This window comes from Rissa tridactyla, chromosome 1, assembly GCF_028500815.1.
Source record: "Rissa tridactyla isolate bRisTri1 chromosome 1, bRisTri1.patW.cur.20221130, whole genome shotgun sequence".
In the NCBI taxonomy this organism is placed as follows: Eukaryota; Metazoa; Chordata; class Aves; order Charadriiformes; family Laridae; genus Rissa; species Rissa tridactyla.
The window spans coordinates 130,721,663-131,010,020 of NC_071466.1; the positions used below are offsets into that span (position 1 = coordinate 130,721,663).

The 288,358-nt window shown below is 43.7% G+C and overlaps 5 protein-coding genes and 1 long non-coding RNA gene across 19 annotated transcripts in view; 1 reads left to right on the plus strand and 5 right to left on the minus strand.

Moving 5' to 3' along the window:
* Positions 1 to 986: 986 nt before the first annotated feature.
* Positions 987 to 3,793, minus strand: LOC128908259 (cytochrome c oxidase copper chaperone). The gene is made up of 3 exons (XM_054198083.1): positions 3,522 to 3,793; positions 1,614 to 1,724; positions 987 to 1,196 (listed from the first exon to the last, which is right to left on the minus strand). Exons 1-2 carry the CDS (start codon positions 3,638 to 3,640, stop codon positions 1,640 to 1,642), a joined length of 204 nt encoding a protein of 67 aa, XP_054054058.1. The 5' UTR covers positions 3,641 to 3,793; the 3' UTR covers positions 987 to 1,196; positions 1,614 to 1,639.
* Positions 3,794 to 3,947: 154 nt separating this feature from the next.
* On the minus strand, positions 3,948 to 16,863 carry LOC128904125 (uncharacterized). Of its 7 annotated transcripts, XR_008464410.1 has the most exons (6): positions 14,980 to 16,863; positions 14,716 to 14,891; positions 13,890 to 14,091; positions 12,301 to 12,480; positions 11,361 to 11,438; positions 6,917 to 8,648 (listed from the first exon to the last, which is right to left on the minus strand). It is a non-coding gene; the product is annotated as an uncharacterized LOC128904125 (long non-coding RNA). The 7 variants fall into 7 exon arrangements; XR_008464408.1 differs by adding an exon at positions 3,948 to 5,433 and having other exon boundaries at positions 8,359 to 12,480; XR_008464405.1 differs by adding an exon at positions 3,948 to 5,436 and having other exon boundaries at positions 8,359 to 12,480.
* Positions 16,864 to 17,201: 338 nt separating this feature from the next.
* Positions 17,202 to 51,616, plus strand: CFAP91 (cilia and flagella associated protein 91). The gene is made up of 18 exons (XM_054188055.1): positions 17,202 to 17,298; positions 18,094 to 18,170; positions 20,320 to 20,477; positions 23,250 to 23,333; positions 24,630 to 24,686; positions 25,607 to 25,788; positions 26,481 to 26,658; positions 27,000 to 27,157; positions 27,417 to 27,599; positions 27,712 to 27,854; positions 34,564 to 34,680; positions 37,740 to 37,811; positions 39,369 to 39,518; positions 42,587 to 42,808; positions 44,093 to 44,241; positions 47,697 to 47,788; positions 50,993 to 51,310; positions 51,391 to 51,616. Exons 1-17 carry the CDS (start codon positions 17,202 to 17,204, stop codon positions 51,289 to 51,291), a joined length of 2,418 nt encoding a protein of 805 aa, XP_054044030.1. The 3' UTR covers positions 51,292 to 51,310; positions 51,391 to 51,616.
* An 11,342-nt stretch (positions 51,617 to 62,958) lies between these two features.
* On the minus strand, positions 62,959 to 217,779 carry GSK3B (glycogen synthase kinase 3 beta). 4 transcript variants are annotated; one of them, XR_008469331.1, is made up of 13 exons: positions 217,527 to 217,779; positions 160,763 to 160,956; positions 134,641 to 134,724; positions 118,293 to 118,403; positions 115,220 to 115,350; positions 113,295 to 113,401; positions 103,933 to 104,030; positions 92,338 to 92,433; positions 81,197 to 81,235; positions 78,615 to 78,801; positions 72,466 to 72,564; positions 64,935 to 65,657; positions 62,959 to 64,037 (listed from the first exon to the last, which is right to left on the minus strand). XR_008469331.1 is itself a non-coding variant. In XM_054221074.1 (12 exons), the coding sequence occupies exons 1-12, from the start codon at positions 217,612 to 217,614 to the stop codon at positions 65,590 to 65,592; spliced, it is 1,302 nt and encodes a 433-aa protein (XP_054077049.1). In that variant the 5' UTR covers positions 217,615 to 217,779; the 3' UTR covers positions 62,959 to 65,589. The 4 variants fall into 4 exon arrangements, 3 of the variants coding, with proteins under 3 accessions (XP_054077049.1, XP_054077065.1, XP_054077074.1); XM_054221074.1 differs by having other exon boundaries at positions 62,959 to 65,657; XM_054221090.1 differs by lacking the exon at positions 217,527 to 217,779 and adding an exon at positions 181,451 to 181,542 and having other exon boundaries at positions 62,959 to 65,657.
* Positions 217,780 to 239,430: 21,651 nt separating this feature from the next.
* GPR156 (G protein-coupled receptor 156) lies at positions 239,431 to 264,142 on the minus strand. Of its 5 annotated transcripts, none has more exons than XM_054188377.1 (11): positions 263,965 to 264,142; positions 254,875 to 255,021; positions 254,623 to 254,768; positions 252,102 to 252,238; positions 249,568 to 249,703; positions 248,853 to 248,963; positions 247,704 to 247,829; positions 247,144 to 247,239; positions 244,118 to 244,354; positions 242,115 to 242,273; positions 239,431 to 241,498 (listed from the first exon to the last, which is right to left on the minus strand). In XM_054188377.1, exons 3-11 carry the CDS (start codon positions 254,725 to 254,727, stop codon positions 240,296 to 240,298), a joined length of 2,310 nt encoding a protein of 769 aa, XP_054044352.1. In that variant the 5' UTR covers positions 254,728 to 254,768; positions 254,875 to 255,021; positions 263,965 to 264,142; the 3' UTR covers positions 239,431 to 240,295. The 5 variants fall into 5 exon arrangements, with proteins under 5 accessions (XP_054044352.1, XP_054044355.1, XP_054044353.1 ...); XM_054188380.1 differs by having other exon boundaries at positions 254,623 to 254,787; XM_054188378.1 differs by having other exon boundaries at positions 254,623 to 254,791.
* A 15,825-nt stretch (positions 264,143 to 279,967) lies between these two features.
* Positions 279,968 to 288,358, minus strand: part of LRRC58 (leucine rich repeat containing 58) — a 17,027-nt gene continuing 8,636 nt past the window's right edge. Inside the window, exons 2-4 of the mRNA XM_054186358.1 lie at positions 287,226 to 287,354; positions 285,625 to 285,902; positions 279,968 to 284,285 (exon numbers count right to left, since the gene is read on the minus strand). Coding sequence (XP_054042333.1) covers positions 284,077 to 284,285; positions 285,625 to 285,902; positions 287,226 to 287,354 — 616 coding nt within the window. The 3' untranslated portion in view covers positions 279,968 to 284,076. The remainder of the gene's footprint in view (positions 284,286 to 285,624; positions 285,903 to 287,225; positions 287,355 to 288,358) is intronic.

Consider the following 288,358-nt stretch of genomic DNA (forward strand, 5'->3'; position numbering starts at 1 on the left):
TGGGTAGAGACAGCATTAAGTGTCACATGCTAAACATTCACAGCCCATTCATTGCTATCTCAGAACACGCAGGGTCCCAGCAGGCAGAGAAACGGTCATGACAGCACCCACCCCTCCAATCGATGGAGGGATTGAGGGATCGAAACCAAGAGAACAAGCAGGACAAAGCACAGATTTCATATCTTCAATTTCTGAAAAGAAAACTCAGCAAGAGGAGAGGAAGTAATCAGTGATGCCGTCTTAAGCAAAGTCAGCTCACACAAAGAGGAACAACAATGTTAGGGTTGCACAGAGACATAGTGGGAAACCAAAAAAAGTCCCATATGTGTAACAATCAACTGCACTTTTTTTTTCTCTAGATTGTAAGAAGGAATTAAAGGCCACAACCACCCCACCACTGTCATGTCACACAGGTGAGAAAAAAGCCCAAAAAAAGCCCATGCATGCCTAGCACAAGACCAACACAACAAAAACTGGACATAAAAACAAAGAAAAAGGTTTTCTTTCAAGCAAGGGACCGGTACATACACCCGCAGTCCTCTGCTCCCTTTCCCTTGAAAAACTACTGGGTCAAGAATTTGAGTTTGATATGGGGAGTACTTAATTCTTCATTCTAAAGAATGAAGCTTGAATCCTAGGGTAAAGCTGTTAGAATTCTTCAATTCTTCCAACTTTTTTTTGAATAGTGGAAAGCAAATCCAGTTTTGACTCTAAGGAAAGTTCATTTCATAAGGCTGTGGTTGTCTCCATACAAATGTAGTTACACCTACCGTCACAGACGGCACTACAAGCTTCAGCATGACTTTGATGAAAGCAGTAACAAGGAAGCATTACTAGCACGATTTCTCTATTTGCATCAGAGGGAAAACCCACCGAAGGTCCATCTGTTCACACACAACCCCAGAGTAATCACTGTTCCCATTTCAATGAGTAAGCAGGCTTTTCTCTTTTTTACTTAAAAAAGAAACAGAAGTCAGGAACACTGGTCATTTTCAGACTTTTATTAGGAGGAAAAAATATATTTTCTATAGCAGCAGCCAAGAGCTAACAGTGGAAAAGCCACAGACGTGAGGCACAGTCTATGATTAGAGATTCTTGATAAATAGATTCTTTGTTTATATTTGTTCTTTGAAGTAACTTGCAGAAATAATTTATTTTGCAGCTTTCCAGAATACCAATCACACCACAGATATCATCTAGAAGAGAGAGGAAAGACAGCTTCATAAAACATGGATTTCCACTGGGTACTGAGGGACAGTTCAACAATCAACAAAAATACCCCAGCAACAAACCCACAAAAACCAACCACCATGCTGTCCCTACCATTAGAAATCTAAACCGAAGTTCAGAGCTATTAAAAGACAACAGAAGCAGAACCATACACTGCTGTTAAGAGCCACTCACAAAGGCCGTACACTGCCAGAAGGCTTTACCACCCTCACAAGGGCAGCAGTACTTACTCTGTTGTCAATGAGGGTTACTTTGCCTTTCCTCTCATGAGGAAGATCCCTTTGCCATCATGAACAGCACTCTGGGCCTGCCAGTGGCAGCAGCTGAGATGCCAGGGCACCGCAGAGGCAGAGACTGCGCATGTTCCTGAAGGCTGTACTTACCCCATTCACAGTCCTGCGTATCTCACTCATATCTTGAAGCCCAGAGATCTCATACACTCTTTGTGAGCTTCAATTAGGTGCCTGCAATTTTCTTCCCCCTTCTCAATGATGCTGCAAAACAAAAAGATTTCCAAGGTTCAACAACAAAACATTTGCTTGCTGTTACTCAAAGCCACAGAACTGACAAGCTGTTGGGGACAATAAAAAAGTCCCTATTAGGCTCAAAAGATCTTTTTGCCCATCCTGTCCAGGGTAGCGCTGTTTTGGAAAGTATAACACTATCGCAAAAAAGTGCCCGAGCCTGGAGCTGTGCACTTAAAACTCTCATGAAATGCGTAACACAATTTCCTATTAACAGGCCAGCGTCTATTCTGGGCAAGTCTAGACTGGGATTTGTTATACAACGCAAGGCTGTCACATCACTTCGAGCATGCTCATCTCGACAGCAACCAGTTTCAAATCATTTGGTAGAGAAGCAACAAAATTTCCCTAATAAGAGACCAATACAGAATAGGCTGGCGAGTTTTAGTCCAGCTTCGGTAGATATTCAGGGAACCTGAAGAAAAAAAAACACGAAACAGCTCTATTCAGCTGGTTCTCTGTTCAGCTACTATTAAAAAATGATTAAAAAAAACCCCGGTTCTGTTCAGCTGAACTCTGTTCAGCTACTATTAAAAAACTGATTCACCACATGTGGTAATTTTTAATGTTACTCATCCATCCAAGTGTCTAATACATATTCAAATAGTGGTAAGAGCCCACCATCGTTGGTATATCGCATATACCACAAAAGTGGTTCAGACTCGCTCTTTGATTGACTTGCAGAGCACTTCCTGCCCCCAGAAGTGGGGATTCCACCGTTCTGCAGAGCACGGGTCCCAGGTCTGATCAGCCTTCATCTGCTACATTGTGCTATTCTTGCTGTCAAAGGAAGAGACTACCAAAATGTGAATAACTAAAACACCTTACTGTCTTCATCATTTAAGTATTACTACAGTAAGGATGTCCAGGTGTGCTGGCCGCCCAGAGCAACTCTATCTGACCCAGGATTTGCATCCTACCACTCTTTTCTTAGAGGGCCCTGGACTCACCTTCACTCTACCATGTAACCAGACACACCCCACTAACGTTGGCAAAAATACAGCATCCAGTATTGTATCACCTACTGAACAACATCTGTACTACTTGTCAGGTAAAAAAAAAAAAAAGATGGTTTTGTCACCACATTAAAGTCATTTACTATCACAGACAAAGGAATTCTAGTTTGGGGGTGCATTTCATGCTATTTGATAAGTCCTGTGATAATGACTAAGCCCATAATTACAAATGCAGCTATCTACAACATTGTCAAATTTTGCACCTCTGTGAGATATGTCATCCTCTGAGACCTAAAAAACAAAGTATTTTTCTTTATTTAAAGGAGAACAGCATTTATAATCAATTAAGCAATAAAAATGTTACGACTATCTGCTAGTACTTGTTGCTTCAGTCAACAGTAGTGAAGATTTGTAAGCAGCATTAAAAGCTAATCTCTGAAACCTGTTTTAAACTAGGGCTATTAGATATTAATCACTTGATTTTTAATTTATCCTTTTAAGATATTTTCTTCTCCTCCTCCACGCTCTCCCTCCTCCTTCTCCCGCCCCGCTTGGATACTCCAGCACCCTCGATTCGGTGTCGGGAAGGCTCCCAAAACCACCCCAGCACGTTGGCAGTGGCAGAAACTTCTAGAAGACAGCAACGAGGCGGGACAGAGCGGGAAACCCACCGGGCCAGGGCGGAAGCGGGCGGACGGCTGGTTAAAACGCCCCGGCAGTCCGACGACGGGCCCCGCCTGCGAAGGGGAACACCCGCCCCAGGGCCACCACCACCCCCCACAGGCTCCCCCGGGGCGGTTGGGGCCCTCACCAGGCGTCCCGCGCTTTCTTGGTCTCGGGGCAGGCGCAGCAGGCCTTCAGCGGCTTCTTCTCGCCCCCCGCCTCCCCCGCGCCCTTGGCGTCGCAGCTGGCGGCGGCCACCGTCGACATGGCGAGCGGCTTCCCGGCGGCCACAGCCTGCGGGGTAGAACGGGGCGCCCAGCGGCCGTTAACGGGCACCGCTCGCGGCCTTGAAGGCTCGGTGGGTTCCGGGTAGTCGTCCCCGCCGCCCGCCCGCTTCCCGGCCCGTCTGCGCTTGCGCCCGGGGCCCGCGGCATGCTGGGAGATGTAGTCGGGAAGCCCATCTACCCCCCGCCTCTTCCCGCCCCCGCCCCGCGGCCGATGCGCAGGCGCCGCCGGCGACCGCTCCCTCCGTTTACGTCAGCCCGCCATTGTTCCAGCGCGAGGGTGTGCGGTTGTAATGAGCAGCGTCTCCACAAAGGGCTCCCCGCTCTGTAACAGTCAATCAATCAACGTGTCGAAAGAGACGTTGTCCAGGAACGCTCGGTACTTAACGAGCCAGAAAGAAAAGGGAAGGAGGAGTGAATGCCAGCACCGCTGACTCGTACTACCTGAATAAGTAAATGATAGGAGACGATTCTTTCTCGATCCCCTCATTCTCACAAAGAGAGACGAGAAGTAGGACCTAGCTCTTTTCCAAAAGTCCACAGATTTTTATCAAATGGGTAAAGGCTGACCTCTTTCCACCATGGAGGCACCTCCGTGGCACCCTGACAGCGCAACTCCTTGAAACGAAGGCTCCTGAGGAGATTGGCCAGGCCTCTGACACGGTGTCATGTAACACTCACCTAATTAGCCACCTACTTAATTATCCATGAATCTCAGCTCAGTAGCCTGTCCCCAGCTATCCCGTTTGTCTGGGAAGGTTGTTCAGACTCCCCTGCACCCACACAGCCTCCTGATTCAGCACCCAAACATGCTGCAAGATGGAGCAGAGACTGAAATGCCTGTCAAAAGCATGCATCCAAAGCAGTGCCTTGTTTTTAGTTTTTTTAATATATTAAGCATGTTTGCCTTTCTAATTAACTAGCTTTGTCTTTTCTTCCTAAAGCTTTATCTGCTGGCCACTATCCAAAGGCCTAGACAGAGCTGGTGATAGCAACAGAAACTCTGAGGGAAAGCCTGTGGTAAAAAAAAAAACAACTCAAAAGGGGTTTCCCAAGTTGGCAAGTGAACAGTATCCTTCATTTAACAACATCTTTTATTTAAAAAAAAAAAAAAAGTCTCAATGAGACTGATTTGGCCTGTAGAAACTGGGAAAAGACAAAAAAACCCACATTTTATACTCTTGACAAAATTACAGAATACAAAGGGCAGAGGGTGGTTAAAATTTAGTCATCTTGGGAGAAGACTTCAAAGGGGTGTCTGCACAAATGTATGGCCTGTGGAGACTGAACACCTCTGCAAGCAGCACTCATTTTAACTCTAGCAGCTTTCCAACAGATTAAGGAGAAGCACTGCTGCCTACATGGTCATAGTTTGTAACAGAATCACCCTGGAAGAAGGAATCACTTCTTGGTGGGATGAAGGGGCAGGGGTTGGGAGGGAGGAGAAGGAAGGAAATTGCCATTAAAGCACAGTTAACATGCTTTCATACTGATTGCACCAATTTGGAGTGCAGTGCAGAGGGGAGATCACAGGCTTTTCTCTTCTGATGTTACATCATGCGTAAGGATTGATTGTTAACTTGGTGCTTTTTGTTTTCCATTTGTCCTCTGCCTGCTGACAGTGACAAAAGAATTATATTAAAGAGTATGTGTCGGGATGAACAGATTCATCTACCAGTCAAAGAAGAATGGCTGAGGGCAGGCTACTGAGCTCAGACTGCTGGAAAACTGCCAGATCCAGTACCCAGGAAAGGAGATTCGGTGAAAGTCTCAGAGCTTCTGAAAAAGATAATGAAAAAAGACCCTCCGTCAATCTACCATGTCACTTGGCAGCCAGGTGCCACAAATGTGAGAGTACAAGGACTATAGATTGCACTGGATGCTTACAGCGCTGGGTTTAGAGGAGTGATGGGTGAAATAGGGGGAGACTGACCAGTTGCCATGGTCTTCCAAGTTATGTTCCCTGTACAGCCCTTTATCAGAATTAAAGAACATACAGCAGTGTTTGTACATCACAGTAGCACTGCAGTCCATAACGTTGGCTGCTTGTATCTTCAGTTTCAGCCAACGAAAAAAATGGCTGTCCAAAAAAGGAAGTACTTGTCTGTTAGAGAGATTCAAATAGACTTTTCAAGGAACCTCAAAAATATATTTACATTCATTGTTACTGTTAGTTAGGGTAAGCCCCTATCAATGTCAGTTGAAAGTAGCAATCTGGAGTAGTCTGGGGTTTTCCAGATCTCTCACACTCCTGATATACATGATAGAAGGTAAATTTAGCTGTGGAAAATCTGTGTGGTAAAACAGAGCTGAATATATTTTGATATTTTCCACATACCGCCTATTCTGGGAACCACTAAACCTTTACTGTCTTGAAAAAAGAAACCTGTTTAATATTGCTCTAGAGAAATATTTTTGTCTTTGACTCAGTATAAACATGCGACAGCCACTGCTGTAGCGGTCCAGTCAACCATACAGTGTGTTTGATTGTCAAAGAAATTGTCTGTGTTTCTGGTCAGTGCTTAGATACACACTGGAGGGGAGAAACCGGGGCGGGGGGGGAGGGAGGGAAATGACTTCAGACTTCTGAGCAAGATGACTTGTCAGGGCCCTGTTGCCTATTATATTAATTGCCCAAGTACAGGATAGAGTTTCTCTTTTTGATCAGAGTTGCAGCCCAGCAACTACCAAATACTATCAGCTCAGCAGTGTGACCTGAGAGAGAATGAATGCTGGGACAGAAGGACCTTTGCTCTGGCCTAGTGCAATGGAAGAGACTCTAAGGTGATTAACTACATCCCCTCTAAGCTTCAAACTCCATCATTAGGTGAAGGCAAGTGGTTCACTGGGATAAAATCACCCCAAGAAGTGATGCGCCAGTCCCTTCCCAGGCTGAAGAGGCAAATGCCCATGTTTCAGGACCATGGTATGAATTCTGTACACAGGGATGCTGTACCACAGGACTGAACCATCCCCTCCTGAGGGACCACCACAGAAGGCTGTATGGAGAGAGTCTCCTTCCATACTGACAAGCATGCCTTTAAACATGAGTAGAATCAAGATTAATTTTAAGGCATTTCTGTCTCTTTGAAAGCCCTATGAGCTAGTACTGCAACAGATCATCTCTTGCCAGAAATCCATCCAAATCTCCAGAGCATCAAAGGCTGGAGGTGGAAGGTAGTTTGCAACACTGCAGCCATTTCCACATTAGAAACAGAACTGCTGTCTCTGACGTTGCAGGACTTGGTCCACAGCATCCTAGAAATTCTGGGGTCTCATGCTGGGACCAGGACTCTGTGGCCCAACCCTCCAAGTAGCGAACCTCCTTCAACAACAGGCAGAGCAGAAATTCTTGCCCCAATCAAAATTCATAGCAAAACTAATTTAAAGAATTGCCACCACTGCTTGTTTTCACTAAGAAACCAATGTTTTTATAGTACAGGCGAGAAACTGTTTTCAGCAATTAATGACTTCTCCAGTGAAATCTGGATGTTCATACAGAAAATAAAGAAAAAAAAAAAGATACCAGTGCTTGGTTTTGGTATAAGCTTAAAGGTTCTTCGTGTCTTTCTCACATTTTTTTTCTGCACATCTCCTCCCAGTTTGTGCTAAGAGATTATGACTATCGTCACTTCTGTGCTATGCCTCTTCTTTTCACTGCCCGCTGAAAGTATATCCAAACATATTAGTAAAGATTATGAATTTGCCATGCAACACTGCAAAAGCCAGAGCAGCAAATTCAGTAACATGGCAAAAGAAGGAAGTTGGCACTTGTACTGTGCCACAAAGTAGCCTGCCTGTTCCACATGCATTGGAGGCAAGAACAACTGAGCCTTTGGACATATGCAGCTTTCCACGTTGCAGATGTGGAGCAACTGATGTTGGATGTGCATTTCAAGCCCAGTCAGGCTTACTTCAGTGCCTGACTCTTGCCCTTTGTGGAGGGAACACCCATGAAAATCCAAGCATTTTGGAATAGATCCCATTGCGCAGACTGGTGGGATGGGAAGGCCAGGTGTTTGCACTCAAATGGCTGCACGTGCTAACAACACAAAAGAGCACAACTGAACATGACAAACATGTATTGTTGATTCACAGTCTTTGTGCTTGGTAACCCAGAAAATCCTAGCCTGTATTTGGAAAATAACATCACTAATCCTCTAAAAGACACGAATCTGCAAAGGTCTGTCCTTCCACTGCAGTCAGACGCTCTGTTTTCAGTTAAAAATCAGAAAAAAAAAGAGCCCAGGTTTAAAAGTGTTTATGCATGAAGAAGATACACACTAGTCACCCAGGGGAAAGTTTTGCTACCCTCAGATTTATTTTTTTTCCTCCACTGCAGAGTTAACCAAGACAGCTGCCTATATACTTCTTTCCAAACAGGAAACCTCTTCCATTCTCACTTCTCATGACTTGAAAGAGTAAGACTTTCAGCCTTCTGCATAACCCTTTATGAATTGTCAGAACTGATTAGAGCGTGACTCCAAACAATCAGACAGCTGAGCCCCTGTTAATATATAGCACCATATGCATGCCTGGATGACCTCCATTTAGCCACCTCACAAAAATCAAATGCTGCCTAAGGTCTATGCTTATGCATTACAGGAAATCTTGTTCAGAACCCAAGTCCGCTTGCCTATGTGTTTAAGCAAAATGCCTCACTGTAGTTCCATAAAACACTCTGTAATACAAACTTCTAACCTCGATCAGTTCTGCTGCAAACCAGGCGGTGTTCTTGAACAACTCCAATGAATGGTGTTAAGCTGTCCATCAAAGAAGTCCACTTCTTTTCCACTGCACATGTTCCAGTTGTCCATTTTTTCATTTAAGTGCTGTTGCTATTAACAATTTTATTCTGCTTGGTGGCATGCCATTTTGATGTCTGTGTTGGTAGCAAATCTGGCTTGTTTGAATCTATCCAAGTCTGTCTTGAATGTGAAGCTCCACTATAGTTTAACATTCACAACAAACTGCAGGAGCTAACTGGAAGCCTGGAAGGAATCATTAGAATTTACAAATACACAAGTCATTCAATTTTTGAGATGTCACTGACTGCAGCTCCGTAATTCTATGTACTCACATCCCGGCATCTCACTCCTTTTAAATATTGCATCAAAAAATACGCTGTACAGTGCTGCAAGCTGCTTGTAAAGAGCCTGCAACGCTACCTTCCTTCTGAATCCATTTAGAATCCCCACAGCTGTTACTGGTAAAGTTACAAAATAATGTAGAAAATTCAGTCTCTCTCAAGCCATTCTTTTACATCAGTAGTCAAGCTAAACTTTGACTTTCAACATTTAATTCTCTTGCACTTGTTTTCTTCTTTTTTTCTTATCATTGATCCAGGAGAAGAATTTCTGAGTCCAAGGAGCATTATTGGCACTTTCTGAAAGATCTTTAGAATCCTTATTCCCACCAAAAGTCAATTGGACTTGACTATCAAGTGCTTAAGAATCAGATTTTAAGAAGCATTAGGGCACATGCAGGTGGAGGGATTCTCAAGACAGCCTGTTTACATTGACATCTTCCTAAATATATTACGTAGCTTGAGTAAAATTATTTTTGAAAAAGTGACATGGGAACACAAGTCACTTACGTGGCAGAAAATTTCATCTAAACCTTGAGCTCAAGCCCATATCCTGACTATTTTGCCCTGGTTTTCAATATGCTGTACACTATGCTGTGCAGTATTTTCTCCAAGTACTGAGTGTCCTGGGTTGCTACTTACTCCGTGTAACAAACACTAAATTTTACTCAATGCATCCTGTCTGGACTGGCGCATCATTAACTTCAACTACTCTAGTCCCTTATTTAAAACCCACAATGGATTCTTACAGTTCTGATTCTCCTAGGGGTCCATCCAAAGACTTACTCAGGATCAAACAGGGGTCTCCAGAGTTTCGAGATCAACACGCTGAGATCCCATGCTGATTTCCCATTGTGATCTCACAGTTGATCTGTCAAGACACCTGTGATGTGCTCTAGATCCTGTAACTGTGTTCTGTTCCATCTCCACCATTTGAGACTGGGAAGTGAGGTGCGAAGGGCTATGTGGGTGCAGGCAAAGACAGATGGGAAAGACAGGGGAACCTTCAAGACTGGAGAGAGCACAGGCTTTGTTTTCTTACACAAGGGAAGTGATACTTACACATCCTTCACCAATCCTTGAAAGGGCTCTGTTCAGCCCCCACCTGATTCTAGCTTTTTTTCTCCCATGGCCCGAGTGTCCTGTCACAGCTGTCTCACCCTTTTATTTCTAGCAGGCCTGCCCCAGGCCCTTGGATGTGTGCTAGCCCTCAGCTGACCTCCATCCAGTGGATTGCAATTAAAGGATGATAAGTAAATATTTTTTGGAACAGTTTAAAAGACAGAATTAAGATCATGTTGCACTAATTGTTTAAGGGGAAAGAAGAGTGTAGTGTATGGAAGAGTTATACTCGAGTATAATAACAAGATGCAATGAGACTCCATAGCACTTCTGTCCAGCTATTTCATTTCCATGAAGAGAGCAGCTAAAATGGTCATGGAAAATCAAGATTCTCTGTTACTCCCCCTTCAGATCAGGCAAGCACAAACATTCAGTTCCTAGTTGGAAGCCAGACTTGACCAGGCACCTTGGCAAACAACAGGAGAAAGAGCAAGGAGTGCAGAAACGCTGCAGAGGTCAGCAAGGTACTCCATTTCATAGTTTTTGACACGTCAGATAAATACATACTACATGTCTCCCTGTCTGCTGAGCTGTTAAGCTACCCTGCACTACTGTGGGCTTTAGTACAAACCATCCATCAAGCAGGCAGTAAAAATCTAGCTACTGAACTCCTGAGCTTCTGGCTAGAGAGATCTCCTTGGCTCAAGGAGACAACCTTCTCTCTACAGCCCTTGACATTCTTAGGGAGTCACCACCCCTCTTAGTCATGCTGGCCCCCTGCCTCGTCTGGGGGTGAGCACAGCCGGGAAGCATGATGGATTGGCCAGGCCAGGATGGTCACTGCTGGTGATGGCACCCTCCCTGTATCCCTGCAGGCTGAACAGGCACCGCTCATCAAGTGTTAGGGAGATCAGTACTTCAGTAGGGCCTCTCCTCAGGCTTGGCTGAGTAGAATAGGGTAATTCACAATCTATCCCATACAAAATATTAACAGGCTCCACATGGTTTTTGGATTGCCCTTTTAAAGAAACAGATACCACCAGAACCAGAAGTCAGTGGTGGCTGGAACACCTTACACTCCCTGAAATATCTCCCATCCCTCCTCAAGCTCCTTCTAGTTACAGATGCCTCTTGCCTTCCTTCCTTCCCCCTCCCTCCCTCCACTTGGTCTCATTTTTCCCTGGTCAGTGGGTTTTCTCTCTTCCCCTCAGCTCAACAGGCAGCTACCAGCAAATACAGTTGTTAATTTATTTACTTTCTAAATAGGCAAACAGATGATAAGGCTGAAGCCAAACCCTCATGAAAAGCAGATATAGAATCCAATCACAACCCAGTTATAAGCACATTCCTCGTCCAGGTCTACAGAAGCAAAGAAGTAGTTGGATTGCTTTGAAGATACAAGCTCAGCCCAACTTCTAATCCAGAAATACAGGATGAAATCCTGTCTGTTAAGTCAATGTAATATTCCCCTTCCATCAAATTGTTCCTCTGATTTCCAGAGGATAATTATATCCAGAGAATAAAAAAAAAAATTCCATAAAATGGTTCCTCTTACCTTTTGTACTTTGACTAAGATATAGCATCTCCTCTGCTGATTCAACCACAGACTGGGGCAGCAAGGAACAGAGGGAATCTAAGGTGTCATTTTGAGAAGAAACGTCTTAACATACTGGAACTTGCTAACATGTTGGCATTGTCATTTATTCCTCCGAGTATTGCACGGGACAAGTGAGAACACTAGAAATTCACTAGTTCCTAAGGAGGTCAGTCCAAGATCCTTTTCCTACTGAGGTGAGACAACAACATTCTTAACTTCAGCCCAGCAAATCATCCAAATACAATCCCTATTCATTAAGAATCTCATCCAAAGCCCATCCAAGTGAAATTAAGTATATGAATGCCCTTCAGAGGATCCCTGAAGTATTGGTAAACTCGGAGATTTTGTCACAAATTGGACTTCTCTGAACTATGGGCTGAAAATGTCGTTAATTCTGCCTGCCTTTTTTTTTTTTAAAGTGCTAATCAGAACCATTACAGAAGTCTTTCATCAGGCTTTGAAGTGAATCCTTTAACTGTGATCACAAACTACTGCTACGTTTTCTTTGAACTTTGACTTTTTAGACTATCTTCATCTGTAAATTGCTTTTAGTACATGAAATGTGCCAACAGTTGTACTAAGAAAAGAAAAGCAAGGGAGAACAGAACTTCCATTTGTTTTTTCTGTTTCAGTAGTTGTATCTCAAGATGCGTCTCTCGGCAGAACTCTTAGTAAAAGCAGCACAAAGAAGCCACAGACTTCACCTTGGGGAAGCTCCATTTACCACAATCAGTACTCCAAGGCCATTTTTACAAAAGACGTCACAAGTTACAAGTGAGGTATTTCACAGTGGATATAATGCCTTACTATAGCCAAAAGCCGGCAAAGAGACAAGGCCTCAATCCACAAAACATCAGATTTCACAGCATCAGTCTTCTCACATGTTTTTGAGACTCACCTCCGCTTCCTGCTGTAATAGTGATCACATCTTCCTCCTCCTCCTCCTCTTTTCTTCACTCTCCTTCACTATGTCTTCTGATGGCCTGGGAAGAAGGCCCCTTCCCCTGGATTAAAAACCGACAACCACATTGACTGCAGCCTTGTGCTGCTGCTTTCCCGCTCCTTCTGAATCACACATCTGGAAAGAGGTGTTTATTATATACAGTTAGTAACCTATGTGGACATCGGACAGAGAAATTAGGGCTTACCTTCCATGGGTCCAAGGGACAAATTCATTTTATATCATTTCACATTTAACAGAAGTGGTGAACTGGCACCACCCAGGTTAGACTGTGATGGACCATACATGGAGAAATTGTGACCTCCTGTGGTAAGAATGGGAAATGGCACTCTAACGGTTACTAATTTTAAAGCGATGACTTGAACTTTGTCATTTCCTGCCATCAACGCCTCAATGATGCTTTTAATGCTATAACTTTGTTGCCTGTAATTTAGATTTTTTTTTAATAGCCAGAAAAAAACCACCACACAGCATAACATGCACCCAGCACCACAACAGTGCTGTCATTTGACAACGGCTAACAGAGAGCAGAAGAGGACCATCTACATAATTAAGCTTAACACCAGATGGATGACATCTTGCCAGGAGTTTTGCAGATCCTCGTGGATTGCAGGGGAAAAGTCACATTCAAGAAAACCAGTTCCCTCGTAGGCTTTGGAGAACAGAAGGAAAACAGACTAAAGACTCATCATCTGCTTAGTTTAACTTCTTTGTCTTTTCCCGCCAAGTCCTGCTTTTCCACACCCTTCCCCATTTTTTCAGCTCCTCATCTAGGTCTCCCATTTTCTTGTCCAGACCACTTCAGTTCCACTCTACTGGCTGCTCACTCTGTCTCTCCCTCCTCCCCCTGGCACACTGGTTCTCTACCACCCCACCCTCTCCTACTAATTTTTCTTTGCTCAGCTAGCTAAGTTTCTCCACTAAAATCAGACTTTCACATCCAATCCATCTTCTCTTTGTCCAGCTACTATTCTGCTCTCAACTAATGCCTAATCCTACCTTCCTTGACTAAGTTTTCCACTTCTCTTTGTCTGGTTTTACAGTTCAAACACATCAGCAAGTCATCACACCATAACAAGTCCCTCAACGGAGTGGCAGTAATTCATCTTGCTGCAAATGACACTGTCTTATCTTAAGGTTAATGTGAGGTAAAATGTCCATCAGTCTCTCTCACAGGCAGCTAAACTAGCGCATTTTACCACAATTTTGCAATATACTAAGCATTGGCGCAGAGTTAGTCTGCTCAGTGACTTCACAGTAACTCAAAGGTGTGGACAGTTTACTCACACCTCTGAGTACCTGGTGTCCCCTCAGAGCCAAATGAATATAAAAAAAGTCCAAACTCATCAGATAGACAGCACCCCACCTTAGTCTTGTTCTGGAAAAGCTATTACAGGGAAAAAAAAACCAAAACAAAACCAACCCAAAAAAATCATGCTACAGCCTGCAGCTCTGAGGAGAAAGCCCATCAGTCAAGTTCTTTGAAAACTGTACCTAAGAAACAAGAACCTTTTTTGATTGCTTACAGTTTAGTTGCCTTCAGCTCACTTTCACCAGAGCAACAGGATGCATCCTTGATGCAGACAGAGAGACCTGGCAGATAAGCTTTGAGTCCCTTTTCCAAAGTGCTGGTGAGAGAGACAAGGTTGCCAGAGTTTACTGCCTGGGATCAAACATTTTCTCAGATCCTTTCATGTTTTGGGATCTTTTCCTTTGGAAATGGCTGATCTGCATTTAAAAAAAAAAAAAAGAAGAAAAAAAAAAAGAGAGAGACCAATTCAGACCAAACCTCACCCCTTTGCCATTTCAGTGTGTTCCACAGTACACACCAGTGTGCCAGGGGCCCTGGCCCAGTTTCACTCCAGCTGCAGGTCCACAGGAATATGAAAGACTTCAGGCAAAAAACATTCAGGACAGTAATAATCAACACATCTTTCAACACTTGTAAGGCTGTTCACTGTCCATATCTGTAATTAACAGAGATTTCTCATAAATCTTAGTTAAAAATAAGACAGTACTTCACACACACACCCCCTAATCTAATCTAAGCAAGCTCCATGAACCTGAACCTTGAGCTTTTTAGCTTAGCCACATATACCTGTCACCTCCTGTGAGCGAGTGCTAGTCTTCAGGCAGCTACGCAGTGACCTGAAAACTTTTATCTTTTATTTTCTGACAGGCTAGTTTTCAGCCACATCAGACTCCTGAGAAGGCTCGCCACATAGCCTTTCAGCTGCCAACACCAACAGATCAGAAGCAGCGGGGCCAGGCAGCTCATGGTTAACAAAGAAGGTGGCAACATCTTACATTTAGACTAATCTAATGCAGTTAAAGTTAATAGTGGGACTGCACCTTTTTCATCTTCCACAACTCCAGAGTACTCGTCTGTCAGGCTATGTCCTGGACTTTTGTTGTACTCTGGCAGCAACTCATGTAAGTTTTCCATTGTTCCTTCTCTACCTGGTTTCCACCTGGTTCCCTTCCTCATCAGAAAAACAGAAGTCCAGGCCACTGGTATCCAGTCATCTCTGAAAATGTTAAAGTGGAAAAATGCGAGAGTGTGGAGCCAACAAAGAATCATTTTTTGGCCAAAGTACAGTTTACACACTTCGTTACCTCAAGGCAGATGTCCAGCCTGGAAAACTTCAGCATGGAAATTACAAAGTTCTAATGAAATAAGACATAAAAAAGGAAAACTGAACTTGATCATGAGAAGTGTTGGGCAACTCTATCAACAAGTGACCTTTGCTGCCCCCATCAATAATATAATAAGGTATCACTTTGTAAAGCTCTTCAGTAAAAGAAGGGCCGTTACAGCCTGCTGGGTATCTTTAGGGCATAATCAAGACATTGTGGAAAGTAACATTCTACGGATGTCACTCAGCAACAAAGCTGTGACAGCATTTCTTAGTTCAGACCCACACCTGAGTCTTCAATTAACCCATTTTGATCAACTACCCTAAGAAATAAGTTGTTGCTTGTTATGGTTTGAGAAACCCACAACAATTTATTGTCATTTAGACAATTATTCTATCACCCAATGCCCCCTTCCCACCCACGAAGGGGAATCAGGAAAAAAACCAAATACAAACAGATTTAATAGACTAAGACTAGATAATTAACAACAATAATACTAAAGAACCAATACTAATCCCAATACCAATATAAAATATACAAAGATTATACTCAGCCAGTGTTATCAGCAGGAAGCTGTGCATTCCCAGCAGCAGACAGCAAATGTTGGACACTGTGCTATGGCTTTGGGAGGAAGGGAAGGCCTCAGGAGTCTGGCACTGGGGCAAGAAGCTCTTTGGATCACAGCCATCAAGGGAGAGAGAACTTCGCAGCAAACTTTCCAATTTATATTGAATGCATCGCTCATGGTATGAAATAATCCTGTTGGCCAGCTTGGGTCAAGTCCCCAGGTCTTGCTCCTCCTCATTCCCGCACCTGGCAAGCTCAAAAACACCGATACCTTGAAACCTGCATACCATAGCTGCTATAAAGTATATATCACTAATTCAGATGCTAGAGTCTTTTAAAAGTGCAGTTTTCCCAGGCATTAGAAATTCATCCTGTGTCACTCAAACCAGGACATTGCTTCAAACAAGCAATGGGCCTTGAAGAAAGTAAATCAGCATTCAGAGTTGAATTAAATATCTACATGTAAATTGGCAGAGCCAAGGAATTTGGAACCACGGTCCTAATGTTGCTCTCCTGTGAGGAAGCACTGAGGGGCCATAATTTTATGTCAGATGTGGCAAGCTGTGAAGAATTCTCTGATGTGCACAGTTCTATACACAAAATAGCTAACAGAAGGGAGACCTGCTTCAAGACTATGGGCAGAGGAGAGGGCCCATTTGCAATTCCATTGCTTTTTATATCCTATGCCAAAAGTCTCGGCAGCATTGCCTCCAAATCCCCTTAGGCTGACAAAAGCATTGGCCTTTAAGAGCATGAAGAAGCTTCAGACTTTGTTCCTTATAGATGACGGCCTCCTCCTTGCAAAAAAACCAATGTGTCCTCATGACAGTGTAGTAATTATTTCTGTGGGTCTCTCCAGATGCTCTACAAATGCAAGAAAATACCTGCTGTCTCTCTGGGAAGCAGATAGCAAGCCTATTTCCACCGCTTTAGGGCAGCAGAAGTCCCAAGCAGTAACAAGAAGAACCAGGAGTAAGAATACCCAGGCTTGAATCCAGCCCCCAACTGCAATTGCTAAACCAGCTTTCTTCAGTACCAATCGAGGATCCAGGGGAACACAGAACAATTTGAGCAAGAGCTGTTGAAAGGCAAAAACACCTAGGCCCTTCCGGGGGGTGGTCAGTCATTCCCTGTCCTCAAAGCACCGACAAGCCGCCCCCCACGCCCGTTCCCCTGCACAGACCACAACCGGGGCTCTCCGCGGCTCCACACCGGGGAGAGCACGGTCACCAGCGGGGAACGGAGCGCAGCTGACGCCAGGGTGGTGGGGAACGATGGAGAACCCGCGCACATCCCCGTCTTCCAGGCCGCATTAGGACACCGCCGCCTTCCCCCCCACCCCCCAGCCGCCACATCAGCTACCCAGCGGGCAGGCGGCACAAAATGGAGGCGGGCAGTCCTCGCCGCCTCACAGGCCCCGGGGCTCTCTGGGAAGCTGGAGAGTCAACGCCTGACCACGGGGATTTGCAGGAAGCAGCGTCAGGGGAAAACCCGAGGGTCAGTGCTATCCTCAAGGAAAGGCCCGAACAAGCCGCGCCCCCCCCGGCCAGTAACGGCCCGCCGTAGGGGGCGCGGCCTTCCCCGGCCCCGCCCCACCCGCCGGCGGTCGCCATAGGAACACAGGCGGCGGCGCCATGAACCGCACAGTGAGCGGAGCGGTGCGGGCCCCGCTCCTCGGGGACTGCCGCCGCGGCCAAATCGCTCCCGGCCGGACCTTCGACTGCCTCTACGGTACCGGCCCTGGCCGGGAGGGGCAGCATCCTGCCCCCTGCAGCCCCCGGGGATGGGGGACCGGTGCGGCCAGGCCTGACAGCCGTCCGCGGGAGGGAGGCCGGGCCCGGGGCGGGGTGCTGGGGCGTGGGCGTGCAGGTGGTGAAGCGGTTGGGCAGGCCGAGCAGGCCTCCCTACCGGCGGTCCCCGGGCCTCCCCTGCCGGCCGGCTGGCGTGTAAGAGGAGGTGCACGGCCGGAGTTGGCCGAGGGGCTGTCACTGAGCAACCGGCAAGTGGCTTGGCAGGGGAGGCAGGTTTGGAGCTGGGAAGACGGGTGCCGCCCCAGGAGCAGGGCAGAACCACGTAGCGGTAAAGCCTTAGGATTGGCAGGAGTAACGGAGTGATCAGGAGCGAGGAGAGGTTTGGGACTACGAAACATCTGTGAGCTGAGGGAAAGTCAGCACTAGCTCTATATCCCAGAGGGAAGCACCGTGTACACTATGATATTTCCACTGTGCTTTCTTTTTTCCATTGCATATCTTCATTTTCTATATACGTTGGCAGTGCTTCCAAGGAAAGTAGATTTTTCTTCAGTCGTGTGCATCTTCCACGGAACAGTTGTATTCCAGCTCTGAGGCTCATTTGTGTGATGGTGGAGTTTCTTTAATATGGAGACGTGTATTTCAGGTTTTTTTTCTTTCCTAGTTTCTTTTATGCTCACTTATGGACAGACTTTTAAAAAGGGAAGTGAAGCCTGGCAATTCATGCTGATTCCTCAACTATGTAACTAGTTCCATTTGTTCGTTTATCTTTCAGATCCTCTGTACACACTATCAAGTGAGAAGGACCATTCAAAGTCAAATGCCAGTGCTGAACTTGTCGGTGATAAAGTGGTAGGTGTTGGCCAAAGATGGCTCACATGTGCACCTCATATTTCTGTGTGTATGCGTACATATGGGTAGAAACTCTGTTGCAGTTCTAAGCTGCCCTCTTAAAACAGCAAAATACAAAGCAAAGGAAGCAGTTTTATCTAAAACAAGACTTAACACAGATTGAGTAACCATGACTGCTGGCCTGGGGTGACTCTGTAGCAGCAGCCTATAAACGCTCAGTTTCATGTCCTGAGTAATTTACTAAATTGTGTGTCAGTATTTTTAATAGAATGCCTCCAAATGCTGTTAACAATAGCTTGTATATGTTATTATGATCTAATAAAAGAACTGGACAGTTGTTGGGTTGCTATTCAAGCAGAGCTGTTAAAACATGTTATTTCACATGGTGCCTCCTCACTTGCCTGGGGATATACTTACACTACCGCTCAAGGTAGCATACTTAGACAGTTTAAAATTAACTATGTAGCAACAGCTAAGCAGCCTGTAAAGACTGCAAACCCATCCTGATTCGTCATACTAGGTTAGGGCAATTTAACTTCCTAGCTAAGTCCTTAGGTAGTTAGCCCATGCTTAGCTCCCTACTTCATTTCTCCCCTGCTATCAGTATTCACCCTGGCTAGTTTAAAACCAGCTAGGGCATGTTTGTGGGAGTTGCAGTCACACCTTTAGACAGCAGTGATTGATGGCTGGGCAGGCTGCTTATAGGTAGAATGGCAAAGGAAAACAGACTTGGTACAACTGCACAATAAATTGGATTTAAAACAAAGCTATGCTCCTGAAGCTATGCACTTGAGTGAGCCTGCAAGGCAAGAGATTCTGAACTCTGAAACTCCATTGCTGTACAGCAAGGAGAAAATCCCTGGGCAGCTTTCCAACAATGGAATCAAAAAACATTTTTTTTGAAGAATGTTTCTGGATGTCTCTGACCTCATTATCTCAGAATCTTTCTTATAGCTACATGAAAAAACTGTGTGTTTGTCTGTCTCTCTGTAGAGAGACATACACATGGAGCTGAAAACATTGCTTGTCATCATAGAGATCCTCGCAACAACATGGCTGTGTTAACAGTTCAGGCCAGACAGAGCAAGCAGGCATACTGTCACTAATTCTAATGTTATGTCATAGGTGTAATGTTGTGGATGGGTATGGTGACAGACTCTGACTTGCATAAAACTTGTTTTAAGCACATGAATCAGCAAATGCATACAGTGCGATACAAAACAATAAGACTTTGAATTCTTAGCCTATAGCATCACAAAATGGGGCGGACAGCAGTTGTGATAATATTAGTTTATAGGGTTTTCCAAACTCCTGAAAGTTGAATTCCCTTTGAAGAGAAATGAAACAAAAATGCAGTCCCATGCACAGCAAGCAGCTACTCACAGTAGGGAGCCTAGACCTTCATCATGTGACACTCTCCTGTGAGTTAGTGTACTTGAAATGTCACAACTGCCCTATATGCATCTGAGTTAGCACCTGCTGAAATGAAAGGGGCGATTCACAATTCAAATCTGATTTCAGGCTTTACAGAAGCTCAAGCCAATATAGCTACATCACTTATACTTGAGTCACGATTGCAAAGATTTATTGGCAACCATAAATTTTGAGATTTAAGGCACATCTACCCAGAGGAATTAGTGCTTAGAAGGAAGGGTGTGGATTTTTAATATGATCGGTTTTGTGTGCTAACTCCCATAGAGATATTTTTAACACATGCTAAAATTGTTACAGTATAAAATAGTGTAACTTTACTCTGCAAGTGGAATATGTTACTTCATTTCTAGAGCACACAAAATAGGAGGGAGTTACATGGGGTAATGTGCTAGGAGCTCACATTACTGCACATTCACAGTTACTGCACACTAACTTCTTTATGTAACGAACCATTAGACCCTTTGATTTTAAGTATAAGTTTAGACACTGGAAAACAGCCAGAAGACATATCTGTGCATCTGCTGCTAGTCTGGTATGCTCCACATCTTGAGAAGTACCACCTAACCAGCTGACATCATTAGCATGCGTATGCCTTCTTTCCCCATCCCAAATGTGCACTCCTGTAAATCACAGCAAGCTGAAATTCCCATCTCTTTAATGCTGTTTGAAATCGCTAAATCACTGCCTCTGTCCTTTGTGTCTACACAAACATTAGGTAAAGGCACCAATGTTAAGAAGTATGTTTAGTAGCTTGATCGATTTCCCGGGCTACAGTCTGCACTTGGAGGGCAAAGATCCAATGCCTCCATTTATCAACCGAAGATGGAGAGGGAGGGCACATCAGTGCCTGGAGGCTCTTCAGCAGCTTGCTGTGTAAGTGTTCTACGGTTGGATAATTTAAAACAAACATACAAACAAAACCAACAAAAAGCCATGCACACTGAAGTGGAGATGACTGCAATTTGCTCCTACTTATATTTCGTTTGAAATTAAGAGATTGCAGCTGTTGTGGAGTATGGTTGCCCATCTGTTTCTTACAGGGTGGATGTTGCACATTCCTTCATCCCTGTGATATCTGCTTTGCAGCGGTTGCCGGGAAGAAGAAGAGAGTTATTTCAGTCTCTTATAGATCAGATAAGTTATGAAGACTTCAGCGACTCATGTGTGGTACTTCAGCGGGAGCTGTTTCCTTTTAGTCCCATGCAGTTGCAGCTGGTTAGATTGCTTTTGCTGCTCATTCAAGGGTGTATGGGGCCTGAACCAGGGCACCACATATTTAGTGTAGGGGTTTCTTAGTTGAACTTCCTCCTGGCATCACAATTTGGGCTTCTGATTCAGCAAGTATTTAAAGAAACATTTATGTATTTTGCCACACCATGCGTTTTTTTGAGTCCTCTTGTAGCTGTATTCAAGACTGCAGGCATCAGCCTAGGTAGTCGTTGTCAGAGGTTTTTGCTGCATTAACAAGCTAACTTTAGACCATGGGCTTTTCAGATGATGTGTGCTCCGAGGTTGCTAGTAACTAAGTTCTACCACATGCCAGACAGTAATCAAAGACGTTTAAGAGTGATACAGCAGATTTCACACCTGGTTATGTTCAGATTTGAAAGCATACTCTTCTCATTTCCATAGTAAAATAAGAATTTTGGAGCCTTTTTTATTATTATTTTCAGCATTTCAAACTGTCCCCAGGACATAAAAACCTCAGTGTTTTCTTATATTGTGCCTCTTATTCTGTAACAAGAACTTATTTGACACCTGTGCCGCTTTAAAATTGATTTATATTTCAACAACATGCATTTGAAAAATGTCTTGCAATTAACAAAAAATGAGAAATACATCCCCTCTGTTTCAACCTGCACTGATTGACAGTGTTGCTGATACTGAAGATAGAATATTTCCCAGCTGTCTTCTGTAGTTGCATTGCCTCTGCAAGGTTACCAGGAATAAATGCTCATTTATTTCAGCAAAGTCAGCAAATATAAGTCAAGGACATGCAAGAGGCAGGATCTGTGGAATAAAAGGGGCTGTTTCACTGGGTTCCCATTGTGCCTATAACTATACCATAATAGGATGAACAGCTTATGCTAATAAAGTTAGATCATAAGAATAATTGCCCACCTGTGCTGAATGAAACACACATCCATCTGGATGGAGCAACAGTCTGATATGTAAAGAGTCAGCTAGTGGAACTAGCCATCAGCTCAATTAACTCATTTGAATTACAAACACAACTTCACAATAATAGGTTGATTAGTGCTGAGCAAGTATCTCAGGTTACTGCACTGCATCCAAAACATTCCATTCTTTTTTGTTATGTGATATGACTGAAAGCACTGGGAAGAGATGACTTTAAACTTACCTTGGCAGTAAATTGTATGTCACGGGAGGTTAATGAAGCATCTCTCTATAGGCTTTGCTGTAGTGGGTAGCCATACTGTGGCTCCCCGAGTTCCACAGCACAGCTCGCAGGGCTTAGATGAGGTCTTTGAAGACAACTGATCTCAGCATACAGTCCTCTGTTTTGATCCCAGCTGTCGAGCAATGTTATGTATTGTTACTTGTATCTCTGTAAATATACCTCTGTATTTAAAATTAGGTAGCAGCAACCAACTCCAGTACCCACAATCCCATACATCTGAGTTCAGGATTCTTACAAGTTGCCAAAAACGGTCATACAAAAAACATGACCTTCAGGACTTGCTATATATCTAGTTTAAGGAAATGACTTACCTTAATGGCATGATACGAGCTTTTTTTTTTGTTGAGAAGAGTAAGACTGGAATATAAAGTAGTTGTGAAATCAAATAGCAATCCTGATGCATAGCTTTCAAAGGACTCAGTTCTACCCATTCTCTCACTGACTGTCTTAATGAGGTCTACCTCGTGGTCTTCCAAAGCTATAAAATAAAGAAAACCCTCCAAGATATTATGGAGAAAAATTTAAGCAGTCTGCCTACTTTAACTTCAAAATGGGGAGAAAAAATGAAGAAAGGCTGTTCTTGCAAAAGATATGCCAAAACCTACGCTTGTTCCAGCAAGGGTTTTGAAACATTCACATGGTCATCCTAATTTTTCTCCTTTATTGGAGAATTCAAATTAAAATTGTTGATTCTAAAATTTTCCACATTTGCTCAAAAATCTCTTTAGCTACTTTTGAACAGCAGAAAGTGGTTGTCTTACCCTTTGTTCATTCTTCTCCTTTACACATGTTTTCTGTTACAGAAAGTTTTTCATTCTTAAAGAAATGAGCTTGCTCCCCCCATTCCCAGTAAAAGTATGTTACTTTACAAGGTCAAGCATTTACAAGTGGCCCATCGTTTTCATGACAAGCACATAAGAAAGTTTTATTAAAGATAGCAAATGACCATTTGTTGCCCACACATAGTGGGAAATAAACATAAAGTGTCAGACTGTTTTGCTATAGATGTAAGTACGAAAAAAGCAAAATAAAATTGCTTTTATAAGTATGGGGATTTTGTGGAATTTGTGGTGTGCATGTTTGATTGTGCAACCAGAGAAGTAGAGAGAGAGATTAAAAAAAAGAAAAAGAGCATAAAAAAAAAAGAAAAAGAGCATAAGAAAAAAAGATCAGAATTGCTCTGAATGTACTTCTTAAATGATATGCTGTATTTTGGCTTTCAGAGCTCAATCTTCTCTTCAGGTACCTCAAATTGTGTATGAAGATCCTGAAGTTAGTGGACGGAATCGCTACAAATATTTTGCACGGTAAGGAATGAACTGATTTGAAACAGAGGTCAGAAGCTTGCTTTTGTGTGGTTTAAAGAGCACCTAAATAAATGCCAGAGCCTTATTTTCTCTGTCAGTTTTTTTGATCACTGCTATAGAAAACCTAAATAGTAACCAAGTCTTAAATCATAAGGTCTTTTTAAATTCACTTTATGCCAGAATTTTTAGGTAACGAGTTACCAAATAAGCAAATGTACCAGGCATTCTGTACTTAATAACTATTTGTAGAAAACTTTGATCTGTAGATCCTCCTACACAAAGGAAGAAGAAAATCTCAGAAAGCCATTGTGGTTCTTCAGACTCCCAGATAGGTGCCTTCTTAAGAAGGAACCTTTTAACTCCCATTTTCTGCCAGGAGCAGAAAGGGAGCAAAAGGAATCCTTGATTAACTTTTCATCAATGTGGCCTACTGCAGGACTGCTCTGCTCCTTCCAGAATGACACCGCAGCAATGGACTCAAGATCTGAACCAACAGCTAGTGTACAAAGATTCTCCATTTAGTCACATTCACATATACTTTGAATTACATTCACTATTTTAGTCAGTAGCTATTGGTCAATATGTCCACTTTAAATATAAAAAAAAATAATGCCAAGTTTAATAAATTGAAGTTCCTTACGGCTCCTTTAATAACGACAAAAAAAAAGGGCAAAGGTGATGTTATATTTTGTAATTTGAAATTAAGCTTTAAAATCTCTCAAAGGCTAAGGGAAATTGATAGTGAACTGCGATATGCAAACTATAAGAATGCCTAAGAAGGAATTATTAATATGTTGTTGAGCCCATGTCACTTTCAAGATACTTCATAAAATACTGCAAAAGAAGGAAACAATCAAATTAGTAAGTCCAAAACAGCTTACCTTACCAGCTGATTGTAGGAATTCATTTCAGGATTTCAAGAAGTTATTAAAAAAAATAAAATCTCTCTCAAAAGCTTAAAGTGAAAAGAGTAAACTAATTAGTGAAATATACACAAAGTGTTGTGAGCACACTTAAAACTAACTTCTTTTAATTATTGTCTTGTTTTGCAATTCCACTTTCCACTTTGACAGAAGAATAACACTCACTCCTACTGGTGAAACTTTCTCTGTTACTCCTTAGCTATGAAAGAATTATTTAATGTTCAGGCCACAATTCTTAAACATGCAACTACAGAACCTGAGTTGTGGAAAATCAGTGTAACTGCACTGAAATTAGTGGACTGCAGTTTTTCTAAACCGTAATGATCTTTTACACTTATGGTTGTTGTCTTACATTTGCATTCTCTCCTTTCAGACCTCTCATCCCTTATAATAAGCTGCTTCCACTAAATGTTGTTTACGCAATGGCAAAGTAAGTAGTGAGTTCTGGAACATTACTGTTGTAATGGGTCACATCTCACCAGAAAAAGATTGGGAAACTATTTACCTGGTGACCAATATTTTTCATAACAAACCAATGGGAAAAAGCATGTTAAGAGGTAAGAGTTTATTCACCATTGAGAATTCTTGAGGAAGCAGGTGACTCACTGTTTCAGAATTTGCTTGCAGTATAAAAGTAGTGCTTTGTGGGTAAAGGACATGTGCCTCAAGTGTGTTATGGTTATGAGGCTTGAAACAGAAAGCCAAGTGTCTCTGAATCCTTGAAGAGATACCAATGCAAAAAAGATTCTCCAATTCAGCAATATTGTTGGAAAATCTTCTGATATTTTATTACAATGTCTGTGATAGTTGCAATACTGTTCAGTGGTGTAGAGCATCCATGAAGTAGTCTAACGTGGTTTTCAGTGGAGATCAAATTTTGAGGGGACATAAGAATATTCAGTTCCTAGTAGAGTCAATGGAAGTTGCACGTGCTTACATCAGAATTGAATTTTTGTTTTGGAATTGTTGGAAGGACAAACATGTAAGCTCAATTGAAGCAGTACTACTTCATTTTACACTCAACCATTACTTTTTGTGCCCATGAAAAGCAATGCCTTAGAATGGATACATAGGCAAGATTTGTATGTAATAACTACTGAGAACTGAAATGAGATTTCTGGATCATTTACCTAAGGAGGGAGGCTTCAGAGGACTTAGGGTAGCTGGGTAGCCCTCAGTCTGCTTTTACTAAAGATAATGGAGTTAACATCAGTGGGAGAAATGTTAGGATAAAACAAGACACACTTGGATATCCTACCTTTGACTTAGTGTTGCATTTCTGGTTTGTTGGTTCGTTTTTTTTTTTTAATGAATGCGACAAATGTTCTTCCATCTTGCATCTCTTTTTAGGACAGAGCCCTGTGTCCATTCAGCTACAAAAGACAGCAAGGTCTTCGGTCCCAAGTTACAAACTTTGGGCACACAGACAGATTACAGGGATGGTGAAGCCCAGACGGATCCCTATTCCCCTGAATATGTAGTTCCCAGTGGCTCAGTCCCTGAACTTCTGACACTTGCTACACTCACTTGGGGTGAGTTGTGAAATCAAGATAAATGATGATAATTATGTCGCCTCTTTAACAGGAGGTTCTGTTTTTTTCAGTGTCAGGTCTCAAGTTTATTGCCAGCTTTGGCAGCCCTTTGTTGTCTTCCTTAGAGGCACATTATTTTATCTGTTTCTAAAATAGATATGATATTTTCCTACTTAATAGAGCTGTTCTGGGGCGTTTCATAAAGAGTTTTGAGATCATTCAATATGAAAAGGTCATATGTTTTACAGATACAAACTAGAAGCAGTTTTTCCATTTACCTACTGTTCTTCAGCTGTTCTGAGTTAGACATAAGTAAAAAATGAGTACAAATGCTGCTGCCCTGGAGTATACCTGTGATCCTTATCTCCCAGTGTCCCACCTGCAATAATGGTGGACACTGTCCATGCCAAAGAAAGTGCTCATTCTAACAAAGTGTCATCTTGGAAAAGCCTGCAGTAGAGGAATGAAATGCTAGTGTTAATATCAACTAAGCTATAGCAACTGAAGGTGCTACTATTCCTTGTACTGTAAAATTTTACTGGCCTTGGAAGTATTTACTTCTGGCTATTAACAGTCCTGCTTGTGTTTAATGTATGGGGTTGTGCACATCCAGCCCTCTAGTACTTTTTGGTGGTGGTTATTTGCTGGCTTCACCATTCTCCTAAAGAGCTACTGCTTCTTGTCCCTGTAAGGTCGGGGGCTACCAGCAGGACTAGTTGAGGTGGAGATGATTGAACGTGCCCGGGAAAAACGTGCATGGGAAGCAACTCTTCCAGCCATGGACAATGCCTCACACATCGCGGAGAGGAGGAAAATGATGGAAGATATGGAGAGGAAGGAGTGGGCCTTTAGAGAACAGGAAATAGAAAAGTATGAGTCCAATTATGCTTTTTTTTTTTTTTTAATTATTGTCTGGATACAGAATGAACAAGAGGGTTTAGGGGATTGGCTGAAGGGTAAAAGCCTTTTATTTCTGTGAAAATCCCCTGATTTTGGGAAGGGGTATTTTTGTTAAATTTAATATGAGACTGCTACCATGATACTTTTCACCAGTGCTAAACTCACTTTTTAAAATGAAAGATTAAATAAGAGATATGCAATATGAACTATGTGTAAAGTAATCAGTTGGTATGTAGGATTTGATGATCATAGTATCGCACAGAACACTGCAGAGTACAGTAGGTCACACCTGCCCTTTCCTTTCCTTGCAGGTTGCAGGAGGTTCGACTGGAAGTCTTAAAGAAGCTGCTGCGGAGGCGAGAGGAGAATCAGAATGAGCTGGATGCCAAGCGCTTGGATGATCACTGGCAAAATCATCAGAAGGCTAAAGAAGAGAAAATAAAAAAGATTCAGCATGACTGTGCACTGAGTAAGTTTGAAAGACAGGGAGAGAGCAGTATGAGACTTAGTTTTCAGACAAGCCGTTTCTATTTTCAGAAGGCTGCAGTCTTTATTCAAGATGAAACAGGTTGCATCCACAATATAGATATGCATGGCCAGCATTTGTTCTGGTCAAAGAGTCATGGTTTTATATTAACTAGCAAAAGTCCTTGTTGAATTTCCAAAGATATGGCTTTTTTAGAACTATTTGTGTGAAGAACCTTCTCACAGTTGTATTTCCTTTTCAGTGCTCAGGAAACTGATAGCTAAGAGGAAGAATGTGATGGGTAAGCTGGAGAGACGAGATATCATCAAAGAGTATACTGACTTTGCATCACAAACATACGCTCCTTTGTCTAGAATTGGTTATTTCCCAGACAACCATTCTGAACGCTATGTGGTAAAAAACTTCTATCTTAACACCTTTGCAGGTAAGGCATTTTGGAAGACTTAGTTTGCATGAGATATTTACTTAAAATATTAACAAAACTCAAATTTCTCTCCCCACTACTTCATCACTTAGTCACTGTTTGTATTTCTTAGGACTGTGTGAACTAGAAGCATCTCTCCCAGATTCTGTCACCCAGGTCGAGATTAAAGCTCCAAAACCGAAGTATACTACCGCTAAGACTGGATTTATTAAAAGATCAGCAAGGCTAGAGGTGGAGCTGGCACAAGTTCACCAGGTATGGAGCTGCATCCAGCAGCCTGTCAGTTCCTCTTAGATTTGAACTGCTCAGAAATGTGATTGTGAAGACACGTGTGTAAGCTTTCTCCTAATTTCCTGTGCTAAATTCATATTTTCTGAAAGACATCTTCAAGGACAGAATGAATCAAACATTCAGCCTGTTGTAGTCATGACCAGTACTGCTCTGGAACCCAGCCTGTCAGTACTCTCTCACCCTAATACCCATGCTTCTGATTCAACCCTATAAAAAAGAAGCATAGATACTTCTGTCTTCCTACAGATCAGGTATTTGGATCAGAACGTATTATGTCAGTTAGAAATTCTCTCCCGCCACTTATTCATTCTCATTTCTCCCTTGCTTTTATAATGCACAAGTGGCAAGCCTACTGGTTACACTGTCAAACTAATAAATAAATCAAATCTGAATTCATATTCTAAAAATTCTGTGCATTTTAAAAAATGTACATTTTAAGTACATATTGTAAAAACACCTGCAGCAAAGCATTATTAAAATGACCCCACTCATAAAATTGGATCAGAACGGTGGATGCACATCACTGTTGTTCCCTAACAACAGAATCTGATTTGCAAACATGCTAATAGTGTTTTGCATATCTTAATTTATCACAACTGTTCATGCAGATGAGGTGTCCATATATGCAATTAACCACTGAGGAAAGAAGTGCCTCATTTACATCTACAATCACAATATTTGTAAATTGCGTGTACTTTTAAGTACGCTTCTTGTGATGCTGTTGAGGGTTATCTTTTTTAAAATCAGGCGTATTCTTGGCTGGCTGCTGTATCTCTGAAAAATATTGAATTTCATTTGTAAAGCTTGGCAACTTTCACGTATGCTTTATTTAGTGAAGAAATATTTCATAATTGGAAATTATGTATATAGCTTTCTTGTTTTAGTGTAATTTAATCATACTCTCAATGCAGACAGTAACTTTGTGCTAATGAATTTTAAATTGAAATCTTGTTCTGAAAAATCAGTCATATTATCTCAAATTTAAATTCCACTGGATCTTATAAAAGATGAAACATTGCATCTGATTATTATTCAGAAGGAAAATTTTCACAGAAGAACTTGACTGCTACATGAATTGTTCAAGAACTAAGGACATCAATTCACTATGGTTTCAGAGAAGACACAGCAGGGTTTGAGTTTGTGTGCTTTTTGCATAAAATTCAAGTAGTGACTATGTATAATCTGGATCATAACACGGTTCTCATAGGCAGCAGAACATTAGCCCAAGCTTTCAGAGCTGAATTCCAATTATAGCAATTGTATTCCCTTTGTTCAAAATAGTTCTCATGGTTTGAAAGACTACAGTGGAGTGTCTAAACTGTAGTCACAGAGAAGTACGCCCTAATGCTGGTTGCTCACACAATAATGTCTCTATTCATAGAAAAAATGGTGGCCAAACGGGGATGGAATGCAGAACAAAAGCAGACAATTCTACATATTTTCTTTCTTAAACCGATGTAGATCACTTGCTCTACATTGCTTGATACCAACTGAGGGGCTAACATAACTAATACTCATTTACCCACCACAAAAAGGCAATATGTATTTTCTTTTAGGATCACAAAGCATTTCCTTTGCAGGCAAAGACGATAAATCCACTACGCAAAATTTAACTGCTGCTTTTAGATACACAGAAGTAGACACGAGACTAGTTGGTCCAGACAAGCAGAAAGTAATGACACTGTGAAACACGCAGGCTGCCTCAGCCACCATTAGATTTAAACATTCTGTTCAGAGCAACAAGAAATTACTGCCCTAATTAGTGCTTGAGCTCTGTGGTGCTGTTACTGGTCACTTCTCCCATCAGAGGCTTTTGCTTCTTACGTTTGGTGGCTATAGCATGTTCTGGCTTAGCAGAGCCTCTCTGATGGGTCCAGCTCATAAGCTACTGGAGCTGTCAAGAACAGGGCAGTAAAGGGTGCAGAGTGCTTGAGTTACCGGAATTTAGCACTTGAGAGGACAGCTGTCTGACCACTTGGCATAAGCAGTCCCAATTGTGCCAACAACACAGTATGAAAGAGGTTTAAAGCAGGCAGTTAGGGATCATCTTAGAAGGGCACTGTGTTGCTTTGCATTATTTCTATAGCTGAGCAGCTAAACCAATTTTCTCTTCAAAAGCCTCTTTTTGGTGCAGTCCTAGCACACTTAATCTATAAATTTTCTCCCATAATCCTAGAAATAAAGCAGACTGTAGAAAATTCAGAGACTACACAGTGATCTAGCTCTAGAATGAGTTTCTTTCATTTTCCCTGGATAATCTGTGGAAGGAGCTGGCAAATAGAGGAGGAATGCTAGATTTTGGATTCAGAATTATTTAATTTTAATAAAGGAATTTCCCAAGGCTTGCTTCTCTGGCCAAGAAAGTAGCAAGATGGACGGGTCCTCCTCATTGTGTTCCTCTTGGTTTGCCATATGGAGGGTTTTCCTAAGTTTAAAGCTTCTAAGAAGGGGTAAGCAATTATCCAAGGAACTACAAAAAGGACCCGTGTCCTCTTGAGAACAAGAACAGTTTCTTCCAGCTTTGAAATTAAACCAAAAATAAGTGATTTTAGAAGCGGACTTTTTGAGGACCATCCTGAAGCCTTTTGCAGGAGTGTTATGCACACTCAGTATTCTTTGAGTGATTCTCTAAAACGAGAACATGGCAGAAACAGCAGTGACCCAGGTTTTACAGTAAAAAAACAGCAATCTGTATCTTAAGCTATATCTGTAAAAGGACAAGGAAAGCTAGTTCCTAGCCAGTGCAGATGACAGTGCTCTGAGGAATGTGAGCGAGCCATTATATAGACAGCCTTGTGTTAAAATCCAAGGCATTAAGGAGATAGCATACTGATACAGCTAATTACTATAGGAAAGAAATGCAACTAGGTAACTGAATACACCAAGGAACAGAGGAGCTGCTAGAAGAAATCCCAGTGCAGAACAATGTGTGACTTTAGGCTGACCCTGTATCCTCTGGTGACTCAAGAGGGGTGAAGTGTCAGGTAGTTTCAAAGTGCCAGATCAAGATGATGTCAGAAAAAGAATCTTTCACCTCAGCATTAAGTGCAACTCTCATCACGTCTGTTTTCCTTTATGCAGTTGCTGGAAGGAGGTAGAGAATGGGGGGGGGGGGGGCAAGAATGTCTCTGGAGAAGATCTCTGCCAACTTCAGAGCGTAGGAAAACCTGTTCAAGCAGTTTCACCAAGAACAGATCTCCAACACAGTGTTAGTTGGCTCATGCTGAGACAAGCTCTAAGAGCTCTTATGCCAGTCTTGATCAACCAAGGTGCAGCAGCCATGCTGCATTGCAAAGTAGGTAGTCATTCCATCCTTGATGATCTCACCTTCTTCATTCGCAGGTAAAAAGGTAGAAAGAGAAACATGACTGCATACTCTGTGCTGTACACGAAAATAACATATACCTAGTGTCTTGTGAAAAGGAGAGGATCACAGAGAAGATACAGAAGGAATCTAAAGAATGATTTCTTTGAATGGAGAGTTGTTTCTCAAGCCACTATCCTGCCAAGAGTTCTGCTTCTATCAGAATCTAGCAAAGAAGCTAGTGTATGGCCAAAAGCATGGGTGCCATTTGCTGTTCACTGCGTTTGGCAGGAAAATGAAAAGGAGATGAATGGGGTAGTCCTTCACTGTCCAGTCTAACCAGATTATACCGTGACTCTGAACCTACTACCTGAAAAAAGTAAGGTAGTCTATCTCAGAAAAATTAGAGTGTGATATGCAGGCAGTAACATTTGAAGTACATTGTTCAGAAATGTAGCACTTTTTTCTTTTTAAAGAAAGGATTTCACATCGATTCTTGGGCCCTGGTCTCCCGATTTCGAAAAACGGTAACTTGTTAAGTTAGGTAGAACCAGTTAATGCAAAAAACGTATTTTCTTTTCTTTCATTAAACTGTTAAAATAACTTAAACCCTCAGATTAGACAAATCAAATAGTAAGCATTTTCGATTTAGTAAAGATAGCAAAGCAGGCACTAGACTGGGCTGACATGAAAATGTAAAACCACTTCTGGGAACTGCAATATTTCCGAAATCTACATTAATAAGAATTCCCTCTTGTCAGAAGTGCTCATAGATTTTTCTGTCTTTAAAAGTTGTTATTCTGGTTGTATTTTTTTATTCTGGCTAGCAAGAAACATTTTTTGAGGCTAAGGTTTTATTAGAAAAAAATCTTATGAATGCAACTTTGTACTAATAAACATAGGAGCCATTGTTTTCAAAAGAATCACAATTACAGCAGCTTTTTTCTTTCAATTCCCCGCCCCCCGCATCGTGCAGAACACCTTATAAATCATAGCAAGCACTGTTATAATCTTCAAGCCAGAGAGCTCTAAGGTCATCAAATACAAGAAACAGTTCAGAAAATCTCTCAATATTTTTGAGCTATAACCATTTCACGTGGCTTATAAGCAGTTTATAGGCTTTGATTCTTGCATTATTAACACGGTCCATTTCAGAAGTTTTCAATAATAAAGCATTTTATGCCCTCCACATAGAAATCTCTTTCCTTTTCTGGAGCAATTAATTATCCTGGCCTGAAAGATCGGATCCAATATGCAAGAAGAGTTTTGTACAATGACCACTGGAGTTTCAAAACTTCATTAATTTCAGAATTACATTCTGTGCAAGTGCCGTCAGTTTCCTGTTACTGGAGAGAGAAATTCAGCATGGGATTTTTTTCTTAAGTTTTTCTTTGGTTTCCCTCACTAGTGAAATACTGTATTTGAACATTTGAAAAAGAGCAAGTGAGAAAAGAAAAAGGCACATTTTTCCTTGCTGGAATATGTCTGTTCTTTCAGTAATAAAGACTGTAGATTCAGTAGTAGGATTATAATTTGGAAGGTGCTTTAAATGTACATACTCTCTTCCCTTTTCTTTGCGAGTCAAAGTGTGATGTCCTACAGTAGGCAAGCGTTGCTGTACAGTTGAAATGGTTATCTGAATATCTTGTTCTAAGTAGCTTGCGATGGGAAGTTGGCAGGACTTCGGCTCTCTAAATAGTTTGAAAATGTCTTGAAAGAGTTGAGGCTGTGGTGCATTCCCACTCCTAGCCTGCTTTGCCTGACAAGGTTTGGCATCTGCCACCAAACCGCTATGAGAAAGATAAAAGCCACTCTTAATGGGCTTGTGGATTTTCTTGGTAGAAGGAAGTTATCAGGCAAGTTAGTTTCCCTTTCGCCCTTAGTCCATTTGTGCAGTTGCTGTAGGCCAGTGGGCTGCTGGGCTGTTGCAGATGGGCAGAGAAGAGTTTCAAAACATATTTTGCAAGAAAGGGGTCCTGGGTCATTCAGTTCAACCCTGCACAGTAACAGCATATCACACAAAGAAGTTTCACTGAGGAAGGGCCAAAGAACAGTGACAATACGCTCTTCAAGTGACCCCTTTTCATAAAATGTCCTGACCAAATAACATTTCTAACCCACAGTAACAAGCATTATACCTATAGGTAAAGGCAAAGAGTTATAACCATTCTGTAAGGATATGTAAACTGTAATTAAATTGTGATATCCCTACCCATTTTTCATGTTTTGAAAGAATCTTACCTCTCTCTTACAGGAAAACAATTAATGTTTTTGTCATTGCGTAAGGATAGTAACACAAACACCTGCCTCTGCTTGCATATGGGTCGCTGTTTAATTGTTTCAATGAGATTCCTATTTTAAAATTAAAAAAATAAATAAATCTGAAACATGCTTTTACTTTAGAATGTGTTATATTAGAGGTTAAGTTCACACCAATTTTAGATTAATTTTAGGTGACTCATCCTATTTAATTGCTGATGGCTTATTTACAAATGTAGTAAAATTACTCCTACTTGTAAATATAGTAAAATAGCTCCAGCTTCCATCTTACACATGATTTTGAAGTTCCCATCAATGTCTTCTGACCAACCAATAGTCTAATCTACTGACCATATTCAGTTTTTCAGTGCGGTAGGAAATAGAAGCCACAAGCCTGCAAAGTGCAAAATACTTTCAGCTCCCTGTAGTCAGTGTGCTCAGCAACAGTCAGCATCTAGAGGACTGGCCTTATAGTGTTTTTCTGTCTAGCTGTTGGAAACTGAAGTTTTGCTTAGCATAAGTAGCTAGATTGGTGAAGCCTTCCTTAGGTCGCAAGCTGTAACCTAGCAACATAGTGAACTTAGGCTGAACTCCTTTTTAGTCCAAGAAGAATGGCTAGAAGTCTTGTATGATCAAAGGAAAGGGAACTATAATTTTTGGAAATGAAGAAAGGGACCATTCTTCCTGGAGGCAGCAGAAGACGGATGAGAGCCAGGTGCAGATGGGACAAAGATCATGAAACTGTGTAAGGAGGTAAAAGCGCCTGCACCAAAACTCCAGTCACTGAAGAGGACACGTAAGCATTGAACAGTTTGATTGGACAAAAGACATGCACTTTTGCGTGAACAGGTGCACGAACAGCTTATTTGGCTCTTCTTGGAAGCAGCCAGCTCGAGCTGTATTAAACCAACTCTGTGACAGAACCTAATGTCTGAACTCTTCTTCCCAGTCAGAGGCTAAGATTGGATCCAGCCTCACCTGGACTTCTCTCTGGGAAGCAGTTTAGAAAGCAAGGTGGTCCAATCTGAACCTTGCAACTCTGCGGGAGGGCCTTCCCAGACTCTTCTTTAACACTAGCCCAGATCTCATCAAATTGTATGTCTATTCCAGGCACTACTGGAAAAGAAGAATAAAGTCAAGGAGCCAAAGAGGCCCCTCCGTTTTCTTGAAAAAGTAGAAAAGCCTGTTCCTCGGCCACCCACTCCAATCCTGGAAAAACCATCAATTGTAAGTGGGCTGGGTTTAGAACTTTTTTTTCCTGTTGATCCCTGATTGTTTACTACATGGTTGTTAAAGGAATGCCCAGAGAAGAAAAGAAGTGAGCTTTATCTTTTTTGTGTGTATCCATGTTAGAAATAGCCATCACTATTTCTTAAGACTCTCTTAATCTCTCTCTCTATTCTGTAAAGATACTAGCAGCTGAAGAATTGAAAATCTTTTACAGTATCTGTTGGCCAAGTCCTTAACTAACCTTTATTTTATAAAGACATAAATTAGTATACATGTTACTCCCTTTTTCTTGGGGAACAAAAAGGCAGATGATGATGATGATTATTATTACTATTATTATTATTAGTCTTGCAACCTTTTGATCTGACAACACTATCGTAATCCAGCAGAGCAATTAAGTTTAGTCCCATTGAAGTCAGTGAGACTTCGGGTGCTTAGCACTGAGCATGCCCTTCATTAATTTGCTGGAGTGAAGCTCTTGTCATCATGCAGGATGCAGTCTTTGATGAGCATGCTCCAGTTCACAGAAAATGATTCGTCTGGAGAGAGTGAAATAGCAATAATGATGTGTCATGGGGGATGTGATATGCTGTAGGAAAAAACAACTTTTTAGGCAAGCTGCAAATTCTTTTCCTTTCTTAAAGTGACATGCTTAAGAGGTGGTTGCCCCAGTGGATCACTTTGTCTGCTTATTAACACCATTTTCATGATGTAGTAAGAATCAGATGCAATTACCATTTAAACTTGTGAATTTAAGAAAGTCACACAACCATGAAAGTGAGAAAGACTTACTAGATCATCCATGCTGTCTTTCTTTGTGCAGTATGATGTCCTATGTTTTATACAGTCTATTTTAAGATGACTGAAACAAGAATATCTCCTTGGGTAGAGCTTTCCACAGCTTTACTAACTCTTGGGTATTAGATATTGTATTGCAGTGGTAGATTAACGCTATTTAGATTTATCAGTTTAGCAATTTTTAAGTACTTCCAGGTAACATGGAAAGAAATCAGAAAGATTTATGCCCCAGTTGTAGTCATTCTTGAGCGTGTTCACAGACTATAGTTTTTTTAAGAGTTCCAATATAATAGAATACCACCTAAATGAATTCTGTCAACATTTGTTTTATTTTCAAGTATCTTTATATGTGATCGCATAAGAGACTGGAGCTCTCCCGTGAAGCTCCATCTGTAAAATCAGGACACTTCAGCCACTGAAGAGCAGCACTAACATCTCTTGCCTTGCAGAATCCATGTTAGGTTTCTCCTACCAGCTGGCTGGAAGGAGCACTGAAAGCAAAGCTCTTCTCTGTTGCTAATGCTTCTCTTCCTGCCATACAGATACAAGTACCCACTGCTAAGTGCACCAGCCTCTTCCCGCTAGAGTTGAGGATCTCAAAAGGAAAGCATGCCAGAGTGACAGGCAGGTGGCATTGACCACAAGGCATATAAAAGAAAGTGGAGACAATGGAGGCACTACTGCATGCCTCCTCAGCTCCTCTCCCCTAGTCATTTCTTACGAACTTATTGGTCACGACAAGCTCCCAGAGCGCCTCTGAATTCCTTCACTGGTTTATCACTTTTTCCCAGCCCCCTCTAGTTTTCAGCCTGCTCCTAGATCCTTCTATATCCTTAATTCCTTTTTTTTTTTTTTTTCCCTGCAGGGCATGATAAGCTTTCCATCTTGCCTCATTCTTTCCTGCTGGTCTGTAGCAGGCAGATGGAGAAGTTGATGATTACCCTTGCTAAGCCATCATTTGCAGCACTGAAGAACAGAAATACAGGAAAATGTAACCCACAAAAATCTAAGCCAAATCTTAGTTTACATGAAACCAAGAAGTTTGGCTTATCTGTCCAGTATACGTGCCATCTCCATTTCCAAAACTCTGTTCTGAAGGGCACACTGTAGCCAGGTGATAAGCTACAGTTTAGCTCTCTGACTGGACTGGAACTTCATCCATTCTTTCCAGAAAAAAGAACATACCAAATCATAAGGCAGTCCTTTGGCTAGTTCTGCTTTGCTTCTCCTGGGCGGTGGCGTGGAAGGTGGGAAAGCTTCCTTTTGCGTTTGGAAAACTTAATCTTCAACACCTAGGAAAAAACAGATACTGAGATTTAAGCCCACACCACATCTCTCATCCCACACTCTTCTCTGTTTTTCTGGCACTTCTAAAATACCGCATTTCAATGCAGACCTCACAGGCTCTTTATTAAAAAAGCTTCATTGCAATTTTTAGGTTGCTTTTTATCTTTCTCAGGCACCCAATGGGATTTTTCCTTCTGCTACTGTCAACTCCAGACTAGAAGACCTCTCAGCAAGAAAAAATGCTGCCAGTTGTGCTTCCTTCATTTAAAATAAGGCTTTTTAAATTTTTTTTCCTCCTACGGTCATGTCCCCTTTTCCATTATGCTCCATCATTCTTCCAAGTTGGTATCAGTCACACAATGCTAGGCCAGTAAAGTTCTCAAAGAGACAAATCACAATATAATGTAATTAATTTTACTTCCAAACTATCACTTTCTGAGTCTTGAATTTACTGAGTTACTCTGATAAAGGTCACCACTGGAATAAATATCAAAAGAAAAATTGTATGTGTTGCCTTTTAATTTAGTCCCTTTAGTTATGCTTACCAGCTCTCTTGCATCTCCTTCAATAATAATTCTATCCCCTTAGTGTCTTGACCTGTTAAATTAATGTAGCTGATGCTCATTTTGCAAACTTAGATTCAGTCAAGCTACAAATAGTACTTCTAATGCATACAGTAATTTTCTCTATCAACATCTCCTTATCATTAGGTACTCGTCTCTAAAGACCCTCTAAAATCTCAACTAGAATCTAATTATACAGCCGTTCTCCCCCATCTCTTGTAAAACATGGAAGTGTGAATTATTCCGACTCACCTTCCTTTCCCTAGAAATTAGAAGAATGTTCAGAAACAATTGAGAAAAAGCTGGATATGAGTTAGACTTTTCAATAGTTAGACGGATAATCTATAGAAATGTCAGTCTCCAAAGAAATAATTAATTATTTTGTGGATATTTGTTGTGTTTTGGCAGGACGAAGAGGAAACAGAACTGGCAGTGATCTGTCTGCAGAAGTTGATCCGAGGCAGGGCTATTCAGAACATGGTATCCAGTGTCTCTTTGTTTATGTCTCCCTTCAGAATGATGGTGGGAATGATTGAAAGTGTGTTTGCAATCTTTCTTCCACAGCACTAATCTAGGGTAATGAGGCTTCTGGAGCATATCCTCCTGTATGTTATCTGGAGTCCTTCAAGGCTGAAATCTTTGCTCTCCAGCCCAAATTTCTTACAGAAACTTCTAGGTTCCTACACATGTCTGTGAGTGTCTCCCCGTTCCTGACATCCCCTACACCCAGCTGTATATTTAGATGCTTTCTAGCAGGATTACTCAAATGGAAAATTCTAGACTAGCTCTGAACCATGAGTACATTTTGCCTTGATTATGCCAAGATCCCAGGAACAGGAAACCTCCCACATCCCAGCAGGGCAGTTTGTATTTCATACCATCTTTCCAGTTTCCTGTGATGGTGAGCTGAACCTTAGATGAGGAGCAGCTCAAGCATACCACCATGCTTTCCAGCAAGTGCAGGACCCATCATTCTGCTTTCAGTGGAGCGGAAATGGGTCTAGGTAAAAATTAATTGAGTAACCATGCCTCGTGGGCTTTATATTAAGCAGGTCTACCACTTTTGATCAGACCCATCCAGAAGGTTTTGTTTTCATGCCTGCTGAGAATATAATTGATATTCTCTCTTGCACTAACTAATGTTTGTGAAGTGTTCCCATATGGGACCGTGACCTGAGCTTTAGCAAACAATGCAGTACTGTGAAAGTGGCTTGAGGTGGAATACAGTCTTCCCAAGCCTTCTCCAGTTCTGTGGTCATCTGTGAGAAGGACTCTGCCATTGCAAGACTGTTGACTTTGACATCGTGAAATGTCCCATCATTTTAGGAATCTCCTTCCAGCTACTACTAGATCAGAAATATATGACTCAGTTGGAGAATGATGTGAGTAGGGTTTTGAGTGATCCTTTGTGGCTGTTGGACGTCCTGTTGGAAGACAGGGGGAATGAAAATAATAAGACAGTGTCAGGGAAGGGCTGGGCCACATAACCCGATAATAGGGACAGCAGCAGTTTCAGCAATCTCCCCACCAATTTATTGCTTTGAGCTGTTGCCGGACTCGCTAAAAACAAAGGTCAGAGAACAGTAGATGTTGAAACAGGAGACATCTAACCCTGGACTGAGGAAAAGGGGCACTGCTCACACTGGGAAGCTTTGACATTGAGGTTGATATAACAAGATATCCAGAAGGCTATTGCCCTTTTCACTTGACATTGGTGTTGCTGTTCCACATTCCTGTGGTTTGAGTTCTGGGTGAGGCCAAACAGAATGAAGAAAATAAATTATTTTATAATAAAGTAGCAAGGGATCATCTATACTCCACAGCAGAAGGTTTCAACTTTCATCTTCTATGCAGGAGGGTTTAGGTAAGATTTACCTGAAAGCAATAGTGTTTGCCCAAATGTGGCCACAAATTTGTTACTAGGTCTTGGAAAGAGCTGACCCTGCAACATGGAGAAAAAAGGTGTGCTCTGCTGGCAAAACATGTTGATCTATATTCTCCATTTAATATGCTTGGTTGTTTAACTTTATTTTAAAGATGTTTGAAGGGAAGGAGAAGCGGCTGGAACTGATTCGAGAGCTGCACACCACCACTCTCACACTCCAGGAGGATGGACAGCTGCTTTTGAAGGCAGAGGAGCAAATGACACTGGCCCTAGAGCAACAGCACGACTTGCAAATGCACAAGGTTTGACCGTATAGATGGGAAGGCTGATTCACGACACTGTCTTGACCAGGCACTCTGCTCTTGCAGGACCACCAATACTCTCTCATTTAATTTCTTTATGTTTTCTATTGTCCACAGCACAGAAAGCATCCCAAGTAACAAAAATGCTCTCCTAGCACAGGCCAAGCATTGAATGCCTGAGGGGCTAAAATTGCTTTCACTGCTGTGGGGACTCTGGGGAATCTCAGAAACAGACTGAGGCGCCCTTCCCGCAGCTGCTACCCAGGCTGCACTTGCTTTGTTTGCAGACAGAGCACTTATTTATATTTACAGGGCTTTGAACAAACTGCACTGTCAGATGAACCTCAGTTTTCCCACGTTTCAATCCATTTGACTAGTGCTGGGACCTGACATCACAATACGTGCTTGTCACTCACATCTGTCAGATGTTTTACTGAATGTGTGCTACTGCACTGTCATTTTCCTGTTCCTTTTCTGGCTTGGCACTTTCTCAGGCTCCTCCTCAGGCATAAAGCATCACAAAAAAAGCCAAAGCAGACTTACTTTGTAAATCTTGCTGGGCTCGAGACTTCTAGGACCGTAGCAATGGTTTCACGTTGTTGTAGTTGCCACTGTTATGGAGAGCAGAGAAATTTTGGTCTCTATAGTCTGCCAAGGATCTAGTGAGAGCTGGAGATGCAAATTCCCATCCTGTTTCTTCGCAGGGACACAACCTTCCAGAGCAAAGTGAATCAAATAGCACATGCTGGTCTAAAATGGATCATAAAGAAATTTTCTCTGCATTTCAGATATACAGAATCTCCCCCATTCCTGCAGATTTTCGTATATTTTTTACTGCTCTCCTGTTTTTTCAGTGACCAGCTGTGAGGCAATTCTGCAGGTTCGAGATTATGATAACAGCATCTACTGGCCAGCTGGCCTGGTGGAGAGGAAGCCAGACCACTGCTTCCTGCTGGGTGGGCAGCAACAAAATTTCCCCTCAGATCTCAGTAAAAAATGAACTGAGTAACTGTGTTTTACTGTTTATAATTTCCAGATGCTCCCTCATACAAAGGGAGCCCAGGTGTGGAACGCAGGAATATAGAATTTTTCTAATGAGGAGTTAAGAGAAATATAAAAGCCTTAGGCATTAGGAACTTGAAATGCTCCTTCTCTTCTGGAATCCCAGGTGAGAGCGAAGGAGACAGCAGTTCAGACACCATAATGCCATTCAGAGAGAAGGAGAGAGGGCAAATGGTAAAGATGCTGACCTCTGATCCCAGAATTTCCTTTTGGGAGAGCCACTATCCCCCTCTGCTGGTATCTACCTCCTCTACTCTAGCAATTTTTTTTACTATGTCTCTGAATGCACACAGTACAAGGCTCAGGTCTTCAAACATTGTGGACTTTAAACATTCTGGAATGCATGTGCAGGAGTTTTCTATGTGTGTGGCTATTTTAGAAAGTCACTGATGACTCACAGTTCTTTAGGTTTTGGTGGTCACAATTTTTTTTCATGTTTTTGACCTTTCCAGTATAAAATGAGGCATTTTTTCAAGACATGCTTCCTGCAGAAAGAGGACGGAAGCTCGAGATAAAATGGCCAAAGATGGGTGGTTGAAAATTTCCAACCTCGTATATAACGAAAGTCTAAGCCAAGAGCGTTGCTTGCTTGTTTCCCTCCATTTCATACTAGTTTTAGACACAGCACATGGAGCAACAAAGAGGAAGCAACATGTTAATTCGATGTTATCCGTCCCTGGGGGCTGGTGCAGTTACTGCACTGCTGTCCTCCATCTGAAACACCCATGGGCTAACCACTATTACCTCTGGATGTGTGCAACACTGACAATCTCACTTTCTTTGAAACACTGCATGAGCAAATGGCACAGCAGTATAAGAAAACTGATTTATTACTAATTGTCTGGGATATTTCAGCTCCGTTTTGAGTTTTACATTCAGGTCTACTCTGTTATTGCCTATTTATTCCACCACAGTATCCCAGCCAGTTCCAGACATTCCCTCCTGCCAAGGACTGTGGCTTCTTAGTCCCTACTGGAGATAATGAACTTACCTTAGATCTTGTCCCTTTCCAAAGTGCAGTCACACATACCCAACCCATAAAACATAATGTGCTTCAAACAAGGAGTGAATGGCACAGTAACACTGGACACCTGGAATCTAGTCTCGGCTCTGTCACTGACTTCCTCATTTTCTATTACCTGGAATTTTGAGGTCTCGTTTGCACTTCTGCAAACTCAATATAATTACTGTTGATTTGAATTTGTTAGAAGTTAGTAATTTGTACAGTTTTAGGTAAGAACACAATACCTAAAACTGTAGGGACTCATTGTTGCTGTATTATCTCAGCAAGCTGAATCACTTTGATTGCATCATGAATGGCCAGCCAAAGACATACCATTTCACTGAGGTGGCTTTGAACTGTAACAAATATTTTGTATCCATAGGAGAGGACAGAAATGTGTCTGTATTCAGAATTGCACAGTTTCCTAAACCTTTACTCAAGCTTCCTACTCGTGAAGACTGAGGGGTTACTTTCCAAATGCTAGAAAGAAACTTCATTTGCAAATTTTGATGCTATTTTTCTGTTCCGGTGTAGCTAAGCTTAGCACAGGAAGATGGAGAGTATGCAGCTGAAGTAATTTCATCATCACTTTTATACTCCCCTTTCTTGGTCTGGGCAGTGGAGCATTCCCCAGTAACAAGCAGATGGCCTCAGCAATTATTCTAGTTATACTCACAGCCACAAAACCAGTTCATAATAACTGGAATACAGCGTGTCTAGTGCTTTATCTCCTCCCACCCACCCGAGTATAGGGGCTGCTTGTCCTAGTGTGACAGTATCGGGACTATTCCCACCCTGACTAGTTTTGCCATCTTTTAGCCTCTTTATGCCATCAGAGCCTATATACAGGAACATTACATTATGCAGAATACAGGCCAGTGCATGTAAACCAAGAAGAATGAGTGGATCTTGCAGAGCTGTTTCACATGCCTGTGGTAGTCCTGGGACTTTGAAAGACATTCCTGGGGTTTGTAATATAATTCTTTGCATTTTTTTTTTAAAGCTGTCATCAGTGGAAAACCATTTGGCCAAGGAAGAAGGAAGGGTACTGGCGAACATGCTTGATTTCCTGTCCAAAGAGCTAGTGAGGCTGCAAGAAGAACGGAAGATCCATGCTTTTGTCATGCTGGCTGAGAGGCAGAGGCGGATGCGAGAAGCAGAGGAGAGCGGACAGCGTCAGGTGGAAGAGAGACGGCGTCAGGAAGAAGATGAGATTTTCAAACAGGCAAGAGAGGGAGACTGGTGGGACGGTGGATGGTTTGTAGGAATAGCCGCCTTGTGGGAAGGTCTAGATGGAAGGGAGGTGCTTCAACTTTGACTTTGTTGATGGCTAGTTTTGAAATTGAGGGGGAAGGCCTAGTGAAGACAAGGTGATTCCTTCCTAAAAGAGTCATGCCTGTACAACTAAGGATGATCTGAATACCCCTACAGACAGTCCTGCTAGGAATATCATGAATGGATGTAGGTTTCTAAATTTCCACAACAAACACCTGTGGAGAACAGATGTACCTAGATCATCTTTAGGAATAATGTTTTGTCAGCACTTGGTCTGTCCAGCAAAACTATTAGTTGCTCTCCCAGGAAGGGTGCCATTAAGCAAGGTTTTGGAAAGATTTTGCCCCCTAGAAGTGGACTGCAAATAACAAGAGGTACAAAAATTGCTTTGAAGTAATGATAATGGATAACATAACCTTGAAATCCAGAAACAAAAGTCCTGAATTACCATATTCCATAACCATTCTATAGTCCTATACCTATTCCCTAGCTCCTGACTGCATGAAGCATATTTCTCCCAGTTGAAAGGAATGAGTGGGAGCCTAATTGACTAAACCAATAATTTTCAAACTTTGTGGGAGGTTAATACCAAGAGAGTCTGGCATCATGTTTATTTTTATTTTAGCTTCTCCTTTTATCTTTTCTGCATCTCTGAGTGGGAGGCAAGGAGGGTCAAAGTGCCATAAGCTTATGCCCTGCAGACTAGCAAAAGGATAACACCCATTTCTAGAATCTCTGCTCTACAACCATTACAAGGAAACCAATAATTTGATCTTGGTTTTATTCATGTTACTTTGACTGGCTTGATGGAACCTTATCCTTTGGGATTTGCTTGAATGAAAAAAGCTGATTAATTTACTGAAGTCAATACTGATGATTACTATTTGGCAGTTGTTGCTCAGGGGACCATGAGAACTGAGGAAGCAACTGCCATTGCATTCACAGAACTAACCTGCTGTAGCACAATTGGATCTGCGGCTAAGTTTTTGTTCCACTACTGGTTCTTTCCTGCACTTGTTTCTGTTCAATTAGTTCTCAGAAAGAATTATTAGAAAATAATTTTTTACACGTTATTCTTCCCAGAAAGCACCTCTGAAATCAAATTTCAGGCTGGCCTGCCTGAAATTAAGAATCTGGTGAAAATCTGTTGTTAATGCTTCTTTGGAAATCTGCTTCCACCGTGCTCATGGTAGAGCAATAGGCAGGGGAACAGCATCTTGGTGTTTTGTCCCAGGTGGTGAAAATGCACCAGAGCACTATTGACTCCTACTTGGAAGACATCATCCTGAGTAGCATGGAGAACACAGCTGAAGAACAAGCCAGGGAAGAGATTCAGAGAATGGCTGTAGAAATCAATGACATTGCTTACGAAATGGAAAGTCGGTACGTTATTAAATGGCACATTAGAGGCTGTTTACAGCAGTTTAGAACCTACCTGACCATCTGCATCTGTGGTTACGTGTATGATTGAAGACATGGGAAGGGCAGAGCAATACTGTTCATGATCACTTCCTTAGTGTGACTGCTGTATGGGAACCACACTGTTACTACCTGGTACACACATATAAACCCATCAGAGCCTTATTTCTATACAGCATGTGCCAGAGTCCCTTTGCAAATCACTTGTGGGATCTGTGAATTACCCTTTTTAGATTTCTCCATGCCAATGTGATGCTGTGACTGAACTTTAAGTGAATCTGGGAACTGCCTAAAGCAATACCCATTCATACTGGTCTTTTCATTTATTTACACTACTACAGAAAATCCGTTTGAAAGAGATGCTAAAAGATAAAGCTATACAGAAGCCTTTCATTCTGGGGTGGCTGTTCTTTAAAAAATTGCCAATTTCCATGGGGGTCAGTCATATTGATGGCTGCCTGACAAGGCACTTTGAGTAGAGTAAGTTGTTGAGAACACCACAGTCTTGTGTTTGGCTGGGGCATCAGCAGTGAATACTTTTTAGGACCTGCCAAACCTCCAGTTCAGTTTCTATGCTCTTTTTTTGGAATTGAGCCATAAAAATCCCAATGACACAGTGACTCTCCTATGGTACAGCAGCTGTGTATTTTGTAACTAGATGAATACAACCAGAATGTTGAAATCCTTGGGGAGAATGAAGCGTAGATAATGCATGCAGCCCCAGGGCCAATTGGGAACCCACCAAACACTGGCATGGAAAAGAGCATGGGGACCAGCCAAATGCAGAGTCACAAAAGGGAAGAATTTAGCAAACTCAGCAATGGGCCAAAGACTAAACTGACAAAGACACAAATCTTCAGGGGCATCTGCGTGTCTAACTCAGTTTGTCATCAGTGAGAACTGGGCTTCTAAATACCTTCAAGGCTAAGGAGTCTAGGGTGATCTTCTCCCTGGAAATATTACTTTCCAATGCAGTATTGAACACATTGGCAATTGGCAACACAGTGCAAAGGGGAATAGTCATGCTGTCACCTGTTTGTAGGATAAAAAGAGACACAGCTGACAATTGCTGCCTTGACAATACACTCCCTTAAAAACAGTGAGAATATTTACAAGGGAGTCTTGTGTTTGCAGAGGTGATAGCAATAGAATTTAAGATCCTCAGGGCAACTAGGAGGATATATTCCAAGCTTATGACCCTGGACTTTAAGCACGGAGACTTTGATCACTTCAGGGATCTGCTGGCCAAAGTGCCGTGGGACAAAGCTCTAGAGGGAAGGGGGGCCCAGGACAGCTGGTCAGTATTCAAGGATCACCTTCTCCGTGTCCAGGAGCAAGCTATACCGACAAAGAGGGAGGCAGGAAAGAATGCTATGAGACCTGCCTGGATGAACAGGGAGCTCCTGGACGCACTGTCACACAAAAAGAAACTTTATAAGGAGTGGAAGAAAGGACAGCTAGAATGGGGGGCATATAAGGAAGCTGTCCGAACAGCAAGAGACCTGGTGAGAAAAGCTAAAGCTCAGTTAGAATTAAATCTAGCCAAGGAGATCAAGGGAAACAGCAAAAATTTCTATAGGTACCTTAATGGTAAGAAGAAGACTAGGGAGGGTGTGGGCCCCCTCAGAAGGGAAACGGGGGAGCTGGTGACAAGTGATATGGAGAAGGCCGAGATTCTCAACGACTTCTTTTCCTCAGTCTTCACTGGCAAGGGCTCCAGCCACACTCCCAGAGTCACAGAAGACAATGGCAGGGGTTGGACAGAACTGCCCATCGTAAGTGAAGACCAGGTTTGTGACCATCTGATGAACCTGAAAGTGAACAAGTCCATGGGACCTGATGGGGTACACCCACGGGTACTGAAGGAACTGGCAGATGAGGTTGCTAAACCGCTGTCTATTATATTCCAAAAGTCATGGCAGTCTGGTGAAGTCCCCACTGGCTGGAAAGGGGAAACATAATCCCCATTTTCTAAAAGGGAAAGAAGGAGGAACCAGGGAACTACAGGCCAGTCAGTCTCACCTCTGTGCCTGGTAAGATTATAGAGCAGATCCTCCTGGAGGCACTGCTGAGGCAGAAGAATAACGAAGAGGTGATTGGGTACAATCAACACGGCTTCACCAACGGCAAATTGTGCCTGACAAACCTGGTGGCCTTCTATGAGAAGGTCACAACATCAATAGACAAGGGGAGAGCAACTGACATCATTTACCTGGACCTGAGCAAAGCCTTTGACACTGTCCCGCATGACATCCTGGTCTCAAGCTGATAAAATGCGGCTTTGATGGACTGACAATTCAGTGGATAAAGAACTGGCTTGACGGCCACACCCAAAGAGTGGCTGTCAATGGGTCCATGTCCAAGTGGAGGCCAGTGACAAGTGGAGTCCCTCATGGATCAGTACTGGGACCGATCTTGTTTAACATCTTCATCAGCAACATGGACAGTGGCATTGAGTGCACCCTCAGCAAGTTTGCCGACAACACCAAGCTGTGTGGGACGGCTGACACGCTGGAGACAAGGGATGCCATCCAAAGGGACCTTGACAGGCTGGAGAGGTGGGCCCATGCCAGCCTCATGAAGTTGAACAAGACCAAGTGCAAGGTCCTCCATCTGGGTTGGGGCAATCCCAAGCACCGATATACGCTGGGCAGTGATTGGCTTGAGAGCAGCCCTGAAGAAAAGGACTTGGGGGTGCTGGTGGACAAGAGGCTCAACGTGAGCCGTCAGTGTGCACTAGCAGCCCAGAAAGCCACTCGTATCCTGGGCTGCATCAGGAGAAGCATGTCCAGCAGGTCCAGGGAGGTGATTCTCTCCCTCTACTCCACTCTCGTGAGACCCCACCTGGAGTACTACATCCAATTCTGGAGCCCCTACTACAAGAAAGATATGGACGTGCTGGAACGTGTCCAGAGAAGGGCCACGAGGATGATCAGAGGGCTGGAGCACCTCTCCTATCAGGACAGACTGAGAGTTGGACTTGTTCAGTCAGGAGAAAAGAAGGCTCCAAGGAGACCTTATAGTGGCCTACCAGTATCTTAAGGGGGCCTACAAGAAAGCTGGTGAGGGACTTTTTAGGATATCGGGTAATGGTAGGACTAGAAAGAATGGATTAAAACTAGAGATGGGACGATTCAGACCAGACATTAGGAAGAAGTTCTTCACCATGAGGGTGGTGAGACACTAGAACAGGTTGCCCAGAGAGGTGGTGGAAGCCCCATCCCTGGAATCGTTCAAGGCCAGGCTGGATGGGGCTTTGAGCAACCTGATCTAGCCGGAGGTGTCCCTGCCCATGGCAGGGGGGTTGGAACTAGATGATCTTTAAGGTCCCTTCCAACCCAAACAATTCTATGATTCTATGATTCTATGATATGGAAAGAAAATTAAAATACTAATACCACTCTGCATCTGTTATGTAGTCGAACTCGCCTACAGTCAGAAGAGATTGTGGCAGAGCTGGTTTATAGTTTCCTGATTCCAGAAGCTGAGAAAATGGCTATGAGAGAAAAAGGTAAGGAGTCCAGTAACTATTCTCTTCGTGAACTGGTTCAGCCTCCTCACTCTAGCTCACTGAAAGGAAAGATGCAGTGCCAAGAGTTGTCTCAGTTCTCTGAGATTCCTCTTTTGCACTCTGCAGGTAGAAAGTTAAGTGCTCTGACCCTTTTCCACCAATTTCTCATGAGCTTTAGTCTTTTAAAATGGTGGCCTGAATGCAGACCTGGTGTAAATTTGGTGTATCTGCAACAATAAAACTACATGAAAAGAATCAGCCCATTGCACCTTCAAAAACAAACTGGGGAAAGTCTTTAAGTAACATGACTGTGAATTGTCTATTATATGGCAATTTCTAAAAACTGCAGAAGTCTTTAACAGGCAGATTAGTTAAATATATGCCATATGCGGAAGAAAGATTATATGCTTTTCTGTGCTTTCTCCCACCCAATTGGTTGAGAGCTAGAAGCAAAAATAAGGTTTTAGTGTTGGCTGTAGTGGCATCATGTTTTAAGTAGATAATCTTGTAGTTGTAAAGGATGCTTCTCTTTAGCCAAAATGGAATAGTATCTGTCAAAATACAGAGGGGAAGGCCCTGGAAACCTGTGTGTTACATTGAGTATCATGAATAAATGGCTATTCTTAATGGGGATGTTTCCACTGACCAGCACACCCAGAAGACCGTGACTAAACCAGTCACCCACAGAAAGTGGATATAACCTACGAAAAGCAATTTTATCACAATAGAGTCTGAAGTGGTCCTTGCCGCAGCGTAATTCTCTGACTTGAGAACAAAGGCACTTACTTCATTGCTTTTTTTTGTTGCTTTGTGAATGACAACACAAACCCTGCAAACACATTTTGTGGCCTCTGAATTGTGCGAACCTTTTGCTTCCTAATTCATGTATTTGTCACAACAACAGTATCTATTCAGCAGCTGGCAATTCTGCATAATCTATCTCAAATCAGCTCCCCTCTCCTTAGCCCTGCTTCTGCAAGCCTACCAAAGCAGGTGATGTAATTTTAGTCAATGAAGCCTGCAGCTCGGGCACTAACACACACAGGTTAGCCTGTCTCAGAAACGAGAACAGAGAGAGAAGACCTGGAGATGGCTTAGGATTCTGGACATACAGAGGTACTGTGAAGGAAGAAAATATGTACTGGGCTTAAATGCAACAGCAGCTACTGAACAAAGCACTCCCAAGCAACAGAGGGGAAAAAAAATCTTCAAAATCTGTGAATAGCTACAGTGGGCTTGCCTGGAAAGCAGAGATAGACCCAGACAAAAACTGAAGTGTATGCTGGCGGAAGAGCTAGAGCTGTAGGTGATAAAGTACAAGAGCTCCTTCAAACATGATCAGGTGAAATTTGCCACAATATTCTAGCGACAGGAGACATCGGATGTCAGGAAGAGACATGGCTCACGCTCTCTTCTGCTATTGCTGCATGGGGTGGAGGGGACTCCATACAGTTAAGAGTTAGTTAGCTAAATTCTACCAAATGTACGCTCTGATGAACACACCCTGCAGTAAACCTTCTTCAGAGTGCTACCTTCAGGGAAACAGAATCAGTAACTATTCCACGTAAATCCAAAGGAAATAGTATCAGAATGTGGCATTAGATCTCGAGCGCATCAGTGTATTGCACTTCTGTGGCAGCCTTTAAAGCTTTCTTTATAGTGAGCCAGCTTATTCATCGTGTTATAGCACATATGTTTTAGCAATCTGGCACATGCTTGAGCGTACACCTTCCTTGAAACTAGCAGGAGGTGATCTGAGAGCACAGTTGTCTGGCCTGCCGGAGGAGCAAATCCATTTGTAGAACAATGATTTGAGGGCCTGCAAGTTCAGTCTGTCTACGCTTTAGCTTCCCCTTAAACATCTCTATTTTGCCATTACGAAGTCTTTTTGAGAAGAAATTCTTATTTTTTTTCTCCTCTTTTTGCCACATTCCTATATAAAAGCAGGGCTTATCCAATACTGGCTCATCCTGAAACTCCTCTGAACCCTCCCTCATTGGAAGTAGAAATCAATGTGCTGATATGAAAAAAACCCTTGCTTTTAAAAAGACAATCACTCACCAAGTTAAGCCCGCTTTCTTTTAGATGGAATTCACTGTGGGTGGAGGAATGGACTGCAGCAGTACCAGGAGAGTATTCCCAGTATAGTTGCTGCAGTTCATGCATACGCAATTGAAGCCAAAATGCTTTGGATAGAGAAAGCTCTCCTGGGAATGGAGAGCTGCCTGGTGAAGGTCAGCTTTTCAAAAGGTGAGATCCAGTTGCATTCGTTGTCAAACAAAGTGGACCTGGGAGATGGATAAACATAAACAGGATGGGTTAGTGACGTTGGGCAACTGAGTCGGTGACAGTATGCAGAAATGTATGACAGCATGCAAGACACCCGTGGTTCAGATTCACAGTGAAAATACAGCTCAGCCTTACAACATAACCAGACCAAAGCAACACGGAGTCTCGGACTTTTGCAGGGAAGTGACATGATGAAAGCCACAGCTCGTTCCTGCAGCATTCCCCATACCCTCCTTACAAGCACGCAGTGTTTCAATCCCCATGATTGTTTATCAGCATGTTAAGTTGAGAGAGAGAAAAGAGGGAACAAAGAATAGTGAAGAGCAATGAAGAGAATGGTAGGGTAAATGCTTTGGCTTGGGTAATTATTTTGCAAGAGGTGGGCTGGAAATATATACAAATGAGATTGGATGAAAACTGTGAAACACAGTAAAGAACAATCCTGCAGCAGCAAAAAGGAGATGATAAGGTAGGTGACTTAATGTGTCTATACTGTCTCCAAATCTTACTTTGACCTCAGTAAGAGTTTCTCAGTGCAGGCAAAATCCTAAGAGAGGAGAGGACAGATTCTAGCTCAGGTCTTCCAGAGGCCTGCTGCAATTAACAGACACTGAAGTTATTTTAAAGCCTGATAACATATCCTGGGCGGTTATAGCCTAAGCTAGAAAGGAAAACACTTTGCCTGTGCTTTCCACTGTGGGGGTTAGTCTTCAAAGTGAAATGCAAAATTGGTTGCTGCTATTAGGTGGCAGTAGAATGCTTTCAGCCAAAGTTAGAAGGGCGTGATTTTTTTTTTCCCTGAGATAGGCTTTTCCACAGCTGCAGGAAGACTGAAAGCTATCCCTCCCTTCTCTCCTATGGAGAACACTTTCCTGCACGTTTCCCAGTAAAAGCTTTACCTCTTTTTATGTACAGTGAGGCAGTCCCAAAGAAGACACATCTTTGCTGCTCATCAGATCATCCACAGGGGCACAGAGAGGGTAATGGCTGATCTGGCACTACATGGGGAGACATCTGCCAGCAAGATAATGGGAGATCCTCCTGCTGGAGCAGCCAGCGCTGCTTTGAGTGGGACAGCTGCTGGACCAAGCGCAGCTGACAGCACTTGCTCTGCCCCAGTTGCACACGAACTAGCTAAACTGGGTGAAGAAAGCCCAGGAGGGCCAGCAGTGAACCCTTCTGATGGATCAGATGAGGATCCCACAGCCTCCTAAAAGACAGAAGATGATCCAGGTGAGTTTCCCTTCCCCTCTGCGATTTGAGCTTGGAGCATGGTGAAGGAGCGGGAAGCACATTGTATTTACTTTTTTCAGGGCACTCAGAATGGAAAATGCTCTCTCTCCCTTGGGCTGTCCCTCCTCCTGCCTGCCAGCAATGCTGTCCTGGAACCACTCTGTATACATTTTGGTGTGGCAGCCCAGTTCAGCCCCCTCCCCCTCCTCCCCAACTACGCTTGGACCTTATTAGCTAAGCTTCCTCTTCCAATTATTGAGAAGCTTGAGTGAGAAAGCAGTGTTAGCATTCCTTGTTTGTTTTCCTGGCACAGACCAATAAAGATCTGCACCTGGGCTTTTGATGGTATTTCTTTGCATCAATAACATTAAATGAAAAAATGCTCCAGCAGAGAGAAATTTTGAGTCAAGACCATACACAGTCTTTTCTCAAGCATGTCCCACTGATTTCCTTAGTGGAATAAAGCAGAGTGGCTCCCTGCATTAGCACTGCTATTAATAAAGCGTTGATGTTGAACGAAAATGGTCAGATCTTGCATCATCTTTTCACATAATCAGTCCTTGCATAAAGAAAAGGCGCCCTTGACCTCAGCAGAGTGATTCCTGCCAACCAGGCAGTGTCTGGCACTAATAACTAAAGCTAGGTGATAGCAGAATGACATGGCGGGGGCTGATGTAGCTTGTGCAAAGAACCTATTAGGCAACACTTACAGCTTTTCCAGAAATGTTGCACTCTGGGCTGACCTCTTCTTGCTTTTTAGCATCCCAAAGGAGAACAATTCTGGAAAGAATCTTACTTTTCTTAGAACAGTGTTAGTCACTGGCTTTCCAGCTCCATGGGGCTGTGCAGAAAGGATGCTGGCTTTGCCTTGTTTGCAAGCACGGGGGTGCTCCAGCTCAGGATGTCAGAAATCAGCAGGCTGCAGACAGGCGCAGTGCATCTGATCAGAGAGCTGTCAGGGACATGCTCAGCTCTCCAGCTCCCACCTGTCAAAATTCCTGATGTCTGTGGGTTTAACATCTGAAAGGTACATTTACATCGATACCCACCTCAAACGCACCAGCTTTTGGAGAAGCAGGCACAGCCGCAACACCACACCCAAAATGCTTACTCATTGATGGCTACAACTTACGCAACAAATAGCAGTATTAGCTCTCAGTGCTAACGTGATAACGGGCCGATCTCTGTGTTCTTCCATCGTTTCTCCGTAACGGATGGTCCGTTCTTTGGGCTGGGTCTGTAAAGCCTCAGGTGTGGTCCGGCTAACTAATCCTGAACATAGCGCTGCTCCTTCAAAACACAAACCAGCAGCTGGTCAAAAATTCAGGCTCATTAGCTCATTCCTGGAAAAATTTTGCGTCAGGTTTCTGTTTTGTAGATTGGGCTGGGGCGGGGGGGGGGGGGAGGGGGGGGAGAATGGCAGGGAGGGAGAGAGAGAGGGGGAAAAAAGTCTGAATACCCTGATATTCCACTGAGCTGTAAATTAAGAACCAGAGAAAGGGAACTGAGAGCTGCACCAAGAAACCACTGCTGGTCTCCAGGTCACTGAACCAGGGGCACCAGGTGACTGGCGGGGTCAGGCATCCTCTGTAAGTACTGCAAAATCTGTCAGGAGCCAGAGATGGGTGATGAGTTTTGGGTAGGACTCCGGGGGAAGGATCCCGTTAGGGTTTGGGGATTTGGGAAAATTCTCACAGCGTACATAGCTAGTCACTGAACGGGAAGGTAGCAAATGCAAAAACATAGAAAGAAACACTCCGCACAGTGTGGGAGGAAAAGCTGTGCAGGGATCGGCTCTTTTGCCTCAGGCCACCTTGGACAAAATTAGCCTGGTTGAAAGAGGGGGGATAACATGAATCACAAGATCCAATGTAATAAGAGAAACATGGGAAACTCGATGCAGCAGAACAGTAGAACAGGAAGACTGAGCCATTGAGGCATTTTCTGTATTTCTGAGCTGGCGTCTCAAAATAAACATTCTCCGTGCAGCTCGTTGTACAATTTGACGTGGTTTTAAAAAGATCAGAAGTATCCCAACAGGTGTGGGAATGGACGTAGGTTGCAGCGCTCTGGTCTTCTGCAGGGATACGGCCCTCTGCACGACAGCGAGGGGGCAGGGGACTCCAGGTGCTGTGCAAAGGCTGAGCTATAAATGTCTCGGCTTCTGTTTTGATTTAAGGGACGCTGTCAGGGTAAAGCCGTCTTTTCCACATGACATTGCCTAGCATGTAAACTGAAGGCCACGGCAGGATTTCTGCAGGAAATTCTGCTCCAGAAACTGCTTTCAATTGTCATCTGCGGAGGTTGGTTTGGGTTTTTTTTTTTTTCCCAAGCTTTGCAGAATGCGCTTTGAGAAAGAAAACGAGCGCAGCGAGAGGGAAGTGGGATCGTAAATCAAGAGCACAAGAATGCACCATTCCCTCTCCTAGCAGGAGCCAGAACAACCCTGGGGAGGAGCCCCTACCCGAAACAGACACAGCAGATGCCTCCGGGGCTGCACCAATACAGCGGGAACACTGGGGAAATGCTGCTTGTCCTGCTTTTCTTTCAGCAGCTGCCCGCTGGGAGGGAGCCTGGCTGTGCCGCTTCTGCATCCTGGCAGGTGCGGGAGTCTGGCTGAACCGAACGAGCCTCTGGGGTCACTGCGCTGGGAGAATGGTAAAAAAAAAAAATCCATCTCTTTGCAGTAAATGAATGAATGCAAATTGTCCCAGGTCTTCCCTGCCGATACGGCTCTTGCAGCGTGGAAGGAGGAAGTCCTATCGCCATAATTGCGGTTCAGACCAGCAAAAAGGGCAACTGGAAGCCAACGCACCTTTTTCCCTGGACACGTACTATATCTGCATTTTTGTCGTCATAAAAACACAACAAACCCGTGCTCTCCCATCTCTCCTGCCTCCCTTAATTAAAAGCAACGTGACCATGGCTAAAGTTGCTGCTGCAGACCCGGCTGTGGTGCCCTTCAAAGAGTTCCTGCCACTTTCCGAGCGCTGCTGTTCTCTCTGCTCCTGGTCTCCCAAGTGCCCAGGATCCGCCTGCTACTTTGTTGGGCTCCATTCAGCCCTCACGCAACTTCGCCGGGGGGGCGGTGGGGGAAACCCTACAGGTACGGTCCTCACATGCCAAAGGCTTTTAACAAGGTCCAGTTGCGCTGACACTAACTTCGCCTCCTCCCTGCCTGCTTCCACCAAAATCCTGTCCATGCAGCTTGTCCTGCCTTTTTTCTGACTGGTGCGTCGGTATCTTCTCAACATCCATTGTCACCTCAGTGCCCTCCAGAGTCCTCCTGGGCTTGGAAGAGGAGCTGTTGTTCCATACCCGTTCCCTCCACCCCACCAGAGAGGCAGGAATTGTTCTGAACAGCTGCCAAAGCTGCCAGCTCCCCACGACGTAACATGTACACCTGGAGTAGTGAATTCAATTTGCTCGGATCCCCTCAAGACCGAGGCCCCCACCTCTCACCCAGCCACTGCCGGGAGCAGGACTGGCAGGGAAAGCGTCTCAACAGACGACAAGAGAGAAAGTCCCAGCGGGCCGATGGGAAGGGTGTACGCTGACACCCGGGGAGGAGAAGCAGCTCCGGCTTTCTGCTCCGATCCTATCGTTCTTTCCCTCTTGTTCTCCCTTTTCTCCCACACCCTGTGTCAACCCCACGCACCTCTTCCTCCACCTCCCGTGGCTGGAGTCCAGGCCACTTCTCCTGGCCTGTTCCCACGTGCGAAAGCCCAATCCTTCACGTAGCACTCGGAAGGGATGTCCTCGTCCTGTTTCCTTCCTGGGCTGCTCACCTGTATCCATCCCCAACAGACCTGACAGCTGTGACTGCCCTTGCAAACACTCACCATCGCGGCTGGCCGCTAGTCCACGGCTGGTTGGAGCTGTTGCACGGCCTGGCCCATGCCCAGCCCTCTGAGATTTATCACATCTAATTCCCCCACCGGGGAGCTTTCATAGTAACCTGCACTCCCTGCCCATCCTGGAGCTTCTCAGTCAGTGCTGGACGCGGGGATGCTCATCCTCTTCCTCAGGGTAGCGGCTGGAAGCGTGCGGTGCTACCTGCAATGCAAATTGCGGTGAGCTAATTGCAGCTGCGCAGCAAGGACCCGATGCTGTTGCTCCTGGTGACAACGTCAGCGCTGAGCGTGAGCAACGCCAGTGCTCTGAATACAGATGCAGCAAGAAGCCCGAGACATTTAACCAGTGCTTTTACGTAGCCCCTAAACTGAGAGCGCGCGCCAAACCTTCTCCTAAATACCCTTCTCGGCCAGCGTCTTCTCACCCACCACGCTGCATCGCCGGCATCTGGAAAGCAGCCGCTCCCACCAGTGCTATGGAGACTGGAACGCTGCACTGGCTCCTCTCTCCTCGGAGTTGCTGCAGGATTGATCCTCAGAGCGAATCTCCCCTTTGTTTCCTGCTGCACCAGTAAAGGCAGCCCTGCCCTTCAAAGCCTCTTGCAAACGCCATGTCGCTTTCTTCCCTACTGAAGCCTTTCTCCACCTGCCATGTAATTTTTCTGCCTCCAGCCAAATGTGAACCATTTTTTATTGCCGTGCAGGCCCCAGATTTGTTGTCTCCAGCAGAACCAGCTTCCATTGACCAACCCATTCCCAGGCCTGGTGCCATGAAACAAAAATCCTGACAGAAGAATGAGGTGTAACAGATAGTCCAAAGAACCCCCGGCTGGGTAGTCCCCTTCATTTCCCAAGACTGATAACAAATGGCAGTGTCCCAAACAACATCAATGATCTCCTTGAGCAAAAACACCCTCAAATAATCCGGGTTTTCCCAGCCATCACCATCCGCCTCCTGAGCACTCTTGCCTGGCAAAGGATTTGGTTACAGGAATGAGCTGCTGAAGGGAGGAGGAGGACACGCCTGCTCTTATGCTGTAGGAAACATAGAATCATAGAATCGTTTAGGTTGGAAAGGACTTTTAAGATCTTCGAGTCCAGCCATTAACCTAAGACTGCCAAGTTCACCACTAAACCATGTCCCTAAGCAGCACATCTACACATCTTCTAAACACCTCCAGGGATGGTGCCTCAACCACTTTCCTGGGCAGCCTGTTCCAGTGCTTGACAACCCTTTCAGTGAAGAAACTTTCCCTAATATCCAGTCTAAACCTCCCCTGGTGCAACTCGAGGCCATTTCCTCTTGTCCTGTCGCCTGTTACTTGGGAGAAGAGACTGACCCCCACCTTGCTACAGCCTCCTTTCAGGTAGTTGTAGAGAGCAAGAGCGGGGTAGCTGACGGGCTGGTGAGAGGAGGATGAATACCTCTTGCTTCCTCTCAAGCTCACGTGTCATTCCCACCACATCCACGTATCTGCCCCTACCTCTGCCCCCTACCCCTACCTGCCCCTGCCTGGGCTCGGGCAGGCTGCCCTGCTGCGGCTCACCAGTCACAAATGCTCCACTGCAGCCGCTTGCAAGCCTCCACAAGGGAAGAAGCTGTTCATTCATGGAATCACAGAATGGTTTGGGTTGGAAGGGACCTTAAAGATCACCTCGTTCCAACCATGGGCAGGGACCCCTCCCACTAGACCAAGCTGCTCAAAGCCCCATCCAGCCTGGCCTTGAACACCTCCAGGGATGGGGCAGCCACAGCTTCCCTGGGCAACCTCTTACAGTGTCTCACCACCCCCACTTATAGTGTCCTGGAGGGACCCGGCCTTGCCTCTGGAGAGCGCAAGCAGAGCTATGTGACACAGAGAGCAGGGAATCCCCTAAAGAGAAGGCTTTAATTAACTCCAGTGACTGCGAGGGAGGCCCACCTGGCTGCATGCAGACTCTCAGGGGGCAGTAGGATACACCAAGGAGAAAACACCTGTGCCAGGGCACCAGGATTTAGCTGGGTGTGCAACAAGACACAGGACTGCATTCCTGCATCCACCAAAGGCAGGTGTTTGCTGTGAAAGCCCAGCTGTCCCTTACAGCCCTGACACTGTCACCTGCAACGTCTCCTGCCATGAGCACCAGCAAGAGTTTGTTTGGGGGACGGGTCTCTGCTCCAAAGCCTCAGCAATTGCATGACCTTCATGCCAAGATGTGAGCCTGGGTTTCCTGCCGTGCCCTGTCCACTCTTGCTGCCCACACACCTTCCTTTCCCACCAGGGCTCGGCTTTGGCAGCAGCTCGGGTCTGACCCTGCAGCCTTTGGGCACATCTGGTTTAGCAAAGCCACCAAAGATGGAGCAGCCCTGCCCTCGCCAGGAACGGCACCCCCAAGGCTAGCAGGGGGGAGACAGGACGAGGACCCAGCCAAGCCCTTCCTGGAGCCAAGGGAGGTTCAGGACTGGCTAATGAGGTTGTGCACCATCTGCTGGGCTTGCGGTCTCCAAGCAACTGGACTCAGCGCTTCAGACGCAAACCTCGGCGCTCCCCCTCTCCCCTCCACATTCTGCAGCCTGCTTCCCTCCTCCTTGTGGCTCTTGTTCTTCTCCCACAGAAAACGACTTGGACCTTACCACCAGCCGCCCAAAAGCCCTTCCAGACAACAAACGGTGCCAACAGCCTTGACACCGACTTTTAGTTCCAACCCAGATGGCTGGAAGTTTGGTCGATAAAGACAGAGCACCTCAGTGGAGCGGACTTCTGTACCGCATTGTTTTGCATTTGGATTAGCATTTTAAATCATTCAAAGGCATCGGTGACCAACAACTAAGCGGATTCGAACCTGGTTTACAGATAGGTCTTGAAAGGTATTTTCACATGGGGAACAGTGACAGAACGGCTGTGCCCTGGAAGGCTGTGCGGGGACTGGCTGGTGGTGCTAAGGTGTTTCATTATTTCTTTTTAAATGGTGGCTGGGATGAAACTATAAGCGTCTCATTGATAACATTTGCAGGGGTTACAATGGGAGGGAGTGATGGATAAACTGGACAACTGCAGCCAGAAGGGCAAAGGCAATCCTCAGGTAAGGAGAGAGAGGCACCAGCGGCAAGATGCTCCCTAGCGCCTGTATTTGACGCTGGGGAGGAAATCTCTGGCTGGTTTTGGTACCCCCTACTTAAGGAGGGTGTTAAAAACAATTGTAGAGGAGAAACGAATGGGAAGATTAGAAAAACGGGAAGGAGCTGAGATCCCCTTCCAGTCAAGCTTCCCGGTCAAGGGGCTCTGACGTTCAGAAGAGAAACCTGAGGCTGGAGCAGAGGGTTCCCGTGCAAAGACAGCGCAGAAACGGAGCCCGCAGCTCGCGTTGGCAGTGAGAGAAGTGGAGAAGAGAGGAGGCCTCAGGGCGTGTGTGTCTAGAAAAGAAAAGTGCCCGAGGATAATTAACCGCCACCCCAAATTACCGAGGATTGTGATGAACTCCCCATCAGTGGCAAACTTGAAATCAAATGAACTCACCTAGCCAGGTGCTGTAGCTCAGGCAGCGACGCCTTTGCAGATGGAACTGGCCACCCGCGATTGCTGGGCCGGGCTGGTGGAGCAGAGCAGCCCTGGTCTGGGCACTCGAGTTCAACGCAGCCCAAATCCCGGTGACGTTGTGGGACCGACGTTAAGTGCAGGGACAGCAGCCGGTCAGTCACCTGCGTCGCTTCTGGGGGGGGCAGGCTGTAGCCAGCTGCCTGGCCCTGTTGCCCTTGTATCCCAGCTCCTGCCAGAGCGGCAGAGGCTGAACAAAACAGGACCCTTTTCCCCCGGCCATGAGTGGGGCAGCACCCACTTTGGGGGGGCTTCAGCCCCTAGGGAGGGCAAGAACAGCCCCCAAAAAGGCTCAGTCCGGGGGAGCCAGCACGAAGCAGCCGGCAGAGGTGGCGTCGGAGGGAGCCTAATGCATCACTTACCGTGTGGAGCCACCGACAGCATCAACCCTCCTGTCGCCGCTGGCTGCCCCCTCCAGGGAGCAGGGGACACCTTGCTCCATGGGGAGCCCCAGGCTTCACCCACCCGGTCCTTTAACACACTGGCCGGCAGTTTGGTACCGGCAGCCTCTTCTCCAGTCCCGGCTGACTTTGGGCACAGGCGGCCTTTCTACTAAACCAAGGCCTCTCCCCGGTGACTGTCCCCACGCCCCGGCAGCGCGCCCAGGTGCTGGGCATGGCTGGGACCCCGCTTCCCGCCCCGCTCCCACCTCTCCCGGAGCAGCTCCGGAGCGGAAGCCGCAGCCCAGAGCCCAGCAGAGGAGGTTTCAGGGGGATGAACAAACCAAGAGGAGCCTCTTTGCAATATAAATTTGTTTTTATTGAAGCAGCAGTCACATGACCTCGCATCTAGCCTTTAGGATAGCGACAGAATGGATTCGGCCAGGTCAGCCAGCCCAAAAAAGGATTTCATTAATTTTTTTTTTTCTTTTTTCTTTTGCGCTAATAGACATGTCATGTTTAATACATACATTATCCAGTACCGGAAACCAACTCAGAGATAGCTACGTGCTGATTTGCTGGAGGAACGGTCCACTGGACGCGGTCTCGACAAACTTTACAGATCACCACCAAATAACATTACTAATGGGATCAAATGATCAAAAAAAAAAAAAACCAAACCCAAACAACCATGAGTGCAGGATTCAAAGCCAGCAGTTTACACAGGTTCTTAAGTTCGTCTCTATAGGTGGACGGTAACGGAAGATCAGTTGGTTTTAATTTGAAATATTTATGTCCCAGAGTTCCTCTCTCCATCAAATCAAATGGTATCATAGACAAGCTGGCAGCTCTTGAAAAATAGCATGGAATAACACAGCTCATTTAAGAAAACATGCTTATTTCTTGTGTTTTTTTTCTTTTCGTTATCGTTACAAAGATTCACGTCCACCTATTCTTGCGGAGTGGAAAGAGGCGTGAGGGCGAGGGACGAGGGGTGGAGAAGGGAGAGAGGAAGAGGAAGGAAAGGGGCAAGTTTTTGAAATAAAGACCACACACTTGGTATTTTTTAAATTTCATTTCCAGGCTAACCTACTTTTTATTTAATGCAAATTACAGTACCAGTTAACTATTTCCGAACCGAGTCACACAGAACAAAATGTATTTACAAGGGGAATGGGGCGGGGGAAATAATAAAACATTAAGCATACTTTCCACAAAAAAAGTTTATATTTAAAATGAAAAAAAAAAAAAATCAGTCACAGAGGCATTCAAGTAGTAATAATGTTATACAGGTTTTGCTTTTCCTTTAAATCAAGACAGATTTGCACAAGTGTATGCAATAGTTTGTATACAACCCACAGTCCTTAATATATATATATACTTTTAGATTTCTGTTTTTAAGATGGAAGTGGTCACGCTAATTGGTGTGTACAGGCCCAAGTGATCCATCAGCAACACATTAATGAACGCAAATTTTACAGGCAAGCAAATTATATATATATAAATATATTTTATATATATATATATTAAAAATAAATCGAGAAAGACCAACACAAGGAAGCTACTTTTCTCGAGCTAACCCCTTAGGTACTGTTTTCCTTTCCTGTCGTTTTGCCGTTATTGCAGTGTTGCAAAACGAAGCCAACTACGACCAGAACCGGCTGAGAGCCCCGTGGAAATCAGCTGCCACCCCAGGGGTACCCGCTGGCAGTCCCTCTCCCGTGGGCAGAGCCCGGACCGAATACCCTACTGTGCTTTTTTCCTCATCGGCTTTGTTTTTTATTTTTTTTTTCTCCTTTTCCTCTGCGGCGGCTGAGGTTCCTAGTACAGGAGAACGAGTCTGACAGGCTGCTGCACTTCTACTTTTCTGAGTGCTGAAAACCAGGGCCGGGGGGGCGGGGGTGGAAATTTTAAGTCGCGAGTCGCAGGCACCTGCCGTTACTTTAGGTAAAGCTTGGCTTCCAAATAAGGGGACAAAGTGTTGGGGGATCTTCTACCAGCCAATTGTCTTTTGCAGGTCTTCTTTTTTTTTTTAGTTTCCCCTATCAAGATAGATAAATTTACTATTAAAGAACACCAGCGTCTGGATGGGGCGTCCATGGGGGGAGGCGGACTGCAATCGAGTCCGGCTCACAGACCCGCGCCACGGCAGGGCTGACGCAAAGGACACATCAGGACCGGACCGGGTCAAAAACAAGCCCGAAAGAGAGTAAAAGAAGAGAGGGACAGCTCTGAGCAGACTGTCGCCAACAGCTCGGCATCACTGACCTTCGTGTCACCAGAAAGAAAGTGCAGCCTCTGCTTCACTGGAATGAACACGAGATGCTTCGAAATAAAACAGCAACCTTTGGTTTGGTAAAGAGTTAAGTGTTTTCCCATTCAAGACAATCGTATGTGGAATACTAACAAGGTAGTAAAACACAAGCAAACTAGTTTTAGAAACAAGGCCTTCGTGCTGGGCACAAGAAATCAAGAGTCATGTTAAACTTATCTCAAGAAAACAAAAGTGACTTTGGGGAGGGGCGTGGGGGGAAAAAAAACAGGGAGAAGAAAAGGGAACAGAAAGTCCCCCCCAGCAGAAGAAACCGCCGCCATCTCCTACAGCGACGCCCCGGCTCCTACCGCGGCCGAACTGGCTCTGAGCGCAGCATCCCTGCGGGGCCGGGGTGGGTGAGGGGGGTTCCCTCCCCTGGGGGGGTCCTTTCCGCCCCGCCAGACCAGGCCGCTGCCCCCGGCGCGGCCGCAGGGAGGGTGGAAAGGCCGAAGGCGCTGCCGCCCTGATGATTTCTGGGGACAGGATGGCGGTGGTGGCGTGTGGGGGGGAAAAGAGACGAGCAAAGTCTAAATGAGCTGCTAGGGCAAGTGTCCCAACGAAACCGGTCGCTGCTAGCGAGGAGGAAGAGGGCAGGGTGGGCAACTTGGAGACGTCCAAGAACAAAGCCAGGGGCGGCTCCGATGAAATGGATGACGGTGGAGACGGTTTCCTTTCGTTCCGCTACTGATCAGGGTATCACCAAAACCTTACAGCACTCAAAGAGTTAGAAAGCGGGGGGTGGGGGGGAAGCAAAGATGCGGGTTCGGGGTGGGAGACGTCATTAATAAAGGAGGGGGAGGGGGGAAACAAAAAAAAAAAGGGGGGGGGGAAATAAAATTCAAAAAATCATGGAAGCGAAGGCACTCCAAACTATATAGATACACTATACATCGCTAGAGTTATTGTTACAATAATACAGGCCGGTACCTACTGTACAGAGTTAAAACTATATGGCTTTAAAAAGCTCGTCTACATTTTGTCTGATTATTAAACAGAATCACTGCCCTGAACGGTAACTTTTTGCTCATTAATAACAGTTCCTGGGTCCACATATTTACATACAAAACAATAAAACTCAAAATTCAAAAACAACCAAAAATAATAATGTACAAGCTTGAATTTGGTGAGGAGCTTTGTTGTGGTTTTTTTTTTTTTGTTGTTGTTGGTTTTTTTTGTGGTTTTTTTTTTTTTTCTTTTTCTTATTTACAAAAAAGGTTATTCAAAGACCTGGATCTAACTTGTATAAAAGAGCGTGTGATCCTGGCATGATCCTTGGAAAAAAAAAAAAAAAAAAAAAAAGAAAAAAGAAAAAAAGAAGAAAGAAATCAAACCAGAGGGGTGCCCCCGACCCTCCCCCCAGCCTAACACACACACACACACCACACACACACACACACGAGACACACACAGACGCCGGCACAGTCACAAAACCAGAGAGAAAAGCTCTTAACTCCCCCTCCGCCAGTCCTAAGTGAAAAGATAAAACAAAAAAGAAGAAAAGCCACATTTCTGGCACAAGCAGCAATTTTTCTTCATTATTTTTATTACTCCTTTTTTTTTTTTTTTTTTTTTAAAGACTCAGTAATTTACTGCCTCCGAATAACAGCGTCTGCGGCCAACGCTTCAGCAGTCTGGCCTCTACAGCAGATCCATACCCTGCCGCTGCCCTACTTAATTTTGAGTCTCCTGTGACTATTTGGGTCGCTGGGTCAAACCAAGCCCCTCCACTTACCTGGCGGGACACCCACTGGGCGAGCTCTCGCTTTACCGTGCTCTTCAGCCCTTCCTATTAAGTTGCGCGTAAGGATTCGGAAAGCCTTCCGTTTCTAAACGTGGGTGTGCTTTCCTTTGCAGCCAGCCAGAATTTAATGACAGCTAAAAGCTTTAAAGCCGTGGGTTGGGTTTTTTTTTTTTTTTTTTTTGCTTGTTTTAAGTGCGTGCCCGACAGCAAATCGCTGAGGGGTACAACACGAGGGTTTATCGGTTTCACGGTAGGTGGTCACTCACCTCTTGAAACAGCTCCTGCCTCCCCGAAACCCGCCCCGTGTGTCAGGCAGGAGGGAGAGGGCAGGGCTTCTATCACCTCTGGGGCTGCTAACAGACAGTTTCCAAAAAAAATTTAAAAAAAAAATAAAAAAATCCCACGTCAACAACATAAAAGGTACAAGAGTAAACGCGCTGAGCTCGTGAGCAAAACCCCTGCCGCCCCTGCAGCGGCCGAGCTTGCCGAAGCCACTACTGCCGGCTACCCCGGGTCACGTGAGGGTCCCCGCGTTCCCGAAAAGCGACCGCTTGCCTTAAGAGATCCGCAGGTCGAAAAACAGCTCGATAAGCACCAAAGAGCGACTACAGTTTCTCTGAAGGAGGATAAGGCCCCAGCGGACACCAACCGCAAGCCTACGACAAGATCAGGTCTCCAAAAAAAAGTCTCGTTTCTCCGCCGCGGCTGCGTCCGGCCGCTCACCTGACCCTTTCCCGAGGAATATTGCTTTGACTTCAGGAAGAGAGACGTGGATGTGCTCGCACCACGCGCCGTCGCAGGGAGGAAACCCGGACCCTGAACAGATGGACTTGAACAAGCATTCACCTCACGCTTCAGTCAGACTGTTTCGAGATCGTAGACAAAATAAAAAAAAGCAGTATTGTATCTATGTATACATGTATATATTTATATAATATATATACACACACACTCATATATAGCCAGCTTTCCTACAAGTCAGCAGGTACAAATTACTGTCGAGAGCACTCGGATGTGTATTTTATTAATATTCTACCAATGTAAAAACATAATGGCGACGTGGCAACACGCATCAATAAATAGAGATCAAAAAAAAAAGCAAGAGGTTAAAAAAGATGAAATTAAATACAGATTCTAGCTGTGGATTTAAAATCAGAACTATCAGAGAATGTGGCATCCTGCAAGTTAAAACTGCAGTTAAAAAAAAAAAAAATTACAAAAGAAACCAGTAGACTGTTACAGTTCACATTATCAACCCTGGTGTCCTTTTCCTATACGCACCTTGGGAAAGGGAAGCCTGTTCAAATCGAGAGCCTGGGGGTGGGGGCAAAAAAAAAAAAAAAACAAACCAAAAAACCCCAAAAAAGCTTTCACAGTGGCCACTTTCCAAAAAGTCCCTTAACGTCCCCGGCCGGGCCCCCGCCTCTTCCGAGGATTTTGTTCGTCCGCTCTTCTCTGCTGAAGATGGAGCTGACCGCCCGCCCCCGCCGGCCCTTCTGCCCTGCGCCGGGGGGGCAGCAGCTCCGGCCGGGCAAAGGAGCCGCTGCGGTAAAGCTAACGGCTTGCGTTGGTGCATGTGTGTGTATTATATTATATATAACCCACGTGGGTAAGACTTTTCCCGTAACGAAGCTGCAGGTTTCTTCATCGCTAGCACTGATTTTTACAACGAAAGGCTTCCACTAGCGGTTCAAGCCTTAGACACACGGCAAACCCTCCCCCCCCCCAACCCCAACCCCACGGCAACCTATTTTTCCTACCACGTCGCCTGCTCCCCACACCGAGCCGGGGCAGTTCTTCAGACAACCCGGGATATGGATTCGCTGACAAGAAACGCTGAGCTCTGTTGAATGACCCCTGCTAAGCTCCCGACCAAATTCAAGCTGTGCACTACATCAAAAGTCCGAAACTTCACTTAAAAAGAAAATAAAAAAAGAGGTTAAAAAAAAGAACTTCAGCAGAGAATGAGGTTTGGGGGTTATTTTGTTTTGTTTCGGGTTTTTTTTTTTTTTTTCCTTCTTTCTGTTGTGGGAGGGGGCATGAGGCAAGAGTCCTGGTTCTGAAGTACACAACAGCAAACTTCCAACATGAAGAGATTGTCGAGGGGAGAGACATTGGTGTGTTGTATTGCTCCGCTTTCCCTCCTCCCCCCACCTAGTCCCCTGCCCCGGACACCCTGCAGAGTGAGAATACAATGAAACTGGTTTGTATTTATAGATATTTTACAAGGTTAAATAAGAACAACAATAATAATAAAAAATTGAACACTAAAATGAACAGGTTGGTTGGTTTGTTGGTTGTTTTTTTTTTTTTTTTTTCCTCTTTTTAATTTTCTTTCCAAATGTGACCAGTGTTGCTGAGCAAGACTCAAATTACTGGTGATTTTTTCTGTGCAGCTGGCTGCTTGGTACCGGTTCAGGTGGAGTTGGAGGCTGATGCTGTAGCTACACTATTGGTCTGAACTCGTTCTCCTGCGTTAACATCTGCAAATGAGAGGCGAGAGGAAGGGAAGAGAAAAAAAAACAACCAGTATTACCTCCAAAATACAGACAACATTTGGAACAATAGCTACGACATTCCCCACACAGGGAAACCCACAACTCCCACCGAGGTGCCGTTCGGCCGGGAAGCTCTGCTCTCCTGACTTCAGGGAGTGTGGACGGAACGGTTTGGTCTGGGGAGAGGGTGGGGAGATGGGCCTGTCAGCAGGACAAAGGCAGCGATAAGCTGCCCACGTTATATCCCAGTAGCTCTAATCGCAAGAGGAGGCAGACCAGCATGGCCAAAGCTAACGCATCAAGTACCCGTGGCCACCACAAGGTTCCACGTTGGTGCTGAAGTTCCTGTATTGTTTGGCCTGCTTGTAACAAAGGCGTCTGTTAATTGTCTGAATGAGCGCAGACAATGAATGCGAGGAGCCTGCTTCCCTGGCAGAAACAGCTTGTGTGTTCGTGTGTAATTCATGCACTTGTTGCCTCAGAAAACGTCTTTCAAGTCTGCTGCTTTATTCTGTGTTGCTCAACCAAAGTTGGATCTGCCGCCCCCTGAACTGCTGAAGCAGATTAACATCAAGGCCTGAAGCCAGTACCGAGGTTTACACAAGCATATGACATTGTCAGGGGATGGGGTCTCTGCAGGAAATGGCCTCCAACACCTTCTCTTCTCTGGGAGGGACACCACTCACAGCATCGTGGGCACGTGTCAAAGTACATTCCAAGAAAACACAAAGTTTGTAAAGAAATACCAAAAGGAAATACACTGTAACTGTGATCTCGTAGGCCACATGCATCAGGTGTTTTCTCTAAAAAATATTGTTCTTAGTATTAGAGGAGTTGGTAGGGGAAAAAAAGCAGCGACTTCATCTGGAACCATCCTATGAAGAATCTAATTAGGACGGTCATGAAAAGGAAAGTGGATGAATGGTTAAACGCATAAAATACTCAACACAATAAATACAGGATGGGAAAAAGATATTAAGTGACATTTTCTACAAAAGACCGTTGTGCATTTCTCCCACTTAAGTAAGGTTAACTGCAAAGCTATCAATATTGTAACAGGGAAAAAAAACCAGTTATTACCTCAATACAGAAGAGGGCAGACTGGGCAAAGAGTGCATTCGAAAGACATGGGGAAAAGGGTTTATAAAAAGAAAGAACAGATTTGCTGACCTCTGACTGAAGGACAGTATGACTAGCATAAATAATAGACGTGACAAAATACAACTGGGGGGGCAGTGGGGGTGCAGGAACACTTCTCCAGCACAGGAGAGCTCGTGAGGAAACGCAGCCAGGCAATGCTCTACAGTCACCTGTTAACGAAACCCTTCTCCTCCACATGGACCTGACCCCAGTTAGAAGTGCAGCCATGAGCAAAGGCAACGAAATGAATGAGAGCCTAGAGATGGGCAGCACTCGCTGAGCGACAAATTAAGTAACCTACATAGACAGCAGCAACAAAAATAGGAAATCAAACAACAGCAGCATCCAGGAATACAAGAGACAAGTGGGAAGAGAGCATGATGCTTATTTGAAAAGGAAATGCTGCGAGGAGCATGTGGGAAGGAAGGGAAATCCTCCTGTGGGCAGAGGATGCCAGACTACTGCTCGGGGAGTCTCCCATTCCCTTTCCTCTCACCCCAAATTAATCGAAACCCCTTCCTCACAAAGGAAGGGCCACCATGATAAAAAAAAAGCTCATGCAGCAAAAGCACCACGGCAGCATGATGACAGTACCGATGTTATTTGGAAAGCAAGCCTGGCATGCAAGAAACGCCCTCCTACGTGGAAAATTACCCAAATGCCACATGCATGCAGACCAGCAATGGCGACAGAAATCAAAAGTGACTCTCACTGTGCCTGTTTTAGATTAATTTTCAGGTACGGATAACTCCAGCTAATGCAACATCTGCTGTCCCTGATGCAAGCAGTCCAGCTGGAGTCTGTACTGTTGGCAGAGGATTCCTCTGTAGGTGTACAGAAAGTCCTTGTATTTCATTTGCTGAAATGAAATGTGCCTTTTGATCTCCTTTTCCTGAAGACAGCAGAGGCTGAAACTGTTATCATTACATTGCTACTGAGCAGAGATAAAGAAAGAAGAGGGGATGGAGCTATTTCATGTAACATATGTAACATATGCTCCTTTTCTATCATCACTCTAATGGGTGAGTTCCTAAGAAATATATGCGGCACATGTCAGAAAATAAATCAGGTGATGCAGCCCAAGACCTTTTACATGGGGCTTTTCAGAACAATCTACGGAAGTGTACCCAGGCTGGGAGAGAGCGCAGAGCCTGCTTAAGGCTGTACTGGCTTCAAACCTGCAAGAAAATGCAGTATTTTGACATTGCACCTTGTTCTTTGACTTTGCATGGACAAGAAATTTGGGGAACAATAAGGGGCTTGGTTCCAGCATCTCTTTGCTGAAGCGCCAGAAAAGGAGCACAACTGGAGCATGAGGGGATCTGGGCATTCACTTACATCATTACTCCTCCTCACCATGAGAAATCAGTACTTGGGCGTAAGAGAAGAAAATCTTAAGTTTTCAGCAATGTAGTCAAAACATCTGCTTTGCAAAGCAGTGGCCTGTGCCGCTGTGGAAGCCCTGCTGGGAAACTAAGCCAGGAGCTGATGTGCAGCTTTCTGGTTTGGGACAGATGACCACATCACAGACAGCGGCCTGAGGTCAGGGTGGCCTCTTTGTCTTCAACTACCCACCTGACACCTCTGCCTGTGTGGGCAAAGAAACCACATCAGGGCTTAAGTGTCAGCCGCTTCTGAAACTTCTTCCAAAAAGAGGGCAAAAGTATCTCTCAACAATGTAGAGCACCTCCTCCAATTCAGCTTTTCCCTCTGAGGAATGCCTCGGCTTTCTTGGAGGGTACGCGACACCCCTTAGAAACCTCCCGGAAAGGAAAGACAGGGCTACAGTTCAGAGAAAGACAGAGACGCCAACTCAGTCTGAGAAACCCGTTAGCACTAATGACAGCATTAGTTGGTTGGATTTGTAATGCTGAGAGGCTGTGCTGCTCATCTGCAAAGATACAGAAACTAAACTACCACCAGCCTGGAAGTCCTCACAGGAACAGTGGAGGAGACAAGTGGAAGGAGGAGAGAAGTCTGGTTTTCCTATTGTGCCTGCCTACGGATGTAGAAATCCAGGGCTCAGAGCAAAACTGGTGAGCCTGAAACATGCCAGTTTTACTCCTCTAACTGTCACGGACTCGTCCCTGTGCTGAGCTTGCAGAAGCCTGAGCAAATTGCTTGCGCCTCTTCTCCTGGTTAAGAAATTCAAGTTTTCCAGAATTCCTTCAATAGGAATACTGTACATGCACTAAATCTTATTTTATGGAGCACCGTGGGCTTTTTCAAATGCCACACATTGGCAGGTAACACCAGCTCTAATCTGTTTCGTTGCTGAAAGTTCAGGCACACCATCGCATTTGGGATTACACGGGATCAACACAGCAGGATGCCGAAGACGATGACCCCAGCATCCCTGCTGGCACAGCTCCCCTGCAGATGGCAATTATGCTCTTCCCATCTTAATGCTGACTAACAGAGAGGTAACTACTGCTGCTGGCTGATCCAGGAAGAAATACATGTAGTCACACAAGCAGATATGCTTTCAGCTGGGTGTGCATGCTCCTCCTCCTCCAGCTAGATCAAGTCAGCATCCACGTGAATAAAGCTGCACTGGCATTTTTAATCAACGGCCAGCATAATTCACAGAAAGCTCGCACACTGTTTCAAGCAGGGGCCAGTAACTCCCATCTCCCTTTTCCTCCAATTTGCTTTAGACATGCCACTAATGTCACAGAGAATTTCTCATAAATGTTTAGGTGAATTTACTAATGCTGGTGCAGCAAGGCTTCACACTGCCATTGCAAAGCCAGGTTCCCCTGGTACAGTGAGTCCAGCTTGATGCCTCAAGAAAAGAGGAAATTTACAAACACATTTTTTTAACACTCAAAAACTACCTACAATAATTCCCCTGCATTTAAGATCATGATTCCAGGATTACTGTTGCATTGAGCTGTTAAAATCACTGCTGTGAATCTATCAGGAACAAGAATCACTCATTTTGGATAACTTTTAAAAAATGCACATTTGTCTCATTGGTTAGCGCGAGGGCTAGTATTCCTGGCTTGATGAAACCTGCATTGTTAACGTGGTATGTTGAAAAGCCAATCTTTCCAACTCTCAACACCATACCACTGCCAAGCCTCCTGTCAAACACCACTTTGCTAGACTTCGGACAAAAAAAAAAAAAAATCCCATTTTTCTAGTTATTCTCTAACTATGACCCTGCCTTGGTGCATGACAGAAAGCCCTGCTTTACACCTTGTCAAAAAGCTGAGATTCTGACATGGCTGCATACCAACATGACAGCTATGAAAATGGAGTAACTGTCTGCAAGCAGGTAAGAGCAGCCCAGCTGGATTATCCGCAGTGATGAGTTAGTTCACCGCATTTCCATGTATGTGCACCCGTGCCTCAAGCTTACAGAGCAGGCAACTACGCCGGACACAACAGCGGACACTTGAACCTCAGTATCAGTTCTGCTTGCTAGAGGGAGACAGGAGTTACACACTAATAATATGGATTACAGTTACATATATCTTGCTTTGCCCTGTGAATTGCCTTGAGACCCACGTTTTGTAGCATCATCATGAGTCAAAAAAGTAATTTCCGGACTTGTACAGCTTAGTCACATGAGCAAACATTTTGCAGAAAAGCCCCCTGCCTATTGGGTGCCCTGGGTTAGGTGGGAGAGTTGCTCCCATGCAGCTTTAGCAGTTAACGAAGAACTAGAAATTCACTTATCTGGGATGTGCAGGGGGCACAGGGAAAGAAGGGACCTCTTCTACGAAAACCTCTTGCTAACCGTAGCGTCAGCATGCAAAGCACAGCAGATTAACATAACCTCATACAGGACCTAATCCTAAAAATCACAGCTCCGATGACATTCCCCCTGCCTGCTGTGAGAACCCCATTTAAGTAAGAAACTACAAGCCAGCTGTGCTGCAGAAACCCAAAGCTGCGTGTTGCCCAATACTGAACTTAATTTCACAGTTTCTTTTCAAGCTACAAGGATGATTTTTTCGTTTTTGAGCTATGAATACAAGGTCCTATCCCAACTCAGTGCAGTGCTTGCAAACAGGAGGTTTAAAAACGTTGACATCAGTAAGGTGGGTTGGTTTTGTTTTTTCTTTTAGTATACTTCACATTTAGGACTCAGCGTAATGCATTCCCCCTCCTTTCCCCCCCAGCATGAACTCTTGTAAAGTGCTAGGTGAAAACAGATTTCTTAATCCCATTAATTCCTCAAGACTTGTATCTTGGCAAAGAGAACTCCTTAAAAGGCATGAAAGGGCCATTAAGTGAAACTATTTTTCAGAAGGGCTTAAAATAATTTTTTATCTGCTTTTTTTCCCTCACTCATTGTTGAGCAACAGATGCACATAAGAGGGAATCAGAGAACATGACTATTTGCAAAACATACTGCCAAGTGTATGAAACAAACACACTAAATTTGAAAACAGCAATTTTGTTTTCTCCTAAGTTCAGAGCACTTCAATTGTACAGGCTGTAGCTTTTATCTACTGCTACTACATTTTCCAAGAGAAGCCTCATCTTTCAAACCTGGGTACATCTGTCTGTCCTGCAGTATGAAAATGTTTTCTATACAGCACTGGCTGGACCAAGAGCATTTGATATCAGGTAACTGTCAGGCACATCGACCTGCAAACGCTTTCCTGCATGTTTCAAGAATACTTTTTTAATTAGGGCTTCTCCTTATCAGCTATATTACACTGAGCAAGTGCCCTGCACCTCAAAAGGCGGTCACAGCCCTTTGTCAAATGGGACTGACGTGCATGCAGGACATGTATGGAAGCACACCCATTCTGCAGCCTGCCTTTGGTTGCCCAAGCCCCGACACAGCTGGCCGCTGTGCTGACTCAGGGCTGACTCAGAGGAGGAGTGCCATGTACTGAATCACCTCTGCCACGCCTAGGATTTTCTCTGGGAGTCGCCCAACTGATATTACCCAGCTTTTAAGCTTTCACTGGAAACAGAATACAATATGGAGTGGCTACGGGCCAACAGCAAGCTTTTAAAAGGTTTCTGACAGAAGCTTGAGAGAGCGCGAGAGAGGCAAAAAAAGAAATGCACTCAGTGCTGGCCAAAACCCAAAAGCATCTGCCTCGTGCCTGAAGATGACAACAAGCGAACTCAGTACGAAGCAACTGCAACTACTTAGATGAGGCAGTGAGCACACTGTCTGAACTCCCCAACCAGACTTTTAAGTGCTATTGCCTTTGGGGAAAAATCCTCTCCAGCCACGTTCCACGGAGGCCATGCGTACTGAAGGTAGCTGTTTCTTCTCTTCCTAGGCATCACAAACTCATGCTCCCAAGTCAGCTTTAATTTCAGACTTTCTGAGAGCTCAGAAATTAGGTGCAAAGCAATCTCTGCAAAAAAAGGCCTGCTAAAAACCAGAGGAGGCAATGACTTTTTTAATAGAGGAAGTCTGAGCAAGAGGGATCAACAAAGTAAACATTCAAATGTGGAGTCTAAGTGCCCTGGGTGAGGATTTGGATTGGTGACCGCAGCTAGCACCCAGATGACCACCCAAATGACCTGAAACCAGCAAGTTTCAGGTAATGACCAAGCAACCCTTCCTCCCCATTCACCCTGAGGGCCAAGGTGGCACACGGACCCCAGCGGAGGGAAGGTGCCTGGGCAGGGGGAGCGAGGGTGGGGAGGGAGGCAGGCAGGCGCATGTTCTCACCTGAGGCCGCTGTAGCGTTTGTAGGGGTTGAAGCAGCTGCTTGGTTCCGGGCATGAGCAGGGATGAGGATCGAAGCCAGAGATGGGTTACTTGACAGTTCTGGAGGGGAGGTGGAACAAACAGAGTTAGCTCATCGTCCACAAAGAGCCCCACATGCAGGTTCAGCTCCTTGGGTTTACCCCCCGTAACAGCAACCTCGGGTGAAACACATGCCCTTACAGCCAAAGGTCATGTTACATTTTCTTCTTTGCCAACCAGCGAGAGGAAACTACAGCCATATTCGGCTAGGCAGTCTCCAGAGCAAGACTGTCAAAACTACAAGTAGTGGTCCAAAGGAATCACCTCCTAGAGAAAGGCAGCAACTTGGGAGAGTTAGCAAAGAACCAGCCATGCCTGTTCCTTATCAACGGCCTGATAACGATGTATCCTTCTGAGCACTGGAAGGATTCCCTTTGCAAACTCATTTGCAATCAGTCTCAAGGAGAAGGCTGATAGCAGGGATGCTGCTTTGGGCACTGGCTCAGCAAGCAAGCAGCTGCCACAGTTGCTCCAAGAGCTTCAGGGATTCACTTCTTTGGCTCATTCAAGCATCACTTTCTCAAGGACCCAGGAGCCCAAGACCAATCTCTCACAGCAATCTCCTTGAGCGAGGCCAAGAAGAGGTGACATCTCCTTTAAAAGCACAGGGAAAGGCAAAGGGAACTGGTCTCCTGGGCAATTTAAATGGGCAACAAAATGATGCAACCATTCTTTCTGAAGACATTAACCAAGGAAAAAACAGTCATGTCTTTTAGGCTCCAAATCTCACGTAGCTTCGATGTGTATCAGAATGAGAAATAGTCACCTTACAGCCACAACTGTGGGAGGATTAAGGGCAATACATTGCTAACAAATGACAGTCTTCTGGCACCCTATCAAGAAAATCTAGTGCCTCACAGAAGGTGGGACTGAGCCGAGACAAGACAGGTCCTGTTTGTTTCAGAAACAGGAGTGACTGACTGTCTCTCGAGAAAGCAACATCCGGTGAAAAGGATGTGAACAGTCACCTCACAGAAGGAGACTGATGACTTTTGGTGCTCCAGGAGGTCATCTGGAGGAAAAATGAGAATAGAGAGCTTTTTACATAAGACCTCCTGTACAGAAACCAGTCCAAATCACGCCATGGGTTCAGTAAGGTAGTTTTGTACACAGTCGTAAATTATTTGGGCTTATTTTGAAGAGCCTATTGCTTTTCTTTAATGCAAGTTTTAAACTTAGGGCCTAAAGGGATCAGTAATCTACTTGGCATTTTTTTTTTCCTCCATTAAGCTACATTAAGTTTCTTTGCTGCTGGGAGGGAAAGATGCAGAAGACTCTCACCTGCTTACAAGCCTCTTATTACTACACATTTTGAGACTGCCTTTCAGCACTTACGAACACAAGCTCCAGTCTAGAACCAAACAGAAGCTGCCCCATTACCTGCAACACATCCATCCAATCTATCCTGTAACGCTCCATGCGGGTCTAAGCAGACCTAGCTAGTCCTTCTAGAAAGCCTCAATACTCACAGCATTTGTGCAAATACTAATCTTCAAATTAATGTGGGAATAATTCAGAATTCATATATTCATAATATAATTCAGCATTCATAAGTCTCCATTTTAAATGGGAAGATAAACTGAAGAAACATGAATCCTCAAGTGTCAAAGGTGAACACCAGTGATAAACCTATACTTTAATACTAGCTTGGGTATTGGCTACTCTGTGCTGAAAATGTTGCTTCTTCAGTAATTTTTCCAATGCTATTTCTCATATCTGTTTTACTGGGAATCTGACGTTTACCTTGCTCTTTTGAAAGTTTCTATCATCCCCACATTATTTTCTGCTCATCACTGGCAGCAACACAGGGTTATGACCCGAACAAAAGCAGAGCTAAAACCTCAAGGAAACCAAACGACATTTGTCACCTTCTGGTGCTAAGCGGTGCCTCGAGGATGCAGCCATACATCCCTGTAGCCAAAGAACCAGCTGATCCCACAGAATGACACTGTCGTAGCAGCACGACGACCCCATTCTCATTCCTCCCATACATTCATCTAATGCTGTCAGAACACCTCTTTTCACAGCACCAATTATGGCAAGTATACTGGGTTTTGGTTTTTTAGAGGCAAGTGCAACCATTTCTCTGAAGCTACCTTAAAGAACTTGCACAACAAGACTGATCTTGTTCCCATCTTCTCACATTATCTTTCTTGGTATGAAGTTTCTTAAATTCAGCATGCTCTGAATTGTCTTGACGCTTCACTTAGAGGAGCAGGTCAATTCAGGCAAGAAATAACCAAATTGAACTCTTTTGGCTGAAGTTTTACAACAGCTTTGCTTGAGAACTTGTTTGCATTTTTGTTCTACCGTATTTTTGCAGCTATCCTGTCTGTAAGGATGAGACATGTCAATACTGAGGAAAAAGCTTGACCTGTGGTATCTGCAGTCTACAAAGTACTGAGAACCTCTGTTCTCAGTGATTTTCAATACAGTATTCGGACAAGCTGTTGAACTGTAGCCTGCTTATCTAAATTAAACTTGCAATTCAAGGTTGTGTTAATTACAACCAATACTGCTACAAGAAGGTATTGTCATCAAGGCAATCCAGTCAAAGTTTTCAATACCATGATGTGAACAGAGCAGCTATCCCAGTTTATTTATGAGACCCAACTCCCATTCACATCAGCTGGGGAAACACCTTTAGCCTTCTCCTGATCAAACCATGCCATTTGCAGTCAGTTTACATCTCCAGTAAGGAGCAGGAATGAAAGTGCCCAGTTTTATGAGAACACCAGATCATCTTCATTCCCCAAACACAAGAATACACTTGGTGTTGTGAAACAGTGCAGTGCTCTTCTTCAGTATCCTCAGTTTTGACATACCAACACTCACAGAATGCCCTGGAAAAATCAGTCTTATATGACGTTTTCTTTGTCAAAACAACAAACTTTCCATGTAACACAAGTTATTCCAGCAGTTTCTCCTCAACCAAGAAGAGTGCTGGAAGCACCACAAATTTCACTGTTTCCCCTTCTCCTCTCCACATGCCCTGACCAGAAATACTCTATCTAAAAAAACCCAAACAACTAGATGGCATTCAAATGGTCACACAAAAGACTGCTGGTGACATTGAAACAGTTTGGTTAGAAATGAAGGGATTTTACATATATATATATATATAGCCATCTCTAAAAAAAAAAATTTATAAAAAATAATACTATACATAATACATATATATATATATAAAAAAAAAATATCTTTTTTTAAAGGTCACAAGCCAGGCTCATTTAAAAAACAAAACACGAACCCCACCATGCTTTAGCAAAAAAGTAATTTGTCATCGAGAAGCACAATAACCATTCCTAAGTGCAGAGTCACAGAAGAATTTTACATTTTTAATGGCCAACATGGAGTGACAGTAACATTTGTGACCCAGCACAATCACCATCATGTTACAAGAAGTTTAGGAAATGGCAGTCCTTTCACAGATTGTTTGAAAATTCAGGGTCTAGGAGAAAAATTGCTTTCTGTGCTTTCTGTCTTGCAGGTCTAACAACCACTGAACTGTGGCCAGTGGAGACATCTCCTTGGCCAAACTCATTTTTTCAAACCCCAATTAGCATACAACATTTGTTTAAATACTTAGAGAAACTTACAAGCAAGACATTAAGAATGAGCAGATAAAGCTCTCTTTGACAGATCTCATTGCTACAATAATGTAAGCACCTATGAGACCCACAACTACTGCTGGCAGCCAAAGATCATAATCTTTATCTTCCCCATGTTCTTTATCTTCCATATACTCTCACTGCTTTTTTTTCCCTAGACTATCTGAGCAGCATCAGTGACCAGATCAGCAGACTTGGTATGACGCTTAGGGCTTAGGTTCTTTCTGAAATTCAATCCAATGCATTAATAACCAGATTTATGTTGTTATTTCTAAGAGCTTTGCCTTTGAGCCTTCTGCAGCTACCTCCTACTTCATGGGTTTCAGGCAACTGGATATAGCCAAATAAAACACTTCTAAAACTTAATATTGTGTGTTGAAAACAAATGCTGTTCAAAACAAAAGGCAGCCTTTCATTACTTTTTAAATTACCACAGATGACTTAACATGAGTCATCATCTCATTTCCAATGACCTGATCTATTTCCCAGTTGGGATTTCGGCTCTGGACTAGCCAATTTGACGGGATCTTACACAGTCTGGCTAACAAGGGAGGACTGCACAGTGGTCACAGGAGGAGCAAAAACTTGTGTATCTTGAGGTCGTAAGCAGGACTGCTACTACACAAGCCTCACTGCTGCACTTTTATAATTACAAAGGCCTTAAAATCACTGTGCTAAGCAATGTATTTACTTATTTTTTTAAAACTCTGGTTATTTTTTTTTTTTTTTTCAGTTTGGCTGATCACCTGCAACAGAGCTTATTTGTAAATGTGTTAATGACCAGCCTCTGTCCTGCATTCTCTTTTTAGATGGTAAAACTGGCACCTGCCGATGACAGAAACCTGCTTTTTTGAATTTTAAGGGAATTGCTCCACTAGAACCGATTTCTCTCACCAGTCCCGTGAGTCACTGTGTAAGGGGAGAGCACATCAGCTCCTTAAGAAGGCAAAAAAGGAGCTTTAAATTTGCCTGAGCATTAGGGTAGCACAGGGTAGCATACCCAGCAGCTCCCACACTGCCTCGGGGGAAAACCAGGGAAACATTCTCAATACAGACATTCGGTTTTTTTCCCCAAGAATTTAAAAAAAATTCTTACTATAGAGCTTTGCAACCCTTTTAAAATCCTTGTTTTCATGTAGTAGATAGGCACATAATTAAGAAACAATTAATAAGAAATTAAAAAAGAACATGAGTGAAGCTGTATTAAGATACTGGGATCAAAACTATCTTAGCTACTGACCATGGCCTTAGAGTATGAAAAAAAAGACAATTAGTGAATACTGCAACAAGGAAGGACCTGTAACATAACTACTAAATTTATAACGACAGATGAGGGAATCAGCACAGAGGTCAGTGACCTGGAAGCACAAGCTATTTTCTTGAGCGGTTTAAGGTATTCATGCTTCAGAAATGTCTTAGTACACTCAATGTATTTCCCTTCTGCAAGGGAGCCACTCAAAGCAAGTTAAAAGTTTACTTCCAGGCAGCTTAAAATTATTGCTTTGTATAGACACAAAGCTTTTTGCCTACATGTTCAAGGAGAGGGCTCTGTTTCATGTTTTACTAGATGGGCATTGCATGCACTAAAGAGTTTGAAAAATTATATTGTTGCTAACTGAGCCAAAAGGTGTTGTAAATTTCAACAGAAAATGCACACAGATCTATTCTTGCTCAAAGGGTGAGAATTGGCAGCTAATCACTTTAAAAAAAAGTGCTGTAAAATTAATTACTAGCATATTTGTATGCCATACTTCTCACATTCTCTGTCTTGGCAAGCAAAACTGTTCTAGGGGGGATATCAGTTTTACATTTCCGATTTCTGTGGGGGAAAAAAAATAATATATGAATGGTTTTAAAATTTGATACCAGTCTAGCTTCAAATAAAAAAAGTTAGTTGTCCATCATTTTTACAGTTTCTAAAGACTGAGTCAATGTAATACCAGATGAACTGTACAGCACAAAATCTGGACACTACAGCCTCTGTATTTATCTCACATCCAGAACCAAAATGTGCAGCAACACTACAAACCTCCCTGCCAAACTTAACATGCATTACTCCTTGCTACGGCGTTTCAGGTATGAAGGAGCAGGATCATCTCCAAAACGATAACCTCATCTCTCATGGTCCACTGACTGTGATTATTTCACACAAAATCATCAGCTAGGTTGCAGACATTGAACTGCAAACGTTAGCCTTCTTAATGCAATCCAGTAACAACTCTTGGTCCCCCGCACTAAATTTGAATCGAAGGCACCAGGCACCTGAAAATCCTGTAACCCATTTCTCCAAGTCCCTTTCCTTTCTTTTTGAAACGGACAGCTCGTTACACAATCACTCCATAACCTTAGTCCTGGCTCAGAGATTTTTTTTACTTTTGAGGGAGTGAGATCCGCGTTAAAGCCAACACTTATCCCAGCGCTTCTTCCGAAAGAAGGGATCCTTCAACGCTCACAGGCTACCTTGAGTGGTGAAATTGAAGAGTGCAGGTTTCTCTCGCCCATTTGGTAACTTGACATTTGGGTCCCGTAGTTCATCGAAGAAAGAGTGCGCACAGGCCTCCAGGGGAGTCAGGCGGGCAGTGGGGGTGTACTCCAACAGACGGCTACATAGCGCAATTGCTTCTGGTGGAGTGCGGGGCCGGAAGACCTAAAAAAAAGCAAACAAAACAAGCAAGGAGAAACAGGTTGTCTGGGTATGTTTCTTTTCTTTGCTGACCAGAAGCAAGTCAGAGCAATTAAACCTCTCGTTGCCCAACAAGCTGGAACAAACTTGTGGTTTGTGCTAATCAAAGTCCTCCAGTAAGCATGGGAAAATCCAGTTCCTGGGGTTGAGAAAGGGTTAATTGCAACGTCTTGCACTAGAGTGAGGGTGCAATGCCAGCAAGAGACTTCATGAGAGCGCACTCAGAAAAACAACTTCAAGAATGAAGGGGAAACTCATTCAAAAATCATGACAAACACACACAGGTGCTACCAGCCATGCATATGGGGTGAAGGTGGGGAAGAGGGTTCAAATGAGCAGGATTCACTGAATGTAAAAATTGAATAAGGCCCCACTACGGTTCTAGGTTGGGTTCGTTCTTTTTTTTTTTTTTCTTTTTTTTTTTAAATGGCTATTGAATGAAGTCTTACTAACATGGACTTTTGCAGGCAGGCAGGTCAGATTGTTGCTATGGAGGCTGCTGTTCAACTTTGGAGAACAACAAGGAAAGCACGGGTGGGGTGCAGGAAACGTCTAGCTCTGATTTGCAAGTTACTCCTTCCGTGACCTTATTCTGGCAAGTCATTCCCATAAGTTTACAGGGATAATTCCTGCACATTTGGTAAGGACAGCTGAAAATTGCGTCAAGAGAACCAAATAATTTACCCTAACAGATTTTTACCTTGAGTGATTACAAAAAGAAGTTCTTCACTGCAGCTTTGTTTTAAACATCTAACAACGGTTCTACCCACCACTAATCACACCCCCATCCTCTTTTCTCATTACGTCAAAAGGAAAATATGAGCTACTCATGTATGTGACCTGGATGGCCTCCTCAAGCACTTGTCTCTCGCTATGTTGCGGGTGATACACAGGCTGGGGAAAAGGGAGCGGGGTGGGTGCAAGTGTTAAGTTCTGATGCCAGCATTTTTAGTAAAAATTGAGCTAACCCAAAATGCTTTTGCACTAGTGCAGGTGAACCCAAGCCACACAGCACCAAGGAGCAAAAAAAAACCCCAAAAACTCAGTGCATGACATGCTAATTAATCGCAGATGAGGAACTTGCACAGGCATTCCTTAATTCTAAACCAAAGACATATATGCTCTCTTGAATAAGAATCAAACACAAACGCTAAGTTCTCCTGGGACTGAAATTTTATCCCCTTGGTGGCCAGCTGGCTCAGGAGCACCCGGGTTTGGTGCCGTACATGCTGTACTAACTTGAGTGGCAGGGAATCCTGATTCAGGGAGTCAAAGAGACAGGTACCGAAAGAGCAGAATTTATTTCTAATACCAGGTTATTGCAAAACAAACCAAAAAGGTTTTTGCATTTGCTATAATGACAAAAAGAAAAGCTTTAGCTTAACACTGCTGGCAGAGAACCTCTGCTGACCACTGTGCCGTGAACGTACGGTCACATGGAGGGGCAGCAGAAGCTGCTCCGTGCCTGCTGCCTCTGCAGAGCTCAGATTGCTGATTACAGGGCACAGTGGATGCAAGTATCACTCAAGTCACAGCCTGACCAGAACAAAATCTAAGACTGTCTGCAATTAATAAAAAAAAAAAAAAAACAACCCCAAAAAAACCAAACTTTTTTTTTTTAACCTCATGGTAAGTAGCACAAATGAGTATGTCTTGAGGTAAATCCACAGAAGTGAAGTCGCTTGGTATTTAAAATGAGGTAAAACTACTCAGGTCTCCTTCATCTACATTTGCACTGACTTTTTAACAGGCTTCTACCACAGCTTGAAACTGAAGTACTTCACTCTTAGCTGTGTTTTTCCCTCAGGACAGCTCGCGTATCAGCTACTACACAGATTTAAAAAAAAAAAAAAAAAAAAATTTTTTTTTTTCCTTAAGGCAAAGACAACAAGCCCTTATCTTGAGCAAATTAGTAGGCAGACAGTCACAAATCTGTCACCTGTAAAAGGAGAACTCTTACTGTCCAGTCTTAAACTCCCCATTTTCAAGTCAGTGAAACCCTAGTGTATCTATTTCCTAAACCTTGTTGAGAACTGCTCAGCCTGCCTTTGGATCAGAAATTAGTTACTTGGGGTAGGCAGTTCCCAAGTCTGTCCTAACTGCTTCAAACCAGGGAGGGAAAAAATAAAAAAAATCAATTAGAAGGCCTCACATGGCCTCCCCAAGCAACAAGTAGTAACTAACACATGAAGTGAGTTACAGGTCTGTGCCCATCTCATCTCTTATCATCTTCTGTTACAATATTCGCCTGACTGCTGCCTCAAGGATGTGTTTTGAACTCAAATATTCCCCCTCTACCATTTCTCTCCTTTTTTTCAAGGCTAGACCTAGTAATTTGAAAAAATGTTTAAGTACATACCCGTACTCCTGAGGTGAAATGTCCTGTTCCTGACGAGTCCTAAAGATGATAATGCAGTGAAATAATCCAAACAGGGGGAGTCAATCCAAAAGAGAATAGTCCAGCAAGGAAAAATATAGCCAATATTATAAGAAATCCATGGTGTGGGGGACATATAAAATGTTTATACAATTAGAAACTTTAAACATCAGTCTCCATAGCAGCAAGTCCAACTTCACCACAGTGTATGCCAAAAAAATCGATTGTGCAATGGTGAGGCATAGTATAGAAACATTTCTATATTAAATTTATGTTCCAATGCCAGTGCATTTACTAAAAAAATAAAAAAAAAATTGAAATCAAAACTCTAACTCGAACTAAAAGGGTAATTGAAATTCCCATCATAAAGAATTTTTAGTCCTTGGCCCTGGATATAAATGTCCACAGACAACGGGGCCAGATCAGTTTGTCCCCAAAGGTGCATCCCACTTGTAAATCTGTCCCAGAGATACAATGTAAACTTTTGGGTTGTTTTGGTTTGGTTTTTTGTTTGTTTGTTGTTTTTTTTTCCTCCAAAAAACCCAAACCCCTAGCAATTTATAATTTGTGCTGAAGAGAAAGTAAAAATCCGAGATCTGCACTTTGAATTTGGATGCTTTTAATTTGTGTGAACTATGAGTGCCTCAGGCCGCCGCGGATTATTGTCCATTTTGGATTGACTTCCCCCGCCACTGGATTTTGTTTGCTGGCGTTATCTCTTTAGGATTCTTCAGGAACTGGACGTACCACCTCAGGAGTGCGGGTATGGACTGAATTTCTCTCTATTGCGGGTTTATTCCCCCTCATACCCGTCGCACCCATTACTTAAGAAATTTTTTTCCCCCCTCAATTTGTCCCCTCCCGCCTCCCTTTTGAGTAACGCCCTAAGAAATAAAAGTGAAAACCCCTGCGGTCTTTTAGCTCTTCCCATTCAACACAGTTCCACCGGGAAAGCTGCCCAATTCGCCCACCGAGAACTACACGAGCGGCTGCCGCCAGCGGCAATGGGAACGCCAGCACTTCCATGCCACGGGGCGCCAACGCCAAGGCCATGCCGGCCCCGGCGCTCCGTGGTGGGAAGGGGCGGGAGGGAGGACAGACAGACAGCAGGATTCGTGAGCCGTGAAGCCCCTCGCACGTACGGCTCAGCAGGAGATTAAGGTCTCTGTAGTTCTCAGTGAGGGAATTGATCTAGTAAATAATCCGCGGATTCTTTTTAGTCTGCGGACTAAAATTTAGTGCACGGACTAAAATCCGGCCCATCGGAGCAAAGTCTGTCTTGGTCTAATATACATCTGGGTGAAAGCAAAAGAAAAAAAAAAATGAAAAAGAAAGAAAAAAGGAGAAAGGAAAAAAAAAAAGAAGGAAAAAAGCTAAGTGCACAAAGTAAAGTGTTTGGGCGGACTAACATTTAGTATGCAGACTAAATATGGCCGGGCAAAAGGCACAGCAAGTCCACAAACGAAAACAAAAATAAAACACTGACAGGAACTTTTAAAGCAATCAAATACTACCCCACCGGCGCAGCAATTCATTTTTCTAAAATGAAACAAGACCTTGTGTAAGGCTATTTGTCCACAGGAGGGACCGAAGGCTCAAGTTTTCATTTTAAAAAATGAACCTGTTTTGGAGATAAACAAATGCAAAAAAAAAGGCTTTACATACAATATTCTTCAAGGAAAATTTGCACTTGCATAACTCAAAACCTCTTGTTTCTGCAAAGCAAATGAATTTTGGGCTGAGACCCAGGTCGCTGTTTTTTTTTGTTTGTTTGGGTTTTTTATTTTTCGGATGAGTTACAAGTCTCTGAATGATCATGTCAAATGGAAATGCTGACTCATCCAAAACCACAGCTTTTGGTGCTTTTGGTTTTTTTCCCCCTACCCCTCAGGTCCCAATAAATCTATACCTCGCCAAAAAGCTGAGGGACCAGTGCAAGTTCTTTCTTTGTTCAGGCATGTTGGTGATGCTCAAATGCTGACAGACCGTAACAACTAGACAGCAAGGCTAGACACACTCCCCTCTCCTTTTTAAGTTACACTGCTATAAATGTTTTTTTTTTTTTGTTGTTTGTTTGTTTGTTTTTTTTAAATGTTACTCCCCCTTCATTTTTCAGAACTACCACCATCTTCAACGTTTCAAAAATGATTGCTAGGCCTAACTGCCCCTGGTGCACTATGCAGTTCTCGTCCCCAAGTGACTTCAATTTAGATGAAGTCTTTGTGCGCTAGCAGAACGGTCACATTTTATCTTACTAATTTGAAATAGTTCCTACCAGTGTAGTGGAGTTCACACCCCTTCCGATTTATTTTTTTTTTTTGCGCGCATGGAGAGACAAAAGAAAAAGGATGGAAAGCACAGGATTCTGCCATTTCACTTCACTCACATCAGCATTCAGCTCTCATATAAAACCACATGGGGCAAGAGCTAAGTATTGTTTTAACAGAATGGTTGCTCTGACTTTCAGTTCATTGACATTCTTCAAACAGACTTTCCATGCACAACACGGAGCTCCGTCGTCTTGGTCTAATTAAGCCCCAAAGCCAAAGCTTCACAATGTTACATCAAGGTGCTCTTCTAGCCAGTGTGTATTAAAAGACATGACTTCATGCCATCAACCACTGTGCGTTTTGCATGCAGATTGTGAATACTGCTTGCATGCTGCGCTCCCTGAGAGAGCAGAGGCTTATGAAAATGACATCTGTTGCTAACGCATCAAGTTTGTGACACCACGGTTAAAAATTTCCTCACCAGCTTCAGAGACTCATACGTTTTGCCAAGAACCACCCACACCACCAATTCAGGCTGACAGTCTGTGCACATCTCCTTTCAGTTTGTAAGCACATTTTTGATGGCACACGAACTTTAGGTAAGAGAGAAAGCTCCTCCCTTCAACCAAAAGCTTGTACTGTTTACAAGCAAAGTCATCAAATGTAGGACATGACCCTCAAATCAACTTTTAAAAAAATGCAATAGCACAATACAATTACCACGACTTTACAACATAAAGCAGTATTTTGGTCAGGCGAGTTTAATATAATAATAAGCCTTATGATAAACATGACACAGTCATAAACACAAAAGGAGAGGGAAGAGACACATGCAAGACAGCAACGTATGTACTGAGCTCCACCTGACACAAGAAAAACCAAAGCTGTGGCTGAAGCTCTGCCATCAGAATGGGATTTCTGAAACAGCCATTTGGCTATTTTGAAGCACACAGAACTCATGCGATACAAATGAAGGTTAACAAAAGTCCACCAAAGAGGCATTGGTGTTGGGAGTTATTTTAAAATATATATAAGCCCCCCAACTTTCTTCTCTGATTAAATCCCCCTACGTTTTTATTAAAAAGCGGTTCAGAAATAGTAAAACAACTTATTACTCAAGAGTATCTGTCAGATGGCACTTGTTCAGATAGAGTAAAATGAAATAAAGACAGAAGGGTTAAGTGGCTTACAAATGAGCCAACACAGAACTGGGAACAGGACCAGGAACCTGTCTCCAAAGCTACTTCTTGTTGAGACCACACACTTGTTACTGGGTTCCTTCCATTGAGGACCCAGCAGAGACAGAACGAGCTTGCGTTTATTACCCAGTGCATGTGCTCTGCTTCTATCAAGCTCTAAAGGAAAGCAACAAAGCTAAGTAGAACAAAACAGTTCCCCTTCTTCTTAGGGAGAACTCCCAAAAATATACCTCTGGAAGGGCTCTCAGCATTGATGGGACAGCTGCTATGAAGAGCCTGGACAGATGTGTTGCAATAGGACAGCTAAACAGATGATACATTGTAGAAGACACGTTAAACTTAGCATTTGATTTCCGTAGTTTGCACTGATGCAAATCGTGTCTTAATGTTACATTAGTGCTCACTCATTTATTGTTAAGCAGTACCTTCTTTACTGCATACCAATTGGGCAGAGGCAGGCTAATTTAACACACAACAAACCTGGCTTCTTTTCTCCTGCTTTAGATGGAGATAAGAGATTTACACTGTCAAAAACCATTGCTCCTACGAAAGGAGCTGGGAAACATGAACTTGCCAGAAAAACCTGGTTTTATTCTTTTATGTTAGTCTCCAGCAGAGCTGTTTTCACTCTTTGCTTGGAAAGTCATTACACCCCAAGTGAAAAACAGAACTGTACTCTTCAGAAAGAGGTCAGGGCACGGTTTCACAACAGGCACAAATCACTTCCAGTTCACACTGGAAAAGACAGTTCTGCCCTTCTCCGGACCACGCAGGTCTGCCCTGTTCCCTCGTCCCAAAGCTTGCAGTCAGGACTGAATGGTCAGCCAGTTAAGAAAGGGGACCCAAATTCCAAATGCTTGTGTTATTCGAGAAGTTTTTGCTACTATATGAACAATAATGCACAAGAGAGGCATCAGGAATACGCAGGTGGGAGGTGGAGGGCAAACCCTGCTCCATGATGAACTCGTACCAGTTATGAAACTGCGCCCAAAGAAACATTTAATCTCCACCGTACCTTTGTAGCTCTACAAAAGTTCAGACTGCAATCTCAGAAAGAAGAGTTTGCATTTTCAGCTTTAACTCAAATGCAAGTCCACTTACAAGATTTCTGACAAAAGAATTTTTGCTTTCTTTTGTCATCATTTATAATTAGAAGTGACAGAATGAGCTGTCTATTTATCCATTTTACTGTTTGGTTTTCTTCCTCGAATCTACAATATGAGCAGTCACTTTGGAAGCATTACAAGCAAAACAATCTGCTTAAAAAACAGACAAGAACCAGGAGAACAGGAGTAGGACAGGATGAAGACATGAAACTGATTCTGGGGAGTGGAAAAACATGCTCATGAGAGAGACCAGACTCTTTGTGTCCCAGTCCCAGCGTGTGGTGAAGATGGCAGGACTGCCTGCTACAAGCACAGAAAAATTTAACGTTTGAGTTAAAGTGATTAGTATGGTAAAATGCATACAAAGAATACACACACAGAGAGGATACTCAGATTTAAGTATTTGCCAAGTATTCTATAATATTGGCAGAAATTATTTCATAATATAGGCAGAAATATGGACCCTAAAGTCAATATCCAAAGCTACTCTATAATACAACCAACGATGGTTCTGCACAACTTCACCTCAGCCAGAAGTGGCCAATTGCTTTGGAAAAGTGCCAAAAGGGATAAGCTAGAGCCTGAAGTTTCATCTTAGACACTGTTTTCCTCTGCTATAATAATTTGGCTTGAAGACACAGACAGAACAGTGCTCTGAACAGCATAAACACCAACAAAAAAGAACTGCTTACAAAGTTGGAAGGGACCATGCCCTAATCTGCTGCAACTTTATTGTGACAGCAAAGTGCTATAGAGAGAAGTCCTCATGTATTCATCCACAAGAGTGCACTGCAGAAGGGCAGAGATGCTCAAAAGCAACCCACACATGACAGTTCTCCCTCTCTCTCTCTTCCACTGTTAAACAAATGACTCCTGTCTTTTTCCATCTCAGCACTGACTTGGAAATTATGATTCAGACGCCAGCTAGCTATAGATTTGGGGATGGTGAATGAAGCCATTCTTTTGAGTACACTCAAACTTATCTCACCAACCACATATTTTAAAAGTGCTTGCATGTGTGAACAATCTTGCAAGTATCTTCAGAACAGCAGAAACAAAGGCCACTAAACTACAACACACTGAAGAGATGCACTCTCCATTTTAAAGAGCTGCCTGCAGTGAAAACTGCTTCCATATCTATACAACAGAGACAAGGCAGAGGTTATGATTTGACTAAAGAAAAAAGCCTTTGCCAATATAACCTGCTGTGCTGTTCTGCCATCACGAACCATGGGCATGCTTGCAGCTCAGTAGATAAGTGAGCACATTATAATGCCATTACTGACAAACATGTGGAAGTATCCTTGGGTGGGGAAAAAAATTTAAACAAGTCATCTTCCCCCATGCAGAAGAGGCCTAAACTACATAATTTTATTGTATTTACTACAGTCTTACTCAAATAAGATCCTTTACTAGCTGGATTCAAGGGGAAAGGCAGGCTGTCACTGATGGACATTTTTCATATTTCTGGAAATAATCACAGCACAGTCTTTGTTTTTCATAACCCAAAGGATCTGAGATCTGAAGGTAGCACCTGAGTAATGCTAGGATAAAGGCCAGCTGTAATGTGGCCATGGTAAGCAACGCCTATGTAACACAAGCTTATGAAGCATCCATTTAGACCTTTCATCAGCCACCCCACTGCCCCAGCCCCCTCCAAAAGGGCTGAAAGCTTCAGAGAAAGCTAATGACCAAAGCTGAACTTCAACAGCCCTGTGATCAACAATTTTGCACTTGATCTCGGATTTTCTTTTTGTCTTTCCAGTCACATGCTTATGAAGTATAGACGAAGCTTAGTCAGAAGAAGAGAAACAAGTATAAAGATTAGTAGCAGGAAACAGACTGCACTTCCAAGAAGAAGGTTCAAGGAGTTGAGGTAGCTGAAAGGCAGAAGGAAAGTTCTGACCTAATAAAAACAACAGCAGCAAAGCCTCCAGAAAGGGCAGTAACTTTCATTCAGTCACCTGATACAGCTGGGAAAAAAAAGACAAGTTTTCTGACCCAAGATAAACCTGAAGACATGACTGTGTGTCTAAAAGCCTGTCCATTTTTTTCCGACTGTATCAGTTAGTCAAAGGATATTCCTACCCCTGCAAAACCTTGCTTCCTTTATAACTTAATGGTGCTTACTCACAGACCGAGGCAGTAGAATTCACCTCCATGAATACAAACTGTTCTATATTAAGTGAAAAAAAAAAAAAAAAAAAAAAAGAAGGGACATCTGCATGAAAAAAAACATCTACATTACCAAATTAAACACTCCTGTATTCTGAAAAGGACCATCCCCAAAAGAATCAAAATGTCCCAGATTCCCCCTTGAGGGAAGAGGAGACAGAAGGGAAGAAGAGAGAAGTCCTGTTTTGGAAGAAAGGTTTTAAAGATTCCTGGAAAGTTCAGGTTCTCTCTCTCTCTTTTTTTTTTTTCCTATCCAGGGACACACTGAACTACCATCATCATCTGCACCATGCATGTAACTGGTAGAAAAATACAGAACTATACTGGGGAGGGAGGAGGCCTCTGTATGTTTTATACAGAGAGATTCCGGCTCTTAAGTTACAAAAGTACTTCAATCTCAAATTGTCAACAGACTGAAAAACTGGTCTGAAAACACAGTTTGCACTGTAAACTCACATTATTGCTGCAGCACAGAGAAATATTTTTAGAGTGTTAGCTTGAATTCTCTTCTAATCTAAGAAGAATTTGAGATTATCTTTCTTCATACTACATCATATTGAATATCACTACTGTAATTGAATAATACCACTCCATTTCTACTGAAAAATGTAAGATACAGCTATGATGGTAGACTTCAAATTTCCGTAAAACTTGTGCTCAAAATGCCAATTTAAGCCTGAAACTGAATGAATCTGAGAAACAACATTCCTTCATCGACTCATCCTTATTCAGTCTCAAACAATTTCTCTGGTTCTTTAAAAAACCCAGAACCTCTTTCAATTCTACTAAAGCACCAGACACCATTCTTCTTCACCCAGCAGGCAACAGCGAACGTAGCAGATTACACCAACATAGCAATACTGAGCAAGAAAATAACATAACTATGCCTGCCAGAAATACCTAGAGAGCAGACCAGAGCACCAGGTACATCCAACAGAAGTCCGTACCACAGAATTTCAGATGCAACCTATAGGTACTACAGCTTCCAAAGAAAATTCTTAATTGCCACCTACACACACTTTTGCAGACCAAAAAAGTTCCCTGAAAACAAAAGCAAACCATAGACCTTACTTTTGTATAGATTATTGGCCTGGATACAACCAATTCCAGATCGCACAGAAGAGGTTAAACATCTAGACAGCAGCTAAACATGCACCGTCACTGGGCATCTCGACTGCATGAAACTACCTCCAAGTAGGACCTACAAAACCCTCAACTTTGAGAAATACCTGTGCTGTATTAAATACCACAAAGCAACAAGGAAAATGCCCTTGTGCCAAAGAGCTTCTAGTAGAGAGTGACTATATTCTCAGTAATTCTCTCAAACATGCTGAAAACTAGCTGCCTGGAAGTTCTTCCACACAAAAACCCCTTCACTTCTGTCTGTTGAGTCCTTTGGTCATAACCAGTTGTTGTGGTTTGGGCTGGGCTGGCCACTAAACAAATGACAGATGCTCTCTTTACCCCTCTCTCTCTACGTTCCCAGAAGAGCAGGAAGAGAAAACAAGGGAGAGCCTTATGGGTTGAAAAGGTAACTAGAACTACTTTAATGAAATATTAATAATAAAAAGAAAAGATAATAATATCAGAAAAAGAAAATAATGAAATATACACAATATATACAAAACCAGTATTGAGCTCCCAGGATGATGATCACATCTCTGGCAGGCACTGGGAAAGTCCCAGACTGGACTCAGCGACAGACAGGAGCTGAATTCTGGATCTGGAGTCAGGAACACATGGATTGGGATCAAAGGCAGACGAACAGAGTCCTCCTCAGACACTGGCCATTAAAGAAGGAGGCTGACCCCTTCAATCCCTCAGCTTTTATATTGAGCATGAGAGCATGATGCAGATGGGACGGAGTACCCTGTTGGTCTGTTTTGGGCCACCTGTCCTGTCCCCTCCTCCCCGCAAGTGCAACCCCACTGTGCTCTTCTGCTTCTCACCCTCCAACATGGACAAAGTTAGCTGACCTCGGTTGTTACAGCAGTAAGTATAAGCAGGAGCTCCTCTGCATACCATTCCTTGAAATTAACTATAAACATCAGGCTGGAAGCAGACACTGTCTGAAGAATATGCCGTTAATTTCAGAAAGTGCAGTTAGTTAGAAGAGACTTAGCTGAAAAGTACAATTACTGAAAAGAAAATTTGTTCTGTTTTACCTCAAACCAGGACACTAGTCCACAAAAATAACTGCATAACTACTGTAACCTTCATTAATTCTTTTGCTTAGATGACAAAGGTTTGTGCTTTTGAGGCTGAAACTTTTAAAGTTCAAGTCCTGCTGGCAACTACCTGTAGCACTCTAGTTACACACATAGTTATAACAAAAAAAGCCATTTGCACTTTCACCTCTTCAGTCATTGCTTTTCTGCTAATTAGACAACCAGAGTTCAAAAGTACTTTTTCTCCCACGTTTTTCAATTCTAAGCAGCTCCAAGAGGATGCACATGCCCACTGCCATGCCATCAGATGTAACACCAATACAGCTGTGTAAGGAAGCCAAATTCTCTGTATTATCACCACTTAAAACTTTCATGGCCCAACATGCTCAAAATGTTGAAAGGAAAGTATCTTTAGAAGTAATCCATTAAGAGGATGAGCATCATTATGAACACCATGCTGGATAATGCATTCTGTTAATTTAGCATTTGTAGAGTAAGAAAAATACAGATCTCATAAATAAAGGATCGTGTACCCTAATTGTAATAAACGGGTTTAAATGCTATTCTACACCCAGCTGATGTCAGGAAGAGTTGTGTGCAGAATGACTGGACAGTAAGAAGATATGTTGCAAGCACAGCTCTCCAAAACTAATTGTACCCTAATGGAAAATGCAGATTTGATCTTCTGGCAAGATACTCTCAATTCTTTATAACTGACTTGGTTTCACTTGTGATCTTTTAGAATGACCAAAAGAACATTCACATAAATAGAAGGAAGTCTCAGATTTTTTTCTTAGAAGTTTTTTCCATTTGCCAGAAGATCTCTGTTGTGGCCCAAGAGACCATCAAGTGCATACAGGTGACTCTTGAAACTGGTCAGACAGGAGATGAGTTGCGTAGGTAGCTTAGATGCTTAACTCCATGTCCTCCAGTGCATCTCTGCACTCCTACTCCATTGCATACTAATTTAACCCCCTGTAACACAAACACCTTCACTGCAGGAATTCAGATATAACCCTAATATTCAGTATAGAAGGCTTTTGGACTTATTCTTGTGACTTTTACCATGACGCAATTCAAAACTGAAGAGACCAACTCCCAGGGACTTCATTTGCCCCCTGTTAACATAAAGTATTAAAAAGCCTCGCCGGATTTACTGACACCTCACGCTATTCTAAATCACTTAACCAACACACAGAAAGAAACCATGATATAGCAATGCAATCCAGGGATTAGCGGGTAAAAGGAAAATTCAAGTGGTGCGTAACTCATTAGAAAAATCTATCACAAAAATAGTGACTCACAGTACCTGGCCTGACATGTACATATCAGGTACATCGCCTGCTATCAATTAGCTCGAATTAGTTTGTCCAGAGTTTCTACCACTATAGAGTATTTGGTCCAAAGGAGTCTGACGTGGACATGTGTTCAGCTAGGAATGAAACCCTTTCATGCATACACAGTATTTTCTTATCAGAAGGAAAACTGAACCATTACGATATGGTGAGAATATATTGCAGCTGTATCAGACATTTCTGAAGCAGCAAAAAGAAAACGTTAACTACCCAGGCTTCAATTGCTCAAGACGCTATATTTAACTTATTCCACACCCAAGAGGCTAATTAAATGATTGGTAGCCTGTCCCAAGTCAAATATTCATCATTCCTTGACATGTGGAAGACAGCTTAATTGTGTGGCAATATATTTGTTTCAATGCTAGCAGTTTCCTCTTTGATCACAGAGGTTATAATATTGCCTGCATATACTGCAATAGTGTCTCCTTGTGAAAGCTAGATAACAAGAAGTCTAAAGAAGTAACTCCAAGAAAAAACAGCCCCCTCAACAGCACACCTATAGGAATACAAATACATGTATCACTGGAACACTTTCTCATTTGTAGGTGACTTCTGTCCATAACAATTTATAGTACGGCAAGAATTACATATTTTGCAATTTGCTATAAACACACACACCATTGTTATAAAAATCCCCACACCTGTAGGCAATCTCAAAAAACCCCAGACCAATAGATATTATGGTGCAGTGCTTCAATACGTTCTTATCTACATCAAAAATTACCAGGTCCCCAGCTTAGATAAAAGCACCCACTTTAGACTGAAAGCCACCAAGCCACTGAACAAACTGAACTCCTTGAATTTTTACTTTCAGCCCAATGTCTCTATTATTCAGTTCATATAGACTCACCTTAGTCCATGGATGTGCCTTAATCTGAGGGAATTTGAATTCAGTATAGTTTGGATTCATTTCTCTAATTTGCTCCCTTGTAGGCGTCCCCAGAACCTAGAAAGGAGAGAAGGGGAGGGGGGGAAAGGCAAATTGTTTAAATATGCTTCATATTGATATGGTAATGAAGAGTGCAGTATAACTTACCACATATTGAGACAACTGAAGTCAATCTGTGTAACTAGTAAGTTAATATAGTGTTGAGAACAAAACAACACAATTTTTGCAGAACGATTTCAGTCGGACAGGACTTCCCTCTCCTGGGAGCTTCTGATCCAACCTCCCTACTCAAGCAGGGTCAGCTGGAGCAGATTGCTCAAGACCACGTCCAGCTAGGTTTTTAGCATCTCCACAGAAGGATACTTCACAACCTCTCTGGGCAACCTGCTCCAGTCTTTGACCACCCTCACAGTAAAAAAAAGTGTTTTCTTGCATTCAAATGAAGTTTCATGTATTTTACTGTCTGCCACTGCCTCTCGTCCAGTCAGTGGGCACCACTGAGAAGAGCCTGGCTGCTGCTTCTTCATTCCCTCCTAAAAGGTATCTATACATATTGATGAGACTCCCCCTGAACCTTCTCTGCTTTAGGCTAAACAGTTCCAGCTCTTGCAACCCCTCCTCATATGACAGATGCTCCAGTCCCTTAATCATCTTTGTGGCCCTTGTTTCAACTTCAGTAGCCTCTTGCTGGCAATTCAGTTCATGCTCCAAGCCTACCTAATGTCAAAATTCTCTTCTACAGTTTTTTCATAAAATTCAAGCATCTTTCTCAAACATAGTGATATTTCAATGGGGAAGAGAGTTCACTCTAATTAGACTGTTATAAAACAGTACTGATGAACACATTCGGGAATTGTAGCTCACTACATATGGCTGATTAAGGATCAGACCAGTAGCACAGACTGCATTTTACAATTCATGAACAGCAGCTCTCTGACAAGCTTAAAAGATCAGCCAGTTACTGCTGAGGGGAGCCAGACAGGCTTCCCTAACCAGCCCCCCCACCCCAAACCATGTAGGTTTTAGTGGTGGTTCCCCATCCCAATATTTCCACATAGAAGATAAACTTGGTTTCAACCTAACCTGGAAGCATCTAAAATGCATACCGCCCCTGGTTTACTTTTATGAATTTATATTTCTCATTCCCAGAATCTGGACAATGTTATTTATACATGCAAATTAGTAGCTGTATGAGAAATAACACACTATTGCACATCTCTCTGTAGGGGTGGATAGATTTTGAAAGGATTCCGGAAATCTCTTCAGGGAGTAAGCCAGACAATACGGCATTAGTGCTCTCTGTTCAGTAATCACTAAGTGTTAGAGAGCCATTGCCTTCTACCTATATATAAAAACTGCAAAGCAGGTTCAAAGAACCCCGCTGTTTTCTGTTTGCACCCAGTTGCTGGGTATCTTTTTGTTCCACAGAGAGAAGTGGACAGGGCAGAAGGCAGAGAAGTCGCTCCTCTATGCTGAGCTCAGGTTCATCTTCCTATAGGAGCCCTGTAGCCACGCAACTCTCGCCCCGTGACAAATCTCTTGCCATGCAGATTAGCACTATGTTATCACCTCAGCTCATGAGACTGCACTGTCACCATCCGGAAACAAATGATCTAAAACATGACGTTAGCACTCTACCTTACTACTTGACAAAGAAATATCTAGTTACATATTCTGGTATCCATGAACATTTAGAAGAGTGAAAATTACACAAATGGGCTCTAAAGAGTCAGGTAAAGGGGTAGAAGATCAAGTGTCACTGTTCAATGATTTGTGCAGTGGAGCAACTATCATCAGGTATTACGAAAGGAGCTTGGTATCTCTTTATTATTTAAAATATGAGCTGTATGACACAAACTAAAATAGCTACCCACAATGCAATCTTAAATAAACTGCAGCAGAAATAAACCCCACAACTTGTTCAGACAGTTGCTTCTTGGGCAACAAACTGAAGTGACAAGTTGTACAAAATTAATGATCATGTAACTCCTACCTTCCCATTGCTAAACAGGATTCAAATCCCATCTACTCCAAAAGCCAAGGGTTAACATCAGAGCTGAAAGAAGATTTTTCTGTGTGTGTCTGAAAACACTGGTTTTGCTCAGGTGTAGAAAAGAGGGTGTTTGCAGGACTCTAGATTTTGCTCAACTTTCAAAGGCAAAAGAGTTGACAGAAAAACGCGTCCTCTCCCTGCTGGTTTTCTGTCTGGCTCCCCCAGTGCACTGGGCCCCCAGCTGCCAGCCTGCCAGGATGGTGCCGCTCTCAAAGCTTTGATGACTGTGACTCTCAATGCTCTCCAGTTCTAAAAGATGAGGGGATTTCACACCTGCAAATATTATTTTCATCTCAATTCGGGATAAAAGCCATTTTCAAAACCTTGGAAGTCGTCTTTTTTTTTTTTTGATTAGTTAAATTAACTTCCTGAAAAATTATGGGTAACTTGTATTGCTCTCCCACCATCTCTAAAGGCTAAGTTTTCAGGCCTTCCTAGTATAAACAGGACTTTTTAAGAAGCATGTTCACCTTCTTTACCCTCCTCCTCAAAAAATTCCTTTAATAGTCTTCCTAAGAAAAGACAAAGAGTAGATTTTCTTCTAATATATAGCCAAAATTTAGCAAACTGGCTCAGGTGACAAGGTTGCTCAGAACAGCAGCCTACACAGCACACGTATCTTTTATTTAAAGACTGCCTAAAGCATCAGTGAGAATTCAGATTAGACAGGCAAGGGCAATTTCACGGAAGGATCCACAATGTCTATTCATACATTTCACTAAAAACACAGCTGTAACTCCAAATGATGGGAGGGAGCAACTCCTAAGTTCAAGCACAGGCATCTAAGCAAGTTTAAGGTCTCATGAACGCTTAGGAAAAAAGGCACTGAAGAGGGATCATGCTAGCTGAAAGAAGGGATTGCCTGACCTTTCAGTTACATAGCAGCCTTTGACACACAAAACAACTGTACAAAAGGAAAAGTGACTTCTATTAGCCACTCAGTGCATTTACTTTGTTCTCTCTGGATTGTAAAACCAGACTGTGCTTTCAATTTGTACTGAAGGCAGATTAAAGAAAAAAAAAAAAACTCCAAAAAACCTAAAACCCCAAAGAAAAAAAACCCAAAGAGGTAAAGTAGATAGGAAGAACAGAAGTTTTAAAGACTGTGTCAAATTCAAATCACAATCCAGAAGAAAAGTGTGGGATGAATAAAGTGATAAACTATAAAATCGTACCAGTACTTGACATAACTGCAGAGGTCCTGCAGTGGATATCTCCCCACCCGCCAACACACCAACACTGTTTGTTACATGATTTTGAAGTTGTACCTCACTGATTCACACCGAGTTTTCAGTACATTAGGAACACATTCAGGTAACCTTGGTGAGTAACAGCAATCATTTAAGCTATTGCAAAAATTGGGCAAACTACTACTTTTTTTAAAACTCATGTATGTGACTACTCTTTCTGTTTGAAATGCAGAGAAGCATAAATTACTTTGCACGTTTTTGGCAGAATTACTCCATGAAACAGCTGCTCTTGCTATACCAACTCTGAAAATACTATGGAGCAGATGTTCCCTGGAGAGAGGTTTCACAGAACGGTTGAGGTAGGAAGGGACCTCTGCACGTCGTCTGGTCCAACCCCTCTCCACAAGCAGCACCAGCGAGAGCTGGTTGCCCAAGACCATGTCCAGACAACTTCTGAGTATCTCCAAGAACAGAGACTCTGCAACCTCTCTGGGCACCATTTTGCAGTGTTCGACCACCCTCACAGTAAAAACCATTTACTTGTGTTCAGATTGAATTTCACGTGTTTGAATTTGTGCCTATCGCCTCTTGTCCTGTTACTGGATGCCAAAGAAAAGTGCCTCACTCCCTCTTCTTTGCATGTTCTTTTCAGACATTTTTGTCTGAATGTTCTATTTTTGTACACTGATAAGATCCCCCCAGTCTTGCAAGATCAGAGAGCTTTTAAGAAATACAGGGTGCAATGCTGAATTATTCACTTCCATGCAGATTAGCACACACTATTCTACTTCTTGAGGACAGTCTTATGAAAGGTGATACTGTCAGGGAAAAAGTTTGGTTTTGTTTTTTAAAGCGCCCAATTTAAAAAAAAGAATGAACCAACAAGAGAGAGAACCAAACCAGAATAAGTATTAGAATAATAAAAATGTAGTTGTCTGATGGAATCAGCTGTATCTGGAATGAAGACTAAACTTTTGAATGAATGAACGGTGTCTATGTGAGACTACAAGGGATCCTCCTGCAAGTGAAGAAACCAGGTCAACTAGTCTTGCTCTTCATTCCCAATTGTCATCATCATCATAAATAAAAATAAAGAAACATTAACCACTAAGATTAACTAAAGAATACACTTGCTGAGAAAGCAGACACTGCTCCGATTCTCTTAGAACAAAAATTGAACACAGTGGGTTTCACAAGTATTTTCTGGAAAGCCTTTCATTGACATTAATCTGTAATAGATTAAGCTCCCCAAGTAATTTTAATTGCAGGAATAAGGTTTGTGAAGGTAGAGTAATGGTATGTATCTCAAGCAATTAAAGAAAAGCTACAGGATCCCAATAACGTCATCCTTATCAAACCAGAAGGGGAGATTTATGAACCTGAAATAAGCCCTGAATTTGATTACAAATAACAAAGATCTTCATTGTATGTTCTCATAATCGAATTTTCATAGGAGAAGATGGATGATATTCAGCTCCAAAAGAAACTCAGTTACACCCCAGTACCGAAGCCAGCTGCTGTCCACACCTGGCTTCACTGTGCAAAACTGCACCAAGCTATTTATGACCAAATCCCCACTATTGCAACACCAGAGGAAGAGGAAACTGCAAGGGTCTCAAAACAACTGCAGTGGAATAAAGGCCCTTTCCGACAACCATCATTACTGCTAAACCTTTGCCAAAATGTAAAAATCAGTTAAAAGCATAGGGACAGTGAGGGTTCAGAAACTCCAGCTGGTAACGACTGAACTAGAGAGGGGACAAGGTGGCTATTTAAGTCAGGAACCTCTAGAAAGCCATGGTTACAGCAGTATAGTGATTTTCTCTGGGAAAACTGTGCAAGCTTATAAGGAAACGTGCTCCAGAAAGCCTGGCATATATGGCTTACTAGATGGCATAATTTAATACTTCTGCAAACATGTCTGCACCTCATCAGAAAGTTGAGAGGCGTGCCAAATAGTTATTTTTTAAAAAAATCACGGTGCAGGCATCTCAAGCAGTAAACATGGGTCAGCTTTGAAGTAATACTTCCAACAGGTCTGTCGTAGAAAATGAAATAAAATTACCCACTTTATATACGCTTTCTTTCAAAAACACTCTCATCAAACAAAATGAAAGCCAACTAAATATAGATATTTCTTCTATTCACAAACATAAGAGCAGCCATATATCAGGAATAGGAAGAAACCCATTGTCACCACTGACATGAATATAATTGCTCATCAACTTTTTTTTTTTTTTTTTTTTTTTTTTTTTTTTACACTGCCTGCCTGCAAGCACTGGGAAGTGACGAATTACATGAGGCACAGGAACAGCCAAGTCGTGATGTGGGGGGACATCAGGGGAAAAAAATGCCAGCAGACTTCCCTTAGGGGCGAGGGGAGAGAACCCATGTGAAAGACCTTGTCAGATGCAGGCAGGTCCTCAGCACAGGACCACATCCAATAAAATGAAACACTTATTTTCATACACTACTGCTTATTCTCCCGGAAGAGACGGCTCCTCTCTCCCCATTAACTACTGTGACTGAATTTATTTTATTTCAAAAACTGAGCCCAAAATAGTACCTTGACATTTGAGCATGAGCCATATATTATAATTGCAGTCTATACTTAGCATTCGGCTCAGTAAAACTGTCAGAGACCAAAAAGTTACACATGGATAGGATTCCTGATACTATTGAGCTTGTCTTTTAATATGCTTTTTTCCCCCTTGCCACCCTCAGCCCAGAGAACTATGGAAAGAAGATTTTATTACTTCTCAATTACCATGAAACGTGGGTTTTCGTGCAAGGAATAACCGCACAGTCCGGTAGCAACCAAAAACCCCAAACAAACAACCTCCTCCCCCACCACCCTTTTCCTGCAGTTTTCCCAAGTTAGTTGATGCATCTCATACTCCAGATTGCAGCATATGGAAAAAATATTTCTGGTAGACAATGCATGGCAGATTGGCAGACACTGTCCTCCCCATGTCCCAGGGCTGCTCAGACAATTATTGCTGCTTCATTCTTCTGACAGAGATGCTTATTCTTTTTTTCTTCCCCATTTTTAAGGGAAGTAGGGGGAAGGTACTAAACAAAACCTTTCAGAAGATAATTGTTATCTTAGAAACAAAACCACTATGCTTCCGAGATTCCTGTTTTGCAAGGGGAATAAAGAGTAACCACTGTCTGCAGGAGCTGTGGTTGAGCATGTTTTAGTTTGGTGGGATATCCCAGCCAGTTTTCCCTTGATGGTTTCAGGGCGCTGAAGATCTGGGGGGGCCAGGGAATGGCCCCAACCTCCCAAGACTTCACAGGGGGCATGGCAGTCCTGCAGGCACTACAAGCTGTATGCACAAGGTTGGAGATTTATGGAGGAGTCTGCCCTGACTGCATCTCAAAAAAAAAAAAACAACCCTCTTGGGGTCTAAGAGCTCCTTCTTTCAAGCTGTATTCAGCAGTACCCGGCTTCCATTGTGGATTTTAAACAGGGAACTGCAACCCTCCTGGGCTGCTGGGTTTCACCCTTCCATCGGGGACGGGACTGTTCTAAGGCATAGCGTTTACTCATACATAATTTCTTTATGCGACCACTGATGAAACCCACACTGCCACTGTGCCTCCTTCAGAAACTGAGCACATTTCTGAAGGAGATGTCACTCGAAAGCCAGTAGGGGCATGAATTTTAATGAATATATAGGGTTACCCACTTGAGATATTCCCAGCGATGGGATAACCTAACATTTGGAACAGCCAGCAGGAGCTAAAAATAAGGAGGAAGAGTCACCATTCAAGATCAAATTTTGGAAAAAGCACAGCACATGATTTCTCTCCTGTAATAGTGTAAGTATGCAAGAAGAATGTACTTGGGTTAAATTATTTCTTCAGATGGAGCTCCAACACAGTATTTCCCCATATCGAATATCATTTTGTCAGGGATAAGTGGTCAGAGATCTTTCTCTCCCAGCCAGATTGAGAACATATGGAAAGACCGTCTTTAAAGAAATAGGAACAAGAGAAAAAGCAGCTAAAAAGAAGGGGTCTGCCTTTTGATTCACATGAATGTGATGCCATGGGTTCTAGAGGGGCACAGTTTTTTTGGAGCAGTTGGCAAATATGCAATAGGCCTGGAGAAACTCCAGGTGCAACTGGATGGTCATCTTGCAAGACTGCTTGAAATGAAACCACGTGAAGACTGCTGAAAGTGAATTAAAATCTGACAAAGTCCAAAAATGCTTCTGACACAGCAAGGGACTGCGGATGTTGGGCATGCAGTCTGCAGGAAGGACAAGCTGTGCTGGCTGACATATCACAAAAATTTTATCTTGATGAACACAGCTACAGAGGGGATGTCATAAAGAATTGCATGAGAAGGGGGGACTAGTTTAATGTGATGGCATTTTGAAGTCATTCTCCAGCCTAATGCAAAAAATGCATACCCAGGTGTAGCATCCAATTGCTGTGTTGTGAAATGAACTCAATCAAGTGAATTCAATCAAAGCTGAGTAAGCAACTGAAGAGACAACTGAAAAATTTATCTCGGCTCAAAAAAATGCTACAGGGGTGACTGTGACTCAGGCATCTCAAATTGACAGGAACCAGCAGAAAAGTTTCCTAGCTGACCTCTCTTGCAGTGGAACCAAGTAAATTTAAGGGATAAAAGTCAGGTACGTTTCCAAATGTGTGGATAAATATTTTTTTTACTGTAGCCCTTTTTGGGATTTTAAAATATTCCATTTTCTCTCCCCTGAAGTTTCAGAGATACAGTTCCAAGGAAGCGATCTCAAAAACATGACTCCAAGGCAGTCAAACAGCAGCTCACAGGTCCTAACCTGCAACCTTCTGTGAAGTTCAATGCTGTTCTACAACTGGCAGATCCCACAGCTCTGCTTCTCCTACGGCCAGCTAGCATTAAAATAAGTCCATGTTGTAATGAGAGCTTTAATAGTAGTATTCTGTGGCAGCAAATGGAAGAGGTGGACACCATCTGTGAAAATATTTTTAAAAATGAATCATATTCTGAGTGAAATCTTATGCAATCTAACATTTTACATGTTGTGCACAAGACAACATTTTTGGTGATTTGGTGATTTTTGTGCTGCAGAACTGCATACGTCTTCAACTGTATTGAGGGTGCAGAACCCAATAAACACAGGTTGCAGTTTTTATGCTAACCTTTCAAACCTAAGCAGAATTTAAGCATCATACTGAGAGTGGAGAAGAACAGAATGTTTCATGACTTCTTTACAGATTTGAGAAACAAATCTGCTCAATTTGGTTACTGGTCACTCTTAAGGGATACACAGTAGATGGGACAGATCCCTGTCAACAGCTGGCTGAACAGAAAACTAAGGATCTCACTTTCTACTTTTTCTTCATTCTCAAAAAGGTTGAGATTTGAGGTAAACATGCTGTTCTCCCTCTACTCCCACTATAAGAAATACTTGACGGTGGGATGGCATTACAAGGGAAGTGCCTCATTGCCCAGTTCATGCATTTTCCTGGACAATTTCTCATGGCCTACTGATTTTGAATGCAGTATTCTCAATCATAACTTCGTATTCTCACCTTACGCTTCTGCCAGGGCTGTTCTGAATAGTTCATACAAAACTTCACAACACAAGATTTCGTAGACAAGGACACTGAAAAACAGTCCGCTTCTGCAGTTTGCACTCATTCTCTCTTCCAGTGTTGCCTTGAGAACATATGCTGCCTCAGTAACAAATATACAGGGAGAAAAATATTCATGGCACTCTCCCATTCAGGCTCACATTTTCCATCATAATTCCTTAACGATTCAGTGAACATCCTTTTTTGTGACTACTACTGTTACAGCATTTGTTCTCTCAGACCTTCCTAAAACATACTCAGTATTTTTTAACTTTTTAACTGAAGAGACCAGGCTTACTGTAAAATGGAGTTATCCCTACATTTGTTTCACTTAATTTCTATGCATAGGGGGCTACATATCTCACAGAAGATGAGAAAACCTCAACACAACACAGGCACGGATGATCATTCGGTGTCCCCCTTTCTACATTTAAAGAAAGGATGCAGAAATTTGTTTCTGCGGAAGTGAAAATCAACATCTCAAGCTATAATTTACTGAAGTTCAAGCCTTTATACTGAATACTCCTTCGGTTGTCGTGAGAAATCACATTAGTTGCCAGTACTATGTATTCAGCTATGAATTAGTGAATAAAAGTTATCACGCCACTCATGGTAGTGTCATTTAAAGAAAACCACAGATGGTACACAGGCTATCAGCAGTTTTATTAAAGTACTCCTCTGCTTCAATACAACTTAACTCAAGTGTAAACAAACCAGAATCATCACAATCAGAGCACATACGTGCTATAAAATTTTTAGTTCACAGATGTTTACATCCAGTAATGCAGAACTGAAAACATCCAACTGATGATAACAGCTCTTAGCAAACTTTGAACCAAACCACAAACTCTGCTTGGCAAGCATGTCAATAATGAGAGGACGTCTATTTCCCGATTTGTGAAAATAAAAGGAATGGCAAGGCAGAGCACTATTGTTTTGCTGATAAGGCCTCTCTACTCTCAGATTTCTGACTGCACCACGGAAGGACTTACAGGACTGTCACTGTGATATAAACAGTTGTATTTACAAAAACCCCTCATTAGTTTCTCAGGATTGCAGACATTAATCAAGAAATAAAACAGGACTTCTGTAAAACGTCCGAAGGCAAATGCCACAGGTTATTGCACAAACTCCTGAGGAACTCCAGCCATCGGAAAGGTTCACAGGGTCTACTTCACATCTCACAAAAGCAGTGTAGCAGAAAGCGCACCGCTCCAAGACACTTCTCAAAAGGAAAAAAAATGTCACTTGTGCCATTCATCATCTTTACTTCTGAGAGCAACTCTAGTTTTCCAATAGTATTTCATATGGAACCTGCCCCAACTTGGATATGCTGAACTTGAAATACACTGGGCAGAAAGGCAATAATAAGAAATCAAGAAAGTCGTAGAAAAGTAGGGGCAAGACATGGAGCCTCCAGAGGAAAGCTGTTGACTGGAAGATTTCCAGCAGGACAGACAGAAACTTACTGTAATAGAAGCTAGGATTACATGGTCAAAGGCTGGAGTAGATATGGCAAGAGCCTAGAAAGGTCACAGAACACCCCACTGAGACTGTACAGGAGGCTACAGAAACACTGAGCCTCACCAGCCCATGCCCTCCATGCAGGAGAACGACCACTTGGCGCTGGTTGGTGTCATACACTCTGTTAGGACAGGGAAGAAGACATCAGCAGCTCTTTTAGTGAATAACACAGATGCAAGTAGGAAGCCCTACTATTCTACCCACACGTTTTGGTTTTGAGAGGGTTTTCACAGCATGCCACACAAATATACACACATCAGGGTAGCAGTTAAGTGACAAAACCAAGGAGGAAATTCTCTTAATACAGTCCCCTTGTGGCAATGAAATCAGTAAAGCAGAACAGCATGTGCACACATCTTATCCTCTGTAATACTCCCATCTTATTAAGTGCATAGTATAGATTCAGAGGAAAAATATTCTGCTCTCTCTCTTTCTAGAAATCTTGCTTCCTTCATTGCAGAAGTTGAAGGAGGCGGGGGAGACTAGGGTGCTGGGAAGTCAGACATCAATCTTCTAAGCTATGAATTATTCTTCCATGCCTCTAATTTGAGAATCACAGAATATTCACAGCTTACCAAATGAAGTCAATCAAAATGTGTTTGGACATAAGTGATATATAAATGTTATGTATTCTGAAACATTAGGTCTTTTTCACTTGAAAAACAAGATTCTTAAGGCAGAAGGTATCTTTGTCCTACATTTCCTGATTCTCCATCTGCAAAAAGGAATGCCTTTTCTCACCTTTCACCTCAAAGAGCTAGAAGGAAGAAGAGAAGAAGCTACATATGTGAAGAATATGTCACAAGGAAATTTAATAATACTATTTTCAAAGCCAAGTACTAATTGCATGCAACAAAGGAAAAAGAGCCAGATTCTTAAAGAATGAAAAATCACACATTAATGAATACCGGCTCAGTATGTAAGCACTATATCCAATCACACTGAAAGTGCAATCCTTTAAGAGGGGAAAAACCGATATAATTAAAAGATGATATATCATATGCACAACTGCAAGAGGGGCAAATAAAGATCACCGAGTTGTCAAAAAAGCATAAGAAGTGTTTTCAAACATGGTTTACATGCAACACCCTACACAACAGTGACAGAATATATATGTTGACAAGGCTATAATAACGCATGTTTTCATGCTGATTCCCAAGGAATAATGCAGTCAAAAGAACACTTAAAATTCCATACCTTGATTATTTCCACCAACTGATCCACACCACTGTCACCTGGAAAGATTGGTTGTCCTAGTAACAGTTCAGCCAATACACAGCCTGCTGACCACACATCTAAAAAGAGGAAAGAAGTGGAAGACAGGGAGAGGTATCAGTAAAAGGTACATATTAGGCCATTTATATAAAACCCCAGCAGTTTTAAGCTACTTATTTTCTTAGTCATGTTTAATACTCTGTGTAACACAGCTAAAAATAAAAAGCATTCCTCTCCAAAATGCTAATCTAGAAAACACAGATAACTGGCATAAAGCAACGTCAAGCAGACAGTCTTAGAAGTCAAACCCTAAGACAAAGAGAACTGGAACATAATGTTGAACACCATAATGTACTGACATTAAAACTTGTACTTGTGAGGAAAAGACCTGAGAACATTTGCCATCTGAAAATTAAGGATTTCCCAACACCTTGTGATGTTTTTAAGTCACATTGATCATGAAGTATGCATAGGTATTAACTACCATACTGGTTGATGTTTTTAATGTTTCTGCATATTGAATAGACTCCGTTTTTCATCCATATATACATACATACATGCACACACTAGACAGATGAACTAGTACTGCAAGTATTACTTGTATCCTGCAGTACATGATGATTAAGGGATCTGCTAGACAGCTTCTCTAACTCAGTCACATCAAGACCTAATATATATCCCAATTCCGTTTGCAAACTTGGCTGGACAACAGAACTGCAAGTCATAGATCAGGTCAACAATATCCATAGAAGAAGCGATCAACTAATTTTCATACGTATGCCAAAAGCCACGAGTAGTCACTAGCAGTTACTCCTCTACATGAAGAAAATCTTCATAATCTATTATAGGTATATCTTCTTACACATAAAGAAGACAATTCAATACTACAACAGCAATTTAAGAATGTATCTAAGTGTACTACAGCATATAGCATTTTATTTTTGAAACACAGTTACTTTGAATGAAAAATCTAATGAAGCAAATGCTGCATACCAGATGTTTGTCACAATTTGCTGTAACTGCATACCAAATACTGAAATTTAAGCTGCTCAACACACTAAAAGTATCGCACCTAGATGCAGAGAACTGTTTCTCCAAAATACAAGATTGACTATAAGATTTCCTAGAAAGTCATCACTTTTTCAATGTATATGTGAAACCTTACACTAGAATCTAACCTGAAACAAGCAATCGACAACAGAAGATTTGTAAAGTGTACAATACTGTAATGCTCCCAAAGGGAAAAGAACCAAACCAGTCCCCCTCCACCCATCTTTCTTTGAACTCTTGCCTACTTTTACTAGCTAACCTTCCTCATGAAATAACAGGAGGACGACCACAACTCAAAACCCAGAGAATTTGCCTCCTCAGGCCTGTTCCAACCTGAGACAACCCACACTATGATAGAGATCCTTATTCCCTTAGGGTATTTAACTATGACATTGGGAATTTAACTATGACATACATACAACACTGTCGGTTGTGACTAAAGGTCTGTGTAAGGAAAACATCTCTGACAATTTTCTAAACAGTCTACTATCACTTTGTCACAATCTCTAGAGATGGATGCAAAAAATAATTTAAAAAACCCTTTCAAGAAATTCAAGACTGGTAACAAAATAATCTGCCAGTTAGAACAGACTTTTCCTTACCCCGTTTCTACATGAAAGAGATTGGGGCTATGCAAAAATACTTCCCCCTCTTTTCAAGAAAGATACGGTTCAACTGTAACATACAGTAGACAACAAGCACTGCTCAATACTGCAGCTTTCAAAAATCACTCACCTCCAAGTCAAACGGATGCATTTTTACATAATGCCTTAGTACAAACATCACATCAGGGTTTATCCTAAAAAAGTAATTACTTACAATACAAACAGCAACCAAACTGAACTTTGAGTCTTGAATTCCAACAAGCAGACAAACCAGATTACGCTATTTGATCTTTTAGTCATATGTAATAGAAGTTGGCACGGCCACCAAGGTGCTAAGACCTCTTTTGGACAACAAATGAAGATGGCATCACGTAAAGAACATCTAATTGCATCCAACTGCTAAGCAACATCTCTCTGATAGCTCCTGCTGTTGGACCAACACATACAACAAGAGATGATGCAAACAATCACTTTTTATGTCATCCCACGCACGTTTGGTTTATAGGAAATGACACAACAGTTTAACAGATAGCATAGATTTCTTCAGAAATGTTGAAGAAACAGATTAAATGTACTAAGCAGTGAGAGTACTGTAACTTAAAAGGCACCTTACAGGGTTTTGAAAGAGCTGAGTTCTTTAGACTGAGTATATAGAACAAGTGGTACCCCAAAGCTATAATCATTATTTACAACCTCAATCCCTCTTTTGCACTGAAAAAGAAACAATATACGGGAAAGAAAAGTATCTGACAGAATATATGCAAACCCAAAGCTGACATCAGAATAAGTCAGCATTTACAACTCACTTCCTTTAAAAATGTTGAAACTACGCTAGCGTGACTTTTTTCAAATCAGACTGTGGCTTTTTAAAACTGTTTTAAATAACCTTCTGGTCTGGCTGCTCCATGAAGTTGGCTTTGTACTGTTTTATCCCTTCCCAGTCTCTCTAAATGCCTTCACACTCCACCAGCCAATTTCAGCCAAGTCTGAAAGGCAGAAGTCTCAAATACATTGCAGAAGTTTTGTAAAAACAGCAGGGAGAGCGTGCATCAGTGTTGCTGCTGAGGAGAGGAGGGCTCAGTCCCCGTGGGACACGCTGGGCTTGCCCTCACCCTGACAAACTGCAGCTGCCAACAAGTTGAAGGATGAGCAGGTCATTTTTCAAACAAAAAGGCCAAGCAGAAACAGCAGAGGGTACACAAGAAAGCTGAGAGCATCACAGGGGGAGAGAGGAGAAAAAGAAAGGATGCAGGTGATGAGGAAACAGATGAGGAAGTCTGAGGAATACTTGTTGTATTTGTGATGGGTTTAATCCATCAAACATACAACAAAATCATTGGAAATGTATGTAGTGGTTCCATGCATAGTGAAATCTTCCAAATCGGGTGATTTAATGCCTTGTTAGAAGTCTACTTAAATTTTCCTTGATTTTACTTGCTAACACTTTAAACATACACTGAAATAAGCTACAGGCATTCCAAAATTCCCAACTGTTTTCCAGGAGTGTAATTTCACCAACTTCCAAAATAGGACTTGGGCAGTGTTCCCTGGGCAAGGAAGTGAACAAACCCTTGAAGCATCCTCAACGAAAGCCAGAGAAAGGAAGCTAACTTCAGCAGCTCCAAGCAGGGGCAGCAACAAAACACAATTTACATAGGTGTTTATACAACTCTGGTGAACAATGCACAAAAAGGAAGAAACTGGACATTTCAGCTCTGCTGAAACTTGATGGAATTTATGCCGTGGACTTTTAACAGGACTAAAATTTCACTCCAGTATAGTGGGTTTTTTTTTTCCCTTTGACTCTGGCATTTTAAAATTTATCTTCCAAATTTGGATGGTAACATTTTTCTCCAGCCTGAAGTAAACAATGTACCACATTCTATATTCAAAGACATGTTACTTAAGAGAAGTGAGAAGGTAGTTAATATTAGGTTTTGATAGCTTCTTCCCAGCCCCTTTTCTTCCTTAGCACAGTCACAACTAACTATTATAGGTTAATAATCTTTCAGAGGAAGCTTACAGTGTAACTACTCGTTCCCATGGGAGGAGAAGCATTTTCTGAACTATTTCTTTTTGATATGGACTATTTAATTAAGGCAAAATATGACTATCATTCACATGCTTTAAACTAGTTAATAAAGAAGGTAAGAGTGAACCTTAACAGAAAACAAGAATCAAGTCAACAAATGGTCCTTATGGCAAACTAGCTAGGACAACGTGAAATTTTAGGACAGAATACTGAAAGCTACTAATTTTACGTAGAAGAAAGTAGGCAATGCTACTTTCTTCATACCTTTGGTGAAATGTAGTCTAAACAATATGGACAGTAAATGCAACTGCCAGCCAAAAGCAACCTTCGAATAAGCTTATTTCAGATAGCTTTCGCACATGATAATAGTAGCTAATGCCGTATCTGTCATAAACTGAAGAACATCTAAGGTAAATACCATTAGCACATAACTACCTGAACTAATTTAAGCACACAAAAATTCATAGAGCCTCTTATACTCCAAAACTTTTCTTAAATTTAAGTTTCTATTACTTTATTGATCTTCACAGTTGTTGGGTGGACATTAACTTGTCTACAAATATCATCTATATAATTCCGTTGCTTTTCAATGCCATTCCAGCATTAGAGAAGGTAAGAAAAGGGAAATTTTTCTTTACTTCAGAAAGAGGCATCCGGCAGGACAACCTGCAAAGCACACTCCTTAGGTTTAATTCTGCAAGTGGGCAATGGCCATTTTCAGTTGTCTGTGACAGAATACCATGTCCACGAATCTCACCTTTTGCGATCTCAAACTCTGCCTTTCCAAGATGAGAAGCTCTTCTTCACAGCATGAGCACCATTCATTGTATTACCAGCTCCTCTAAATACTTATTTAGAGGATATAAAGAAAGGAAAAAGAAAAAAAAAAGAAAGGAAAAGAAAAGATAAGCCTGCTCTCATCCATTTAGTACAAATTAAGACCTTTCCTTTATCTGACACTTTAGGGGACACATTTACATTTCTACGTTTCCCCCCCATCTATTCATCTCTGCCCCAGTATCCACTGATCTTGATGGACTCACTTCATCTTGGAGGTGACTCAAAGTTGCTGCCCTAGAAACTGTGGAAACAAACTAGCAGGGAAGAAACCAGGAGTCAGAAAAGCAGCCCTAGGAAGTCGTAAAATCAGCAGCTTCTTGTTGCCAAACGCCAGAACACAAAGTGCTTTTCATTGATGCTGTTTGGAACGCTTTTTGGGATGTCAGAACAAGAGCAAAATTCTGGATTACGAGCATGTGTGCTATGTTGGTGCAAGTTTTGCACATCAAGCCACCACAGATCCAGAGATTATGAAGACAGAATAAGGCCAAAACATGAAAATGCTTGGAAAGCCAAGCTTGTTCCAGTACTTGGAACAAAAGCTAAACACAGGTATCTCTATTTTTCTGCAATGAAGAGCTGAAACTACAATGACAGGTGATAGAATAGTCCAGTAAATTAATGCCTGTGCTTATTTTCAGCATTGGAAGTTGCCATCCGAGATACAGAAGCAAATACTTTTCACTGTTTGTCAACAGGTTTGGGACACACCTTGTGATGGTTCTTCCCCAGGAAACTGAGACAGCTCAAGTGTGCATGCCCCCAGAGGAGCTTCTGCTCCAGGCTGCTGAGGTGAAATAGTCACTCCCTCAGTCTTAGTGCTTGCTAGAAAAGTGAACAACTAACTTCGTGTGATACTTATTTTTGGATATAGCAAGACAAGCCAGGGATACAGCCACACAGATCAATCTTTCCCTGCCAGAGGCTATAAATTCTCCCTCTGGAACACTGTCAATTCCTGCTAGCAGTGACAGAAAAAAATGCACTGAGACCAGCAGACCCTTGTTATCCAGAAGCGCCACCACGTTCTTTTGAGTCCTCCATTGCCCCATCACTTAAGCTACTGAAAAACTGAATGTTGTGGGGGTAAAGCTTAACTGCACAACTTCTTTTTATGTAAGACAATCACATTCATTGTAACAGGTATGTCTGCATTCACCCTGGCTCCAGCCCCTATGTCTGTCCCTGGACATTGTAGGGGAATGTGGGCAGCCATCCTGTGGTTCTTCAGCAGGCAGCAGCACTCAGATGACCAGTGCAGCCAGCAGCATGCCAGCAACACACTCTGGGATGGCGTAACACACACAGACCTGCAAGGCAGAAGCTTTGGCCAAAATGCTGTCAAGGGATAGCTGAAGAGCTTGGTTTGCAAAAAAACCCACCAAGCCTCCTACAAATCAGCTTCAGGAACAAAACTACGTGCCATCCCCAGCAAGCCTCAGGGACATGCACACGCTTGCAGAATCCTAGTCAAAGGTGCACAAAAGCCCAAACTGTACAAGCTACGAAGACAACCAAGTGACACAAATGCTTGTGTCTGATCACTGAAAAAATCCCTTGAAGTTGTAATGCAGGCAGATGACAGAGCTATAATGGGCCCGATTTGTAGCTATTTGGCAACAGGGATTATTTAAAAACTTGAATCGGCCATTTCCCAGGTCATTATTTTAGTAATAGTCCCAGGTCTGCTGGATGACACACACAGGCATTAACCGCAGTAAATATGTTTTGATGCTACTTTTACTATCATATATATTTATATACAGCACTAATGCAGTACTTTACAAAAGTGCAACAAACACTACTCCTGCCTGTGAGTCATTTTTAAAGGGACATTTTGGGTTACAATTTAAGTCATGCACTTTGATGAAATAATCAAGATCTTAGAAGTTGAAATCCAGTTTACAGTTCTGTTGTGACATCCAGGATGGAAAGACACAACCTGGAATCAACTTTAGCTTCTGCTACACGGAAGTAAAGTCGCAAGGACAAATTCATGTGTTAAAAGACAACTTAGACGAAGCCAGAAAGCCTAATGCAAGTCCTGGTTACAGTGCCAAACAAGATGACTAACTATTGAAATGGTCATGATGCAGGCTGGCTGTACTGTCAGTCTTGGGCCACCACAGTGTCACTGCTTAGGTTTAAAAAGCACTTCTTGCTCAGAAATATTTCCAATAATTACTGGATCACACCACGCTACAATCATAAGCCCTGCAGTAACATTAGCAAACAACAAAAACCTTAGGAAAACAGCTGGATGCCTTGCAGATAACGTGCAAAAGGTTCTACTTTGAACACTTTTTGGCTTCTTATTCTTCGCTGATTTTATTTTTCACGTAGTTTTAAGATAGTGTATTTAAACAGAAGAATGAAGATCCCTACCTTACATTTCTGTTTTTGTTACCACACACGAGTGGATTCTTACATAAAAGAAAAAGACTCTATAGTAGGAAAAGGCTGCTGTGCTAACAATTCAGAAGAAAACAAGAACTAGAAAACACAAGCACGTCCACATTAAAAACAAAAGGTTTAAAATGCAGTGTTACAATACTGAAGCATTTCACAGTTCCCTATGCCGTGAGCTCTGGATAAAGTACTGATAATTAAATGTTCCTTCCTCTACCTCTCTCAAGAAACCTATCTGTGCTTGTTGGTTGGTGTACAAATAATGCTGATTGAGTTTGGATGAGCAATCCTATGAGAAATAGTGAGGATTCTCACTAAGTGCTGTTGCTAGAACTAAGCAAGAACTATCTAGCAAGGACTAAGGAATAGCATGGTATTTGCCATCACTGGAAACAGCAGCATCACAAAACTAAACCCCTAGAATTTCTAACATACTGCAGAACACTGGGAAACGGCAATGTTTGTAAAAGCATTTTATTACTTCTCAGCTCCCAAATGCAAAGATTCTGCTGAGATGGAAGTGGGGGGAAGAAAGGATAGGAAGGAGTATTTGCTGAAATTCATTTTTAAGCTATTCTGTGCAAGTTTCAGAGAAGGGGCTTGGGGGGCCAGGATTTTTTTTGAGGGGGCACAAGAAAGTCTGAACCACATAGCAAACAGAAAATAGACTCCTCACTTTAGGATGATATTTTTATTAGAACTGTTTTAGAGACCAGCAGATAAGAAAACAAAAATGGAAAGCGCAACTTTAAAGAGGTTCTGCAAAAAAAGTACAAGACGAAAGCCATTACACAGTTGGAGCAAGAGACATTTCACAGGCTTATCTATAAAGCAGTCTCTTCTGGTGACACCTAAAATATTTGTTTTATGCAGTTATCCTCTGAAACAAGTTGTCTCAGTGCACTCTGATAACACAGCTCAGCCAATCTATTCGTTCTCAGCTGGCAAAATGATGTCAGCCAGGATCAGCCGCCTTCCTCTCACTCACGAGCTCCCGCCACTTAGCTTTCACCTGGGCTCTGCTGCTTATCGGACTACACAGTAATGCTGATTCAACTCATTAATGTAGCAGAAAGTTAACCTAACCAAAAGCCTCTTGTCAGTTGAAGCTGAATCGGCATATTAAACAGTAAACCATGAGAGCTAGGGTATCCAGGGGCAAGAAAGAGCAGCGCTGGGGCTGCCAATTCTGGCAGCCGCCAATCATTAAGTAAGTTCTGCCCCTTTATCTTTCTTGTGCCATTACTTTCCTCAGACTTCTTATGGTCCTGCCTCTTTTTCCTACCAGGGAGATACGCAAGTGTTGCTATAATACATACTGAAAAGCAACTAATGGGAAAAAAAAAATTAGTGAGAGCAAGTAAGTCTTCAGGAACGCTTCTGTTTTCAAAAAACTGACGAGTTAAAACCAGTCAGCCAGCCATTGGGTTTAACAATAGTTAAAACATACTAACTTTAAACATACTTTAACTGGTTATATTCTGCCAAGACTTGATCATGATCTCCAAATCCTTTTGGACATATTAAACCTTGCCAAAGCAACTCAAGTCCATAAGCAAGCTAAAAGCTTAGCACACTATTGGGGAATCAGAGAGCTAAATCCCGTCTTTCTAGCACTAGCACTCAGAAGGAGTCCAGGGAATATCCTGACTAAAAAACTGAATAAGTTACCCCACAACCAGCCGACACATAGCTGTTCATTTTTGTTTTTCATTTCGCTGTTCATTTTTAGGACTCCACTGTAAGAAAACCCGGCTGTTCTCCATCCTCTGCCAAAACCTCCAGCTTCCCTAACATTTCCATGACACAGCTACGTGCCAGGTATTAGAACAAGTCTTCTTCTTGCTCAAAATTAATGACTAAAGGACAGCAAAAGTTAACAGAATAACTTGAATCAGAAAGACTGCTGTACACAATATATTAAAACTGTAAAGAGAGTTTAAAGCCAATTATTAGGCCACATTTTCCCTCCCACAAAAATGGGAGTAAATAAATTACGGAATTATTTGTGTCTAAGTAACAGCATATCGGAAGCAGTAGTTGATATTTCTACAGTCACTCTTTACACTTACTTTAAGTCATCTAAATGCTCTTCTGGCTTGAGATCTCATACCTACTATTAAAGTAAATGGCAAAACTACCTGGATTTTTTGCTTGAAAGCAGATTTCCCCCCATACCTTAAAAAAGCCCCTCTCCTAATGGAATTGACACTGAAATCTCAAAAGGCATAGAAATCACAGCACCCGTCTATAAAATGTGTATATTTCATTAAGAAGTTGTACCTGACCATTTACAACAAAATTCTACCTCTGGGGATTATATCCAAGATCTCTGGAAACCTTTACACTTAACTACAGAATAAAAACTCATGCAGTTGGTATAGATTTCAACAAATACACATACATACCTATACTGGAGGTATAATCGGTGGCTCCAAAGATCAACTCTGGTGCCCTGTAGTACCGAGAGCAGATGTATGAGACATTAGGTTCTCCACGAACCAGCTGTTTTGCACTGAAAAGGAAACAAAATAATAATCTCTCAGTAATGAACAGTTTTACAATACTGCAGTACAGACCAACATTAAGTTTTGGGACTCTTCACCCATCCCCCAATTCCTAAATGCTAAAGTACCATGTTCTTCTAAGCTGATGCAAGCCACAGACTCAATGATTTACTGCGAAATCAGTCCAATCTATCAATCCGCAACCTTACGCTGGACATAGCAAAGGAAATTCTGACTACAATCTAGGTGATATATGGAGTCAGATTTTTGTCTGGCCGTTGTCTTTTGCCAGGTACAAAAGGTTTGTTTACAAAGAAAAACAAGACAGAATACAGTTCAGTCAAACGTAGTTACCTTTTAAGGTTCAAAAGGTCTGGATGCTCACCAGAACTGAGAGTATTTTTTTTTAATTATTTTTTTTTTAATTTTACATCAGAATATTCTGGTTCTTTGCTGTTTAAGGGACTGTAGTATGAGGAGACAAAGGGAAAAAAAAACCTTTGCCATTGTAGTCACATGTTAATGGTGCATGATTAACATGAAGACTTCATTTATACTGCAAAAGATCAGCCACAAAGGATCTAACCTACAGTATTGCCCCAACCACTACCTTTGGAAGAATCTAAGATAATAAAGGAACACGAAAGCACATTACTTTTAGAACATGAGTCTATGAACATATTATACTTCTCCCAATTAACACCAAGTGTTAGACGGAAAGGAGCTAGAAGACAAAACTGCCCTTTCAGAAATACAACATACAAATAAGCAGCACCAAACCCAGCTGAGTGACAAGCCAGCCAAACTCAACATTCCAGACATTCTTCTCAGCCTTCAGGGAAGAAGGACTCCCACCACCCATTTAGCCTGTTTTTAAAAGTCTCAGGTTTTCTGTTTTTTTATATAGGAACTACCATTAACAAATTCCCCACTGTTAACACATAGGAAGTACCACCTTTTTATGCACTGTTACTTTCGAGTTTCAGTGGGATTCTTATTTTGCTCCAACACACTGGTGAGGTAGAGCTGAGGAGGAGATTCCCGAGCCACCAGGCATGACGATGCACTGCTTGAATAACCACCATCTGACATTCCCACACATTATGGGCAAGCAGAATTTAGCAACAGCAGCTTCCGTGACCTCTTGCACATAAGCCCTAACTATTTTGGTCTGCAAAGTTATAGCACAACCTAAAGACTCAGCCTTCCCAGAGCGAAATCTGTCTCCTGTCTCAGTGTTGATGCACAGAATTTCTGTATCAGTTCTAAGATGGAGACTGGACTCTAAAGGCGATTCACTTGAATGGATACTGGAAATAAATGTGCCACTGGAAACTAGGCTACATGTTGTATGTCCACTATCTAACGGCTTCAATCAGAAGTGTTGCTTTTGTTCTTCAGCCTCTACCATACTTGAAATATTAAGTGAATTGGTATACATACAAGTAGACTAATAAAGTGTAACAGTAGCCTTTTTAGGTTATTATGCCACTGCACCTGTCTTCTCTTGCCGGAACATATTTCATCCCAATATTTGGTTGTAATTTTCCATGGTGTAGTATTTTCCCTATATGATGGCATATTTATTTTTTAATACCTGCATAAATAACAGGCTTGAATTTTAATTCCCTCCTTCTTGATATCCTTTTCCAGCTCTTCCCTCACCAAAGTAATTTTACGAGGAAATCAGAGTATCGATAATTTTTCTTTCAAAACTACAAGTGAAGACATTCTGAGGAACTCAGAGGGTTTCTTTGCAAAACTGCACCCAGGTTCACTTTAAAAGAAGCTGTCTTCACCAGGCTTCAGGCCACAGATGCGCTTACCTTCCGAAGTCGCAGAGTTTTAGGACAGCTGTATCAGGGTCCAGCAAGAGGTTCTGTGGTTTTATATCCCGGTGGCAGATCCCAAAGGAATGGATATAGGCTAAACTCCGGAACAGCTGATACATGTACAACTGGAACACAGTAACATTGCATAAGGCATGCTTTCACAGTCAAAACAGAGTAAACAATTAATTTAGCACAAACACGTACTAGAAGAAAAACAAAAATCACACAAAAAAAGACCCTACTGAACGCGTATTAGTGCTATGAATATGGGCAAGGTATTTGCATACCTTCCCCAACCACGCCTTGCCACATACCCCACAGGCAGCTCAGATTTGTTCATTTGTCCTTCCAAAAATGAGCACAATTTCAAAAAAATAACTGTGCCGGTTTCCCAACGTTTATAAATAACAGTAGTCACAAGAAACATACACAAAATAAAGGTGTTTCAGTTTGCTTTATAAATCAGACTCTTCACAGAAATGAAGTATTCCAGGTTATGTAAGGGGGAAAAAAAACAGCCTACAAAGAAAACCCTTTAGTTGATGAAGTTATTAACAACACATTAAATGTTGCCAAAGACTATGGTAGCGTCTCAGTCTGTCACTTGAGTGAATCTCCTAGTTGCTCTTGGTGAGGGAACAGATTCATTTCAGTTTCAAATCTCTGGGCAAAAAGAGGGGGCAGATAAAAGCGACTGTTCAGAGTCATTTTATGCAAGGCAGAGCAAACAAGTATGCTGAGGGAGGGATTGCTCTGCTCCAGCCCAAGGCTAACCAACCCCTTACAGCAAGAAGGAATACAGCAAGAGGAGGTGTTATGTAACCAAGAGCTTCTCAGGGCAAGGGGATGATGTCCACCTGCTGGAGCCACACACTATGGAGAATAAAAAGCTGGTGGATGCAATTAGGGCTGTAGGGCATATACAGTTATAAAGGCATGGGAAGCCCTATTTCAAGGTTGACAACAGGCAGCCAGGTTATTTGTTATCTTTGTTGTGTCTCCCCCCAGGTTCCATTCAGGAAAAAAAAAAAAATTATAATCAAGCTGAAGGCAGGACATTGTACTGGAGTTGCAACTCCACGCTTTCCTTTTCTAAGCTCATTCTCCACAATTCACCTTTAATGGTCTGTAAAACTGTGTGCAACTGCTAGATATTGCTATCGGGTTGTGTTTGCCTCACTTTCACCACTATCTTTGTGTTTCACTCTTTCTCTCTCCCTTGTTTTTTGTTGTTCATTTGGTGGGGAAGGTAGGAGCGGGAAGACAGTCGCCTGAATTTTGGCTCTAGGTCTTTAGTTTTCGGATTTGTTTCTCAAAACCACAACTCTGCACAAAGAAAAGCAAACAAACATGTTTTCTGAATTGCCTGCTGTAGACATGTGAAGTATGCATTGTGCAAGCGTATTGCAAAATAATCCAAAAGATTGCGCTAACTTGTGAAGTCAAGTCAACACATGTAGGATTTAGAAAGTATGCCTTTCATCTCCACACAGCAAACCCAAAGTTTACAAGAATTTCTTGCAGCATGTTAGAAGTTAAAAATTAAGAAAGAGATTACTAGAAAAGCTTCCCTGCAGTTCTTCAACAGCTTCTTTGTTACCCAGGGAAGAGCAGTTCTCTGCCTGCCTAGGTACGTATCAATCAGAAGTAAACAAACAGGTATGATCTGACCTTTGTGTAGCCAAGATGTGTGGAAAATTGCAAAAGCCTTAATGTCATCAAGGTAACGTGATCTATTTAAATACAGGATTATAAGAAAGGCTTGCCTTACCAGAAAAATAAAAACAGCCTTTCAGGCTACCTAGAACGGGAAGTCCCCAGTATCCAGCAAGATGAAAGTGTTGAATTTTCTCTCATAGGAGAAGTAAGGACAATTTTTCTCAAGTCCCCATAATGAAAAGCAATTAGGGCAAGAATACTCACGAAAGCTATATAAACAATTTATCAAAAGCTAGGCTAACAAATTTTGGGTAGCATATAATCTGAAGACACGCTGTTCCACCAACAGAACAAGCAGAGTGACATTTCAGTAGAAATTCTTTCTGGATGCTAGATGATAAGATTCTGTGCTTTCTTAAGAACAGGTACCAGTGCTGGCTATCGGGGAGACATGCCATTTACAACTTATGCATATACAGTTATGGCACAACACTGTTATTGGAGTAATTACTATTTGTAACTTTCATCTTTGTAACTTTCATCTTCTTTCAATCAAATTGAAGTTCTTTCTTAAGTAATGTTAAAGGATTACACTTCTAAAGAGGACTCTGGAGAAATCAATACGAATCGGGAATATTTGTTGCCAATTTCCATTTAATGCTGCCTGGATGCCACGTTAAAAAGTTAATGTCACGTGAAAACGTGATCATTCACTAGCGTGCGGATTGTGGTCACCACAATATAAGAAGTGGAACGATGAGATCCAGATGGGTTCTATGTTTGTCCAAAAAAATGAAATTTTATTCATTTTAATCACTTCGTAAAAGACTACAAAAGATGCAGACAACTTATGTGAGGTTTTGAGGCTACAAACTTCGTATCCTGTGTAGCTCTTCAAGACAAGAGCCACTGAGATCCGTGTGCAGGGAAGGGGACAAAAATATGCCTTTCATGTTCACAACAGAAGCACATGAACTCTTACTCATGTGCCAGGAAAGGGGGAAGATAACAGATAAGAGGACACTCTTCTTCCTGACATCCTCTTTCAGTTCCTGACCTTTGTACTATTGTGTCTTCATCATCTCAGGAAACTGAAGCTGATAATCTGGCTGGTGTCAGTCTCTATCTAAGCTGCTTGAAATCAAAATACTCCTCCCACACTTGGTCTCCCCCACCCATTCCAAGATTTTTTGTAAAGTGAGAAATCAGGAGTGCTTGCTTTAAGACTCTTGCCTCTATTCTTCCTTCGCAGTAACAAATAATCATGCTAATCTTTTTTTTTTTTCTTGCCTCAAGATGTATGCACTCCTAAAAATTTCGGAAAACTAATTACGTCAGAAGAGAGGTATCCACAGAGCCTGTTCCTATAATATCCCTCTTCATCTAACCACATCTATCAGTTACGTACCTTGACATAAATCATAGGGAGTGTCTGTTTGGCCCGACTATAATGTCTGGCAACTCTGTATACTGTTTCAGGAACATAGTCCAGCACCAAGTTGAGGTACACCTCATCTTTCTGAAAGAGAATAGAGAAGAAAAAACAACCTAAAAAATCAGCAATAGATTTGAAGCATGAAGTACAATTAAAATATTCAGAGAAGCCAACAGGATGAGAAAGCTGTGGATGTTTTAAATACACGTCTTTAGTGGGCGTGTGAGCTGCCACCAAACTGTTTTTCCTTTAGGCTTTGCACTTGTGCACTAATACGCAAGTCAAACTTACATTTAAGGTCACACTAATTAATATAGTCTCCAACATAAGTAATTTTCTGATTATAAATACGGACAAGGATATAATTGTTCTGCTCATTCAATATTTTCATTAGGAGGTATTTCAAGGTGACATCATTATTTAAAGCAGTCTATTAACCCCTTAATCCCTTCCCTGCCAAAACACAAGTGCAAATTTAAAAGTCCCAAACTCACATCCCACAGTGACACACACACACAAAAAAAGTTTAAAAATGTCTCATCTTTTAGAAAGGTTACTTTCATCTTATTGAATTTCTATTAAGGAATTAATAATACACATTAACCATTCATATACAGTAAGCCAGTGTTAACATTTGTAAATATTTTGTTTACATGCATTTTGATGTCCCAGTTATCTCCAACTTAAACATATGAACTTACTCAAGGCAAAACAGAGCAAGACAAAAACCAAAGACAAGTATGGCTTTTAATATCTAGGATCAGGTTAGAGGTCCATGTGAGCATAACACAGAGAAACAACAAACGCAGCTTTCTAATAAGGTACTTGTTACAGAATACATTAGCTAAGGAAAGAAGGAACAAAAAGGAATTAAATGACAAAGTACTATAATCACATAGTGCCTAACTGTGGAACTGAGAATTTTCAGCAGCAAAACAGGTCTTAAAAAGACTTCTGATATTTTAATGCAGTCTTCTGTGCAAATCCTATCAAGACTGTGAATATGTTTAATGCTGGGGCTGAGGGGGTGGGTATAATTAACTATATCACCCTGAAAAAATATTTTTGAAAGCTAGGCACATTCATTAGAAGTAACCTCTCCTGTGCTTGCTGCATCAACAACTAGATCTTTCTAAAGAGAAAGATAATACACAGAGACTTTATGCGGATGGAAACATTACAGAATTCCTAGGTCTTCAACTGGAGTCCCTTGACAGGAGGCCATTGGCTATGTATCTTAATACCTGAAAACAAACCTCATTTAGCTATAGCAATTTAATAGTATTACTGTGACTTAACATATCATTTCAAGTACGGAGTGTGGTCTGTTGCCCTCACAGTGCTCTGTTCTCCTTACTTGTCCTCAGCAGACAGCAGCAGTCTCCAATGAGTGAAGAAATGGTACGTGGTAACACACACCTTGAATACACGATACGCAAAGAACTGCTCATCTTGTGTGTTGTTAGACTCAAAATTCAAGATCTCTGCTCACCATTGTTTGACAATAAACGCTTGTATTTTCAGGACATTTTAATAGCTCCTGCTGATACTTCCTAACAGGCTGAGTCACTTTGCAAGGCCCTGCCTACACCACTCTTCCCCACAAAAAGATGCTCTTTGTTAAATATCATTGCTTAAATGACAATGGTAATAGCACCAGCACTAAGCAAATGCCAATGGCCCACTAACTTGTATCTGCTCGTATGGTAATTCTGCAACATAGACAAGGCACAGCAGCTTCTGAAACCATGCCTATGCTGTTGTCTCTCCCATTGTCATCCAAGGAACTGGGTAACAACATGAAGGAATCTGGGACCAGGCTGGAGAACAAACTTTTTGAAATGGGTGAGGAGGGACAACTACCAGCAGTGCAGAGGAAATATCAGGCAGCTCTGGAACTCCAAGGATGTGCAAATGTATGCAAGAAAGTATTTTAGCACTTTTCCTCATCAACAAGAGAAGTTCTTCCTTCCCTGACTCTCACTTCATACCAATAAAAAAACCTCACCACCACCTTTTCTTGGGTCACCGCTTCCAAGGTATTAATAATAAAATACAGAAAATAAATGTCCTGAAAAATCAAAGTTAAGTTATGCCTGGTAAGGCAACCCGCACTCCAAGAGAAAAAACAGTCTTGTGAATATGAATTCTGTTTGATCCAGTGTAGATACAACCTGATGAATATGTTTAATGCTTGCCTCCTCTCGGAGAGTCTTGGCAAGTCTTATTGGAAACAAGTCACTGCACAAAGTACTCCATTACTGAGGCTGATTCATTCAGGGGATTCATGTTCCACATATCAGAAAGATTTACATGAGAGATTAGAGAGACAGAAAAAATGAGCAGAAATGGAATTACAATGATTTTACAATCCTCTCATCGTACAAGTAGAAGGACACATGTAAACCAGTAATACATATGATCATTAAACCCCATCCACGTTACTTCACAACAGTGAGTTTTGAGAATTACAGAAACTCTATTTAGTTCACACCACCTTTGTTTTATCTCCTCCGTTTTTATTTTTATTTCATGTTCTGTTGGAAACGGGACTAATTCAATGGCATGGCATGACACAAGCGCAGAAAGATCAAGGCATCTGAATCATAGAGAGGGAGGTTTTGCACCCCAATCCTTATGAGTTTTTATGCTACCCAGTACTTGAACAAACTACTTGGGTTTCCCACGGTGTTCCTCCCATGTAACTGTGTATTGCACATTATCACCTAGAAGACACAAAGGCACATGAACACCTTTTCCCCAACCAACAAACAAGTTTTGTTGTACCATTTGATGTAGCCAGAACTTTAATATGCAACTACAAAGGCAAGACTTACGGTGTTGGTTATATAAATAGCAGGATACTCCACTGTTACCACAAGCAACTGACACTTCACAAGTGCCCTAAATGACTACTTTAATGAATTAAAGATGAATCAAGTGTTCTGACCTACCTCCTCCTGATGTAACCTGGTACAAATCTGATAAATGCTCAGAATACAGTTTTTAAGAGCCCTCACCCTTCTGTGTGAGCATGAACTGGATGAAAATAACATCCAAGTTACCTGGATTCCCCTGAACAAGATTCAGTATGAGCTAGAAAGCAGTCATGGCCTGACAAGCTCTGAGGATGATGTAACCTGGTTTGCCTTCCTCATGCATTCCTCCTAAACACATATTTTTCCAGTGACCCAGATGTATTGCAATAGGAAACAGGGTTAGCTCAAAGAGCTTGACAAATGAGGGCAACTGCTTGAGGATCAAGGCTTATCTTTCCTTTACAGGAAGCCTTTTTCAAAGCTCACCACGTATTCTACATGTGACTTGTTTCCACACTGCTGTTTCAAAAATCGCTGGGGTGGGAACCAACCAAGGTAACCTAACTGTCAGGAGCACCTCTGAAACGCCTCTACAGAGAACAGAAAGGCCCAGAGGAGACTGCATCATATTAACAACAGAAAACAAACACAAGATGTAATTTAATAACTCACTCCCTTACAGACATTGGGATTGAACAGATTATTAGCTTTCCTTAGCAGGTCAAACATCTATATGCATCCATGTTCTCCTGTGCTTACTGCTAAGGTTATGACCATGTACTCTTTAAAATGAAAAAGGTGGGGAGAGCCGGGAGACAGATCCTGAAATACAGCATCAATGCATTTCATAAGGATTTTGATTTTAGCAATGCAGCAGATGTAACTGCAGTTGCCTCCAATGTTAGAAGCTGCTTTTTTGTCACTTGTCAGATAAATGCTCAGTTGACAAATGCTGCTCTGATATGAGCCAGAGCAAAATAACCACAGCCTTACCATTGAACTGCTCTGCACCTTTCAAGAACTGACAATTCGTACACCACTTCACCTTGGAAACACTTCATGTAAGTAGATACTAATACAGACTATGCCATAGCAAGAGGCATGAGAAAGGCTAGGACACAAGAGCAAAAACATTCTAGCAACTTAATATTTTTCTTTGATCAGAAATTGGAGATAAAACAGGCTGCAAGCACAACTACAGTAGCATGCGAGCATTACACATTACGTGGCTGAAGCCAAGTGAAATTGAAGACATTACCCTCCTGACATAGGAAAGGCTGCCTGGAGGTCTCAAACTCCACTTTAAAACTCTTCTCTCCTTCAATCCACACAACTAACCTGTTTTAAGCACCATCCAGTTGAGCTTAACAGCTATTGAATTCAAAGATTCACTCTTCTGGATTGTTCCTTGCAGGGAAAGTACAAATATTCCTTCTCTATGATCCTCCCTTGGCTCAACAACCCCCAAATTAACCCTGAGTGGTTTCTACCAGATTTCACCCATTTTTTTTCATGTATCTCACACACTATGTTTACAAAGTGCATGTATAAAACTGCAATCAACATTAGTCAGTCACAGTCCAACTATTTCCCCTATTCACCAACATGATGACAGAAGCCAGGGAGTTCATACATGCCAAACACTTGACTGAGGGCAAAAGGAGAGGGAATCACAGGGCACGCTCTGAAGAATAGGTAAGCATCTAGTAAGGTGTTAGAAGTTCTCCTGAACAGTCAAGTCCTACCTGGAATCTACGGAAAATGTCTTTGAGCATCAAGTAATAGGATAAAAAGGTTAAGAAATTATACTGGGTGTTCTTAACTAAATTTACTGGTCAGCATTTGGAAAGTGATGAACATGCTCACTTCACAGTTTTCATCTCCTGACAGATCGGTAACAGTGTGGTGGTGGATCTGGTGTGGTTTGCAGGTGGTTTTTTGCCCCACCCTTTTTTTTTTTTTTAATCCCAGATCATTTCATTAAGCTAGTTTACATATGGATGGACTCCATGTGATCAGCTGTATGAGCATAACTAAGAAGAGATGAACAATACAGGAGTTTCTTAAACTAACTTCTTATTTGGAGAAATAAATATGAAATCGCACTCTGAAGAATCTCGCTTTACCTGCCTATTCAAGCTAAAAGCACACAGCCAAGCGATAAACCTGAAATTAAGGAAAATGCCTCCAGAATGCACTTCTCCTTATTGAGATTATCCCATGGTATCATTATGGGGGCTATATGAGATAAATACGCCAGTCAGCGTACTCAAGCGGATCATGTTTTCTTTACCGTATGAGAACACCCCACCAGTGACGTTTCAGAGGCAGGTGCTACGCACAGAGCTGTTACTGACAGGATGGCAACTACACAAGGGTTCTGTCAAAAAGTGCTGAAGGATTTAACTTGGAAAGCAAGAAAATGGATTTCAGCATTTCACGTGGATTATGCCTTCTTTCAGAGTGCATTATTTAAACATCAGAGTGTTAGCATGAGGTAAAATATGCCCTTCACTCTGGTTCAGTCATCTAGATTTAGACAACATACAAGGTTCAAAGTCATACAGCTTTTGCCCTAGATTCACAAAAAGGTTATTTTTTCTTGAAGCTACAACCATCATGCACTTCACATACCCTTACCAAGTACCATGAGAGACCCACCTTCCTTCTCTTATCTCAAAGACTGACATAGTACATTAAAGATACAGAGACTTTGGAATTGCTTTCAAAGACAAAGTGAGAATTTACAGCCTTCCTAACTACTGAGTAGTCACGATACACTGGAAAAATTTGAAAATGCAAAAAATGTTGTAGCTGACCTTATTTGTATGAAAGAATGGTGACATCCAGTGGCCACATGTGCCTGTTTTTACTTGCAGTTTACAACCACATCTATTTAAAAATAAAGCTATGGCTGCCACCAAAGTAAAAGAACCGTAAGCCTTAATGTATAGCCGCAGTTTCAAACAGATAACTCCAGGGGGATAACAGCAGTTGGAAGACACCAATATTTTCTATTAGTACTGTAAATGTTGGGCAAAGCATGTCCTTTCCTATTCCCTCAGTGTTCATGACTGGGGTTGAAAATCGAGATCTGTCCCAAGACTTCTGTTCATGTACCTGCTTGTCAAAACGTGAAGTGTTCTGTAATGCTCATTACTCTTCAACATAACACAGTCTGATGTAGGTAGGAACTGACAACTGGGTCAGCTGTGATGGTAGCATAAGGGCAGAAGTCAAGCCTCCCAAGATAACTCAGATTTAAGAACTCTCCTGGGTCTTGTTCTAAGACAGTTAGTTTGCATTGTCTACCTTTGATCATTAAAAGAGTCTAAGATTCTTAGGTGATGCACTTCATTTAAAAAACAACAAAAAAAACCACAACAAAAAAACCCAACCAAAGATGACATTTTCTGTCATCCCTCTAAAGAGAGACTATAATAAAGAAAAAGGTCGCTCATGAAGAGAATTTGGGAATCCCTGAAAATTCTTGTTTGTTTCATGCCCTGAAGAGTCATAGAATCATTGAATAGTTTGGGTTGGAAGGGACTTTTAAAGGTCATCTAGTCCAACCTCCCCTGCAATGAGCAGGGACATCTTCAACAAGATCAGGTTGCTCAGAGAGCCATCCAACCTGACCTTGAATGTTTCCAGGGATGGGGCATCTACCACCTCTCTGGGCATCCTGGTCCAGTGTTTCACCACTCTCATTGTTAAAAGTTTCTTCCATATACATAGTCTAAATCTACCCACTTCCAGTTTGAAGCCATTACCTGTTGTCCTACCACAACAGGCCCTGCTAAAAAGTTTGTCCCCATCTTTTTTATAAGCCCCCTTTAAGTACTGAAAGGCTGCAATAAGGTCTCCCCAGAGCCTTCTCTTCTCCAGGCTGAACAACCCCAACTCTCTCAGGAGAGACAGTCCTCATAGGAGTGGTGCTCCAGCTCTCTGATCATTTTGGTGGCCCTCCTCTGGACCTACTCCCCTGGTCCATGTCTTTTCTGTGCTGAGGGCTCCAGAGCTGGACGCAGCACTCCAAGTGGGATCTCACTAGTCTGTATTAATACCGAGGGTTGCCCCAACCCAGGTGCAGGACCCTGCACTTGGCCTTCTTAAACCTCATGAGGTTCACACAGGCCCACTTCTAGAGCTTGTCCAGGTTGCTTGGATGGCATCCCATCCCTCAGGCATGTCAGCTGCACCACACAGCTTAGTATTGTCTGCAAACTCGCTGAGGGTGCACTTGATTCCACTGTTTATGTCATTGATGATGATACTAAACAGTATTGCTCCCGATACAGATCCCTGAGGGACACCACTTGTCATCCATCTGAGCCATTGACCACTACCCTCTGGATGCGACCATCCAAACAATTCCTCCTCCACCGAATAGTCCACCCAGCAAATCCATATCTCTCCAATTCAGAGAGAAGGATGTTGTGGGGGACTGTGTCATAGGCCTTACAGAAGTCCAGATAGATGACATCTGTAGCTCTTCCCTTGTCCATTGATGTAGTCATTCCATCATAGAAGGCCACTAGGTGGATCAAGCAGGACTTGCTCTTGGTGAAGCCATGCTGACTGTCTCAAATCACCTCCCTGTCCTCCATGTGCCTTAGCAGCTCTTTTATGAGGCTCTATACCATGATCTTCCCAGGTGCAGAGGCAAGGCTGACAAGTCGGTAGTTCCCAGGGTCCTCCTTTACTATCCTTTTTAAAAATGGGTGGAATGTTTCCCTCTTTCCAGTCGCTGGGTACTTCACCTGATTGCCATGACTTCTCAAATGTAATGGAGAGTGGCTTGGCAACTACATCAGCCAATTCCCTCAGGACTCTGGGATGCATCTCGTCAGGTCCCATAGACTTCTGTATGTTCAGGTTCTCCAGGTAGTTACGAGCCTGATCTTCTCTTACAGTGGGAGGGACTTTTCTCCCCCAGTCCCTGCCTTGCTGTCTATCCACTCGGGAGGTGTGGGAAGAGAGATTGCCAGTAACAACCAAGGCAAAAAAGTTGTTGAGTACCTCAGCCTTCTCCTCATCTGTTGTTATCAGTTTGCCAGTCTTGCTCATCGTGGGGGTACACATTCCTTGACCTTCCTTTTCTGGCTGACATAACTGTAGAAGCCCTTATTATTATTCTTTGCATCCCTTGACAAGTTCAGTTCCAGATGTGCCTTGGCCTTCCTGACCCCATCCCTACACAACCAGGCAGCGTCCCTGTACTATTTCCAGGATACCTGTCCCTGCTTCCACTGCCTGTGCATCTCTTTCTTGCCCTTTAGTTTGACCAGCAGGTCTCAACTCAGCCATACCAGCCTTTTGACTTCCTTTTCTGGGGATCGAGAGCTCTTGCACTCTGTGGAAGGCATCCTTAAAGATCTGCCAGCTCTGTTCTGCTCTGAGGACAGTTTCTCAGGGCGTCCTACTAACTCCTTGAAGAGACAGAATTTTGCTTTCCTAAAATTCAGGCTCCTGACTTTACTCTTGCACTGACCTATATCCCTCAGGACCACGAGTTCCACCAGTGCTTGAACACTGCAGCTCAGGCTGACTCCAATCTTGATGTCACTGATTAACTCACTTGTCTTGGTGACCATCAGGTGCAGTATTGCACCTCCTCTCCAGGACCTGTCTTAAGAAGTTATCCTCAATGCATTCCAGGAGTCTCCTGGATTGCCTACAGCTCACTGTGCTACTTTTCACACTCTATCCATTTCTTAATGTAGAGGACAATGCCCCTGCCCCTCCTTCCTTGCCTGTCCCTTCTAAACAGCCTGTAGCCATTGACAGCTGCACTCCAGTCACGGGATTCATCCCACCACGTTTCAGTAATAGCAACTAGGTCGTAGATTCCTAGCATCACGGTTGCTTCCAACTCCTGTTTGTTGCCCATGCTGCGTGCATTGGTGTAGAGGCACGTCAGCAGAGCTGTAGGCCACATCACCTTCTTAGAGAAATACCCCGTCATTCTTTTGAGGTATGTCACTAGTGTTTCCCTCTTGGCTCCTATCATCTCAGAAGCCCCTGTCTCATCTCCATAACACTTCAAGTGCACTGTAGCGTAGCCAGCACATCTCAGAGCAACAGGATGCAGGACCTCGCTAGCATCCTGTCCCTCAAAGTTGCCTGTTGTTCCACAGCTTGTCACAGGCAAGGCTAATGATACTGTCCCCCTCTCCCCATAAGCTTAGTTTAAAGCTCTGTCAATGAGCCCCACTAGCTTGTGAGCAAAGACCCTCTTCCTCCACTCAGAAAGGTGAACCCCATCTGATGCCATCAAGCCTGGTACCATGTAGGCCATCCCAAGTCCTTAAGCTTTTAGGTGCACTTCCAAGAAGAAATATTTCTATGAAGTTGGAAACAGCCACCCAACATCTGTAAGGTGGGACTGATTTGTGATCTGTGGATATTTGAACCAGAGCTCCCAAGGAGGGACTCTGCCACAAACTGGCAATAACTCTTTGGAAGATGAAAATTAAGAGATAATGTTGGGATTACTGGGCTGTCCTGCATACTCTACCATGACAACGAAAAGCACAGTCTTTGGAGAGCCACTATTTTCTTGCCTGTACACTACCTTCCAGACTGAGTGGAAGTTTCTGAATTGGGATATATCCATGACAGCAAACCAGGCAACATAATAAACAATAATGGCTGTATATTATGGAAACTATATGCATGTCTCAGGACAAACAATATAAGCTGCTTTTCTAACAGCCATCAAACATGGGAAGATGAGAGCAGTGATTAGAACTGGTAGACGAATGACTTGAGAACAGAAGAGTGACTAACTGGATGTACTGGACGGTTCACTGGTCTAGAGAGAAATCATGGAGCTTCCCATTTCCACTGCACCATCTACCACATTGAGGATCTAGCCACTGCTGCCTACTCTGTTCTTGCAAAGCCCTACCGCAGGCAGACAAAACTGCTATTTCTATTAACACAACCTACTCAAAACCAGAGACTGCTCATAACTACAACTAAGGAAATTCCCAGCATGTTGTGAGCCCTAACAGCAGTAACTGATAATCATTATCTGATGACTGGTGCCCTTTTTGAAATGAGCTTGGCAGGCCTCAGGCAGAGACTAGAGATAGCAGCATCACAAAACTCCTCATAATTGGCATTAATTGCTCCTTTGTTGACAGCACAGCAGATCTGCCAATGATTAAATGGATCATAGTGACTAAATTCATCTCTAGTGATGGCCCTTCAGCACATTACTAGACTGGTGCACAACATTCACACAGGCTCTGTCAATTTGAAACTGGGCTCAAGGCTCTGTTAATTCAATGTATTGTGCAAGAACTTTTTTTGTTTTTTAACAAGTTCATTAGAGAAACCAAATCGTTCAACTACAAGTACTCCATTTTAACAGGGAACAGAACTGACGGTCCTTCTGTGAGGACACCTCTGAACAGTCCCGCAAGACAGAATGGTGATGCTCATGCCTCTTCGAAGGTGAAGGATATATCTATTCCTAACAGGGATATGAACCTGGAGAATCCCAACCGTTCAGCAAGGCCCAAACTTGCAAATCAGTCAGTTGCTCCCTTCTTCCAGATTTCTTTGTTGCAGTTTAATACACTGCTGCCAAAGCGCACGCGAGATACACGCTGAGCTGCATCTATAAGCTGCTGTGCATGATCTTATGCATGTTTATTTTAAACCTCAGCCTAAGTCTATGGGAGTAAATTTCCATCCTGAGTCCTCATGGACTTTTGGCTGCATGCCTTTACAGCTAAGGTTAAATAAGACTAGAAATCAATTAGAGCGTGCAGAAGGGCCAGCTCAGCCTCCAAAAAAGACTCAGCATATTGCCTATTTGTGATCTCTCTCTGTGCTTCCATTTATGCTTTCTTTGACTACTCTAAATACCAAGCCACTTGAAAGAGGGGAAAAAAAGAGGAGGAAAAAAAAGTTTACATAACCAGACATGCAATTAACCCAACAAAAACTGTTATTTACTTTAATTTTATAAGATTCTGGGCAGGAACAAACCTCTCCATCCAGTGACTTCTCTTCCTCTTTTGGGCACGGATATGGATCGATCAGACTATTAAGCACTCAAAAAAACACACACACATACACACAAGAAAACCCTGAAAGTTATGAAATACCACAAAGATAGATCTAAATCAGAAACGGGGGGAAGTGGGGGAAGATTAGGAACTCAATTCAAGTTTTACACAGCAGAATAATTTTACTCAGCAACCACTAATTTAAGAAGTTAGGTCACACTAAAACATTGGGGAATACTCTCAGCAAAGGAGCCAGAGTGATTATTTAGTACAACCATGTCCACCCTCCATTGGAACACAGCTCAAGAGGTTCTTAACAGAATTAGGCTAAAAAGGACAGGGAGCAAGACCATCTGCCCCTGCTTCAGTAAATCAATGTTTACACTTATATATCATGCTAAATGCAAGACAGCCCCTAAAATTAAGGAAAAGTAGCAAAAATCGAACCAGAAATGTATGCTTTCCTAATATAGTCTGATCTCCCAGTGGCAAGCTGACAGGCAAACCATGCATCTTGTTCAAGACCTTATCCGAAGACAGAATACCAAAATTACTGCACAGAGTAGAGTTGGCTAGCCCTATAAGCCTGCCCATTTTCTCCAAAGATTACCTAGGAAACCACAAATCACAGAAATACAGCATGGAAGAGACTTATGACTACTTCCACCAAGAGAATCTTCCATACAAAACTCAGCCGTTATTTGGTTGTTCTTTCTTCCCCTCTGGTTCCTTCCACCAGTTGTCATTACAGGTTTTGGACTACTGAAAAGCACATTACAGCTATGCAAGTCAGTTCCCTGCTACCAGATATCTCATACAGCCTCAGAAAAAAAAAAAAAGAAAAAAAAAAAAGAAGTCAGAATCTACACTGGCAAATTCATTAAGGAAGAGTCTTTTGAAAGAACTGGGTTATCCAACAGGTCTGACAAACATCTGTAAACTTACAAAGAGAAAGACGTGAGAAACAAATAGTTTATAGAAGGAACTTGAATGCCAACCCTATCAATTCTCATATTAATATATATTATGTGCTCTCTTTGAGTTCTCTTAAACTAGAAATCATTAGTCAAACATGATTAATATGTAGTCAGTACTCAAAACAACTTTTATACATATAAAGGTATAAATACACATATGCACATGTATATTTATGTACATGTATGTGCATATAAATATATATACACACCCTATATAGTGTATACCTATGTAAAGGCAACACAAATCCCAAAATGCTCAGACAAGAGGAAGTCACCCAGTCACAGAAAACAAGAGAGAAGAAATCAGTCAAAGTCATGTTTGATACAGAATTTCCACACTGCTAATGCTGGATTGCTTTTGGCAAAAGCAGGAAGGTAGTTTAAGCAAATGGAAGATATAAAAAGGAGAGTTCATCACAAGGAAAAAGTTGGGAGCTCAAACACTTCAACCAGTTCCATGGATAGCCCCTAAAAAAAGTGAACAGAGAGCTCCAAATCTCTACATACTAGCTAAGGAATAGTCTTACTAGCAAGTGTTATTTAGAATTGTTTTTCAATTTGATGCTATTGTCTGTTGTTTCTAGTTTTCTAATCAAGAATTAAACCCTGTGTTTTGCTAGAATAAAGTAAATTTTAATATTGCCTAGCACCTAAAAATTCCTAGCGATTAAAATGAACTAAAGTGACTATTAGGCACATGGCTTTCAAAGTGTACCAGTCTGACTGTATTTGGAGAAATCCTTTGAGGTACCTCTATATCAGGATAGATTTAAGCTTCTCAGATATTGGCCAAAAAAAAAAAAAAACCACCTAAAAAACCCAAGAAAGAAGTGTCTCTGGGCTTAGAGACCCTGGTGTCAAGCACCAGGGAAGAAGGGAAAAGTCCAAGGAACACTTCAGCTGGAACAAGAGGTGGAGCAATCACGGCAGCATGAAAACATTTATGCAAGAAGATGCTTGATATATAGGTATCAAAATTAAGTTCTTCAGTGAACTGCTTCATTAAAGAGATCAGCGGTATAATAGTTACCTCTGAAATTTTCCCATCGCTGCTAGACTTAATTAACAGTTCACTGCCATTAATCCGGGTTTATGCTAAATTCTTCATGAAGACCGACAACAACTGCAAGCCCCACTCATCGCTACTCTACTGCGTTTTTTGCTATACGTTCTTTGTATTTTTGCATTACTCTTCCCATTGGACTTGGCTTCCAGAGTCACTTTATATAATGCTCTGGGTACCTAGCATCTAAATCTGCAACTGCTCCCTACATGTCCTTCCTGGTTACCAAATCAGTTTTCTCCCTTTTCATAGAATCATAGAAAGGTTTGGGTTGGAAGGGACCTTAAAGATCATCTAGTTCCAGCCCCCCTGCCATGGGCAGGGACACCTCCCACTAGACCAGGTTGCTCAAAGCCCATCCAGCCTGGCCTTGAACACTTCCAGGGATGGGGCATCCACAGCTTCTCTGGGCAGCCTGTTCCAGTGCCTCACCACCCTCACAGTAAAGAATTTCTTCCAAGTATCTAATTTAAGTCTCCCCTCTTTCAGTTTAAAACTGTTACCCCTCGTGCTATTGCTACACTCACTCATAAAGAGTCCTTCCCCATCTCTCCTGTAGGTCTCTTTTAGGTACTGGAAGGCTGCTATAAGGTCTTCCTAGTGCTTTCTCTTCTCCAAGCTGAACAACCCCAACTCAGCCTGTCTTCATAGGAGAGGTGCTCCAGCCCTCTGATCATCTCTGTGGCCTTCCTCTGGACCTGTTCCAATAGGTCCATGTCCTTCTTGTGCTGAGGACTCCAAAGCTGGACAAAGTACTCCAGGTAGGGTCTCAACAAAGTGGAGTAGAGGGGCAGAATCTCTTCCCTCGACCTGCTGGCCATGCTTCTTTCAATGCCGCCCAGGATGTGGTTTGGCTTTCTGGGCCGTGAGTACGCATTGCCAGCTCATGTTGAGCTTCTCATCCACCAACACCCCCAAGTCCTTCTCCTCAGGGCTGCTCCCAAGCCACTCTCCGCCCAACCTGTATTTGTGCTTGGGATTACTGTGACCCAGGTGCAGGACCTTGCACTTGGCCTGGCTGAACTTCATGAGGTTCGCGTGGGCCCGCTTCTCAAGCTTGTCCAGTCCCTCCTGATGATATGCCTTCCCTCCAGCGTGTCAAGTGTACAACAGCTTGGTGTCATCGGTGAATTTGCTGAGGGTGCACTCAGTCCCACTGTCCATGTTTTTCCTGCACTCTCCAAAGAGCCAAATTGATTATGAGGGTATCATGAGGGAAAAGATGTTATTGTTTCTTCTTCTTTTTTTGCCAGTTTGGGAAGTGTTATTCTTCCTTCCCAGGTGAGCTTCAGAACAACAGCTTGCTGCTCTCTAGAGCTTTTCTAAAATAGCAGCCAACAAATTCACACACGGTTATCTTCACATGCTGCCACCCTACATGGAAATACTTGCAAGCCAATTACTTGTCATTTTGTACTGAACCGCAAAGAGAGTTTGCAATATGACCTGCAATATTACATTGCTGATGTTCTGCTGGGTGCATCTTTACCTTAGGGACTGGTTCACATTTGTCCCGTTTTGTGACAGAGGAGCAGTGGAAATCTCAAAAGCACAGAGCAGACGCATGGAGAGAGAAGAGCAGAAGGGAACTTAAAAGAAAACTTCTCACTGAAGCATTAAGATTCACTGGTCATGGATACAGACCACTTTGTTAAAAACAAAACTAGCATTGCCAAGAATCAGCCATGTGGAGTTGAAATAGCAAAGTGGAAAATTCAGTCTCAAGCTCTACATCAAGTTAAAGATTTCCAAAAAAGTTTACTCAAGTTACTGTTACACAAAGGCTGCTGGAACAGTGTTCTGAAAAGTTTTAACACTTCCACTGTTCACAGATTTCTGAAAGCTATTACATAAGGCAGTTGTCTTCTGTTTGTGTCATGAAATTGTACTTCACTCTAGCGAAGTTACAAGCTGGTTAAAAAAGCAAGCAATAAAAATACAAAACCAAGCCCTTCACAGCATTTTCCTTCCTGTACTCAATGCTGCTCAAGGAATTTCTAGTAATATGCTAAATGAGCACAATATAGTTAAAAAAACAACACTGCATGACCAACAGAACAGCAACAGCCATGTAACACTGGAAATGCTTGCTATTACCAGGCAAGGGGAATAAAAGAAAAATAATAAAAAAAAATTAAACCACATTTCTCCTTGATTCCTGCAAAGTAATTTTGCAAGCTTTCCACAGGCACAGGCAAAGCACGTATCCCCCCCAAGCACCTCTCAGAGATGTAACAACAGAGCTCCTCCAATTATCCCTCTGTGCACTACACAAGACCACAGTGACCTACCACCACCAACTCATCCTGGAAATGTCAACTCCTTCCCTAGCTCCAAAGACCATGAAGTGAGTGGGTTGCCTCTCCCATTCTGTTGACGCACTTCATGTTAATAGCCTTCCTGTAGCTATCAGCTCTCATATACAGTCCTTTACAGCATTGTGGACATAAACGTACTAGCAGCTGAAGACAACTAATGACACGGTCTGCTTCAAAAAATGAAAAATTGCAACATTTATAATAATTATTATATAATTTATATGAATATTTATAACTATACATAGAAAGATCAGAGGACGTTCTGAAGGTCATCTATCCTGTTTCCCCACCTCACAGCTTGTACTAACTCCCACATGGGCCAGAAAGAAATTATTATTTCTTTTTTCTCCTTCATGGATGAGCCTGCTTTAAGCATGAGATTGCACTAGATGTCATCTTGAGGTCCATTTCATTCTGAATTCTCCTATTATTCCTAAAATGCTGATACCTACATAGACAAGTAAGCTGTTACAACTTCACATTAAAACAAAACCTTGTAATCTGTTTTTAAAAAACCCACAGACCTTTTATATCTATACCGAAAAAACCCATAAATGGTAGTGTCTACTTCTTGAGATTTATTAAATCCAGCTACTTGATCCTTCTTCTGAAGCATAAGCATTCTAACGAATGCTACAATCATGTGATCATACATTATCCTTTCCTCTGCGCTTTGAAACTCAGCCTGTATGCGGAATGAACGCACACGTTAGGGGAACAGAAGCACACAGAGACCAAGCCTGGGAAAAGTCACATCAGTGCTTTAAATCTAGAGTGCTTAGCGCTGAATCCTAGAAAACTTATCTGCACATATGGAAAGGAAGTGCTAGAATGTGCAAATGAAGCCCGGCTGTGCTCCACTAAATTAAAAAGAGGCAGTACAAATACAAATCTGTTAAGCTATTGTTGTGCTATACTATTAACACTACTCTTCATGGACCACACACTTCCATACTAAAAAAGATCTGCTCCAACATGATCTGTTGGGCACTATTATAGCATTTTCTCAATGTTATCACATCTACTATCTTCACACTCCTGTCTCTTGAAATTCAAACAGTTCAGTTATATCCCAGATGCAACCCTCACCAAGAGGCATTGCCTTGTTTTTCATTCTTACCTTCTCTCCACTCGAGTAGAAGAAATAACGCAATCGGACAATGTTACAATGATCCAGCTTTCTCATAATCTGGAGCTCTCGGTTCTGAAACAAGAGAAAAGCAAACAGTTAGAAAACCTCTTTTCTCACGAAGTTGCAGTACTGTAATGAACACCTTAATATACAGATACAGGAGCTGACAAAATTAAGGAACGAAAGAACAACTGAAGTTGCAAAGAGACAGCAGCTTTCACACGTTTATTAGTCTTTCTTTCAATTACTTTATCACTGAGAATATTGACCTCTGAGTCCCTCTAAAATAAAGGTCCACTAATCCACCATAAAATCCAAGAATTACCAAAGTTTCAGTGGTAAAAGGCTGTAAGACACTAAGTTTCCATTTTTATTTTCTGATCTTACAAAAATACAATATATCAGCCAGAATGGGTGGAAGTTTAACCTGCTTGAATACTGTAAAAATAATGTAAACAACGTAAAAGCAAACATAACATTTCCACCTATCTGCCTGCCTTCCTCCACAATGCAAAAGAGGTTTGTGATGGATGATCATTTCCCATACCATTCCCTTTGCAATACCAACAAAAAGCACCTGAAATTGAGTAGGCAATTCAGTTCCCACTTTTGTTCAACAAAGATTTAACTAGGCTTAGGCAGACAGAACATGAGTGTTATTTTCCCATTTTATATCAACCTGAAAAAGCTGTTAAAATAAAATTGTTCATTACATGCAGGATAAACTGGGGACTTTACTGCAATATCTGTTGTAACTGAGCCTTAAACAAATGAGGGATCTTATAGCCCAACAGATAAAAATGAGTGAAAGTCTGAATTGCAGATATGAATAAAAATACGTAAAGTTAGCACAGCTATGTTTGTTATACTTCACAGCTGTTGCTACAACACTCCTTTCTTCTACAGACACATCACTGTTCTTCCTTCCTCAATTACTTTACAATCTGCAGTTTCAAAAACACTACGTATTCCAATTTTCACTTAGCTCACGGGGTTGCTAATCACACATCCTAACTAGCTAGGACCAATACATTAGACTAATACACTGGTCCTACTAGCACCATAAACTCTGGCCCAACTTCAGAAACATATGGGATGAAAATTCTTTAGCCACCGCACATTTTCATACTTAAATGCACTAAGCTAACACCTACTTTGTGCGGTGCTACTGTCAAAATAAGGATTTCATATTCTATGTATCAGAGGGTCATGTACGGTGCCTATCACTATGATTAAAGCTTAAGGAACTCCACAAGAGACAAAAAAAAGAGGTGTTAGATAGGATGCAGTATCATTAATCCTATCATCCCTGCCACCCACTGACTGAAAAAATACTTCAGTATTAGCCAGTTCTTTACAAACACGAGTGACATCTCACACAATTATCAGTTGGCAATTGTCCAGCTAGTAGTCAAGGAGGAAGCAAGTCCTTCCCTGAGTCTGCCTGGCTTCTGAACCGATTAAAACGCAAGTCCGTTAGGTGCACACCAACACAGGCCTATTCTATCCTGAAGGGTGAAGAGAGAACGCAAGAGAAAGCAGGAAAGCCTCAAAGGTCTCTCCATGGGCCTCCTGAAATCCCATGGAGTGAATTTGTGAAAGAGGAATACAGGCTTCATCACACAACCTTGTCAACACACTTCATCTCAGAGAAAAGCATTCTCCTGGTAGGAACAGCAGCTCAAACCTTCTCCGCTTATTCATTCTTTATTAAAAGCTACCAAAAGAAATCAGTTTTAAGAGTCACGGCTGGGGTTCATGCGACGCATAGCACAGTTCAGACTTCAGACCAACAGAAAGACCATCCTCTCATTATGTCTGAACCGCATGCCACTTACTGGCTCAGTGGCATCTCCCTTGACCTTACAACCTGGGGCAGATTTCAACTAGCAAGCCAAAGTAGGGATGGGTCTAGATCCCACCAGTCACCGAGACACCAATTAAAACAAGATACTAATTTCTCGAGTTGGCTTTTACAGTTCTGAACAGGACTGAACCTAACACCGCAAGTTCTAGCACCTCAACCAAATTCCACCAGCAATTCATAGCACAACATAAGACAAGAAATTTCTTCCTCCCTTTCTCCCACTGGCTGTGAGATGGGAATAATATCTTTTATCTCATGGAATTACTGGAAGAAACATGAATGCATTAAGCATGAATGTGTAATTATTATTTTGGCAATATCTCTACTAGCTTCTTAAAATACCCATATATACTCTAAGTCAGGTTAGTGCTTCATATTCTTTAGATAGCATGTATATGCTCATTGGATACACTGGGAAAAAAAAATCAGCAGAAGTTATTCTAATGCTAGGCTGAAGTTATATTTATACTCTGGTATCTCATCCTAGCACAAGCACAGTCTGTGCCCACTCTGATGCCTTCCACTCCGATCCATCTCCTTCAGCTCTCATCCTGACCATCTGCTGCAGCTGCACAAACAGTGCTTCAAGAGGTGCTAATATCAGGGATAACTCATAAACCAGTTACACAGTAACCTATATCTCACATCCTGTGACTAGACAGAAGAAAACACATTTAAGCTGTCATCTTAGTCAAATAGTCACCTCAGCCATCTTAAAACCAAGCTGACTTTAATCACCACTCCCTGGTGGAGTTCAAACTGGAAATACTTGAACAGTTGCAAAGCCCGAATTGGATGTGGCGGGGGAACAGCTACTGATGTTTGTGTAACAGACTGATGCTTTACAGAATTTATATATTTAATTTACAGAATTAATATTTTCTCAGACGAATACTTCAAGTAGTGTCACTTTACCATGTATTTCCCTGTATACTTCTTAAATAAATAACAGCCTTTTCACATTATGACATGGGCTATTAATTACCAGTGCACAAATACACTGGGGGGGGAAAAATATCAGTTTATAAGCAGGGAACCTTTAGTGAACGGTGACAGATGTCCTACACCGAGTACAAGAGAGAAAAGCGCATGTCTAAATATAACGCAAACTAAAACCATTTCAGAACATGCTGATGAGAAAGGCTGACAGTGCACGATCAAAATACAGGGTGGATGAAAACATAAAGCTCACGCTTATCCTTAACTCATCATTTTGTCTTCCAAGAGACATGGCTGTGAAGTCAGAGACTCAAAGGGGAAGTTATTCTTCTTTCCCATTCTCCCACCCATTCACATGAAGAGGAAGGTTCAGCTTTCTTACTGAATGAGAATACCAGACCTGGTAAGTGCTGAAGAAAGCAAAACCCTTCAGTGCCAGCCTTGCCACAAGGGAAGACCCAGCAGACTTCTGTTCACACAGAAACACAGAGCTCCTGCAGCACACGTTCTTCTGAGAAGCCACAAACCGACAGGACTATGAACAGATTACTCAGCAAATTTATGTTGCAGTTTCATTTCTTTATCGAAAACAGATTTCTTTATCCAGAAGGCATGAGGCTGCTGACACACAACTCCAGAAGACTGCTTTACAATCAGTGCATTTGAGCCCTTCACTAACTACTGAAGCAAACCCAACATGCCAAAACCCTGTTCATCACTTCTGAAGACAACTTTCCTAGCCCAGACTGCCTGTATCTGCTCATTATATTGAAGAAATCCGGTTGCTCATCCATCAAGGTTAAAGATTTGGTTAAAGATTGCCAAGACAACATCAGATTGATATAACTTCAAAACATAGCCAATAAAGCTCGTGCATGAAGATTCGTGCCTTCTCTCCAAAGTTAAAATGCCAATTCCTTGTAACTGTGCTAATGCTGCAGTTGATATAAAACCAAGATAATTCCCGCTTCACTACTGTAATCTGCTATTGCGGACTAGGATAACCATCATCCCCCACCCTTCCACACACATACACTCCCTTCCCTCCCTTATCCAGAGGTTTCTAGAGCTATGTATGTCAGTTTGCATTCATCACCCCTAACCTGGATCTTTACCTTTTTCTTTATTTTTCCTCTCCCCTCCTTCCCACCCTCCCCTACTTTTTACAACAGGGGATAAAATGACTGGATCATCAGAGAGAATGCCTTACGGACTTGCAACTTCCTGAACTGGACCAGAGCAAATGAAGGTGGAAGGTCTTGTACAGCTCATGTCAACACAACATTATCAATATATACCCAATGAAGCGTAGCAGTATCACCTGGATTCTGTTAGAAGGTAATTCCTCTGAGCTTTCTTAGCTAAAGCATATGCTAGGTTTTGCTTTTCTTCCCCCCTCCAAAATGCCTGTTGAAAGTCTCAGCAAGGTTCTTTGAGGATTATGTTCAAAGCAGATGAAATGGGAGGAATCAGAAATTTGTATTTTTGCCTTGTCTCACACCAAGGACACGACCTGGTTCTCCGGAATGGGTAAGACTGTGTACGTCTTCTCCTTTTAAGAGAGGATATCTTTTTGATGGAAAGGCAGGGCTAAGCTACCAATCTATTTTAACAAGTTTTAGTGTCCAGCCCAGCCCAAACTATGACACAACCTCTGCAGTAGTCTTCTTGCTTAAAGCAAGTAAGGTCAGCAACTAAAGTTAATTCTCATTTTTTCCATTTTTTGAGCTAATTTTTATTCTTCTTGGGATAATACCTTCAAATTCTGAAGCTCGGTATCTCACATTCTTCTTTCAGGTTGGAAAAACAGAAAATGGAGGGTAATTGTAAAATGAACTCTGGCATTATAGGATGGATGGAAGCAGCACGGGTAGATCCAAATTTCTCAGTATACACAAGCCTCCTCCTCTTGCAAAAGTAATTTTTACAGTTTCCTCCTTTCTCCTGCTTCCATCACAATTTTAATCTATTCCACCATATTTCTTATTCTTCAGTAAAGTTTTTCCCACAGTGAAGAGCCAGAGCAGGAGCCAAGGGCAGAGTTAGGAAAGAAACTAGTTTCCAGCAGGAGGCATGAAGGCATTGATGAAGCAGCAGGGCTTGCCTTTTTTTCCCCTGCTTCCTTCCACTTGAGCAGCCTGAATGACTAGTCACCTCCAGTCACCTTCACTGCTGCACTGCTGAGCCTGCCCAGGGAACAGGCTCAGGCTGAGACCCTGAGAGATTTAAAGCATTTTCACACAGCAGGAAGAAGACTCTTTATTCTGACCATCTCCCACCACAAGAAAAATGCTGGACATTTTGGCATGGCAGCAGGCACATGCTGACCAAGGTCTTTCAATGTGATCCTAGCCAGCTACGCTTGATGCCTTGCAGAGGAGCTGCTTGCACAACATTTCAGCCATATCTCCTAGGCTCAGCTTTGTAAAACGCACTGAGACAAAACACTCCAGACCACAGAGGAAGCCATCGTACTCACCATGAACTGCCTGGTGGTACACAAAAATCAGCCGACAGGTTACCAAGGGGTAGTGGGATCACCAAGATCAGTGTATTTTCACTAGTATCATTACCTAAACTCCAATCCTACTATGTATCGTTTATCCTAAGCTTAGTGGGATATACTGCAAAATAAAAGCTGTACCACACCTTCTCTAAAAATTCCCAAAGCTGCCTGACCTATTCCTCCAGAGGTGTATTTCAAACACCATCAATTGCAAGCCTACTTTTAACACTGTCTTGCTGTCAGCAACAGAAATTATTCCATGGCTCACAGAACTAACTGCCTTTCACAGATACATGATAATTCAGGCATTTTACAGAATAAAGGCTAACTGCTACATTCTTCTGTATCTGCCGCAAGCTACCACTGAAATAGATCAGCACTTGGAGGAAAAAGTAGTACAAAAGGGGCTTAACTACAGAGGCCTGGGCTAGGAATCTGCCCATGCCAGTCATCAATAGCTAGCCACACATGAAAAGTCCATTTTGTAGGCAAGCAATTTCAAGCAGAGATAAATGTCAACAGGGATCAGAGTATTCCTCATTTACATTTGAGGCGTGGATTAAGACAAAGCCCCAGTCTCCCTCACCTGCCAGTCACGGCATATTTCCAACATCAGCAGATCCAAGTTGGGAAGGTCTCCATTTTTAGCACACCTATTAAGTCTCAAACTCATACAAATCATGACCTTTAATCCATAAATACAGGATACCAACAAAGGAATACTGTTTATTAAATATCTGTATCAATGACATACCAAGAGCTGTAATGCCACAACAACCCCCATCCAGTTAGTGCTGGTCCATCAACAACTGTTAAATACTTGCAACCCAGCAGGCCTAACGCACAGGTCAGAAAGTCCAGGTATCGTGTCCTGCTCCAACCTCTACCAATGTGTAACACATGTACGTGCATAGAAGCAGCTTTGAGGGTTAACATTTGTAAAAGCATTTTGACTTCTATCATCCAAAAAGTCCTAGAGACATAGATACAATACTAATTAATATCTTGTTAACATTCAGGGCTTCCCTAAGAAAAAACACAAACCCAAAAAAAACCACCACAAAAAACTGTGATGGCCCTCAGCAGTTTACAGTACATATATAAAATTGCTGCTTTATACTCGCATCCACCACCCCTTCCTTGCACCTCTTCCTGCCTGCCATTCATAGGAATCCCAACCATCATACAAGGGAAAAACCCAAATGCTAAGTGCCTATATAACATGAAAATAATGAGTTATGTGCACTGTGCCACGCCAGTGGGATTAAGTCGAAGAAACCAACGGGGTGGGGGTGGGGGTCCAAGACGCAGAATGCTTGCACGTGAATTTGTGTGCAACCCGGTGAATTGCAGTTGCATCATGCTCTGTTTTACTACATAACTAAAAGCAATGCAAAGGCTCCAAACCCAGCTTCATTTTGCTACCAAATTCCACAATGCTGCCAAACTTTCCACTATTTGTCCTCTTGTAAAAATCTGATAATTAAGATCCTGAAGCAACAAACAACGGAGACACACACAGCAGGGTTGCACCGCAAAATGTTTCTGAAACACTGGCCTGCGAAAGAGTCAGAGGTGCAAAACGCGTGCGTCAGCTGTATTCTAGCCAAAATTTATTACTGAGCACAGCGACCTTCAGCCCTGGCACGGGTACAGATCAGGGCAAAAAGCCTCGTCTCTGAAGGTGGCAGCAGGCAGGACCTGCCTGAAGAGGCCAGTGGGCAGAGCATGCTGGGCGGGAGCTGGGGCCAGGCCAGGACAAGCCGGAGGCGCAGGGTTCAGGCAAGTGTAGGTGGCCCAGCAGCACACTCCCAACCTGAAAACCCATGATTTATTACAGCTTGACTGAAACTAAAGAGCAGACAGGGCAGCATGAGCAAAAAGGATGCTTGAAACTAAAGCTCTAGAATAACGAGTGAAGCAAAAAGTCACACAGCCACCGCAGATGTGGGCTAGACTTCATTAACCCCATAAGAACTAGGTAGATTTGAACCCAGTAATGAGCGAGGTGACAGTAAGGCATACTGGATGAAAATTGGAAATACCAACACGCACCTTGTTTCCACCCTGTTAATTCTTTCTATTGTATTACTGCCCCCAATAAACCCAGGCATTCCCCTTCTTGCAAGGAGACTACACGCCTTGAACTTCCTATCTCTTCCCCTACACAGTCAGCAATGGCAAGCGCCATATTATGTCATCTCCAGCCTGCTCTTGCCAATGCAGGACACGCTCCCTAAGGCAGAACACTTGAGCTTCGTACAGCTATTACACATAGTTTCCTGTAACTGGAGACAGAAATGGCTTATTTGTCTTCTTAAGAGAACATACAACAAGCCTCAACCCCCTGGGAGAACAGAAGAAAAATTCTGACTCCTCTTTCATTTCCTCCCTGTATCTCAGCAGTTAATTGAAGGGTGGAAGCCAAATTCTTCGTTAGCTCATTGCTGCTGTAGTTTGAGAGCCTCTCAGAGACTTAATACCATCTCTAAATTCCTGCCAGCTCAGGAAGCTCAAGAATAAACTTGGAACGCAAATTGATTTCCAGCATCATGTCACTTCTAGACCACAACCTGAAATTCACTTAATTATTTTCAAGTGGTTGTTTCAAATATTGTGACCCGATGAACCGCTCAGTTTTACATTTTAGTTCTACAGCATCTACTGTGCTCTGCCAATGGCAAGTCTAGATGCAGTAAGAATTACAGTGTATGCAAGATAGAAATTATAAAAACAGAACTAAGTCTGAAACTTAGAGAGACGGTTCAAGTCCATTGTAACACTGAAATAAAGTGCAGGAAGGAGAATAATTGAAAGGAAAAGTATTTTCTAAAAGGCAGCCCTATGCTTTGAGAGATAATAGCCATTCTTTTTCAGAGGTAGCACAGAGAATCTCTGTTGAAAAACTCTTACAGTAAAAACCATTTTCTTTCATAGAAACAGCAGACAGATTTTCCCTCATGTTTTGATTTTTAACTCTTCAACTAGGAAGAAGAAAGTAAGTATAAGTATGCCTATAACATCAGTCCTCAGGGAGTCTGCAACATCCATAGAAACTTACACCTGCAATCACAACCGGAACAGGTTGCAATTAATCTATTAATCAAATAAGTTCCAATCTCCCACAGGCATAAGACATTTGCTGGGTTGCTAATCACTATGTTATTAAACATTAATGAAATGCTTTATTACTCTTGGCCTTCTCTTCTTACGTATGATGCAGCAGATGTTTCATGCAGGCAAATTTCAAAGCACTTGCAAAACAAAAATAATTTCTCCTCACCCTCCAAAAAAATGTATTTATTTAGGGAACAGGTAAGTGCTGCCTCCAATGTTTATTTTGTCTCAGGACTATTGCTATATGACATGAAGATGTCTGATGCCAGAAGTCATTAGGGGCTTTAATTTCAATTCGAATGAAAACTACTGACTCCCTAAGACCTTAGGGGAAGCATCCAAATTAGAAGACACAAGAAAGGGAAATGACAGGTGAAGACTGAGCAGGGCGCAAAGGGGGAGTGGAACTGGCAAGTGGAATTAGGTGCCTGTAGATGATTATTTGCCAAGCAGAATTAAATCTTTCAGAAGTATGAGTCTTAATGAGCTCTCAAGATGACTCAGCTTTTAAAAGGTTAAGCATTACCCACTGGATTCAGAGGGAGACTAGGCAGGTCCTCCTCTGGGAGTGCAGGAATGGGAGAGGAAATCAGCTCAACTCCAGTAGTGAAGTTACAATACAGACTTACACTCCTTACCTTATTCAGATACAGAATAAGTCCATCTCCCCACATTCCTATTGGGTTCCCCACCCCCGGTTTGGTAAATTTATCATGAGCAAATACCAGCATTTATTAGTTACTGCTATAATTTAAGACCACCTCATGTAAGTACCAGGTCTGAGATAAGCCTAAAATAATAAATACCCTACCAAACTTCAGATGATAGCCACACACGTAGAAGAACATTTCAGCACTCGTTCTTCATATATAAAAACAGTTCAAGCTCCCTCAAATACGTATCTTCATAGATATAGGCAGCGGCACATTCTTCTAATAGCTGCAAAACAATTTCACCAGTTGACCTTTGCTAGATACAAGAAATCTATCATATGCTTGAAAGGGCAAGCCAACTATGTCAAAGTACAAATCCACTATAAACCACTAGAAGAGTCAGCGTTCGAGTTTGATAAAACAGGTTATTAGACTTCTTGCTCAAGGTTTTTTTTTCCTTAGTCAGCACTAGTGCTTTTCAAACACTGTCCCATTTTTCAAGAAATCATTTCCTTAAGCTAAAGGGTGTCACAGCATTGAAATGAAAAGATTAGGAAATCTCCACATTCACTTCTACCCTAAATTGCCCCAAAAGAAAGAGTACAGAGAAGACGACTAAGTTTTAGTAACTATTTGCACAGCGAAGTGCAGTTTTTATGACAAATTTCAAAAGCAGAGACACAGCACTACGGTTAGATTCAGCATTTAGTCACACTAAAAACTAACAGGGATCCCCAAAAGAAAAGAGCAGAGAGAAATTATTTCATATGTCAGGTGAGCACCATGAATTTAAAGTGGCATGCGTTAAGCACATTTCAAAAGGCTGCACTCCCACCTCACAGGCTTTCAAGCTCAAGAGCTTCCCAAGGGCCAGGTCCAACTGCACTAACACAGGGCAGGGACAACATAACCCCTGTGAAGCTCAGCCCTTCTTCAACCAATATCTGCAAAGATCTACGAATGTTATCGACTCAGTTGCCCCTGTTTCTGACTGGGATAAGACAGCTCTGAATTTAAGCCTACCCCAGGGTAAGCGTCACAACCAATGTCTTAGAAGTATGTTGCAATGAGAGTCAGCCTCCAGGCCCTGATTCACAAACAGCAGCAGCTTAAACTCCCAGGGCAGAGGTAGCCCTCCACACCTGGCTGCCCACCCCACCCTTCTCCTCCCAGGTGTTGCTGTCCCTGCAGTTAGGACACCTGGGTGGCTCATCAGACACCGCCTCATTCTCCAGCTTGCCACCCAAAGCACACAGCTCACCAGGAACCGAGTTCAACACGTGCACTAGGTTGCACACTGCGTTGGTTCAAAAGCACTTATAATGTTGTATTGTGGAGAAGTGGACTTGTACCTACCACTAGTATACAGAATAATCCACATTAACAGGTTCATCCAGGGAGCCGTTACATCTGTTTTACTCTGCCCAGCTCAGTATTCTGAAGTATTGAGTGATCAAGCATACATGAAAGATCAACAGGACCACTGACATGCACACGTGTGAAAAAGCCAAAACTGACCCCTTCTGTCCTATATCCACTACATAAACGGATGAGAAAAAAAATTCCTAATGTCTGCACTTTAGAAATCACATCAGGAGATAGAACATGAGATAACCAAGACAGACAGGGCACCTGTCCTGGCCCAAGGTATCTTGCAAACACCACCAGTAGTGAAAGGGTATTGGCTTGTCCAGGCAAGCCAAGAGTCCCCTGAATGCTAGCCTATTTCTCACCAGTTGCCCTGCTTGTCCTCCCCGAGTATGAAATTTTATTTTGCACCAAGTTCAAACTATGCACAATTAGGTAGAAAATGTGCAGCTTTGACTAGATGGAAGAAGTTGTTCAGTATTTCTGACCTGTGTTCAAAAAGCTAGATATATTCAGAGGTACAAGGTACAAGAAAATTGGTGACACCCAGCTGCCAAACAAGCTAAGCTCATTGTTACCCCCAGCTTAAATTTCTGAAGGACCCTGACTGAGCCCATGAAAAAATTATCTAGTTTCTCTTGAACACTTGGTAGCTTCCAATTAAATCAAAAGCCTTTAAGGACTGTTATACCACCTTCAAGTTCACAATGCTCCACAAGGGAGGAACAGTGATTCACTCCACAGGGAAGCCCTTGCTGTCGTAGCAATGTTAAGGTATACCTTTGTCAAAATTTATTCACAAAGATGAGGACTCGAAAGACTAAACACAAAGTTTTTAAACCATCAACCTATTGCTACGTAAAGCAATCAAGATATTCACAAATAACAGTTTCCAGACACAAATACAACAGTCTATCTCTATGCTAAAGCTTTTTCCCCTCAAGACTTTAATTCTCTGCTTGGTATGTTCTATTTCCTGCCCTGATATTGAAAGGTATGAAAACCATCAAATTCTGTATCTTCCCATCATTTGCTTGGCTGTTGAGAAACATATAATAACCAAGGCATTAACGTTTAGAATAGTAACAGCAAAATTTAGTTTATGCCCCCTTGAAACAAACAAGACCTACCTCTCACCTTTATCAAATATAGCAACCTTCACTGGACTAGAAGTTAGGGCTTACCTTGTTCTGCAGCACCTCTTAAAATCAGGGATTAGGCGTTATTTAATACTTCCATGAGAAGTATTAAAGGCACTGAATTCAATTTCAGTCGGCACCTCCCGTGAGTTACCTGTCTATGGCAAGTCTTTACTGGATAAAGAAAACACTGTGCAGCTTTCCTAAGCAGTACAGCACCAAAAAGGATGCTCACAAGTGTCAACATTTTCTCAAAGACCAGCAAAAGCAGCCTAAAACACCTATCCAGGTAAAGAGAGGGAACCTGTACAAGACTGTCTCTTGTTATATTCTCCTCCTCAGCTCAGGAGCATCACAGCTTTATTCCACAGCCAGAGACAATCGAGCAGGGCTGCTGCACAGGAAAGCAAACCCAGTGGGTCAAAGCACGTGTGAATAAAGACAGGTGCTAGACAGCTTCTGAGAACCTGAAATTTTTCTTGTGTTGAGAAAAAAATGAAAAAAACTTAAGTTAAATACAGGTGCTCTACTGTCCATTTCCATAAAGAATGATTGCTACTGCCAGTTTTATGAGCTTGAAAAACTAAACTTGCTCCATAATGTTTTATGTGTGTTCCTCCTGAACATTTTAAAACACAATTCTTCACATGGAAAACAATTGCAGAACTGACTCCCCTAAAATGACTACAAGCCAATGGAAACGTAACTGGTCTCAATATGCCTTTAAGGTTTTGTTTTATTATATTTCACAGACTATTTATAACTGTGTTTTTTAGAAGTGGGGAAGCAAGCCATGAAACTTGTTATCCCTATAATTTAATCCAGTTTTTAAGCAAGTTCACAGCACCTTATGTCATAGGAACTGCAGTTGCTAAAAGCTGGTGCTCCAGAATGAGCAGGCTATAAAAGTCTCTGGTTATCAGAAGTGAAGAGACCAAGGACTGAACGCAAGCAGCTTCATCTCTCTAACTAGCCAGAGTTAAGTCTCTGCAGATCAAGATCAACAGTCACAGGAGCAAGGTTTGCAATATTGCTCTTTATAGCCAGAGCACACACAGCTTTTAGCAGGAAAGTTCTCAGGACAGCCCCCACTGACAGGAGCACTGAGCAGCGACATAGTCAGTGAAAATGCAAAGAAATAGTACCAGCTGCCTCGTATTTTTACAGAATTGTGCCTTCTGAGTTGAATTCATTTCCTCACACCACCCCTGACCAGTGAACAATGCTCTTTCGCATTTTGTTGAAATCAAGCTCTATGCAAAGGGTGCTGAGACCCTTTTGCATTCAAAATCCCAACAGCATGAAATAATGAAGAGTTACTTCCCACTGAGGACGTGGTACTGCCTGCTTAGGTAGGCAAGACAGTATCACTCCCTACATATTCTAGTGTTTACTGCACACAAGGTTACATTGACAGAGCCACCATATCCTGAGGTATATTTACATTCAGGAACATTTAGTTCAAATAAATTTTAAAGGTGAACCAGTTAAAACTTCCAACAGTGTTCAGCTGGACAGCTGAATTCAGAAGGGTCTCAGCCGAATTTAATTCCCTTTGAAAGCCCATTATCTACTTAAGAAGTCACCTACAGATTTACTACCCAACAAGCAGACCCATGCAGACAAGCCAGTAGGACAGGATGCCAGAGGTCTGTGCTCCACCAGGAAGGGACTTTCTATTACCACCTGCACACAGCACTGTGCATTTGCGCTAGGTACAGGCTGCTCCCACTAGCAAGGCGGACTCTTTCCAAAAGATACTCATCAGGTGAGCTCCAAACAAGAATCCTTGCACTGTTTATCCTTCCTGCTAATTGATGGCCTTTGTGCTACCACAGAAATTGCTCAATGACTACACTGACTCTGTTAGGCCTCCAACACTCCAGGCAATCCTCAACATGCCCTAGTTTTCCTATGTCTCATACTACTTTCTTGTCCTACTAGATCTGTTAGCCTTACGTGAAAGTAGATAACCTTTATGTCTGTTATGCACAGTTACAGAAGCAGAGTCATTGCCTATCAGGAAATCTATTATATTATCTGCAAACCATATCCTTTTTCGCCCTTTCCCAAGTTATATAGACTTTTCAGAAAAAAAATAGAAGTATGCATTGTACCAAGTTCTTGACTGTTTACTCTAGCTCTTCAAATGATGACACCAATCACCTACTGTGGCTTCCAACACAGTGCAGAAAGAGCATTTCTATTTCATATGCTCTCATGCTGCTGTTGTTGCAGGTATTTAAATGACAAGTGAATAGCTAGTTAATAACCTCAGTGTAATCAAGGAAGCCTCAGGTCTCACAGACAGGCAATTCTAGTAAAGTTTACTGTGATGTTGCACTAACAGAAGAATCTAGCCTAGAATGAATACAGCACTACTTTGAAAAAAAACTACAGAGCTTCTAATGTCATTGCCTCAACTAAAAATTATCAGCTCTTACCACCTAATTTTATAACTCAGAATTGCTCACTATTTATAAAGTACGTCCACAAAGAAAAACAGTATTTATCCTTATTTTTAGTTTTTCTTCAGAAATCCGTGCTCACCTCAGATCTCCTGCTCTACATCGTGTTGCTCCCTGCCAGACTTCATCTGCAATGTGCTCACACAGTTGCTCAATGTCAGAAAGCGAAGTGGGCGCATCCGTTTAAGACAATGAATTTAATCATACCATGCCCCTAGCCCGTGCACTACATCTTGAAGCAGCAAACTCCAGAGCGCTCACTTCCACAGTTGCACACTTACTACTAAATCCCATGTTAGTCAGCAACACCTCTTTTTAAACTTCCCTGTATTATTTACCAGTAAATACAAACTTTTCCACTAAGGTGTCCTATTGGGTTTGCACAGGTAACGTGAACATCCACCAGGATATTTTTTTTTTTTTTTTTTTTAAAAAAAAAAGGTGGGGGAGGGCGCAGGGGGAGAGGAATCCTCCTTTGTACACCAGCAGTGAGAGAAATGCAACTGGTGAACAGCCTGGCTGGGAGCTCAGGAAGAGGTCTGCATGCCCTGCCACAACATCCAGGTAAGTTGCACTGTCCCATTTCAGGGACTAAGTAGCCTGCAATAGATTATTTCAGTTATAATCAATCAACATGCCTGCACTGTTGCATGCACTGGCATGCATCCGGTATAAATGAGATGCCTGCTTACACTTGGTACAACCTTTATGACTCATATGTCTGGTGACGTTAAATTAAGACGAATGCACAAGGGCCTGCAAACACAGCCTGATAAGCAGATCCTCAGACATATCTTCAAATGAAGAAATAGAAGCAGATGAACCTTTAAGAGGCATCGAGTCAGATACTCCATCTTCATCTTCATTTGATATAATTTAGGGGGGAGCAAGGAGGGAAATATACTCTAGCTCTCTATGACAGACTGCCTTTTGAATTGAAAAAAAAATAAATAATTAAAGTTAGATCCAGCTGTTTTTACATACACATTGTTATACTTCAATGATACAGACTGGATGTTTGTATTTTGACTAGTTAGCTCAGGACTAAGCAGTCTAATCACAAAGGATGTTCAAAGGAACATCACAAAGAAGTGAAATGAGCACCTTTGTTGGGCCTGCAACGATTAGACTAGGCTTCAAATTTTAGAAGAACTACAGAATATAGATGATGTATAGTCTGGGTATTTGCATCATGACACATATAGAAGCTTCCACTACTCATCCCAGTTCACTACACCAGGCACTACATAAACAAAAACCCACCCTGAAGAAAGCAGACTGCATTCTATTTAGTTAAAAGTTCATAACACATATTTAAAAATATGATAAACACCACACCTCGCATCTCAACCTAAAGAAGCAAAACTGGATTTTGAGTGGGTCCCTTCCCTACTCCTTTCCAGAACCCACTACAAACACACGAGGACTTTTTTTTTTTTTTGACATCACTCTTCATATTTTAAAACAAGTATCTACACAATACCAAAGCATCAAACACCACAATTACAATTTTCCTTAGCTGAGTAAGTTTCTCATTATCTTTCCATAAATATTTCTTATTTTGTGTTATTACATGATACAACTCTTACAAATCTCCTCAAAGAAAATCAGGTTCAGTTTTACTTCCTGCAGCAGATCACACAAGAGACAAGGTCATCCAACAAAATCTCACTGTCTCCATCATCCTTTGTCTCGGGTACCATATGCTAAATTTCACTGTATAATGCAGACAGAAAGTGTGAGGGAACGACCTAAGGGGGACAAAGACAAAACAAGCTTTTCTCAAAAAAGTACAATTTAAAATAGCAGAAAAGTAATTCCTTGTATTGTGTAGGCTAAAAATAATTCTGTTTGTCACTCACATCTCACCTTCTCAGTCATCCCAGGGACCAGGAAGTATCCAAATCACAGGAAAAACCAGCAGCGTTGCTAATTCTAGAATATGCCTGACAGTCTGAAGTGCCTCTGTCTCTGTACTACAGACACTGGACAAAACATTTAAAGTAGCTTCCTTTCATTATTTTCACATGTCTTGGTACCGCTTTTCAGAGCGGCAGTGGGCAGTGCATATTGCCTTTCGCAACAAAGGAAACAATCATCAATTATATGGCTCTCAAAGCTTTGAAAACTCCCCAGAAGGAGCATGCCAGTTGGTTCTAAAATGTCAGGTCTACTCCAGAAAACAGTGACAATCAAAAATTATTCCTATTTCCCCACTTCCTTAAACCTTCCTCACACTATTTGCTGAATTCAAGTTACTCCTCTTCAAGGAGGAACTAGGAATAAAAAAGCAGCTGATTTACAAGGGTTTAAACAAAGTCGAAAGGGCTGAACTACAAGACAGTGCCAGAGGGCCAGCACAGCTGTCCTGGCGACACATGAACAAAAAGATCTGCCCCCACTCTCTGCTTCATGAAGCCTCTGCTGAGCAGCAGGTGGATCTTTTCTGTCCTTCCAGTGTCTCGCCTTTCGTCAGTTATCCCTTCTTTCCCCTCAAATGTTTAGTTACCACAGCAGAATATTTGAATAAATAAAAAATACTGAGTTCAAAAAGGACACACCGTTTGCCATCACCTGATTTAGTGGCCAAATATTTTAAAGATAAAAATCTGTGTTCACTGACAAAAACTGAAGTCAAATTATTTGATAACATATTCCAATCATGCTGTACGAAGTAAGCGAGAGCCACAGGTACATAATGTTGCTAGATGTAAAAAGTGTTTATGCTAAATCTTCTGTAGCCAGGCAATCTCATGCTGTGGGACTTCCAAAAGAGAATACACAATGGTATAAGAAAAAGCCTTAAAGTTACTGCATACACTAAATATCCAAGTAGTCTCAAAAGCACCATTTTTATGTCAACAAGCATCGGCTAATCTTCTATTTCTACCCTACACAATACTATTCTCCCAAACTGGGAGACAGGTGTAGAAGGTTCCCACTGGGACATCATTTCCACCCAACATCCGCTTTAATACCCAAGCTCTATACAGCAGCAGTGTTACCTAGCTCTCAAGAGCATTAGATGTGCCTCCTCTATGCCTGTTCACCTTCGCTAAAACTGCAAGATTAAAAAAATAGATCTAGTTTAGAATTTATGTACAACCTCATGCAGCAGTGTATCACTAAATCCCTGAGCTTCAGAAGGACTTCAGGAATTTTACTGGACTTTTACCTTTTTAAGTGACCAAGTTCAGGCTGCATTCACAAAACAAAGAGCAGCCCTCGATTCTCCACTTCCAACCAGCTGCAGCCTTAGAAACGCTACTCCGTTGCCATGCTAAGAGAGTACCACTAGCAGCCCTTAAATACTTTGTTTATAAATGAGAATGAGCCAAAATCTGCTCTACCAGTCTGTAATTCACCAATCTCAGAGATGCATATCCAATGTGACAATATATTCTCAGGCAAGCAAAGAGAGTCTTCATGGTAGAGCTCCTGAAAGGCTACCACAGATCTTTCCATAAAATACCACGTCCACACTTTTAACAACTACTGTTGAACACCAACATGGTGTACCCCAAAAATGAGGAATCTCATTTACACAGACCTATGAATTTGTGTCATAAACACGGCTCCCTCTAAGCAGATTCTGATTTACAATGCGAATGATAGAGGTTATTCTACTCCATGCAGAAATACACCAGTCCTTCTCAAGCACTTAGGCAGTAAAGTTGAAAAGTCAAAGAAAAGGAAAGTGTCTTTTAAAATTGGAACTTAATTTGACCAGGATCAGGAATTCTGCAGCATCTTCAACTACACTAGCACAGCTGTAGTATATTGTCGGTATGTGGCAGAGTTACAGCTATTTATGTGCTTTAAACTACATATTTCCATACCTTAATGGGTTTGGAATTTTTTTAAACTGTAATCTTCATTCTGAATGTCATTATTTCAGAATAGCATCCCTACAGTGTTATTCTTTAACCTCTGCTCTCAAAGCAGTCTCCAGCTTAATTTAGGAATATATATATGGAATATATGTTTCATGTAATGTATATAAATATATGTATTTCATGAACATCAGACGTAAGAACTCACTTCCTTTAGTAGACAGGAGACACAACAGGAAATAAGCCAAAGCATTATTATGGCAGCTATATGAATTATCTGGACCAGTGGGGCTAAAGACTTTTTATAAATTTAATGCATCTTAAGGTTCTTTTTGTTGGTCAGTAGATTCACATAGAACAGATAGGTTTAATTTTAGTCTCAAGTTATACATTATCAGTGGATGAGAAGAGAGAAAGTTGACCGCAAACAGCTATCTTGTTTTAAAGTCCCATCTTTGGTCCTAGTCTAGAGAGTACCACAGAAACACTCGTGGAAATAGAAAAGCTCAAAATCCAAAATAAACACACCACTTGAACTGCAGCACATATCTACAGAAATGCGTCATGCTAGCATCCACAGGGTAGGGGAAAAGCAGCCCTCAAGGGCTCTTTTTACTCCCCCCTTTTCAAAGAACACATTCTTACGGCAGGTATTTCCCTACCAACACGTGGGCTTCCACACGGCAACATGTGGAAACACATTTCTACAAGCACACGCAGGCATGTCTGCAGATGAAGAGCATTCCTTCCTCTTGCCCAGGCCAATTGCAGCTGGATGACGCTGCATTCCCTGGGCAGCAATTTTCAGTCTAACTCCCCAGCTGAAAGAGAAAACTGAAATAAATGCCCTTAACACAAACTTCAGTTCATCTCCACGTGCCAAACCGAAGACCTATTTTGCATTAACACCTATTATGCATCCAATTCATTTATCAGATTAGAAAACATCCATAGAAACAGTCATAACACAATGACAATTTTATTATATAGACTTTAACATAAGAATATAGACATTATATAGAGCTAATAATACAAGGTGAAGACGATGCTTGTTAGCCCTCTTAGATCTCTTCTAGGCCACAAAAGTACTTCCAGGGAGGTTTCAGCTGATACAACGAACAACGCACTGCTTACTTGAAAGACTTCCAAAAGCAAGGGTAGAAACAGATTTTTGGTTCGCTAGCAAAACTCAGTGCTTGGGAAAATTAGAAAATGGAATGAAATACGAGGTTGTGAGTAAGAATTCAGATATCTACCCAGCCTCTTTGGTGTGCCATGAAGAGACAGGTACTGCAACTGCAAGTACAGACAAATGACAGAATTGGCTCCAGTAAGCAAGCTTTCAGGAGACAGACAGATCAAGTACTGCTGTAAGAAATGCGATTATCTTGGTAAGCATCTCTGATAATATGGCTAAGCTAAGGTGGACCAGAGCTACAAATCTGGCCTCTGTACAAGAGTTAAAGCACAGACTTGAAGAAACACTCTGGAACCAAACACAGCCCTCCAGCTCTTTAGGAGATGTAAAAATACCCTGAACAAAAGCCCAGGCATCTGCCATTCTGCAGTCTTTAAAAGGGATTGCATCCCCTCAGATGGGGATAGTTTTGAAAAGGCTTTGAGTCAGGCTCAATTATCTTCCTTCTGCTAGTTTTACAGAAGTTTGTAATATTTGCTAATGTCACTGGAAAACATTTTCAGTCTTCCTTCCCCACTTGTGATACAAAAAGAAGCCATCATATTAGTCAGAAGACAAATCTCTTGTTCTGGGTGCTTCTTCTAGCTACTTAATAATAAAATTAAGGCATCCTTTTAAGAGTGCCACCTCCATAATAGTCTTATGAACAGTGATTCACTATTCCTCAGATCTTCAAAGTAGCTAAGATGTTCAAGTCCTCAAAGACTTAAAAGAAAGGTGCTTAAATGTTATTATTTCTCATCGCCATGTCTTTCCTTTGTAACTTTTTATCCCATGGGTGCTTCCAACTCAACTGAGATAGGGTAAATAAGAGAGACATTCTTCTTAGAGAAGGCCTTACAGATTAATATTTGAATATTCAACGATCCTTAGATGAAGATATGAGAGCGCTCAGCTAGCTCACACACAGAGATGAAATTAACAAAGAAACTGCTGTCCTTAGTTCAATGGAAACAAGAGGTCACAGAGAAAGATTATCATGAATACACCAGAACAGGTCCAACCTCTACATTGTACTCACGACTTAAAACGCTGACTGAAGATGAAGACTATGTTCATTCTAAACCACTGTGATAACTTCCAGTTCCTTCTCTAGACAGGGGTAAAGTATTTTACTTGGACACCGCATGCTTGAAAGGGTCTAGAACTCAGGCACATACAGACAAATGAAGTCTGAGTTCTACGTGGTTATCTCAATTTGCAGCAGTAACAATGGCTTCTCTTCAATTATACATTTAACATGCTCATGGCAAGCGTACAATACAGAGGAACGGGAGCCAGGAAGATGGATTTGCTAAAACATTAAAAGGCAAGATGCTTCTTGCAGCCTGTCTGAACCCGGTGAAGGGAGACCAAACATGCACTGAAGAGACAGCAACACCTTTTCCCTTAAAGCTTTCCAACTGGGATCCCCAATATGTATCAAAGAGGCTGGGTGTCAAAATCCTCTTTGTTTGTCAGTCTATAGAGATGACTATCTATACCCAAGCTTACAGACTACAAAAAAAGACTTGTTTTAACTCTTATTTCTATTAGGTTACTAGGTACCTCCCTCCTCAAAACAGATTAGCTACACTAACAGTGACCTTAGTAGACTGAAGCCCCCTGAAAATGCAACCTTTTTTCAAAGCAATGCTACTATCTGCTGTATCTTAAATGGCCAAGGATAACCAAGAGCCAAGAAATAAGCCAGGGAGGATAGGACAAGAGTGGAAATAAACACGATTTGAAGTCGGATGCTCACAGTGGTCTGTTAACCACCGAGATTCTGAGAGCAAAAGATATATATCTCATTAGTCAACAGGTTCATGCTTTTTGTACATGCATGTTTACAGAATGACACCTTCAACCACAAGCAGAGACTCACAACCTATTAAAAAAACTGGGTCAGCTTTAGATTGTTGAATGCTTTAAACAGAAAAGGTAACAGAACTTAAGAACCTAAATACCTAGTCATTTTTCAACGGGAATTCTTCCTTGTGGTTTTATATTTTTCATGTGAGCTGCTAAGATCAAAGTTGCTGTAATTAAGTTAACACAAACAGCGGATATGGGCTACTTTGAAAAAGGATCTTTTCATACTTAGCAGCTTGATATATTTGAGGCAGGAACTGAAGGAAAGCTGCTACTCTTTCAGAAACATTTCAAACAGCTCAGAAAAGTATGCACACCCAGAGAAAGAGAGAAACCAGAACTTCAATATAGACTTCTTTTTCCATCCTGCTGCTTTATTGGGTTTTAAGGCTCAGGCTAACACTGAGATTTTACATACTGAAAAAAAATCATGCAAATGCTCACGACGTTATGTTCCCCCCATAGCCAAAAATGGGAAAGAGCACTGCCTATTAATCAGTAGCCTCAGCTTTATCAACGTAGGGCTTCACGTTTATGGACCATCAGGGCCCTAAGTTTGGCATTGTCTCACACTCCAGAAAATCAATCTATTTAAATAATTCAGGCAACTAAGCCATGGGCACACACAGTTGGATTGCTAAACCCAGGCAGTCGCTGAATGATTTGACAGTCTGGATGGCATGAATGGTTCCCGTTACAGAATTTGGCTTTCTCTTGCTGCACACTTCAGGTCTATGTGAGCCATTAACAAGAAATGTTATGCCCAATCTAGGTTGTCTGAAAATGTGCAGGATTATGAAGAACTCTCTTCATCATTTAGATGGCGACAGCCTAGTGCTAAAGCAGAACCATTAAGCACTGCAATTCAGATATGAAGAATTTAAGTATTTATTCTCAGACAGCTGAGAAATATTTCTAGCAATTCACGCATTCATTCCAATAGGATTTCTTAAGAATAGGCATGGAATGACAGAAATAACAAAAACCAGACTAAGACTTTCCTATTTGTGCTAACATACCTGCTTGCTTATTATTGCTTTTTGCAGAATTAGACAGCAACATGACTGACTCCTAATCTGAAGAATATTCCAATGAACATGCCAAAAAAAGCAGTGCAAAAAAAATTTATGTTACCAGTATTTTCTTTTCAAGCATCACAATTAACAGAACCACAACTGTGTCAGTTAAGGGCCTGCACAGACTATACAATAGTTAGTAATTTAACTACACCTGTCTTTATTGATGCTTTGCATGAAGTCCTATTATTACACACCTGTGGCAGAAACACAGTATACATCTGTGAAAACCGGAACTTAAGTCTTTATGAAATTTTGCCATTTGGATGGATATTGGCTCCAAAAGCTTGTGAACAGCTGTCTTACACCACCACTTTTTGAAGAGAAAACATCTCTCAGCCTTGTTAAACTTTTAACTGAAAAAAACCCAAAGAAAATCTGACCCTCCATACTGATTAGAGACAAATTCAACAGTCCCACAGATTAACAATAAACAGCATGTAGTTTGTGAACTACTCACCTAAATATCACGTAATTTTCCAAAATTACTTAATTCCTCACGCTTAATATGGGGATCTAGCTTAATGAAGGCAGAAGAAGTGCAAGCCAAAATGAAGCATAAATCTCTACTTTATTTTATTTGTTCCCCTCAGCCATTTGTCTCTATCCCTAGTGCACCAATACTACTGCTCTAGGTTACACCGAACTCTAGCCATACTCATTTTAAAATCCAGAGCACTTTCAGAGACCCTGTTTAAAACACAGCCATGCAGGAACTGCACCACTAAGCTAAAGAACCATTACAGTGCAACAAGGGCACTGAAAGAAGTAGGAGCACTACAAGCTATCTTTACCACCACAGAAACTGCAATATTCCACTCTTTAGCAAAGATTTTACAATCACTTGGTTCTGGCATAGACCAATCCTGCTTCCACTTCAGTGGAGGCTGCCGAGAAACTTGTCATAGTAATGGAAAATGGAAAAAGAAAAAAGACAACTGCCCTCTGGTAATTCCAGTTTTCAAGCTAGCTTTAAACCCAGATAAAAATATCTGAACTTCCTGACAGAGATCTAAAAATTGGCAACTGTCGTGCATTTTCCAGGTCTTCACAACAAACTCCCTCCACATTCACAAAATGCAGAAGGAACTCAGAAGTTGCACTCTGTTAGGACTTCCTAAAGTTTCTGAATCATGCCCTTTAAGTTTCAAGACTTCCTGCTGGCTTTCCTAAGAGCATTTTTTTAAGAGCTAAATCACAACAAAGGAATTATCCTGCATGTACCAAGATAAATCCATCAGGATGTAAAGACAAGCAGGCCTTGTTGATCATCTGTGCTTCAGGAAGCAACTTCCATGCACTGCTTTCCTCTTGTTGCTTCTCCACCACTGGGACCTGCGCAGACAGGTATTCCTAAAGTGCTCCCTTCTCTTCCCTCAGAAGTTGGTAAAGTTGATTTAAAGCAAACAAGTTACTGCCATCTTTGGCTGCCTACAATAGGGTTTTCCTCATCGTTGCCGAAGCAGAGATGTACATTAATGAGAGGGAAGAAGTGGCAGATTTCTTAAGGAACTCCACTCACCAGGGCTTAGATCTGGACTCAGGCAGTCACGTGGGGGTGGCAGCAACCCAGCTGGGCTGCACACTATAGCTCAGCTCTCTGAATAGAAGAGCTGGCCTGTTCCTACGCTGTAATCAAACTATACGACCAACAGACACTCGAAGTCCCCTGTTTACCTGATAAAGTATCTAGTCCAGTATTTACAACCTAGATCAGACATTCCCAAAGAGCAGCATACTCTGAAGTAATTGTATGCTATTCTTGATATAAGATACATGTCTCTAGCTTCCAAATCCGTCCAGGCAGAGGCTTTGATCCAGCCTGCAGGAATTTACACCTCCTGCCAACAGAACATACACTTCCAGATCAGAATGTGAAAAGAAAGGGAGGACTAAACTGATGAATGACGGGAAAAACCAGGGAGCTGAGACCAAAGGTAGATGATGTTGTGCATTTGGGATACAGGTTTGGGATAAGAACATGAAAAAATGCATAACTTGGGTACCACTGCAGATGTGACCCATGCAAATTATGAAGTTAAAGAAAGTATTTTTAAATTAATGCTATCAATCTGTAAATCTACACATGCACTTACCATTATTTCCACCTAGTTTAGGGGCATTAAAGTCTCCAGGAACTGGATGTTCTCAGCTTATGTCATCATATGTAGGCAATTAGTTCAGAGTCCAAACGGGAAACACCCTACTTAGCTTTTTAGTTCAGCTTTTTTTCCTTAAACAAAAAGGCTAATATTCAAAAGATGTCATGTTTTTTTAAATCACTTAAAGGAACACTCCAAAATATAAAGATACATACTCAGATAATAAAATGCCACTGAATCAACTACTTAAACAAGAACAATCAGAGGCCTACATTTTATTATAGATGCTCAATATAGATTTATAAAAAAAACCTGAAGGCATCACAAACTATTAGTATCTAACGGGAAGGAACTAAAATGCTTGGCCAAGTTTCATTTTGACACCCTACACAACCTCAAAGCCATGAGACTAAGAAATAAAAGTCCAAAGCACTAGCTGATATCCACCAAGCACGCATGGTAAAGGAAACATCCTGGCCTTCCCCCTATGCAATGGGAAGAGAACAAAAAGCTCTTTTAACCATGACTAGGTTAAGAGCTTCTGTTATTCCTCTACCTTCTCCATTCTTCTAAAATAATCTACTCTTACATCATATTGCATACTTCCCCAGTACTAATTGCCTTCAACACATAATACAATCCAGAAATAACTCAGATGTAACAACAATGTAAGAACCTTACACGCCTCTCTCAATTAGAAGTTAAACAATGCTGCATGATTACACTAATTTAAACATCTTTCCTTTTCCATTCTTAATCTAGTGCATCTGTGATACGCTGATGCCTGTGGTGATGACAGCATCAATTTCAAGACTCAAGGAAAAGGCATATGCCAGCTCCTTCAAAACATTTCAAAAGAATGATTTTGCTACCAAAACAGGACACAAATTATAAACATAACCAGTGAAGCCAGATGTGCATCAAGTCTTACTGAAAAAATGAAAAAACTGAGATAAGATGTCATTCGATAGCCTTTAGAAGTATTTCTAAAACTAACAGTAAGTTACAAATTGTTAAAAAGTAGTTTCAAATTGCTAATTTTCCTTAAATAGGCTTCACTTTCCTATTTTTAAGCTCAAAGTTTTTGTACCTAGACCATGCCACTTTCTCTATTTATTGTCTGTATGCTTCTATAGTCATGAAAGCTGTGGCATTCAGATGCTAAAACCCACACCACTGATTTCAGACGCTAAAACCAGTACCTTTACTATCATTCACTCCTTGCACAAGTTTAGCTGCAGGCCACTTTACTGTAAGGGAAAACAGTCAAGCACGCCAAGTACCAAGCAGAGACACAGCAGTGATGAGGTTGCTGATGGTCCTTAAGTTTTATTTGGTTTAAATATCACCAGATAAAAATACAACTTTTTGGAAGGCTACTGGTTTAGAATAAAGAAATATCAGTCTATTAAAACCACAAGAATAGATCACATTTATAAATCAGATAACAAAGGGAAGTAAATCGCCTTCAGTCCAAGCTGCCCGGGCTCAGTATTTGTTATCTTCTTACTTCGCCTGGGGACTTTCCCGTTTACTCAAATACAGCCTTCCACTTTGTAGGTGCAACAACCAAGAACAAAGGCCAAAGGCTTCTGTTCCTTCCAGCAGCTTAATTATTCATGACTGGAAAAGAGTCTATGCCAGAAAAAAGTAAGCATAAGACAAGCTTTTCCCTTGTTTCCACAAGCTTATTGTCTGAAAAATCTAGTCTGCAATGTGGAAGCAACACCACAACGTCAAATCAGGATTTTTAGCTTCCTGTTTTGCACTAATCCAAATAATCATAACAACAGTGACTCACTTATTTTCAAGTTAAACTATATCCCTTCATCTTAAACCATCTGTTTAATCTTTAGTCCTGGAAATTTTTCATGTGCATTTTTATGCGCCAATGAAAATAAATTTAAAAAAAATCAAAAACATTGCCATCAAAGACATGGAAAATGAGATAACACTCATTAAAATAATCTGAATTTATCCATAGGCTCACCTTGAATCTTTTATCCTGCAGGACTTTCTTGATGGCGACAAGCTCTCCTGAATCACAGAGTTTGGCTTGATACACAACACCAAAAGATCCATTTCCAATCACCTTGGTGTCTGTGTAGCTAACTTCTTGTGGTCGATCTGGACCTTGTCCAGGAGTTGCCACTACTGTAGTCACTTTGCTGCCATCCTTGTCTCCTAGGAAGCAAGAGATACACAAGTAATCAAAATACAGGTGTAAACAAAATGACCAACAAGACAGAAACACGAGAGGGTAAGGCAAAGATTTAAACTGGCATGTGTATTTCACTATTACAAAGAAAAATAAAAAGACACTGACAAAATGCAAAGAAAACACTAAGCCTATTTTTTACTGAAATATATTAACTGGTTACAGTTTTTCATCTAGATCATTGCTAGCAAAAAATATTCCCTCTTCAGAAGCAAACAGCTCAGCAATAAAATATGATGCATGATGAAGACAAGTACTTATTTCTACATCTGATTAACATAAGCGGTATTAAACATAGTGTTATTTGTATTACCAAAATGAGGCATTTCCCTACATTTTCCTGTAACTGAATAAACCAAACTGCCAGTACAGGCTGCAGAGCAGCACTCCGTCCTTTACAGGGCATACATTTGGCCACAAAACCCAGAAGCACTGACAGAGTTTGTTACAAACCCACCTACACGTAAAGCTCCAGCTTGCATGCATTAGGAAGCAAAACCTTTGTGAAAGCTGGCTGCGTGCACCTGAAGTGAAACCTAGGCTGCATCGTACGGCACAGTCCTGCTCCTCTCTCATTCCATGCCTGGACTTCCTTGCAAAGAAGGGAGGCACTCATTGGGTCAGGGGGAGGAAGAGAGAGAAGAATGACGGTGGCACACACTTAGCTCACATCTCAACGTGAACCAGAATGCAGACAGGAACATGCACTCAGGATGCAAGATCGCAGTGGATGCTGCGCAGGTGAATGAGCTTTGATGCAGACGCAGCAGCTGTGGGTTTCAGCAGTCCACAGCCACCGCACATGCACTTTCTCCGCCACTTTCCCATCAAAGGACAACACCGCTATTACCTAGTCTTATCACCAGTGGTGCATCCCCTTGTTCAAAGTCTGACTTTGTTTGTAATAGGAGCAAAGTTTTAGGCATTTTGCAAGCACACGCTGTGCATTTATTGCCCTTCAGTTAGGATGGCTTGGGTTACAGAATCAAATAGGACTGTAAGAAAAAACAGAATCTGCTGTTCCACAGCAGTTACTCTGCAACTGTACAGAATCTGCATTCAAGAGATGCTCGTCGCATCTGCTTATTAAGAAACCTTCCTTCCACAGCTTCCCCAGGGAGTCTCTTCCGGTCCTTCACTACTCATGTGTTTAGAAAGATTTTTCTAACTGGTAGCTCAGATCACCTTTAGTGCAGTTTAGGCAAATCGCTTCTTGTTCTGCTCCCAGAAGGCATGAAAAATGGTGCAGCTCTCCTCTGTCCTCTTTCCCCTCACTGCCCTTCAAATATCTGATGGGCTGTTGCATAAAAAGTTACCACGATGGAGAAGCTATTTCTCTTTAGGGGACCTCTCTAAAATCTAAAAACCTCCCAGGAATAGTATCCAAAACTAGACCCTGCGTAGGAAGCTTACCCCAGCTCTGCCCAGCGTGCTGGTGACTTCTCATGTCCGACTTGCGACACACTTGTTTGTAGAGCCCAGCACAATGTTTGCAGCTTGTGCAATGCTGCAACCTGGTTGACTCATGATCAGTTTGTGTACCAAACTCTCCTCTGCAGAGCTGCTGCCCGTCCAATCCTCATCCACTTTCCACTTACACACCTGATTACTCTTATCAAAGCCTAATATTCTGCATTTGGCCTGACTGAACCACATCCAAGGTTACTTAACGCTCTTTTGCCAGCTTGTCATATCCTTCAAGCACAGTCACCACCAGAAAGAGACACATTTCATGATGCTACGTGAAGTTTATCTAACGAATTGGTGAAAAACAGTGGATCCTGTGAGACTGGTTAAAGACTCTTCAAAATCCCATTAAATATCTTATCCTAATTTTATCTTGAACCTCTTCTTATGCTCAAACAAAATAACCAGACCACTCTGTATGCATTTTAAGGGATTTCCAGTAGTCCATTGTTTTCCTAGGTTTCTCATGAGAAAATTAATTTGAAAACTTCAGAGTCAAGATACACACATCTACTCTACTTCTGTACTTCTAAGATCCAGAAGAAAAGTAGGCCGGCTTGGGATGATTTACCCTGAAAGATCCACATTAACTGTCACTCATTTCTTATGCTATCTTTTAGGTTCTTAAATTTTTTTTCCTTTTATGCATCCAACTGCTCCGTGAAACAAATGAACAAATTAAAAATACAGCACGTTAGTGCTAAGGGTGCCAATTACTTAGCAAACAATACACAGCAGGTATAGCCCTTCCCCAAAATATTCACCAGAAGATGAGATGCAGATTTACACATTTGAAGAAAAAAACCAAACAGAGAAACAACCAAAAAAAAGTAAAAACAGAAAGAAAAATTAATGTCTGCTCAGAGGGACAGAAAGGAGCACAAATGGAAGCAGACTAAAGCTGCATGGAAAATTCACCCTCCTCTATGATAACTGTAAGAAATAAGTGGAAGGAAGCCAGGAAAAGAACCAACCCCTTTTTTTGGTAAACAAGTTGAAAGTGCAATTCTGACAGCAGCCCAGCATTTTATTTGCCTGGCTATTTTGTGATTAGCATTCTAACTCAGCACATATAAATAGGTGACATCTACCTTACTGCAACAATTGTCATCATTTAGAAGGTAATCGTCTACTTCCCCACTTTTGGGGGTTTTTTTGGTTTTGGGTTTTTTTGGCCTTGCTCTCAAGACCACAGTTTCAAGATCACCATTAATGAGGTTTGTTTCCTGCTTTCCCAAAAATCAAGACTACTGAAGTCTTAGATGTTAAAAAAAAAAAAAAAAAAGTCCCTAGCAATACTGGTTGAGATTTGAAGTACTTGGTATCAACGGATCTGCTCTAAGGACACTCTTCAGAGCTACAGTTCACTTAGGGGTCTCCTTCACTGCAAGAGCAAACCCTGAATTTCAGGCCACATGAGGTGGTTCTTCCAATGTGGCACTGCAGTGACCCGGGCACTTCTCCAGAGCTCAAATGAGAAACCGGTCAGCTTTACACATTTTCCTTTTAAGTCTATGAAAAAGAGAGCTCCTAACTAAACTTGGTAAGCCCCAACACTTTGATTAGCTACAGCAAGAATTACTATGTTTCTTTACCAGAATGTTACAGAGCATTAAGCCTCCTAGATGTTTCTCCCAGTTTCCTTCTTTTAATAACCAACAGCTTTTGCAAACCCATCCACAAAAGACACCATAAGGACGCCAACCTTTCAAAACATAAGCCTGTTAAGAGTTTCAGTTATATTCTATTACAGAATAGTTGAACCTGAGGGATTGCAGGGGTAAAATTCACCTTGCACCTTTGATCCTGAAGCGTAAAAACAACTCACTGCTTTTCAAAATATACAAATAATATGTAACACAGCAGCATCCAAGAGCCCCAAGCCTGTTTTGCCACTCATTCCACTACACAGATGTATGTACTGTTCAGAAGACCCTATAGAGTTCAGAATGTTATCCGTTTTTATTGTCTGGACAGCCAGAGTTGACTTGCCAGCCAAACAGCACATAAAAGAGTTAACTAAACAGCTCTGGGAAATACCGGGTTTAGCCTCAGCATGACAAAAGATAGCAGAGAGCAAACACCCTTTTCCAGCCATCTGCACTACCTCCAAATTGAGACTCCTAACAGCAAACACCAAGAAGCACTATATCAGAGCAAGTCCTAACGAGAAGCCTAGACAGTTCTCATCCCCTTCACCTCTTATTTTGTTCCGGACTGTCCAACTTAGCGGCCCCAGTGGCTAAGCAGGCACTGTCAAACACAATACTCTTGACACCTTCAATTGTACGTCTACAATAGAACCAAAACACTAAATTGAAAAACTATGGAAGGAAGGAGGGACCAAACACCAAAATACTAAACAGCTCTTGCAGCACAGCTCACATCAGAAGAGTCACCAGCATTTGTCCAAAAGAAGCTGCTTTCTGGTGCCGATGGCAGTATGACCTAGCTTTACTGTAACAAGAAAGCAGATCCATCTGACTGTTTTTAACATCCAGGACAGGAGCAGAAGTAAAAATAAATAGCTATCATTCTGCAGTACACTTGTATTTGCACTTAGTACCTTTCATGCAAACCCTTAAAGCATTTCCCCATGCTGTTTTGATGTTTAACGTCTATGATGTGGTATTTGGGGTGTTTTTTGATGAAGAGGTTATTCCAGAAGTCTGATGTGCAACTGAAACCAAAATCCAGACAGTATAATTCCCAAATGCTCTGATCTTTCTAGCTCACTTTCCACCTTTAGCACATGATGACCACATGGGACAAATCACAAGCATTAAAGTCAATGGTTTGAAAGCAGAGAATACTCATCACTTTGTGGGAAGAAAAGAATATACTCCACTTAGAAGGCTACAGTTTATTAGAGCATCAGTGCAAGCTTTAACTCTTGCTCAAACTCTAATGTTTTCCAGCATCTTGATATAACTTAGAATGGCTCATGTCATCATTTTACCTAATGCCAGTGGCCACTTACCCTTTTCAAGCTGAGTGCTAATTCAATTTTGTACACTCAAAAAAAAAAAAGCAGCTGAATATAATCAAGTCTTTTGTTTATATAAATCAAAAATTAAAAGAAAATTAGTATAGAACAGTATTATTTTAATGAAATGGCTTAGGAACAAAAGGCATGCATCCAAAAAAAAAAATAATATGGTGAGACAAGGGATTCTGCTGCTGGACAACCATTTCGTCACATAAATATCCCACCAGCTGCAGACTCCTAACACTAGCTCAAAGCTGACCATCCTACAAGCGTACTGCAGTTATACTTTTTACCAGTGCCTAAACATAGCTGTCAGGCAATAAAATCCACTTCAGCCCTCAGAGACCATGGAAGACGTCCTTCACTATCGATCAGAACGCCCCCCCATGCTTTCTACTGAATGGGCCTAGAGAAAGTCCAGAAGTATGTCTGCACTACATCCCTTCAGCTGTTTAGCTTCTGACTGAGCAGTACAAACACACGTTAATGCACATATAGACAGAGATCTATGATTCTTTTTTCTTTCCACTACATATACACCCTCTTCCTCTCTTTTTATGTTTTGAAGTTGAAGGGAAGAAACAATGAATTAGTAGGATGTTTACAGCTGCTTTCTTCCTACTTTAAATGCAACGTCAATCCTTTGCACTGTCTACAAACTCCTCCTTTTCACTTTACCTATCTCCTCTTGCTTCCTTCCTCCAATTGCTACACTCCTCCTCACTGGCATGAGCACAGGTCCTCCCATTAGATGTTACTTAGGTTGTTTTTAAGTCCTAAAAGAAAACCTCACAGACCTACAACACACTCTCTACAACGTCTGAGGTCATGCAGCACTCTTGCCTCCACTTAATTCAAATATCTTCACTGATCTGCTTTATTTCTTAGTGTCATCTCCCTATTAAGATACAGCTCAATATTAAGTCAATATTGACTACTTCTCCTCTTCCCAAGTCTAAGGCTTCTCCACTGTCTTTCATCTTATTTTGCTTAATGTTCAATACAGTCAACAAGTCACTTCCGCGGAAACTCTACACTGCTGGATCTAGCCCCTGCCAACTTGAATAGGTTACAACCAGCAGCTGACACAGCTACCTATAGAGAAATGAGTGACCAGAAGGGGATGGAAGTCTATCAGAACTGCACTGGCTTTTTTCAGTCATTGATAATTGAGAAGGTCAAGATTTCTGAATACTTGATGAAACAAATGTCTTAATAGAAAGCACAAGAAGAGTTATCTGCTAGGATCTGATGCCGACCATCAGACTAGGCTATGAAATAAACCACCTGGCTTCTTAGATATCCGTTCATGACATGTGAAGGAAGAAGGAGGTCATCAGCTGCTCTGAGAGTCTTCAGTGTGAGCAACACATGCTTGAGGCAATACACTGTCAGCAGTAAAAATCACAGTCCTAGATGATGTTTTTCTAATTATTTTCCCTACAACATTTTTAAAAGGTCAGTTTCACAAAAAGCTAATAATTATAAGCCAGTACAGGGGAGAAAGTATCAAAATGGTATCTATGAACTGGTTTACTAGACAGCTTCCTTTCTTCATCAGTGAACTGCATGAATGTTACCTAGTGGGAGACGGTAGAAGATAGAAATGAACATTCAAGGATCAGACCAGAAAGACTCAGGGAATCGAAGAAAGGAGTCTAACAAATTACAATGCGTTTTTGGTTTTTAAATTTACCCCTAACAAAGGAGTCCTTGAAATTTCAAAAATAGTTCAGGTCAAGCATTGAACAAAAACCTGTAATTGTGCCAGTCATCACCCAGAGAAGGCAGAAGCATTCACTAAATATATATATACACGCACACACTTGATTTAGCACAGGAAATGTCATCTGACTTCTTGACTGTAACTGAATATTGCAATAAAAGAGCAGCCATCAGACATTACTTAAGATCAGAAGAATCTCACGACTTGTATCCAAGGATTTTGGAAAAGCTAGCTAAAAAGTCTGAGAAGTGACGTTGATTTTTGAAAGGAATCAGAACACTTGGAGAAATTCAAAGGTGGATGGGATGATCCATATTAGCCTGTAAATTTGACAATCATTTCAGATTAAGTAGCATACCAGCTACTTTGATAATGAATAAAGAATTGTAAGGTGGTTTATAGAAACTGGATTGTTGGACTCCACTTTGTTAATGGGATTACAGGTTCATTGGGAAAAGGTGGGGTGGGTGGGGAAAGCATTGATGCAAAAGCACTGTGACTTCTGCAGGGTTTCTGACTTGCTATCACATCCTGAATTAATGAAGAAACACATATACAGAAAGAAACATGACTATTAATCAAATTATAATATATTAGCCCATAAGTTTCAACACAACTACGATATAACAAAATACAGTAGGAGGCCCCAGCAGCATTAATTTTTGGCCTCACAATTAATGCTTTTATCAAGAACCTGAAAGAAAAGCCATGATGTTCTCAGACACAAGATTTAGAGAGTTACATACAGGGTAAAAATCAATGAAAAAGCAGATGGCCTCCCTTTGTAATCCAAGCACAAACTAAGCAGAGGGATCCAAGGTGATAGGCTATACAGTCAAACCAAGTAAACCCACCTCAAAGAGTGCAGTCGTCAACTCTGACTTGCAAGGCATCCTGGCATGGACAGGAGTGCCTAAGCACTACATTGCTACTGAGACCTAAAGCAGTCCTTAGATATATAAGCAGAGGAACATCAGCCAGGAAGGAAAAAAAAAATTTCTCTTTCCTATTTGGCATCCATGCAACAGCTACTTGGAATAGTGTGCTCACTCTTGATAGCTAAAATTCAGGAGTGATGATTTAAAACACTAGAGAATCAAAAAGAAACCACAGACATTATAAGGTCAGAAAAATACATTACTTTGAGTGAGACTTTAAGAGCTCAAAAAATTTAAGTCAAAGAGAGAAAGCTGGAGAATTATATCTAAAAGCTACCCATTTAAAGAACAGACGTTTCAGAGAGGGCTCTAATCTGCAGATGGAGAAAATACTGCAATGACTAGAAACAGAAATTGCAAAAGTTTGGGACAGAACTGTGGGTGGACAAAATTAATAAGGAAATGTTTTGGTTTTTTTTCCTTAAAAAGTCTGCAAGTTAAGGTGATATTTGCAACATAGATTTTTATTTTAGATTGGAATCTTTTCTAAAGCATACAATACAGCTGGAACCCTAACTGCTAGGCTTGAAATAAGAAAGCCTGCAAAGGATTAACATAATGACTCTCTGGGTCTTAGGAAGTCAATATCTACATAAACCATTTTTTTCTACTCAATACTAATGCCATGGTGTCATAGCTCAACACCAAATATGCTGCTTTCTGCAACAGACAAAATCTATGTTCAATTTAAACAAAAACATAGTGAAGTGATAAATGATGAAAAGGTGAAGCAGTCATTCTTTGGCTTTAATGTTACTGATCAAATAATAGTCACCATTAATTATGTGTCATTTCACTTCTGTTTGGTTCAATACAGCGACAAATAATCAGGACAAATTTCAGCAACAACTGCCAAGCCAAAGACCACTAGAGTAAAACACTTTTGCAACAGTCCACCCTGAAATCAAAGTTGCCTTCACCTCTAGCTGGACACAAAGGAAAGAAGAAAAAAGAGAAAAAAAATCATTCCACTTGCACCAAACAATAGTAATGTTTTTTTAGATGTCAATCAATTTCAAAACCTTCCAGGAAACAAAACCTGTAACCCCTAAAAACTGTTGGTACATCTACATTTTGCTTAACAGCTTCTAAAATGGCAAATACAAATTCAAAGTACTAAGTGCTAAACCTATGCAGGAGACAACTGGAAAATGAAGTAAAAGGTAAACACTAGACAGAAGTCCATCACTGATATTGTAAAACTACTATAACATCACTACCAAATAAGCAGTAACAGCTCAGAAAGGCAACACAGCTTTATTAGAATAATGAAATAGTCTGTAACTCAAGTAACCTCTGTCTTCGTGCCTTTTGGAGGTCAGTATGTCACAAGGAAAGAGAAACTAAATATATTTTCAGGAAAGTGTGAGAGGTGTCTCCTATGTACCTCCTATGTCTATATTTGATATAATAAACATATAAAATTACATCAAGATGCAGGGACATTTTTTTTCCCCATTATTTATCTGTTGGAAAATAACCCTAAAATTTAAGTAAAGAAACAGCATCTGGATTTACTGCATCTCAGTTCAGTCATTCCAAATGCTACTGGAGCTTTCAATCTCCCTTAGAGGTAATCACAGATTTTTGGATGGGGCATTCAATACACTCTCTTTGAAAGCTTAATACTAAAGACTATGAACAAGCCTTTAACTAACAGGTCCTGGAACATTCACATGATAGGCTTGTTAAAATGTCCACTACACCGTCACATGAAGCTCTAACGCATTGACTTTCTACAGGTTTGTAGATCTTAATTAAGGAAGTCAAAGCAAGCACAGCACAATATTGACCATGCAGTTGTGCTACTTTACTCCAGCATAAGCTTGCCTCTGAACAATTTTAAAAACAAAACAAAAATACAAGAAAGGATGGGAAGAGACCTGTTGATCTTGCCCAGATGCCTATCACGTTGGCCATCAGATGACCTCCTCTGGGTCCAGCTGTGGCAGATAGGATTCCAACAGCTATCTGCTTAAATTGGCCACTGCCAAATCCCAGCAGGTTACCATCCCACTGACTTATAAACCAATCAGCTGAATCCAAAAGGGATGTTTACTTGCAGCATCTGAAGAGAAGATTCATTTTACTAAACCCTTCCTTCCTACACCTGCATAAGGTGGTGCCCACACCTTTGAGAGGCACATTTAAGAATTGCATTAATCATCTCTCGCAGCAACATGTAGCTTGCTTTGAGTACTCTTTCTGTCACGGCAAACATAGACCGACACGATAAATTTCTAAGCAGGAGAGCTTTCTCAAGCTGCAGTTAACACCGAGGTGGGGGGAACACCCTGCCCTATTATCTTAGGGAGCAGCACTAAAGACATTTTCTTCTGTGACTAAACAAAATATCCACCAGAATGCTTACACTTAAATTTCTGCTTTGGAAAAAATACAGAAACATACAATTAAGGTAATCTAAACACTGGCTGCCAGTGGGGTTTCATAAGCAGTCTCATGCTCCTTAACAAGTTATTTTTAGTAGGCACTCTTTCTGGTCTCCTCTCTCCCCACCCACACGCAGATGAACCCACCCCACCAAAGTTATTTAGCTATATAAATCAACTTTAAATATAGATAAGGTGATTCCACAAATTAGGAAGCGAGTACCAAAGTGATCATAACAGCATTTGTTTTTATAATTTCAGGTCAGGTCATTCCTGCCCCAAAGAGCTTACAGATTAAACGCAGCACAAGAGACAAGGACAGAGATAGGGAGTGAGTAGAAACAGTATGACAACATCGTTTTAACATGAGACTGCGACCTCAACAGTATCCCCCTTTGCTACATAGCTCTGAGTTAATTGCTAGCTAAGAAATTCAGCCCATACAGTACTAAGATTTCTTATTTGAAGCTTCCTTTAGTTGTTCCTCCCTCTTACATCATCAGGAACATGATTTAGCAAACATTTGCCAAAGACAACTATAGCAGTTCAGCTGACACGTAATAACTTATAAAACCCCTGTAACTGAGCCCTGACAGGGCACTGGAGAACCCCAAGTTACAAACAGATTGTATTTACCCACTTGTTCGTGCCATTCAACAGTTGACCCTCAATGAGTCTGTCAGCATCTTCTAGTGAGGCTGCTACAGTGAATCCACCATTGGGCACCTACTGACACGCCCACTTCAAGAGCACTGTCAGAGATTCCAAAACTTCCAACCCCACCAAGACTGAAAAATGATAAACAGCGCATTTGGGGAACTCCTAGAAGGCCTACAATCTTCCCACCAAAATACCTGGTATGACCTGTAAACCTTTTGCTAAAGTAGTTTCTTGTAAATTGCTTAAGTAGAGGCTGTCTACTTGCTGGAGGCTTCCCTGACTCAGTTTTAACTGCATTTGGTATAGTTTTTGCATCCTTTTAAATGTACATATGTCACCTAGCCAAGTACATCTCTGATCCCTGAAAACAGAGATCATCACTGTTTTTTTTCCTTTTCATTATCTCTCTGCATCCACTAAAAGGTCTCTAATGCACAAGACCGCACCATTAAGCAAAACCCACAGAACAGCCACCTGCAAGTAATTGCAAGCCACCAAGACACACTTGCACGAATTAAGAGCATCTTAATACATCTTACAGGGAGTCTCCATTCTTCTACTGGGGTTTAAATAAGGAATCTTTCAATTGTGCTTGCTACAGCAGTGCTTAAGTATGAAGCGTGAATAGGACCCCACTGTGCTAGGCACAGCACCGGGAATAAGAGACAGCTCCTGCCCCAGGGCGCCGGCAGCCCAGCCTAAGGAGCAGACAGACAGACCGACCTAGGCTGAGACAGTACAGCCCGCAGAGGAAATGGTATAATGGCCAGTTGTTTCAGGCAAGCGCCAGAGTTATTTGAGAAGGAAGGAAGAAAAGATCTGAAGGGAAAAAGGCTAAAAAAAAAAAAAAAAAGAAAAGAAAAATAGTGAAGGTTATGAACAGCAAAGAGACAGGAACAAAAAAACCCACAATACCCCAAACTCAAAAAAGCCCAAGAACAACATCAGAACTACGCTAAAAGGAGAAAAAGCGGACAACAGCAGAAGCAAGAGCAGAGATTCAAGGAGAGAAGAGAATGTGGAGCAGGACTATTATCAGATTAACACTGGACAGAGACAGCCCCCAAACGAGTTCTCCAAGCGCACAAAGTTCTTGCTGTCACCACTACCACAGACAGCCCGGGGCGGCCACAGCCTCCAGGCAGTTCCCTGCGGCCTCTGCAACCCCTGCCAGAGCGTGGAGCCGTGGAGGAAGAAGTAAGGCAAGAAGCGTGTAGTTCCGTATCTGCTGAAGTCTCCTTGGCTGGGTCCCTTCTATTACACTGCTGCAGTTATGTGCCACAGCATCCCATCTTTGTCACAGTGCTACACCCTCAAACCTTAAATGTTTTGTTTAATAAAAGAGCAATTTCTGTATTTATCAATACCACAGGTGGCCTTGAAAACCCAGATGTAATGAACCTGCAGAGTATTCCTGAGAGGGCAGAGGACCAAGCTCTCTCCCCAGCCAGAGCCCTGGGTTCCGCTACACTTTTCTACTCTCCATGATGTCAGAGGATCCTACTTTGTGATGTTTTTTTACTCTCTAACTTCACTGAATGCAGGACAGGAATGCAGTATGTGCTTGTCATGCTATTCCCTGGAAGACCAGGAAACAGCATCACAGACCCAGAGACCAGCCTACAGAGTGAATTAGACTGAGAGTGAAATCATGGCAAGAAACAGATTGTCTGCAATCTGATACAGCAGCCAAAATCCAAAGAGAAAGACAAATGAAGCTAGTTATGAAAAGGCATTCAGTTGATGCCTACCTTTTAACGCTGGGGGAGGAGTAAGAAAATTGCCAGCTGTTCAGAACCAACATCCACCTCAGGTGGCAAAAAAAAAAAAAAAAGTCAAAAAGTAAAGTGAGTAGTAGCTAATCTGAATCCCTGTGTTGAACTGTGACCTGTGGTTGAACGCTATTATAAGAGTGAAAGGGGCATTACAGCCATTACTGCAGAATAAATAAATAAAAATTAAAAAAAAAAAAAATCAAGTTGCACTGCACTGCCCTATTCATACTGCAGAATGCAGACCAGCTCTAGGAGACTGCACAACCTCTGCGTCTGTCCCACGATACTGCTTTAGATTACACCACAGAAAAGCACAGAAATGGAACAAGTCAGTTTAGGTTAAAGATGGCTTTGAATTCAAGGAGAGCATTATCTCAATTAACATTAAGAAACTATAGGCATGCCATCAATGCAATGCAGATATTCTCCATGGCAGGAACAGCTATCTTGGTAAAGGAGCTCTTATTACAGATGAGGCAGCATTTTAGAAGCTAGATGCGTAAGCTTTTCATCATTGGCAAGTCTTGATTATTTTTTTTTAAAGTAATAAAAATAGTAGGACAAGAAGAGCAAGAGAACTAAGTGTTGGACATCTCTAAAACTATTTAAGGTAACCAGAGAAATTACAGCTCATTTTCACTTTATACATAATCTGACCAAAGTGGGTGCTACTGCCCAAAAGGATGGTCTTATTTCTACCCTTCATGCTCCTGCCACAGCAAACTTGGCAATTTTGTAGCCTGAGGATGAGTCAGTTTAACTCAGTGATCTGACAAAATAATCTATCTCCAAAATAAAACAAGCCTCAAATCAGCAAGTTGAACCAACGCATCTTGAAGACAGGCAGCTCTTAGATCTGACACGGTGAAGAATGGAGAACGAGACCGTTCCTTACTGCCTATACTCCCAGATAAGCCACGCAGATAAGTGTAGCATAAAATCACACCCTTTGACTCAACGCCACAACGGAGATGCAGCCTGTGAAGGAGGCTGCCTTCAGAAGGGCAGTGCTGGTCCTCCCATCCCTCCTTGTGCCCTGACGCTGCTTTGCCCTGGTACCAGGTATCGAACAACTACTATCAGTGAGTGAGCTGGATCAGAACTGCTTCTGGAAGGACAAAACTGCTGTGATTCACACCACAGCAATGCGAGCGCTTGGGCTGGCAGAGGAAGGGGAGAGGAGCAGGCAATAAGGCCAGAGCCATCCGCTTGATGACAGCCTGTGTCAAGGGCAGGCTGAGGCAGTCACCAAACTGTAGGCTTGCATCCACTGCTTTCTCAAAGCACAACACAGGGTCAGACTGTCAAAGAGGTGAATAATACTTCAACAATGGTTTAAAAAAAAAAAAAGTGTTATATTACATAAGTACAGGCATTTATATTGCACAGTAACTATCCTGCCTTAAAATGTGAACTTTAGCTAACAAAAAGTATTATTTTCTCCTAAGGCTTCTTAAGCCTATTAGTAAGTTTGTTTAGTTTTCCCCTCTTAGAAACAATACACCTACCTCAGTAGGATTTCCCCCCCCCAGTGAAAGGACAATAATGTAATTCAAACTACAGAAGATGTTTCAAAGTATTTTATAACAATATAGAGATTTCACTAAAACAAAATCCTACACAATGGGAATCAGTTTTCTCCACCAAAAAAAACATGAACAAAAGGAATATTTCTCCTCGTAAGAATGAGCCCAGACATCTGGGGATTCAATTCTCTTCTGCCAGCACACGAGCAGACTGAGGCTTTTGGGGACAATCTCTACACATATAGCTGAAATTCTCAAAACTGTTCCTGTAATTGTTCTTTAAGGAAGACTGCTGAAGCTTGAAATCCTAAAATAGAGACAGGTATACAGAAACAGGGAGAGGAGAGAGCACTGTTTTAACAAAACTTCCTGTCAATTATGCAGGCAAGAAGAAAAAGTAACTAGCAAAAACAGACCTTTCCCTAGTTCAGCCAGTTTCCATGCCAGACAAAAAGAGTATCACTTTTGAAGATATGACGAAGCAGAAAATAAGTGCTACTAAGTGGAAGATAAGCCTAAAAACTCATGAGAGCAAGTTTTGAGAAGTTATACATATATATCACATATGTCTGCAAAAGTTGCACACCTATCCAGAAGTGGAGGTTTTTCAAGACCTGCTGTCCCAAACCCATATAGGTTTGAAAGCGCCTGAGGCTTTCTTGCCAGCAGTACAGCAAATTTTCTTAATTAGAAGCTTGATTGTCTTTGAGGGAAGAGAAAATAGATTTCTGAGGTCTCAACACTGCTAGCTCTTTCTTCTCTTCTTACATATACCATCCTAGGAATCTGAGCAAGATAAACCAGGCATTATGAAGCCAAGACTGTGGGTACATACAAAAGATTTCCATTTCTAGGAGATAATGGAGCCTGTTACTCCTTTACTGCTGCTATGACTGGAGAATAATGGCCATGCTCTATCTTGGTCCAGGTAAGAAGACTACTTTCAATGCAATAATACAGATACCCATCTCAGGGGAGAGAAACGACAGAGGAGCAGCCTAATGTTCTTCTGCAGAGGGGTTTATTTACCTAGCTCAGAAGACAGTAACTAAAATAAACAAATAAAGCACTTTGAAGAATACAAGTCCTTTATTAGAAAGGTTCAGATAGAGTAAAGATATTAAAATATTATATCTATCAAGATACAAGAAGCACATAAAAGACAAAGCACAGGTTCATCTATCCGATTTTCCCATCTATTATAGTGTTTAAGGAAGAGCATAGAACAGGACAAGCTTGCAGGGACAGGTATCCCAGCACACTCTCCCAGCCCCCAGCTACAGGTGGCTTGGGAACTTCCCAAGCCAGAGGCAGTATCTCTGGATTTCTCTTTCTGACTTTGCAAACTCAACCCAAGATCTGAAGATACTACATGCAATAAGCCAACCAAGCATTTCTGAACAGGCAGAAGATGTGACATCTTCAAAGCATATCACTGTCAGGACTATCTGGTATGAAGCTGAAATTTCATCTATACACTTATAGTAGCAAGTAGTGACAATTCTGTTCAAACTCCAGGACAGCCAAGACATGAGCATACTAGGCGGCATCCAGGCACCGGATTAACATCGGGTTAATCTTCACCTTGTTCAGAAAGTCATCTCTCCTCTTGGCATTGGCCAGAAACAATATAACGTAGAATTGACTGACATCTTTAAACAGACAAAATAAAGTAAGATCAGAAACACTTAGCGTGAGTTTGGGAACAGGAGAATACCACATTGTAAGATAAAGATCAACTAGTGTTGACTCAAAAGAGCCGAGAAGTAATTCTCACTAAAGACAGACTGGAAAGGAGCACACAGAATATGCTTAAATGCTTGCATTTTGGCTGAGACAGAAAGCAAAGTCCTGAATAGAATTTATTTTCCACAGTAGCAGCCACTCACCCACAGACCTACAGTGAAATTATATTAAGACATTACAGCCTGGCACTGTAGCAGTGATAATGAATGCATAAACCGAACTTATCACAGAAGGATTTCGGCAAAGGCAAGACAAGACTCATCATCTTAAAAAGCTATACAAAGAACAATGAAAAAGCAGAAAAATTTGCTCATGTTTCAGTTTAGATCAAGTTATTACAAAATATACTTTTTTCTTCCTTTAGTAAAAACATTCTTCTGAATAAACCTGTTTTTCTAACAATCAAATCAGTAACTGTCCTTTATCTGCCACAAAATGAACCCAGGATTTTGTTTTCCTTTATACTTAGCATGTAAGGAAACATCTAATATTTCACTTTAGATCCTTGATAAATCAAGCAGCACTACAGTTCAGTGTGCAATTAAGAAGAAACAGCTCTTTTACCAGTATTTTCCTTGGAACAGTGAAGTGCATTTGAGTTAGTACACAATTTTGGAATTATTGATAATTTTTTCAAAAGACTTATTTCCTCAGTAACATGACCTGACAATATGATCTACTTTTTAATTCAATTATTGCCCCTTTCAGTTTGTCACATCCAAAGAGTCTGACAGCTGATACAGCAGATACACACTACCGAAAGTAATACATGCTGCTGGTATTGCAAGTGAAAGAACAAAGGAAAAACCTTTAGATACTTCTGTATGTATTGAGGGGTTAGAAAAGGTTAATGAATGGGTTCATCAAAATTAGACAGTTGAGAAATATACAAACTCAAACTCATCCCCTTTCCAACACCAAACATTATGGCAATACTGAAATTACTGAAAGACCAGTGCTTTAGTTTAATGATCACCATGCATCCCAATGAGGGATCCACCTTTACCATTACTTCATTTGCCAAGGCAGCAGAATTACTCCCCAGAAAGTTAGAATCAGATGAAGAAATGGACAGGAGGCATCATGCTTGTACGGGATGAATGCAGATTGGTTTCCTCCATAATTCCAAGCACTTCAGAAGGTCTCCATCACCAAAGAATTCAGACACAAAATTATGCCTGAAGAGTGGAAAGCCACAGCGTTTTATTACAGCATTAGAAACAGTATCCTGAGGAGAAAACGTTCTTTGTCATTACAGGGACCTATGACCTTTAAGACTTGGAAGCAGAGAGTTGCTTATGCAACAAGAGCACTGTCAAATTAACTACACCGTAATTTCTCAAAACCACGAAGTTCTTTATTTCCTTGATATATTTAAGAAGAAAGATGGCTAAGATAAGAATGTGCTCCCTAAATATAGGCTTTGCAAACTGACTGCGAAGAAAACATCAAGCATCTACCTCTTCACACTGATCTAAGAAATATCACTAGGTAAAACCTCTGTTACCAGAATTAACCGGTTCAGCATTAGCAGGTTTTCACACAATTAAAAAAAGGCATCCTGAAAATACCGCTTTGGTGGTTTTAAGCATAAGAAATAAATTAGCTACATACGTTAGATTTAATAGTTTAGGTTTAGTAGTTTGCATACTTTAGGTTTAATAGTTGTAAGTTACTCCTTTCTATTTCACAATCCATCCTCCCACTATGTCTCCCACAGAAGCCACACAGGACAGACCAATGCAACACCATCTGCAAAATATACTCAGATTAAGAGAAAAACCTGTAGCCACGTTGAACACAAAATATTAACTCAGACAATCCATCTTTCAAAAAACAAAAACCAAAACACCCTAACCACCTAAAAAAACACCCTAAGCCTGTCTGATTATGAGAAACAAAATATTTAACAGGATTTTTCCCTTATGACAAGAATTGTTTAACATACAGATGCTTGTACGCTTCCAACAGCCAAGTTGAGTTCCAGGGTTTTACAGTCATCATTCCCATCTTCAACGTGATGGCTCTGTTTCAGCACTAGAACACCCCTTACAAGTATGTAGGCACACGCCGATTCGATGTATTTCAGTTTTACGTGCACATGTTCTCTTACTTTCCATTATTTCACTTTTACCATGAACAGGGACAATCTAAATGTAACATAAAGGACATTTCAAACAGAAAACCAATTTGCTACCTTATTTTTTATCAATTTGCTTATCTTATTTTTTATCAGGATTCAATTATGACTTACTATAATCAACACAAGTATTTCTAGATCAAAGCAGTGCTGCAGGAGTGCAATATTCTGTTACTATACCCTATGGCCAGAAGTCAGCATTTGCTGCATATTACATATTTGCACTTAAAGCTGTACCACAAAGGCAGTAGTGAGCTTCATGCAATTAATATCACAATCATTACAGTAGCCACAATTGCAAAATATTTTTGTATTAAAACTACAGCTAGGACTCCTAACTTACTGGTTTTACATACAGTTGAATGTGTAGTTGCACACTGCTTTTCTCTGGTAGCTAAATCAGATTAAAAAGTCTCCCACACACCGTTGCATCTTATTCCTCTCCCTACTACCATAATTCATCACGCACTAAATCACACTGATGAAACTGTTTGTGTGGCTATGCTATAAACATCAATGAAGTAATCTGGGAAGGAAACCAAGCTATGTTTTTTAATAAAAAACATACACTTGAAAGTCTGGATCATCTCACTGATTGAGTTCACAGCACAGTTGTAGAAGGAACTAGCGCTGGGGACTGAACAGGTCAGGAAAATGAAACCAGCCTTGCCACTAGGAAAACTAATGCAAATCTGTACTCAAAAAAAAAAGAGCAAAGCAAGGGGTAAGAGGTTTGTCAGTCTTAACACAAGGAACTGCACTATCAGAACACTTACCTTTAACCCAAGTGCTGAAAGCAGATCAGTGTTTGGTTTTTTTTAAAAAAAAAAAAACACAAACAAAACAACAACCAAACATTTATGCAGTATTAACAAAACCATAAGCCATATACACATTTACATGAAGCCACGTGCCTAATTTGGGTCTAATATACCATATAACATAGTACACTAAAAGTCTGCAGGGCTGCTCTAGTTTATAATAGAGTTTTCACTTCACATTACCGAAACCTGTGCTTTTGGGCACACTGGGTCAGGAGAGGAAACTTCTCGTTACTTGTAGGTTTCTTTCAAGTTTTTCCATAATTGGCCTCATGGGCTCTCAAAAAAATAAAGACTCCAGTGGGAATCTTAAGAGCTACAGACTGCTAAATGTGATCTCCATCCACAGCAAGACTGCAGATATAAGGGCATAGCAAACAACCTGCTGGGATTAGTTGAACATGGCTCTGGCAAAGAGAAACCCTGCAAGCAAACAGGTAAAAGGGATCCAAGGAAAACACATACTTGGACTTTCAAAAAGCCCAGGCTGCTTCTTTAACAGCCTATGGCAAGAAGTCAAGTTGCTTGGTTATAGAGGAAAGGCCCATTTATGGGCAGAAAGCTGGCTAAAGACTAGGAAGCAAGGGTAAGACTTAATAGTCAACTTCCCACTATGGAGAAGAGTTAATAGTGGAGCTGACCTGGCAGCACTGCTAGGACTCATTCTATTCAACATCTTCAGTGACCTGGATAGAAGTGCACAGTAAAATTCTCCAAGTCTGCAAATAAAGCTAAGCTTTTTTAGGTCAGCCAGCTGCAATGGCACTGACTAGGAACTCTGGAAGGACCTCAGTAAACTGAATAAGCCAAGTGTGGTAGATAAGCTTCAATGCAGACAGATCTAACACAATGCATATGAGAAAAAAAAATAAATGTAAGTTGTGCTTGCATGCTGAATTTATAGCTGGAGTTTACCATTCAAAAAAGTGATCCCGGAGTCATCATTGACAGTCCTCTGAAATTACTGGCCCAGTGTGCAACATTCACTGAAAATGTCATCTAGATATTGGACATCAACAGGAAGGAACCAAGAACAAGGCAGAAAGTAATTCTGCTGCTATGTAAAGACTTAATGCACTGCAATCTTAAGAACCCAGATGTGGAGACAAGAACGGCATACAAGCACGGCAGAGCAGAGTTCAAAAAGGTATAGAAAAGGACAATTAAAGAATTAAGGAGAAAGAGCAGCTGCCTTGGAAGAAAAGACTGAAGAGGCTGGGGCTCTTCAGTTTGGATGCAAGATGATGAGGGGCAGGAGGGTTTAACGTATTCAAAGCTTACAAAAACCTCATGGCAATAGATAAGATAAACGTTGCTGGCAAGGAACTTTGGGAATCTGTTACCTCAGGATGGTGAGCAGATACAAAAGGGAACAGACAAGGATGTAGCCTGTAATGCTGCCAGTCTGATCACTGAATGCTAGAACAGTAGGGGGACAGTGAGTCACAGAGTGGCCATGCTCTCACGTTCTCCCTAAATAGCAGTATCACTGCCACTGTTGAAGACCACATACTTGGCTACACAAACGACTGACCTGATCTAGTATCGTATTTCTTGCCTTCTAAATCAAAACTGGAGAAGAAAATGTTAACATGGAATATTTCAAACTGACTTAATACCAGGAAAACTTCGTAAAATACAATTTAATGATCTAATTTCCAGTATACTCTTACAAGATGACCCATTTTGGAGAAGAAAAGTACAAATGGTTTAGTTAGATGTGGCGAAGAGCTTGGCTTTCGGGATGGAGGAGAATGAACAGAAAGAAGACAAGCTTAGCTATCTCAATTACACATTACTCCAGGCACTGAGAGTCAAGAAAAGCTTGCTTCCAAAACAGCTACACATCATGTGCCACAGGCTCCATCTCTGAAAGCTTCAATGTCAGCAAGGGCAGCCCAGGTTAGAAGTGGGCTGCCTGCCCCCAGCTGCATGACCAACCATAGTTACAGTTCCTTGATGTCATCTCAAGGGAATTTCACCTTGTGTAAAACACACCTTTAAAAGGCAATATCTATTTTTCCATGAAGGCCCATCCTCTCCAGGCAAATCTTAAACTAGGAGGGACAGAAAAACAGGCTTAAAACGACTGAGTCACTGCCCAGTATCTCAGCCACAGAAGTTTCTTCAAAAGACACAAGGTCACATTAAGCATTTGTACATCTTAATATTGCTTTGGTCTCTTGTTCCTTACAAGATGGTCTGGAAACAGCTTTTGATACTATGTGAGATTATGATGGACAACTTGTAAAATAGGCCTACAGCACACAACCTCTTCTTACCTTGAGACAGGAGCTGCATAGAATAAAACTCTTTTATCCAGTGCTCAGTCTGCATCACAGTTGAGGCAAAACAGTTCAGGAGCGCTGGACTGAGCTGAGACCTGGCAACACAGACAGACCTTGAACTGGGATCTCCTCCAACCAGCCACATTGGATACGACAACAGCGGTGCATGTGGGAACAAGGGAACCAATGCAATTCTTGCCTTGAATCAGCACCCCGAGCCCCGCTGCAATTTCGGCTCAGCAACACCTTCCAGGGCCCTGGGAGACTATGGAGAGACCAAACGGCCACCAGCAGAACCTCCTGCAGCACCATGGCCTCTCTCGCTCCATTTGCAAGCTGTGAGGAACCAGCATCCATAGCAACAATAGAGGAACTGTAAGAATGATGATTTGGGGGTTTTCCATGTCTTCAAATCCCAGTGAAGAAAATGACCCATTTAAGTGTTAACAAAGAGAAGAACGCAGCCTGAAGGACTATAACCACAAAGAACCACCTGAAGCATACTTATGCAGGATGGTACTTGATCAATCATGTATACAGCAGTGTGAACACCCTAAGCACTATAAAAAGAGCACTGAAAAGACCAATGGCTTCATCCCCATTTAAACATTTCAATTGTCATTTTAAGCAGTTAAGAACACATCCACACAGCTTGCAACAAGCAGGTATAAAAGCAACAAGTTTTGTTTTACTAACAAATTCAAGTGAATTCAAGAAGAGCATTTTTTTTTTAAATTATTAGTCAGTTTCTGCCCATGTATTTAAACTAAGGTATCTTAAAAGTCAACAATATTGCAGTACACATAGCTAAGACAAATATACTTTTAAATGTGTTTTCTCAGCTTGCACTTGGGTTCGAAACAAACCCAAAAAACACCAAACCAAAAATAAGAAAAAGTCAAGTTGACCCTATAAAAGAAAAATTGTAAATGACAGTCCGCTAAAAGTAAGATATATTAAGTGCTATCACTTTCGTTTGTTATGTCCCAACTCCCTGCTGCAGAATTTAGATTTAAAACTTTTTGGAACAGTATTTCAAATCCAAGCATAAGAAGAACTTCAGCCGTATTAAGAGACTCACGGAGCAGGACACAAACTTCCCAAGTCCTTCACAAGGATGTGGATGGAATGGCCATGTTGCAGAAGACAACAATGAAAAGAATACACTGTTCAAAGTCCAATTTGTAGTCATTAAATGCATACAATTTCAATCTGTATCACTGGTCACAATAAAAGCACCATGAAAAAATTATGCATTTTTGTTTGCTTTACAACTTATGCAGTTCTTCAGATTCACAGGCTGTTAAAACCTCAATGTGTTGGTGGATGAGTGGAGGACAATGTTAGGACCGTGGTTTTTGCAGTATATCCTAGCCATTTTAAGTATATAACTCAGTATTACATTAGCACAGAATTTTCCATATACTAAAGGCTGACTTGTTAATGCTTTTCTACACCTGCTGCACATTTTTGTTCTTAAAATATAAGCAGCTTCCCAAAAATGTTTACAATATCTCAACACTAAAGTTGCTGAACCCTTTCCCAGAGGCCACTTACATCTTCTGCTTGCATGACTTCAGCTCTTGTTTTGTCCTGTTTTACTTATGCCTGAACATATACTCTTTAACAGTTTAACAGCATAACTCTTCTGATTACCTCCAACACTTAAATCAAGTACTTTTTCTAATGAATTGAGATGGACTATCAAAAATATTAAACTCCAAATAAAACAATATTTTGTTCTACAACACGGGGAACCAACAAATAAGTCTTCCAGTTATTTGCCAGCAAACAGAAAACAGTAAGATAACCTATTTCTGCAGTATTTCTACCTTCACATATTGAACCTGAGGAACTGAGAAGGAAGGGTTTCCATGGTCATTTTAGTTGTGTGGCAGTCTATCTACAGAGTCCTTATTTTAGTAAAGCTTACAGTATTGTTTGGGGCACTTTTGGAACTGGCGATCTGGGGGCTTTTCCAAACAGAAAACAAACCAATAAAACCAGAAAGGAAACAACTAAGAATTCATTTCATATAATACAAATAATACAATTATTTATCATTATATTGGACTGAGACAACAGAACAGCAGAGAGGTTCAGGAAGTAACGCGAACACTGAGTTTATGTCAATTAACTAACAGCTAAAAAAAAGATAATAAAATTCCTCAAAGTTAAAAAGGCTACAAGCTATATCTTTATTACTTCTACCTTGAATAGGTAATATTCTTTTTATGGAGCCTAGAGTCACTTGATCATACAATAAACTCATCTCTCCTTAAAAGCAACCCACATTTCTCATGTTATGGTTAAGCAGGAACCCTGGGGAATATGAAGAGGCATAACCCTAAGGACAAAAAACTTCTTTCTCCCATCTCAAGCTAGGGGAGTGTCGTAATTCTGGGCAGCGCTGTTTGCGAACAGTTGACAATTACAAAATTAGGTACAACAGGCAGTTTTTGTTTGTTTTAATGCAAAACATAGCCAACTAGAGCTCAGCACATTTTGGTTTACTCAGAGGGCATGCACAAGTTCAAATTCTTCTAAAAAGTTCACTTCACAAATGTGGTGGAGTTACGGAACTTAAACTAAAATTAATTTTTCAAGCGTACTTGTACAGTGTTCCAGACCAGTTACTTCCATCTGTAAGAACCTTATTTTACCTAGTTTGGTTATATCTCTTCCCTAATTTGTACTCCCATATCCTTTCACTGTTAACTCCTGTTGCCCCTTCAGATTTATTTTGCTCCTTTCAGCTTCTTCCTTGTCCGTGACTCCGAACTGTGGTAACAACCACTAGTTTGCCCCTTCAATTCCCTCAAATGGGAGGAATATTTCTCATCATACCCAATTATCTGTTTGAACCTGTCTCAAGAGGTGAGCGACAAAGTCACTGGCATTACCTCAGCCACCCTTGTAGCTATACAGCCTCCCTGTGATTAAAAGCAAAACTGAGTTTGTGTGCAAATCATCACTATCCAGATACATGCACAACCACATGCTGGACTACGTAGTGTTTATCCAGCAGCTGGGAAAGGGCCAATTACAACTCATGCTCCCATACTTCTGCACACAGGTGTGCAACCAACAATGATCCTTTTCCTCGAAGAGTTACTGAACGTCTAGCCTGCTTTACTGAAAATTCATCAAGCAATCATAAATAGCCTGTGGCATGGGGACACCAATTACTCATTTTAGGCTTTAAATTCTCCCCGAATTTAAATTCATCTCACCTAAGGCCGGGGTGTGGAAAAATCAGTCCCCAAACTAGAGAGCACTACAGAGGAAAAATGAAAGGGTGGCTGAAGAGGCTCAATCCCAGGTAGCTGAGCAACCCCTGCTAATGAGAACTGTCTCACTTACACCCCACCCTGATAACAGCTCAGCCTTGAACACACACAAACACATGTGCAAGCCCCCTCACCTGGTCTGGCACTCCTGAAAGACAAGAGCCAGAGATAACAAACCATACCTGCAGTAGCCAGTCTGATGCAAGGATCAGAGAGGGGGCCAGCAGCTAGCTAGCCAGAAACTGCTTACATAAAACTAACTATTAGCCTGCCATTACATTCAAATCCAGCTCACATAAAAGAGCTGGACTCAATTTTAGCCTCTGGCTACATTTTAAAAGGTACTCCCAAACTCCAAAAGCAAACAACCTGGCAGCCAACAACTCATTCATACTGGTGAGACTGGTGTCCTCTCATAACGGTGGTATCTCCAGGTACATCACCCACTGCATCACTTTAGTATTTGCATGTGTTTACTGCTCAAGAGAACACCTTTTTTTGCAACTTACTCTTCCTTCAAAGATTAAGCAACTGCTTGTAAAGTTTCTAGAACCCAAAGGACACTTAAAAGCTCCTAATCCAAAGTTTATGGAAGCAATTATAGCAGCTTTCAAATGTTGTTTTGATTGCCTTCAGCATATATGCTTTTTGAAAGGATAGACTAGTAAGCATTGAGTAAAACTATTTCTCTACATAAGAGGCAGACTGAGCGCAACTCAAAACATTTGTTATTCTTGTATAGCAAAACACATTACCTTCTCCCCAAAGCGACACTAAATTCTAGAACTATTTACCTAAAGTACCTCTGTAACTCATACACACTTTTCACTTTGTCCTGTAATTCACATGACTGTTTAATATGTCTTTATAATACAGATGAGGTTTTAGAAAGACAGGCTCAAACACCACATGTCATATCACAACTGCAGGTATCCTTTCCACTCATCACAGCATTCAACATTACGTAAAAATATCCAAATGTGTATTTTTACACACTTAAGTGTATCAGGAGAATGTTTGTCAAAAAGCCTTTTAAACTTCTTGGCTGGAAGCAGAAACTAGCAGAAACAGTGTGAGGGGAGTGCTCAGACCTGTGCCCAAGCAGTGCAGAACCCTCAGTCAAATTAACTGATTTCATGCTGGAAGTTTTATGTGAGCAGCATCAAGAGACTGCTACGAAAGAGTATTACCTTGCATTGAGAAACTCTCCAGCTACTCACATGGAACAAACACTACTACTTACAGAAAAACACTTAACTTTCACGCTTGTCTCTAAACTAAGACAACTTCACACTTTTAATTGGATTCCCACATCTCCAAATGCCAATTTGGAACGGAGAAGCTATTTACTTCCATGACAGCAAACAGCAGAACTGATAGTGCATAATTTTTTGAACTGCTTGTTTAATTTCATAAATTGGCTTTTTTCAACCGATTTTTCAAAGCCGAGTGTAGTTACAAGAAGTGCTAAGAACACTACTAGCACAGGCTGAAGAATATGAGCTTTATGAAAGGCAGGTTTCTTAATTCCTCCCTTTAAGTACGAGTTTCAGCTGATGAAGTGAACACCTCATGTGCATACAATTACTCTAAATGCTAACTTACAACTGATCTCCACTAGGTTAGGTGTCCATCTTGCAAAGGAAAAGCTGGAAATCCAAAATGCCTATGAACAACAAACCCACTTCCTCTACTAAAAAAAAAAAAAAAAAAAAGAGTCATCAGCACCAGGAGCTATTTGCACTGTTATAAAAAGAATTAATATTGCTGCACTAAAAGTCTATAAAATTTTTAAATGCTGTTAATTTCACCTTTAAACTAGTCACAGTATACATAAAATACTAATCGCATATTTGTCTTATGTAATATATACAGACAGCAGTATCTGACTAGACATCATGTCTGTATTTAAGATAATCCCTAAATACAAAACCTGAGCAGAAGTTTCTACACTCAATAAGTCAACTGGAATACCAGAATAGCTCTTTTTCCAAGAAAACTCTAGGTACAAGTAACAAGCTGCCAAGTACAGCTCCCCACATAGCAGGGCTTGTCTGAAGCTTGTTTACCTATTCCATTATCTTAAAAAGCAATGGTGAGGCCAACAAAGATCTTTAAGTACTGACAGTATTTCTTTAACAGGTACACCCATCTCCCATTCTCCTCCTTTCCTTATATTTGACACAATCTGCAATCCAAGCACAGGCTTCGTAAGTACCTGAGACAAGCACCCCACCCTTTACACGTTTCTGTTTGTGAAGGAGGTAGGAAAGGCAAGAGCATATAAAAAAAAAAAGAAAAAAGTGTTGTTAACTGAATGAAGCTGAAACCTTGCTGTTTTCAAGTCATAACTATACACTTTCACAAAAAAAACAGCCTCTGCTGTCTCAGTTTTTTTTCCCAGTTAACTATCAGTAGGAACCCAACAGTGAAAAACTGTTTCAGTAGTGTTTCCAGCCACTGTCAGGATAAACCTTAGTTCTAAGCACAGGAAGTTTCAACCTACTCTCTCCACTTTATAAGGCCAGCCGTCTGCACACAGACCTGCATCTGAAAATCTGACTGCAGGTTTCCACCTAAGGAAGGAAACTCCTACTTAAGGAAGGATGTCTGCCAGCTGTCCAGGACAAACACGCAAGCGCCTTTAGTCTTTAACTATGTTGTTACGGGTGTGGTTAGACAAGGTGACCTAATACTTAATACTTTACTGTCATCAAAAGGGACACACCTTTCTGCCCCCCCTTGCCCCCAGCCATACAGTCCATCCCATCCCTTGTCATCATAACTACAAAAATAAGCCAATTCAACTCACTACCCAGGCAGAAAACTGTTTACTCTCAAGTTGAGTTAATTTTCTGATGACTACGCAAGTTCAGCCAGCTCACTGTGTGGTCATGTAAGCTCCATCAAGACCACATATATGAAGTGGTAGGAATACGACCAGTAGTAGACCCCATTTTGATAGCAACAACAACATTTTGTTGAAATAACAGCTAAATGCACTCCCAAGAAATTAAATTCAAAAGAAGCATCAAATTAGATTAGAACCTAGGACTTCCATGGAAAAATCAAGGCCTTGCCAAATACATGTGTATGGATGTGCACACTACACAAGGATATATCTATATACAAAAAAGGATATATCTATATACAAAAATATAACATTTACTTCAAAGGGCTCCAAAACATATAAGGGCAATTCTTGACCTCACATACAAGTTACTGCTACTATTATTTTTAATCATCAAACAGAAAAATAGGGAAAATGATTCAATATCTGTTACAGAATTTCATTGATTTAGAAGACTTACTTTTAGGGGCAAATTCAAATAAGCTCCGACCCCAGTACTTCTGTTAGAAAAGGGATTTCTAGGCCTAAAATACACCGGAGGTGTGAACTCTATGAGTAGAAAAACATTAAGGCAAGACAGTCTTCTAATTCCAATGCCCTCTTGAGGGCACCCACTTACTTGGTCACTTTTCAAAAAAAATAAAGGCTGAGAAGAATAACCTGCTGGCTCTCTCCTGTCTTGTGAGCAAGGTGCTGACAGAGAGAAATAGCTAATTATTTTGTTGTTGTAACTTATTTCATTATAATTCACTGATTCCTGTGGGCTCTGGCTCATCAGAACTGACTTCATCAGAAGTTTCACATCAGGTGTTTTGTTACAGATACTAAGACCAAAATTCATTACATCAAGTGATGAAAAACTGTCTTGATGTTAGGTGTGAGTATGACTCATCCTCAAGTCAGTATAGACACCATTTCTCATAATCTTTACTTGCAGTGGTAAACAAGTAGCAATAAAAACAGAAATTACAGCCATCGTATCACAAAATGGACTGCTCTGGAAGAACGGCATCCCACACACTTTACAAATAGAAACAAGAAAGTAAACTTCATTAGTATCAACATGACATGATGTGCAAGACCACAAGTCAACGATGGAAAGCAGAGAAGCCACAGAAGCACATGCTACCTGAAGAGTGAATAAAGGAAAGAGTGTTATCCACCCTGAGAGGGAAAGAAGAATGTGTTTTGTGGAAGGCAGGCAGAGAACAATGAAAGAAAAAAAAGAGAGAGATTAAGTTTGCCAAAAAGGAAAATGGAAGGGTGGTTACAAAAGGAAAAGAAGAAAAGTAAAGTGCCACATCCTTTACTAAAGTTTTAAAGTACATAAATGAAATTACTTCCACTCAACTGGTAAGAAAGGGTCATCTAGACAAGGAAGTGAGTATCATATGTGAAAATAGGAAGGCAAAAAGTTCTATAATCTCATTTTTGGGGGACAGCTTTATTCATGGTTTTTGCACACTCCAGTTCACAGCAATCACAATCCCAAAAAGCACCCTCCTGCCTCAAAAAAATAAAATAAAATCACCATGTATGGCAAGACTGAAAACATGGAACAGATGAAAGGGACTGAGCAATCAGGCTTTCAATTCAGATGCTTTCTATTGGCAAATCTGAGTAGGTAGGACCTTCAGCTTGAAAGGAAATCAACCAAACTTCTCAGAAGTACACTCAAAAGATTTCTTCTCTTTCATAAACAGATTAAAACTAACAAACGTGTGAGAGAGTAGGGGAGGAGACCACAGACACAGAAAATGAAGTAATTGTACTCAGCAGGGAACCAGGAGCAAGAGGAGGAAGAGGATGTTTAGTCAGCACCTCCCAGAAGTACTGAGATGAAGCTGCCCTACCTCTTCCTACCTAAATTACTTCAAACTGTATAAAACAATGCATCTCGGGTTACAGTGCCTCAGTGCCTAATTAAAAAGACCAAAACAAAAAAACTTTGTTACCACATTCATATTATTTATTAACTATTTGCCAGCTACATGATGACCTTTAGAAAAAGTAGATGTGTATATATTTTAAGCAACCCTTGGTGGCACTCCCTTGGCTGTGCAGAGGAGTCCTATACAGCTATGCATGTTGCAACCAATACCTCTGTGCTCAAAGGGAAGAACCTGAGCACGGCCCCAGAAAGCAGTATAGCCTGGGAGGTATTAGCAGTGCTACAGTGTCCTGTTGCTGTCTAGCTACAAGAGACCCTTTCCCTGCCCCCACACTTGCTACCACCGAAACTACATCCTTATGTGTAAAACACTTCTAATCTGCTGCTACACTTCCTTCCCAAAGCCTTAGAAAGGAATAATCTCAGGTGGACTGTGCCTCTTTCCCTCAGAACATGGACATGCAAACAAGCCACAGCGTATAAAATACATGATTGAATTTACCATGGAATAATTAGTACACTACAGCTTTCCATCTGCACAGTCACCCTGAGGTAGTTTCATTGTAGTTTATTTTCCTCATATAGGCTCTGAATGAACACACATGCAACTACCAGAAAGTAGAGTTTCACTCACTTGACCTGCAATGATTGTTCAAGTGTCCATACTCTTGTGTCCCTACTGCTGTAATACACAAGAGCTTTACAATCTGTAACAGCTTTCAGAATATCTGGTAAAATAGGAAGAGGCCACAAACCACAATTCTGAGCCGGGGCACTGCACAAAGCAGTATCTGCCTACACCAGCAGCAGCATAAAAACACTACCATGGACACAGTAACAAGGTTATATAGGCATTTTTACATTGGTATAGCTACTTCCATGCGGAATAAGAACTGCATGTGATAATAGAAAATTTCACTATACTGTCACAATGCCACTACTCCAAAGCTTTTAACAGAATAAGCACTGCTTCTTAAAAACGCAGAGCTGGCATAATGGCAGCCAATCATACACAGCTTGCTCAAGGTCTCAGGACAGCAGCAGCAGGCAGCAGCGACTCAACCTGGACCTCCCAGCTCCCACGCTTCCTTCACCTGTAAGACACTGCTGATGCTCTTCACCCTGTGCTCTGTATTCTGTTCCCTGCCAGTACTGACACAGCTAAAGCCTGCAAGAGCTCTGCAACTAAGCCCTTGTTTAGCGTTCATTTCACACAAGGCATCATAATACAGGAGTACTGTGACAAGCCAACCCTTGTCTTTCTGCTATTAATGAAAGAGTGTCCTGTGACTGAAGTAGAGCAAGACTAAAACTGGAATAGACATGGAGACTGAACTGAAAGTCTCACATAGTGGACAAGTCTCTCTGGCCAACAGTTTCTTTAGCAGGTAATGCTCCATGGTAGTTTGTTAGGCAGCACTTGCAAGGCACTCAGTGTAACGACAGGGATTAAAATATGAGTTGCAAATTGATATGCTGGGTGAAAAAATTAAACTTTTGCCTAGAGGGACAAATTATAAGCAAAGTTCATCTGTATTTCCCTCTGGTTTGTATTCTCTCTATCTTAGCTACCACTGCTTTTAAACTGGTTCCTCGAGCTAATTAGACGTATGTGGTCACTGTTTTGCCCATCTGTTTTTCTTCTTCAGCACCAAAAGACGTGGACCTCATTGGCCATTATCAGCCTAGTCTGATAGTCTGAAAGAGCAGAAGTCTCAGAGATACTCTGGACCCCCTGTCAAACCTGCAAACCAGGTAACACTCCCCCACCTCTTTTACACTGGTTGGCAGCAGGAAGCCAACTGATCAGCATACACATACCAGGCACCAGCAAAGACATGCTCTGCTCCACACAAGTCAAAATCCATGCCTTCTCTGCCTGTTAGGGGAGGAAACCAAGGTCACCGAGTTACAGCATATAAATGAACAAAATTGGACAAATCCATAAGAAAGGAGGCATCATTAGTTCCACTGCTCAGAAGTCTGTGCCATACGTGTCCGCAAACTCCTCAACCTTTGCTTTAAAGCATTCCAGGGCTCTGCTTCCACCTACATTTGACCTCATTTCTTTACCCACCCTGTCTCACCCAACCTGCTTTAAAATCTTGACAACACACCCTTAGGAAACTTGCAATAACAAGAGCTACATGTTTTGGAGTAAGGTCACTCTGTGTTTACACCTATGCATTTGTACGTGAAGTAGCTACTCTATTTGTACTATGGATATTCCGACTGCAAACTGAATTATAACCACAACCTACATGTGCTTTTGTTACACCAGTGGGCATCTCTGCCACCAGCTATTACCTACACAGAATCTATGCACAAAAGGCCATAATAAAAGCTGTGATAAGATAAAAATATTACAAAACCTTCTAAAGCTGTAAATAAGGCCCAAACGTCTTCTTAACAGGCAGAATATTGGTTCTGGAGGCCAAAGGTGCAGGGTAAACATAATTCTGACGTGAGAAATTATTTCCAAACCATAGCCTGTAACACAGTACAATGGTCTTTGCTATTTAAAAAAAATTTTGGCAACAACTTGGTAACAACCTAAAGCAGAGCTATCTATATTGACATGATAAGATACATAATAAATCTACCTCAATTCCACCCCCTGTGGAGAATTCAAAACACAGCTGCCAAGGGCTGACTACTTTCATTTTCCCAATGACACTGCCATCTAACAGGCTTCAACAGCGAAGCCACTAACCCACCAATGCTCATGCTTTTCTGGGAGAAGTACTTCAGAGACAGGCAGGGACCAACCTACGCACAGCTTGGGAAATTAACATTCACACACAATCTAGCTGAAAACCACTAGATGGGAAATAGCTCTAAATGCCAGAAGGAAATCTTTAGCAACAAATCTCAAAAAAAAAAACCCAAACTAAAACCAGTTTCTCCTAATCAAGAGGACAGCAAGCAGAACAAGCAATTTCCTAACCTTTACATTTAGAACAGACTGCTGCTTTAAGCACACAAAAAGCAAGCCAACATGTTAAAGTGTTCAAGATCTACAGAACTGACAATTTGGTTTTCTATTTCTGGCTGCTTACCCTGCTGCTCCTGCCTGTAAACATTTTGTAGGAGGATGTGAAATTCAACAGAGAGGACTCTGAACTATGAATGACTCCACAGTGGCGCATTCTTAGAAGTGCGTGGTGGTGCCTATGAGCTCAGGCATGCTAACGTCACCGGTCAGGGTCAACTCAAGGCAGCTACAGCTCTACTTGGTTACAGATGAATGTCAGTTCGTTAATGTGAAAGTGCCCTTTCCCCACCTCTAGTGGTAATTTGAAGAGAGAAAGAAGGAAAAAATTTTAAAAAAAAAGAGGAAAAAATATGTAAATTTTTTAGGGAAATTAGGTTAATAGGACACCCAGTAATACCTTCAATTCTTTGCTCGTCTTTAACTTCTAGTAGCAACACACACACACTGAACACTGACTTCTTATCTCATTAGGCCTAACCATTTCATTTACCATACTCATTTTGTCCAACTTGATGACTTGAAAATCTCCGTATACATTGCATAATTTACTCTGAATGCTTTCATTCTGGATCCCTCACTTGTGAGGAATACTGAATAGGTATGACAGCCTGTCCCATTTGCTCCCTGGTCTATACTAACACCATAACCAGCTACCTGAGCTTGTAAAATATAATATAAAAATCATCCTAAGGGCTTATCTACACAGGACTGAGGAAAGAGTAAATTAGATAAGATTAAAGTGAGACATTATTACACACAGGTATTCTTACTTCAAATTAGGTATGCACAACCTTCAATATACTTTGACCTGATCAACCAAGGTCAATGCAAATGCTTTATCTCCACAAGGAAAAGGCTGACTTTATAATCACAGTTAAAAGAACTTATCTGAGCAGTTGAGTAGAACATTGTCAAAACGTATCAGAACAACTACTCATTTCATAAACAAATTGTTAAAGAACTTCTAAGACTTTGATTGGAAGAAGTAATGAGTTCATTTGGTCATTCAGCTGTAACTATACAGGGCACACCATAACTTTAAGTGTCTGAAAAAAAGGGCAGATGTAGGTTTCTCCACCACCATGGTTTTCCATCACCTAAAGACAATGTACAGGGCTGCCTGTCACAGAACACAAACTGTAATAACAGGGGACTTTGAACCTCAACATCCCAAAAGGTGGTAAAATTGCATCTTCTGTTTTATAGAAGCACATATGAACAGATGGAGGAAAAAGAAATAGTATAAAGCAGAAAAGGAACCAACATCTGCTTTTAAATAAAGATGCAGTTTTACCCAACGTATTGCAGTTTACAGTCAAATAAGCTATCTTTAATTAAAGTAGGAAAAAAAAAAAAAAGACCATCACCTGATCTTTTAATTCTAAACATGATCACTGTAACAACTTCAGTATGCCTTGGGATTGGAATAAGACGTATACATCCCTCACCTTTGTTACACCATTTATATAAAACCAATATAAAAACAAGCTTGCCATGAAAAGACAAAGTGCAGTACAAACACAGCATCTCAGAAAACCTTGCTGTCTTTTACTCATCAGAAATGTACATGCTCAGGCAGGGAAGCTGAAAACTCCCATGTTTCCCATCTATAAAACGAAACCAAGCTAGAACACGTAAGAAGCTATCACAACACTACAAGGTGATTGTACCACAAACTCAGGCAAAACACTGGATAGTGGTTCCCCCCACCACCACAAGGCAACTTATGATTAACCCTGCAGATGTTTATTGGAGCTGGAACCTCCCCAGTGTACAGCGCTCTGCCAACCACAGATTGACCCATCTAGCAATGCGAATTCAGGAACAACTAGTTTAGAATAAACATCTCCAAGTCCAACCACTTTTCCCATTCTTGTAGCAGGGCTTGACCGAAATGAAGTAACATTGTCACTGCTGAAGTAAAGCACGTTTATATGAAAAAAAAATACAGGAGACCAAAGCCTCTTCAAAAGAGAATACTTTCCACTGCTTATAAGGTGTTTTGCTATCTACAGCACTTCCAACTTCTATAAACTCTACTTTCAGCCTCAAAACATGTACTACAACAGTGAAGTAACACTAACTTCTGCCAAAAGAGAGCGTATTCCCACCAGCTCCATGGCAGCGAGCAACACATTTGACTCAACTGTCATCCGAAGGCTTGCAGCTACTGTACAGCAACACTAGAGATGAAAACTAAGTTTTGCATTAAAGACTCACAAAAAAAAGAGTTATGTATTTTACTTTCTTTTGACCTCAGTCTTCCACATAGAGAGAATTAAATAAATCGCGAGACAGCGAGTCAACAAGGCAGAAACTTGAATGGAAGTCAAAATTTTATCAACCATTCAATTTGGTATGTAGGTTGCCATACAGAGGCTCAAAGAAAATTGTGCAATGATCTGACAACTCCAAAGGCAGTATCTTTAGAGCTGTTACCACAATGAAAGAAACAACTCTTAAAAAAAAAAAAATCAATCCATACTTTCACAACTCTTTCCATAGTAGAAAACTAGGTGCGTCATTATTTCAATATTCCAAACGTAACAGAAATTCACCACGTTTACTGCTGGTATAAAGCTTCCTAAGGACAAGCTAAATATACTGAAGATATTTTTAAAGTTTAGAGAAGCAACGTTTGTTATTCCACACATTTAAGTATATAGCCAATTTTTTACCGTTAAAGCAAGGATTCAGCCACTCTGCTATGTAAACAAACTAGTGCTGTCTCAACAAATTAACAGTGGCTTTCCCTAAGCACACTGCATGTTCTGAGAATTTGTAAGTGGATATATTATACATAGGAAAGCAAGAGAGTCCTCTGAGAGCCCTCAAAAAGCCTAACACCCAACATCAGCCAGAGATCCCAACTATCTTGGCTGTTTAAAACATATTACGAAGTTCAAATACACTTGTGTTCTTTGCTAGTTATACTGGAAGACCTGAAACCTTTCACACGCTCAAGAGCAGTAATTACGGCCATCATTTTAGACATCAACATTTCAAACAAAAAAATCTCTTTATAGAAGACTGTAGATAATTTACTGACTTTCAAAATGACTGTTTTTCCAAGTAAATTAAAGTCGACCACGAAGAATGCCAAGGACCAGCACATAGTATCTGATGGCAATCTAACTGTACGTCCTTTGGGAATAAAGGAAAATGGGACATTCTGAAAGCAGGCATTTTTATTTAAGCACAGTATCAGCCTCACATTCAGAACAATGGATGGCAGACACATTATATTTCAAGGAATTCTATGTATTTCCCTGCAAAACAGTAAATTCTGAGCCCTGGATCACAGACAAAAATAACAACTGTAACATGGGCGTGCGCTGGGGGAAGTATGGAGGCAAAACAGAAGAGTTTGAACATGCACACACACACATTGAAATAAGAAAGCCAAGATGTGGAGGGAGAGGGACACGCAGTCCATGTGCTCTATACTGTTTCCAACAGAGAGAAAGCATTAAGCTCTTGTTGCAAATAATTAAAAAAATAAAATGTTTATCTAATATTTTATATTTCAAAATATCACCCAATAATATTAGAGTTTATATTTCATTAACTACAATTTTTTTACATAAAAATCTGATTGAGAGCCTGGTTTGTCAGCAAATAAAAATATCATATTTCAATTTTATATTATTTATTTCATATGTAATACAATAATATAGTCATTATTAAAGTATATTATTTAATATGGTAGTATAAATATTATAAAAACCAAATAGTTCCACCCAAATAAATATTTCCGTTCCTAGAGTGTAGAGGAACATTTAATTTGAATTCACATACTCAAGACAGATACAGGTAAAACAACCTCAGTTCCTCTTTCTGGACTCACCAGCAGGAAATGTGCTAGCGGTTAGAGAAAACAAAGGAGAGCCATGGTTGGCCACACACAAAACTCACATGCAACATTTCACACCTTTCTTGTGACTGTGGTTATTTTATGGCCTCACTACAAGGTAGAACATCACCCTTAGATATATGCAGCAACTTACATGCCTCAGCACCTCAGATTCCACCTGCAGATTTGGTGAAGTAACTCATACTCAAGTTCAAAACCAGATGGTTCTACATCATAAAAGGCTAAGTATTTTGGTTTCACAAAAAAAACCCCACACATAAAAAACGAAAAAAAAAAACCACCACAATAAACGAAAAAGTCTTTAAGCCAGGGTTTAGAAGTACAAGCCTGTTTACTTCCAGCTATAAACTGTATGTATGTGACAGCACTGGAAAGAGGCTGACACCTCATAGCCAGAAGACATGACTTGCCAGGCTTTCAAGAAGTTGCTGAGGGTTGTGCCAAGACTTGAGCACACTTCTTCTAAACCCTGAAGTGTTCAAGCTACCAAATACTGAGGAAGCGACTCCAAATGACCAAGCGGTTAGTTTGTAAATACAATTAATTTCAGTGCCTGCTGCATTAAAGCTTCACAATAACCAAGAGCAGCAGAAATGCCCTCAAAGAGCATATTAAAATGGTACTTCATTTTTAAGCATCACAATTTCATTTTATCTGCTACAAACAAAGTGCACGCACACTCTGGACTACTTGATAGCAACAAGAAAGCATGTTATTTTCATGGAACAGACACACATCTTCAGCTAGAGTTCAGCGTGCTGAAGGCAGGTCTTCCCAATGCTGTTTATCTGGTAGGGTGCTGTAGGATGAGGGACATGCCTCTGTTTCAGCAGCAACAAGTAACCCTGTCACTGGTTAAGGCATAAAGCTCAACTGTCCAAGGACAATGCACTCCATGTTACTGAAGGAACATAACAGCAACAACAAAAAAAAAAAATATCCCTGTAATGATTCCTTTAAAGACATACTTAACCATTTAAGAGTTGTCAGTTGGAGGAAAAAAAAGCAAACAGAAGAGTTTAGCCAAAACGTGCAATGCAGAAGAGCCATGGTGGGTGTCAACAGAGGGAAGAAGAGATACTTTTAAAAAAACTGGCACACCTCAACAGTACATTAAAAATAAATAAACCATGATAAGCAGATACTCCCATGAACTTTTATCCAAGTCCAACAGGACCTGAAATAAATAAAAGTTCAGAAAGTCATGATCCAAATAAAAGCTCATCAGGGCTACCTATGCTTGGAAATATAGCACAAACTGTACTAATATTTAACTACTTGATTAGATTTAACTCTGTTAAAATGAAGTGGGGTTTGGGCATACACTATGCCGAAACTCCTCACTTTCAGAAGCATTAGAAAACAAATTTTCACAGTCAAAACACAGTCAACACTAACAGTCTTAACCTGTCCAAGATTTTTGGCTAATATCTTGAAATAAAAAGCTCTCGAGAAAAGGTTGAGAACAGTAAGTGGAAATAGATGTGGCATTCTGACCAAAACCAGTTTTGTTTTCAATTTTTTTTTCCCCTCATAAAATCCTTTGAGAAAAGAGGTCAAAAAGATCAGAGGATGAACTCTTCTATTCACATTTAAAATACAATGGTTTCACTAAAAGCAAGAGGCGGCACTCAATTTATCATTAAAAAAAAAAACACAGAAGAGAAAATTGGATGGAGAGGTAAAATTGTACTTAAACAGAACTTGAGTGAGTTTATCTAGCTGCCTTCATTATAAGGCTTATAATTTTATCAAGGATCTTCTGCACGAAACCTGACGCACTTTCTCCCTATCAAAAAACCCCCAAAACCAAGCACCAAACAAAACCAAATACGACTTTTAAGTAGTTCTCCCACATTCTTCTCCAATATATTCACTTTATACATAAATACTATAAAACCCTGAATTTAAACACCCCAGCTGTCATGTTGATGTCTTAAAGAAGATTGTTCTAACAGTATAACCCCATTCCTCTCAAGAACTCCACAGAAATTTACCTGTACCTTAAGTTTCAGAAGGTAAGGCATGTCTACAGTTTTCTCCAATCAACTTGGTTTCCACTACATCTTAACATCTAATACTAGCTAGAAGATCTCTCTACAACCAACTCCCCTCTAAATGTCGAATAATGCAACTTCAAACCAGGCTGCACAAATAGTGACAGCTAAAGGCAATTTAAACTTCAAGTGAAACATAACTCATTGTGTAACGCTCATTCAGTCCCTGAGCTTGGATTACAATCAGAACATTTGTAGTTATGGACTTTAAAATGAGAATGGGATTCCCCTAAATAGTCTGTGAACATTCCTAATATGCTAGAAGCAACAACAAAAAAATATTAATGCCACTTAACGAATAGTAGAAAACTTGGGACAAATTCAATACAGGGCAGAGTTTCTTTTACTACTTTTCTCCTCACAGAAAACATTCAGGAATAAAGTCGATGTCACCATCTAGACAAAATTCTTTTTTGCACCAGTCTCAAATCTTAACAGGAGACAAGATGGAAAACAAGTCTGCTGGTATAGAAGTTCCTAAACCCAATGCAAGTCAAGACAACTCAACATCTGATAAAGTTACACGGCTGTTCTAGTTACTACTAGCCACAAAGAAACGTTCCATATGCATTCATGAACAGCTAAATTAGTATGTTTCTATTTATTCATTTTAGCTTTATTCCAGCCACTTTAGTGGTCTGGATGAAGGCACATAACTATTCTTTAACAAGAGCAACCAAGGCATTCTCTTCAAGCCACAACAAAGGACGTCTCCATATATGCCAGAACACCCCTCTCAGCATGGCTGAAGTTAGTTTTTTGAGGGTTTTGTTGGCAGTGTTTTAAAATCATGAAAGCCTCTCAGCTTTAACTTCTCACATGAGAAAGCAGAATATATAATAAGCAGAAAAATGGAAAGGATATCTTAGGTTCCCAAGCCTAACTTCTTCCTACTGAAGGAAACTATATTGTGTACAATCCTGAGTGTGTACTCAACCAAGGTAAGTCCTTAAGGTGCTTACCTTTTCCTGAGGAAAGCTATTCTAAAAATATCTTTTCCTTTGGGTGGGGAGGAGAGAAAATAGAAACATTTAAGATTTAAGACAGAAAATACATCCTTTTATAACTTCAGTGTCCTTGCTTTTACACAAGCATTGTACTTAATTAAACTAATGTTTGCTCACTCTGCCCTCCAAGTATTTACCAGAGGAAAAAAAAAATACAATCAACATCTTCCCTGACTATTTTGCTGAAGCTAAGACAAATATCATCAGTTTCACTTCCAGGTTTACCTTTCCCATGATAATCCTGGCTTATGCTTCAGCCTGAATTCCCCTTTCGTGGAGACCAAGTGATCAGAGGAGCGTGCAGTACTCCACACATAGCCTCAGCAGCAGCAACCACAACTCTGCTCCCTTCCCTGTCTTCACTACCCAGAATCACTTACTACATTTACACCTATATTGTTCAGATGTCCCAGTCATACCGACATCCCTGTGCAAAACCTTGTCTCTGCACGTTTCCAAACGATAGGCTTTCAACATATGACCCCTCCACATTACAGCATGCTATTTCTAAGACACTTTATTCATGGCCACTGAAATATTCCTGTACATTATTCTACTCTTGTATTAGTCAAAGTAAGAATTTGTCCCACATTAAAGAGTTTTTAAGAATAGAAAAGGCAAGATGCACTTAAATGAGAAGAGTATAAATTTTACTGCTGTTACTCAGATTTTCTCGAATGACTTTAGACTTCACATTCACTTCTTACTGGCAGGAGTCTGAAGGTTGGTACAATCAAGTATTTCTCCTTCAGTCACAGTCCAGGCAAATGTTCTTCTCCCCTATAACCAAGCAGTGCTTTTGGGTATACTGCATGACTTAATTAGCATGCTTAATTAAAAACTTCCCAGCTGGAACCACTGATCTGCACATCAATTTCAGTCCAAATCTGGAAACTTAGTCCATTTGCATATACTCCTACCACCACCTCCTAAAGAGATCCAAAAGCCAGGATCAAAAAAGTTCTGAAACATTTTAAAAAAAAAAAAAACAAACAAAAAAAACAACTTAAGACATTAGTAGGATCTGAAATTTCAAATTATCCTTGCTTTCTTTTTTAATCGAAAGGTGCATCGCTGCGTTCTTTAAACCAGACCCATTTACAAGTCTGCCATTCCAATTACTCTTTTCTCTCAAAAAAGATTTTTATATTTGTAGAACATATTTGCATAAAACTGAAACCCACAAAAAACCCTGTGAGTCTAACATCAGCTAAACTCTGGCATTACAAACAATAAACACAACATTTCACAGAGACAACTGCATCCAAGAGCTGTGGTTCCATGCGGTTTCAAGCACCAATACTGACTACAACAAAGGTAAAGGAGCAAGAAAGTGAGATGTGACCATTTATATGTGAAGTTATTAATATTTTGACAAGTCTGGATGAAAAGCAACGAGTATTTCTCTCCAAATTTTCTTCTCCATGAGAAAGTTACTTCAATAAGAACTGCATTAACTTACAATTTCAGTTAGCGTACCCACTGTTTCATACTTATCCAATACATCCTGAAATCATAAACAAGCTCAGGGAAGAGAGGGGATTTTTTTTTTTTTGTTATTATTTATTTTAAAGCCATATCCATTTTCAGAAAACTCAATTCATCTGAATGATTCCAATAAGCAAAAAAGACCACTCAGCTAGGCTCTACTTTACTTCTTTCCTAGCAGCCGTTTCTGATGCCAGATTATTCTGTGACTTCTTGTCATCGTCATAGCACTGAAGTTGAAGAATGTCAACAGAAGCGCCGCAGTCTCTCACAGCTATCAACATGGAAGAGGAACAAGTTTTCCACAATACTTAAGTTGTAAACTCTTCCATCATTCAGAGGACAGCTGCAGACAAAAAAAGAACTGTACGCCTCGGCAGTCTAAGCCATCTAAGAGATGGACTATTTTGTGCACGTCAAAGTCAGAGCAACACTAAGTACAGCCTTAAGCAAAGCACTGCCTAGAAATGAAGTACGACAGTCTCCAGCAAGAGCTTCTCTTACAGCTAACGGTCTAATCCTTTCATCAGCCAAAGACTTAAAAGGGAACAAATAAAAGGCATTCTGGACTATTACTGTACCTTAGAAGGACTTTGGCACAAGGCTTCAGTGTTACCATTTCTTCTCTCTCATTTCAGCAGATTAGAAGGAAAAAGAAATTAATTTGATATCTATCTATTACTGCATATTCAAAAAACACTTGGAATATGGAATGAAGGCATCAACAGAATTTTACAAAACCAAAATACAATTTTAAAAGTTATATTGACAGTAATTAAGGATTCCAGCCTTCCACAGTAACCTCGCATATACACCAAATAAGACTGTAGCTTTGAGAGGCACAGAAAAAGCAGCATTTGTTTAGTTCTAGTAAAATTTTCCACACCAAATGGGAAACCACGTACCAGTACAGATGATCATTTTTGCTCTTAAGTATTTTTACAGTTTTGCCTGTGAGAAGCGTAGACTCAACAGTTTCACACATCCCTCTTACTTGTATGTCAAAAAGCTAGGTATAAGTCAATTAAAATCCCTAAAAAAATTGAAGAATAAAGAAGTGACAAAAGGCAATGCTTTGATTTTCAAAGTCCACATCAAAACTTTGACCTTTGAACCACAGCACTAATAAAATAAAAAGAATGTATCTGTCTACATTCCATAGATGTACAAGACCAAGAATTTACTTACTTTCTTGGCTCATATTCTATGCAACATCTGGTTTCTAAACATAGTCTTCAGACACTTGCCCATTTATTAAATAAAAACTAAAGTGACCACTGTGAATAGACAGCTATGTATTAAGGAATTAATATTCTTCATGCACTGGCATTATACACCAAAATAATTTACTTATACTGTAAGTTCTTTTGGGCAGATGCCCCCTGTCGTAAGCTTGGTACTTACACAGCTACCGCAATATGGTCCTGGTCTACGTTTGAAGCTCTGAGCACTTCTTCACTTGCGCCAAATTCTTTTGTGTTGAAGTAAGAACCACAGGATCAAAAATTGAAGGAAAGCATTGTTTTTCTCAGGACTCACATGAAGCAAGCTCTAGAGATCCCCCAAAGAAAGTCTGTCGTTCTCAACTGCAGTACAAGACTACCAAACTAGAGCAAGCTTTCATCTGAACAGCACTTACGTCAAAAAAACAAAATTCAGAGCTGATGTAAACCTCTAACAAAAAATACAGACTCCCCAACCATACTAAGCTTTTCTAAATATAGTATATTTACCTAAACTCCAAGGCTAAGGAAGTTCTTTCAGACTAGATGTAAGGAAGAAATTTTTTATGTTGAGGGTGGTGAAACACTGGAACAGATTGCCCAAAGAAGCGGTAAATGCACCTGGATACATTCAAGGTCAGATTGGACAGGGCTCTGAGCAACCTGATCTAGTTGGAGATGTTCCTGCTTATTGCAGGGGGGAGTTGGACTAGATGACCTTTAAAGGTCCCTTCCAACCCAAACTATTCAATGATCCTGTCAAAATTAGAGCTATGTGCCAAGGCTAGGACAAGCCATTGCATACGCACCCAGACTGAAGCTAACCGCTCTAAGATGATCTATCTAGCCTTTAAGTATTAAAGCTGTGGCCAATTTCACAGATCCTCATCTTCACATCCAGTAACTGCCAGCAAGCTGCCAGTAGCACAAGGCTACTTCATCCCAAGCAGAGAAGGAACAGGATCAGCGTGCTCTAACTGAAATTCATCCTAAGACAATGCAGAAATAACCAGAATGGCAGAAAATAATAGCATAAGGGACCCCATGCTGTCTTAATTAAAACCTCTCTGAGCTTCTATATATGAACTACCTGGTAAACGTCTTCATTTCTACAACGACCACTGCTGGGAATCTGACAGCCTTCCTAACTTATTCCAGTGCCCTCGTTGTTCTTACAAGTTGACTCAACTAACTTAAAGCATGTTTGCTGCAATTTAAATTCACAAATTATCAAATCTCCAGCGGAGAAGACAACGGCTTAGTTTTTTCTTTCCAGCTATCTTTAGCATATTGAGAGAACATTATCAAAAGAAATCTCCCTTCAGTCCCTAAAATAAATCATCCAAAGTGCTTTCAGCTTTCCCTTAGAGCACATTTTCTAGATCTCTAACCATTCCACTTTGCCTGCAGCTACTCTGCTCCCAGCACAATACCAAAACTAGGTGCTGCCCTTTAACTTAGATTTATTAGCATGTCAAGAAGTGAGAAGGCTAACGTCATGTATTTTACATTACATTCCTGTTAATACAGGAATTACATTCAGTATTCATTCATTCAGTAAAAAATTTGCTAGTTCTGCAACATCAGTTGATTCATGGCCACTGTGCAAACAGCTAACTCCAGATTCTTCTCTGCATTTCTCCAGCCTTCCCAGTTATCCCCCACCCTGTTGTATGCACAGACAAGTCTTACTAAAGACTAACAGACTACACCTGCCACTTCTAAGTTTCAGCCTACTTAGGTACCACTGCTTTGTCAAGATCATTTCGAACACATGTTCTTTAGTCCTTGGAACACCTCTGAAAGGAATGCAATCTAGAAAAGTTTACTCAGATCACATGCAAAAAACTTACTACTACCTTTAAGAACACTCTGCAGAACTCCCTTTACCTATCCTTCTGGTTTGACCATAAGTACTCACTAACTTCAAAGGAACATTTATTTTAGAATGGCTGCAGACCTTCTTAGACAAACAAAAGCCTGAGTTTCTGCCAGGATATATAAAATAGTTAACAGTGTGAAGGTGAGGACAGACAATATAAAGACATTTCATCTGTAATAATAGACGTACTGGGTCAGATCAAGGCACTGCCTCATGCATTTTCCTGTCTTCAAGAGCAGCTGTAAGCAAATACCCAAAGAATAAAACCACAGCAATTAACAGGAGGTATGCATACAGATATACACTTTAAATTATACATACACATATGCCATATATTTTAAGCACATTCAGTAGCTTTACCTAATGATAAATTACATTGTTCTCCAGCACTGCATCTTCTTGCCTGTGTCCAATATCATTTTATGGGAACAAAGAGCTCTCAGCTGCATAAACCCCAAAAAAATGAAAATGATGCTGTGACTGAGTTATTGAAGGAAAAAATTAACAGCGTTCCATAAAAGTACTCATTTGAAGTTTTTAGTGGATTATGTGTTTTCAGACAAGCACTTTCATGCCACACAGTTGACTCCATTTACCAGCACGTTCCATGGCTGATCTCCTTTTAAGATGTTTCAGTTATGTGGTCTACATATCCTTTTCTTCAAAGAACCGCCACCAGGTGGGTCAGTTTGTAAGAATCTGAAGAGTACAGTATTTTTTTAAAAAGGGCAGTTTTGAATAACTTCTAGAGGATTTCAGCTATTTCTCTTTTACTAGCACAAGGAATATTTTTTTTCTTAATACCATGCCAAGATGAAGCAGAAGTGATTCATAACTGCACCAGCCTACCTTCCTGTATTCTACAGAAGAAAATACACTCTTCAACTTTCAGTAGCAGCACCGACTCTCACGTCAGATCATCCAACTTCCAATATGTCACTATAGTTCAGCTCCATTTTTCACACCATTTGAAGAGTTACACATTATATAGTCTATTTCAGGACATTGAGAGAGGTACATTTTACAAAGAACATTTCACATAAAATTTACAAATCTGGTGGAATACTAGTATTACTGCATTAGCTCTTTGCATTTTCATTTAAAAATGGGGGAAGGATACTATGACGTAGTTGTATATTTAATGTTTAATGACTTACCTCCCACGCAAACACAAAAACTAGTAATAAATATGGCAGAGCTGATTCTACATACAGAATAATTCCATACAGTAAGGCTGAAGAAAGTGGTAAGAAACAACAGTGGACAAGTAATCAATACCTCAGTCAATGCATGCTTTTCGAGTGGGTTTCACATCAATATAGACAGAATGAGAAATCAAAGTAAAACAGCACAAGAGATGCCCAGAGCAATTCAAGGGATTTCAACAAACAAATCTCCAGGAGTTCAGTAACACCTGCGGTCTTCAGATGAAAGCTCATTATTCCTCTTCATCTGCAGACAAATTCCCCACCCCTTGGTTAACTATTTTTCTTGAAAAAATCAGGGACATTATCTGAATTTTTAGAAATACTTGCCTTTGTTCTCTACTATACTTAGAAATAACAGGTCTTTCAAATATACTGCAGTCATAAAAAACTGCATCTATAGTCTCAAAGCAAAAATGTAATACCCTGTAATACAGTAGTCTTCTAGACAGTCTAGTCCTTGGTGTTGACACTTTGTTCTCCTTGCTGCATAAACACCCTGCATCAGTTCTACAATTTAATGGACTACCAATATTCCCAGAAAAATATTTGGCATACTAGAACACTAGACAGAGATGCCACTCCTACTACCCCTTTGTTTTTCCCCTGCCAGAATTGCTTACTCCATTCACACAGACTCAAGGCATACCTGCAAAGTACTAGGTGAGGGCTGCTCACCCCTGCAGATGAATCCATGCAGCAGCAAAGCCCAGTGCACCATGACTTTTGGACTTTGCTGGAGGCACAGCAATACACAGGAATGCTGGGAGAGGTGAAAAGTGCCACAGTACAGAAGACACTAGGCTGCACAGTAAGCGTGAACAGCCAAAATAACCAAGTTAAAACCTACACATTACCAGTCTACCCAGATACTCGAAAAAGATTACTATGAGCAGCTTTGAAAGTAAATATAAACTTTTGTACTTACACATTATTAAGGTGCAAAATCAACCTACCCAAAATTCAAAACAGAAGAGGCCACAGGTTCGCAGCATTTCTGTGACAGTATATACTAAATTAGCAGAAACCTAACTTGAAATATCAACAGCATAGTCAGATCTCCATGCTTTTTCCATATATTAGTCATAGCCACGCTAGAGTAAGAATGGTTTAATGTAATACTTGAACTACCTAGTCAAAAGAAGTGACAGAGAGACTATAATTTCCTGAAAAAAAGGGACAGATGTACACCTACTACAGGTATAGGGTTATAACTGGTTTGGGGAGTTGTGGTGGTGGTGGCGTTTGGTTTTTTTGCAATAACATCCTGAAAAAATCCATGAGTATTGAATCCCAGCATTCAGTACAGATTGTTATAGGTTCACTAAGTAGTGCTGCAAACACTTGCAAAACTTTTAAGTGTGTCTCAAGTCTCCCCCTATGCCAACAACTTTTAACCTCATTAAAATAAGACTATTTACATTCAAAGTCACACAGCAACTATGTCCTTACCTGAAAAGTAACCTCTTATGAGTTTTAAAAATACTTAATTTTATAGCCACATACACACAAAAATCTTGACAATTCATCAAAGTCAGAAATTCTATTTCCCACCTTACCAGTATGCTCTTGGCTTGCTGTCAACCTAAATGCAAAATCGGCAACCAGGAGAGAAGTCTCCCATAGTCACAACATTCAAAAGGAAAAAGGCATTTGGAGTGATAGAATCTGCGATTAGGTTGCAATGCAGCTTCTTTCAGAGCTCCCTCAGCAGCATCAAAATTAAATGTTAATGCTAGTGGGACAGGACATTACCAAGTCACAGAACGTATCATGTGAAGTCAAATGAGAAACAGGTTTGCTATTTCTGACAAAACAATTATTGTTCAAGTATTAAAACATTACTCCCAAGTTCGGTCTGTAGAAATGTAATTAAGTCAACCCAGATCTGGCAGAAGATTTTAAAGCAGTCTGTAAAGGCTTTAAAGCAGCAGCTCTAAAGCAAAGCCTCCACACATGGTCTAGGTTTAAATTCCAGATCTCTGAAACCTAGATCATCTCCTCCCCTCTGTATCATATTTCTGACAATGCACATGTGTGTTTCTCTCCACACTCAAAAATACATGTAAAAAAGTAGTAGAGTAAAAGGAGCTGCTAGAGAACAGTTTATCACGATTTGTTCTCATATGGAGTCTACCGATTTTGACCTGGTCTGCCAGGAACCCCTTCCCGATTCCAGCTGCTCTTAAAAAAAAAAAAAGAGCCCAACCCAAAACAAATGAAAACCAAAAAACCAAAGCCAACCACAAACCAAAGGACATAATTAAAAAAAAAACCCCACACAAAACAATACCCCCACAACATCCAAATAAACTAATAGGTATATGTAGCTACTACATGTTCTAAAGTAACTCTAGAAGAAATTTACATTTTGTAATTACGCCACCAGGTAAGAATGAAAATTAGGCTTTCACCAGGTATTTTGAAATGTGGTCAGCGTCCTTGTCTCAATATGACTATTTCTGAAGTATTATAATGAGTTATGGATATAGCATAAACATCTCTGCACCACTCCCTTTTAGAGTTGACCCACTATAATCAAAATTTACAGTCAATCATGAACTACTCAAACATTAGCAGTGAAAAAATAATCTAGTGTATTATTAAAAAAAAAAAAAAAGAAAACCACAGGCCACGGCATAAAGCCAAAGCATTGACACGACACAGAACTTGTTGTTTGTTGCATCATAAACATCTATACCTGTCTGCAAAATCCCACAGGCATTTCAAATGTGCCACCTGGGAAAACAGCTGCCATTCTTTTGTTGTCACAGGTCCCAGTCATGTCCTTGTCAGCTTCCACGGACACTGAAAGCTAGTAACTCCATCCGAAGAGAAGCTTCGGTCTATTGAAGTTGAGTCTACCATGAAACAGAAGAGACTTGCAGGTTTGGTCGTATTCATTACCCTATGAAGATCTTCTGTTAAGCCAACTAGATTTCTAAAACACACTCCAACTGAATGATATTCAGAGAATTTGCTGGTGAGCTTTATTACTCAGGCACGTAAAGAATCCAAAAAATACACTCCACTCAACAGCCATCCCCATGTCATTTGCATAATAAAAATCTATACATAACCCCAAACGAACTCATGCCTACTGCACTGATCAAGGAACAGCAACCTCAAAGTTGAGCTCAATCTAAAAAGTCCAGTACCTTCCCTTCCAGGAGTTGCAATCAAAGATCTCCCTGCCCTTCCACTGACAGATATCATCTGAAGTTCGGGCTCAAAATTTCTGGAATAGTAAAGTTCTCCCGCTGTGCGCAAACCTCATGCTTTTGTCTCTAGTACCTTCACTAGTTGATCCACTAGAAACCAAAAACAGACAAACGGAAAAAAAAAAACACCTAGCTTTCCATGGGCATTTAAAACATTTCCCCAAGACTCAAATCAACTCTGCAGTGCGCTGTAGTTACTAAAACACATAATCCAAAATTAACAATTTTTGTAAACCTATTTCAAAGTCTCTAAAACTGAAATTTGATTAGTAAGGTTTCTCTATTCTCTGAGGAACGCAAAAAAAACCATTAACTTGCATCTACTACACTGCATTACACTATACAAACTTGTGTCTCCCAAGCCAGTAGATACAATCATGAGTAAGACTGGAAGATTAGAAGTTAAATGGTCAACAGATATGATCTTCTCAAGGACAACGTTACTTTCCGCTTCTGTAGGTTTCAGTTGAGCAATTGTGTATATACACCTATATATAAAAAGCATTCCAGAACCCTTACATCTACTCACCTGCAAAACGTATGCTTTGCCAGAAAGCTTCTATTCTCTCAGCAAGGCACGAAACATTATTTCTGATGCTGATACTCAACCTCCCACAAACGTGGGGAAATTCACTTATGGCTATAGACTTCATTCACGGGGATACAGATCTGTGCCAAATGATTCATGTTTACTTGGCCAACAACCAAATATTCATTTATTTAGGCTGATGAATTTGTGTCCCCTTCCTCCCTCAAGGAAACGCACTCATACAGGTCAATTCATTGTGTTAGTTTTTTTTTTAATTTAATATACACTTAAGACAAATGAAGCACATGAGAGATGGGATACAAATAATAATATAGGTTCTATGTAACTGTTTGCAAGAGGGTGTGAATCAAGAAAACCAAACAGATTGGTGCTATCAACTGTGACTAAATAGTCTTTCCTCTTTCTACACTGCAAGAAAAATCAAATTCTTCTTTGCAGCAACAGTCACATTTTAGTTTATCTTTCTGCAAAACGTATTCTTGGCCTGTCTGAAAATTAAACAATTGCCTGCATTCCTGACAAAAGATACTTCTTTGAACTACAGGGCTTGTAGCTGACAAGAATTATATTCCTACTAAAAAAGTCAAAACAGACAACATTCTACAGTTATGGCTGTAAGAAGTCTGCCTGGGTTGGAAAAATTCAGCTGCTGCTTCCCTTCTGGTTACAACTTCAGAGCCAACACCCAACTTCTCTCCTTCTAAGTGCTCTGATCCAAAAGCCAGCGGCAACTTTTGCTGCTCCACTCAAACACTTACCTTTATGCATGCACAACAGCACAGTATTCCCAAGTCCCATACACCCTCTACAGCATTTACTTATCCAGTGGTATCAATCAGGAACATCTTCACTTTCTCTTCGGATCAGCAGGTCTTATTATGATCACCTACTGTCAGGCACTTGGCCTTCTAACAGATTTCTTCAAATCCAGCTGCCTGAAGAGACACATCAAGCAATGTAACTACACCGCTACACATTTCTGTCACACTTTATGTTTAAGAGACACTTTCCAGACTCAAAATCAACAGAAGCTACCTAAACAAAGGAAAAATACTAGCAGCTATCTCCAAATAATTCAACTCAACCTTATTATAATAGCAGCAGAACATTCGTTCACTCCTTTCAACATGACTACATTGATCATTGTAACCTACAAAGCAAGAGACACTCAGCCATATTCAGATCTATTATGAAATTATGAAACTGTATTTTTATTAGCTGTGAGCTCTTAGTTACAAGCAAGCTAAAGATAGTTTTCTGTGGCAGGCACCAAGGCCCTCTGCAACCCCACAGTGCTATTCCTTCAGCTAAATTGACTCCACATTACTGACACGGAAACCTAGCAAATAATGAAGAAATTAATTACTTGGAAGATACTTGGAAACTCACTTTCACCCGGTTAATATCAACTCATCAAGTGCATGTGCAGGAAGCACTGGTACTGATACCAAAAACTGCATCAGCTCTTGAGATTAAAACAGAAAATACTGGGTCGTCTGCTGCTATGGAGAAGTGGCAATGCTCTAGGCAAGGACTGTTGCCATCCCTTCAGAAGAAGCTGTTGCTGTATGACTTTTATTTAAAAAACCCTCAGTGCTTGACACTGACAAGATACTTTATCACTTTCCTTTATTCCATTATAAGACAGACTAGGGTGAGAACACAAATTGCCTTAAATGCTTAGATCTACTTCCAGTCTGCAAGAGGTGAAAGCACAGAATGAACTGCTTTGCTTTATTTCCTTTTCCAAACAACGGACAAGTCATCTGTGGCAAGGGCACCTAATGAAAAAGATTCTTTGATAGCACGGACCATACAAGAAAAAAAAAAAATAATCTCTGTCCACTTCTTTTAGAAACACAGCAGTATGAGTTCTGGGCATCCACATTTTTGACAATTCTCTGAGGGCGCTACAGAAATGCTTTCAGTAAGGTCTCTGACACAGATTTCTCTTGAAATCATCTCATCTCTCCCACTGCACAGACAGAATATCACACAGCAGCACTGTTAGATCATATTCATCGAGTCGAACATGTACTGTCTCAGGGACTACACCCAGACAACTGACTCTCTCTCTACGGCATGGTAAGCCAGTACCAATAGGGGCAGGAGGGATTCTGAAGATTTGATGAAAGCAGTTCTACCTGTATTGGTTATCCAAACCTAGTTTGCAAAAGCTTCTGGCAGAGCTTCATTTTAGGCTTCTGTTTAACGAGATACAGCAGCACTGACAAGGAACACCTTCCCTGAGAGTGATTATGATGCTGCAGCTACTTTTCACAGAGGTGTATCTTGCTACCATGTCTCACACCTTATCACCTTGAGACCAGATTGCTGCAGTGCACTCAATATATGGCTACACTTTAAATCAATTCAAAAGCATTAAGTGGCATAGACCATCATGCCTGCAAACTTGCGTCTTCCCCAATGGCAGTATGCAGCACTCTGGCAACAATCTCCATCAAATGAGAAGTGCCAAGGAGCTTCCTATTTTGCACCTAGAGAGGAGGGCTGACCCACACAACACTCTATGGGTTTGAGCCTTAATGTCTGAGGGAGCATCTTCTCCTGCCAGATTATAAAAGCTGTTATTACTATGTATTTTCAACATACATAAAGGAGCACCTACTCGCACAGCTTACTGAAGGATGCATTGACAAGATAGAAGTTTGGATTTCATATGGACCGAGGTCAAAGAAAAATGAGGAGGGCAGTTTCGGGAGGCATTTAAACTTTCAATACGCTCCTTTTTATAGCTGTTTGATTTTAAAAGTTTTGCTCATCTTTCAAGGCTGCACTGGGCTCATGCTCATTAAATTCAGAAATCAGCCAAGTTAACTACACCAGCCATAGAGCTTCTGCAGGAGACAGCCACTTTAGCACTTCCCACACGAGCTATGGTGACTAAAAGTCCTCAGAGTAAAGTTAATTTTTTTTTTTTTTTTTTTTTTTTTTTTTTTTTTTACAGAAACAAAAGGGAGAGAACTCCAGAAAAATGTTCAAGTTTTAAGTCTACGGAAATTTCTGGAAACCCAAAGGTAACAGACTTTCCAATTTAAAACAGGACCCATTGAGTCATTCAAAACAAAAAGACTCCAACAGCTTGAACCAAGAGGCTGCAAGTGTTCTCCAACCAGCTTGCATATTATTAGTTAACGTGTTCGAATAACTAAGAGGTTTAGTATTGTTTGAGAAAACTCCAGAGATGGTCACAGCACAAAGCTTTAATTGCAGGCTTTTTGCAAACACAGATACCCTGTAGGCTTTGAGTCTTCTTCACATCATCCATCCATCCAGTTCAAGAAAGAGCACGGGGTGAGGGAAGAGCAATAGCCCACAAAACTGTTAACATTATGAAGACCTGCAGTGAGCAAACTGGACACCACTGTTGGAAAATCCTTAATGTTCTACCTAAAATAGCGCTTAAGGATATAATACACCAAAATTAAAGAACTCTTGGGGCAGTAGAGGGAAATCCTTCAGCCTCTGGGGTAGTCTTCAGCAATATATGCCAAAGAACTCATTCTTTTCTTATCCCCCATCAAAAAGATCAGAGTACATAAGCCATCACTGCTTTGGGATACCTACAAGGCCCTTGAAGCAATGAAGCAATACCAACTTCCAGAGCCAGGATCCACACAGGGAAGGAGCATACTGCATAAGCCATACGGGTTTACACAGCTGTGTAAACAGGTGAACAAGATGGTTAAAATATTCGTAAGAGATACAAAAGGTGAAGCAAGTGATAATACAATAGGCGATCACCTCCAGGAAGCAGTGTAGCAAAGAGGAAATGTGCGGAACAGTGATGGATAAGAAGAAAAGGTTCACAATAAACCCCAATATGTCTTAAAAGAAAATAAAATAAAAAATAAAAAAACACAACCCACAAAACGAAAACAAACAAGACGTGGCAGACAGTAGAAGAATCAGTCAAATTATCATTTGACAGGTTCCACTGACAGGCCTCACTTTTTTATTATTTTTCTGCTCAAGTACCCCTAATGACATGAATAAAGAGAAAATAGTTTGTCAGTGTTCGAATTAAGTACAGCAGACAGCTGTTTTATTCCTTTTCAGACTGCAAGGCATGACTTTGGGGCACTACAGCATGAGACAGTTTCCACTGTAGCACACATGGTCATTAGCTGACCCTGTCAGTGCAATTTTTTTTTCAAGTTTAGGCACGAAGAAAGCTGTTCACCCGGCAGCAGTCAGAAAGCTGGACGGGGCCAGGATCAGCGACGGCCAGACACATAACGCTCAGCAGGCTTCTGGAAGGGAGTGATCTTACTCTCTCCAGCAAGGAGAGCAGGATGGGCGGCTTCCAGTTTCAGAAACCAATTAGGCAGAAACTGCTATCAAAGCAATAGAGAGGGCCCTACCCTAACTGGGTTGAGAAACAGAAGGTGGCATTATCTCAATCATTTTGCCAGTTTCAACAGCCCCACTCATTCCTTCTCGCTGAAGTTGCCCAGGGTGCTCTTTTCCAAGGCTCTTCCTACACACCTACCTGGACATCACACAGTATTAAACTAAATGTAGATGCCACATGCTACCTAAAATGCTGTAACTTTTATCTCCTGGCTCATGGAGTGGCTACTAACAGAGCAACAAAACTCCAGACTTTATCCTTCATGAACCACTTCTTAAAGAGGTGTTACACTAACAAAAGATGCACCACGCTCAAATGCCAGCAGTAATACCATGTGTGAACAGTACACAGCAACAGAGGTTTACCACGCTATTGTGCTTTTGGGAGATTATACAGTACAAACAACAGTAAGTCTAAGAAGAAACAAAAAACTTCAACAAAAACCAAGTTTGGCACCACTGTAACATTCTTCTAGAGAGTCCAAAATGAATTATTACAAGATTGTCCTTTAGATTTTGCAACCAAGAGTATGTGTACAACATCAGAATTAGCTAAAGCAAATAAAATTGCCTTCCTCACCCTCCAAGTTCACAAATTCTGCATAAACAATTACAGACCCACGACACTCACACATGGAACAAAAAACTCTTCATGGCAAGCATTAGCCATGACATTATTTACTGCAGACCAACAAGATAATTGGCTACAGTTACAATAAGCACTGCTGTCTACAAGGACTTGGTGTTACTTCAAACACTTATTTTCCAGAAGCTCAGGGAAAAAAAAAAAATTCAAACAAAAAAATCAATTCCATAGTCATTAGATGAAAATTCTCAAACTGCAAACTTCGAGACTTCTATTTTTATACAGATATTTTTGGTCATGTGTTGCATGACTACCCTTTATATTTCAGGATTATTTTTGTCCCATTTGGGAAACAATGTCCATCTGGAAGCAATGCAAGAACAACTAGGTGAAAAACAAAGAAAGCTTCAAGCTCATACCTCTTCTCTTATGCTGTAACCAGCAGGTTGATAGTATCAGCAAGTGGAAAACTGGAAGCTCAGCTCCCTCCTGTTGAGGAACAGACTCAAATCAAGGAGCACACGCACTTTTTTTGTCCAGGGAAAGCCTACAAACCCAGCAATATGGACCTGCACAACCTACTTGAGAATTACTTCAACGTAGAAATCCACATAGTGGGGCGGAAAGAACGGTGGAGTAATTTCAAAACCACCAAAATAAAAATAGAGAAACAAAAAATAGATGTCAGGAGGTACTCCCGATGTTGATATGGCTTGAAAGAGATACAAGAAAGCCACAGGGTTCCTACTCTTGCAGAGATGTTAAAACCCTTGTAACGTCTATGACCAAGCAATGAGAGCAGCATGCACAAGAAGTCATCTTTCCCAACAGCCAGAGAAGCAGCTGTTGGTAATCTCCCATTCTTTCATTCAAGGCTCAGGCTTTATTACCAACTTCTGAGAACAAAGTCACAGAAATTAAGTCTAATAAATTACGCAGGGAAGAAATGAAAAATTCTTGCTCACTCTTTCTCCCCCATATACCTAGGGGAGAAGAGCAACCACCATACAGTTCTAGTACTGCTCCTCCCAGGTAACACAAGAATCGGTGAGCCCTTCTCCACTACTTTATCAATCCTTTCCTCATTGCTTGGATCCATCCTTCCTAGATAACTGCTGCAGTGCTCAGTCAGGAGCAGTAACAGTTGCAGAGACATCAGAGCAAGAGTGACTTCATCATTTAATTTCACTGCTACTCTGGGCTTACAAATAAAAGCAAAAAGGCCAACATCAAACAAGTCAGGTTTTGCTCCCTGATGACTTAGAAAGATACCTGCACCAAGACAGAGCTACTAAAGATGTCTAAGCAACTCAGAAGATACCAATCCATTAATTCTCACCTACCTCACAAGGACTCCTTTGTCCCAGCTTTCACTCAAAAGGCCTCAGAATGTAACTAAGTATCAGTCTGTAAATATATAGCAAAATAAAAGAGCCAAGCAAACTCACCACACAAGTGGTTTTTTAAATTTTTTTTTCCAAGCACTCAACACCAGTAATCCATAACTTGCTACATCATGCCATAAAATGCTACCAAAACTCATGACAGCTAGAAAATATAACGGTTTTGGACACCCAGGAATTTTTTTCTTACAAAGAAAAAAAAAAAGTTAGCTTCCTGGACTGTCTTACATGGATTAACTGAAAATATAAGCTGCATTTCCCACAGAGTCCTTGTATGTGGTTCTCTTGCTTTGTTCTGACATTTTTTTCCAGAGAGCAGAAGGACCAGAAGCACATGACTAGAGCGACTGTGGGGGTTATCACAAGTGCGTGTGTTTTATGCTACGGCCTTTGTTTCTCCCTCAGTGTTATACACTTGGGATTGAATCATATTTGCAAACTTGTTAGCCTGCATCAGTTAGCACCCTCTTCACAGGCAAGCATCTGTCTAGCCTTTGACCTCAAATAAACAGGAAAGGAGCATCAATGACCTTTCAAGAATCAAGCTGGAGAGCTTGAATAAGACAAATTTAGTTGCTGAGCATGACAGGTCTAGGTCTAGCTTGGTTCAGATGGCCACCTACAGAAATACTGATCAACAAGACCTGCTTTCTATTCCACACGCGCATAAAATAAATCAATAAATTAAAATGGAGTCACCCACAGTTTTTCTCCACACAAATCAAAAATCCTTAATAAATGCTAGTGCTGGACTTGATCAAACATATGCTCTTATGCTGCTAATATGGGTTAACTGCACCCATGTTTTTTGAAGCGCTGCAGGCACGCTGATCATGCGGATACAAGGTAGACTACAGACCCTGAGCCCAATGCTCTCTTCAAGGCTTCAACCGCAGTGGAAGACATTTCAGTGCAGAAAAATGTCAGAATTCCTGATCTGTCAAAAAGCTCACAATCTTACAGCGCTATGAAATGAAATGCATAAAATGATATGATATATATGCACGCATGCACACACAGAGCCATGTCAGGTGTGGCCGTATGCAAGTATCAAATACATCAATTGCATCGCTAATGCATATCAAGCATTCCAGGTCCCATAAAGATACCACCCTGCGGTTCCGTAAGAAAAAGGAACATATCTCTGAAAACTATGCTATTAATATGAACCTGGAAGAACCATTTAGTCGTTAATATGAACATATTCCAAACGAGTTAAAAAATTCCCCATTATAAACGTATAGCTAATCTTTAGCGAGTAAGAACAGGGCCTTTTTCCACTTGCACCATGCGTTTGTTCAGATTTAATACATATTTTTAATTCACATAAACCGGCTAATCCCACAAACTAGAATATGAAGGATGGACACATATTAAACACGATTTCCAACATGCCTGTGCAGAATAAAGCACAGGCCTCATTCTTAAAAATACTCCTCTGATCAGAAAACTGGAAAAGGCATTGCCGAGCTTGAAATAACTACCCCATAGGCTCACATGTCAAAATAACCATTTTCTTATCCCCTCTATTGAGCATTTTACCAGAGCCTGAAGGATATTAGAAACACCTTTTGTAAGCCCCCCCTCCCCCTCCTCTTTTTTTTTTTTTAAATGGGCTGGACTAAAAAGGTGCTCACACCCGATCTACGGGTGCATGGGAAAAAAAAAAAATAAAGAAAATCTTCCAAGCCCTCTCCTTCAGAGCCAGCAGTGCTTAAAAAACACATAATGAACGTGAATGTCACGGCCGTACCTACGTGCCCGCAATTGGTTTCCTCCTTTCGAGGCGGGGGGGAAACAAGAAGGAAATACAGGCTTTGGGAGCTCCCAATCCGCTTCACAAAGGAGGCGGGGGGGGGGGAAAGGCTTTTTAATTAGCCAGAAGGCCGCGATCAGAGGCTGAGGAAGAGGACAAACCAACGGGCTTTTTTTTTTTTTTTTTTTTGTCCAACAGGCCCCAAACGAAGCAGCGGCGTGCGCCTATTCAAGGTTAATGGAGGGGGAGGGAGGGAAGGGGACAGAGAAAGGGAGCTGCCTCCGCCGGGGCCGGGCTCCCGCCCGCCGCCTCAGCGCAGGGAAAAGGGGGTGGGGGGAGTTGGGGCGGGGGGGGGGAAGCCCCGTCAGGGCCAGACAGACAGACGGACAGCCCCGCGCAGGGCGGCAGGATACTCACGGCTAACTTTCATGCTGCCGAAGGCCGAGGGCTGCTGCACCGGCTTGCAGCTCTCCGCGAAGGAGGTGGTCCTGGGCCGCCCGGACATGGTCTCCCGCTCTGGCCCCGATCACCACCTCTCCTCTCTTCTCCTCTCTCTTTTCTCTTCCTGGCCTTAACCCCCCCCCCCGCTCCGCCTCGGAGGGCCCGCCTGCCGCTCCCTCAGCTGGAGGAGACGGGCGGGACGCGCCACATGAAACGCCGGGCTCCCCCCCTCTGCCCCCCACCCCCCGGGGAAGCCCCCTCCCCTCTCGGTCTCTGTCGCGCTCTTCGCCCGGCTGCTGCTGCCGCTTCTTTTCTTTCCTCCTCCTCACGCCGCCCGTTCCTCACAAAACCATCCTTCCCGGCAGCGCCGGTGGTGGGTCCCAGAGCCGCCTCCGCCCCGTCCGCAGCCCCCCCGCCCCGGCGCCGCTCCCGCTCCTGCCCCCGGCCGCGATGGCGGGGGGTGTGCTAGGCCGCGCTGCCCCCTCCCTGGGCGCCAGTCACATGGGGCGGAGGCTGACGGCCCGGCTCCTCTGATCCTGTCGGCCGGTTTCTCTTTTTTTTTTTTCCTTGTTCTTTTTTTTTTCTCTTCTTTTTCTTCCTCCTCTTCCTTCCCCCGCCCCTCTCCTCTTCTTCCCCCTCGCCTCTGAGGGAGGCGGCAGGGAACGGGACTATTTTTCCTCCCCCGGCGGAGGGATCTCGGAGCTCCCGGATCCGCCGACAGGAGGTGTTGCGGCCGCTCGCAAGGGGATCCGGCAGGGGCGGTGGGATCCGCGGCGGGCGGAGTAGGGGTGAGACGGCCCGGGCGGCCTCGCTCGCTGGGTTTCTCTCTCTTTCGTTGTGAGCTTCTCAGTGCAGCGCAGAGGCGGCGGCTCCGGCGCGGCTCCTCATTGCGCCCGCAGGGGCAGCTGGCGGCGGCTCAGGCTGGCGAGGCTGCACTGCGGGCGGCGGCCGGCGGCGGCGGCGCAGGCCATGACGGCGGCGGCGGCGGATCCTCCTCAACCGGCTTCAGAGCGCGGGCGGCGGCGGTTGTTGCTGTTGCTTCCCCGGGCGCCCAAGGCACATGGGACTCGCCCGCCCGGCTGAAGCCTCCCGCCGCTCCCTCCCGGCGCCGGCTGCCTCCCGCCGGGCCCCCCTCCCCGTTTCTGCTCGATCGGTCCCTTTGTCCCCGCTGCTGCCTCTCCGCTGCGTGCCGGGCTCCTGCCGCTGCGCTCTGTGCGTGCGCCCAAGCCGCGCAGCCGCCTATGCCCGTCGCCGCCCTACGCTGCGGAACGGCCCTAAGCACCTTCTGTGAATAGCCAGCCGAAGAACCCGGCGCACTCGCCAGCCCCCCCCCCCTCAACTCGAGCCCCCTACGGAAACACCCGAGCCGCCTCGGGACCAATCCCGGGGTCGGCACGGAAACGCCCGTAAAGGGTCGTAGCCAATCACGGGCACAGCCGAGTCTCCCCGAAGCGCAACGGACACCCAATCGGAAAGCGCCGCCACCGCCCTAGCAGCGCGGTCGGGGAGCCAATGGGAAGGCGGCCCTCTCTTCCGGATATTGCCGGGCGACCCCGAAGAGAGCCGAAGTCGGGGAGCCAATCGGAGGCCGAGCTGCACCTCGTCACACCGCCCGGGGACGGCCTCAAGCCGCAGCCCGAGGCGGAGAACGGGGACGGGCCGCCATTGGCTTTCCCCCGGTCAGAGCGCTCCGATTGGCTGGTGGCGATGAGGCGGCCCGAAGACGCAACCCGGCTCTCCGCCGCCGACCAATCCCGAAGCCCGGGGCCGTTGGGGCACGGCCGCTCACCTTTATGACCTCACCGGAGGGGAGGGGGAAGCGCGCATGCTCAGTGCGGCGCGAAGGGCGGTGGCTGCCGCCCTGTGCCCTCGGGCCCGCCCTTCGCGCCTGAGGGGAGGTGGCTCCGAGGCCTGTCGCAGCGTGGGGTAAAGCAGCCCCGAAATAACGGGGTTTGTGCCTAAAACCGCTGGGTTCCGAGGGCAGGGCCTCACTCCCGCGTGGAGCCGTGAAGGGCAACGGGTGTCGAACCTGCCACGGCAGCTGCGTGTGGTGGTGTCGCCCTGTAAGGCCTGTGGTGCGGTTGGTGGGGAAGGGGGCGGTGGGCGGTGTGGTGAGGTGGTTTGTTTAAAAAAAAAAAAAAAAATACGGTAAGGATATGGTGGAAGTCGCCGAGGTGGTAGTAGCTGGCATGGTGGTCAAGCCTATTCTGCAGAAACTGAGCCGAGCGATGGCGGCAGAAAAAAAAATCAAGACCCTTAGAAAGTTCTCCCCATGCATCTGTTATCAGCAAGACCTGATAGGAAACACAGTTTCTATCAGAGCCACTACAAGGGCCCTCGTATCCATGTCTGGGCGCCACCGCGAGTGGATTGGGCTTGGCCTGAGTCCCAGGCGCTGTTCTGGAAGAGCTCGTACTTCTTCCGGGCTCTGAAGCATCCCCCGGGGGGCATCAGTTCTCAGCCCTGGCAAAGCAGGCGCTGGAGTGCTCCCTGCTGTGACCTCAGTAAAATTGCGCGGCAGACCTCAGCAAAAACTGAGCACTGCTTGCCTATGCCATTTAAAAAAAAAAAAAGTGTTCCTGCCAGAATAGTTTATACCACAAACAAAATAACTTGGATGAACAGGAAGACTTTTTGCCAGTGTTAGAATCTAACTAAGAGCTGCTGTTTTCTTTTCAAGGCACCAAAATACTGCCAGATTTACTTTTTTTTTTTCCTTTTTTTTTTTTTTTTTCCCAGGCCTGTTCTGACCAACATTGCTGTGTGAGCAAACAAAGACCTGGCCAAAGGCAGCTAATATTTATCCTTTACAAGAGCTGTTTTCCAAAGCAGAAAACAAACCCAGTCTCTCACAATGGTCCTGTTCAGCAGTTTGCTGGGCCCGGGGTGCTCAGTTTGCTGGAAACCTTGTTTCCTGCCTGACAAACAATGAATGGTTTTACCTACTACAAAGGACCTGGAATTGTTTAAGGTTTGATTCTTCATGAGCTACCTGTGCAGCTCTGTGCAGCTGGAAAGCCGACAGTTGAGAGTGGACTAAAAGAGGCAGTCTGAAATCACAGTATTGGAGTGGTACCACAGCCACCCAAAACCACCCTATCATACTCATTGTTCCGCCCCTCCCCATCTGAGACACCACTGTATGAAACGTTGTTGAGACACAGTCTCAAAAAGCCGCCAACCATGAATATGACATTTTCGCTCCACTTTTGGTAGAGCTGTTGACCCCAGCCATGACTATTTGTCAAATATTAGGGCTACAGATTGGAATAGTTCTCTAAAGAATGATCTTATATAAAAAGACAAAGCAAACACGCAACTCAGCAGTGTCCAGCTCTTCTCTACCTGAAATGCCCCACCAGACATTCCAGTCATGAGCTTGAAATCATTCTCTTTTTTGGCCTTGGGCTCCAAAATGCCAACGCAAATTGCATTTTCTTATTTTCTGATGAAGTTCTTTCAAAAGACTACATGAACAGGAGAACCGACTTAAAAGAGACAGACGAGCTTTGTTACTTGAAAAAGTTGGTGGTCTGAAAACTAGCAGGTGAGGGAGGGTGAGCTCTTTGCTTTAGCATTTGTTGTTACTTGTAATAGTTGTAAATAAAAAACAGACCAATGCATAATTTATACTGACTGTGTCCTTTTCAAAAACGTCCCTTAAAGCTTTATAATGAGTCTACAACCTGATAATAAAAACGGGAAATTGACTTAATTCACGTACAGAGAACAAGGAAAACACCTTCATGCTTGTCCTCCTGTATATGGTATAGCCCTTCCTTAAAATCACCCAGTTTCCTCTTCAGTACCAAAACAATCCATATCAAACCCAAAACTCTCAGTTACTGCTAATCTCGCTTTTCTGAATACCAAGCCGCTCCATCCACTTGGGGAATGCACATTACAAAAATCCCAGCTGCTCTATTTCCTATTAGGCAATCCTGCCCACATTTCCAAGTAATAATTAACCAACCAGCTCTCCAAAGCCTGTCCATTTAACTCGTAGTGTCTTCTCACCTACCAGGAAACCACACAAGTGTGCTTAAAGGAGGATTATTATGTTTTTGAAGAGCCGGGAAACTATAAAGCATCTCCAATTTCTGTTAATCTTTTCATAGATTCTTTCCTTAGCTAAGACTACTACCAGAAAACCCTGAACACATGGTAAGGGTGTCTGCTAAGCTTTCATTCCTCAATTTCAAAAATGGCCTGACAATTAAAGTCATTTGGGAGAGTCATGAGCGAGCTAGTTGCTTTTTTAGACTGAAAGATTCTCTTTTGACAACAGTGCAAAGTTCATATTTATTTTTGGCCCCTTGGCTGATGAAATGTCCTCCCTTTAGAATCTACAAATATAAATAGAATTGACGTTTTAATGATCAGTTTTCACAAGCCAATATAATCCAGTGTCTCAGGCATTAATATTTTTCCAAGCGTGGATGCAAGGGGCAGTTTTACAGCTGCTGCGTTTTTGTAACATCCAAGTTCCCAGGGAGGCTGCCTGAAAATACGAAGCATCCGATAGAAATTACTGAAGTGTTATCTCTCTGAAATGCCATAAGGTGGCAGTGAATTGGAAAATTGGTGCTATTTCTGGGTAGAACAAAGCTTTAAGGAGCTCAGTAGAGGAGGAGGGGAGGCCTTTTTTGTTTTGTTTAGGGGGTTTCATTTTTCTGTTTACGTTTCATATATCACTGTAAACTTCAAATCCAATCGTCTTAATCAGACGCTGAATAGGTCTGCTCCAACATGCACCAGCAGACACGTTCCTGCATGGGGAACTCCTGCTTTTTCTTTCTCCAATGCTTCCTTTTTGGGTGATCAGCAGGAAGATTTTCTGTCTGCTTACCTTGCAGCTCTTACTGGGTCATTCCCCCAGAAGCCACAGTGAGAGGGCTCCCTCCGCTAGCCTGATAAGGATGCAATCATCCAAGGCTGTTTTGAACTTTGTTACGCTAGCGAATCAAAACAATGTTAATTGATCTACCAATCTCGCATCTAATTCCTTAATATTGCCAAGGGAATTATCCGCAGAACAATTTAGTGAGATATTGCAATGGCTTGTCTCTTGTTTGATTGGTGTGGGCAAACTCAATGGTTATGGTTGAACTTTAACTTTTCTCTTTTTTTCCAGTGGAAAATCAGAGGTTGTAACAGTAACAAATTTACTGACTGCCCAGGCGTTAAGGATTAGACAATAAATCCTGAAAAGCAGTTTTGATTTTTGTCCCAGAACAAAATCTGAAGGAATCTATGTTTAGAACGTACCAGTTGAATATTTTTTTTTCTGAGCAGGACAGAAGTTTTTAATCCTGAGAACCCGGCATTTTGCAATGATTTCCTGTCACAAAATATGTCATCACCGACAGTTGCTTCAGAGAACAGCTGATGTTTTGCTGATCTGGGTGTGCGTGGGTGCACCGAGGCCTCGCAAGACTCCAGGTGAGTTTGCCAAACCCGATAGAGCCAAGTAGTCCGAACAGTTTAATGTAACAGGACCTATGGAGAACTTCCGTTTCCCAATTTTACAGCACAGTCAAACAAGCAGAGACACCACATACAGGTTCATGGCAACATTGCAACACATGGAAAACATCAGTGACTCACTAAGCTGGCAAATATATCCTTCTGTGGGAGCCATCCCTGCTGATGTTCTGCACAGGTTTCAGGTTGGTCTTATCCACTGGCTCTTGAAAGAGGCATCAGGTTTCCCACTGTGCCAGGAGGACATCTTGTTCAGTTGGACAGTTTCCCTTGCTCCAGCGTTTGTCTGACCTCACCTTCTTCATAAATAACCCTGGAAAACTAAAGTCCGGAGCCAGAGAAGCTCTGTCAGTCTAATGAGCCTTTGACAAGTCTTCCAGACATTTGTTTTCTGGAAAGCAAAAATTATGCCCGTTTCCTCAGGAGTTTGAAAGGGTTCAAAGCTAGATAATTTTTTGTCTCTTCTGTGTGTATCACCTCCCTGACATTAGATTCAGTCAAGCAGCCCAAGAATGACATCCATTTGCTTTCTACTTGTATTTTCCCGTGCTGTCAGCGGGTCAGTCTGTTTCTGTAAAGGGTATACCAAGGAGCAGATGGGTCATTCTCACAGCAAGAAATTAAAACAACCCTGTTCCCCAGAGTTTACTGGGGCTCTCTCTATACTGCAGTATTGGTAGAAGGGCACACGAATGTCCCATGCTATTTCCCTTCCTCTCCAATCTGGTTGTTCCAAACTGGTTGTTGAGGATATTTTCAAAATAAAGAAAGTTAAAGCCAGCCTGATCCCTGAGGCCTTCAGCACGTTCAAGAAAATTTTCTAGAGCTAGGAAGCCTTAACTTGAGACACGGCATTAGAACTACTCTTCAACTGGGTCTTGGTAGATATATGGGAGAAGACCTGAGCTGGGTTTTCAAGCCATCATGGCGACCTAGAAGTTGTACTGGGAGCCAAGCCCATTGGCCAGCAAAGGAGATTTTTCTTCGCTTCCTCCTTCAGACATCTGTGGGATGTTGCACCAGGGTAATGAGGTTTACGGTGCCTTCTCACAAATGCAGGAAGAGGATTCGCTAGTTCCTATTGAACTTTTCAGAAAGTTTTCATAAAGAAAGCATTGCACACTGTGCAAGGTGCCAAGAGAAGGAGAAAAGACCATTGGGAACAGATGCCTGCAGCACCAAAGAAGCAAAGAAAGCAGTGATGTGCCTGGTGGGGCCTGCCTGGGATGCTGTCCTCGCCACAAGGGCTCAGAATCACAGAATGGTAGGGTTGGAAGGCACCTCTGGAGATCATCTGGTCTAACTCCCCTGCCAGAGCAGGGTCACCTAGAGCAGGTTGCACAGGAACATGTGCAGGCGGGTTTTGAATGTCTCCAGAGACAGAGGCTCCCCCACCTCTCTGGGCAGCCTGTTCCAGTGCTCTGCCACCCTCAAAGTAAAGAAGTTCCTCCTCATGTTTAGGTGGAACTTCCTATGCTCAAGTTTGTGCCCATTACCTCTTGTCCTGTCCCCGGGCACCACTGAAAAGAGCCTGGCCCCATCCTCCTGACACCCACCCTTTAAGTATTTATAAGCATTTATAAGCGTTTATAAGATACCCCCTCAGGGTCTGCTACCTGCGGACCAAAATTACCATCCTTAGCTGCAATGAAATGCTCATCCAGGTCTTGCTGTCGCAGCTGCTTTCACCCTGGCTGAAAATAACTGCACAGGTACAGGTCTCCCCAGGACAGCCAGCTCCCCTGGGGGAGGAAGGGGATGGTAGCGCTTGGTGGGTTAGAGCCATTCCTGATATCCGCAAGGCAAACCGTGGGAAGTATAATACACTCACGTCTGCGGGGAGTAAGGATTGCTCTGCAATATACAGCGACGTATAGCAAAATGGACGAATAGAGCTATGAAACCTTGGTCACTCTGTGTGCATCAGCCACTGCAGTGAACTTGCGCTGTTGTTCTATGTGTTACCTATGATCTGGGGGTCTTGAGTTTGCAGCTGGGAATTAAAGGTGGCGATTCTCCTCAGAACCTGGGCGAAAACGTGCAGTTAATGATGAAGTGGCTGAAAACGTAACAGTGTTTTCGTTTTGCTGCTTGAGTTTTTGCCAAGCACTCTAATTGATTTAATGATCCCTGTCCCTGGCTGCTCACTAATCACCATCGCACACTACTTCCTCCAACTTTGGCTTGCAAATGGTTACTAATTGTTGCTGCATCTTGCATTGTACATCTGGTGTTGACAGCTGTCCTTGCCCTGAGATGGAGGCAGCTGTTTTTAAAAGGAGAGTTCTCTCCCAGATCTCTACAACATCTGGGAAAATGTGGCATTGAATCTGAGTTATCAAATATAAAAATTTAGCAAATATGTGGACAGGCTAGAGGGTCTGCAAACACAAAGCTTAAAAGTAGGCGCAGGAATCAGAACAGAAAAGACTGTGTCTTTACAACATGAGATCGTGTCTTTAAAACCCAAGTCATGGGTGTTTCCCGTTAGAAATGCCTATTTCCCCTAATTCCCTGTTGACTGCTTGACATGGCAAAATCTTTTACACTCTGCACAACAGAGCACACCTCCTAATTTGATCAGACTAACAGCCCGTGTTGCTTTTGCTTCAGCCTGTTAGACTAATTCAAAAGCCTTTCTACAAGGCAGGATTCAGGATCTGACAGCAAGATCTAACTGTCTGGAGACGAGAAACCAGTAGCTTTCATAAAGCACCAAAAAGCTCTAGAAATCAATGGAAACAATTGCATTCCTTAAAAAAAAAAATAATAAAAAAATCTCATTTCCTCCTGAACATTTTGTGACCGTGATTGTTACAAGCAACCTGCTGGGTTTTGGTTTTGTTTTTTTTTTTTTTCCCCCCCCCCGCTTGTTTATTTTATGTATTTAACGGCACTGAGCATACAGGCCATTGTTTTGCTAATGGTCAGCAGCACTTATCTCCCCATCTCGCCCAGCCTATCGCTCACATGCTGTTCTGCGAGACTTGGATGAGCCCTCGCCGCGGAGCCTGCGAGGGGCTGGGAGCCAGCAGCAAGGGCGAGCGAAGCCGAACTCGCAGGCAACAATGAGTAGGCATGTAAGGACACGGAAAGGAAATGGGTGAGCTGAAACAAGGTTAGCGTGATCGGAGCAGCCGTCACTCCAAAATGACCCCTAAGAAATGAGCCTACAAGCAGGGGAAAAAAAAAAAAAAAAAGAGTCTGGTAGGATTAACGCCGCCTTTTTATAAAGGAGTCATTTCAGGACATCTGACTTAAGGGAAGTGCTACATTTATTTATTTTTAATTGGACTGGATTTAAGCCATATCAAGCTGATGATGCCATTCTGAGTTCAGAAGGATATTCTTTTTGCCTCCCTGCATGGGAGCAAGGGGACAATGCAATTAACGGGAAAGGTGGCACTTTCAAAAGCAGTAGAAGGAAGTATTTTTAAATTAAGTTATTGTATACATCGGGTACTTAAAGTAGGAGTTTTTTTCTAGTCACTGGAAGGTGAGAGACTTCTCCAGGAGATGATCCTAGTTCTCAAGTGGAGTTGCTCTTAAACTTCACCTAGAGCAGCCTCTCTTTTCTCCATGCCTATGGAAGGACCACAGAAAGACCTGCCTAGTAAGCGGGCTCTGGGGTAATAAGCCTCCCACTACGTGACAGGAAGACAGTTATATTTCTAACTGGACTCTGAAAGTCACTGGTGCAGGGCATCACTGATGGGTGAGTAGCTGGATAATACTGACACCTGAAGTAGGTAGTACTAAAACTCCTTTTTCTGGTAAGGGGTATGAAACGTGCTGTATTAATTCAAATCACTCTCTAAATGTGGAAGTTTTATAAGTGTGGAAGGTTTATAAAACACTCTGAAACATCTTGCCCTGGCCACAGTCAGGAACAAGATATTGGACTAGAAACCAGAGGCTAAGTGGCTTGATAATCAAGGATCATCTCCTCGAAGCTCAAGAGTGGTTCATCCTGACAAGAAGAAAATCAAGCAAAGGTGGCAGGGGCTGTGGCAGGGACGAAAAAGGAGCTCCTGACTAAACTCTAACATAAAAACGAAATGTACAAAAGGTGGAAGCAGGGGTAGGTGACCCAGGAGGAAGCCTTACTGGTGAGAGTGTCCTTCATCAATGCAAGGCCCCTGAGCGCGGGGCCCAAAAGTGCTGAGGGAGCTGGCTAATGTCATTGCAAGGCCACCCTTTGAAAGATCATGGTGATCAGGATAGGTTCCTGAGGCCTGGAAGAAAGCAAAGGTCACTCCTATCTTCAAGGAAAAGGATCTGGAAAACTACATTCTGCTCAGCCTCACCGCAATCCCTGAAAAGGCAACGGAGCAAGAAATCGTGTAAACTATTTCCAGATACATGAAGAACAAGGAGGTGGCCGAGTGTAGTCAACGTGGATTTACAGAGGGGAAATCAGGCTTAACAAACCTGACAGCCTTCCACAGCGAGATGAACTGGCTTGGTGAATGAGAGGAGAGCAGTAGAAGTTGTTTGCCTTGACTTTAGTAAGGCTTTTGACACAGTCTCCCATAGCATCCCCATAGACAAGCTGAGAAAGTATGGGTTAGATAAGTGGACAGTGAGGTGGATCAAAAAATGGCTGAATGGCCGGACCCAGAGCCTTGTGATCAGTGGCACAAAGTCCAGCTAGAGGCCAGTCACTACTGCTGTATCCTGTTACTAGGTCTTATACTGTTTAACATCTTCATTAATGATCTGGATGATGGGGCAGAGTACACCTTTGGCAAATTTACAGATTATACAAAGCTGTGAGGAACCAGATGGTGTGTTGCTGTCCAGAGCAACCTGGACAGGCTAGGGAGAGAGGAATCTCACGAAGTTCAACAAAGCAAAATCCAAAGTCCTGCACCTGGGGAGGAATAACCCCATGCACCAGTACATGCTGGGGGCAGAGAAGAACCTGAAGGGTTCTGGTGGACATCAAGCTGGCCATGAGCCAGCAGCGTGCCCTCGCAGCAAAGACAGCCAACAACATCCTGGGCTGCATCAGGAAAAGCATTGACAGCAGGTCAAGAGAAGTGATCTTACCCCTCTACTCAGCAGTGGTGAGGCCACACCTGGAGTCCTGTGCCCTGTTCTGGGCTCCCCAGTACAAGAAAGACTTAGACTTACCAGAGTGACTCCAGCAAAGGGCCACAAAGATAATTAAGGGACTGGAGCATCCCTCATGTGAGGGAAGACACAGAGAACTGGGACTATTTAGCCTAGAGAAGAAAAGGTTCAGGAGAAATTTTGTCAGTGTGTATAAATACCAGATGGGAGGGAACGAAGAAGAGGGAGATGGGTGCCCACTGACAGGACAAGAAGTAGTAGGCACTATTTAAAACATGTGAAACTCCACCTGAACACAAGAAAACACTCTTTTTCTGTGGGGGTGGTCAAAGACTGGAGCAGGTTGGCCAGAGAGGTTATGGAATCTCCATCTCTGGAAACATACAAAATCTGACTGAACATGGTCCTGAGTTAACAAGCTCTAGCTGACCCTCCTTGAGCAAGGGGGGGTGGACGAGGTGATCTCCAAAGGTCCCTTCCATCCTTCAAAATCTGTGATCCACTACAGCAGTTCCTGGTGTCTTGTATGCTGTCGGTTCTTATGCATTTCGCTGATTTTTCCCTGAGGTAATTATAGACAATACTGGTCTAATTAATTGCACTGAATGCATATACCTCTGAGGATGAGGTGGTTATGGAGAAACCTGAACTTAATAAAATAGTCAGAGGAACTGGCAACAAACAAAAGACAGGAACTGGGAATCGTCATTCATGACTGTGAGGTTCTGTGCATGTGCTTCCAGCAGAATAAGCAAGGTGTGGGGAGATGGAGGCTGACAGGGCGCACAGGGCAGGGTCAGATGAGAAGTGGGAGATGAGTGGCTTACGACAGCCAGTGCTGAGCACGGTGCATAAGAATTTCAGTTTTATTTCCCAGTCTGTGGCAACCAATCTAACTTGGGCTGGGCTGTTTGTGTGGTGGTGGTGGTAAAATTAAAGCCCTAACACCGTGTCAAAACAGGGCACCAAGCAGGGACAATTAAATCAGAGGCAGTATTTTCAAGCTGAGCATCCAGAAAATGGAGAAAACACAATTAATGACCGCCTGGGAGAAGTCTGATTTAAATGACCACCCAGGAACTCTGAAGCAGAGGCAGTTCTCCAGGGCAGCAGTCCCCAAGCTGAACTATGAGCCTGTCCTTTCTCCAGCTGTGTTCCCAGTCTCCTCCACAGTACGGCTGTGGTATATTTTATGCACTGAGGCAGGATCCCATTAAGAACAAGTATGTGATCATGTCATTAACGTCTGTCTTGCAAGAGAAGATTAGAGTAACATTTGTCTAGAATGGTCTAGGAATAATTGGGTCTGCCTTGGGGGAAAAAAGATAGACTGGAGTCCCCAGATGGCTCCTTGAGGTCCCTTCCAGGCATGTTTTCCACAAAGTCATACATGCCAAAATTAAGCCAAATTAAGTTTGCACAACTCATTTTAATTCCAGCCTTCCCTAAATTCTGAATGCTTCATTTCAGAGCCTTTTTGGCATGGATTACAGTGTGCTGCCTTTTAAGATCCTGGTCGGTTTGTTTTAAAGCCAACTCAACCTAGCAAGGATGCCATAATATGCATATCCACGAGGTTCATTAACAACCTTGTAACAGAACCACCAACAGAGACCTCCTCCAGGGACTGGCAGAGACAACCCAGGTGACTGTGCCCTCTCAAACTAATGAAGGTAAGGTTGGCAGTAGGAAGAGATCTCTGTGCTGGTGGCCAGCATCGGAGGCTTGCCTTTCAAATCCACATGCTGCCAGCAGATGAGATGAGAGTCTCAGGACACCTGGGTTCCCTCACAAACTCTGGAAGGCAACATGTGCCACCAGCAGCTTTTTGCTTGCTTCCATCCACGTTCTCTCCAGTCCTATTTTTTCCAGACCCTTGAAAACAAACAGCTCCTTCGCTACGTCCTCTGCTCCTTGCCCCACCATTGTCAAGTCAGGTTCTCTCCTCTCCCCTCCCTTGTCCTCTAACCATGACGCCACCTCAAGTCACACCCATACCCTACCTCTGTCCCCCTAACACTCCTAGTTACATGGCTTGTCCTGCCATCACACATTTTTTCACCTGTGCTCTTTCCCCTACTCCCTTGCCTTATTTTTGCCCAACAGCTTCTCTCACACCCTGAAACCTTGGTGGTTTAACCCTTCTTTATCCTCATTCCTATTCTTTGTTGATTCAGAAAATGAAGCGCCCTCCTCTGCCCTGCTCACACCATCTTTCCCTCTTCTACTACCACCTCCCCAGCTATTTCAGCCTCAGTCACAACAGGTTCTTCAACTAGATTTACCTCTTTCTTCCCACAACTGGCTTTCAGGACCACTTCTTCTGTCATGCTGCTTCATTGCCAGCAGGGTGGTCATCACCTTTCTGAGAGAGACCCCACTTTGCTCTCAGCTCAGTGCACCATCCCACAATGGTAACTGCAATGACTCGCAGGTGGGATGGGCTTGGCCACCACCTGTGGACAGCCCAGGTGCAGGGTGCTCTAGCAGCGGCAAGGAGATGGAACGTACTCAGTCACGGTGGAGTTTCTGGAGGTGATTTGCCGACAGCTTTTTGGCTGCTATATGCTAGGAAGCCTCCACAGATCTGTGTGGCCTGTGATTTTTCGAAGTCATAAAGTCTGGTCCAGTTTGGATGGGTTTTGTCAAGACTGATACAAACTAGAGTTCCAAACTGTATGATGTGACGGAGATAAAATGTCTCAGACAAAAAACCAACAGGCATGCTTGAAATGGGAAAAAAAAATGCGTTTTTGTTAGCCTTGTTCTTGGAAATGACCCGCTGAATCACTTTCATTTTAACTTTCCAGAATGCTCAGCCTGAAAATTTTTGTATAATGCTTAAGCTTTAAGAAAATGATACGCAAGTGACTCCAAGATATGTTTATGGGAAATGCTGTGTGTCCTTAATATGCAGGGGATATTATGCATCCCTATGCATAGGAATGTTAACTGTTAGATAATACAATTATAAAATATTTCACTTTCTTTCACTTTTGTTTTTCTCCTTTCCATTCTCACCGGTTATCAAAATCTGCTAATTGCTGCATACTTTGGGCCGCTAACATTTTACTCTTCATTGGAGATCTTTTTGCTGCAGGACAAACTCCTCGTTATTTTGAACATCCCCTGAATTAATTGATTCCATCGGTTACTGCAGAGTCATTAAACAGTGGTATTAAACTGGGGACTTAAATCATAGGCAGTGTTAAAGGAGCAATCTGCTTGAGCAGCTGAATTAGTCTGAGCAACATCCTTTCCAGCACAGTGTCATGGACTTCTCTTACACTGACCACTTTGTTTTGCAAAGACAATATTTCGGTTTATTAGACGAATTGATGTTATCCCAGGCTTGGGCGTGCTTGCCAAGTTGCTGGAAAATGCCACAAGGTTTACGTTACAGGTGGAAGTCGCTGTACTCTTTTCCATGGACACAGCGATCAGTAGGACAGCTATTGCTGCCTAAATGGCATGAGCAAATCAATGTCTCATATCTGTGTTGGTCAGCCCAGCATTTCCTTTATACTCTACAGGTAGGTTGCAAACTTGCAAAACCCAATGAGACAGTGGAAATTTCCCTGTAATGAAAGCATGTCTCTCAACACTTCCAGACATGTTGCGGCAGAACAAAGCTATGACCTGCTCTTTCATCTGCCACCCTAAGGGTAGGAAGATTTTTAAAAGTCGGTGTCTCATTTATGACTGTGCATTAGAACAGCCTAAACTGGTCACAAAAGGAAATTATTTTATAATAATCCTGTAAAAGGAGGGACCAAATCTTCATTGCTCAGCTGTTAGCTGCACAGAGCTTGGCACCAATCTTGCAACTCGATGAATAATGTTTGAAACTATATTGTTCCTAGATTTCCAGCTGTACCGGAAGGTAGGTGGTCACCGCAAAACCTACTTCACCTCCTGCTGCTGCTGCAAGATTGATGCTGTCTGGATCAGGGGGAGGAAAGCCCAATTCTGCAAAATACATAGCCCCCTGCTGTATCCAGCACAGAGACGTCGTCTCTCCTTGTAGGACTGTGGCCCCCCTGCTGCCCCAGGTCTGATTGTGTAGCAGGGCACTTATTTTTCCCAGGGAAAAGCTGCAAGAGGTTTTGCTTTATTTAAGCACTTTACCAGACGTACCCCACGTGCTCGTGGGGTTGTTTCTAACGCTGCCGTTATCTAGAAAAATCTCCACTTAGTGGTAGGAATCTCATACTTGCTTCAGCAGATGCTTGGATTACTGATGGGGAGCAGGGTTCTTGGCTCTTTCTAATCTATGATTGTCAAATTCCAATTATTCCGGATGGTGGGGTGATCCTGAGAAACTGGGATGTTTCCCCTTCGTGTAAGGGCACAAATATACGCATAAACGCACAAATATTATTTGATTCACTAAAACCAGCTGCTGTGAACAAACTACCTACATACAGCAACTGCTGATTACTCAACAGCAAAAACATTGGTCCCCACTGTTGATACCCCAGTTTGTTGCCTGAACTCCTTCCCCACCTTCCCTGGCCTCTCACTCACTTTTTCCAGAGAGTGTTTGGGATTCTCACTGAAGTCCAAGACTTGCTGGCTGAGGAAGTTAAAACCAGGGCCCAGCTGGGAGCATCAGCTCTCGTTTTCTTGTTCTTTGATGGGTCAATCTGTCTCTCAGGCCTTCCTGGTGAAGTACCCATATAGTGAAGGAACCTTGATGGATCTCAGGGAGATGGCCTTGTGTTCACTTGAATGACAGCTGACAGTGAGAGAGAAAAGAGACGGTGGTTTTTCTCCTTGAGATGAGCACAAGAGCCAGTAGAAGAGACAAGGATTTTGACTCCCAAGTCTTCTCCTTGAGTACATTAGACCCCATGTCATCCTCAGGTACTTGTTGTTGTTATGTTTATTTGCTCTAAAGGCTAAATTCAGACGCCCTCAAGCAGCTGTTGCTGAAGGCTGTGGGGGCTGAGAGCTTTTTTCCATTCAGACGGTGGAATTTAGCCCAAAGCTGTCGTACTGAGGCACAGCAGGTACTCAGTAATGCCGGTCTTCCAGGAACAGGAGAGCCTGCCTCCCCCATTGACTGCAGCAGGCTGATACCGGGTATCAGGAGAACTAGGAAAAAGACCTGGCCATCAGAGAGCTGTGAAAAATGGATTGTAGAAGCGGAAGAGCACTAAATATGTCTTTGTCACTGGTATAAAAAAGTCTGTAATAGCAAGAAAATGAGCTGATATTTGCAAAAGGGTAATCCGCCATCAAATGAAAGATTCACCTGTCAGAGGAAAGGAAGTCTTTCTCCAGCACCTGTATTTGGGGGACTGTTAAAATAAAACACCAACATCCAAAACCCAGCTGCTTTCGAACAAGGGCTTGAATTTGCTGTAATCACGTACAGGGTGTCCCACTGTTCGTGGATCTGCCTAGCACTGCTGTAAATTCAAGGTGCGATTGCATCAGCTAATATTATTCCTGCAGTTCTCTTTGGTTTGAAATATTGCCCGACTCATTTGGGTTAGATATGAGATGTAATTGCCTGGAAACCAGCACACAACTCCAGAAGGGTGCCCTGCTAGTTACATTCACCTTGTCCAAAAAAATGTCCAAGCCATCCCTGTGTTGGATCATGTCATCGGGACACTGCGCAGCGTGTGCCTTCATTTTCCCGTCCTCTGGGCCCGTTGAGAGGTACCAGGGGCTTCCTAAAGAACTCGGGTCCTTATGGATTTTCTAAGCCATGGGAAGCTGCAAGAAGCAAAAAGCTTTTCAGGGTTTCTGCACAGATGCACCTCCCAGCACTTGCAGGAGGAGCCTTGGGAGGAAGCATGGATGGACAGGCCTTACTCTGTGAGTATATTAAAATACTGCTGGTAACCCTAGCACCGGTTGGTGCTGGGAACCCCACGTCCATTGCAGACTTGCAGAGAAAATGTCAAGTGTCCTGCTGACCCACAGGAAATTTGCCTGCTTCTGGCCCCCCTTTCCGATGCCCTAACTACCAATGAGTATTCTTCTCGTGCGCTTTTCAAAAGGTGAGCGTGATCCTGTTCTAGCAACTTGCCAAACTCTTTACAGGCTCCTCTGCAGCTGGAGGCAGGGAGCAGCATATACAGCCATCCTCACGTTGCTGCAATGGGAAGAGTATGACCTGGTAGCCGTGAAACCGGGGCTCTCCCTCAACGCCTCCCTGCAGACTGAAGGAGGGGCAGGTACGAGCTGCTAGAGGCAACTAAAAATAGACAGTCTTTTCTCTGAGTAAACCAGGGATCCTGGGAAGAAACAGACACGTTCTTTATCGGCACATAAGAGAGTAGGTTAGAGAACGAGAAGGAAGAACAGCTACTAACTAGAAGACAGCATTGGCATGAGAACAAGTAGATAAAAATAGGCTATGAAAAAATGTGGGCTGCAAATCAGAAACAAGTTTCCTTCTGTTGGAGTGAGGTTCTGGAATAACCTGCCAAGAAAATTCCCGATGACTCTTAAGATGGACTGTGATAAATTAACAAGAGGGACTTTATGACTCAGTGCTTGTCATAGCTGGGGAACATGATGATGACTAGGAGATCCCTTCTAGCCCCGCATTCCTGTTGGTATGATAACAGAGGAATCTGTGTAGGGCACAGTAAATGCTAGTAAATGCTGAATCACCGAGTGCTTTATATAGCTGCCTGGCAGGACAAAGTCCCTTGCACCCATGCTGTCTGCAAGAACCTCCAGGACAAAAAAAAAAAAAAAAAAAAAAATCCTTACGTAAATGATTGTACTCTGGCAGCACAAAGCATAAAGCTACGGATGCCTGGGTTAGAAGAAAACCAGCTCAGCTACAGGCTTCTCTACACGGGGGAAAGGTGGTGGCGTGGGCACAAAAGTAAGAGACCTCACCGTAAACACTGAGAGAGGTACATGCTCTGAGGTGAACACGCTCCAGCAGCTTCAATACACAATTTTAATGTGGGAAAAAACCTCAGTGCTTGGGACCGCGTGGAGGTACCCCATGCACTCACTCAGCCAGGTGCGTGCAGGGATCGTTTCCACAGGGCATGACCATATAATGTAGTGGAAAGTTCCTGCAATTAACATCAACTGCTAAAACACCCACAATTCTCCCGCCACCCCAAGAGGCCAAGTAGAAGTCGCCTGTGAAAAACTGGATGAGAGACAGGGATGGTTTCTGGGCTCAGGAGAGTAACATTGCGTAGGAGGAGAGAGCTTCTCCACAGCCCTCATGGCTGTTGGACTTGAGGTAGACTTTTCTGGAGTTTCTTCTGGACCTGTGGAGGTCATGTACAGATGTGGGTGCTCCCTAACCTCCTCAAAACTTGCAGCCCAGGCTACTTGGAGACCTAGGGCCCCCCTCCCCGCTGCTCCCCACTTTGTCGCAGGAATGTTCCTGCACAAATGTGGCACCACTGTACAGCCACCATCTTCATGGGTCTCAGAGTTTGGCCACTCTGGGCCAAGGATACCCATGAGTTCTCCATCTTGCAGTACTTTTGAATACCCGTTATTTCTAACAACTGCCCCTGGTACCAAAGCTCAGAGCGAGAGGTTCCCTGCAGAGCCCAGCTGCTAACACCAACACAAGGCAGTGGGAAACTTCCATGCCAACGGTCAGCACTCTTCTCCCAGAGAGCCTGGCTTAATCCCCCTCTGCTGTGGCTAACAAAGCTCTTTTTTTTTTTTTTCCCTTTTATTTTTTTTTAAACCAGGCAGCTGAATCACAATCGAGATCAATTTTGTTATTTCCTAAACAGTCGCAAGCTGACAGGGCGAGAGAGGCAGACTAAGCGATGGCTGGCGGCTGCGGCAACAGAGCCTCAAGGCTGCCTGCCTTCCTGGCTCTTGCCAAGGGCCAGCAAGCAGGCATAGAGACATCTCCCACCAGAGTTGTATGAGACATCTCCTACAGGACCCTTCCTAAGCAGCCATCAGCAAGGAAAGGGCACAGAGGTGTCGGTGCATCACTGGGCTCAGGGGGAGCGGGCGGAAGGGGCAGAGGTTTTAAACAGAAGAACAGATCTGTAAATGGACCCATGGGCAGGGAAAGACTCCGCTCTGTGGAGCATCTCCTGTGCGTAGCAGGGCTCAAGGATGCTGGCTGAGGTGGACTTGTCGTCTCTTTGTATGGTTTGCAGACAGCCACAGGAGTCACAGAGCATGCAGAGGTGCACCGCTACCAGGGGAAGCATGGCTTGGAAACACAGCTCAGGAAGGTAAAAACATTCAGAGGACCTCGTAGGAATTAACTGCTGTGGCTGCCCCACGTGTCATAGGAAGAGGCAACCTCTCTGCTGGCAGATACAGCTTGGATGGGGACAGGGTGGTGGGATAAGGTGTATGGGATGGATTGCCAAGGGCTGCTCTGTAGCTTCTGGGTAGCAGCAGTTTCTCATATGCTCTGAAGTTCTTTGAGGACATTTGTAGGGATGGCAAATTTGGCACCTAGCACTCACGTGGGAGCAGGCGGGGGAACCTCCTTCCAGTCACTTACCTTTCATTTCAATTTCTGTAAGATGAAAGTTTCTGCCTTGAACTGCAAAGAGGCACAGCCTTTCCTAAGGGGAACAGATTTAGACAGCAGATATATTGGAGAAGGAATTGCTCACATGGGATATTGATACCATGGCTCTCTTTAGGCAATATCCATCATCAGTAGCAAGAAAAATATTTATAAAGCAGGGCACTCCCAGTCCTGCTGCCACAAGCCACCTTCTCAGCTCTCCTGGTCTACCTTTCCGCCTTCACAGAACGTGCACCACAGCCTCTACACCTGCTCAGAAGCCTTGGGTTCAGGGCAAAGCCCTAATTAAGATGCTTTCAATGGCTAATGGGGAGAGACAAGGCCTCTTCATCCAAGGACTGAACGCAGAGCTGCGAGGGAACCAAATGTCAAATTTAGTGCCTAAGACATGTGCCGAAGTTAATCAGCACGAAGGCTCCTCTGTGTGCCTGTGCAATGCCTGTGCAAAGATCCCATAACAGTAATGGCAATGAAAGGCAGCCCACCATCACGCTCTGTCCTATCTATTCAGGCAGCCCAAAACGTCACATGGTGCTTTGACTCTTCTCTACCTGAATCAAATATGTATTCCTTGCTAGATACAGGGGGAGGCCAGATTTGGAAGTCATCAAAAGCACCAGTGAGTTTTTATGTGTGCACGTGCACGTATGAACTGCATCAGCCTTCTCTCTGTGTGTAGAAAGTAGAATCATAAAATCATTTAGGTTGAGTCCAACCAAAAACCTAGCACTGACACTAAGTGCCATGTCTACACGTCTTTTAATACCTCCAGGGATGGTGACTCAACCACTTCCCTGGGCAGCCTGTTCCAATGCTTGATAACCCTTTCAGTGAAGATATTCTTCCTATCATCTAGTCCAAACCTCCCCTGGTGCAACTTGAGGCCATTTCCTCTTGTCCTATCACCTGTTATTTGAGAGAAGAGACCGACCCCCACCTCTCTACAGCCTCCTTTCAGGTAGTTGTAGAGAGCGATAAGGTCTCCCCTCAGCCTCCTCTTCTCCAGGCTAAACAACCCCAGCTCCCTCAGCCACTCCTCAAAAGATTTGATCTCTAGACCCTTCATCAGCTTTGTTGCTCTTCTTTGGACATCTTCCAGCACCTCAATGTCTTTCTTGTGGTGTGGGGCCCAAAACTGAACACAGTATTCGAGGTGCGGCCTCACCAGTGCCAAGTATAGGGGGACAATCACTTCCCTAGTACCGCTGGCCACACTATTTCTGATCCAAGCCAGGGTGCTACTGGCCTTCTTAATGGGTGCATCCACATGACATGCAGTTTTTAGTTGGTGGCTATTGGTCACCAGACAGAAAAGCAACTGCCCCAAATTCCAGTGAATTTGCAAACAAACCGTAGGTTCAAAGTCCTCTGGCAGATTTTTCTGCATTTGCTCGTGGATTTTAAGTTAATTTTTATATCAGCTGCTTCCAGGTGGCTTCATGGTTGATCAGAATTGACCATTCTGCAATATTTCCTGGCTCCAGAGCAAAGTGCTACTCTAGACATGCTTAGAGGTGGGAGAAACCAGCCCCGATTTGGAAAAGTGGCTTTGCCCCATATTTAATAGGGTCCGTAGAGCGTCCCGGCCACCTCCCTGTCCCACCCGTTGTCCCAGCGTGGGGATGCCGTGGGATGCGCTGCCTGGGGGCACTCGAGGTTTGCTCCTGCACCCGATGTGGCAGCAGCAGCCCCTGCTGCGAGCGCTGCAAAACTGCAGCCAGCTTTTCCCCAGCCCCGCGGCTGGCGAGGCGGCGGGCAAGGAGCCACCCGAGCCCCACCGGCACCACCCTGCACCGGGGAAAGGGCGACCGGAGGCCCCCGCCCGGGGCTGAGCAGCCCGGGGGTCTCCTCGCCGCCATCCCGGCTTTGCCGACTGCCGAATAAAAGGTGGTTATAAGTTATAAATAAAAACACCGGCCGCTGCCCGCTCACAGAGTGCTCCTGCTCCCCCGGGGTACCGCGTTCTCTGGCTCTACGCGAGGCACGGGTTGGATTCAGATGATAAAAACTGCTTTTTGGGGGTGTCCGAGATAGTGCTGTGGATGGGGAACCCTGCGGCGTGCTTTTCTAACAGCCCCCCGCCCTGCTCCTACCCACCTCTGGCTTTGTTCAGCCCTCCGCGCCAGCAAGGGCTGCGCTGGCAGCCTTCCCCTCAGCTGGGACCGCAGGAGATTCTCCACACTCGCACCCTGCCTGGGCTTCTCTGTCTCTAGCCCCGCACTGGGGATTTGCCCCGCAGAGGTAGGGGACCCCCCATCAATGCATTTCATGCAGGCCAGAGCCGTAAGTGCTCAGACAGCTGTGAATGGAAAACCGAAGGAAACTGGTTTCTGTTAGCAAAAGGTGACCAAAAAAAAAAAAAAAAAAAAATTTGGGGATTACCCTCTGGGGTGTTTCCATTTCAGAAGTGGCGAGGGGCTATGGGAATATTGTTGCCATAAGATTATTGGGTTTGGTGATTCGGCCCAGAAATTCAGCAGGCTTGGAAAACCGCAGAAGCGATGGTTAAAAAAAGGTGACACCAGTGAAGAGACACAGCAATGAGGGATTTCACCATCATAAAGGGTGATGGAGATGGCAGTGCTAAAGTGCATCTGCATTGTTCAATTTGGGATTCCGCTGTCACTTGCCCTTTTAACAAAGCCTTTCTCCATGTTTTTTTTTTTTATGCACTGGGAGTCAGGTCTCAGCATCCTGAACTTCTCCTGTGGAGGCAATGATACACTGAAATGCCTTCACAAATAACCCTCCAAAACCAGGCACACTGGATTTACGGTTCTTGATATTTCTAAGATAAAAATTAAACAGACCGTATTAATTTAAACAAGCCTCATTCCAGACTACATCATCCATACAAAGACATACATAAGGGCACAAGCCCCAGAAAAAAAAAACAAGGCAAAAAAGGAAAAGAAAAACCTTTTCAGATCCTCCGATTGCTAGCGTGTCTTTCCCTTCAGCTCTGACCTGAGTCTCACCTACAACCGGGCAACTGAACTACACGAAACACAAAGACAAGACATCTCCAGGGACGTCACCTTTGGACTCCCATTTTCTCACTCAGATGCTACCAAAAAAACCCAAATTCCAGAAAGTCTCCCCCACACGCAGCACCCCAGGCGTGGGGCAGCCTGCAACTTCTTCTGGCATCTGTCTGCCTCCCATCTCCAGCTGGGTGTGATGCTGGTGGGAGGCTCAGCATCGGCAGCCCCAGGGGGAGGAGTCCTCTGTCTGTCTGTCTGTCTGTCTGTCCGCTGTGTGCAAGAAGCCACGCGTGTTTCTGAGACATGGTGCTGCTCCCCACCGGTGCCAATCACCCAGCTCTCACAGAGAAAGCCCTCTGAGATGATGAAGGTTGGGCTCTCGCAGGCCACCCAGCCCCAGTCTTCCAGCTGCCAGCACCGGGACAGACAGACATGCTGGGTGTCTGTGGGGGTGCAGGCAGCTGCCCAGAGTAGCCGGGACAAAACCACCGCCACCTCCCCAAGTGCTGCCAACCCCCTCTCAGCCGAACACAGTGTGCAGTCACCACTGACCAGGCTGGGGCTGACACTGCGACCCACAGCGGGGCAAGGTTTATTCCCAGCCCCGAGCTGCCAGAACAAGACACATCCCTCGGAGGGACGCGTGGCATTTTGAGGACGGGGGGCACAGGCCTTTGGGGCAGGGGTGCTTGAAGTCACACAAAGGTGGGCTTCAGATCTTCTTTGAAGTTCACCACAGGTTGGAGCCCGCTGTGGTGCTCTGTCCAGTGGCCCATGCCCCTGCTGGGCTCTGTGTCCGTGTCCGTGTCTGTGCTACTGCTGCCCAGGGAGCCATGTGGGCTCTGGAAGCAGACCTCACAGCAGGGCCGGTGGCAGCCGTGGAACATTTCCTCGGAGCTGCTGCTGCTGGAGTCAGAGTCCGGGTAGTAGTACAGCGAGCGCAGGGAGGGCTCAGTGGGTCCCCTCAGGCCACCCCGTGGCCGGTGCTCCCCCGGGAGGCACGGGGAAGCACCCTTGGACTCCGGCCGTCCTGGCCATCCCTCGGGCTGGGGGCAGACCTCGCCAGGGACAGCGGGAGGGGACGGTGCTGGTGGGTGAAGGAGCCCTCCACCAGCTGTCTCCCCTTCTCTCCCCAGGGAGATAAGTGCCAACTCCCCATGGCCCCAGGCGCCTGCCTCCTTCACCCCACGGCTGGCACGAGGGGACATATGCCCAGGGACGCAGGTGGAGGTGGCAGGCAGAGGGATCCTCCGCCGCCGTCTGGCCAGGTAGGGGCTGAGGGGCGTGTGGAAGCCTGGGTACCCCTCCTGGGCTCCCCACGTTCCTCCCTGCTCACTGTGGGGTCCCTGGCTGGCACGTGGGGGTCCCCTGGATAAGGCCGGGCTGTAGGTTTTGCCATCCAGGCTCAGCTCTTGCAAGATTTCCCGCAGCTTCTCGCTGCTCACGTAGCTGACTTTGGGGGACGACTCCCAGGCCAGGCCAGCTGAGATGTCATGGTCCGGCAGCAGCTCTGGAGGCTGGCCCTGCCCCGACGGCATCCCATGCTCCTGGGTATCTTTTGTGCCACATTCCAGGCTGTCCCCCATGTCAAAAAGCAGGTTCTGAGAGCAAACAGGCTTTCCTGGCCACACGTGCTCCGGGGTCTCATGTTTCCAGAGTTCCTGAGCATCACCGCAAAGAGGGGATGTACCCGGCAAGCGGGGAGTCTGCCACCCATCCTGCTCCGGATCCGGGGGGCAGCAGTCCCCCGGCACATCCCCGCGCCGCCCCGTGCGCCGGGTGCCCGGAGCAGCTGCCGGCGCCTGGGGGTCACAGTCGCCCTCTGCAGACATCAGCCTCATCAGCTTCTCCTTGGCGCTGCTCACTTGCTCCTGCAGGCTTGCGATCACGGCATTTTTCTGCGTCAAAACAAAATACGCTTTGTCAAGCGCGGGGCGGGCGGAGGGTACGAAAACGCCGCTGATTTGGAAGCAGGCGCTGCCAGAAAATGCCTCTCTGCGTGGAGGGGTGCTCTGAGGCAGCACAGCAGCAGGCCGGCGAGAGCCAGACTGGCACCATGTGTGATCTCCTCCCCCATGGAGTCCCCAGAGCCCCCCAAATGTGGGTACGGGAAGGGGGGCACTGGGACAGGCGGCTCTCTGAGCCGGGGTGCTCCTGCCCATGCAGTGTAGGTGAGGGAGCAGGAGGCTGGGGGGGTTTCCTGAGATGGAGCATCTCCCCACTAAATTAACCATGTTTGACTGGGATGTGGAAACCAGGCTCTCCTGCTCTTCCCCCTCCATGTTTTTTTTTTAAACCCTCTGGATCACGCCTGATTTTCAGCACTTTGGGGTGCAGAGTGATGTGACAAAACAAAGCGGCTCTTCCCTGTCCAGAGGGAAGAGGCTGGAAGGTGAGCACCAGTGTGGACCAGGGTGTAAGGAAGGGCTTCTCACCCTGCAAAGCCTTCAGCCCACAAAAGGGAAGGGGAGAAGCCAGCGCGGCCAAGGGGGGGCGGGCGTCAGAGCCCCGTACCTCGGTGAGCAGCCGCTTCATGGAGTTTTTCTCCCCTATCAGCTGGTAGAGCTGCTCCTCGCTGTACACCGAGCGGCAGCTCCGGCTCGGGCTGGTGAAATATTTTGCCATGTGGCTCACGGTTTGGCTTTCTTCTTCAAAGGCTTTCCACTGCCTGAGCTGGGGAAGCAGAGGAGGGCGTTATCGGCGCGGTACGCACAGCCCCTGCCGAGGCGGTGGGACGCCGGCGCAGCTCGAGCGCGAAGGAAGACAAAGGGACAGAGAAGGGGAGACAAAGGCAGGGTGTGACGGAGGAGCAGAGACGGGCGGCGAGAGATGGCTGGGCGAGGGGCTGCAGCAGCGTCGCTTGGAGCCTCCCACCCATCTGAGCCCTACCCTGTCCCCGGCTCCAGCTTTTAACACAGAGAGGGTGGGTGCCTGCCGGCACTGCAACCTCTAAGCGCGCTGTAAAAGCCCCTTCTCCCCCGGCTCCTCGACTCTGTGACAGACAAAAGACAGTGTCACGCACGCCTCTCTATCCCCAAATCGCCAGCGACAAGCTGAAAAAACAGCAGCACTCAGTACCCGTTTTCTCATCTCGTTTCTGCACGGAAGCCTCGCGCAGCCCAGCTCCAGCTGCTCATCGATCTCGGATGAGCAATAGAAGAGCAAGCCCATTAGGAAAAACAAGTTGATGAATTAAAAGATCCAAGTTAAATAAAATGTTCAAGGCCCCCAAGCTACAGCAGGAAAAAATGGTACAGGCAGAACGCAAGTACAGCTCATCGGCTCCTCCACCTTCGCTCCGAGAGACCTCGCGCTTGGCAGAGCATCGCCAGCAGGCTTGGTGCTTGTCACAGGAGGTTTGGAACCTGCTCCCATGGGCTCGTCATCTAGCGAGGTGGGACTCTGCAGTTATACTGCATCAACTGAGGTAGGAAGGGACCTCTGGAGATCATCTAGTCCAACTGCCCTGCTCAAGCAGCAGGCTGCGCAGGACCATGTCCAGCTGGATCCTGAATATCTCCAAGCATGGAGACACCATAACCTCTCTGGGCAACCTGCTCCAGGGCTTTAGAACTTTTCACAGAACTCCCCCCGTGATGGGGGGATCACCTTCCTTTTTCTGATGTTTAAACAGAATTTCCTGTGTTTCAGTCTGTGCTCATTGTCCCCTGTCCTGTCAGTGGACACCACTGAGAAGAGCCTGGTTCCCCCCTCCCTGCTGCACCCCCATAGATATTTATGCATGTTAGTGAGATCCCCTGAGCCCTCTCTTGCACAGATCTGCTCTTTCTTCAGCTTCACCTCTTCCTCCCTTTCTCACCTCATTTCCTTGAGCCCAAACATCCCTCCAAACATAACACTGAGTAAACAACTGTTTCCTCTCCCTGTAACAATGGGAGCATTTTTCCCACTAATGTGGCCAGACACACCAGGCTGCTCCTCGAGGACACAGGAAGCAGAAGAGCCTTGACTTACCACAAAAGGCTTCCTCAAAATATCTCTGTGTCCTCCCCCTCGCCTGCAGCAAAGCCCAGCTTCCTCCTCCAGGAGCACAGAGGAGGACAGCCTCCCCTGGGGACTGCCAACCCTGGCGAGGTCATCTGGATTGCCAGAGCCCACCTCCATCCCTGCCGTGGGCAGAAACCCTTGGTGGGAGTGGGTATGTGGGGTATGAGGAGAGGACAACTGCATAAATGACCGATCCCATCACTCATGTGGAGGAGGAGGAGAGCAGCAGCCACCTCGCCTCCACGCGTGCCCCCTGCGTGGTTGCCATCCACAGCATGGTCTTGCAGGAGGGCTACTGAGCAGCAGCTCTGCAACGTGCCTACACTCCTTGGAGACTCAGGGGACCTGCTTGCGGAAGCAGAGCCTTTGGGATTGGAGGACGAGCTGTGCAGGTGAGCCCAAATTTTTGGCAAAAGAAGCAAGAAAGTAAGTGCTTTGGTCCCCACAGCTGCTATCATTAAACTCCAAAAATGTTCCAACCAGGTGGTGGGACGGAGGTGGCGGCATACCTGTGGGACAAATATGAAGCAGTTGATCGTGGTTGTACACACGAAGATGCCTCCAGAGGTAAAACCAAACAGCAAGTTGTGCCAAGTGCGGAAGAAACGGTGAACTAAGCAGACAGTGCCAGCAGCCAGGAAAACAAGGTTGACCCCCACGATGAGCGTCAAGGACTGGTTGACTGGCGGGGAGCTGACGTTGTCGGTCAGACCGGCCAAGTAGGTCCCATACAGCAGGAGGATACTCTGGAAGCAGAAAAAAGAGGTTTCCAGAGTGTGGAAAATTACAGCCTGATGGCATCAACCCCCACCTCGTACCGAGCCCGGTGAGCTCAGATACAGTCAGCGCAATCCTAATTAATGCTCTTTGATCTATAATGCAGACCTTCAGCACATGGTGGTGACACCGCAGCAAACGCCCAGCAGGCTGCTGCAGGTCAGAAGTGGGGCTGGGGAGGGAAGGCAGGAGCGAAGGCGGCGGTGGGCCCTGGGGGTCCCGAGGAGCTGAGGGTCAGGTCAGCAGGTGATGCCACGGAACAGGGAAAGGCTGGGAGAGGCAAGACGTGAAAACCTCCCGTTGGGCAGCCTGGAGCAGGAGCAGCAAGGATGAACAGACAAGAGACGGAGGTCCCTGCAGGGATGCAGCAGTGGGATGCCATCAAGGAGCAAGGACATACCTCTGAAGGAGCAGGAAGGAGATTCAGAAGGAAAAAGCAAGGCAGAAGAAGTGGAGGTTTAGACTGGAGGGAAGAGGATATACTTGGTGCCTCTTTAAATAGAAATCCAGGAAACTACCAGGTGCAATTCTTCTCCCTTCCCTTCACCATTTCCTGCCTGACTCTAGCAGCAGTGAAAGGGGCTGGAGAAGTGCTCTGTACACAGAGGCCGTCCCTCCTCCAGAGCAGGTCAGTTGTTTCAGAGCAGGCTTCCTCACCGTGCTGCCCCTTAAGTGTCCCAACGTGTGCATCTTTCCAGTGTGCTCAGGATTAAACCTACCCAGCAGGCTGAAGCCCTCCTTCCCCAGGGCACACTGGCAGGAAACACCAAGTATTTTTTGCCCGCCCCTATAGTGCAGGCATGGTCTGCCTTCTTCAGGATCTCTTGGAAATACCATCTAACAAAATCCCTGCTCCTGCGAGGACCCAGAATACAGGGAATACAACTCCTACATTATTCCTCTGCTACTCAGTAAGCGCAACTGTTGGCAACTAAGAGACATTAAATTCTCTTTTCGGCATCAAGAAGTGCTTTGTGACCTGTGGTGCAGATGTTCTGTAGACCCTTCTGAACCCCTCCGTGCTATGGCTGCTTGATGACCGTGATGGCCGCTGCCAGGGTTAAGGTCCGGAGGGACCCTCTTACAGGCAAGAGAGGTTCACGTCCATGGTCTTTGGTGAGACTCCCAACTTCAGAGCACCACGAATTCTCAAGGAGGGGTTGTAACAGTGAGACCTGCCTCGCCGGGAACTAGGCTGATGCCCGACCCTGCTTTGTAGGATCTGCACTGGATCATAACCACGTTCACCACAGGGCACCTCCAAATACACGACGCAAAGGCAAGCCAACTCCTAATCCCTGAGCAAGAAAAAAAAAAAACAGCACCAGAGTCCCATTTGAAATTCATATAGTCTACCTGGGACACAGACAACAGCACTACTGTCTAGTAAACTAGGACTTTCAGTAAGCACAGGACTAAGTTTTTTGTTTGTTTGTTTGTTTGTTTTAATCTTGAGCAGAGGACTTTGTTCCTAATTCCAGGCATGTCCTTGGCAAGTCATTTCTGTTCATTGCTCTGTGCCAGTAAAACCAGGATAATACACTGAGCAGCTTCACAAGGGGCTGAGCACATTAATGCCGTGGAAGATAAGGAGCGCTACATACACGCAGAGATAGAGCCTACTCTCACATTAGTGTACACCCAGATTAACTCCAGAGAAACCACTAAAGAACGAACTTCATGACCCTCAGTAGGTAGACAGGATCAGGGTCAGGTTCAACGCAACATTAATGAAGAGTACCTGGGACCGGTAACGGGGATGTTTTATTGCAAAAAGCAGTTTGTAGAAGCTGTAGGCAAAAGCATTACCTGTCTAAACCTTAACACAAACTGTGGACAAAATCAGAGGTGGAGACACAGCACTGAAAGCCCAGGGAACTGGGCAATCCCTAGCACCAAAGCACTTTGAAGGACAGGCTAGACTAATGTCTTTAGAATGAAGTGTAGGAGGGAGGAGGACTTGGCTGTGTTGTGAGGTCTCTCTCTGCTCTTTTTCCTATGATTTTGGGTAGACGGTCAATGGGTATAATATTACAGTGAGTCAGAAAGGAACTGCCTGTACTGCACGCAGAGATGGAGCCATTCCCAAAGAAAGGCTGTGATCTCACAAGCTTCATCAACAGCAGCTTTCTGAAATGCGTCCAGCCTCTGCCAACCCAGAGACACATGAGACCACAGATAATTACAGCGATAATTATACCCACATAGTTACATCAGTATAACTAACTCTTCTGGAATAAGAACGGCCACGTGCAAAGCTACACCAGTGAAAGTGTACCTCAGTGGTATAATTAAGCTGATAGACATCCTGTAAAGGTAGGCACCAAGCACTTGTCACCAGCACCTCCTTGATTTGGAGTCAGAGGACTCGGGGGCTGAGCCACGTCGTGCATCTCAGGCTTTACGGAGAAAGTGTGCTTTAGGAAACAGTGAGACACGAGTTGTAAGAAGGCAGATAGATGAGGCGTGGGAGGTTGCAGGGAGAGAACTACAGTCAGTGTGCGCACGGTGCACGTAGAAGAGACGGTGAGGCAGGCGAAGAGCGGCTAACAAGGCTTTTACAAGGGAATGCAAGAAAACATCAACATGGGAAGGACTGGAGAAGGGAGGGCTTTCAAGATGAGCAGGAGTAACCAAAATCTGCAACAGGCATGTAGCTTGGGAAGGCAGCAAAACTACAAATGCTGCTAAACAGTTTAGGCTGAGAGGCTGGGAAGAGGCGAGAGACAGTGCAAGAATCGATAAAGAGGTTACGTACCTTAAACCCTAAAATGAGCACGAGCCAAAGCTCAGAATAAAGAGATGCGCAGGACTGCACCCGGCTCACCGAGCAGGTCATGCCTTTCTCCGTCGCCTAGGAGGCAAGGGGAAGGCAGAAGTGAAGGCTGCTGCCCCGGCCCGGGAGCAGGCATGGACCGATGGGCACACAGCTGTAGGCATTTGAGCAGGTCTCCTCTGTAAACTCCTAAAAGGAAAGGCCAACGCCGGTGCTGCCACAGGCAGAGGGTTAAAGCAAGGACGATTTTGGCACTCTGCTGTCGGTTAAACCTTTCTCTAAAGCATCTGCAGATGCCATGCACCTCTCCTGGGTCACCCAGGTGACCTGCACAGAACTAGAAATTTTGCAGCAGACTGTCATCTCTGTAGTAGACCAGACATAAACCCAACCCAGAGCACTCAGAAGGCTTTCTGCCTTGTTTTTCTTCTTTTTTTTTTTTTAAACAGCACCTCCAAACACCTGACACATCCACCAACTTTGTCCACAGAGATCAGACAGGACACAGTGCAACCCTCCACCACCCCTCCTCATCCCTTTACCCGCAGTGAGATGCTGAGGCTTCGGAAACACTGGACTGGATCAGAGAATACCCACGTCAAGAGCAACACAGCATCCGCCAGCACCAGCGCTGCCACCATCGCCAGCAACTGGAGGTCTTTGATAATCTGCAAACACACAAGAAGTGTTACCATGGGGGGCAAATGGACACCAATAACCTCCATCCCCTTGGGTCTCTTTCTGGTTGTTTCTTCCAAGTGACATTTCCATCCTAATACTTCTCCCAGAGCGGAGTCCAGTGGCTCACCTACGACCGAGTTGGCCACAGGATCTCTGTCTCCAGCTCCCACACTCTTGGAGACCTAATCAGGCTTGGGGCCAGGTATAAACCCTCCCCGATGGTGTGGCTAGCTAAGACAGAAAACAGCTCTTCCAGAACAAGAGTATCACCCCTCATGCCCGTATCACAAGCAGAGACAAAAAGTGGGGGGAGGGGGGGGGGAGTGAAGCTGGCGGGACTATCATTTTGCAAATTTAACAGTTCCTCAGGAATGGGAGTCCTTGCTGGTACCCGGTTCCTCTACAAATCCTCTCATCTCTCACCTTTCCTCTGAGACCTACTTTTTTCACCGTTGGAAAGGGGCTGCTGAAAGCTGGAAGAGCAGCATTACATGCAGAAATGTCTATAGGTGGCTCCCATTTTCCTCTCAGCTGCTGTATCCCCTTCCTTCAGTGCTGCAGAGGAGTTCCCTCCCTCCCTTCAAGATGCATCTGAAGGTGGCCATACATCAGACAACTTTGAGGATACCTGGTTTGTTTTCATCCTGCAAAACCAATCAGCCCAGACCTGGACATACACACTGGCATGCAGTGTAACGAAGGTGTGTGGCCAGTATAAAATGAGAACAAGACCTTGCTTGGTGATGGGGCTGGGACTCCACTGGGGAACAGGCGTCCTGGCAGGGCACCCGCTTGCCTCGTAGAGTGGAAAATCTCCTGCCTCATTGCGCAGGAATAAATGAGGATCCCATGCCCGGCTAGGTGTGAAACCAGACCTGTGACGGTGTCACCCATCCCTGTCATGTGCCAGTTTTATCTGCCATCCCGCACTGGTTTGGGACTTGCTGGTGTTCACCCACCTTGGGGAGTTTGTCGTCGTCCCCTCTCTCCCCCCGGTACTGTGTACTCACCACTCGCTTGTCCGGCACCCGCTGGGTGAACACCTTGTAGAGCCGCCAGCTTTTCCCCAGGACGGGACCGAAGACCAGGGAGGTCCCCACGCACAGCAGGCAGAGCCGTACCTGCCGGGGGGGGGAAACAGCAGGGGGCTGAAGGGACGGCCGGGGGGCTCACAGGGACATCCCCTGCCTGCCCACCCACGGATGTGATAAAGATGTGTCTTCAGAAGATCTGAAGGGTCATATCAGACACCAGAAAGCTGACTGCGGGGCAAAATAAATTAAAAGTCGTGTGTTCCTCTGCAGGCATGCCTGCTGCCTGCCTTCTCCTCCTCACCCTGAGCGGCTCGCATGGGAGGAGCGGGCACGGAGAGCCAGGCAGCTTGCAAGCAGCAGGGGCACGGAGGGGCTCGGCACCAATAAATCACTCGCTGGCACCTCCGTTAATTATCCTCAGCCCGGCAGCTGAGCAGGACGGCAGGGTGTGCTGTCTCCCGCGTCCCACTCCCCCACCCGGGTCTGTGCCCAGTCCCCAGTCTGGCAGGGCGGCTGCCCTGGGCCAGGACACGGAGGGTTCATCACACAGGTCGGCGCGTTGATGATCATTTGCTTTGCAGCCAAAAAACTCCCCTTCAGCCTCGCGGCACCTGTGCATGCTTATACATGCCCGTGTCTGCGTGCGTAGGCACCTGTCCCAGCAAACACCACCCCACCCCACCCCGCTCACCTGAATAAGTTTTTCTACCGAGTCTCCGGACGGCAGGCTCTGCTCCTGAATCCCAAAGAGGTAAGCACTAGTGTAAGTCAAGCCACTGCCCAGCAGGGTCACAATGTTCAGATTGGGGCTGGACATCTTCACGATCCTCCAGGAAACAAAGCAGGGAAGGCGGCGACAGTTACTGAGAGTCACGACCTGGCAGCACAGGGGCAAGGTGCCCTTACAGGGATGACGGTGGCCATAAGGGATGCTGAGACACTGCCTTGTGTCCTCCCCAGCCCCTGCTGTTCACAGCTCCTCCAAAAGCTCAGCCATTGCTCCATGGTGCATACTGCATCCCCTCCCCTGTATTGCTGGAGTGCTTCACTATCCTTAAAGTATTCATTTTGCCCTACCCTGACGCCCCTGTGGGACAGCAAGATCCCTTCTTCCCAAAACGGCCGGGTACCAGGCTGGCCGCACAGCACCCCTACCCCCTGCATGTGCCTGCGGCGCAGAAAAGCGTCCCTGAGGCAGCGTCAGGCGGCGTCTTTATGGACAAAACTGTGGCAAGCTGTGGGCTTTAGGGGCAAAGCAGACAAGGGTCACTGTAGCTGGGTCTCTCTGCTACCAGTGCCCATGCCAGGCACGCAAAGCTGCTGCGGTTGCGGCCAGCACGTGCTGTGGCCACACGTCCCCTCATCAGCACAGAGCCAGGGGAAGCGATGCCCCACGGTCATGCAGGTGGAACACAGCTCAGCACCCAGCTCAGACCCCTGGGTTCAAGGCCAACATCTTCCTCTTGTCCTCTGTTGTGAAGGGGCAGAGTGGAAAAACTCATTAATGCAGCACGCGGTGGCCGTCCCCAGCAGTAAGCTTTGGGTTACAGCAGCTACAAATGCCTCCAGGAAAAAGCTCTTCCTACTCCTCCTTCCTTTGAGGAGACACTTCCACCCTCAGCACAGTCTGGACATCAGGAAGCTGCCAGCAGTGCTCAGGTTACGGCTCCCCCTCTGTAATTTCACCCCATCGCTCATAACCCTGCAACTGTATTCAGGGAGGGGAGAATCGACCCACCGATCTCTCCCGCCCTGTCACCCTTCTCCAGCAAGCCCATCAAGCGAAAGCTGTAGCTCCTGCCACCCCCCCCCCACACCGTGTAGCTCCGTCCCTTCAACCTGCTGCTAAGTCATTGTATTTCTCTACCCCTGAGCTCCGTCCTGGCTTGCTGCCCCGCAGGCGCAGAGCCTGGGATTCAACCTGGCTCTCTCCTTCCCTGCCTTCCTTGCCATGCCTCAGCCCCTGGGGAAAGATATCCATCAGCTCACCCTCCCAGCTGCAGGAGGAGAAAGGTCTCCTTTGCCCTCCCAGCTTCAGTCGGCAGACCAGTATTTATTTGCTGCAGTGCAAATAAATAACGCACATTCATTACAGCTTGCTCTGAGAATATCTTACCTAAATAACTTGATAATCAACTAAGGTGGCCACCGAACTCAACACCACTCTGCTTCAGTAAATCAAGCGCTTGAGAGCGGGATGCAGGGCATGCAGCTCCTGCACCACCGCAGGCACGGGGCTGAAGATGAACCTTTACGAGCAGGACGCTCCCGACTGCACAGTGCTTATAAGAAGCGTTATGTGTTCCTTAACACAACCAGAGCGCTGAAACAGCCGCAGCCTGGGCTGCACACAGATGCACCTCCCTGTACAAAACAACGGCATCTGGAGGAGCACAAAGGCTTTGCCAGGTGAAGCTTGGGAGAGGGATTTATCTCTGGGGGAGGGGGAAGCAGTTGAGAGACCAAGGGACCAACGAAGCTGAGGGGAAGGTGGCAAGGAGGCAGGTGAGACATCCAGAACTGCTGAGGAAGGATAAGCACTGGCTGAGGCAGTTTGAGCTACGAGGAATCGCTGAGTCTTCTGCTTGATTTATGGGGCATTCAGGGGAGCAGGACTTTTTACATCCTTCGTGCAGCCTGAACAGCACCAAGGAAAGCCTGTGCTCCACCACCAGCTTCTCTCACCAATGGAGATCATGCTCCCCACCAGTACGGACAACCACCAAGATCAAAACTGGTTAGCAATATCTTCAAACCGTGAGTAGCCCAAAAACAGGAAGGATGTGTGTGCACTGTGGGGAACACGATGGCTTTGCTCATGGGGCTACGCTGCTCAAAGTGATGCTCTCAAGACTGTGGAGCGGAGAACGAGACCCGCTCTCTTTCTGCTCACTCCTGTTAATGGTTTTATTGAATAGCACCTTTGGGATGAGGCCATGCACTGCTGCCTCTGCTACGCCGGAGGGCATCCATGCTCTGTCTTGTTCACAGCTCCCTGACTTGTGGAAGAAGGGAACAGTCCAAGAAGGACTGTGATCAACACTGGGCATGATGGAGAAAGCTGCAATATCCCTGGCGTTGCCCTTGCTTGCCCCGTGCTGTTCCTTCAGGCTTTACCCTCCTGGTCCTTAGCTGGCCGTCAGCTCAGGGTCTGGCCCTGAAGGAGCCTGACCCCTCTGCCCCAGGGCAGGGGAACTCTCACAGGCAGAAGGGGGAAGCCCTTACCTGTTTTTCCTGAAGCGAATTGTGAAGACAAGAAAGAAGAGCGCTAGCAGGACTCCTCCAGTCAGGAATGACCACACAACTCCCAGGAGAGCAGCAGAGAAGGACGGGGAGCTCTTCCCACTGCGGTCAGAAGATGTCTGGGGGAGGCAAAAGGGATAAGAAGGAAGAGGATGTCGCTGGCATGGTCACTCCCACGCGTGCTCCCGCTCAGCCAGAAGGGACTCCAAACCACATCTCCCAACCTTTCTCAGACACCCTGGCGCTAGACCAAGACCCGCTGCCAGGGCTAAGGGAGATGTATGTAGACAGGACACATACGCTGCCACTTGCTGAGCGCACAGGAAGAGAGGGCAATAGAGGAGCCCTCTTCTTACAGCCAACTAGACAAATACATAATGAAGCCATACGAGTGACTCTCAAACCTCAGGCAGCCCTGGTCGTGGGAGAGAGGAATATGGGCAACGGTTCCCCACTGTCTTTCTCTGGAAAGAAACCTCTGGAGAAGGACCTCGTGGTACCCCGGTTTGCAACACACGCTTTTGGAAAGTTAGGTAGGGCATCCTTGGCTAGCCATCCCCACCCTTACCCCTACATGCAGCAGATAACCAACCTGCCAGCTGAGGTGACGGGGAGCCAGCAGCAGAGCTGCCAGTTGGCGCAGAAAACACAGAAAAGGGAGTGGGACAGCGTTTTTCAGACGCGTTAGGTAGCGACACACGGAGCCGGGCTCCACCCGTCTCCCAGCTGGCTGGAAACTAGCTTGGTTCTGGGTAGACATCAGCTGAGAACTGGCTTTTGAGGGACACTCCCAAAGCAAGTATGATAGAAGCACCTCTCTCCTTGCATACAGGAGGCCTTATGGTTTTAAATCTCCATTTGAAAAAATTCTCTGCTATCTCCCTATCAACATAGGATGGACAAAATGATCCTACATGAAACAAGAAACCTATTTCCACTGCACATCTAAAATACTCCAGCATTTTTAACTGGGTGTGCACGTGTGGGTTCATTCGCACATACCATGTGCGCATGTTACTGATAAATCTTTTTTTTTTTTTTTAAAAGTCCTTTTTCAGGTATTCCAGTTCACCTGCAAGCAATTTCTACAGCAGAAGACTATTTTCCCAACCGCTGCCACTGCCCCAAACTCCCAATTCTTCCTTCAAGATCTGAGCTGTTTCTGCTTCCAGCGTTGGTAGAAAAAAAATCTGCAGGCGGAAGACAGGCAGCTGAGAGCCGATGCTGCTGCTGCCACATTATGCTGGGATGCAGCTGCATGCACAGCTCAGCCCTGCTTTGCTGCAGCGCGGAGGGGAATCCCTGGGGAGATATGCATCTCCCTCCAGCAAACTGCTCCCCACCTCCTCTTCCCTGTCTCCATCGTCCGGCGGGTCTTTTAGCTCTCCGGGAAATGAAGACCACACCAGACAGTGGAGATGGTCAACCAGGTCAGTCACCCAACCCCTCACACCAGGCCTCACTGTGCAAAACCCCCATAATTCAGCACAAATCGGGGCCATCTTCCCACCTGCCTGGAGCTCAGAGGTGCTGATGGGGCTGGTACGAGGCTGTAACATCGTGCTATTTCTGCAGCCTGCCTGGTCAAGCCTGAGGGTAACACCTGGCTTTTGCCAGTAAGGTGAGCAGGGTGGACTTGGCATCCTGGTGCTCCCACACTTCCCTCACACCTGCATCCATCAGCAGTATCTTTCCACCGCTGGCTGCTGCCAGCAGCGTTACTGCACCCTCTTCCCACCAACAACCCAGGGACCAGAAACACCCCTGTGGTCTCCAGCTCTCCTTTCCCAACAACCACCCCCCCCTCCCCGGACCGCTGTTTCCCTGGATGTTGATCCTGCTTGAAGTTGATGAAGCGCTTCGTTTACCGCTGAGCGGAGTGAATCCTGGCCCTAGCAGGGGGAATATTAATTGTAAGGCAGCTGCCAGAGCCAGAGGAGCCAAGCAGCTTGCAGTCTTCTAATTAAAGGCCTGTGGTCGTGCAGGATGTGATGGAGAGCTGAGCGGGCCAAGCCTCACTTGTCCACCCAGCAGCCTCACGCAGAGCCAGCTGCAGCCAAGTGCATCCCGGTGTCATTTCTACTGGCTTAGTGGTGGTGGGGGAGGTCCCATTTATTATGGATGGTGACTTTTAATTAAATCCTCCTGTATTCATATTCGAAAAGCACTTTGAAGTTCCAGGGGATGGGAGAGGTCAAGGGCAGAGGAGGCCATCCCAGGCCACTCCTAAGAGGCTGTCATGCTGGCCAGCACACAGGAGGGCTGCTTGACACGACTTGGCTGTCGTGGCTGCTTCCTCACCTTCTGCCTAACTGCTGGGTGTCATCTGGGCAGGGCTTGTCTTGGAGGCCATCCCAGGAGGTGACAGCGTGCAACCTCTGGCCGGACCGGGATTGCTTGCCGGCTGTGCCCCTCTGCCCCCCTTCTCCATCCCTCCACCCAAATTCACTCCTGCGGAGCAAACCTCATGCCCCGGCACGCTCCCCCCCGCCTCCGTACGTACCACCGAGACAGTGCAGAGCTCCTGCAGCGCCCGCCGATGCTGCTCCTGGCTGCCAAAACTGGAGCTGCCATCACAGAGCTCAGAGCAGTTGAATCCCGGCTCCATAGCACATCCTCAGCCGTCATCCAGCGGTGCCTTCGCCCCTCCTGGAAGGATAAGGGTCGGCTTCCTCCAGTGAGAAGAAGAAGCCGGATCTCCCCCTCTGTCAGCAGGCCGTAGGGAAGGGGTCTGGCAGCCCCAGGCTGAGCTTACCCAAAGCGATGCGGTGCACATCCAGAGCCAGGATGGGGAGCGCCCAACCCCCGGCGTCCCCCGGGGTGTCTTCTGCGGCGAGGGGAGTCAGCACAGCGTGCAGGTCCCCACTGAGCACGGTGGCATCCCGAGCCCTGCTACGCCACCCTGCAAACCAACAAACGCCGGCGTCAGGGCTGCCCCTGGCTCCTACACCCCAGTTGTGGAGACGAAACCGGGTGCCGTGCCGGTACGAGCCGGAGCATGGCACCCCAGCACCGTGAGCTCACCGCAGCTTTCCTCCACCAATGCGTTTTCCCACACTGGTGCAATTTAAAAAGGATATTTAAAAGCCCAACACCTCTGTGCCACCCGTCCCTCCTGGCGCTCTGGCTACCAGGTATTGTCCCCGCCTGCGCCCGCTCCTCTCGCACCACCTTTGCCTCTGTTCCCTCTTTCGTTTCTCTTTTCGGTGGGGACTTCAATAGGCCTCATTACCATTTTAGACATGAGGTCATACTTATCCTCAAGCATCCTTACCCAATTACCATTGTCACTGGTTTTAATTAGCTTCCAGCGCACGACCATAAGCAAGTCTCCCGTAGTTAGCAGCTGGGGAGGAAGCGCAATAGCTCACTCCCTATTTGCTCCTAACAACAGGTGGGAGGAAAAAATTATCCATATCGTGGCTCCTCGGGGCTGCTTCCCGGCTGAGCATCCCCTGCGCTCACACCCTGCGCTCCACCCTTCCCTGCCGCTACTCCCGACACTTTGATTGCCTCTCCTTGCAAGTCCTTTCTTTGGAAAAACTCCCGTCATTATGTGAGCAAAGAAAGAGTAAATTAAAACGAAGCGCGGTCACCAGGACCTGTTCTGAAGCTTGCTGTTCTTCACGGGGGATAATCAGGATTCAAATGCCAGAAAAGCTACGGGCGTTGTTCCTCAGCTCATGTAAACTGATTTTCAGCTTGAGAAGTTGCGTATGAGTCCCAGCCCGAAAATGTCAGCGGACCACTCATCCAAAATTAGCTAAAGCCACCTCTGAAGCAACAACTTCAACTCTCCCACTGGCAGAAACCCCAATGTACCGTGGGTCTTCTGTGCCAGGACTGCCCCCAGCACAACATCAGCTCGCCGCGTCCTCTAAACACAGTATCACGCGTTGCCCAGGCTTACAATTTTACAGGCATGATAAGAGGTTTTGCTTTTTTTATTTCCAAGCATGCTGGTGCAAGCCAGCTCCATCAAGCCTCCCTCTCCCTCTAGCTTGTAGCAAACCGTGGTGGCGTTTCCCCCACAGCAGGACCACTCTCTGGAGGCTTACATGCCCTTCATCACTCAGGCTAAGCAATCGGACAAGGGGTATGGCTGCAGAAGATATCCAGCTGCTGCAGCGAACCCAAGGTATTGCAACAACGGTAGAAGGGTGGTGGAGAGGAGGAGACGAGCTCCAGGTGAATAGTTCAGGCGTAAAGACTGGTAGATGAGACAGTGCATGGGGGGGCTGCATGCGTGCCTGGGGGTGGGGGTAGGAGAGAGGCACTGAATCTCTGATGCTGAGAAGACCTGTAGGCGAGTGCTGCCCAGCCTCCCAAAGGGCTCGACTCCTCCCCATGCCCCCAAGTGTGTTTAAGGACATGGGGTCTCCCCGTAACCCCTGTAACTCCCTGGTAACTCCCTGTAACCTCCTGCCATGTCCGAGGGGGAGCCCACCTGCCATGTGAACCGCCACCAAGGCTGGCATGAGGCCAGCAGGCACGGCCCTCCCGTGGCTCACAAATGCAGATGTTTCCACAGGGAGAAGCAGTTCAGCCCCCATCCCCCCAGGAAGCCACCCTTTGGCGGAGGACAAGAGCCCCTTGGGGTCTCCCCAGCCCCCCATCCCACTATTCCATAAACGGCTCCTGTGCAATGTTTATAACAAGCCAGGGCCAATTAGCGCTCATTAGTATGCAACAAAGCAAGCACTAGTGTGGTTGTCGCAAAGGGCAACAGGCATTTCCAGCCCAGCTCCTGCCTCTCGTGAGAACTGGCAGGAACACTGCTCCATGGCCTGGGGAGCATCTGAGGGGAACCGGTGCTGCCGGGGGGTCACTGCCCTTCAGGGTGGGGTTGGGCGATGGTTGAGGGGACAGACAGCAACACGGGTAAGAAAACACATCCTTAAAACGTGAGGGTCTCTTCAGGGCAGAGACTTGCGGGATTTTTTGGGGTTTGCTTTCTGTTTTGTCCTAAGACCAAAATGCCCAACAATTCTGGTGGATCACTTCCAGAGCAGAATCACAGAATGGTTTGGGTTGGAAGGGACTTGCAAAGATCATCTGGCCTAACCCTCTGCCGTGGACAGGAACATCTTTCACTAGATCGGGTTGCTCAAAGCCCCATTCAATCTGGCCTTGAATGTTCCCAGGGACAGGGCATCCACAGCTTCTCTGGGCAACCTGGTCCAGTGTCTCACCACCCTCACAGTAAAAAATTTCTTCCTTATGTCCAACCCAAATCTACCCTCTTTCAGTTTAGAACTGTCACCTCTTGTCTCTGTCCTTATAAACGCCCTTTAGGTACTGGAAGGCTGGAGCCTTCTCCTCTCTAGGCTGAATAACCCCAGCTCTCTCAGCCTGTCCTCACAGGAGAGGTGCTCCAGCCCTCTGATCATTTTTGTGGCTGTCCTCTAGACTCGCTCCAACAGATCCACGTCCTTCTTATGTTGGGGGCTCCAGAGCTGGATGCAGCACTCCAGGTGGGGTCTCACCAGAGCACAGTAGAGGGGCAGAATCATCTCCCTCAACCTGCTGGCCACGCTGCTTTGATGCAACCCAGGATGCAGTTGGCTTTCTGGGCTGCGAGCGCGGCTCACGTCCAATTTTTTGTCTGCCAGTATCCCCAAGACCTTCTGCACAGGGCTGCTCTCAATCCCTTCATCACCCAAGAGAAGTTAGTTCTCATTTTCTGTGTCTGTCACTCCAGAAACATTAGGCTCCTGTTTGGGTAATTTCAGAAGAAAGTTCAGCTCCCAGAAAAAGGAAGGGAAAGGCTGAGGGCGTTAACACCTGCTTGTGCTCCTGTTAGCCTGAGCATCACAGAGGGAAAAGGGAAGCCAGAGAGTGATGCCCACAGTAAGCAGAATTTACTGTCATTTGATTTTCAAACAACAGACATGAGCAAACACCACAAGAGCAGTTTCCAACAGCCTGCACACCCCTGTGGAAGCAGTCGCAGCATCAGGTGAAGTAAAGCCCTTGCTCAGCCCGCTGGCTCTGCTTGCCTTGTTCTCCTCCTCTTGCTGCCCTCGGTCTCTGTGGTATTACATCTACCGGCTGGTATTTGGCTAGTATTTGGCCATGACTGAGCATTGGCGTGCACGTGGACATGATCCAACAAGCCTGAAGTTGATAGGAAACAAGTGACTGGACCACATGAGAAATAACAGCACCATCATCTTCTAACGTAAAAAGGAAGCACTGACTGTTAAAACCAGTACTAGGATAAAAGCAATTTGCAGTCACCTCAATGGTTGATCTTCAGGGCTGGAAAACCTGTTTCTTTAGATCCTTCAAGACCCAAGATTACTTTTCTACCAATGCTGAGCAACTGTAGAGTAATGCATAAATATCCCTCAAAAAAGATGCAGTTGATGATGTCTAAACGCACATCTTGACTCTCTCAAGAGTTTCTTCTTCCCTTCAAAACCTTTCTTTTGAAACAGCCGAGGAAAAAACCAAAAACTTAAAGAAACTGAAAAATTGATGCAGCATGTACGGGCCCAGAGCAGGCAGAATGAACGTTTCACCCTAACCAGTTCCTTTGATCTAGCATTGAAAGACAGACTTCTTCCAAAGAACAAGGCAATGTCACAGCTCAGTGAATCAAACGGTGGAAAACTGAAGACGTCAAATTGCAGAAAACAGAACAACTGCATTGAGAAATGTGCTGGTTTCCATAAGCCCTGCAATCCTGTCCGGTCACATCAGCCCCGACAGTGAAATGGTGCCTGGACACCTCTGCAAGGGAAGAGCAGAGCACATCTGGAGAAGCACATCTGTTGGGAAGAACCTCTTGGGAAGATGGCTGTGTGGCCAGCTGCGACCCGCGGCTTTGCTGCATGCCGGAGAGACAAAGAACAACCAGGGGTGAAGGAGCGATGTGCAGAGATCAGAGCCACTCCTGCCACCTCGGGAGGGAAGCAGGAGGACTTCAGCTCACCCGTGGCGGGTCTGTGCTGCTGTTACCACTGCTGATGGGAGACGGAGGTCGCTGGTGAGGACCAGCCCCGGCTAGACAGGACGCCCAGCCGCACGCTTAAAACAGCAAGTTGTCCAGATAACTGTTCCAGCGAGATGAACGACATGAGATGGGGTTTTGCAATTCAGAAAATGCTGGTACTTCCGAGACAGGCTCCTGCTTTTCCCTTCTGCTCTTCTTGTCCAACAAGATCCCTTCTTGTTTGACCTGAGAAACCTGCAATATTGCCAACCCCAAGGCGATCAAAAAAAAAAAATCACAAGCTAGACTTACTGCAACACCCCCCCAACGGAGCTAGTTAAAAATCATGAGTTAAAACGCACAGCATATCTGAAGCTTATTTTTAATTTGTATTTAAAACTTCAGCATCTAAGTTTTCACACTTTCCCCTGCAAACACAAAAGGAACAGGAAAGAAAACCAAGAAAATCTGCTTATCACGTAGTCTTAAAACCTGGGTTACAAAGCCTCAATGCCCAGTTACACCAGGGAGCTGGAAAACCATCACCCTACTTCCCAGGGACCACGCTGTTCTCTTGCTCCATCATGCTCTTGCCCCTGGTATTTCCAGAGGCACCTTCAGGCCTCTCAGATATCTTCATCCCTGGCAGACAGATGGCTAGCTCACTGCACAGCCACACGATGGGTCACGTCACAGAGCCCAAACTGGGCCATCTTCCCACCCAAGCAGTGTCCTTGGCTATGCTCCCGCTCTGTGACCCAGGCCCAGGGTATGAGTGACAACCACCGGGAGCTGCAGGACCTTGCTACCAGCAAAGGCAGGAGATGCAGGACAACCTGCTCCTGTCTCCCAACACACAGGGAGCTCACCGTGTGACTCTGAAACCTGAAATTCCACATTGACTGAAGACAGCTGCAATTTTGAAGCCCCCTATGCGTTTCTGATAGCACCTCCCACGATCATGAAGGCAATCGCTTCTGAACGCTGACCTTACCCATCACCCCAGCGCTGCGTGTCTGTCCACTGTACGGACAGACAGGGACGGCAGGGAGGATGTCACCAGGCTGGCACGTTCAGCTCTGTGTCTAGGCTTTTTAACTGTCTAAATGCAGGTTAAATACCGCCCAGCTCCTTTCATTTCTGTGGTTTTATGTTTTGAATTTAAAGAAACCTCCGTGCAAAAAAAGTCATGACTTTTTTGAACCACCACGTGGTCCTGCAAGGGGCCTACTCACCAATCTCCCACCAGGGAGCTGCTAAGGCTTTTAACTCTCTAATTGCTATACAATGACAGACATGCGAGAAATGGAGACAGACTAGATTGGAAGTGCTCAAAGGAAGGAAAACTGGAAGGAAATACCGAGAGCCCGGGGGAGCTCACCGCAGATGAGACCAACATGACCAGAGCTGATGGGCGGTGAGCCAAATGTCTGGAGCTGCCGCCGAGCAACTCTGTGACATCCAAAGACCTGAGCCCTCCCACGTGCCCAGCTGTAGGAGTGGCCGAGCAGCACATGGATGAAATGAATATAAAAGTCCAGGTTTCTGCCTCTCCGAAGCAGCTGAGGGCCCAGGCATTAGGATCCCACCACCCATCATGCTGAGTTCATCTCCGCTTGCGCCCGGCGGATGGGCATGGCTCCCTGCACACAGTGCCCGGTCACAGTGGGAAACAGCCAGAAACCCCATGGAAAGCTCCTTCCCACTGGATTTAAGTGGCACCGCTGGTACCTCCAGGTGGAAGCCCATCTTTCTGCGCTGAACAAGAGCGGTGGTGGGATCTCCGCTGCAAGACAGCAGCATCACCACAAGGGGCTAAGGCGGGCGCAGCTCCCCCACCAGAAACGGGGCAGGGGACAGGCCCCAAGCACAGCTCCAAGAAGATGCGGTGCTGCTCCTCAGCCCTTTCCCATGCCCAACCCTCTGCCCCCCAGGTGCAGGATGCAGTGCGTAACACCCCAGCAGCCGCGCTGCACGAACAATGAGGCCAAACACAGGTTTTTTCACCACTTTGGGCAAAATCTTGGGGTTTCATTATTCCATAACAATCATTTCATTTCTTAGTGGGAGACCACACCTGTAGGTACAGTTCTGCCTCCAATGGGCAACCTCCCCATTTGTCCCCATGCCCTGGGCCAGGGGGGTCACAAGCACCGGCCACATGGCAGTTGACCCAAAAGTGGGACGGCAGGGGCTGCCCCCTCCAACACCATTTCCATGCTGAACCACACCTTCATGGGAAACAGCCCCAGACTGCATGGCCACTATGCCCCGTGCCCACAGAAACACAGCTCCTGCCCGCCAGGCTGCCTGGCACACCCGAGGAGAAGAAACATCAGAGGTGTGCAAAAATCCCCAAGCCTCTGCCTCGCATTTTGCCGTCCCTTCATCCTGGGTAGCCACTGTAGGGCAAGCAGCGAGCCCCATTCTGCAGGGCTGGTCAATCCTGGATCTCTGCCAGGGGTCACTCCCGCATCCCTGTCCCAGGGAGGCTGGCACCTTGTCACAGGACAAGGATGCTGCAGGACACCCTGTTGGCTGAGTGATGCTCACGCTTGCCCACCGGGATGCTGATTCGAGGCACTGTGACAGCGTCCCGGCAGAGCAGCAACAGGTCCGAGTGCTCAGAAACCGGGCTCCCGGCCCATCCACGTTGCCTCCATTGCCTATATGGTCCTCTCCCGCTTCCCTCTGGCTGTTGACATGATCTCCTTTGAAAACCTGTCTTTTCCCAGGCCATTCCCATCAAATACCGCTGCTTCCCACTTTGTGCATGTCCCAGTACGCTGCTCCAAGGCACGTCTCAGCCCCAAGCACCGCTGGCTGCTCCAGCATCCCTCCTACTGTCAGCTCCCTCTGCCTTTGGGGTGTTTGTACCAGCAGCTGCAACGAGCTGAACAGCTTTATGAGGAGGTGTAGCCTGCATTTTTTTCTCCCTTAACTGTACCATCTTTAGAGAGCCACCATGAATGAGAGGTTAAAATGCCTGATGATTTAGTATTTTGATTTACAAGAGAGATCTACCTTGTGGTTGAGGTGTGTATGACTTAATTAAAAAGCAGAGCTTCACCCCCACTGAAGCTGGTCGCTGCTGAGCTATCGGATGCGGAGGAGGAAGAGGCCACAGAGGGGATATTTTCATAAAGGTACATTTCAGATCAAGCCTATGCCCTCAAGAGCTCTCCCTTTCCAAAGCTGGCAGAAAGCTAGAGCTGCTCCTGCATGCAATCAGACACCGTCCCCTCACAGCCTTCGCAGCACCAGCACATTGGTGTTTTCACAAGCAGGTCTCGAACGGCCAGGCTGTAAAGCCAGACTGCCGCAAGCATGGAGACAGCTGCTAACCCTAATGAGGTTGGCATCTTATTTTTTTTTCTTCTAAATCAGACAGGATTTTGGAAATCCAGTGGCACATTTTGTCCGCAGAAGAGGAGGCAGAACAGAGCATCGCAGCTCTTTCACATTGCCTTGCTGACCAAGCAGCAGGGAGTATTTCCCCCCCCGCCAGGAGTCAGATTTAATTCAAGGCTCTGAAAGCTGGAGGTGTCCACGGCTCATCTATCTCACCTCCCGGATACCACAGGCTGCCAAACTGCACCCAGTGGTCCCCCGCTCAGGCTGCTTGTCCCTTTGCTGCGCAAAGCAAGCGTCCCACCAAGGGACAGGGCCGCATCAAGGTTTCCACGAGGTCTGCCAGCCGGGGATCCCTGCAAACAGCGGCGAGGCTCGCTCAGGGGTTGAGAGATGCAGTTCCAGAATTGGAGTTCCACCCCAATCCAGGTGGAAAGTGCGACTTGTAAACTATGCAAGCAGAGGGGTCTGCAACAAGAGAGGGGTACGCAATGCCCCGGGCACCAGGCGGCTAAGGCGTTGTGGCAGATACATCAAGGACGCGTAAGAAATGCCAGCTGCAACTCAACACTGACAGCTCCTGGTTACCAGGGATCCGGTTTCCTTGGCCTCCTTCCCTGCCCCTCTCAGGCTGCAGAGCACCTGTGGGGCAGCGGAAAATCCAGGTCTGGGTGAGGGCTCCATGAGCCACCCTCCCGGAGATGTGCCCCAGCCCCGGGGTGCTGTGCGATGCTCAACTCTGACAGCTGAGGAGGAGCAAATGCTCCGGGTCCCAGACTGCTTCCCGGGGGGCTCTCACCCCCAGTATGCTGGGGCAGGACTGTGGATCCAGCACTGTAGGGGCACGCGGGTCCCTCTCTCCTTCTCCCTCAAGCGGGTAGGTTGCCACCTTTCTTCCCCCACCCCCCAAATTAAATTCTGCAAAGCAGGCAGTTTGCTCAGGTAGCACCAGTTTCTTTGGAAGAAACCAACCAGCGCTGCAACTTCGCATCCTGCCAGACGGCCCTTTTCTACCCCAAAGTGCCGGCAGACTCGCACTCCCCCGGCCGGCTCCCGCTCCCCCACGGCGCTACTTGGACTCTTTGGGACGGTATTTTCTAGAGAGCTACAAAACACCGGCACAAGCCCGCCACTGTTTCGAGCTCAGGGGTGTACTCCGGGCACCCCCAACCCAGCGAACGGCAAGCCGGGAGCCCTTCACCCCCAAAATAAGCCCCCCCCCCGCGCCCCCAAACCCGGCCTGCCCACCACCACTGACCCCCTGCCAGGGAGCGGGAGTGCTCGGGGTGCTGCCAAACCTTCCCTCCGGCAGCTGCCAGCGGTCCGGCGGCTGTGGGGTGTGGGGGGGGGGGGGGGGACCGTGGGGCAGCACCCAAGGGGAAAGGAGCGGGGGGGGGAGGGGGGGGCGGCGGGGCAGAGCTCGGGAGGGAAACGGCACCCCTCGTCCCAGCCACCCCTCTCTGTTACCGGCGCGGCACCGCGCTCCGCGACAGGCTGGAGCGGGGCAGCCCCATCCCACCGCCGCTGTCCCCCCCCCCCCCGCGGCCCCCGACCAACCTGCGGGGACGGCACCCGGGCCCAGGGTGCGAACCTGCGGGGCTGGCTGCAAGGCGGTGCGGGCGGCTGGGCTGCTCCTTCGCCGGCCGGGACGGGACGGGACGGGGCGGGGCGGGATGGGGCGGGGAGCGGCCCCCCGCCACCGGGGGACGCGGAGCTCCGCGCCGGCGACCGCCCCGCAGCTCCCCGGCACGGTACGGCACGGCACGGCACGGCGGAGGCGGGCGGCGGGGAGGGGCCGTGGCGGCCGCGCTCCTCCCGCCCGCCCGGCGGCTCCGGGCCCCGCTTCCATCGGAGCCGGGACAAAACTTTTTAGCAGTGAGGGGGGGAAAAACCCGGCGGGGTTTGGACCCCGCTTCGCCCTAGCGTCTTCTCCCCCTAGTTGTCATCGCAGTGTCACCCCCTCCCAAAAACACACACACACCCGCCCCGCTCCGTGACAGAGCCGGGGACCCCCACCAGCACAGCCCACCGCCCCGCCTGACCTGTCCCCGGTGGGTGCCGTGTCCCGTTAGCCCCACGGTCCGTCCCGCTGCCCCATGGCAATGCCCGTCGCCTGTCCCTGCAGGTGGGGACGTGGCCCGGCCGGGTAATAAGTCGTCTGGTTGTGGCCCTGCCTGCAGCTGAGGCAGCACAAAAACCCCACGTCTGCGGCAAAACCGGCCGGTGAAGGTGAGTAAATGCGAGGGCGGCCAGCCTGCGCTCTGCGACCTGCTCGTGCAGCCCCATGGCTAGTGGTAGCCAGCGTGACTACTGCAATAGGTATGTCTGTGTGAGCAACACTCAGTGTCATGCGGACAGACCCACCACCTCGCTCAGCATCCCCGTGCCGCCCGTTTCCTTCTCCTGCCTCCCATGGCCCTGATGCCCTCATTAACTTGCTCTCTCCCTGCAAGACAGCCACTCAGTTTTAATGGATTTCCTTCCCCAGCTCCAAAAGCCAAAAGCTCTGCTCCAGCACTAAAGTTTTTCTCCCAGCCTGCAGCAAAGTGCCAGGCGCTACTGGAAAGGGTTGTTTGCGGAAAGGCGTAAGGCCGTGCAGGTTTTCTCTCTTCATCCACTTCTGTTTACCTCATTATCTGACTCTGCCAGGCCTTGGCATGAGCAGTGCTAATTTTTCACTCCTGCCCATTCCCGAAGCTGCAGAGCTATGGACCAGAGGCAGCCTTGGTCTGAATGGGAGCGAAGAGGTTTTCAGCCTCTCCGCTGTTAGGCATGCTGTGCCACGTGGCACTGTCCTAAATGCACGGACCCATTAGCTCCCCAGCCCAGTAAAATCATCCAGTTTGCAGCCACTGGTTCTGGCAGTAGCCCCCGCCCCCTTTTACTAGGTTTGACTGATGTCCCAGATGAGAAAGCGGGGAAGCTGCAGTAGGGCCGCTCCATTACCTTTTCCCATTTTCTTCTGAGGGAAAACGGAGGGATGTACCCTGCCGCAGGGAGTCTAGTGCATCACCCTCCAGTAAGCTTTTCCAGCCTGGATCCTGATTGGCGACAAAGGCAGATGTGTTGGGAGTCAGTCCTGGACCCGGAGCTGCTGGTGGGGTGGAGAGTCATGTCCAGAGCAGGTGAAGAAGCTAGGAGCCTTCTTACTGCCACCTTCAAAAGAGAATAAAAAAGCCCCTTGGAAAGCCTTGAGTGACCAAGGTCCAGCCCTGGCGGCCAGCAGTCTGAAAGCTGGAGGCCCTACCGTGGGCTAAATCTGTATTTTGGCACTGGAAGCAGCACGCTGATTTGCGGAGGCACAGGGCATCTGCGGCTCACAGCGGCTGTGGTGAAGGTCCACCATATCTCAATATCTCTGGAAATCCGATCTCTTTCAAAACATGCAGGCTCTTAGACTGGACCTACCAATCTGGCCTCTGCAAAACCAGAATCATAAACCAAAATGTCTCACAGCGGGGAGGCAGGGGAGCGGAGCGGGAACCTGACTGTTCACACAGAAACAGGAGCGAGGTGCTTTATTTCTGGTTCCTCCCAATGCTAACAGAGAGAGCTTGTGTTGCCCCATTGACTCATGCTTATTACTGAGCTCCTTGTAAACAGTGATAACAAGAAATCACCGCTTTGTGCTTGCTTCGGTTTTGCTCCTGGGTTTAACTCTCCCTCAAAAAAAAAAAGCAAGCTCTGGGGGTATTGACATTTCCGTGGCAACAGATACAGGTGCATACACATGCGTCACCTCTTATTCCTCGCCCAGCAGAAGCAGGACCGCGACCTCATCCCGGCGAGCTCTGCAGCCTTCCGAGGGCCAGGGTGTCCCTCCAGTTGTCATTTGGCGTGGTCGAACAACACAGGGCTGCAGCCAGGATGTGAGGGACACCGGGAAAACACATGGGTCTGGAGGCAAGAAAGTGTGTGCTGGGCTAGAGAAATGCACTGAGGAAGGATTTGTGTTGCCGGGCAGGCAGGAATAGGGGTCTGGAGAGGCACGTGTGAGAGCAGAAAGTCCATAAGGTGAGTTGTGCTATTATCCCTGCAGGAATGACATCCCTTTCATCCCAAAGGATCCCACTGTGCCTAGAGAGCGGCGAGTAACCCCTGTGTTGGGAACACGTCGCCCCACACCAGGGTACAACTGGAGCCCAGCAGCAGCGTGGCGCAGCCTGAGGCTGGGTCCTAGGAAGGGAAAGCAAAAGCTGAACTCCATTGAAATGACCTGTGGTGGTGGCACGCGGTTTGCTCCAGCTGTGCCTTCCACAGGTCGGCTTGGCTCAGTCTCCGCTCTTTTTAAACAATCATCTTGAAATCTTAGACTGCAGAGCTACCTGGAGGGGCTTCAGCGCCTAGCTCGGCACTGCCTGATAGGAAGGATAAACCGCCCGCTCACAGCTCTTCACTGCTCCTCTGGCTCTTCATCCCCGGCTCCTCCAACCATCATCCTTCCTCCCTGCTATTTACACGTTACGCCTGCTTCTCGAGAGTTGTGGCCGCCTGAGACAAAGCACCTCCTTTTGGGGGTATGGCCCATGCCATTTGCTCCAAGGGGCGTTCAAAGATTTTATATTTACTTCAAGTTTACTGTCGAAAAACATGGGCCTCGAGCTGATTTTTGTGCAATGAGACCCCCCCTACTTGCCAGTCGTTAGCAGTAACGCCTCTCTTCTGGGGTCTGGCAAGTAGTGGGGTTTCAGCCCATTTAACATGTCTGCGTTGTCCATCCTCAGGAGTTCACATTCATTCAGTTTTGCACAGAGCAACATCAAAACTGGCTTCTATTTTATCGGTGGCTTTTGGTCATCTGCTAAGCTCTTCTTAAGCAGCTTACTTTCCAGTCAGATTTCACTAATTTGTCTAAGTTTTCTTCAGGACGAACTGCAATTTGTATGTTCTTCAGGTTAGGGAAAAATCAGTCTCTTTGAAAATCCAAATTCATGTATGACTACCTAAGACTGTCCTGACTTTGCTCACGTTGATTGCGATCAGGCAACTAACTGCTGGTACCAAATTCTTTACCCATCGCCATGAAATCTGAAAGGGAGATGGCGTGTGCTGGATGGATGCATCCTCTGCCGGGGAATTACCATCCAGCACACTCAGAAACTTTCATGAGGCTCGGCGGTGGCCTGCAGGCAATCTCCACAGATGTGTCCTAGAATTAAATTCTGTATGCAAATACGGTTTTCTTTTCACACGTTGCAAATAAGCCTGTAGAGAGACATCCGTCCTGGGCCTCGTTTGATGAGGTAGTCAGTTATACACACAGGTGTACGCAGAGCACTCCCTCTTGGGCTTTACTAATTAGCGCATTGATCTACATACAGTCTGCTCCGAGTTACTCCTCATTCTAAAACAGGTAATGTTGCCATTAGCATAAAGCACCACCCTTATCTCTTTTGCTCGCTATCTCCTTTCTCAGCATGCGGTAGCCGGCAGTTGTAACATCTCCATTAAAGAAAGCATCTGGCCAGACTTAGGCAATACCAGTTCCATCCAATTCATTCTTAGAAGTGAAACTTTTTCACTTTTTCCTCTTGTTGATGAAGTTTCTTATTCTGGAATTTAAACAACTGGTTATTTTATTCTTTTGACATGCACACCCTGCTTAGTCCATGGTCCCTTGAGTTTAAACTGTTGAAGCTTTTGGCCATTTGAAGATCATCTTTGCAGGGTTGAGTCCAAAATGTCCTGCCTTTTCCAGCCTGTTTCCAGGCCACGAGGCTGGTCTCTGGGCTTTGGATGAGCAGGCCACCCCTCTGTAGCACTGCTCTGTCCCCATCAACTAGGGCTGAGTGCCCCACGCTGTGCAGCCTCCCAGCAAGCATCAGCCACTGCTTCAACCTCCAGGAGCTTCTGTCCTCTCCTCCAGCCCGCAGGAACAGGACCTTAGAGACGATTGCTTAGACTTTCTCCTTTTCTGAGGTTCCTGAAATCTTGAATAATCTCTTGTTATTCCTACACCATCCTGTGGGCTTTGTGACCCTTCCTAAACGGCCTCCTCTTCATTCTCCTTAACAGAAGAGCTGCCCATTATAATTGCTTGCCTTGTTAAGGCAACTGGGGCCATGTGTGGACCACTTTTGCAAATTGAGCCAAAGAGCTGCACTTGGGAATGTTCCCACTGCTTGCCCCATTCCTCCCAATATATTCTGGAAGACTGTCCATTCAGATAGTCAAACCTCTGCCAGGAGATTTAGGTGCAGCCAGGGACAGAAGTATGGACCGTGTCATATTCCCTTTCAAACCTATTTTCTATGCTTCCGTGAACTGCTTTAGGATGACTTTGGTGAGTTACCACTCCTGCCACAGCAAATCATTAGGGCCAGCTGGTGCGGCTCTACCTACTGCAAGGAAAAAACCTCGCATTCTTTTAACACATGGCTCTGTGTCTTCCTGGATTTGAAATAACCTCTCAGAAAGATGATCTCACAATCTTTCTGTAGTTCATGTGGACCCCACTATTGCTGGGTGGACAAGCCGAGATCTTAGGCGTGATCCATGTGAGGACGGAAATATGCAACAGAGGGGAGAACCAGAGGAATCCAAGGAAAGGCTTTAAGAATATGGTGGAAAAAAAGCACCTACTAGTGGCATGAGACCCACATCCCCTTGTAATGAAAAGCTGTGTTACTTAGAACACGTCTAGGGCAGGAACATCAGCTCCAGCGTGGTTTCCACTGTACTCAGAACTGAAGCTCACTCCCACTGGTGAAAACTGGTTCGCTAGCAACACCCTACTCACCCTGCCTGTCTCTTATGCAAAGTATGGCTAATCCAAGCTTCACCTGACAGGGGGTCAGAAAGTCACAGAAGGCTTGGGCTTGAAACACGACCTCCTTCCAGCCACCGTTTGGCTAGTTCCCCATAAGCAATGAGCTGCCGCCAGTGGAAAGGCTGCTGTACTTTAACCCTCCCTCATCCTTTCTGCACCACCCATTGAGCAGATCCATGGGGCGGTACGAACTCTCTTGTGAAGGCTTTCTGCACCCCACCAGTGGCAACGCTGGATGGGGATCAGCGCCCTTGCAGACAGGGCAGAGGGGGCTGGATCTGCCGCGAGAGCAGGGCGGCTGGACGGAGCAAATCCTCTACCCGATGTGGGAGAGAGGTTGCCAGCCTTTTGTAAGTTGGTTTCCCGCATGCTTTCTAATTATTATTTATTTGGGATGGCATCAAGAGGAAAACATGAGGTTATGAATTAGGTACTGTGTCAAGGAAAAGGGAGCCAGGGTAGGGTTTCTGAGAAAGCAGCAGACTAACCCTACGCCACAACGGGTAACCAGCGTGTGAGGGAATCGAGGGAGGCTGTGAGCAAGCTTTCTGGTGGAGCCGGCACCAAGCACCTATCTGGTTCTGGCAAACAAGGATGTTCATACAGATTCGGTCCCAGGACTCTGAGACAAACATTTGCCTCAACTTTGATGAGGTCCTCCACAACCAGTTAGGACCATTCCCATATTTACGGTGATATCCTAAGGGAACGAGGCATATTCAGTGCATGTGTTTGTTTGTCCAGCATCCCCTCTTCACCAACAATTTTTAAACCACCTGACAAATTGCAGCAAATTTAACAGTGGGCTGGGAGTCTCAAAGCTATTAAGTTTCTACAAGCTTCAGTGGATGGTCAGAGGAGAGAGAAACTTGGTGAATCGTTCCCTCTCCCACTCCCATAAGGGGAAGGAGCACGTGCACAGCTTTTATTAGACATTGGCAAATCCTTCTCACAGGGATGGGCTCAGGCAGAATCACATCTTATGTCAAACTAGAGGGCCTGCTAGTGGGAAGACAGGGCATCCTTGACTGAACTGCCCTCAGAACGATATGTTTTCTTTACCATAACATAGAAAATTGTGAAAAAAAAAAACCAACCAAAGAACAAAGTGGTTTTCTGCCTGTTGTTTTTTCTACTTGTATTTTCCATTGGAAACTTGGGGTTCATCGGTCCCCGTTTTTGGTGAATGAATGACTAACCTCCTCCAAGGGTAGATGGGGTTTCTGTGAAAGACCGTGCCTGGGTGCCGCTCTTCGGAAAAGACTGCAGAGGACAGAGCTCCGGAGGGATCCACGTGGGGTTTGCCCCGGCCCAAGCGCATGCTGACACAGGATAGCAGGAGTTTAGCTAATTTTAGGTAAGGGACTGGTCATGCCAGATGCAGTCAATAAGCCTGCCCGCTCTTCCCTTTCATACCGAGTCTCAGTGGAGGATTTTTATTAAAGGCTTGGCATGACCTGGAACCCAGGAGAAGCATTCAGCCTCTTTGATGCTAATCTGAACCACCAAACCTTTTAAGGTTCACTTAGCCCTGCCAGCAACACCCAACCCCAGCAGTGATTAGTGGTCTCCTGGGAGGTATCTCAGCCTCTTAGGGTTTGACAGGGAAACAATAAAGTCTGCAATGGAGCCGAGTTTCAGCTGTGCCCGCCTGCTAAATAACAGGTGGTAAATGATAGTTTCCTTCAATTGTCGCAGTTCGTGACTACTCATGAAGTCATATAATGATCTCACCTCAGTTATTCACCATGTTCTTTCTTCTACCTGGCACGGTGAAGATGTTTTTCTTTCTAACAATAGAGAATAAAAACAAAAACAAACCCCTTTCTATTAATGCAGCTCTAACGCACATCCAATGCACAACAGAAGCATCCCTTGTTTCTAGCTCTAGCTGCCACATCTGAAGCATTTTTCCTTATAAGAGATAGAAAGACAGGCTGCTGCCTTCCTTTTAAGGTGGTCTGTTGTCATAGCAGAGGCTGGGACTTGTCTCCCTGGCTGCTAAGCACCCTGCTGCCAGGCAAGGAGAGCACATCCCTGTTTCCAGAACCTCACAGTCAAGGAAAAGCCTTGCTTATGGCAGTTCATAGAGACAAAGACCAAGACTTCAATCTGAACCCGAGGCTGACAACCACATGGAGCAGAGGGAGACGTTCAATGCTCCATCTTTTCTCCTGAGGCTGTTGGGAGCATGTTGAATGAGATGGTTCCCATTACCATCAGAGCTGTCTCTTGGGTGAATGGGCCGTTCTGGAGCAGAGACCAGCAGACTGCGTCCTTACCCATCTCCATGGGGACAGCTACAATGTGCTGGGGGCCAAGTGATGGAAGAAAGTGTTTCTGGGATCACTAGGAGGAAGAAGGGGAGGCAAGATGAAGTAAGGACAGAAGGCAGAAAGGCCACCAACCACTTGCATGAGCACTGTCGAAAAGCATGTCCATGAGAGTGGGGATCCTTGGCAGAGTAGACGTGTGTGGTGGCTGCCAGAGGAGGGACTGCAACATGAGGAATGGAAGGGAAAAGGAGTATGGTGGGACCATGGAAAAATCCTTATGCCAAAGAGCGAAAAATGAGAGAAGAAAGGGGTGCTGTTTGGAGGCAAATGGGAGTGCAGGTAGGCTAGTAAGGCTGAAAAGCTGAGTCAATCTGCTAAATCAACATGAAGCCTCGGTTTTCGCAAGTGGTGTTGACTTCAGAGACAAAGCTAGAACAGGTTATGAGAAACAAGGTCGGGAAATGGAAGTTACCACCATCCACATTTTGATATTTGTAATGTCAAGAATAATTTAGTAAACTTGAGTTCGGGGAAGGAACCAGGGCAGGTGGGAAGGTACAAAGAGGTCTAGTACCTCTGAACAATCTGACACTTGAAGCCACGTGACTGGCAGCAAATATCTCTAAGAAATCCACCAAGTCAAGAGAAGATCAGTATGTCCAAAGAGCAGCAAGTGCAGATATGGTTGAGTAGCATGGAGAGGGAAATACAGCTGAAGGGAGGGTTGCTGCGGAGTTCCTCCATGACCAGGATATAATATTCACTTATGGCATCCACACAAGGTGTCAGACAGTGAACCTGCACGGTGGGGAGGAAAAGCACATCCTGCAAAAAGAATAGGTTGAGCTTTAGGACTTGAGTAACAGTAACTGAACAACATTAAACACTACCGGTTGTGAAATGCATACTCTAAGATAGGCCACAACTTTGCTGTAAGCCAGGAGTTCGTCTGCTGATACCAAGCTGAGTGATGCAGTTGACATGCCTGAGGGATGGGATGCCATCCAGAGGGACCTGGATGAGCTAGAGAGGTGGGACCATGTGAACATTGTGAGGTTTAACAAGGCCAAGTGCAGGTTTCTGCAGCTGGGTTGGGGCAACCTCCAGTATCTATACAGGCTGGGGAATGAAGGGACTGAGAGTAGCTCTGCTGAGAAGCACTGGAGGGTACTGGTGGATGAAAAGTGGGACATGAGCTGGCAATGTGCGCTTGCAGCCCAGAAGGTCAGCCATATCCTGGGCTGCATCAAAAGAAGCGTGGCCAGCAGGTCAAGGGAGGTGATTCTGCCCCTCCACTGTGCTCTGGTGAGACCTCACCTGGAGCACTGCGTCCAGCTCTGGAGCCCTCAGCACAGGAAGGACATGGACCAAGAAGGAGCCGGTCCAGACGAGGGCCACAAAGATGATCAGAGGGCTGGAGCACCTCTCCTATGAGGACAGGCAGAGAGAGTTGGGGTTGTTCAGCCTGGAGAAGAGAAGGCTGTGGAAACACCTTGGTGTGACATTTCAACATTTAAACAGAGCTTATAAGAAAGACGGGGACAAACTTTTTATCAGGGCCTGTTGTAACAGGACAAGGGGTAATGGTTTTAAACTAAAAGAGGGTAAATTTAGACTAGATGTAAGGAAGAAATTTTTTACAATGAGGGTGGTGAAACACTGGACCAGGTTGCCCAGAAAAGTTGTGGATGCCCCATCCCTGGGAACATTCAAGGTCAGGTCAGACGGGGCTCTGAGCAACCTGGTCTATTGAAAGAGGTCCCTGCTCATTGCAGGGGGGTTGGACTAGATGACCTTTAAAAGTCCCTTCCAACCCAAACTATTCTATGAGTCTATGATTCAGCTGAAGGCAACACAGAAAGCGGAGAAGGAACAAGAAGGAGAAGTGATGACTGAGACACAACAAGGTAAACGTAAGCCTGGCATGCAAGGAAACAATTGCTTCTTACTCTTTGTAAAAGCCAGAACAAATATATTTTAAAAGAAACAGAAGTATTGTTTCAAATGCAGCTTTGCATCAGCTTTCTGTGGATGCGCAGCACCTGATTTAACAACTGTTTAAGTACATCTTATCCTTTATGTGGGTGTATTTAGATCAATGCCCATATAAAAGCCATGTGATAGATTTTCCATGGCCTTTAAAGTTATTTTGAGTCAAGGACACGTACATCAAAAATCACAGATCTCTAGTACAGAGTTTTTAACTAAGCTTTGAAGCACTTTGATAAATAAGCTCACCGCTTCGTTGCTACTAAGAAACTCGAAGCAACGACTGCAGATTGCTTTACTCGAACTTTAGAAACTGAGATGGGAAAATATTTTACAACCCACAACAGTTTTTGCTTGCTGTCATTTTTAAAAGAGTTATAATCACAGACTTCATAGGGCTATGCGCACCAGCTCTGATGTTGTGAACTCCTCAGTCTCTCTGAAGGTTTTGAAAGCCATTCATCGTGGGCTGCTTTAAAAATACAAGAAACACACCTTTCTTTATTTGGAAAAAAAAAAAAGGAGAGAGAGAAAAAAACATGCCTTTGAAAAATTTTATGACTAGTTGTTTACCAATGAAATTTGCATAGAGAAGATACTTCTTACTGGATAAAAGATCATGAAGAAAATAGATTTGTCAGCTTTTTTCACCCTGGAGAATTATGAAAAAGGTTCAAAACAAAAGCAACAGGACTTTCAAGCTCGGAAAGGTTGTTTCTGTAAAAGGAAAGGGGAGAGGAGAAGAGAAAGTTATTGCTGAAATGGTTGGGCTTACCATGTAAAATTCAACAGTCAGGTGGAAATCTCTCAGATCTGGGATGTTTGGGCATGTTCCCATGAGGAGAAAATATGGGCAACGGAGGATTTTTTTAGCACTCTAACGAGGAGTGCCAGCATTGACGTCTTCTCATAAAACACAGATTCGTCCTCTGCAATGGTTAGTTAAACCCAGGAGTGTACCAGGTTTCTGGGAAGGAGGCTTAGGAAAATACACTATCCTGGCACCCGGAGCAGTAGCAAAAGAGGACCAGAAGAGTCTTTTCAAATGCTGTTTCAGCCTTTCTGTTGCCAGGCTGTTACTCTGGACTTCAGGAATTAATGCGCTGCATGAACAAAGTTACCGTGGACCCATGCCCACCTCCTCTGGTTGCCTGAACCCGGACTACAGCTGTTACAGTTGTCTGGAGAGCCTTTGGAAAGATGAAAAGGTTTCCCATTGGTGACGAACCAGCCATCATCTCAAGGATTTGCTGGGTCAGGATAACCACGAACCTCCTCATGATCCCAGATATTACTGGAGGATTCATCTGTCAGTGCATTAATATGACAAATATAATATGATTAATGTGATCAAATAACTATTTGTGAGGCATAGTTCCATATTTCTAACTTGCTACATCCCTATCCTTGGAAAAAGCAGTATCTGTTTCCTTTATACATGATGAAGTATGTTCTGCCTCTATCCGTGGGCCCTGTATCACACCACCATTGCTATTTGAATAACGTCCGACCAGAGCAGATACGCCTCATTTTGTCATGTCAAAGTATCGTTAGGCTTCACCTTTGTCCCCAGAAAGCTGGGGACAACACTATGATGGTTTAAAAAAAGCATCAGGTGAGACTTACCCTCACTAGACACTTGTGATGTATGAGATGGTATAGAAGGCATATGCCATAAATTCAGGATTCATAAATTCAGAAAAGCTACAGCTTGTCTGAAGAGGGACTGGAGTTCAGAAAATCCCATTAAAGAGGATGTTCCCTCCTCACTCGCCCATCACAGAACCCACCTTCAGACCCCGTTATGAACGGCACAGATCACCGCCTTGCATTGTACTTTTGCCAGGAGACCACAAAGGATGTTGGAAGGTGTTGTCTGTTGGGACACCCTTGGTTTGGAAGATGGTACCAGGTTTGAAGAATTATCCTGGGGTGTGTGTTCCTTTGACCGTAAGAGGAACCCACCCCAAAACTTAGGTAACTGTCAGCATGACACAGCAGTGACACTTTTGCCACCCGTTTCCAATACGCTTATCAAAGGCCCCTTGGAGGGGCAGATCCGTGATGGTGGGAGCAGAGCCCCTGTGACAACCCAGAGCAGAAGGATGCAGCCGCTGGAGAACCTCTTTCTTCAAGAGAAACGACCTTTGGATACAAAAGCTCAACTGCATAATGGCAAAGGCACCTGCCATTTCCAAAGCCTAGGAGACACCTCGCATGAGCCTCTTGTTTTTGTGTGCACCGCTCAGCCAGGGCTGTGCCTCCCCTGGACCACGAAGGGACGTGCGCTTTGAACATCCTCGCCAGCAGCCCGGCCAGCTCTCAGGAGAGCTTGTTTTTGGGACAGCCACCCACACCGTCAGCAGTCATTACAGCAGCTCCCCCTCCCCTCGCACATTGCACATGCATTTTTCCATGCTGTTGATGGAAGACAAGCCCCGCTAATCCCCCGCAGAGGGCATTGCACAGGGGCATTTACGTGCAACTGGTGCAGGTAAACAAGCACAAGCTCAGGCTCCTCCTTACCGCGGGAACACGCTGGCCCTGGGAGACGCCCTGCCTGCCTTTGCCCTCTTTTCCTGGGGGGAATTCACTAGCCACAATCCCCTGCTTGAAGTAGGGAACACAGGAGCGGGAATACACCCCATCAGGGCTTTGCCAGTCACTATTAATGCAGGCCAAATTTATAGCAGTAAATCAGAGCAGACACACACTTTTAAACACAAATAGAGTAAGACGCCCACAGCCCTTTATCAAGAGTTGGAGAAGTGAATGAGATGCTCCTGGACACACTCCACAGCAGTTTTCTTCCTTGTGGCCCACAGTCGTGGAGACCTCAGGGTGCAGGGATGGAAATACCTGCTGCCGTGACAAGCCTGGCATATGCCAGCTGGCACCCTTCGATCAAGGGAAGTTTCTTTGCCTCCTGAGGCCATACTTCTCCCCTCCACATACACACCAAAGAAAATTTGCTTTCCTAGAAGCACAAGCTGTTTCGAGGCAGAATGCTTGGAGGGCTGTGCTTGGGACCAGGGAAGAGCCATGGCCAGGTGCCCAGGCTTTCGGGGTGGGCTTTCCCTACAAACCATAGCAAAGGGTCATCTCTGGACAGGTTTTCAAAGTGCAAGGCAGCCAGATGGGGCTGCAAGTTGTGAAAGACCAACATAAAGTTTCAGACATTCCTGGACCGTTTCAAAACGTGTTTCGACGAGCCCAGTCACATGGGGTTTTTTGCAAGGCCTTTTATGATTATATCTCTCAGTAGAAGACGCAGGACTCCTTTAAAGAAAGAAAGAAAAACAAACAAAAAGATGCAATTTAACTCCAAATATCTGAAGGGAGTAACTAGGGAACCCAACTTTGGAAAACCCACTGCAGTGTTTATTTGAAGATAAAAACCGCTGCTGCGAACCACTCAGGTCTGATTTAGATTATAAAGGGTGTTTGGTTATATAAATCCAAGGGACGTTTTAAAATCTTCCAGCAAGTCCCTTTCAGCAGGGCTACGCACAACAGAAACAAAGTGCTGGGTTCAGCCGGTGCTTTCAGCAGCCCCCTCCGCCTGCGGGGAGGTTTTAGGAGCAGGGGGGTGAGTTCAGGGAGCCCCACGGGCCCCCCTGACCGAGAGCAGGGCAACGCACAGGGAAACAAAGTTCTGCTTGGAGGGATCCTCTGCCAAGGAAGTCCAAGAGTTGCAGTGACCTGTTTATCTGATGCAAAGGATGTTCTCCAAAGGCCGGACCTCTCCCGCCTCCAAAAAACCACCCGGCGTGTCTGAAGCAGAGGGCTTAAGGGAAATATAACGTCCCTTACTTCTAGCGTCCAGCTCTGCATCCACGCTCCTCCCATTCCCATGGCCTGCCAGCGTGGTGAAGACTTGTTCAGTGTCGTCCTGCTCACAAGCAGAATCCATGAAGTCATCTACACCAACCACGTGGCTCCCGTTCCTGAGGAACAACGGGGCTGCCCTCCCCAGAATGAATAAAACAGCATTTGCAAAGCAAGGCTTTGGAGAGCAACCACATAATGTTGTCTGGCACAAAGGACGTTTGCTCAGTATTACTTACGTTTGTTATAAATCCACTTTTACTATGGATGCCAGGACCCCCAGGAATTATGGAAACCCATTTTTCCCACAATGGCATTTTCCTTTCCTATCTGTTTTCCAAGCCCTAAGGCTGAAATTTACTCTTTCAGGGCCAACCCCCAAAACAAAACAATCCTGCGCCTTTCACACAGGTCCTTTCACCAGCAGTAGATGTTTGTGTCCTTGCTGAGATAAAGGGTGACACGCCGACCTGCTGGGCTTCAGCTCGTGACCCCATGCCCCCACCCAAACTATCATCCAGATCAAGGGTTTGTTTGTCCTCCCAACTTACCGGTTTATCAGCGTCCCCGTCACAGCACAGGCAGGGACCTTGTATCACTCCCTCCTTCCCTTACACAAGCAACGATGCAGCTTGGTGAAATCACTCATTTGCCAACACACCAGCAATAATCTTCGGGGATGTGCAAATGGCAGGCAGCCCTGCGGGGCTTTGACGCGCTGATCAAAGCGTAATGTTTAGGATAAACATACAGCTTGCTAATCAGTACTGAATTCAGGTCCTGCTTTTTCCTCAGAGTCAAGAAGGGGTTAGAGACAGGGCGTTTGGACAAAGCTCTGAAGAGCTGCCACCAGTAAGTCCCAGGCCAGGACAAAGAGAAGGGTCCTGGGCTGGCCAGTCCTTGAACTGACACCAGACGAGCTGCACCCTCGCATCGCCACAGAAGACCAGTTGGAAGCAGGACTTGGGCTCTGCTATGGATCACCTTCCCCTCCATCCTAAAAGGAGCTTGGCTGCTGTTCAATCTCCTTGTCAAAACTCTCCACTTTGCTGACTGCTGAGAGGAGACCACAACAAACTGTAGTACGAGAACACATGCTCTCAACCCTCCTCCAATAAGTCACCGTAGAACAGCAGCTATTGGAAAGGGAAGAGACACTCGGACACGGCATGCCATCTCCAGGCTGTGACTGAGGGTGCAGGTGGCCCTGGCCTTCTTCAGTGCAGCACTAGGACTAACTTTCTTCCAATAATTTTTTTAAATGGTTGGCAACTGCAACTCACAACCTTGGTGCAGAGGAAAAGGTGCATACATTCAGCTCTAGCTGTCTGGATCACCTAAGGCAGCCCATCTGAGTAGGAAACTTACAGCTCTACTTTATCAAGAGCCCTTCCAAAGCATCGACATAATGCTTCCTTTTAGATCTGTGCAATTCTGCATGAGCCTAAAATGTCGATTTGGCACTGAGCATCTGTTTCAGGTATCGATGTAACTCATGTTTCATTTAGCCTTCTCATTGCATTAGTGAAAATGCAGAGAAGAAAGTTCTCTCTAAAAGCAGAGAAGAAAGTTTGAGAGCCAAGATTTGCTCCTGGAGATTAGAAGATGGGCAACTAATGTCAGGAAGATGTCGGACATCCAGAGAGACTTTTGCACTAAGAGGAGATTATAGCCCCAGAGGCAGAGAGACTGGGGACTCTTCAACCTTGGAGGTTTCTAAGACTCAGCTAGACAAACACACAGGGACCTGAACTAGTGCTGGCAATAGTCCTGCTTAAATGAAGAGGCTGGACAAGAGACCACCAGAGGTTCCTTTGAACCAGCACTCCTATGATTTTGTTTCCAAATGTAAGAAAGGCATTAAGGCGGCACAGAAAAAGCTATCTCTGTATTAGTTAACGAAGAGAGGCAAGAATATTCTCAGCCTGGACAGGCAAGGTCACTGCATTCCTCAGTATTTTATATTATTTGAAATGGGGCTGCTGCATAATTCGAGAGGTTTTTCATTACATATGAAGTCGAACCATCTCTGAAATAGTTCCTGATGAAGTTAATATCAAGTAATTCTTGTTTCCCACTGTCCCATTTTCCAATACACCATATTTCTGCACTGACTGCAGGTAACTGCACAGCAGGATCTGTGACACAAGATGTGACACAAGCATTTTGGCAATAGATCACAAAAACTCTTAAGGATGTAGGAGGAAACATGGGATTACACAAGAAATGGGAACACATTAGCCAGTTAACATGATCAGAAAATTAACATTCAAAAAGTCATTGACAGGTTTCAGGGTTAGCGTGTTAAGGGGGAAACGATTCAAGAAGGTTACAACTGTTGTTTCGCATTGCTAGAGAACTCCACTACGACACTGCCTTCTCTTGTTCAAACATTTATCTTGCCTATGAGTTACTTCTACCTTTAAACTGTGGAGCAAATTTCTGCAACGCTATACCAGAAGTAAAACAGGGTTTGGTCCATAACACACACTGGTCTGTCACAAGTGGGCCACAACACCCAAGAGTTTCAGCAGTCCCTCTGGAAGTCTCACCTGCTCTTGGTTTTACAGAGCACAGGTCAAATCTCATCCGTTCCCTGACCATGTACAGCCCCATTTTTAACGTTCACAATTCTGCAAGGGTTCTGCCTGTGGCAATACCAGAATCAAGATGCCGGCAAATAATGGACAGACAACTGTAGAAATAACATTTTTGGTTTAGTGTTCGCAATTTGTTTTACAGCTCATAATGAAATACTGTTAGAGATATTCTACATTCATACATTTCTAGCAAAATACACTTTAAAAAACATAAGGCACTTTCAGACTTCCTAGAACAAATGCTCGTGATAAAAATTCAACAAGAATGCTGGACGAGAACCCTTTCTACCCTTAATGTTCCGGTCAGTAAAAGATCAATCCTCTAGTCAGGCAGGCAAATGAAATAATCAATAGAAAGGTTTCCAAGATAGAGTTACTGGTGTATTAGTGTGCATTCTGAAGTAGTCTATTTGAAGTATCTTCAGTTGGGGAGGGAGGGCATGGTGTGAATAAGATGCATTAAAATAGTTCTTTGAACTGTGTAACAAAGACACATTGCAGGGATTAAGTTTCATTACTTTCATTGGATTAAATTCCTTCCATTCATTATTGCCAATAAGAGTAAGGAACAAAAAGGAGCTGGTTCCCCCCTCCCTCCCCCCCACTCCCATTATAATTCAACACAAGATTGCAAAGACTTAAAATGCCCAGGACAGAAGCCCATGAAAAACTGCATCTGGCCGCTTCAGAGTATGTTTAAATATTCATTACTGACTTCCTCAAGTCTCACCTCTTACTAAAGAAAGAGAAACATAAAAGAATTGGCAACTGTATAAGTTGCTTCCAGTCAAATTGATATTTTGCCTCTTTTTAACACGACCCCACTGTTCACATTAAGCACCTGCATTCAGAAAGGCACCAGCAGCTCCCCTTGGCAGAGAGATGGCGGGGCAGAGGATGAATGCGGGCAGGGCCCTGGGCCCCGCGGGGAAGAAGGAATGAACAACTTTGCTTCACACACTTGTGCCTCGGCTTAAGAACAGTTTCAAAAGCCGGACGTGCTGGGCTGCTGTAGCAACAAGGGGACTGATACCAAAACACTGACTGAAGACTTCACTTGGAGACGCATGTGTAGGAATTGAAATCCACTATTCAAAACTGACAGAGAGCTATAATGCTGGCAAAACCACTCTCTACTTCTCAGGACCCCTGAAAAGAGGATGGTAGGAACTAGTCCCTACCATCCATCTTACCGATTTTATTGCCCAGTACATTTTCCAGACTTTGGGGGCTAACAATTGCTGAAAAACTTGACTCCAGGGGCCTCAGTACAGGCACTGCAGGCACTCCAAGCACTGCAGTACAAACCTGCATCCCTAGTCCTCTCAAATCCACCTCCAAGGGGAAAAAAAAACAACTCCAACCAACCATTTGTTTTTCTTACAAGTCCTTGATTGTTTTAAATTTTGACTTACTTGAATTGCTCTTTAAAGCCCAGCAGCAAAAAGAAAACTTGGTAGGTATATTTGGGAATACATATAAATTTTTAAGAGACATTTTATCAAGTCTAAAAATGCATAGAGATATCAACTGCATAAGCTGGCAAGCTTTCACCTGGCTACAGCGAAGAAGCTGTGAAAAAAGATTAGCCTATTAGCCCAGCCCTATTATGATTGGGGCAGAAATGGATGCCTGTTCAGTTAGGAAAGAAAATGCAGTTAAGGATGGAGCTAAATTAGCAGCAGACACCACTGGTCTTAGCCCATCACACACGGAGGTGCTCCTGTGCAAACAGGAACCGTGGTGAAATGTGACTTTGTGAAGTGAAAAAATGCATGACTTCAAGACAACTGCTGCGAAAGAGAAGAAAGGAAGGTGGTACCTCAAGGCCCTGAGCTCAAGTGCTTTTGAGATCCCAACTTGTGTGGCACACTTTCACTGGTGGAAGAGCCAAGCTCTAGATCACTCAGTTGCTCACTACTGTTATACTAGCAGTCAGTTTTAAATTGTGTCTGTGCAACCAGTTTACTGTCCTTCAGCATCAGTATGACGACATTTAATTGTGACAGAAAGAAGCATCTGAAAGAGGAGATGAAGAACACAACGCAGGCCACTCACTGATCCCAATTTAACCAACAGCACCACGCAGTTTGTTTCTCTCAAAGTCTGTAGGTTCTTCTTCCCCAAGCAAACCTCACAGAATTTGCTTAACTGGCATTCAGTTGCTTTGCACATACACCTTATTGTGTCTTAAAACTATACTTTAAAAAAGTTACTTGGAAAGGCACAGAGCATGTACAATTTAGTTCCTTGTGGATCTGTGCGTGTGGGGAATCTTCAGACTAAACTGCAATGACTAATAACGGATGGGGTGCTATTTTACAACCAGATCATTTCTTTCAAATTCCAGTTCTCTCCAAAGGAAACCAGGCAAATGAGCAGTGCTGTCAAGGAAATGCACGGCAAGAAGTTCAACCTGCACACCGAGACAGACTGCAACGTACAAAGTTTCACAGACCTTGTTCTTCTGGTCACATTAAAGGAAAACTTGTAGTCTAATAAAAAATAATAATAAAAAAAAAATCACTAAGGCTAGTTACAAAGAGTAGAATTATCAAAGTGCTTTAATATATAAAGTGTCAAATATAATTAAACAGGACCATTAACAGAGAGCTGCCATAAGATATTCAAATAGGTACGTGTGTTTTCTGAATGCAGGAGTAGAGCACAGGTTTCTCATTTCCCCCATAGGGCCAAAGTGGGTTAAGAAAAGTTTTTCTTGTTCAGTTAGCTTCTTAACACAATGTATTTGCTCTGCTCGTGCATTCGAAGGCACAGTTGGATTTGCTCTACCTGAAACTCCATCAAAAGGACTGATTGTTTGCCATGAAATATTAATAAAGGGGCATCTCTCACTGAGCAAAACACACAACAGCCCCATGAAGTAGATTTATAGATACCTCTCAATTCATAATATTAATTTTTAAGCTATTTCCTGATACTTAAAAATTCTGAGCTATTTTCTTTTAAAAAGAGTTTAAGATAACCAAATGTGTTATTTGAACAAACCAACAGACTGCCAAAGCTATTATAACACAAGCAAATGCAAACAAATAAATAAGGAAGAAGTTCCAAAACCACCTTGTGCAAGATGCTCAGACAACGCTCCTTAGCCTCCCTACCGGCGTTTCCTCTCATGTGATGATTAGGAAAAAAAAAATATTCTCCATGGCACTTTTCTCAGTACTTCCAATTCATTAAGCGGCTGCCTCCTTTAAGCAGGTGACCTTACGGAACGTAACTGTGCACCAAGCATAGCAGAGCTATCAGCAGCAGGGGGACATGGTTGTTTAGAAACAAGAAGTGTCAATCAAGACCTTTCCTGCAATTCACAGATATAAAAGCAGATTTGCTCCAGTAAGCTGAGACTCAAAAACATGATACAGAGCATGGTATCTGGTCCCTTGCACGGCCACAAGTCTGAATGACACCAAGTCTCAATAGAACAACTCATCTGAAGGCACCATAAAGACAGCAACACTCCAGGTGTAATGGGAAGAGGCAGAGGGAGGAAAAATAATGAATAAGGTTAGAAGGAAACACTAAGAGCAGCTTGGTATAACAAGGGAAAAAAAAGGTGGCTCAGTTCTATGACGGTTGTAACATCTGTAACAGCACAGAGACCCTACGCCTCTAGGCAAAAGAAGAGTAAACAGAGTTTGGAAAAATCTACTCCTGCACAAAAAAACCCCAACTCTCATTTTTAGTGGATGGGTGTAAAATCTGTAACTGAAATCAGAGGAGACAGCAAAGAATCAAAACTCTATATAAAACATTGGGGTCCATACATACTCACACGGCATCATTAGCCTGTTTCTGATTTACCACAGTGTTAAAAGATCTGGACAATCTCCTTTGCTCTGCAGGATGACTGAAGTCCAGTGAAGTGTCATCTATTAAAACCCTTCTCAATCAGCCAGTGAGAAGAAATTCCCCTCCCCAGCCCGTACGAGGGAGGGAGGGGGGATGTCTCCCAGACAGCAGATGTTTCTAACAACCCCAGGCACCCTACAGGCAGTATGCCACTGAGTTAGTTCTCCTAAGTAGCACTGCACCAAGCAAGTCTAGGCTTGCTAAGATGTTCTGCCCCTTACATGGACTTGAGGACAGTTTCTAGTGAGCCCTTCAGGCCAGAGGCTCATACTTTGCTGTTCCATTATTGCTTTCCAAATACGTTTTCCTTCCAGTCTTCCCCTTTTGCTCCCCGTTATCCCAGAAGGACTTTCTGCATCCTGCGCGCAGCGACACTGGCTTCGTCCTCAGAGTCAGACTCGCTCTGGGAAGTCGAGCTCTGGGAGGCAGAGCTGCAGGGAGAGGAGCACTCTGGGGAGCACAGGTAGTGCATCAGGGGGAGGCGATACTTCCCGCAGAAGTCAACGAACTTGATCTGTCTGACGCAGCTGTCAAAGTAGACGCCTGTAAGGGCAGAGGGGACAATAACAACATATGAGACCCTGTGCGGAGAAATCTGGAAGCTCTGCAAGGTGGTTGTGTCTGGTGCAAATGACTGAAATTAGGATTTAATTGACACAGCACTGGACACAGAAGGACAAGGGATAACGGAGGAAGAGAAAGTACCAGGACACCTCTGGAAACGTGAATTTTCTTTTCTTAGTAAAAAGAAAAATATCCTGTAAAACTGTATTTGATAGGTGGTTCAGAACGGCACACTCTGCATCAGAAGACACAGGGCAGCTACTTCCACAGAATTTGTCAATTTCTTCTAACCACTAGGGAGAAATTGCTGGGAATTTGCAAACTTCTCAAATGTCAAATTAATTCATCTACTCTATTTTCAAACTTGTAAAACCTCTTCTACCAGCTAGCAAAAATGCGTTCACAAATAGACCTTCATAGCTCCACTTTTCTTCTGCTTGAGTGAAGTCACCATGCTGAGTTTGGCTGCTACTTTCCATGGCAACAGTGTTACTGTAACACACAATTAGGTTCTCTTCCTGTCACAGCCAGTGATTTTAGACACTGACATTTTCAGAAGTTTCCAGTGGTGTTTTTAAGTCCCAGCTGGTCTGGAGTAAGCTCTTCTCCTGCAGTGTTAGAGTCACGCTGCAGTACTGTGCTAGTTCACAAGGAAAAGTGAAAAAGAATCCACTGCTAGCCAAACTGTGCAAAACTCTAAAAAAGGAAAATGTCTTTCCCTTTCAACACAAGTTCCAGCCCTTCCGTCTTTGTTTATAGAGCATGCTTTACTATCGTCCTACAAGGAGATAACAGACTGCATTATAGAGGGTAGATACTAATTAATGATTTTTTGTTTTCCTTAATCTTCTAAAGGCTGAACGCGCAGATCATTTACTCTGGATAAAGATTAAGCCAAATTAAGCCCAACTATTCCAGGCTTTTCTATGAAGTGAAGCTTGCTGTTCAGCAAAAGTGCTGGCAAAAGTTCTCCTCTCCATTACTTAGTCTGAGCTATTTCAGGGCAGATGGATCAGAAACTTCAGCCATAAAAGCCTAGTGGAGTGCTGCGGATGAGCTGCAAAGACTCCGACAGAAACACTGTCTAATATTCCCATGCAAATACAGTAAACCAGCACTACAACTCCGAACATCGTTCCTAAGTGAACACGGTTCTGTAAAGACAAGTTTACAGGAGATCTGGAGCCAATGAAATACAGATAGAATTTGGATGCAACAACACATCTAACCTGATCGAGCTACTAAAGTCATGGCAAGTCAGAGGGAAAGAAAACCCATCAGGTAAAAGCAGGAAGCTAAGCAGTTAAGGAGAACTTACCCCCGCATTTAGGATTGGGACAGTTGCTGGCCAAGCTCAGATAACGGACGAGATTCTCTGGGAGATCGCTGGGAGCGTAGGGAACATTGCGAGTTTTAACTGTGCGTCCAGCCAGTTCCTGAAGGCTTGGTGGATTGTAGGTCAGGTCACGGACAAATCGAACCACCAGTGGGTTCCCACGCAAGCTCAGCTCTTCCAGGTGAACCAGGTTAAGGATCTCTCGAGGAAGGTACGTCAGCAGGTTGTTGTGCAGGCTAAGGGAACGCAGGGAATGCAGCCTGAGGATGGAGATAGAAACCCTGTCAAGATGTGCAAGCAAAATCGTTCCACAACTGCATTACACAGACCTGATCATTCTCCCCTCTCACACCAATTTCTTTTCCTTTGGCTTTTCTTCCTTTTAAAGCATAAATCCATGCTAAAAGAGCTGCTGCTACTCCAGCACACGCAATGCCCTAGAAAACTTGGCTCACCTGCTGAATGCCTGTTAAAGAAACACAGCCTCAAATATGCTGCTGTCCCTCTCAGTATTTCCCACTACACACCCCAAAAAAGGGTAGCACAGAACGAAAGTGTATGAACTGACTGCTTTCAGGGAGAGACGGTGATTCCTTGTACCCAGTGCATGCATCAAGAACGGTTCCATGCAACACTTTGAATAAGTCACCTGCTTTCACTCATGCATTAAAGATGACTGCTGGTAGGCAGCCAACCCTGGAAAACCCCATGTTTTCATTGCTTGCGGCTGTATCACCTTGTGCTGTGATACTACCAGATCTCAGAAGCCAAGTAAGATCAGGCCAGGCTGGCATCGACATGAGTGACAAGCAGTTTCTTGGCTTTTGGAGGAGGCGTTCTCCTCTCAGAAAGCACAAAGCAACGCTCCAGCACAGCGTCCAGGGATGCTCTCAAACCAGTACAAGTTACAAGACAACTGGAATCATTAAACATTGTACATCAAGAATAATCCCACTGTACCATCAAATTCCAATTCAGAAAACTCCATGCTGTCATCCAATTGCTTTTAGGGTTACAGATACACACCGAATTTTTCACCTCCCATCTTAGGCTACCCATACAGGGTTTACAGTGTCCTCTTTCCCCCATTATGAAACAGAGAAAGCAGTAACTCATCCTCTAGAGCTGTGCTGTAGGATTTAACAAATACTAAACCATTCTGCGATCCTAGAGTAAGAAACACCAAGGGAACACAGGAGATGGTACAACACAAAAGCACGCATAAAAAGGCTTTGGGTGAAAGACAAAACAGACCAAGCATTCATCACTAAGAATACAGTAGCATGGCAGTTTATCTTTTCTGAGTTGCCCAGGTACTTCTCAGGGCTCCCAGTACAAACCTATTAATTCACCTTAAAGTGTACACTTGGTGACGTTTTTTTTTTTCCCCATAACCCTTTGATTGAGATTTCCATATTACATATTCATGGTCTGCTTGCAGTGCACCATGCTCAGGATCTTCTTGTTCAAGTCTAGTCACATCAATAAACTGAAGGACAAATAAGGTGCTTTTATCCACACATGCAGAAGAAAAAGTTCAAAGAGTTAATTACAGCTGGTGGCTGATGACAGTAAATACTCACTGTGCCAGCTGAGGTGGAATGCTCTGGATCTTGTTGTCACACAGAACTAGATAGCTTAGAGAAGGCAGGTTTGCTAATTCAGGTGGAATTGAAGTAATGAAATTCCCTCCAAGGTACAGAAACTCTAAACTGAGAAAGAGAAGAGATAACACTGCATTATTTCATTAAGGTCATTTGCGGTTTAATTTAACACTAGGTCTGGTCTTCTCATCTCCCAGATTTCTTAAAGAAAATGTACAGGTGACTATGTATGAGATAATTTGCTGAAGGAAAAAAAAAAAAGCTATGTTGCATATCAAAATTACAACAGAGCTGCTGTTTCCCAGCAGATAATGTTGAGATTTACCTCCAGCCTCCTGCAATCACCATTACATTTGTAGGTAGGCATCAGACAACCACGTATTCCTACACCAACCCCACATGCAAAGCTTCTGCTCCTATTTCCAAGGAACAGAAGCTTGTGCACACAGGGTCTGCAGCACTGACGCAGCTCCTGCTGCAGCCAGTGGGAGCTCTCAGTTCCAATAGGAGCAAAGGAAGAGAGCAGTGGCTCTCCCCCAAAATCCCGTGTGTCTCAGCCCTGCACAAGTGCTAATTGCTCTTTATGGTATCATTTGACTCCTCGGTGACGAACTGAAACCTTTCAGCAGAAGTTGGAGGCAGATAGTCCTGCTTTGATGCAGTTCACATACCGACAACATCACGCTGCAAAAGCACAGAGTGCATCTAAATCACACAAGTACATGCATGCCATTTCTCAGATAGGCTGATTTCAGTATACTGAACTCATGGAGCCCAGAGCTACCAAAAACGTTACCTGGGCTTAACTGCAGTTTGGGCCTAAATAAAAGAAAAAAATAAAAATCACTGAACGTCCTGTGAAAACTCAGTGGATGGGAGACAGGAATGAAGAGAGGCACTAGATCCCTTCTGCCAGGTGGAGTAGCCAGTATTTGCTGTGCATCGCTGCCCTTCTAGGAAGGAAAATTGTCAAGCATAATAGCTTCAAGTCCCCATTTAAGAGCCAAATAGTTTTCCTCTCCTGTTCTCAGATGCTGTCTGGAAGAGGAGCTAAGGCAGGTTCAGTTTGGGCACTTCTGTCTGGGAAGAGACACCATTGCTAATCATCATCC

Coding starts and splice junctions, on each gene's coding strand:
- LOC128908259 (XM_054198083.1), bottom strand. CDS start 3,640: ATGTCGACGGTGGCCGCCGCCAGCTGCGACGCCAAGGGCGCGGGGGAG. Junction 1,725..3,521: donor AAGAAAGCGCGGGACGCCTG/GTGAGGGCCCCA, acceptor TTTGTTTTGCAG/CATCATTGAGAAGGGGGAAG.
- CFAP91 (XM_054188055.1), top strand. CDS start 17,202: ATGAACCGCACAGTGAGCGGAGCGGTGCGGGCCCCGCTCCTCGGGGAC. Junction 20,478..23,249: donor GCTCTTCAGCAGCTTGCTGT/GTAAGTGTTCTA, acceptor TTTGGCTTTCAG/AGCTCAATCTTCTCTTCAGG. Junction 27,855..34,563: donor AGCTGGCACAAGTTCACCAG/GTATGGAGCTGC, acceptor TGTCTATTCCAG/GCACTACTGGAAAAGAAGAA.
- GSK3B (XM_054221074.1), bottom strand. CDS start 217,614: ATGTCCGGGCGGCCCAGGACCACCTCCTTCGCGGAGAGCTGCAAGCCG. Junction 104,031..113,294: donor CGATTATACCTCCAGTATAG/GTATGTATGTGT, acceptor TCCTCTTTTTAG/ATGTGTGGTCAGCAGGCTGT. Junction 78,802..81,196: donor ATTTCACCTCAGGAGTACGG/GTATGTACTTAA, acceptor GCTTTTTTTTAG/GTCTTCCGGCCCCGCACTCC.
- GPR156 (XM_054188377.1), bottom strand. CDS start 254,727: ATGGAGCCGGGATTCAACTGCTCTGAGCTCTGTGATGGCAGCTCCAGT. Junction 248,964..249,567: donor CGGTAGAAAAACTTATTCAG/GTGAGCGGGGTG, acceptor CCCCCCCGGCAG/GTACGGCTCTGCCTGCTGTG. Junction 241,499..242,114: donor TGAAGCGGCTGCTCACCGAG/GTACGGGGCTCT, acceptor GTTTTGACGCAG/AAAAATGCCGTGATCGCAAG.